This window comes from Serinus canaria, chromosome 4, assembly GCF_022539315.1.
Source record: "Serinus canaria isolate serCan28SL12 chromosome 4, serCan2020, whole genome shotgun sequence".
NCBI lineage: Eukaryota > Metazoa > Chordata > Aves > Passeriformes > Fringillidae > Serinus > Serinus canaria.
Window position 1 is genome coordinate 30,016,207 of NC_066317.1, and position 247,479 is coordinate 30,263,685.

General features: G+C 37.0%; 1 long non-coding RNA gene across 1 annotated transcript; it reads left to right on the top strand.

The window, feature by feature from the left end:
- Positions 1–30,350: 30,350 nt before the first annotated feature.
- Positions 30,351–206,422, top strand: LOC127059536 (uncharacterized). Its single transcript, XR_007777464.1, has 5 exons — positions 30,351–30,432; positions 131,261–131,326; positions 190,061–190,130; positions 204,439–204,484; positions 206,346–206,422. It is a non-coding gene; the product is annotated as an uncharacterized LOC127059536 (long non-coding RNA).
- The last annotated feature ends 41,057 nt before the right edge of the window (positions 206,423–247,479 follow it).

The following is a 247,479-nucleotide window of genomic DNA, read 5'->3' on the forward strand; positions in this document are numbered from 1 at the left end:
ATTTAAGTGTGAAATAATTCTGTGTTGAAATAGAACAGTTCAAAGGTATATGATAGGACAGCTACAGCAGTGTAGCTAAGAAATAAAATGTGGATTGAATTGAGGGGGAGGATTTGTGCCCTTTAGTTCATATTATAGCATGACAAGTGTCAGATCTAATGCATCAATCTCCTTGTTTTCATGGTTTACAATTTACAGGGTCTCAAGAACATTGGTTAGCTCTTATCCCTTTTTTGAACAGGATGAGTTTCAGTGTCCTGAATACTGGCATGTTGTTCTCTGTTGGCCCTAAGGCATGTGGCTCTGGTTAAGTCTGTGTATCAATGCTGGCTTATGGAGCTGGTGTGGAAGTCAGTGGAGGTTTGAAAACTGAAAGGTGGTGGGGATTTTGTTGTTGTTGCTGTTGTCTTGGTTTTTTTTATCTCACTGCAGATAAGCCTGTTTGACTTCTGAAATCAGGGAAATAAACATTCAGAAAACACTAATTGTTCTATTATTCTTTGAAAATACATTAATGCATCATAAATATGAAAAATATTTTTTTAATTTAAGTAGCCATAGGAAAAATTACATATTGTCTTAAGGGTGAAAGTTAAAGGTGTTGCACTTATTCAGTAGTTGTAGTATGAGTGGCTCAGGGTTGCACAGCAGTTATATTCCTCAACTGCCAGGAACAGGTTCACAGATGCTCACTTGTTTTATGAACGTAAGTATTTGATTTTTCAGGCAGTCTCTTGGGAGATTAGACTTGGCCGCAGCAGTAGCCTTAGAAAGTTTTCTTGATCTCCTTGCATCTGGTACGTGTTAATGTGGATCAAAATAAAGACTTGTTTACATAGTACATGTGTATTTGTATCTTACCTAAAAATGAAAGCAGAGGTTACAGCAGCCCAAATATCCCTGGATTTTTCAAGCACGTGCTGGCCTGATCACTCTCTGTAATGCATTTTCTTTACTCATTCATCTTTTTTACCTGTCAGGGAAATCTGGTAGACATAGTTGTACCCGTTTCAAGAGCAAAGATCATATAAAGGTCATGTAAAGTGTCAGCACAAAGCTTAGAGCAAGTTTGTAAAACCACTGAAAAATATCGCCTTTGCATTTTAGAATTCTGAGAATGTGACTGTAAGTCTTCTGGCATGTCTCTCAGGTCTGTTCTTAGTGATATGCTGTCTTCTTTGCAGCATGTCTGACATGCAGACACGTCTCCCTTGTTCACCTTAGCTGCCACTCTGGTCAGTCCTAGGAGTACTTTTGTGCTCTCAGTGATTTCCCAATGCCCTGACTCCCCAGACAAAGGCCACAGCAAATGGTGACTTCTGTGTGTGACCTGTGTCTGTAGCCCTTTTAGTAACTGTAGGGCTATACAAATTGAATGAAACTCCCTTGTGAGACCCCACCTGCATTACTGTGCCAGTGGGTAAAGACTTGAAGGTCTGAATCAATACCACTGAAATGGGTAAAATTTCCATCCAGTTCTTAGATTAGTCTTAATGGAAATGGAGAACTCAAGTATTGGTGATCTTGACATTTCAGCTGCCGTGTGGAAACATACCGTCATTACCATAATTTTGCACAGGCTTGCAAAAGCAAATCCTCAGATGTGTTTGGGAATGCCTTATATAAGTAACTGAGAATATGGTTACTTATCCTGTAAGCAACAGATACATTCTGTTCAGCTCAGAGTTTGCATGTGGACCACAGAGTGAATTCCATATGGCTGCCCAGGTCACGTGAATTTTGCCCTCTAAAATGTTGTTCAATATTTTTCTCAAATACTTAATTGGAAGGAATTTTTTACATTTCTTTCTTTATGTGATAGAATAATATTTTGACTCAAAATATACTTATATTTGGACTTTTGTTCTAAAATTAAAAAAAAAGAGTTGAGTAATTTGCAAAGCTTAAAACAACTGCAGTTTTTATAATTTGTATGGCATTGTACTTCACAGGCAGTGGCGCAACACATAGAATACATAAATGATTTTCAAAGCATCACATAAGAACTTTGTATTAAGGTAAAATAGTTTTCCAAGTCAATAGTTAAAGGCCATTTTCATTTAGTCATATTTTACCTTTTCTTTTGTGTTTCCAGAGAATGAGTCCATTGTATTCTCAATCCTTGCAGAAAATAATAAGAGGGGCCTTAGATATTATTTTTTTATTTTATATACCTATTTCATTCTTTAAGCTCCACTTACCTTTTCTGTGCATCAGAGTGGTTTGGGATTTTTTTTTTTTTGTTGGTTTTTTTTTGGTTTTTTTTTTGGTTTGTTTTAGTGTTGGTTTTTTTTTTTTTTTTATTTTTTTAACTCGAAAATGCACAGAACTTATGTGGAAATAGAGCAGCCTGTAAAAATTTATCTGGAAATGCTATTCCAACTCAGGAATCATATGGTAACCTATCCAAGCTTAATTTCTCATATAAATGACCTGTAAGTATCTGAAAGTCAAAAGAAGGTAGCCTGTCTAGGTAGTTACCTAGACAGTTATTTTTATAAATGAGACTGAAATGCACAGAGAGACTGACAAGGAGTCACTTCTGTCTGGCTGCTCTCTTTTTGTTTGCTGCATGAAGATCTCAAAATATCTTAGGTCCATTATGGAATAGAGTAGGAAATGCTTACATTTTAAAAAGGCATGATGGGTCATGAAAGCCAGTTCTCTTCAAGCTCTACGAAATGTAACCACCCTTCAGGGTTTTTGTTTTGTTTGTTTGTTTGGTTTTTGGTGTGTACAGAACCCAGTTGACTTGTAACCAAGAGTGGGTAAGTGTTCTGTAAATATGTGTCCCAGTAGTGTGATTTAGCAGATCAGTAGGAATCTGACTCCTTACTTCATCCACCTTCTACAGGGTAGATTCCACCTCTGTGTGGAGTCTGGAGCTTCTGTCAAGGTAAGAGCTTCAAAATGCAAACAGTCCATTTTAGGAACATGCAAAGAGGCCTCAGTTAATTTGGTTGAGGGTCTGTTTTTGTAATTATCAAGAAAGATTTCCTTTGATCATGATATTGTAATGGAGAATGTATGATTTGCTTGTAAAGTTGTCTTTTGTTTAATGTTTTCTGGGCCCATTTTTTAATTTTCTTCTTTGTTATTATGGGGTGTGTTCCTTTAACGTAATTCAAGTAAATGCCTTTTGTTTGGTATTTAAATACAGAACTTTAAAAAGCTCTATAGGTTGCTACTGCTATTTTAATCAAACTAAAATTGGTAAGTAAAACAGTTGATAGAAAAGTGTCATACTGATGATGAGATCTGTAGGGGTATTTTGTGTGTTTCTGTTATGGGATATACTGGTTATATTGTTATTTCAGCAAAAGTAATTTTTATTTTCCATTAACTCACAGCTTTGAGTTTATGGGCTTTTCCTAGAGGAAGGCTCCTGTGGATAATCCTGCATTCCTATCTGAAGTGTGATATTGAGCTCCTGCATCAGGTATTTTGCAAAAAGACCCAGCATGTGAGACCTTCCATGCTACCACTGAGGGCCTTTTTTTAAGAAAAAAAGTTTAACTAATCTTTTGGAGAATCCTTCAGTGATGCATGGATTTGGTGGGGAAGGAGTGCCAAGCTGACCTGTGATTTTTTCAGTCTGTTGGATAGTCTTGTACTTCCCATCAGGCATTTAGTGTATTATTAGTGTATATGGTTAGATTACAAAATGAAGTTTTTATAATAGCTATCAACCTTTATTTTCTACTTAAAAAGGGGAAATTTCATTTCTTTGAACAGTAGAATGTGGAATATAAAATTTGAGCACCTTTTTTAATTTTTCATAGTGACTCAATAAAAATGAATGGATATGGAAAGGCAGGAGTTCAAGAAATTCACCCTTTGGCAGTCTCTTTTCTAGTTTCTCTTGTTCTTCCTCATGGTGGAGTCTAAAAAACATGAAGTGTTCTGAGATGTGTTTTGTGTCTGTGATTCCTAGTAATATTCATACCTGGTTTATATTCCTACTGATAATTTATTCCTGTTCACCTGTAGGTCATTTTGTACACTGTCACATGTAGTGGAAGATGCATACAAGTGATCCACTGAATATTGATATACCAGAATTGTGGGGTAATTCAGTTTGGAAGGGATCTCAGGAGCTTTCTAGTCCAACCCCCTGTTCAAGGCAGGGTCGGTCCTCAGGTCAGCCTGGGCTGACCAGGGCTAGATCCAGCTGGATCCTGAAAACCTCCAAAACAGCCTCTTTGGGCAGCCTGTTACAGAGAAAGAACATCAGGCTGATCAGGCATGATTTATCCTTAGTAAATCCATGCTGGCTCTTCTCAATCACCAAGCTTGGCACGTACTAAGCAATGTGAAGGCTAAATAACTTCTCAAGTGCATGAAATGTGACAGATTTGTTCAGCCATTATCCTAGCGAGTAATTTCAGAGAAACCTTGGTGTACATTGGAAACACAAATGGAAACATTTTAAAGGTCTGGTGGGCATTATTGACCTTGTATCCTTTATCTCAGATTCATAGTTTCTCCATGTCTTTGCATTTAATTTCTGCTTCTGCTGTGTAAAGTCCTGGGCACAAGGGAAATTGGGAAAATTTTTATAGATTTTTTTTTACTTCAGAATGTGAATACTGATTTTTTTTTTTTTTTTTGTAGTTAGTTCTAACATTTCTGACAGTGTTTTGTCATTCTGAAATGTCTCTGAGCCACTGAAATCTTTTACTTGGTACTGCAGTAAAAATAATGGATATTTTAAGAAATTTATGGTTATGCAACTGATAAGCCTATCTAAAAGCGTGAACCTTCTTTGCTGTTAAGCAAGAAGCAGTTGACTATAAATGTAGCAATACTTCAGTGAGTAATCTCAGTTTAATCAGCTTTCAGTAAGTTTTTATTAGAGGAAATATCAGAGTTGCTTAACATTACAAAACCTTCACTATCCAATTTTTAATGTCACATTCTCTCCTATTCCTTATGTTTTTATGCTATAGACCAACATGACATGACTGGACCAAACTGCAACAGAATGACATATTCTGTTCTCTAGTCAGATTGTCAAGGCCTCATGTCTCAACTGGGACAGGAACCAACCCCAGAGTTGAATATAGATGTATTTTACAGCCTGACTGTCTGTGATATATGGCCCATAGCTAGAACTATTTTTTTTAATATGTGTAAGGAAAGAATTAATGAAAATCAATTTATTTTAAACCCTATTTGGCAATGGATTCTGTTAGCTATGGACAGAAATGAGAAAGAGGGTAAAGGAATGATCTGTAGTAAATGTTGAGGCAATCTTGAATAGAAAAAATATTAGGCACAAGGTCTTTAATAAATGTATTTATTTTCCATTTGATTTAAACATTCCATAAATGTTAAATTAATCTAAATAAAATCTGAAAAAGGTGGGGCATAGAAGGTTTAAATATAGTAGATCCATTGTAGCTAACAAATCAATTCTACATAAGCAGATTTTCTTTAAGTGTTTCTTTTTCAGTCTAGCTGAAAATTGTATTTGTTGGATGCATTAAAGAACAGCTAACCAAAAATATGAATATTTCTAATCTAGTGTGTATAGTAGTGATAACTGTGATAAAAAAGTGGCTTCTGTAGTCAACCATCATTCATTAACATGGAATTAATGAGCTAAGTTTTATTACACTAATAAAAATGCTTCCAGTTTATAGAAAGATTTTATATTTCATAGAAAATAGAGTGTATAAACCATATGTTGTAAATGCTTAATGAGAAGTGTTTATATCTTGATTTTATATTTTGATTGAGAATGATTTCTCCCATCCCATTTTGGACAGAGGAGTTTGCCAATTGTGCAGCTAAATGAAATAATTGAAAAACACTGGAGTTACAGGCTGGTGGCAGTGCTATTACTGTGCCTAATATATATCACTAGACACTGAAATGCTGCCTGTGGGGGATATTCCTAAGAACACATCTACACAACTGTAACTCCACTTCCCTTTTTATGTGTCTAGCCAACTTTAACATATTTGGTAGGCTTTTAATTTAACAGGTACTAGAGTGCAATGAATTCTGTAGCTGATACACAAAGAACCACAAAAAGATACTAGTGAACAGAGACAAAGCCAGATAAATTGCAAAGACAACAGGGGTTTTCAGTTACCAAATGTTTGGGCTTGTAGTAAGAGGTTCATCATGCAAGGCTTGTTTTTATTAATTGTTTTCATTAATTTTTTTATTAATTCCTACTTTTTTAAATAATTCTCCTCAAGAGTGAAAGAATGAGAATGAGGCGTTTGTATCATGCTTGAAATTACTTTTTAGTGTAAAAAAAATTGGGGTAGAAGTTGAAAAATTGCGAGCCTCTATTTTTTCTGTACAAAAGAATATATTTGAACAAGGAAAAGGATGATTATGGTTTGTATAATCTTCTGTCACATGGATGTTACAATGCAAAATAGTATTTGAAGTTATTTTACTTCTTTAGGACTAAACTTAAGACTTTGGAGAGGTATGTCTAATGATTCATCATTAATAATAAACATTTGAGGAGCCTTAAAGGTTGATTTTAACTTGAGAAGAAAAAAGACTGTTAAAAAATAAGCTGTAAAATGTTATTCAAGTCATATAAAATTGTTCTCAGGTTCAGATAATTATTTTATTCTGGTCTTTTTAATAATGGAGTTTTGTATTACATTACTCTTTCCATTCCAAAGGTACCTGAAATGAACCAGTTAGAATACTCCTAGTTGTCATCTTAGTACCTATTTTCCTCCAGCCCCATGCTGTTTCTTGCCAACCTGTGGCTCAGTTCCAAGGTTACAATTACACTGTTAGAGAAATAGAAGAAAGTGTCCTGTCAGTCAGCTATTAGGAAGAGAGATCAGAAATCCAAAAAAAGGTACATATTTGTACTTATATATTGGATTATGGAGCAGAAATCATCTGTAGCATTCAAGACTACAAATACATACACTGACTTTTGTTCTTTCTCATGAAAGAAGCAACTATGTTCTCTTAAAGTAAAACAAACCCCCCCAAATGCTTAACTGATGTTACCACTGGCACTTTTTTAGGTCTATTCCCTCTGCTATGCTGCCACTGTCTTTTCTCAAGATACTGTTTTTTGTATTGTGAATCTTTTTCCAGGGAAACAGGGAGAAGGAACTTGAAAAAAAATAGCAAGGCTAGTCTCTGAATTGGTTTTGCCAGTGCTCTTCAGAAGGTTTGTTGAGATGGACCCAGAGCACCTTTTGCCTTGCCAACCAAAAGTAAGTGCATTCAAGTTCTTTTATTTGCAGAGGAAGAGCTCAAAGGCTGTTCCATCAGTCTAGATCTCTAGTGCTGTGGCCAGGTGTGCAGAATCAGTACTTCTGTGAGGATAACCTTCTCTTCCTATAAAAAACAGCTGCACAGAGCCCATGGCAAAGTTTTTTTTTTCAAAGGCAGAAAACTGGCAAACTTGAGCAGAGGAAGTCATGGGAATAGGGATGAGTTTAAAAAGGAAGGCTCCTGTCAGGATGAATGGAAAAATTGGTCACCTTAAAAATAGATGATTTTGAAACACAGGAGACTGCTTATATATCTTAAAATGAAAAAATTTAATCCAGATGTGGTTTAAATGACCAAAATCCAAACCCTTTATGCAAAAGCAGACCCTTTACTAAAAACCAGAATTAAACTCCTGCAAGTAAGAACTTATAAGAAAAATTACAGTAAGGTAAAAGGCATGATTGTAATGAATTTTTTTTTATTAGTAAGAAAGTTCAGCTAGATTATGAATACAGGTTGTTTACCTGTTTGCTTGGTTTTGCTGAGGAATTAAAACAATATTAAGTTGAACCTATCATTCAGTTTGAATTATCAGTTTTTTAAAAAACACCTTTCTGTACTTTGTTCATTGAGCCAGTGAGGGCTGTTCTTTTAATGAGAATTTTTTGTTGTTTGCCTGCAACAACTCCCCCTTTCCATGTTATTTACTGTGAGAATGTGACCTTATTCTGGGTCATGATTCAGTTTAATCTTTGGTATGATTTTTATTATAGAAGAAAACACAATATGTAATAGATCACAACATGAACAAAGTTATTTTCATGAAGATTATTTGCTGGAATTTTTCAGTAGCACGCTAGTAAAAAACATTTATGGTTGCCATTAACCCTGAGTACAGGGTTATTTTAGCCTTCCCGAATTTCTGGAATGACTTTTAATGAAAATAAAGCCTTCTGCCAGGGGAAACTAGAAATTTCTGTCCATAAAATATGTTTAAAGGGCCGATAAAGTCTCAAACTAAGAGTAAACATGAATTATGTGTATAGTTATGTTACTGTAATTTATTGAGAGGGGGTCGATGGACAAAACATTTCTCATCTGTTTTTTCCGTGGATTCTAAATTGGGCCTTGCAGTATTCTGCATGAATATCTCAGACAAAAGCTTGCTCAGGCAGACAGGTGTAGGAGAATTATTAGTCTTATCAGATAGCCATATATTTTAAGAAATTTACCTTCTAAGTCCGGAATCGAGGCCTATCTGTGCAGATGTACTGTAAGTATTCTGCTCCACCAGAGGAAGCATTTCCTTAAGCATTTAAAAATGTCAGAAGTATTTTTAATAATTAACAGAAGGTCTGTGATAAAATGAGAAATATGAACTACCTAGGCTTTTTCATGTATTGACAGCCCAGATGCTACAGGAAATAAGAGACATCTTACTGCCTTCATTGGTCTGCTCTGATCCATCAAAATCTCTGTAGAGAAAATTTATGTTGATTATGAGTCTAATTACAATTCCTTTTTTGAAATCTAATTGCTTGTAAAAGGTACAAGAATTAACAAGTAGGAGGTTGCTACCTGCTGTACATGTTGGGTAAAATTCCAGCTGGCAGGGCACTGCTTTCCTCATCTCATTTATCCTCTGTGCTTTTAGCCTTGATGTGAATATAATAGTAGCTTCTTTTATTTTCAGCCTGATTTGGGTTCCACATTCTCTGGGAATTATTCCTGGTCTACAGAGATGTAAGGAAAGAAAAATAGAACTGTAATCCTCTTTTGAAAGAATCAGGGCCTTTTGGATATTTATATATATCTATATAATTGGCAGCTGATTCAGATTCATTGGAGGGCTCTTTTTCTTTCTGCACTTAGGATGTGGCCTAATACGAATCTTTATTCCTAAAAAAAATCTGCAGGACTGAGAACAATGAGGCTAAAAAGGGGAGAGTGGTTGCAAGGTTATACCTCCCTCAGGTATGGAACTGTGAATGGACTTAGTATTTTCACATGGAAGTGTCTTTTATAAAAAAGAAACAGAAAAATACTGTGAATTCTGCCAGAACTGAGATTAGTGCCAAAGGTTATAGAACCACTTTCTGATGATAAGACCATTCTCTTTCAGAAGTATCTGTGACTGCACGGCTTATTGGAAAACAAGCAGCAGAATTTTGGACAGAAGTAGTGGCATAAGTACTGTTTGTGGAACCTTAACCTGGGCCCAGCAGGCATTTCCCAGAGGAAGGAGCTGTCAGGGGAAATTTCCTTTGGCAATCCCCTTTGGCAGGCTCTTTCTGGCTCTGTGCATGCTGTAGCTCTGGGTTCTCTTTGGCAATCTCTCTAACTAGATGGTCAGATGAGTCTTTACTGTGGACCACCAGCCATGACTCACAGAGAAAGGTTTCAGGGGAAATGTCTTATGTCAGCCTTCTTCTTTGGCAGGCCTTTTAGCCCTACTTATACTGCAGCTCTAGGGTGTGTTGTTTTCTCAAACTTAATTCTATATCTTCATCTGAGCCTTAACCCAAGAGCTATAAAAATAATTTTCTGCAGCCCCTCTCTTGCTTTGACAGCCCCTTTTCACAATTACGGCAGATTTAGGCTTCCTTTGTTTACAAACTATAAGAAAAATTACAGGTCTTAATGGCAGTTTATGAGAGTGTTTGGCAACTTTCACTCTTTTAGGAAAATGTATCAGTCCTTCATTGTTGTGCTGAATGTGCTGTAAATTCACATGCTGCATGCTGAATAGGCAGGCTGTTAGTGCTACTCTTCTTGGATGCTTACATAATTTAGTTTGTACTAAAATTCATTCTGAGGGGAGATAGTTACTTTTATGGTATGGAATGAATGGAAAAAATCTGTCTTAACTCCTTCAGATGAACATATGTGGTATCTAAAAGTCTGTTTAAAGACTAAGTAAAGAAGTTGTCTTCTAGCATCTGACTTTTATGTTCTCTCAGTCCCCTAAAGTAATTGAAATACCTAATTTTGTAGATGTTGCATTCATGATTCATACAGAATCAGAGTACATAACAAGGATATAAGCACTTCTATATTTTACATCAAGGAGGAAGTGGTCTCTGGTGATTTGAGTGAATATCACTGTCACACTTATTTTAAGAGCAAGTCCAACTACATTTTAAACTTGAAATTTAATATTATATCATAACTTTCACTAGAGTACCTGTCAGAAAAAAATAAATTTTCTTCTCTGTGTAGAGGGAAAGGAATCACCTTTGCTCATTAGGCATATGCAGACTGTAATTTCATATGGTATATCTGTTTTACTGGCAGATTTTGTAACATAACTGGAGTGATAAAGCTCACAACATAATTAAAGTGGCAAGAGTTTAACAATCCCCCTGTTTTAGTGCTTAAAACAGAAACTGATGATGTTTCAGAAATTCATGAGGTTTTCAAGTGCCGGGGATAAAAAAAGTAGTATGATAAAGCCACTTCATCTTGAAATATTCAAGAGAGGTGGAATACTAACCCATGTGAGGGTGACTCCATTTTGGTAGGAAAAAGCTTAAAAATATATATGATCAAGGTCTAAAAAGTAATAGCTTAGGAGGAAAGTGATGACAGGCAGAAATGTTACTCACAAAATTCCGTGGTACTGGAGTTAAGAGGTGATCCCTGAAACCACTAGGAAGTCTGTACTTTTGTATCCAATCACTTTTTTGGTTTTGGCCAGGAGAAAATAATTTTCAACTCAAATATATTCATAGTGCCTATGCAGAGAAGGAAGCAGACTCTAATTATCTTTTAAAAGTTCCATAAAACATAAAAGCAAGGGTAACCAAAAATATTAGAAAGCAAGTAGGCTTTGCAAGAACTTTTATTTCTACTTATAAGAATTTTATTTCTACCTATAAGAAACACTTAAGAAATTGGCAGAGGATTTTAAAGATGAGATTTCTTCCATCACAAATGTGACCTCTGCTTGACCCCAGTTCCCCATTTTTATTTTCCTGATTTCTTTTTTTCTTTTACATTCATTCTAGTTTCAGAACACTGACTTTTAACTGACCAGGTGAAGTGTTGCCCGTTCTTGGGAGGAGTTTTACTTCAAGGTTTAAAAATATTTAGATTTGTCAACTCCTTTAAGCCCCCTTTTCAAAAAAAGTTCTTGACAATAACCTTCTGGATGTGGGAATTCACTCATAGTCTGAATTTTTCGTGTCTGTTTCTCACTGTATTGTTTACTGTTGTGTTTCTGTTGTGAAAGACTGTATTGTTCACTGTGAGTGACTAAGGTATAAAATGATGGAGAATGGTTTTGTGGTTTTTTTTTTTAATCTCACTAATGTTTCCAGTAAATGAATGGACATTTATACATTATATTAAAGTAAATTTCCTGCAATTTTATTTAAATAGACTTCTGGAATTTGAGAAAAATCAAGGAAAACATTTAAGTACAAATTATGTTCTTTATTTATTTAATATAGAGGTAGATTTACCTGTTTAATTTTGTGTGGTTTGTTTCCTACCCTTTGATATTATTGTTTTCTTAGCTTATGCTTCAATGATATTCTAGGAAATAGCCTGTTTTTAGACTTGCAAGTTTACCTTCCCAGTAACCTGTTAATTGCTGAGTGATGACTCTTTGTGGGGAACACATTTTCATTTTTCATATTTTAGCCATCTTAAATTAGCTATTTGTTTCAGAAAAGGTCATACTCGTTATATGATTGTGAATTACTAGAAATAATTAAGCACTGGATTATGTACTGGTAAACAGGATGTAATGTAAATTTCGTTTCTCAAACTGTGGTACATTTTAAAGTTTTTCTTTTCATTGTTTATGTAGTAATTGATTTCTGATTTTCTGTTTATTTTCCCCTAGGTTGTTCCTGATGATGTGAGTTTCAGATTTGGTTTACACAGAATGTCCATCTTTGATGAAAACACATAATTTACTTCTAGTAGTTATTTCTAGAAAATGTAAATGATGGATTCACATACCTGGCTGAGCCATAAAATTAGAATTTTAATTTAAAATTATTTGTGCTTTAGCTAGTTCTCCCTGAAATGTTAGGAACCAGGACTTAGTCCCAGCAGACATTTGTATATTTGATCTCAAATAGTTTCAAAGCAATCTTTTCTTGTAGTAAAGTTAGAGCACATGATTTAATGTATTATTGCTGTATGCCATGGAAAATTTAATCTCTGTTAGTATACACAGAAATAGCATATTTTCTTAGATCCAGAGCCTCAAAAGCCCTTGGGTCTGAGCTATGGAATGGAGTGCCCAAATGGAATTACTTCCGGACATGGTGCTGCCTAACTTGCCTTCAGTTAAAGTTTTCTGGGCATCCAGGCACCTACAGAGAGTTTGCCTCCCTTTTATCACAGTTTGATGACCTGGCACATGTTTTGTGCTCGAGTCTGCTCCAGATCCTCACAAAAGGGTCCTTCAAGAGTTAACTGAGAGAGGCTATATTCAGTCAACCTCTTCGATGTGCGACAAACATGAGCTTGAATTCCTTTAGCTCAACTTTGTAACTCCATTTTGCGAAGGTATGGTAGTCTGAGATCTGCTGTCTTTCAGAGTGGGAGGGATTTTACCCTACTTTTTCCATATAGGTGAATGTTAGAGCTGGAGGCTTTTGCTAATTTGTTTGGAGGCACTTGCCATTCTTTTATTGAAATTGTTCCATTATGCCATGAACAACCAAATTATTGTTGGAGCAAAAAAAAACAAGCAAAGCTGTCTGAAGGGATTTGGAAATTCTGAAGAGGCCTGCTCTTCAACTCATACTTCAAGACAAAGTCAATTTAGAATAGACAGATATTTTATTGAAAGCACAAATCCAATCTTCAGAACAGGTGTCCTTTCAATTCTCTTCCCCTGTCCATGTTCCCTCTCCATAAGGTTGAGACATTTTAGGCTGCTGCATTGTCTAAAGTTCTTCCTTCCCTGTCAAAATCTCTTATGAAAATACAGTAGACAGTTGTTACTCTAGATCAGTTATGTTCAACTTTTTGAACCTCTTTAGAAAATTCACATTAATAGTGCTACACAGCATAAGAACTTGCTTGTCTATATGTAATGTGGATTTTTTTAGAGATAGCTAGGACATACCTTGTATTAGTTATAAAACAGACATAATATTACCTGTAGAAGAAGCAGAATTGTTGGATCTTCATGGTTCCCCTCTGAGAATACCAATTCCCTTTAGATAGAAAACTGAATTTAGTTTTTGTTTGCTGTTTCAATTGATCTGGATTTAGGCTAATGATCTCTAAATAAAAAACTTCGTCAATTACAAGTAATTTGATTTAAATTCTGCAGGGTTTTTTTCAGCAGAGGAGGTTCAGGGCTAATGATTACTTTGGAGTAAATTATTTAGTGTGAGTGTATTATGCATACATTGTAATATATTTAGGTCTTCAGGCACTCTGACTTTTAGTCTGAGATACTCAATAAAAGCATTAAGCCTATATTTAGAATACCTTTAGTTCTTTTCATAAAGACAAGCCATCTGCAAAGTCTGTGTGTACATACGTTGTGGGAGTGGGGCATTTAGAGGTTATATCTCTAACAGTTTGGTTCACTTAAAGTTAATTTATTTTCTTATGTAACTTGATTTCTTTTCACTAAGGCTGAAAAAAATCAATTTCTCTGATACGTCACCTCTTCAAAGTCATAACCCATGCTGCTGATTCATGACATGATTACCATGCCTTCAAAACTTCAATTAGCTCAATCTGAAATAGAATTTCCAAAGGCAGTGTTGTCCTTTGAGGTAATATAAATGTCAGTAAAAATGTACTAGCTGAATAAATACCATCCACTTACAGTTAAATACTAGGACTACAGATTGGTTATGGCACTTAAGCAAATAGAGCCGTACTATAGAAAACGTTGCAAATATGCCTTTCAAACCTGTAAGTTCTGTCCAAGAAGAATCAATAGTAGCAATAAATAGATGTGCAGAGTTCTAAAGTAAGGTGCTTCTCTAAGTTTGTATTTTTGTGAAATTTTTTTGCTTTGAAGTCAAATGCAAATGAATTCATTTAGTTGCTCTTTCGTTTTTTTGGTTTTTTTTTTTCTTTGTGTACTACTGATACTCTTAGTTCTTAAGTTTCACTTAATTTCAAATTGAACTTCACATAAATTGAGAAAGCAATACTATTTCCATTTTGAAAGAGTTTAACTCTTTTTGGTGCACAGAAGCTTTGGCAACCAGTGCTGCATCCATGGATGTGGGCTGGGCTCTTCAACTTTGCATATCATGGATACACCTCTGGCTTTTCTTTAGAGAGGTGACAATTGCATGCTTTGTACAGTCTTCACTTCTATTCATCAGGTAATATGAAAAATGGATTTGGGATAAAAGTAGTCACTGGAAAGGGAGGTTGATAGACAAAGTGGTTTAAACCTAGCCCAAGGTTACTGTGTGTTTGTTAAGGGGGCAGAAGAATATGCCCATAAGAGCTATGAGCTTTGGTGACAACTGTGATGAATGCTTGACTGGCAGATTTATATGCAGGGTTTGAATGGTCTTGGATTGTGCAGCATGCAATATGTTACAAAGCTGGCTTTAATAATTTGCCTACTGGGCCTCAAAGTCTTCCAGTAAGTTGTCACAACAACAGTTTCTTTTCAGAATGTTTGTACTCTCCTTCTTTTCTTGTGGCTGAGTGACTAATGTGGTATGTGGGGTATACAGCTTACTGTAACACATCCAAGGCTTAAGAATAGTGTATGTTTCAGGCTTTCACATAAGAATATGAACAGTGGAAAACACAGTGGAGGTCTTCAGGAAAAACAAAAATCAGAAGCAGTGTGATTATTGAGAATTGGATTTTTTTGGGATATATCATTCAGTGACACTGGATTCTCTGTATTCAATAAACCTCATAGAATATTTTAAGAACTGCCTAGGCACACAATGATGTGCCCTGTCCAGGCATTGCCAAAATCTTGGTGTTCTTCCTACATCAGACCCTAATTAAGGACGATGTAAAAATGTTTAAGGAGACAGTAAGTGGAGGACAAGCAGTATGTTTGGTGCTTTTGCAGCCCCCTTGTTTCAGCTATGTTCTGCAAACCCCTGTGTTGTGAAAAATATGCAGAAAATAACTAACATAGTATTTTTCTTCAGCCAAATTATGATATGAGGGAACAGGCTGGGATTCCAATGCACAGCTGAAAGTTATGGGGCAAGAAGGAATTATTTAGTAGGGATGCTCCTCTGTCTAGCATTAAATCAATCAAAACAATGGTTTGGGTTCAACATTCTCATCAGCAAAAATTCGTCTATGGGCCAAAATGGAGAACAGGACAAACTGTTCATTTTCAATTCCTGTGCAGTGAAAATGGTGGTGGTATTATAAATCAGTTTCTGAAAGCTGCTAGAACTATCGGGCATAATCCAAGCCCTACAATTTATTTTTCAACATTATTCTCTAAATGGCAGATTTTAATACTGCTCACCACCATTTTTTCATCTTCTGCTTGGTGTATCTGAGATGCAGAGCTGTGATAATGACCTTTGTTACACAGAATCCTGTCTAACAGCTCAAGCATTTTTTCCAGGGCATAATGGATAGATTTGATACAACCAGCTTGCTTTTAGGTTTAGTGTTGGAAAAAGTAATTACTACAAGGTAATTGCAATGCTGCTGGTTTTGTTTGGAACATAAAGGGACTATTCCAGCACAATTTAGGATGAAATCTGGTTAGATTTTGATAAAATCCCAAATAAATATGCACCTGTTAGAATCATGCTCTGTTTGATAACTATCCTGTATCCATAAACAAAAGTTTATTGTAGTGGAAACCAAGCAAAACTTCATGTTTTTTACATTTATCAGATGACCCTGGTGCTGGACAAGATGGATGTTGAAAGGAAAGACCCTTGAAGCTGGTTGAATCCTTGTTGTTTTTTTTTTTGTATAGCACGTCAACTTTTAATTATACATGGTATTTGATATATTCTTTATTTTACTTTTTCTTGCTTAAAAAGTAAAAATATTAACTTGTTGTACTTTGGGAATGGTATTCTCCAATTTAATAGTCCTGCCAATAGTCAATAGTCCATGCCACTGCTCACTTCTGCCCTTGCCCTCCAGCTGGAAGCCCAAAAGTCAAAGATCATGGGTGGAGCTGCCTTGTGACATAGAAACTGGCTTGCTGAATATTTCTTTTCGTAATTACCAGAAACATTAATGTGAGCATAGAATTACAGGAGCTCAAATAGACTCCTGTATTGTTCCCTAAATAGTTACACATTTGTGATGTCATAACTGGTTCTGTAGAGAGGATTACTGGATACCAAAAAGAATTCTGACTTTAAGTGTTGGGTAAGAGAAGAAGCCAATTGAAACTTGTTAGAAATATTTGAATGATCTCAGAAAGAGAGATATAACTATTTTGATTTCTTCCTAAATCAATATTCTCCAAGTTTTTGAAAACTATCCAAGTAAGCACTTTGCCCTTGCTGAGATACCCTTGAGGTTTGTCATGTGATGTTATGCAGAATATATGGTGTAGAAGTACAGACATTTGGAAGAGCCTGTGGGACAGGTGAATGAAAAGTGTTTGTACGTCTCCTTTATCAAATATTAAAAGTATTACCATAGAGAAGATAGTTCTCTGGCTGTATAAAGCAATGGGAGGCAGATACTTTTAGTACTTTCCAAATTCAGATCTTAAGCTGCATCAGTCTCTTTGAAAGGTTTGATTTTGATTGACTTTACATAACTTACACAGTGTCTACTTCATGAAGTTCTGATTTTTTTTTCATTTTTTTTCTTTTTGCAAAACCAAGTGATACCACTGAAAAATTTTGAAGCAAATCTATTTCAGTCTTTTTGATGAGGAAAACGGGAATATAGCTTTACTGACAAGGAGTCCAACAATACTGAAAGTGTAGCACCTCAATCACCTTATCTCTTCAGGACATAAATTAGATCAATATGGAATCTGAAAAATGGTATTTTTTTAAAGCTCCAAATATCTTCGAAATAATGAACTTAGTGTAATCCAATAAAAAATATTTTTAACTTAGCTTTATGTTTAATAGGGTACTTTTCTTCAGCTAAGAAGTATATTTTTAATTGAAGTGTGAGTCAGAGAGTGGCCCCACAGTTATCTGTGTAAGACACAATGAAACTGGAGAAAGCTGTAAAACTGATTGAAGTTCAAAACTGTTCTAATGAATAGGTTTATCCATAAAGAGCTATTTTGCTTTATAAGGACAAAGATCTGCTTTTTTTTATGTTGACAAATTAGAAGCACTGCTGCCACTGAGACTGAGACACTTTCTTGATAGGTCAGTGCTATTTAAAGATCACACAAAAAGCTATCAAAGGAAATACACAAAGAAAGGGCATACAGTTGATTCTTTACTGGAGGTGACCAATAACAAATATAGTTTATGAGGAACTTGTAAGGAATGTGATTATTTTAGAAGGTCAGGCATGGAAAGAAAAATAGGAGCACCTGAATCTGGTAACACTTAGTATTTAATAAGAACTTTGTGTGTAATAAGTGGCATTATTTGTAATTGTAAAAGTCATGTTCTGAAACCTTTAACTTAAGATATTTTGATGTGACTTTCAGAGAGCCAGAACTAAAGGATATGGAAATAATAATGTATTCCACAGCAGAAATGATTTCTAGGCTTTTGGTTATGCAAGCTCTGAAATGGGGTTTATCTGTGTATAAAATACACAAATTTTTAGAATGACCAGTTTAATATTAGATTAATAACAAAACTAGAGAAAGATGAGTGGGAAACATGCAGCATGAAATAAGTAAGAGAAAGTTGAATGACTTTCAATTAACCAAATAATATTTCCAAAATTAGTGACTACTGGGTTTTTCTTTAAAGCAAAACCAAACTATTAAAAATAATATTTTATAATTTGCCAGTTGATCACAACTTACAATTTATAAGTACTATATGTTTTGTTGTTTGCTAAAATTATTTTAAAACTTCTTGAAAATATTTGGGAACATATAATTGTGCAAGTAATATTGTGCTGCCCTTGTTTTATGCTGTGGTAACAAAAGCTTTAACTTTTCTTTTTTAAATGCTTTATTTTTTAGTTTTTATCATTCTATGTGCTCTTAGCCATGTTATTTCAGCATTTAACACATTCGTTTTCATTTGTTAATTTCTGAATTATTATTTGCTTTTTAATTCTGCAGTCTTGGATTTCAGTGGACTTATGTCTTGTCAGTACCAGAGATATCTGTATCCTTCATTGATTAAGTAAATGTAGCAGCAGACTAAGGGTGGATTTCTGATTATTTCATGTATTTTCTGAGATTGAGACATGTCAGACTGGATGGCTTCTGTTGTCAGCTATTTTCTTACTCTCATCAGGTCAAAATTGAGTATTTTGGTATAATTTGTATTTAATGACTTTAGATTTGATTTTGAATCCTCTGGCATCAATGATTGTGTGAAACAGAGCATCGGATAAATACTACAACCAGATGAAGTCTGGATTACTGAAGTATCAGACTGAAATACAGGGTATGCAGATTCTCTTTACTCTTAGCCTAGTGACAGAGCTGGACAATGCAATCTTTTGAATAACCTAAATTTTTAACTTAACTGTTGAAATTTTTTTGTTTGTTTGGGTTTTTGTGTTTTCTTTTTTTTTTTTTTTGTTTTGTTTTGCTTGTGTCTTGTCTTCCTTTCAAAAGGAAGAAGTAGCTCTGTTCTTTCAAAGATGTACATGTGTGTATATATAGAGTCTAAAGAAAAAGTGGTGTACTTTAAAAGCCTTATGAAACAGATCAGTAACTTTAAAGTGGCGTGGAAATAAACAGTTCTCTTTGATCTAGAAGTATAGCAAGATAAAATCTACAGATGTTAACTCACACTTCTAATTTTTAATCTTCTGTGAAGATGATTCCCTTTATCTGAATTTCTGTCTGCACACCAGAAGTGCACTTATGGAATTAGGAGGATTGGGCAACTAGAAAATAGTAAAATACTGATGATATCCAGTTTTGAGTAAAAGCATTAAAACAAACTCTAATATGTTCCTTGTAAGTAGTAATAGTAGTATGAAATTAATTTCTTGTTAGCAATCAAGTATACTTCTTCTGTTGCGAGCAGTGCTAAGGTCATCCTTGATCCTCCCAGTTTGTCATATGAAAAATTACCACTCAAGAAGTTGCTTTTGACCTTACCTGGTGTTGGTGTGGCCTCCTGCAGTAGCTGCCAGCATGCAAAGGTTGCGGCAGGGATTGACAGACAGTAAAAGGGAGCTAAACTCTCTAACCAGAGTAAAACACAAGACTGTAGGACAGTGAAAACCACTGTAAAGAGAAACTGAATGGAATTTCTGCTCACACCTTAGAGAATCTTGGGTTGTGTTTCATGTCTCGCCAGCTTGGGCAGGGGATGTTCCCTTGTCTCCAGCCACATTACTGGGTGGAAGTACAGTGAAACAGAGAGTGGCTACTGTTTGCAGGGGCTTGTCTAGTATGAGCAGAAGAATAAAGCCAGTGCAATAGTAAGAACTAAAGCAGTATGAATAACACTGAAAAGTACCTCCCTAATTGTGTGAAACAAAAATGTGTTTGGTACCTTATCCATAGACTGAAAGGATACTGGAAACCATAGCAAACATAAAAATAAGGGTTTTTTTCCTGCATGAAAGCAGAGTTTTTTGAACTATATTATTTATATAAAGTAGAACATGGAAGGAAGAAAGGTTTACTTAGAAATATCTAAAAACTAGGTCTGTAATCTGGGATGTGTGAGAACTACATCCCTATTTCGAATCTGTAAGAATCAAAAAAACCCAGAATTTCTGACATCTAGGCAAGATCCTAAAAGTAATGATGCAGTGACTTGTAACAGTTTCTTGGAAAAGTTTGCCTATGGCTCTTTTTTTTAGGGTCCTGTGTGGTCATCAGGTAAAAAGGATGTGCAGTGGTCAGTAAGGAAGGTAAAAGAAGCCAGAGTACAGTGGTTTTGGAGGGGCTTGGAGGATTATGCTGTACTGTGTGAAAGGAAAACAGTAATTAAGGTCTAAAACATTTATACATGCATGAAAACATTGATAATGAAACAAAATAATTCTGATTCAGCCACTGACTGAATCTGACTATATATTTTTTTACATTCACCTGATGAAATGGTTGTGGGAGTTGAGGAGTTTTGCTTTTTATTTTCCCTTTAGGTTGAATTTATATAGTTTCAAGCTGAGATTCTCATTAACTAGGAAAACATTAGGATGAAAGAACTTGAATACCACCTGTGTCAAATGAATAAATCTGCAGCCACAATTACAGAAAGGTTTTCATGTGCAAAGTATGTCCTCAAACTTTAAACAGAGTGTTTGAAATTGAGTTCATCTGGTAATGACTTGGTTGAAAATATTGACAAGGTCCAGGTAAAAAAGCTATAATAATTGTCATCAATGCATGGTAAATAGTTGATTCAGTGGAAGAAAGGTTACTCAAGATTTTATCTAGATGATTTAGTATCCTGTAGTATCATTCTTGATATATCACATCTTCATTACCTTAGCAGCTTTGTTTAAATACCCTGGACTTGTCTTAAAAAATTTATTTTCCCCTTTTTATTTTGAAAATGGTTGGTGTATAAGTATATTTGTTTGTGGGGAAATAGAAGCAGACACCCTTCTACATAATTTTTAGGGACTGGTATTTAAATTGCTTTTTAAAAATTCTGCCCATCTCTTGAATGGAAATCTTAATTAGGTTCTGGATGTCAGTCCTATAATGTAAGGTATAGTATACCCAGAAGCGCAGAGGCTTCTTGTAGCAAAAATGTTTAATTGTTTTTTTTTTCCATAATAACTGTGACCTTTTCAAACCATTTTAAAATGAGCTTCTTGGTTTCTTAATTTTATGTCAGATTATATATAAACTCTGTTGTTCTGCTTTGGAGGAAGTAGTGCATAATTTAGTAATAAAACAAATATGTTTTCTTATACTCTTTAAAATCTCAGCAGTTCTAGCTCGTATCTGATGTGCATGGGCACTGCAGTCACTAAGAGATGCCACAGTTAGTGCCCTGTAATGCATTTCACATGAATCTGTACAATTCTAAGGGAACTGTAAAATACATAGCACATGCCTATATTCTTTTCTATAAATCATGTGTATATAACATGAATCTCCTGAAGAATCTGATGAATAGTTTCTTCCTTTGTAAATTAAAGCGAAACAAAATAAAATCCTCCCTACAACTTTTATGGTCCACATATGAACTAAGATGTAGGCTATACCTAGTTGTCATTTAATTTCATAAAATGGAAATGCATTTCTTTGCTATCTAGCTGAGAATTGGAATGCCTTTATAAGTCTGTTTTGGCATCCCTGAGGACATTGCCAGTGAAAATGTAAAACCCACATGGTCTCCACAACTCTCTCCTAAGACCATGTTTTTGTCTTGGAAGTAACAGAGTGTAATATGAGATAGAGCAGTTGCCAAGGTAACTGTTCTTTTCCCATTTAATAGCAGCAGGTGAATGGTTGCCTGGATATCCACAGTAATTTGCTGGGGCTCTAGTAATTCATGAATGATGTACACATTCTTTTCTAGGCTTGTTTTTCTCTCACAGAAGCTTTGAATAAAACCCCAAGGTACATGATAAGTATTAAAATATTATTCAATATTATTAAATAATTATTCTTCTTTTACTGCTGTGTTTTTAATATTAATATTTTAATACTGTTTTAAATGCAGACTATTAGACCAAGATCTTTTTAAATTATGATAGCTCTTTACAGAAGAACTTATTTTCTGATTTTTTTTTTTTTTTAATCTTGGTTTGCTATTTTAAAACACTTCAGGAATTTAACTAATTAACACCATATTTAAATCTGCAGCTAATGAGACAAATTTTCAAGTGCAATTTCTGGTTTGTTCTTATTGCACTTTCCTTTAGTGAAACCAGTAAGATGTTTGAAAATAAGACTAGTCTCTCATTCTTATTCTCCTGAATTTAAAAGGAAATACACCCAGCAAAGAGGTGTTCAGATTTTATGGACTTTGAGAATAGATGGGAAAGTTCTCATGAAATGTGGCATAATAATTATTTTCAGTGATTAGAACATAAGTCTCCAGTGTGTCTTAATTAAGTCTCCAGTGTGTTTTACTGTATAAGACTGTTTTATTCAGTCTGTTGGCAGGTTCAGAAATAATCTGTTGCATTTTTTATAACTCAGTTTGTTATCTCATTACATATACATAATCAGAATGGAAATAAAATCTTAAGTTTGGGACAAACAAAATGTGTTTTAGATATTTCTCTTGTGCATAAATCTGGTCATCCAAGTCCCTAAACATGCCATCTATATGTGGTCTGTATTCCAGCTGGCAAATACCTTAAAACTGTGGAATCTCCTCACATAATCTCTAAATTTAGCACTTCATGTGAAATAGCATTGATTAAAGAAAAATATATCTCTCTTAATAATTCAGTTGTTATTATGAATAATGCCAAAGTCCTCAAATACTAACATTGCAAACAAGCTGGCAGAACATAAGTAATCAGCTAAATAAAGCCAGGAGCCAAATTTATGAAGACAAGGACAAGACAGGGTCAAAGCTGTTCCACCTTTAAGAATTAGAAACACACTCTCAGTGGAACTATTCTGTGTAATGGCAATCATGAGATCCCGAGAGATTTGATGGAAGTCTTGTATTTATTTAATTTCTAAAGGTTTTCTCTTAGAGCTCTTGCTTTCTGAAAAGCACAATTAGTGCTGGAGATGAGTCTTTTAAAGCTGACAGTGAAACTGCTTTATAACAGAAGTTTAGTCTACTTTCTTTCAGTTACTGAAATAAAATAGGAGGTGTGTCATTATGTGGGATAGACAGTTCTTGGCTCAGAAGTTGTTTTGCCTCCCTAAAAAGGGATTGGAGAACAAATAGATTTGTTTTAGGCATCCATCTTAGCCAAGACTACCACCTGATAGGTAGACTCAACATCTTGGCATCACTGTAAATGTTAATGCCATCTCTGATTTGTTTTGATAGCCTCATCAGACACTTATTCACCAAAAGTACTTATTTAAACAGATCAGACTCTTAGAAGTAACAAAACTACTGTAATTCCCAGTCTGAAGACACATTTTTACTGGGGTGTGTAACTTCAGACAGATGTGATAGTTGTTTTCTTCTCCCTTCATGACTTGACACTAAATCCTGTAGCTAAAGTGAATGACAGCAGTGACCAAAGCACAGCTCTAAGATGCTGAATGGACTTGTAAGTTACCTGAAGGGCAGCAGTTTGTAACAAATAGACCTCCTCAGGGCTTCTGGAGAAGCTTTCAGTAAAATTATTTTCTATTGTTTAATTATTAAAATAAATTTTCACTCTTCCTATAAAGATTTCCAAATTCAAGTCTGCTATTAAGCAAAGGCGAACCAAAGGAATGTTAGTAGAGCTGCTAATAGTTTCTGAACAATAGAAAGAAAATGCCTTATTGATACATATTTATTCACTCTGGTTCTACATATCATGTTTTTGATTTATAAAGTCTCTCACTAGTGGAATAGGTTGGAAAATACTGTGCTTATAAGCTGTCAAACTAGTACTCCTAATTATTTCAGTAGGGCAAAACTGACCTTTCTTCCACGATACCCTTGAAGTTTGCAGCTTCAGTACAGTTAAATGTTAGAAACAAAATTAACCCAGCCACACATAAAACAAGAAACAAAACTGAGAGCTTAGATCCTTCCATAGTTGCATTTCTCTGTGGTAATTATATTATTTTCTCCCATAGGTGTAAAAGAGGTTGTAGAAGCTCTAAGTACCAGGCATGTGTTTTCTTCAAAGTGGCTATTGTTGCAGAGATGAATCATCAAATCATCCCTGTGTTGTGTTTTCAAAATTCTTTTTAGTTTGTAGAAGTAAAGGTTGGCACTCACTGAGAATTTTAACAACTCTGGTGAATCAAATCTATGAAATACAGACACGGGAGTCCAGAAAATAGCTTTGAAAGGATTCAGTATTACATTTGAATAGAAGAAACAGTGAATTTATTTTGTTTTTATTATTATGTTAATTGTTGGGTGCTTTTTGTGTATGCAGGAGCTGCAGAACAAATGTAATATTTACATAAAGATTAGCAACATAGTAATGTTTGAAAACACTCATCTTGTGACATGAGTGATCTTTACAAATTGTTAGGCAACCATGTGTTCTGCAGCAAACTTCTCAGCATCTCAGTTTATCAGCTCTTCTTGTGGCTGATTTTTGATATCTAAAAAGATAGGGTGGAGGTCACTAGAGAGCAACTTAACCCCTTTGCAGAAGAGTAAAATTATATATGTAAAGGTGAGTTTTCTTTCTATTTCTTAGGTGAGTTGTTTCTTCCTTAAAATATAAGTGAAAAAGTTTTTAGGCTATGGATTGAACTTCTGTCAATAGCAAATCAATATCAAATCAATTAAAATTATGTCTGAATGTCTTTTAAATTTCCTATAGGGTTTCAATGCAACTGCTTATATAAACACTTTCTTTTTTCCTTATTGAAATGATACAGAAGTACTTTTGCTGGCTATAATTTTTCCAAGGTATGTTAGTTTGAGCTGGGAGAAAAAGCTGTGAGAAAACAAATGCTTGGACATTGCAGTCATCATGCAGTCAAAGGCAGAAATGTGTTATTTGCTCTGATTTAGTTACAGGAACTGAAGTAGTTAACAGAAGTGAGTCCTGTGGATGAAGAGGCAGGGTCAAAATGGATTTCAGTTTGTTTTGGATAAGTGGCTATACTGAGGTGGTTACAAGTTTTACAGTGGATTGAAGTGAGGCCAGTGAAGATCAGAGCTCCTAAAACCAATTTCTAGAAATAAGCTGTGACTGCTGTTTACCAGGCAGTGGGAGCCCAGTGTGTGTGTTTGGGCTTCACTGCACTGTGGCAGTAAATAATGTTATGGACTGTGTGTGAATTACTGACTCTTATAAATGGAATTTATCAATGTAACTGGTTTTGAAAATAATGGTTTTAAAAGAATGGGTTTGAAATGAGTAAAGTTTTTCCTATAGCTTGTGATGTACACTTTAAAAAAACCTGATTAGGAAAAACAAATGTTAAATCACAGTTTAATCTTGTGTCAGTCCAAATGGCCACCACAGAACAAATGCTGGTAAAATCCTACTTTGAGTAACTTTGACAACATCAATGGTGTTTAGGGACTTCAAAATTTAATGTGTGCAAATGCCATCCAGTATGTAAAACCTCATCTCTAGCTTTCAGTAGGCATTCTCAAGTTCTGTGTGTTGTGGCTAAATACAATCCAGGCATTTATGAGTGCAGATGGTGTTTTTAACCAGCTGTACCACTGTGATGTAAAAGGAATTCCTTGTAACATAGAAGGGCACCTCATCAGCTGAGGGGAATGCAAGGAGAAGTGCTCTAAATGAGCCCGTAGAAACATCTGTTGCAGTCATAAATATATATGAGTCTGTTCAGCTGTATAGAATTAAAATTATGTTTCAATAACACTTATTTTAATAAGCCATAAAAGAGATTGCATTGCAAATTATAGATGCTGACTGAATTTTAAAATCAAACTAATGCTTATTTTTGTGCTGGATTTTCATATCAAGATAACACTGTGTTTCCCTTAATACGGTTAGAAATAAAGCATTTGGCAAAGAAGGTAACAGGCTTGCCCTGAATTTTTTGTGAAGAGTCATAGTTTGGGCTAGAAATGATTAATAAATTTGAAATATATTTGTATGTTACTCTTCACTTAAGAAAAAAAAAAAAGGAAATTATCTCCTCTTTATCCAAGCGTAAAGTCTCTTTAACATTCCTGTCATCTTGGAACTAGCAAAAAAGGCTTTTTTAATGAAGCTCCTCATTGTCTTCAGTGGCTAATGGATTAAATTAGGTTAATTGTTTTGCAGTATTTACAGTCTTAGAGAGCTCTTGTCAATGCTGGTAAGGTCACAATGAGTTTCTATACACTTGAGAGAAAAGAGAGAATGAGTCATACCTATATCCCAAGGATAGGATTGTTTTCTTAAGTCTTAATGGCAGAATTCTTAACCACCTATATAAGGCAAAATTTCTCTTTTCATGTCTATATTTCTTACCTGCAAAATAACTTTCTTAACGTGTTTTCAAAGTTGTGCTTCTATCAATCCCCAGTAATTTTTCTTTCTGTTTTTTGTTTTCCAGAATGATCTTGTGGTTTAACCCTGGCCAACAACTAAGGACCACGCAGCCACCTCCACCTCTCCCCTCTCCTCACCACTCTCATGAGGGGAAGAGAACTGGAAGGGTAAAAGTAAGAAGACTCTTGGGTTGAGATAATGACAGCTTAATAGGGAAAGCAAAAGCTGTGCACATCCAGAGCACAAGGAAATTGTTTCCTACTTCCCATGAGCAGGCAGGTGTTCAGCCATCACTAGGAACGCGTGGCTCCATTGTGTGTGGGGATTACCTGGAAAAACAGGTGCCATCACTCCAAATGTCCTCCAGATCCTTCTTTCTTCAGCTTCCTAGGCTGACCATGATGCCAGATGTGAAATATCCCTTTGGTCATCTGTCCCAAATGTGTCACCTCCAGTTGAGGTCATCTGTCCCAAATGTGTCACCTCCCAGTCTCTTGTGCACCCCCTGCCTCCTTGCTGGTGGGGAGGTGTGAGCAGTAGAAAAGGCTTTGGCTGGGTGTAAGCACTGCTCAGCAATAACTGGAGCACCCCTGTATTGCCACAGTGTTTTCAGTTCATATCCAAACACAGCCCCAAACTACCTAATGCGAAGAAAATTCACTCTATCCCAGCTAAAACCAGCACAAATGGCTATTTCCAGTCTTTTCTCAAGTTGACTACTTGAGTGCCCTCTTTAAAGTGGTGAACTCAGTTGATGATGATATTTTCCCATTATTCTAGTATCATTTTGTTCTACAGGTATAGCTTACTCTGATTTCCTGCTGCAAATCCTGTTTCCACTTACTGATCATCTTCAAGCAAATATGTAGTACATGCCATAATCAATCTATCTCAGTACCCTAATCAACCTCCATTTAAATGCAGCACAGGTTTCATGTCTGTCTGGACTTGCCAATCTAAGTGACATAATTTTGATGTATGAGAAAAGTCCTAAATACTGTTACACTGTCAATTAAAAATAAAACTCTTGAAGTACTCTGAAGAACATGCAAGTTGATATTTAGCACTTAAATTTTTTAAATAACCCATTTAACTATAAATAATGTCATTAATACTTGAAGAGCAGATTAGTTCCTTACAATGCTTAGCAGTGTATTAAAATTGTTATCTCAGAATATTTGAATAGTGATTTAAATGAAACATTGAAATGTATTATTCTTTTTACTCCTCATTTAGGAAGAATACAATAATGAAAAAATTAATGGTCTGAAATTTGTGTGCACTACTGAGAGAAAAGCTTGGATAATTCCTGCTCCTGAAGGACTATTTCTGTCAGGCCTTGTTATGCTTGACTTGTACCATCCTTGGGAACTGCTCTGTCAAACTGATGTTTATTTGATATATATTTAATTTCTCTTCAGTAAATTTGCCCAAACACATGCATGATGTGCACACATGCCTGGTTGTGTGCTAAGAAGATGAGCAGAAAGTGACACCGGGAGATGTCAATCCATGTTTTGGGTAGTTGAGGCTGTCTCTATGCTGATAGGCATCTTCAGCTTGACTGCACCTTCTACTAACATCCACCGGGTCCTGCCTCAAGGTGGAGCTGTTATATTTGAAATGGAGATCAAGCCTGGAAGAGCACTTTCTTCCTCCGAATGCTGGTTCTGATCTGAATAGATGTATGAGTTGTATCGGTAAGGAAAAACAGTGAGCGATTTTCCTCCCCCTCAGCCAGAGCTGGAGTCATCAGTGTGTCACACAGGTGGATGGGCCCACAACTCTGACTTTTATTCAACCTGACACCACCTTTGGTAGGCTCAGGGAGATGCATGCCTTTCACTTACAGTAGGATTATGACAATGTGCGCATTCCAGCTGTCAAAGGCAGCGCTGTTCTTCTCGTGGCTCTTTGTAATTGGGAATGTTTTCCCAGAGGACAGCGTGTGAGTGTGCATTGTGTTCCAATTAAGACTATGTGAGACAATTATGGCAGGCTGTCAAATCAATGGGACGCTGGGAATGTTTTAGTCTCCATGCTATAGTCTAAATAACCTTTTAAGGACTCTGTTCCCTCAATGTGGTAAATAAATGCTGAATGTTTTATACTTAATAGGCCTTGGAGTAATGTGTTCCACATGGCTTTATTGCTGGAATGAGACCTTCTTATCACTAAATACACAATAGTGACATGAGGTCATTTCAGCATGAAGAAATGCATTAATCTTATAGATGAATGAAGTCAGTTTATTGTGAAGTTTAGTTAAACAGGAATACTCTAAAGTAAACCTTGGTGGCAAATTTAAGGTAAATGAGAGAAATCCATAAATACTTAATCTAGTCATCTTTGATCTCCCAATTCAATACTATAAATGTCTGTCTCAACTGGATTTGTGAAAGTGATGCTCATTTCCTAGCTATTTATATTTCTTTGAGTGAGTGTATCTTTATTTTGGTCACTTAAAACTTTGACTATATAATGCATTTCTAAAACTTCTTTCTTCAGAGTGTATGAAAGAGATTGGGCCAAGCCTCTCTCTTAATAGGTGTAACAAATTACCTGCTTTTAGGTCATTTTGTATGAAGTTGACCAGAAGCGAGAAGAAAAGAAATTAGGCCCTGAATAGCTTGTGCAACCTGAACTGGGAGCAGGACTGGAGGACTTTGATGGGCTGGGTACAAAGAGCCCATTGGTGAGGGGGTTCAGACGTTCAAGCCAGTATTCTATACAGAGCTGGGTGATATCTTTTTGTTAAGATGCTTACTCACCAAAAAATATGGCTTCTAATTGATGGCAGTATTGGTAAAATGGAATTCAGTCAGCTTTTACTGGCATAAAAATGGAAAAAAAGAAATGTTCTTGAGTGGTGAAACATTTAAGTGTTCTAAAAATCAACATTTTGATCATTTGGGCCTAGACTGGGAACATGAACCCTTGAAGATAATGTACAAAACTGAACACAAATTCCTTATTTATTCAAATCTTTATTTATTCAAATCTTGATTTCAATGGCTGTTTTATTTGCATATTTATGATTCTGCTTTAATTCTAATCCTAGTTCTTCTATTAAAAATTACTGGGATGCAAGTAGTTCCAGCTGATTGAAATAATTAAGTTTTTCCCTAAATCAAACTGGGCCTGAAATATTAACAAGTAGGACTGAAAATTGTGATAGTTTGAGCTCTTTGCCTTTTTTTTTTTTTTTTAATTGTTTGTTTGTTTAGGGAGCTCTTCCTTGGGAGGAGTGGAGGAATTAAACTAGTGTTGGGGAATTAGTCTGTTTGCCTTAGTCTGTGTTGGTTGTCTTGCCTAGTGTTTTTCAGAGTATTTAGGGACATGTTTAATACCCTTGATGAAAACAGATGTTGAAATTCTCTGCTAACAGGAGTCCAAGGTATTTGGCTGTGCAGTTAGTTCTGGCAATTTACTTCTGTGTTCTCTTGTGTTTTAGGTGCCCCAGGCCCAGTTTTTGAGTAATTTTGGTTCCTGCCTCATATGCTATTTATGGTTCTTGGGTGGTTCATGTCTGTTCTGAGAAAAATAAAGAGAATTCCTTATAGCAATATTTAAAGTTATTTGAAACTAATTGGAGGATGTCTGAAACCTGGAGCACAGTTTTGTCAGTTCTAAGTTGGTGAGAATTAACTTGGACTTGCTTTCAGACTAAGAAACCAATGAACACAGCCTCGGCAGTTGTTGGGACTTTATTGCAGGATGGTGATGATGATTATTTATTGTTGTTGTTGTAGTATGCATGCATGAGTGCTTCCTCTTTGTTTTGTATGTAAGTTTCTAAATTTTAGAGCTTGGATCCACAAGAATTAAAATTACTGTGGAATAAACCTTCTATCCCTGTCCCATCTTTCTTCTCAGCTTATTCTGAGAGCTGTACTTTCTGTCTTTCTGCTCAACTTTTCAGAAGTACTGCAGATAGCAGCATTTCAAAATCAAACTGTCAGTTTCAGACCCTGCTCTTGCTTATCTGTGCTGGTTCCAGCTGGCAGTTTCAGCTCAGCTCAGCGTGGAGTGGTTGGTGTTGTCAGAAGCAACCTTTGCTATCCCCTCAGCAGAAGTGATCTGAAAAACATGGCAGAAGGGAGATGATGAGCTGAATAAGCTTCTAGCCAGCTAATAAGGGTAAGTTCACAAATCCAGCATGGCTTGAATGTCTGAAAAGCATACTAATGCTCACGTTTCCTGAGAAGGGCTTGCTGTACTGTTTGGCCTTAGCAGAGCTATGTAGGTGGATAACTCATTTCACAAAGATACTGCTCCCCTTCTGTCAGACAAGGTATGCCATCAGGAAAGAATCTCTAAAATTTATGAACTGCAGCCTCACTTGCATTTTTCAGCCTTTGCTGGTATTTTATTTATACTGATAAAGTAATGGATAGAATATTCAAAACATACCCCCATTTTCTTCAAACATTCTGGCACATTTTATTTTGTTAAAACTAAAAAGAAATCTGAAAGAGAATAATTTAATAATGTTGAGAGAATGACTTGATTATGAAATTGAATTATAAATTATAGATGGCAGCCAAGTTGTCCTGTCACTCTTCTCTCAATTCAGTGGTCTCAGTCCTCATCCTCCTCCAAATTCTTTTCAGAGAGAATGAACTTGGAATATTTCCTTGGGATTTCAGCGAGTTGTGACACTATACAAATATCAACTTTACTTGTTTAAGATGAATCTGAATTGGATATTATGATGCTCTCAAAATGTATCTGAATATCTGAAAGTGCTGTATTTTGTGCTCATGAGAGTGGGTACCCAGCTGATCAGACACATGCTGAACAGCACCTCCTATATAGAAGAATAGATCCTACCCAGAACACTATTGTGTGAATTGATTTTCCTGAATGAATGCCTTTGGCATAGCAGCCTGAAAGAAGAAGAATCTATGGGGGAAAAAGCTCCATAAAAAAGCAAACATGTGAAGTGAATTCTCCAGGAAATGTATTAAAACACATACATCTGTAATTTTTTTATTTGTGCATCACGCATATAATGAATTTTGTTAAGTAATGCTAAAATAATAAAAAAAATATTAACCTCATAAGTTTGGTTTTTTTTTTTGTCAGGAAGACTGTTAGAATATATTCACACTATTTAGAAGTTCTGGAAATCTTGCTCTTACCAAAATAACATTTCCTGAGCATTGAGTTACCCGGTTCTGTTCGTGCTCTTCTGCTGTGTCCATCACCAAGTTATTTGTTTTCCTGATCTGTTCCTATGGGAACCATGTGGTTTTGATTACTTATTATGATGTGGGATTATCTTTTTTGCTTTGGCAAGATTGCCTAATGTCATTCCATCTCTGTAATGAAAAAACATTTATTTTTCAGTTGGCATAAAAATATTGTCAGATGATGAATTAGTGATGATACTTTCCCTAAATTCCATTAGACTGATATTTTGGGACTCCTTATTTCTTCTTTGGGGCTCATTGCTGTTGTTTTTAAAGTATTCTCATTAAAAGTCTTGCGGTAGTGTGCTGGTGTGGTGGATGAAGGGAGTAAATACAGTCATTGTGGAAGATGTAAGCAGAAGTAGAACTGCATTTACTTGCAGAGGAGGAGAGGAGTCAGATGAAGCAGTGTACCATTTAGGGTTTGAACGGGTATTACAACAGCCTTTGTATTCAGAAGTTTTGGCTTTCTTAAAAAACCCCTGCATTTGCTCAGGATAGTATATTCTCAAGCTGTAGAAACAGTACTGCTCACAGCTTTTTATGTACCAGAACTAATGTATTCAGCAGTAATAACTTTAAAGGAAAATGACTGCCTGAAACCCTGTTTTTACAGGAGGCATTTGTTTGACAGGTAGACTTATTGAGAAACTGGCAAAAAGTCAGCAGGAGCACTGGAGGTGATGCATGGTCAGAAGGAGGCCTAGAGGCAGTGGCTTTGTCTACTGACTCTTCTTTTGACTTCTACTTTTTACATTTGTGATTTAGTGACCTTTTATAGTTCAGCAGACAAGAGAGGTAGCTGGCAAATACAACAGTGGGGCTTTGGAGACAATTTTATTTCAAGATACACAAAATACAGTTGTACAGTAGTGGTGTTGAGGGAGTGTGAAAGTCAGAACATTTTTGCCCAGGTGTTTCTTGTATGGATTTAGTCAGGTTTGCTGCCATGGGTAGTGTCGAAGTGTTCTGTGAGTGAAGTGCTTGAAAAAATAGTTATGACCAGCCTTATTCTGTCTGAGAAATACATTAAAGCCTACAGAAGCTGAAACCCTTAATAGAACTTGTGTGAGCCTTCTAGTAAGGAGGAATTTTCAAGGTTATTTCATAATATTTCATACTGAGGTGAAAGTTGATATAATTTCAGTACTATTTCTCTTTATGCAGAGAGAAATCTGCTAAAGGTAATCTGCTGAGTAAATTCCATAAATTATGCAATTTTTGAAATAAATTACAGTCCCTTTTTTTCCTTCTCTCTTGTTTGAAAGGTTTTATGGGACTTCAGCATAATCTTTGTATAATCAAAAGCAGGGAGTCCTATTTAGTTTCTGAAGTTTAGCCCCTCAAATTAAGAAAGATATGGCTTTGAGTTTGTGTTAAGAAATTGCTGTAGTTTTTTGCAATAAAGCAGCAAACCTATGTTTTTCTGGCCCTCTTAACCACAGCTTCCAGAAAAAGTGACCTTACTTTTACAATACACTGAGGACAGTAAAGGGTGTGTGTGTAAGGTGAGGTGGTGCAGGGTTAATGTTTTCCTTTCATGTTAAGTATTTTCCTAAGCTGACATAAACAGAAAATTATAACATTTTCTACATAGTATCAATACAGGGGTTGTTGTCTGCTTAGGGAGAATAGAATGATCCCTTGGTTTCTACTTTATGCCAGAAAAACGTCAACTACTGTTTTGTAGTTAGATATTTCTGAGTATTTTTTAAACCTGAAGAATAAAAAAGGGTGATGTTATATCCAGGTTTTACCCAATAGCTTTGTGATTTTATGTCAGCCTGCAGTATTTTCGTGAAGATATAAATTGAAAAGTTAGCATTTTCTTGCATGCTATTCACAAGAGGATGAAACAGTTAATGTAGCTTCTTAGGTATTTCTATTAATTAGTTGGAACTAATTACAAAATGCCATGGGTCATGACCTGAAATGACTTGTGTATTTCTATGGCTGCTTTTTAGAAAAGAGAAATATTTCTGTTGAGATTTGACATACATGTTCAGACAGAACAATCAATACAGGGATTTCTATACTATTGGTCATGCTTGATTTCTTAGAATTACCAATCTATAAGTATTAAGCTGTCTTTTATAAAGCATGTACTTTATATGGAGATGGAAGTTATATATTAATGGAGAGGGATTGTTTTGGAATTACAGTGCCCTAGCTAGATGATCTAAGCCTGTGATGTTCATAAACACCCTTGCTCTGCAAACTCAGTTTAACTGCTCTTTAATTGATAGGGACTTATTGAGTACTTTCAAATGCATTTGCAAGAATTAATTGTTGTTCTCTTGTTTTGTATAATCTCACTGACTTTAGTTACAATCAATGATGATCACAGTTTCTAAAATCAGATACAGCATAAAATGTATTCCGGTACTTTTTGTTGACTTTAACAGTAAAAAATTGTGAAACCTTACTTAACAGTTTTAGGACAACAGTTGTAACACCATTATCCTTTTGGTAATCTTACTGTAGAAATTGGTTTTGTTGATGCCTATGTTATAAGAGAAGGAATTTCTCTCCTGAGCCCTTCTGTGCCACTCAATATGTACAGAAAACCATGACTCTGGTGAGAATGTGTATTTTGAATCATATTCAAAAAGAGAATGTTCAAAGGAAATTAACTCCATTATTGCAAGCTCTTGTCACTTGTCTTTCATGGTAAGGCCAGTGGAGACTGTGTTGCATGGCAAAGAAAATTGGGCTGCTTTTATTCATTTTCTGATCTAATTAATTGTAGTATTGCAACATGAACATTGGTTAAATACTTGTACATTGATGGGAATAGCATTCTACTATATTTTTCATTGTAGGGGAACATTTTTTGCTAGTGGAAGAAGCTATCTTCCAACAGCTTGAATATCAGGATTGCAGGCATTCTCTTCAATAAACCAGAGTTAATGTCATCACAAATTCACCTGAAATAGTCTTGTAAGAGATGCTTTCTTTGTGTGCTATTTAGTGATTTGCTTTCCTTTTGCTATTTGAACTTGGATTTTGATTGTTTTGCAGTATTTTGAAGATTTTTCAAAACTTTGCAAATGTGTTATATCAACCTGTAACAATCAAGGTATTCTGTGTTTCATACTGTATTTAAATTTTGTTTTCCTTTTTTTTTTTTCTCAATCAACTTGAAGTGTAGTGTTATTCACACAGTCAAATATTTTGGGATCTCATCATTTCAGTGAGTTACTGTCTCACTTTGCCTAAAGCATTTGAACAGCTGTCTTTAGTAGTTTAATGACCTCATTGCTCAAGTATTTGCTGGATTTAATTCTGAATTTCAGCTTAGAAGATAATCTTCCTTTGGAGTAATGCTTAAGACTTTGTATGTATTTTAATTGGATCAGTATTTTAAATCTATTCTAATTTTTCTTTAAGGAATATGCCAGCATATGAGAACAATTTTGATGACTCACTGTAGGGCAGCATTTACACAGTATTAACTGAACAATCTTCTGAATCTGTAAAGTGAATGATGCAATTGATGAAACTTTTATCACAAATTTTACTAAAATGTGTCAAGTACAAAATTAGTAAGTTGTTAATAACTTATTTACATGTGAGTGCCCTTTTCTTTTTCTTTCTTTTCTTTTTCTTTTCTTTCTTTCTTTTCTGTTTCTTTTCTTCTTTTCGTTTCTTTTCTTTCTTTTTTCTTTTCTTTTCTTTTTTTTCTTTTCGTTTTCTTGTCTTGCTTTTCTTCTTTTCTTTTGCTTTCTGTTTTTTCTTTTCTTTTCTTTTCTTTCTTTCTTTTTTCTTTCTTTTCTTTCTTTCTTTTCTTTCTTTCTTTTTCTTTTCTTTCTTTTCTTTCTTTTCTTTTCTTTCATTTCCCAGAGTTCAATTATTGCTTACCCTTAAATGAAGATTTTTACTATATTATTACTAGGTATACTGATTTTATTAATTTGGGTTTGAATTGTTTTATTGAGTGATTTGGGTGGGCTTGTTTGGGTTTTTTCCGGGAGTGGGTTGTAGTGTTGTTTTGCTTTGCTTTTGTTTTTTATCTGGAGCTTATTTTAAGCTACTTGCTTATTTTATATAAAATTCACATTATTTACTAATTACATCAGTGTAATTCTCAGTACCAGGAATTATTTAGTTATGCATGAATGCCTTTGCCATGGATGCTCAGCATTGTCTTCTATCTGTATGTAGAAATAAGTCAAGAAGTTTGAAAGCTGTTGATGTTTTTAATAGGATATGACTTTTTCTTTGTTCTCTAGACTTTTTGCTAATCTTTTATTTCTCCAAAATATCCATACTCATAAGTGTATGAATTTCTGGATATCAGTAGTGTCTCACAGCATGCACCTTTGTTGAAGTCAAATTGTAGTGAGTGCATGTGGGTTTTCTTAGGTGTGGCTTTTGATTTGAATTTTTATTTTTAGCTGAGTATAGGCAAAAAAAAAGAGAGTCAGTGCCCGAAACTGAAGTTCTAATAAGAATCACAAGGCAAATGCCTTTGTGTCTGTAGGCACAGCCAATGTGGGACAATCAGAACAAATTTATTTCCCAAAAACCAGGGAGTAAGTGGTTGTTTCTGGAGATTGTTGCTCATGTATTAGCAGTAACTGGAAAAGCTGATAGTCTTAAGATAAAGCATTAGCTACAAAGTAATATTAAGGTATCCTGAAAATTGCATTTTCAGGACCTCATATACTGTGAATTTGGTGCTAAACAAGCAGTATAGGAGAGGTAGAAACTTTCTGTCTTGAGCTAAGAAACTGGTGTGTTCCACCCTACATTCTCAAAGGACCAGGAGTATCAGCAGTTTGGACTGTGATGCTGCACATTGGGTCTGGAAACATTTCCTCACTGAGTTTGTGCAACTGGACTTCATAATTAAACCTGTTGAGATCTTCCTCTAACAAGTTTGAAAGGGGTTAATAAGAAGTTGGTAGCATTTTTATTAACAGTTTCACCAAAATAAGCAGTTCAGAGCTCTTGATGTAGTTCTGCTAGATGATAGTCTGAAGTAGTTTGGAATTTAAGGCTTGTACTTGTTGGCTACATTATTGGAGATTGGTCACTGCCTCATTTTAACTTTATATGCTAGGTAAAGGCAGAGTGTGGATAGAAGATTTGTCCCTTCAGGAGATGCTGGTAAGGTTTGAAAACTGTCTGGGCATAGAATGTACAGGGGGAATGCATGGATATGTACATGGGAGGGAATCTAGTCCTTATACACATGTGGAAGACCTTGAAATTCCAAGGTGTTTCATTGATGCTCTGGACTCTGCTGTGATTGTCTACTCACCCTGTTGTAGCTTCAGGTGTATGTGTGAATGAAAAAAAGTAAAAGGAGGGAGGAGTCCCATTAAAATCAAATATCTGGTCCATGAAATGTCAGTTGGACGCTGATTTAGTTAAGTATAACTAAGTGTAGTTCCCTGCACTTGTCCCTCAGTAAAATCACATTTTTTCCATGAGTTTGCTGGCTGGCACCTGCTCCTTTCTCATCCTAGGTGTGATCCAGCCTTCTGACAAGGACAGCTGCTGCAATGGCTCAAGCAGGGCTGTGGGTGGTCTAGCATGGCTTCTGGCTAGGCCAGCGATCCAGTTCTGTAATTTGTCACCATTTGCAAGCAGTTGGAGTGAGGAGGTGAAGAAAGGCTGGAATTAAAAAAAAAACAAACTGAAAAGCAGTGCTCCTCATCCCACTGGCAGCTCTTGTCAAGCAGCTGAGGTGCACAGTGGGAAGCTGGGCTGCCCATCCTGCTCCCTGCTCCGAGGGAAGGAAGCCCAGGTATTCAGTACCCTTAGTTCAGCACTGATTCTAAATTACTGATTATAAATTTACTGAGTTTATAAACCTGAAGGAAACTCAGTTTGCCTATCTGTCTCTAGCAATTTGTTCACATCGATTTGGTGAAGAACATAACTTGGTAACATGTCAATGTATTGCATAGAAGCCTGCTTTTTTTCTGCATTTTTTTGGGGTTTTTGGTGTCTTTTTAGCAGATCCTCGCATATTTGCTAATTTTATTTGTCACACAAGATCTTGAAAACTTGCCACAGATGGGAGCAGATTTCCTAGTTCTGTTTGGATTGGGATGTTTTTTTGAAGACTACAGCCAATGTCTGTTAATACAGTGGTCTTAAACAGGGGAAAAACAGAAGTCATTAGGTATCAATGCCTTGTTGTTAATCATATCTTTTAAATCATACAGATATTCAAATTGGATACAGAAATCCTAACATGCTTCAAAATGCAGATAAAGGAGCACTGCTGAAATTACTTCCAGGCAACTTTTACTTGTCTGCTATGTGAGAGCTAGGTCTTGATGGCATAGTGGAAAAAAAATTTCTACTTTTTTGGTCTATGCACCTGGTCCTCTTCATGTGTGTCTTGAGAACTTGGCATATATGAGCCTGGAAGCAGTACTTGACTTCTTTCAGAGAGGAATAAAGCTCAAGCTCGTGTGTTTGTTTGTTTGTTTTAAATTAATTTTATTCCTGTAGTGTCTGTGAGGCATTGAAAATACTTTTGGCTGGATTATTTGATTGCATGGCTGTGGGTTAAAGATCTATCTCAACTGTCCCTTGTTGCCAGAGGTAAAAATTATGCTTGTTTTAGGAGAGCTGGGTATCACTTTGAGTAGAAAAGTAACCTTAAAATACTTTGTTCTTTATGAAGGAAATTTTTTTTTCATTTTTGCCTCTTTCTTGTCTATCTTTGTGCATCTGCCATGTCTATAAAAGCAACTGCTTGCCATATGTGATTTTAATGTGTTGTTAAATTACAGTTTAATATAAAAATTTACTTTAATGAAGTAAATTTCAAGTAGTAAATAGAAAGCAGCTTCAAATGTATTCAGAAATTGCTAGAGCATTATTGTGCTGGAATGTTTGCAATAGAAATTTTGTCTCTTACATGAACTAAGTAGTTCTTTAAAATTGCTATTTCTAATTTGAAATTTTTTAACTTAGGAGAAAGGAGATACAGAATTTTACTCTGGTGCCTCTTTCCTTTCCTCCTCCCACCCTCACCATTCAAAAAAAGACTTAGAAATAGCACCAAATCTCTCACGTGAATTAGTTCAAGTGCCTTATGTCCCTCATGCTTGTCCCTAAAGACCCAGTTTTCATTTTAGATTGTGTCCCATGACATGCTGCAGAGATTCCATAAGTTCATTTATTTTTCACTGCTTTAACACGAACAAAAAGGTTGAAGAATATTTTTGTAAGGGACTGCGGGACTATTCCCTTCTACTTTATTTCGTTATCTGAAATTTTGGACATTACCATTTATTTTTAGTTATAATATTTTTCTCTAATGCATTGTTTTAGAATTTTTAAATTTGCAGTTTGTCATGGGGAAGAACAATACACCTTTCCAGCTGCATTTAATTCAGTAAGTAGTTTTGCAATGTTTCCATTTTGGTCTTGAATTTGTTATTATATTTCTTCCATTAGCACACAGTGTTTCATCAGTCATTGTTAAAGCAAATGTCTTCAAAGATAGTACATTTTCTCTTAGTCTTCTGGCTAAAACCACAACCACTGGCTGCTGCTTTTCATTCCTGTGTAATAAACCAGCAAAATACAAGAAGCAATATTTCCACATAAAATATATAACAGTATGTAACACAATAAAAGCTGCCTTGCAAATTCCTCTCTTTCCATGCAAATTAGCTTATTAAAAGTTAAATAATGGAATTAGTTATATTGAACTTATTAATAGTTTGGCAGGCCATGGATTCTCAGGCCCCGAAGTTCACAGGCAGACTTTGGGACTGCAACAATTCCAGTGCTTTTTAATTCCTGTATAGAAAAGAGATTTTCAAGCAGAAAAGGCTGAAAAAGTTCAGCTTCAAAGTTTTTGCTTCTCAAACTCCAGGGTTTCTGAAGGGTATACTGAGTCAAATCTGACTATAATCCTCTCCAGTTTAAGAAAGTCCTTATTGACCTCAATTAGAGCACAACCAAATTGCTGCTGTGTGCTACAAAGGCTTTTGGTCTCACAGTTTTCAGAGTATCAGTATTAAAATTTGGTACTATCTTACTATGTGCAATGAGAGATTTTACTGGAGTTAGAGAGAGCTCATCTTCCTGATTCTTGCCTTCAGGTCAGATCTAAAGAATTTCTATTGGAAATTGTAAGGTTTGCTCCCAAGTTCACATTTTTGAGAGTGAATAGTGTTATGCAGTTTGGCCAAAATGTAAATTGGCAATAACCTTGTCAGGTTGGAAGCAGCTTGGATAAGAATAAAGTAGTTTCCATAGTTTTGTCAGTTAAAGGAAAATACATGATATTTCATTGCCATTCTGGACGAGAGGAATTTATGGGGAAAAGGCAGAAATTTAAAAAAAAAATTAATCTAAAGTCCCTAAACAGGGACACCATGCCCTTTAAATTACTTATAGGTTATCAACACTTACAGCTTGAGATGTTGATTCTGAACTTGGCTTCACGAAGCAAAAATAGTTTTTGTTCCTTCTCTCTATGATTCATATCTTGGAAAACACAGCTGTCTTTGGAAGAACTCTTACCATTCTTGCCATGGTGCCAAAATCAGTTCTCTTAGAATAAGAGATCAAGAGAACCCTTGAATACTGCTGCTCATCCTTAAATTAGGAAAAAAATTGGCATAACAAAAGAGAACTTTATAACTCAGAATAATAAATCCAAATCCTAGATAAGTGACTGACAGAGAATAGAGAGGAGCAAAGTCGAAGTATAAACACATACTTACACTTTATTTCACTGATTTAAAATATATCACCCCTTGTAGCTTTCCCATAACATTTGTACTACTGGAATGTCACTAACCATTTATTTTAACTTTTCTGGTGATCAGAAAAAATAAGCAGATTGAGAAAAAGGTGTTTGTCAAAACATGTCCTAATTATTTTGGTAGCTTGCACACCAGGGTCAGTTTTTTACTTTTCTGAGTGAGTTCTTCATACATATAGTAGCTTTTACTTCTGATCTTTTACCTCTTAAATATTTTAAAGTGAAGAGACCTGGAGGGGCGGGGTTAAAGGGATGCAGAAACTGGTCACAGTGAGATGTTTGTATTAACTTGCAAATCAATTGATAAGTCTACATTCTATTTTAGGGCACTGCAAGGATGCTTCTCAATCTAGAAGTTTTTCCAGGGATTTTACTATTGGGAACTACACATACCAAGAATTCCAGAACATGAAAATGTGTATCTGTACTATGATACTGGTAGTTAGAATAGCTGTCCCTAAAGTCAGTTGAGAATATTTAATCCTGGAATTTTTGAAGAACAAAAGCAACCACTATTTATATTTGTGACATGTAATAATGATTAAAATTTTTGTCTGAAACAAGTAACCTATTTAATACTAATTCTGGCCCACCAAGCCACATTATCAGCATATATTCCTAAACTAAAAAGCAATATAAAGTAGAACATGTTTAAAGCATTAGGTTCATATCTAAAAAAAATGTTGCTGCTGCAAAGGATGCATTTTTTCAAATGGCATTTTAAGTCTCCCAAAAGTGTGAAACAGACTAATGAGAAAACACAGATTTCATGAGAAGAATTTATGTTAGAAGGTTTCATTTCTAGTCCATTTTTTATTATTAACAAGATAATATCTCATAGGAGGAACTTTAAATAAGAAAGAATTAGCAGAGTTTTTTGGCTTTTTGTTTGGGGTTTTTTCCCCTTTCCTTTCATGTTTTGTTTGCTTCGAATGAACTGCATCTCAATATGGATAACTTATTCTTTTATCCTCATATACTATCAGGTATGCTTCAAAGAAAAAAAGTAAAGTGGCAAGTTCCTTTATTTCTTTATTTCCTTTAAAACCAAGTTGCTAACCTAATTTCTATTTTGAAATAGTTTTTGTGATGTATAAGAAAAAAAAAAGCCCAGGTATTCTTACTGTTTTTTCCAAGGCATGGCTACATTTAAGAAAAAAGAAAGGAGAAAACAATGCACTTACTTTTCTGCTCGATGCTACTTCATGGAGAATTATTGATAGAGGAGGCCTTATTGACTTCCATGGAATCTTAACATCTGCACTGTTGCATATACTTATGTATAGTCTTCTGCACCCCTAAACTAGGCACCTTCACTTTAACTACAGGCTTACTGATAAACCTAAATAAATCAGGTTTTTATGGAAGTGGTATTACAACACTCCAATTACCTCTTCCCACTAATCCATTTAATAGTGTTGGTATTTTATTGTGTTTTAACACATACTCCATTCAGTTCTATGCGGTAATACAGAGGTGTGGCCAGTTGTTACTCACATGAATTCCAAAACCAGCAAAGCCCAGCTTTTCAGCTGGATTCTATTTTCTGAGTTTATCAATATCACACAGGTAGTACATCTGTTAATTTATACTGGGGCTACCAAAACTTTATTCTTCTGGAACATGCACTTTCATGGACAGCTATCCAATCTTTTTCAATGTAACTTTGTTGGGAATGGTCAGGTTGGCTGGCCATGTTCCTGGTACTGTACTTGATGTCAAGTGAGGCAGGGCTTTGGGCTAGGGATGCCAGTGAGGTCTCATTCCAAACCATGGCATGCCCTCTTTATTGAGGATGCATTAGTGTCTGTATGGCCTGGAATTCAGGGATGCTGCCTTAGCTTGGTCGTAATTCTTGGTTTTGCTTCAGGGCTTCTCACTCTGCATCTCACACATCCACCACCAGGGGAAAAGGGCAAGGGAAAGTCTGAGAGTATGTTAATGGCAGGGCTGAAGAATTCACAGGTCCAAACACATACAAAAGTAGGTGTGATGAGTTTGCCAGATCCTTCTGGACTTGCTCATGACTTTGTTCCACTTCTACAGATGGGAAGGGAAAGTATTAATAAGGAAGATTATATCTTAATGGTTTTTCCATGGAAAACTACTGAGAGTGACTCCAAAGGAAAGAAAAGATTATGATCTTAGTAATGGAGGTTCCTCCTCTAGAAGTTAATAAGAACTGTTATTTAGAGGCATTCCTTAAATGTCTGTACAGCCATGTTCCCATGTAAGACTATTGTAGTACTTGGATTCTCTAATTTCCTTTACACATTAGACAACACCAGAAAGATTATTTCATACATCTACTTGCTTAAGAACATTCAATGTCTTTGTTTGTTTGGGAGGGGTTGTTGTTTGTTTTTGGGCTTTTTTGGTATTTTAGTTTTGTTTGGGTGTTTTTTTGTGGCTTTTGTTTTCATCTTGTTTTGGTTTTGGTTTTTGAGTGGGGTATTGGTATTATGGTAGGTTTTGGGTATTTTATGGAAGAAAAGTGAATAGTGGTGAGTTAGCCTGATTAATTTAATCTACTTAACCTGTAGTTTAATTTTGTACTTTGACTTGAGTGGTATCTGGGATTAAAAAAAGTGCCTCTACCCAAACTCTGTGAAGCATCTATATTTGATCTATTTTGTGTTATATAAATTAATGAGGAATGTTGTTCAAGTCTGGTTTGGATCTCCAGATTTAGAGCCTGGTTTTACTTAGCTGCCCTATAGTCTTCTCTTAAATTGTACGTTCATTACTTCCCTTAAAAAAGCCATGGTCCATTCTCTAGTTATCTGGGGTTGAATTCATGACAGTGGGTTTGGAAACGCACTGTTTACAACTGTGGTGAGAAATTGAATGAAATTTTTAGAGAAAGCTGAAGGATATTATGCTTATTAATTCATGTATATCTGCTCTATGTCCACACACACAGCTGCAACAGATACTTCTGGTTAAAAGAATTTAATCTATGTGTGCATTTATATGGACAGAACATATTGAAGTATTGCATTTGCTGTGAGATATGATCCTTCTGAGCACAGAAATATTTTATTTCCTAACTAGACATTCTGTAGGCTGTGAAATTTTTATCTTTGTCTGATGAAAAAGACCACTCGTGACTTAAATGGATTTATCATCATCATTGCTCATCTTTTAAGATGCAGTCTAGATTTAGTTTCAGTCTTTCTTTAGGCAAAATCTAAAGAAAAATGAAAACAGTTTTTTTCTGCATAGAATGTATATATATATATATGAAAAAAAGGGAAGAAACTATTATTGTTAACTCTTTGTTTTTTTTCAGGTGATTTTGTTTTCCCTAATGTCTTATATTATGAATACTTTCTTACCCGTCCTAGCTATCACAGTGGTCTCTTTTACCTTATATTAACAAGGAACATTTTTTTGTCTTAGCCATAACAAATTTGTAAACCAAAGTATTTTTTTCTTACTTCAGCAGTTCTTATGTATGCCTAAGGCACAGCAGCAGTGAAAGAAGGAGGAAGCATAATGCTTGTTTTCCTTTAGACACCTTCCATATAGTACTAAATAGCTTCCAATGTGGGTAACAGCCCATGAGTAATTTTGCTGATAAAAATCTAATCTTTGCACCTACATTTCTGAAAGACTTTCCTTTTTGAAACAACTGTTCTTACAAAAAGACAAAGAAAACCCTCCTGTAGAAAGAAAAAGTGTGTTACAAAATAAATATTAGTGCCTCTGACCAAAAAGACACCAACAGGACATTCTAATATATACATCCTTGTTTTCCTCATACCAATCACTGCCTTACCTTTTACTCGTCTGATTACAAGCCACACTTTTAAAAATTAAAATGTCCAGTATTGCCACTTCTATTTCATCAAATGAGCCTCTTCGAATTCTATTAGAAGAAGAGGGTAATGATGCATAAACAGATTAAATTAGTATTGCAATAGCAGTGGGGTTTTTTCAGGTACAGGGCAACTACAAAATGAGGAAAATATTCTGTTTCTGTTATTAATAGCTGCCCAAGTCAGTGAGTGATTCAGAGAAAAGTAGAAAACTTCAGTTTCAATATTTGACTACACAGAAGTGCTGCAAGAGCTGCAGGAGACCGCAAGTTTCAGACCACAATTGCACCCTTTCACAGCAGCTTTCAATTAAAATGAGACATGTTCACTTCCATTCCCACCACCAAATCCCCCCATCAATATTCTGAAGCCTGTTTCAAAAACTGGTTTTTGATGGCTAGAAATCTTCTTTTAATAGGCTTTTTTTTTTCCCCCAGTCTTTTTTTCCCCTGGTGTTTTCCTCTACAATAACTGTTTGAAAAAGAAACCTGTTACCTGTTGTATCAAGGATTAGTCTACAATCTGTTTCTGGAAATTCAGCCTCCTGTAATGATGTGATTCTTCACTTTTTGTAATAACAATATATAGATCTTTAATATATCCAGGGTACCATATCTCTCTTTTTTTTTTTTTTTTTTTTACAATTTTTTGATTCCTGACAAAAGAGGGGATGCTTTCTGTCTTCATGGTGTGAAACATAGGTTTTCTTAGAGCCACTTTTTGCTTTTATCAGGTGACAACATCTTTTAATTTCATAGCATGTCATTAGATTAAATTGGGTAATATCATTGCCATGGATAGATATACTTGTTATGGAAAACCAGGTCCTATTAAATGGGTGAAAATTGCTTAGAAAGAAAAAAAAAATCATATGTGTGACAGAAAACTTTCTATCTGAATAGAATATTTGAAACGTGATGTAGAAAGAGAAACCTTCTTGCTCTATATTTAATATCCCCATGGATCTCGATGTAATCACAGAACAGAATGACAGAATATTCTGAGCTGGAAGGGATCCTCAGGGATTTTCAAGTCCAGCTCTTTATGTGAATGGTCTGGGGGATCAACCCACAATCTTGGTGTTATCTGCACCATGCTAATCAGGTTATCAGACCTGGTTTTCTTCACTGTATTAGAGGGTAACTGAAGCAATGGCAGCTGTGTTCTTGTTAAAGACTATCAAATAAAAATGTGTAATATTTCTGTAGTTCTTCTTAATTAATCTGATTCATAGCAATATAAGAACAGAAAGACCAATGTAAAAGTGTTAAAGCAGCTGCTGTAGGTTTTATCAGGAAAGGAGCCAGCCTGGAAAATCAGAGTTTCTTCATGGGCCACAAATATGAGGCCAGTGGGGCAGGGAGAAAAGGTTTTTGTTACTTGTCTTTCTAACAGACTTTAAAATAGGAAATTTTTGGAGAAAATGGATGAGAATGGCCTCCTTTTCAGTACTGCACCATAGGAGAATGTTTGATTAACAAGGAAGGTATTGATTTTGTGCAAGATGATATGGTTATGTTTTCTATTATTGCAAATTCAGTCTGTCTGAACCACCAGAGATTATGGGTTGTGAATTGATACAGTACCTCTTCCCACACTTACTTTAATCACTTGGTTAACATCTGCAGTTTCACTTCTTGGTTTTGACTGCTGCAAATTAGATATTAATTTCTGAGCTAAGCAAATGTTCATAGGTAGTATTTTTATTGTTGAGACTATACATAATTAGAAATATTTTCAGATGCTTTAAGGAGGTGACTTTTAGACCCTTTTCAGAGAAAATGAAAGTAATTTATTAAAAACTTGATGAATATTTTTAACAGAGCTCTGTAACTTTAAACAGAAGGTCATTTAAACCTACAAAGCCAAGAAGATAGAAGATATAATTTTTTTTTTAAATGGCTGTGTCTAAAGGGTGCTGCTTAAGCAATAAGTACCTGTGTTTTAATAAGATAAGGGGAGATTTGTTTGCCAATATGAATGTCTCTTTGTCACCAGAGATAAGCATTTCTTCATGGCAGGGATTTTTGCCTGTTCATCTGTCTGTCCTAGGCCCTTACACAGGGCTGCTCATCATCTCTCTATCAGAAAACATTCAATGCAAATTGATACAGTGGCAAAGAACCAAATGATTTTTCATGGATTTTCTTGTTGTCTCCCTTTTCAAATGTGTATATTTTTGGATCTGAAGTTTCAATTTGTCTTTTGTTTCAGGGACTGAAGAAATGCTAATGACCTGGGGATAGTATAAAATCACAGTGGAAAAAAAAAAATTCAGATTTCAAAAAAATATATCACATGAAGATGGTTGTAAAGTTGCTAGTTAGAGAAACCTGCAATATAGGGTTTTTTTGCCAGGAAGCTACTGTTTTTTGTGTTTATAGAATAAGGTAACTTAAATCTCTTAATGTCTGCTCCATCGACTCGCTTCAGCTTCTAAATTATTAGAGTAATTTGAAATCTTTAAACATAGTTTGCAGATGCCTTTATTTGCATTTTCTTTCCATCTCGGTGCTGTAATGGATATTGCCGTGGCTGTAACTAAAAACTATTAATTATAAACTCCTAAAAGCATTGCTGTTTTGGCAGGGCAAGGAAAGGACTCCATGTAATTTATATCATCCTATACAGTTAAACATTTTGATCATGTGAATAGAAAAATAATGGTGAATCAAGAAGGTAAAATGGGAAGGCACTTGGTCTCCTGTCGTGTGCTCCCTTGCCCTGCAATGTCCCCTGAAAAAAGTCCAGGGTAGGGAGCAACCACTGGGTAGCTGAATATCTGATGTTTCATGATGCAATAGTTGATTTTGATGAGAAAAGTTTAAAATATAGTAAATAAATACATTTATTTTGATTCTGCAACCATAGTCTTCATTATAGCCACCTCCATTAGCAGCAATAGTAAAGTGCCAATTAAATGCCCACAATGAACACTACCAGTGTAGCTTTCAGAGATACTGAAGCTGAAGAAATTTATGCTCTTGACCTTGTTTTCCAGGTATCAGACCTCAGAATAAGAAAATCTATGATTTTTGTATCTGAATTCTGCACATGCATGGGAAAAGAATTTTGGTGTGTTTTAATGTTTTTTTTTTTTTATGAAGCAGCTCTTCTGCATGGGCACTGCTTTCCCAAGAAATGAAGGGTAAGAAAATGATGAAGGTCTGTCTTTGCCTATCTGGGGGAACCCTCATTACTTTCAGGAAAAACAACTTATCCAACATAAATATGTATTGTCTAGTGCCTAGAAGGATAGTGTTCTGATCCAGATCCTTTTCAGGATCTTGCTTTGGACTCAAGCTTTTATAGAACTTGGTGACACATCCAGCAAAGTTGATAATGCCAGGAATGCATCAGTCTTTAGCTGACAGACCATCAATTGAATGCAATGAAATATCTCTCATTATATTATTGTTACTGTTTGTTGTTGTTGTTGTAGTTCAATTAATGACTTCTGCACAAATACAAAAATCACATTGTCTCAGTGTAATTTTGAATATGTAGCTAATAACAAAGCTACAATAATATCAGTTAAAGAATAAAAATACAAATCCTCCATTTATTTGTTGAATGCTGTTCTAATAAATTTCTCACACTTCTGTTTATGACTCTTTGTGCAAGCAGGTTAAGTAGTTTGCAGTGTAACTTAGATAATGAACTAAGTGCTCTAAAATGTAGTTGTCAAAGAATGGCACTCTTTGATTTCCATTCTCATGTGAATTATCCAGAGATGCAGACAAGTTTAGGCAGATAAAAAAGCTACTATATGCAACTTTAGGATGGACTCTGTGGAAGAGTCAGCCACTAAAAACAATAATTCTGAGTCTGATGGTTTATTTCTATAATCAGCATGAGGATTTATTTGGTATGTTTCAATCTGATAATCCTTAGCCAACAAACTGGCTGTGGCACTCTGTTCTTGCTGCTGATGTGCACTACATACAGATTGCTTAAACTAAAATGATCTCTTCTTGTGCTCTGATGTGTTCTTTACAGAGGTAAAAACAGATTAATTCCCCTTTGCCAGCTGTGTCGTTCACTTTGTTAGGCACCTAACCAGAATTGATAATATGATCATTACAACTTAGAAATGGAAAAAATATACAGTATAATACATCTCCTAATGAGTTCTCAAATTGAATTGGGTTAAAACACACTACTCATTAAACATTACTGTAAATGGCACTAAGTGATCTCAGAAAGAATTATTGCTCCTTCACATCATTATTTTGACCATGTGTAGTCCCTGATTCTATGAATGTCTTGTTTTCTGAATTTGTCTGTCTGTGGTTCCACACAGGGCTGGAAAAAGGTTTTCATATTCTCTCCAGATCTTGAACTGATTAGAAATTGAAATGTTTAATTAACTTTTCTCTTGGACTCATTCACCCTTTACAATGCTATGTAATAAGAGAAAGAAACTTTTGGATTGTTTTTGCCATAGCTGTGAACAGCCAGCCTTTGTGTAGAGGACTCTTCTGAGCAATTGTTTGCAGCTCTGGTGAGATGTCAGGCAGATGCTCTAGTGAAGACCAGTGCTATAGAACAAGATGACAGAATTAATCTGTGATAACCAACTAAACAAGTGACAAGCATGTAACTGATTTCTTAAAACCACACTTAAATTTTGGTGGTTATTGTTGGGAGGTTGAAACACAGGTCAGGCAATTGTCATCTGTTGAATCTGATGTTCCTTGTTAGTGCAAGGAAAATGTTTTAGTCCCTTTAGAAATTCTTCTTCAATTTAAACATTTCTCAATACTTCAAATGTGACACTGTGTACAAGCTGAGAAAATAACCCAAACCCAACAAACCACCACCACAATGGGAGGGAGGAAGGTTATCCATGTGGCCAATTAGACAAGTGATTCTCGAGTTCTGACTGCTATGCTGAACTCTGAGATGAATGCCAGAGCTTATCCAGGCCAGAGGCAGTCCTATTTACACCCTAGAATATGAAAATCATTTTCACTTGTTATGTAGAATGTAACCTTCTGTGTAGTGTTCAGAAAACTAATAAATCAGCAGTTTTTAGGTATTTCAAGGTTCTATCTGAAAAGTAAAGATTCTTAATATTTCACATTTGCAGTTTCCTACTGAGAAATAAGGAAGACTTATCTTTTATTAAATTTTTGCAAATACTGTATGTATTTAAATAATAAATGTTGCTGTACTGTTACTTGGCAGCCTGGGGAAATATTTAAGAGTTAAGGAAAATGTTTTTTACTGAGTGAGTATATCCCTAGTTAATAAGCGTCCTAAGAAATCAGAAAATCAGAAATCACAGCAAAGTTGATACTTTCAAAACTGATTATTATAAGATAATTTGGATAGCTCACTAGATTACCATTACATTTAAAAATAATCCTGAAGCATTTCCAATGTTTCTGTCTCAGTCTTTTCAACTCCAAGTACCCCAATTTACCTTCTTCAGGATACTTTTCGTACTATTACCAGAGCTAATAATGTCTCAAGTCTAAGAGAAAAAAACCCTTCAATCTATATGAAATTTACTAATTTAGTACTATATTTAGCATATCATAAAAACAATAAAATATCTTTTGGAGTGTTAGGAAAATGTGACCATTGCTTCTTTTTAGCCTTGTTTATATTTTTAAAATATTCAAGCAGTCAAGAGAGGCAAAACTCCTACTGATATCTCTGTCTGGATTTGCTCATGAGTTTTCTGGTTTAGTTTCCTTTAACCTGGCATTTTGGACTGGGGGAAGGGAGGAGTAAAATTAACATGTGTTCCCAATGCTGGGATGAAACTCTTGAGGCTGTGTGGTTCTGTGATGTTACTGCTTGAGGAGCTGTCCTGATTGTCAGGTTACACAGCCCTGCTTTTCACCATTTCTGAACAGTGGTTTGGGTTGGATTTTCTGTTTGTTTGTTGTTTGGGTTTGAGTTGTTGCCTTTTTTTCTTATTTCACTCTGAGGAGAAAGACAAAGAATTTTTGGGAAGAGTTGTGCTGCCATGTTTTAAATAGATTTGGAAAAATCTCTAGAAAACATGAGGGTGGATGGTTCTGAGTCTTGTCAGATTCCTCTTAGCAGCCGAAAAGTATTCAGTGTTCTGCATCTGTGTTTCAGAGAGTTCTTTAAAATAAAAGAATATTTTATTTAATTTCAGGAAGTGCTCTTTTATTCTTAATGGCAAACCCCTAAATTTTAAAAGCCTATAAAATCTGCCATTACACAGAAAATTGAGAGAAGAGAGTAGTGTAGTACTTCTAAATACTGCACTGGTAATTAGATGTTGGATGGCATAGCTACTGCTGGTTATTGACTTCTCTGTTCTTCATATACTCTAAGTGCTTAAAGGATAACAGAAAATGTCACTGCTTTCCCTGAAGGAAATTGGAAAATCTAATTTGTCTTGCAATCTTTCAGTGAAGCTAAAGACAATAAATTAGGAAATGTATTTTCTACTCTTCACAGACTCCGTCATGGGCTCCATGTGCTTGCAAAGCAGCTGTCAGTGAGGGCAACATTTTATATTGAACAGCACTTTTGCAAAATCCTGAATGATGCTGGTTAAATTGTACTTACTGATACTGAGCTGATGTAAAAAAATACAGACTATAAACATGCATGTAGTGGGTGTATTTAATGGATGTTGTAAATCTTCTTCATTATTGAAATACCTTTTTCACTCTGCCCCCAATGAAAACCAAATTCCATAGCAAGCAGAAATTGTAACAGTGTAACATTTCCTCATGCATCCATACCTAATTCAAAGTAACAATTATGAGATTTACATATGTGTGTTGCCTTATTAAGGAGGAATCCTCAAAGTTGTTCATACTATATTAGCAAAATTTAAATTAATGCCTGAAAGACAGCCCTTCCCAAGGGCTGAGACTGTTTTCTGACAGTGAAAATTGGAATAAAACCATTTACTGTTTGTACTGAAAATATAGATAGCTGGACTGTTAATGGTAGGGCACGGCTGGACAAGTGTATCAACCAGACCTGATTATAAGCAGAGAATAACTGAAAGGAAAAAATACTAAAGAAATTATGAAATAACAAAATAATGTTCGTCAGACCTTTGGAAAAATACCGAGGCTGGAATCTGAAGGACAACGCATTAGTGCTCTGCAATATTTGTAAAGTGTGGGACAGAAGAGGCTAATAACGAGTGTATGTGTAAAATTTGTATTTGCCTTTCCCTGTTTGTTTTCTTTTTCTCATATTTATAATCCTGCATTTTCAGGATGCTTTGCTCTATGCGGGGAGCTTAACATTGCCATTCTGAGTACAACAAACAGCTCTGTCCTTGAGTATCTCCTAACTATCAAATCTCAAAGTGCCAACTATGCAGATGCTATAATTATTTGAAAAGCCACTTATATGCTAGGATTTGTTTTTTCCTTGCTCTGCTGAGTGAGAGTAGTTTGTTATAAGTGCTGAAGAAGCAAAAAAATTGGTTTTGTTTCCTTCTTATGTAAAATAATCCTTATTAAAATTACACTCTTCATAATCATAAATTCTTAAAATGCTCAACACTTAGAAGACTACTGAGCACCAGAATGTTTTTTGAGAATGTATTGCATAAAGTCAGATATATGACAGTAAAGGATAATTTTGCACTGATGCTCTCACGTTTTTGTTATGTATGTATATATTCTTTTTCAAAATATACTCTGGTAACTGTAGCCATCCATACTGTGTAATGGCTCATAATTTGTAACTTGTTCCTATAGTTTTAGCAGGACTACATTCCACTGCTTATTTAGGAAGAAATACAGTAATTTATCCTGAGTTAATTATTTAAATGTTGGCTGACATATGGTATATACAGACGACAGATGAAAGAAAACAGAGTAAAGGAATTCTAATATAACAAAATGCCTTTTAACACAGAGCTTTGGAAGATTATTAAGGCTGGACTAGAAAGGATATGGGGTTAGTTTTCTGCAATATTAATGTTAATTAAGGCAGAGGAGCCTTGTGCAGTTTTTATGCATGCATGGAGTTGGTGACTTCAAAGTAAGCAATGTGATGAGGACCAAAAGTCAGAGAACGAGGAATGAGAAGCTGTGATGCCATTGTGCTGCTTTTCCAGAGACAGAAGTTGTGGAGAGCTGAGTAAACAGGGGGAAGACAAGGGAGCAGCCCAGGGGAGCTTGCTGGAAAGAAAAGTTGACAGGTGCTGCTTCTGCTGTGTGAGGAGCCCAAAGAAAACTGTTCATGAGATTCCACAAAAATGAACCAGAGAAGGTCACTGAATTGTACCATGCCAAAATTCAGGTTAATTATAAGCTTGATGAAAATCATCCTCCATCTCTTCTCTGAACTGTAATTCTATATTGATTCATTTACACACCTTTATAGCACACTGCACATAGATAATTTTGGCATTTCATTGTTGAGTTCTGTTAAAGATCCCTGGTGGGTGCTGTCTGGCTCTGGTGGTGTGCTATCCTTTGCTTGGCCTGTGTGTGCTCTCTTCTGTTGGATTCCCACGTTAGGACCTCGATGGTTTTTTCCACAGAGAACAAATTCAGAGAATTCACTTTGCTTCTTTGTAATAATCTTGTCCTTTCCCTGTACTGTCTTCATGCCATGAATGCCAATTGGCACTATAGACACTTTGGCAGGCTTTTTGTTTTTTTTCTGTGGTGTTAAAAGAAGGATATAGAGCTAGTTTTGATCACTATATTTGCTTGTTCCTCAAACTCTTTTTTTCAGCCTTGCTGACTACATTGTTAAATTTAATCTGCTGAAATTTGTGATTCTTTCTTTATTGTTAATTTGGTTAAATTTTTATTATTTTAATGTTATCTTCTTATTTCTGTCCCATGCATAATATTCTAGCTTTTGTGTGGAAATATGTCTGAGTAGTTTTCTGTAAATCTTCCCTTTTTAAGTGAAAATTCCAGATTTCAAAATTTAAAAAAAAAAAAAAGACCAACAAAAAACTTCTTTAAAAGCACAAGACCAACTCCTTATTTTGAAAAGTATATGAAAAATTCCTGTCAGATTTTATAAACAAGACCCCTTCCCTACCAAAAGTACTTTGGGTGTTGAATAATTTTGCAGAGGAGAAACAAAAAAAATCTAAGAATCCATGAGAGCATAAGCTAAGAGTAATGGCATCATTTAAATCATAAAAAAATTATCTTGAAGGAAAGTAACTATAAAGAAAGCAAATGATGCAAGCCATAACCTTCCAAAGTCACCTTTTTGTCATGGTGTCTTTTTCCCAACTTCACCCTTCCTTGAATTTTCAAATTTAAAACTTTGTGAAATTCACTTGCCAAGAAAACCGTCTTAAGGCTATTTTCAATATTTCAAAAATAAATAAATTACAAAACATTGTCCTTTTTTAGCATATCAGAGCTGGTGTGGGCTGTTAAGTATATTTCCTAATAAGCTTGGAACACTTTTTCAAATAGTTTCCTGTATGCTGACATTCCCATACTTCTGGTTTCAGAACACTGAAAATTCTCAAGTTTGTTATCCTTTATGATTGTATTTATTATATGGTATAAAAGTAACATTATGTTAATAACTCTTGTCACATTATCACAACTGTTTCCAAGAAAAAAGTGTCCAAGCCAAAGGCGTGAGTCAAAGTGTATTCCTCCCCCTCCTACTTTGTTTGTATGTGCCCAGACAGTTACCAAATCTCCTGGGAGTGCACTGGCTTTATGGCCTGGGTGACATAAATTACTGCAGGAGATGGGAAAATGCCACTTAAGACTGCAGAAACTGTAAGACCTTACAGCTATTGCTGTCCTATTTTTATCTATTTTGGAGACTGTTTTTTGAGCAGTGAATGCATTTCAACGTATTCGCAGCAGGATACTCCTTATCTGTAGATCTTTGGAGCTTCTCAAAGTGTTCTATTATTTTGTAAAATAATATTGAACTATTTGGTGATGTGAATAATGCATGTTATGCTGAAGCAAAGCAGATTTCATCAGGCTACCTCATGGATCCTCTGTGCCTTTCAGCTTTTAGCAGCACAGGACCAAAGTATGTTTGTGGATCATGTGCTGGAAACACCTTTAACTGTATAGCTGAGTATCTAGGAAAATAAATTCTCATCTGAAGAGCTGAGAGTAAGAGGATTGAGAACAAAAGATTAGCCAGATGGCAGAACTGGGAGAAACTACTGTGAAGCAACTGTGATTTTTTTGGAGAAATGATCCATACACAAGAGAAGTACAGAAGAAAGCAAGAAAATGTGGGCAGGCAACATCATGAATGTAATGGAGAATCTGAGAGCGCACAGAAGTAGTAAAAGATGATTGTAACAAGGGAGGCTGAGTTTTAGGAAAGTGAAATTTAATTATGGTTTGCTGGCCATTTAAACCAATGTTAATTTTTCTTTTCAGTGCACTATGGTTCCCTCTGCTTTAGTTTGGTGGTGGTTTTTTTGTTCTTGTTTGTTTGCTTTGGGGTTTTTATTTGTGTTGGTTTGGGGTTTTTTTCTTTGTTTGGTTGTTTTTTGGTTGGCAGGTTTTTTTTTTTTTTGTGTTAGTTTGGATTTGGTTTGGGTTTTTTCCTCAAGACAGAAAGGCTAGAGCACAGCTGAGGTGTCTCTGGAGCTTTTCTGGGCTCTGGTCAACTCAGAAAGCAGTAGTATGGGACATGGTTCTCCACTGCTCCAGGAGGAATCCATGCAATTATTAACTGTGCTTGGAAGAAATTATGACCAAATAATGAGGTAGGACCACAGTCTCATTTTTTGCACTCTCATTATTGTCATTATGGAATGCGCTTTTCTGCCTGCTGGACTGCTGTGTGTATCACATTTCCTTTCACACACTTGTGTGAAAATGTTCAGAGACGCAGTGGTGCCTTAAGCCTGACTGCTCAGTGAGGCATGTACTGGTAGGGAAAGCTAAATATACTGGAACATAAGAGAGACTGAAGCCCCAGCATGGTCTAGCAGAGGATGCCTGTGCAGCATTGGATACCAAAAGCCTGACCCTGTCACAGCCTCTGGCATGGATTGTAGATTTAGGAATGCAGCTGCTGAGGAATTCAGTAAGCAAGTAATCTAAGAAAAGCAAGGCAGGATTCTGTTGACTTTTTGTTTCCTAAGGAACCTCACCAGAATCAAGCATTCTCCCTAAAGTGCTGACCTGGAAAACACCAGGAAGAACATACCTCCGTATTTTCCAGATGATTCTAAAATCCAGAATTATGCTTCTACTATGTTGTGTCACATGAATTCTTGTTGCTTAAACAAATATGAAGATTAGTGACCAACAGTTTATGCAAGGCTGATTTTCTGGACTCTCTGTAATAGCTCACTTTAATTTTCTTTGATTTTTTTTAATGCATTGTCAAAGATAAACTGAAATATAGGAGGAAGTGTGTTCTTTATTCTCAAAACCCAGAGCAGAATTTTCTTCAGGTGATACCAGCTTGCTTGAGATAAGTTCATTCCAGTGACATAGATAATGAGGATTAAAATATTTGAGCGAAATAATACCGATAATAGAGACTATAGATAAAGGTCTATCTCTTTTACTATTATATAAATACTAGATATAAGTCTAGGTATCTGCTTAGATCTGTTAGGTATAGTCAGAATACACATATCTATGGTGTTGTGGGAACTTTCTTGATGTGACAATATTAAAAACAATATGTTAAAATATTTCCTTCTACCCCTATTGCTTCAATTTTGTAAGGACACCATTAGACTTCAACATGGAAAAGGCAAGAAGGAAAAACCTTTTGGACATAATTTTTTTACAGAGTTTGGGACATTAAGATTAAACTAAGCAATATTAAGACGTTTATAATTCTTCAGGCTTGCCTTCATTCCAATAGATTTTACTAATTTTAATGATGCAAGTGTCAAACAATCCTCCCAGGTACTATGCACATGAAATCCAATTGTGAGCACTTATCCCAAAACACCTGATTCATGAGTGCCACAGGGAGCACCAATTAGGCAAACTTTATTCCAGATGGTGCATATTTGGATATTTGCTTGAAATGATACAGTATAGAAAAAAATAAAGTAGAAACCTTGCTGCTGTGTAAACATAGTATCTAAAAAGCAAAGGACCTTAGCCATTTGCCTGGGCTTTAGTTGTAGAAAGCACAGGCAATGCATTTAGTGAATTCCTGATACTGGAGCGCTCACGGCAAACGCGCAGTAGGCACAAGTTGTTTCACAAACCTGTTTATAAGGATCAGTTCAGCAGCAATTACACAGAACATTCAGATTTCCTGAGTGTGGAAAAAGCATTATACACCTCTGGCCTCTGGTGTGCTTTATCATCATAACGTGATTATAGGACTGTAAAGTTATGCCACTCTGTTTTAGTCCTCTAGGAGAGCTACATCCTCTTTCTACACTTAGACCAGAGTGGTGTAGTAATACTGTCTCCAACTGTGGATTTGAAAAGTCCTCTAGTAAAATAAGCAGAGTGTAAAGATCAAACAGAACTGTGTAATTTTTTCCCTTAACTTCTCAGTTTATTGGCTCTCAGAGCAAGGCACATCAAGTGTGAATGCGCATTGTGGAATTTGTGGTTTGCTGCCTGAAACTTCTTACAGGCCTTGGTCACTTAATGTAAAACCACAAAAATGTTTAGAACCTGTTACAGAAGGAAACAAAGGGTAGAAATCCACTGGATAAGAAACAATCTGCTTATGTTGATGTTACACTTTAATGGACAGAGGGAGAAACAAACTAATTGTTTTCCTCCTTAGCCAGGTTCTGTGTGTAGAAAGGGCCTTTGTGGAAGCTTTTCAGTGCTGTGAGCCATCGCTGAATGTCAGCTGGCTCTTGTGCTCTTTCTGCTTGAAATGTGCTGGACTTTGGTGAGGGAGACTTTCAAGGGCAGCCTAAATTTCTACTTCTGAAGGGATATCTTGGTATCTCTACATTTTATGGAAGTTCTCTCCATTAGAGAAGGGAACTCATTTTTGTCTCCACAAACTCCTACAGTGTTCAGTTCTTTGAGCTGATATGAGGAAACAGGTTTCCTTCTTCCCATCTCCTTAAGCAGAAGTAATCTGAGTGCTTCTCTTGTTTTCCTTGTCTGACAGCTTTAAGGTAAAACTGTAAAAACAGAGCTGCACAATATAGTATAAAATTACTAATGTTCTAATATTTTTCAGTGGAAACTTTTTTCACAGTGAACCAATCTTCCTATAACATATATCACGTAGTATATCTCTCACTCTACAGAGTTGAGAGAGATTTCTGATAATCTGAGTGCATTTTAGAAATACATTATAGTTCACTCTGGTGTGGTTTTGGATTGGTATTATTAACAGATCTGTTCTGAAAGTTACCTTTGATGTGTTTATAGTTTATCAGCAGTTTAATTTATCCCAGTGGTTTTCTGAATATTAAACTTAAGCCATTTGGTTTATATTTCTATGTAATTTTCTTATTTTTTAAAAGTGCCTTTCCTGTTTCCCGCAGCTTTTTAGAGAGAACTACTTACAGCTTTGAGTTTTCTTTGGCAGTTTGATGCAGTATTCTAAAATGCAGCCTATCATTCCCAGCCCCTCTAAAAACATCTAATTTATCTATATGTGCTTCAACCTGTTCTCTCTTTATCCAGTACTTACCCCTTGAATACAGGTGTGAAAACTAATAGCGAGCAAGTCATAGTTGACATCTTAATGTGTATTGACAAACATGAGACAATAAATGCTTTTAAAGTGGGTTAGGAGTTTAGTTTTAATGTGGATTAATAGCCTGAATTTAACCTCCGTTAATCCAAGAGATATTTCATAGAGCTAAAAACTGAAGCTACTAATTAACCTAAATCATATCACTTCTGTCCCCTTCATACCACAATTCCCTTAAATTGACACAGGAGCTATGTACCACCCTCCAGCACATATTCAGATTTCACACATAAACTCAGTTTGAGAGCTATTGTTTTTCTGCACTCAGCACTAACGCTTTTTTAAATTGTTTTTTATCAGCTGGATTCAACAAGTCACATTTTTAAATTGGTATTCCTCTTCCTGTATTCATGAAATGATTTTAAAATACTTTGCTGCAGTATACCAGGATTTGAAACATATGACCTCGTCAGCAGGAAAGAGTTCTTTTCTAGACTGAATCTTGCAGTACTGCTCTCTGCAAGTAAAAGCATAAAAAGCAAAAGGTGCTGCCCTTTTGATTTATTACATTTGGACTGCCATTTTACAGTCTTTCCTTAATAAGTGTCTACATAATGTTCTAGGAAGTAGTCAAAGTATGTCACTTCCTCTACATCATATTCTCTTCTTTCTGTCTCCTGGTATTCATGTCTTTCCTGGAAAAAGTTACTTTGCTAACTTTAGAAACTTTTTTCATGTTTGGGGGCAGATGTGTTGTGTGTGTGTGTGTTTACAAATATTCTCAATTACATGTACAATATAGTTATATAATGTAACTTAAATTATTTTCCAAGCAATTTAAGAAAAGTCTGTGAAAGTAACACTGCAGATTGAGTAGTGCTATCCACAAGATGTACTTAAACCAGTTTCAGCTCTTTCAGAGCTTAATGAATACAGATTTTTCAAAGACCACAAGACTTCTGAACTCTCTCCTTGACATTTGATCAGTGGTGGATGATCTGAAAAAGAGGCTCCATTCATAGCTCTGTGAAACGTGTTTGGTTTATAAATTTTTTTAAATACTTTAATCTACTTGCCTCTATGTTCATTGAATTTTGGTTTGTGTTTGGATTTAGCTGGAACCCAGAACTCCAAGTAAAATACTGGTTTCACCCAATTTCACAATGCAACCATGCAAAACCCACAAATTTCTGACAGGTTTTGATGTGAAACCATAGCATATCTTGGCCCAAGTTCATACAAAAGCTATGTGAACCTTTCAGTTAATGTGGGCTGCGTTCCCAGTTTGTAATGAAACATTAAACCAAGCAGGTTTTTTCCATGGCTCTGTATGTGTTGAACATGTTTTGTTTAGAACCCATGTCAAAACATTTCCGATACCTTAAAAGCAAGTCTGTTCTTCTGTAGCCTTCAGTGTATAATTGCTTTTTCAGCTGAAGCCAGAGGAAGATGCTGAGCTGAAGCCCTTGAAGGGAAGTTGCTGCCAGAATGTCTCCTATTCAGTTACTGTGGATCAGTCTCATTCTCTCTTTCCTCATTAGTCATTTGTTTCAGCATTAGTCTTTGCTCATGATTTCATAGGAAAGAATAATAGGGCCCTGGATATTCTACTGTGGTTTTGGTTCACCTGTTAGCTGGGTCACATCCCACTCACTGTTGGTTCAAGGTTTTAGTGGGACAGTTATAAATCCCTACTTATTTTGAGTCCAGTGTTTCAGTAACTAAAATCTTCTGTTATTACAACTATTATGCTTATTAAGCCTGGACAGAGAAATATTCCTATGGAGAGTGGGAGAAGGTAGTCAAACAAAGGCCTTAGATTTAATCACTTCTTTTGTGATCCAGACAGAGTGAGATCTTGCATATAATACCAAGATAAAGCAGAAGTTATTGGTATTTTCACCAGTGAAAAAATATGATTAAATTATATATGATTAAATATGAATCAATATCTATATAGACTTTTTATTTTTTCCTGTGCTGATACCTACAAAGATTTCAATAATTGTGAAATATATTGTTGTCTTTGTTATTTGCTTTTAAATTTCTGGCAGTATTAGATTTGTGACTAAGTGAGGACTGCAAGACCTGACACTTATAGTGCTTTTCAGCTTCAGAAATCCCCAAATACTTGAGAAATTTAATTGCCCATGTGTGGGAAAAACAGATGTCGTAGCTCAAAGAGAAGTTTCTCAGTGGTTATGATCCACCTTAGCCAGACAATTGAAGGCATTTGTAGAAGCTTAGGGAGGAGGGGCACTTTGCACTTCCTGTGCTCCACAGTAGGCTAGTTGTAGCTAACCCAGCCCACACCTTAAAAGCAGTGCAAAAATGGGAAATGGGTTACATTGAACTCATCCCAGGTACCCACAGGAGCCAGTGCTGTAAGGAGCAGAGAGCAATGTCTTAAGTGAATTTAATAGGGGACATATAATTGGAGGACTCTTAGTTTCATATTTTTTTTACTTGGCATTGCTGAAAATGCCTTTCATAGTTTCCAGTCTATTTTTATTCTTGTCTTAGGCTTAGATTGTGTGCTGCTTGGGGAGGAGGTAACTTTGTTTTCTTGTTTCTGTATTTCCAAGTATAAAGAATCTCAGCCCGTTATCTGTTCATACATCCATTTGTAATCATGAAGTAACACTTGCTAAGTTGAGCAAAACGAGAATTAAGTCTAAAAGCACATAATAGGTGTTTCTGATGGTTTGAAAGAAGCAGTGGTGAGACCTGCTTATCTTTTAAGTCTCTTAGCTAAAATAAAGTCAGCATTGTTTATGGAAAGAGAATCACGTTGCTCAGAAGTGTCTATAAGAATCTCTTATGAAAAGCTCACAGAGGCATATTGCTGTTACTGGCTGTAAGAGGTGAGAGTTTCAGTTGTGGGGCCTATTTACTGCATAGCAATGAAGTTTGAGAAGCATGGAATTATTAACCATAGAGAACATATAGCTGATATTTTTCTTTCTCTCTACCAGCAGGCAAGATTTCACATACTTTCCCTTTTTTTGTGAATGCCAAGATTACTCTTCAGTGCCATTCAGGAAGATAATTTACTCAGGTTTTAGTTGCTTACAGTAATTCTTGATGTCTTTTGCTTTGTTTTACTAAACATGTCAGTGTTACCAATAAGTCTGTCTACAGGAAAATTTTGTTCCAATTGATCTCTCATTCCTGTATATCCCATCTACATGTACATTTAGGCCATCATTTGAGTAGATAGGCTTGCTTTTCTTCCCATGCATCAGAATGCTGATCCTGTTCCAGGTTCAGTGTAAAGAGAGTTTTAGAGCTGTTTTTAGCAAATGAGATCTAATATCTAATCTTATAATTGTTTCTAATAGGCTAAATCCCACCTAACTAACAGTCAGGTTTAATAGCAGTAAACAGTTGCCACAGAAATCATGTGTTCTCCTTTGTGACATTGTTTTGCTGCTGCAGAGAGAAAGAATGTAGAGGAAAGTAAACATTCAATTCTTCATTTGCTCAGGTTAAATACTAGCTATACTGCATCAAAAATGTATTGTTTTGTTTTGATGGCATTTATATTGAATTCCAGGGATTTCTATTCCTTCTTTGACCCAGGTCTTTAGAAGGAAGACAAAGGAGGATGGAAATAAAAAAAGGACTCAGCTATGCCAGCATCATCAAAATACCAATATGCTTCTGCTAACTAACTGCAATAACTGTTTCTGTGGGAATGATAGCTTCTTACATTCCCCTTGTGAGTGCATCTCTCAGCACTCTCCCTGGAGCATTTGCTACACAGGAAAACCCTATAGCCTGTTACCACGTTATCTTTTGCTGCCCAAATGATGTTGGCAAAGGGAGACCCAAATTAGTCAAACTGGTTCCTCTACTCACATCACCTACTTTTGATACAGCCCCTCAGTGTTGGTGTGAGAGCTACAGAGAATGACAAGCTCCAGTGAATGACTTCTGCAAAGGGTAGAGCCAGAGGTAAATGTCAGCCCTTCTGAGGCTACACTCTTCTTTTCCTGTCCTGGCACAGTGGGATGCAAGCACAAGCAGCACCTGCCCTTCTGAGGCTGAACAGAGTTGTTGGGCCTACTCTATACTGTATACTATAGATCATATTCCAAACATCCCTTTCTGTTGTACTTCTGTTCCCTGGATGACTATTTGCAGTTTGAGAGTGGGTTTGGGTTGTTTTGGTTGTTATAATTATTATTATTATTCTACTTTATATAGCTCATATACCCACTTTTCAAAGGCAGCCTTACCATTCCACCATATGTAGCATGTGAACAAACCATAAACAAGTAGATGTTTAAGGATAATTATGTTATTCATCTTTAGTGGAACTTAATAATTATTGTGATTATGTTATTAAATGGAACTCTTCAGTTAGCTCATAATATGTAATATCATTTAGATATTCAGTAAAGTATCAGAAAAAATTACAGCATACCTTCAATGTGTACACAACTCTAGTTTGATGATTAGCTCTCTCGGGATAGCTACTGGCTGGAGCAGTGTACTGTAATTAAATAACTAAAATATAACCAATCTGAAAAATGTAATACTGAACTATCCCAAAATAGTATAAACCCAAACCAATCATGCTGAGAAACTAATAGGCCAAACCAAAAATTATAATCTGCTACTAATTAAGATGACACGGAGACAGGCAATTAAAAACTAATTGCTAGCTGACTTTTTAGTTTTTAAAAAAGGTTTGATGCAGTTCATTAAAGCTGATTTTGTTTTGAATGTTTACTGGCATTTTGTTAAAATCTAGTTTTAAAGAAGGAATTTAAAGGTTTAAATCTGGCACACCCTGATACTTTGTTTATTTCATACTAAATTTAGTTGCACATGCAGTATACGACAGTTATGGGACCGAAGTTTTGCTAGTGAGTTGGCCCATGTGTTGAATTTACTCACTTGTGATAGATTAAGTCTAGAATTCGTTTTGCCAGCTTTGCTCAGAACAGAAGCTAATTGAAACTTGGCAAGAGAACCATGGGTAAAACATTGGCATGATATTCTTCAAAAAGCAATATAAGAGTATAATCAAATGGGGTGTTGCTTGCTTTAGGAATTCAGTCTTAATTCTCTGCTAGTTTTTATTGTTTCATTTAACTTGTTGCTCTTAGTGACATTGGTTGTAATTTCTTATGAATGAAAGACTTTTTAAGTTATCTTCTCTCATTATAATATATTTGAGTGCATTTATTGTGACAGATGACCAGACTTCTTGTCCAATAGATGTTTTCACATGACAATTAAATATCCCTGACACAGTGAATGGCAATTCATAGCTTTTGTCTCTAACAGGGGTATGGAGATTTTTATTCCATCAGCTTCATGTGAATAAATAAAACAAAATATAAGAAGCTCATTTCTTTAGGTGCTTAAGCTATTTTAATTCCATACACCTAAAATTTTCAGGGCTATGCTCAAATATTGGTGCAGACAAACTGTTACCTCCCATTGACTGGAATTACTGCAAGCCAGTTGTTTCTTGGCCTGCACATTCAAAGAACTCAAATTTAACCCAGAAATGATAGAAGCCTTATCTTGTGTGGTGCACAGATTCCAAGATAACTATATTTACAGAGTTGGAACACATTATTGGCATTTTTAAAAATCAATGAGCATTTCTGCTCATTTTTAATAATTTTTAATACTTTTAATCACTTTTAAGCATTTCTGCTCTTTTTTTAAATCCTAAAATGGCAGCCAAAGTAGCATGTGTTGACTACTAGCTCAAAAATCACAAACTACCAGTCAGAAAAGAGGCTGTCTTTTGATTTTATTTAGAAAAATTTAGAAATTAGAAAATAGGAATTTAAAGAATTTAAATAAGAATGTAAAGAATTTTCCTTTACTCTTTTAAAATAGAGACATGAAATATATTTCATCAATTTCTGTTCACCTGGGAGAAATTTGTATAATATTTATATTTACAACAAATATAATGTTTGTTGTAAATATAAATATATATGTAATTAAACATAATTTATGTGGAATGCATTCTAAAATTTAAAAAGCTTTGTTTGGGTGTTTGGAATTTTTAGTTCATAAGGCTAAACCTTTCATCTCTGTGTAGTAAGATGGTACAATCTGGCTAAGAGAAGCATATTAAACTACTACAGCATACAAAATTCATTTACCACAAGCATAATTTCAAAACATTTGTTTTGAAAGCCATAAATTCTTCCAATTCCAGTTAAAGCAGTGAACTCTACCCTTCAACAGTCAAGTAAATAACAGTAATGATAGTGATAATGGTGTTTTAGCATCTGTTCTTAGGCACTGCATCAAAGAATAATGGAATCATTTAGGCCTCTAAGGTCACTGAGTCCAAACACTAACCCAGCACTGCCAAGTCCATCACCAAACCATGTCCCAAAGTGCCACATCCACACATCTTTTCAATACCTCCAGGGGTGGTGTCTCAACCCCTTCCCTGACATCCTATTCAGCTGTTTATGCACATTTTCAGAAAAGAAAAATGTGTCTGTTGTTCTACAGTAGATACCTGATCTGCACAGTTGTTGGGCTGTCAATTGGAGAAAAACAATTTGGGGAAGAGAAATTATGCAATCATACCACCAGTGAGGTTGAATGGGACCACTGTAGGTAATCTAGATGCACTTTTTAATATTAATTTGACTTTGAGAAGTAACTATTTTTCTTGAAATTAAATCAATATCAAAAGGTAGCTATTTTACATTTATCTCTTTCATGTTTATAGTGAGACAATAGTAGGGAGATAATACTGAAATATGCATTAATGCTGTTGGACTGTTCTGAATTCAGTACCACTCAGTGAGAGGCAATCAGACTTCCTGTAGATATTTTACCCTTAGGTGCACTGCAGACAAAAAATAGATGAAAATAATCTTAATTTGGTCTTGACTGAAAGAATGAAAGAAGTGATGGCTACCAGAAAATATATATATTTGCTGCCTTAATGAAGAAGATAAAAATTAGGTTTTTGGTGTTTGACATATATCTATCAGAGCCTGAGATGCATGTTTTCAGGTAAATACAGCTTTGCTAGAATGCATTGTTTTGTTAAAATATACTATCTAGATATGGCTTTTATTTTGGAAAGGGGAAGGCAGATAGTGGCCTTCTGTCTGGTCAGAGATTTGCTTATTCAAGTCCTTCCTGTGTTTGATCTAAAATAAAAATCATGACAAATTTGTGTTAAGCAGTGACTTAATCCTTGTGTATTCATTTTGCCTGAATCAAACATGTAATCTGACCATGGAGGGAGGAAAAAACAAGTGAAAGTTTAATTACTTCTTCCTTAGGTAAAAATGCATAGATAGTCTAATCAAAGCCAGTTAATGTTAAGTGATGTTGCTGTCACTTGATTCAACTGTTGAGAGAGAGATGCTAAGGAAGTTGTGTTGAGGAATGCCTGTAGTGCAGGTAGCAGCTGCAGGTGGAGCTGCAGGTGGAGCCCTGGGTGAGGAGAGCCCGAGGCAAGAGGCTGTGACCTGGCACTGACCCTTTGAACAAATGGCACGGGGTGAGAGGACACTCAGAGACACAGCTGGAGCTGGGGAGCCCCAGAATTTGGCACACTCGGACTGTGAGGGTATAAAAGCCCAAGAGTTCCTCAGTTCAGGGTCCCTCCTCTGAGGTACCAGCTCCAGCTCTTATTTTGGTATTTAGTCATTGAACCAAGATGAAATTATTTTAGGAATTGGGATGTCTGGGATTCTGTCTGGGGCCGATGCTGCAAGGAAAAATCAGTGTGTAGCAGGGGGGAGCTTGGTTCCAGCTCAGGTGACTGTCAGAGTGGATCCTGACTGGTTGGACAGGGAAGTGTGCTTAATAATTAGGAATTTACAGAAATATTTCTACTTTCACAAGAGAGTTATATGCTGTATAAGTGTCCTGCTCTTTACTTTGGAGTTTGGAAAAGATGGGACATTTTTTGGGTTTCAGTGGAAAATGGTGACAGTATTGTCACCCTACTGTGGCCTCATAAGAAAGGTGATTGGGAAAAAAAGTGGGGTTTGTGTTTTTCCCTGTTTTATTCCGGTTCCTGAAACCAGCTGAAGGAAGTCTTAGGCCTCATACAATGACTGTAGCTGCCTCCTCACCCAGTATTCAAAATATTCCTGTAGGCTGTGCTAAAGAACTAATTGGCTAATACAGGAATTCGGATTCTGCTGCAGTGCCTGTGTGCCTCTTTGGAATATTTTCTTTTCCCTTCATAAATACCAAGTGCTGGTGTAATTATGCTCAGGCTGAAGTGAGCTGTGCCACCAACTTTGAGAAATTTAACATCATTGAAAATTCCTGTTCTATGATAGTGTTGATGTTGAATTGAGTAGCATTTGAAGGTAAATATGTTAATTCAAATATGCTAACATTTTTTCTGTTTTCAAAATATGTGAAAACATATGAAAAGAAAAAGGGAAGTTTTCAGTGTATGTTAACTTACTTGTGCAAATGTAGACAAAACATTCTCTGTCTGTTTTGAGGACTTCATTAGTGCTGCCACCTATTTCACTGCAGAAGTAACCAAAGTCAATGTGCTTTTCTTCTTATTTATTCTTCCTACTCCTTTATGCTTCTGCTTGATTGTTTTACTCTTTCCAACCTAAGAAATAATTTTGGCTATTGTCTGAAATGTCCAATATTTCAAAGGCAGTTTGAGGAAAGAAATGCACATTTGCCAAGCATAAATTATTGAAACTTGCAGCTTGATTAGGTGCCAGAGTTGAGGCATAGCATATTAAACTCTACAGTTTGCTTCTTGTCAGTTGCTTGATGGTTCCACACCAGTCTGCACCAAAGGAAAAGGTTAGTTATTGTAGTAAATGCCATTCTCCCAAGCTTTTCAGAGATTATGAGACCAGTGTAAGCCTATTCTCTATACTTAAATTTTACTTCTCACAGTCATAAATTTGGTTTGTAAGTGAACAGATAAAGAATAATAGGTGCCCTAGCTCTTGTGTAAAAAAACCCCAATCAATCAGCAAACCAAAAGCAGATTATTGCATGTAGCATAGTTAGTATATGGATCTATATTTATGATCATTTATCTTGATCAATCATGATGAGGCTCTGTTCTGATACTGAGAAGTTAAGATGAGGAGTTGAAGCCTTGGTATCGTGTTTGGGTGTTATGAATACTGTGCAGAACAAAGGCTCCTGTGGGGGCTGTGAAAGACTAAGTGAAATCTTGTGGTATTCAAAGCAGCCAAAGCACAAAGCAATTTTAAGTTTTCTTTCTCACATTTAGAGCTAAACAAAAGAAAAAACAAAGGGAAAAATCCCCCATGTTAAATCCTTATCCAGAGGTGGAGAAAAAATTCTCCCTGCAGTTAAGGTAGCTACCAAAGACATTCTTTGAGAAAATTGGACATGATGCTTTACTTATTTTGGAAAAAAAGGAAATATGCTAATTCTGCAGGTGTTCTGATTGAAAAAAAAACCCATCTAAACTGCCATTTTGTGTCTTACATACTTTATAGAAATGAACCAATCCCCAAATCAAAGGGATAACTGAACCTTTAGAGTGAGATACTTTATAGAAATATGCCTACCAGAATGCAGAAACTCTTTTGAGAGAGAATCTTTCTTGACAGGTTCAGCCTGATAAGTGAGCAATGGTGTTTTGATTAAAGTAAATACAAATTGATTGGATTTGTATAGAAGGTACTCTCAGAGCTATTCATCCCAGCCAATGTGTTTTTGGCTTGGGGTGCTCTTAGAAGCATAATAATAGGCTCTGGGAAGCTTTGAAGTGAAAAACAAGATGATGAAAGTTCAGGCACTTGTATGGCTAAGCAGTCCTGATGGGGAGTTTACAGAATTGCAGGGAGTTTTTTTGAGAAGTGTTGGTTGCCCAAGGTCAAATTAAGTATGTGCCTTTCTAAACTTACTTATTTACTTGTCATCCTTTATTGAGATTGACATAATTTCTTCAGTTAAAGAAAAAAAATATTTAAGAGAAACTGACAAGTGGAGAGGTGGGACACCAAAAGTCACAAGAGGTGATGATTTTATAATTGCTAAAGTCTGAGGAGGTTGAATAAAGCATCAGTAATAGGGGCACAGTTATGGTCTACAAAATGCATTGGCTAGGAAAAACTGCTAGTATTTTCTTACTCTGCAGCTGTCTAATCTTATGATTCATCTTTGAATTTTCCTGTATGTGACATCAACCTACTTGTCATTGCTGCTATTTCTTTTTGTTGTCATTTGTTTGCCTTCTATCAGAAACAGTCTTGAATTTTGCATTGGTTTTAACCCTTTCCTTTGAATCTTTTCTTTCATCATCCTGTTCTTCAGATGGTGGGCCAGTAGCTTTGATACATAGATAAATATGCTCATATTAATTTTTTCTGTGTCCTCTGAAGTAGCAAATGTTGCCATCCTCAATGATAGCTATGCACTTGCTGGGTAGCCATGGCACTTTTATATGATGTAGCCCTTCAAAACCTTCTGTCATGGCCTCATCTTCTGCCACCTGGCTTCATTTTACTGACCTGATTGGATATAGTGTGACATAATTCCTCAGTGCCAAATGCTGCCTCATCATAGAAACATAAACAAAGAAACTCCAGCTACTGGCATCATTTATGGCTTCATTATTGACCTGTTTGTGTATTTAACCAAGCAGTTCAAGTGCTACACCAGAAATATGCTGGGCTCAGTAATTCAGGTAGGATCTTTGGACTTTAAATGGAGAATCTGGTGTTGCAGTAGCAGCTGTTTATGAACCACAGCTGGTTCCAAACCACAGAATCAGTGCCTTACAGTGGGAGTGCAAGAAAGGGAGATGTAGCAAAAGTTTTCAGAGCAGCAATCTAATGGTGCCATGGTTACACTTTTAGAAGCTTGAAACTCTTTGCAGAAGCTCGTAATGTTTAAAAAATACCCCAAGACTTTGAAACCACTGGAGCCAAATATTTCCCAAAATGTCATTACATGTTGAAATACAAGGTTAATGACTTGCAGCTTCTCAAATGTGTAACTGTATGTGTGTTTTTCTATAATTTAAAATTTTTCTGTTCACTTTTAGGGAATCTCTGTAAGTTTTGAAGAGCAGCTTGGAGTATTGTGCTGGCAACTCTCCAGGTGCCCTAGGGTAGCAAAAATTTGCATATTCCTTTGAATTATTTTATATTTCTAATACATCTATTTGAATTCTCCATTAGATAAAAATGAAACTTTGCCTTTAATGCATTCAGACCTTTCACTATGTAGTTGTGGATAGAGAAAAGAGAAGAAAATACTTGAGATTATGCTTATTGTCTTTGAAAGCTATGCTGTATATTTTTTGTCTCTCTGCTGCTTTTGTAGCATTTTGTAGCAGTTAACATACAAAGTAACAATAAATGTAGAAGTTTATCCTCAAAAAAAAAGGTATAGATGGTATTGATGATGATGTATCTTCCAATTTTTTTTCATGGTTTTTTTTTCTTTCATCTACAATATCTCATTTCACCTCTCTTTGAACATTTTGTCTTCCTCACCTCTCCAAATCACTTTCTTACTCCTTAGGCTTTCTTATTTTTTTTTCCTTAACACCTTTCTCTATGACTATTGCAGAAATGTTAATATAAAAGGTACATATAGGTCAGTTGAAGAACTTCTCCTAAACTAGGGCTGTGGTCCATATGAGCAAAAGACCCCAAACTCTCTGTGACTTTGCCTGAGGTCTGAAGGGCCCACAGGTCTTTCTAACAAACTTTATTACAAATGCTACCTTACAGAAAAAACTAGCCAAGTAATTTTTGACAGCAAATCCATAATTTATAAAGTGGTGCATATAATGTGTGTGATAGGAATTGTATACACAGAGAGAAAAAGCATTACTTTTGTAAGATCTATGTTAGTAAGGTAAAATTCTTTATGAAAACTTGGCTTTTTACTAAACTGTTTTTAAGCCAAACAGTGTGGCCAGAAGTGATAACAGATATTGTAGATTGAAGATAAAATATCAAATGTTGCTGCAAAGAAAGTACAAATAATATTTTATTAATGTAAATTTTCTTCCTCTCTCCTCATATATCTAATTATGGGTGAAAGAGAAATAGGCCACTTTTCATGTAAGGTTATTAACTTGACAGTGTCCCTTTAAGTTGTGAGGATGTGCAGAGTAGTTAGGAATGTGAGATACTGTAGGGTACCAAATGTGTGATGTGATGTTGCTAGGCAACTCCCTTATTGTTTTAAACAAACCACATAGAGCTGGCAACAGCTGTCAAAGCTCTTGGCTCTTGACAGTAACATGGACCTCAAAAGAACTTAGAACAAAAATCTCCCAAAATAAGCTCTAATATATAACAAAATCCCACAGTGCTAGCAAATGTGTGAACCTATTTGTTCAGTTAGCAGATACAGGTATCTGTTACAATTCTATAACCAAATATTTCATGACAACTATGTAATTTGTTTACATGTATTAAAAAAAAAAAAAACCAAACCCCAACTGTTAGTACATCAATTTGTCTTTTTAAAAGAATGCCTTTCAGAGCTGCCAATAGTAGCAAATCTGTTTGCATGTATTCAAAGAGCATCCTATGTGTGCAGTCAAGAAAGGCAAAATGTTACATAGAATAGCCATGTGTGTGTTTGTGGATTTTTTCCTTTTCTCTGCTGTTGAATTTTGTATATTTTGATATGTCAGAAGCAGAGATGAGATCATTTTGGTCAGTATTACAGTCCATAAAAATTGATTTAGGTATAGCACACTAACATCTACCAATATGGCAAAGCTTTGAATCCAGGAACAAGCCCCCAAGATTTAAAAAGAGAGCCCAGATCTGTACTGAAATAACCCAAGATCTGTCAAAATTTGTGACACTAGGAGATAAGGAGGTCTGTAAACAACCTCTTGTCTGGAAATACATCTGGAATGTAAAAAATAGAGTAGCTCTTTACATGTTTTCCACTTCCTCCTGACTGCTCTAAACCAAACCAGCTTAAATCCAGCTGTGGGGCAGTGCTGAGCTTCTGTTAATATTCCTTAGTGCAGCATCAGAGCTCTCATGCAGCATCACACAAGCTTGTCTGGCTGGCGTTGCTTTATTCGCAGCCACCAAAGAGCAGGTGAAGTCAGCGTCTGGGTGTCCGGGTAGGGTATTCTCCTCCTTGCTGTGTGAATGATCTCACCATCACTCTACTGGCAGCAGCTTTGCTTCATCTCTGCCTGTAATTGTTCAATTTTCTCTGTTCTGGTCAACAAAACACAAACTTGAATGCCTTGCTAGTTAAAGCTGTCACAGGAATCTTCTGAGCTCTAGAGATGCTCTCTGTGGTGAAATGAATGTTTAAATATAGGGAACAGCTGTTTTCCAAGTTGCTGCTTCACCCTACCAATGACAGACTAGCAGAGATTAAGCCTGACTGCCCTAGACCCTAGAATGTATGATTTTCTACTTTGTTTGATGTTTTTATCTGGTAAGATTTCACCCTGAAGGGAGAATTTTTTCCACTATAAATTTTGTCAAACCTCAGCCTTTTCTTGTGGAAAATTTCAGAACAGGAAAGTAGCCCAGTGGTTCAGACTATGTAGCAGAGTCTCTGTAGCGTGATATCCTGACTCTAAGGCATGCATATACTGATGCCTGAAGAAAAATATGAAAGAGTATAAGGGGATATTAATCTTCCTCAAGGTATTGTTCTCTGACTGTATTTTGGGTAACAGGATTTCCTGATCTTTGTATCATTTAGATATTTAGGCATTTAGTCTTGATATGGTTCCTATTTAGTAACATTTAGGAGTTCACTTTGCACACTCTTCCTGTGAATCCACAAAACTCTGCATCCAGGATGTCTTCTGGCTAGGAGCAGCACAATGGAGTGCAGCAGTGTGCAATGAATCACAGCCTTTTGTTTGTTCCAAGCCTGTACCTCTTAGTTTCATTTGGTCATGCCCAGTGCTCATGTATACAGAGGCAGTGAGCAATCCAGTCAGCTCTCCACCATATCCATGCAATTCAGGATTTTGTAGGCTCTGATCTCCTCTTTACTCAAATCCAACAATCCTGGGCTATTTAGTTGTTCATATGGAAAGCGTCGCTTATCTTTGCTTGGCTTTTTGCATTTCTTTTGTGTCCTTTTTGGGAATAGGAGAGAAGGAGGTTCAAGGGCTAAAAGAAGGATGTTTTTTACTGTGGTGTAATTTTGGGTTTTTTTCCATTTTTCTTTCATAGTATTTCCTAGAATTTATTCTGGTTTTTTGACTACTGCCTAGTACTAGTCCACTGTTAATCATGACAAATTGTTGTTTTCCTACCCCAAGCCATTTCATTACAGAAAAAATGTTCTATTCTTCCCCACAGTACAGATTTATCACTTTTCCAGCAACCTTCTCTGACAACAGCCAGTCTAACTGTTCATTTGCTGTTGTTTTCTCCAGTTTCGAAAGCAGTGGAACATTTTTTTAAAAAATTAAGTATTGATTGTGGGAAGAGGAGGTCATCCAAATGTCTTTATCTGTCAACTGCTATCTGTGAAGCAGGGTTTTCCCTTGGTGGGATCAAATGGAGGGCAACAATTCAATCTGAAGTCTCTGCGGGAACGTTACAGAATATTTGAACATCTGCTTTGAGAACCCCCTTGAAGAATAACCATGCACAATAGAGGAGGAGCATATGGGCTGCATGCTGAAGACCACAGGTAATACTGTTGGCACCAGCAAAAAGAGGAAAAAGCTTGGATAGGTTACATGGGGAGGTTCTCCATTTATTAATTGTTACCTCGTTCACAGGGGTCCCAGGATGAGGGAAGAGACGAGAAAGTTGACTCCATGTATCAGAAGGCTTGATTTATTATTATATGATAGATAATATATTAAAACTATACTAAAAGAATAGAAGAAAGGATTTCACTACAAGGCTAAGCTAAGAATAGAAAAGGAATGAATAACAAAGGTCTCCCAGACCGAGACCGGCTGGACAGGTGTTCTGTGATTGGCTCTTAATTGGAAACAGCCTGACGAGGCCAATCAGAGATTTCCCCTGTTGCATTCCACAGCAGTAGATAAGAATTGTTTACAGTTTGTTCCTGAGGCCTCTCAGCTTCCCAGGAGGGGAAAAATCCTAAGGAAAGGATTTTTCATAAAACATGTCGGTGACAATTAATATATGTAATTTTGCATTTTTAATATAATAGTGTAGCAATTAATTTATGGATAAGCAAATGATCACTATGGCGTGAAAGTCAATGGAAACTTAAGTGCCCTAAAAATTAGGCAGAAAATAGGTAATAATGTTTTCTCTGTTTATTTGGAACTAATGCTCTCGTATTTGCATTTTGTTTCTGCAGAAAGATCATAAACAAATAGAAAAAAGTGGACAAAATACCACAATTCCTATGTAATGAGAAGGTGGCTATTACCAGATGCTCTCCCAATATAAATCAGAGTCTATTTTTCAGGCCTGCTGAAAAACAGAGATCTGCTTCATCCCTTGGTTTTGGGTCTTCAGTATGGACAGAAGTGTTGCACATTCTGGTTTATTATTGGTGTCTGTCTATATTACTGTTGCATGAGTTGGCAGGATGATGTGCAAGAAAATGTATTTATGCTTTTAATCCTGTGTACTGTACTGTCAGTGTTATGCCTATAGATGTGTCCAGTCAGGAAGTGTTGATTTTATGGCCTGAGTCATGAGAAGGCCCCTTTTCCCTCTGCTAATTGAGACAGTTTTTTAATGTATTTCAGTTTAGTCATTCATGGTTTGTAAATATTAAATTTTGTTTAACACTGTTTTAATATAGCTTCAGAAAATAATATGCTTTGGCTTTATATGTCACTAACACAATTGAACACAATGTGTAAATTATATGGTTCTAGATATTAAATGCATACAGAAAAATGTACACATACATTGAAATTCAGTGTCTCCTTTTATAGAAGTTGAAAAAGATTTTTCTAGAACATTTTTTTTCTGTGATGCAGAGATAGTTATATGGAGCTTAAGGTCTAGGCTTCTGACTTTGAAGGACTGGTTACCTAAGTAAAAGATGGAAAAGGATTACAGGCTAATATTCTCTCTGAGAAACTTCTCCAGTTTTACGACCACCCTGAGCTTATGCTCAATAAGTAAAAAAGAAAAAAAAATCATTTATCTAAAAAACTGAGTTACATTTATGGCTACAGCCCTTCTTACTGGCCCAGTTTTCTATTTCCCAGCAAGAGTTAGAATCAACATCAACACAGGCATCTCATGAAAAGATGTACAAGATGACACTTTATCCATTCTATCCTCTATTACTAGAGAGATGTGTTGTTTTAATGCTTTTTATTAATTTCTGTCGTGGTTGTAAAAGAGTGAAGACTGATAGTATTAAGCTGTGGAAAATGTTTTTTGCATTGGGCATGTAGAATATTACACATTGTCAAACTAAAGCTCGATAAGTAGTGGTAAATTTCATGACATGGAAAAATTACCTGAGCTCAAGTATCTTTTCACTGGTTAAATTATCAAATAATGGTAATTTTTTGGCCAAATTCTATTTGAAAATATTTACATTTCTTTACACAGGGTTTTCAACAACTACACTTTTTCCATTGGGTAAGTAACACTTCCCTGTGCTTGTAAATTCTGCTTAATGTAGTAGTAGTTGCATGAATAAACTATCCTGCTTTCTCAAGTCATATGAGCTATTAGTATAACTATCTAAACTCTTAGTATTTTACTTATGAATTCAAAAGGAACATCTGTAGCACATACAGGATATTATAAACTTGTCAAATTAGAGAAATTCTGAGTAACATATAATTAACTTTGGATGAAACATAACTCAGTACACTCATAAACTTTCTGTTTCTGTAATAATTAAGAAAATGAACTTCAGTTATTTACCCTTACTTACATTTGTAGTCTGAAATAAAATCTTTAAAAAGTTAATCACATTCATAGTCACTTGGTAGGAAATAAGAAACAAACCAAAATATACTCATGTTTCCACATCATTTTTATAGCTAGATGGTTACAAGAGCTGAAGATGGTTTCCCCATAAACATTACTAATCCCCAGAGACAGAAGGGTACTATTGAATATGATGTACCAGAACCATATTTAGCTTAGTTATGTTCCATTCCTCTAAATGCTATCCCTGAGCGAATTGCTTTATCAAAGTAGGAGTTTGTGTCAAAAAAGCTTGCAAAATCGCAGCCTAAAATGTCTTTTCTGAAAAAAAGAAAAAAGTAGTAGGAGCCAAGAAGCATCAAAGGATAAAGTTTGCAATTACAGCAAAACTGGAGAAAAAACATAGTATGTAAATTTACTGTTTACAAATGTACAGTGCTGTGAGAAAACCCACCTATCTCTGGGGTACTGTGGTTCAGCAGAGTAAAGATTTAGCTCTCCAGCTCTTCACAGCTCATTTTACTTCTGAGACTGTACTGTGACAGAGCAGTTCAACAGACTAATTACACTGTTTTGCATGCAAGTGGTGAAATGCGTAGGTAAATGCCGATTTACCACATTAGCACTTCAGAGGGAAGCGATTTTTTTGAGGATGGAAAATGGAATGAATAAGAGTGTATCAGATTTTATTTTTAATCTCTCTTGGTTTTTCACCAGGAACATTAGGAACCTTCTAGTTCCAATTGCAGATATCGATGTGCTGGGTTACTCAGTGCCATATCTAAAAGGTGTTGATTGCTTGCTTCAAATTTAGTGAAACTACAGCGGCATGAATTTTCACCTGCTCTTCAGAAGCTCATTCATCTCCCTGGATGCCTAAACTGCTCACCCTGCTTCAGAGCTGCTTGTACTGAACTCTTTAGACTAAAGAGGGCTTGGATATGCTAATCAGAAAATATGTTATCAAGAGAGTAATGCGTGAGCCTGTCAGCCTTTGTAGCTCTCCAACACTTAGGGCATGAGTAGCCACAGCAGTAGAGCCATTAAAGTTGAAAACAGGGGCCTTTGGATGCCAAAGTACTGCTGAAACTCCAGAGATACAGCTTAGCTAGGCTGTTTTGAATTTTTGTCATATATCCTCAGTTTTATCTGCTTGGTACTAAACAGTGGCAGTTAGATAGTCACTTGTAGGAGCCCAATAAGGGACAAACCATAAAGAAATAAAATGACAAAATGAAAATAGCTTTTATTTTGAGCATTCTCTCAAATTAGAATGCTTCATTTCCCTAGGACTAGCTGTAAGTACTAAATCTAAAGAATAGACTGTTGGCAAAGTAAAATACAAAAAGAAATTCTTAATGCTTGGAGGTACACGTAGAGGAGGACTTTGGAGAAAAAACTTATACAAGGAGGATGAATGGACTTTTCCCATTCTCAGATTAAGATAAATTAGTGCCCAGTTGGGTTGGTTTGTTGAGCCTCTGAATAGGGAGTGAAGTGGCAAAAGGAAATGTCAAGATGTCATATTGTAGTCATATTGTTTTTACATTTTTAAATCAGGATTTCTGAAAAATAAATGTAGTTATTTACTTCAAAGCAATTAGTTATAAGTCATTACAATGTCAGAGGACATTGAAAGACAAGTATTAAGTGTAATGCATGGCTACATCTCAAAGAGCTTCTTTGGATAATCTGGCCTTAAGTAGCACAAGGCTTGAGAAGCCAAGTCTATCATGTACTAGTGCACTTGAGCACAATGTTTTTGTAACACCTTATCCTTGATGACATTTTTATCTGTAGGTACTGAATGCCTTTTAAAAATCTGGGACTTGCTGCTTGGTGAGTCATCACAAAGAAGCCAGGGAGATGGAGGGTGTAAAACTGGCTTCCAAAACATATAGATGCCAATTTCCCTCTTATCCTGTTTGTTCCTTTTCATTTGTTGTTTTGGTTAGTGGTTTTTTTTTTGGTTGGGGTTTTTGTTCATTTTCCCCAGAAGTAAGGGGTTGTAGAACCAGTATGTATACTAACAATGAAAAAGGGAAAAATCAATAAAGAGGGTCTCACGAGTGCTGAGAGAAAGACCTGATAAAAGATCTTTACCTCACTGTCTAATATTGTATCTGAAGGATTCCAAGAGCAGTGTGAGGGCACAGCCTCCTGGTTTCATTTACTGTTAGTCTAGCCAATGTATTTATTGACTCACATTAAGCACGTCACTATTTGCACACACGTAAATTAAAGCAAACCAAAGCCCTTCATTTCTAGCTGGTTATTGACGTCACTGCTTGACAGTGAAGCAGGGTGGATGAAATAAAGCATGCCAGTTGCTTGAGGATGACAGAACATGTGCTGATGCAGGATGATTTCATTGCCTTTTACTGCCTAAAAGCCTGTAACTAAGCATTGCAATCATTCTGGGCACTTATCAGTTAGGCTCTGCTGGGCTGGTACTTCACTGGAGAAAACTGATGTAAACTGTGCTATTCTAAACCTCAACCCTTCAAAAATATGAAACTTACAAAGAGAGACTATTAATAACCCTGGGATATATATTTTGAAATGAATCATTATACACTTCTAGGAGCATATTGGTTACCATTCCTGCCATATGTTTATACATTCTTGATCCACATCCATCTGGCACAGAAATCTGTCAGAATGTGTTCAAAAGTGATTTGAAGGATCTTAAAAGCCAAGTGCAAATTTGTACTCTGGCTTGTGTAGACTACAGAAATAAAAAAAGCCTTTTTCAAAATTCAATGTAGTATTTTAAATTAAATAGGCGGCACAACTTTAAAAATTGTCATTAGACAAACCTAAAAAGAAGCTGAAGGGATTAATTAGCTATATTCTTTGGATCACCATTTGAAAAGCAAATAAGAGTTACTTGAAAGTGTCTTTGGACATTTCTCAGGGCAGAGCAGCCTTGTCTTTACTTTTAGTTAGTGTACAAAAATTGAGCTTTAAATATTTAACAGAAAGTTTGTTCTTCGGAGAGGAATATCAGGATGTAAAATTACAAATGGTCACACTTTTTCCATTTGCCAATTAAATTGAAACTAGAATTGACTAATCTATATACAGGCTTGTATTTTAATGTAGATGTGCTATAGCACAAAATTAGATCCTTTTCACAGGTGAAGTTCCAAAAATCCTTTCTTATGGTCAGTTCACATTAATCAAATTTTTTTTAGCAGACACATGCAATTTGTATTAAATTTTTATGTTCTTCACAACAACCTTATGCAGGTAGGAGGAAGGGTGTCTGGAAAGCTGCCCAGTGGAAAAGGACCTGGGGATGATGGTTGACAGATGGCTGAACAAGAGCCAGTGTGCCCAGGTGGCCAGGAAGGCCAGTGGCACCTGGCCTGGATCAGCACTAGTGTGGCCATCAGGACCAGGGCAGTGATTGTCCCCCTGTACTTGGCACTGGTGAGATCACATCTCAAACCCTGTGTTCAGTTCTGGGCCCTTCATTCCAAGAAGGACATGGAGGTGCTGGAGTGAGAAGCTTCTCTGGGTGCTGCCCCAGAGAAGGGCAGTGCAGCTGGTGAAGGGTCTGGAGCACAGGTCTTCTGAGGAGCTGCTGAGGGAGCTGGAGTTGTTAAGCCTGGAGAAAAGGAGGCTCAGAAGACACCTTATCACTGTACAGCTCCCTGAAAGGAGGCTGGAGCCAGGTGGGGGTCTGTCTCTTGTCCAAGGCAACCAGCAGTAGGACAAGAGGACATAATCTAAAGCTGCACTAAGGTGGGTTTAGATTGGACATTAGGAAGAATTTCTTCAAGAAAAGGGTGATTAGATATTGGCTGCCCAGGGAGCTGCTGGAATCACAGTTCCTGGAGGTGTTCAGCAAAACATTGGATGTGGCACTCAGTGCCATGGTCTAGTTGACATGGTGGTGTTCAGTCATAGTTTGGACTTGATGATCTCAGAGGTCTTTTCCAAGCAAGCTGATTCTGTGAACCTTAAAACCAGTGTTAAGAGCATAAACCAAACTTTGGATCAGTGATGACAACATCTTCTTAGTGTTAAGCTGCAAGTGTCTCCAGCTGTATCCTCCTGGCACTCTGAAATGCTTTGGATGGTACCTGTGAGCACAATCTGTGATGGAAAGATGTGTGATGAGTGTCTAATTAAAAGTATCTATGCCACTTATGCAACACTGAATTCCAACTGTCTTCTCAATTAAATACAAATAATTAAAATGCCAACTATTAGCATCCTGTAATTATGACTCTTACCAATTCCATAATTACCTACTCATTTCCCTACATGATAATACCCACCTGGAGAGACCCTTGTATCTACAGTCTTCCGTGACCAGCAGGGTGTTGGGTTTTTTCTTTATTTGATAAAAGAATAGAAAGTTAATAATAATCTTTCAGACATGGCTTTCATGTTTCAATTCCAGAAACTGTTTCACTCTAAAACAATAAGAAAACTCGTGTTTTATCCAAAGCTGATTTAGTGTGTTTTGAATAATGTTACGTATGATTTAATAGATATCATTTTAACAAATTCCTATCCATTTTCACATGTACATATTTAGTAATAAGAGAGGACTTTTGTACTGAGAATAGGTTGTTTTTTACTGATGTAATGGGTGGTTTAAAATTAAGTACATTGGATGTAGTTTTATGCATATAAAAATTTTACTGCAATCAGTACAAATGTTTTGAATAACCTGAAAAGAACATGGTTATTCCTACTCCCAACTTGAGTTAGAATGTTGATATTTAGAGTTTGATTAACACTGTATTCACTTTAATTCTGGAATCTGACATTTTCAACTGAAGTTGCTTTGCTGTCTGATTTCAAGTGTTCAGGTGCTCTGGTGGAGTGGAACTTGTCAGGGTGCTGCTTGCCCATCAGGGCCTGCTGCTGACCAGTGAAATGCCCCATTAGCAGTGTAGGAGGTTACACTGCTCATCTGCCTAAGGAGCCATCCAAAATACCAACCACCAATCCCAGCTCCAAGCTCCTGTGTGCTGAATTTGAACAAGAGACATGGCCCCACTGACTGGACTGATCTTAAGGGACCAAAGCAAGGGTTGCCTTGTTTCCATCTGCCTATTCCTTGGGCAGTGCCCTTCAGGACACGTCTGCTATCACAATATCCACCCCACGGGTGTCGCACCCAATATGCCAGAATTGAAGTTGCCATTCAGCTGGGACAGTTCCCATCTGGGAGCAGCTGAGTCCCGTGTTATCCCACACCATGTAGGCCATGTCATGACATCCTTGTGGCACCTTTACCTTTTGTCAGGCTGCAGCTGCTCCATGCTGTGACATTTTCCAGAATGTTCCCTTAATTACCAGATCCAGTTTATCATTCCCCATGAAAGGTGTTAGGTAATCCCACCAGAGGACACCACTGAAATACACCTAGAACTGCCAGAGATGGGGTGAGTTCAAGCTTTTACTGCCATTCTTCTGTAGAGATTGGGGTAGCAGAGAAAGGAATATTATTAAAATACAAAGATGCTAAAATCTGTAAATAGAAACAGTGAGCTTATGCTTCTTTCTTCCTCCTAGTTTTTCTTCATTTCTTTTTGCCCCTCCTCTCTTTTTTTACTTTTACTGTCATTGCAAATGCTGAAAAATAATAAAATACCTTGTTGAATTCTGGGAAAACTAATAAACATTTCCATTGTAGCCTGACAATTGACTGAATAAAGCTTTAGTGTCATAAGATGTACTTTCAAATTAGTATCAAATGATATATGAATGCCACAGTCTCCTAAGTACCTCAGAAAGCATTAATCAACACAGCCCGAGTAGGAACAACTTAATTTTTTTATCAGCAGTGCTTTCTCTGCTTTAATTTGTTCTGTATATATTTCCATGACAACTGAGAAAAAAAATATACCCTTTAACCAAAATTCAGTGAAAGCAAGACAAAACAAGCTGCTTTGATTCATGCTGTTCTGATAAATGTCAGTTTGGCAATCAGCTGTGAAAATCTTTTTTTTCTGTAACAGATAGAACTTTTATTTGTTCCCTTAAAAAAAAAAAGTGGGGCAATCATGGAAATATGGGATGTTGTTTATTCATAGAGTTTTGTTTGAAACATTTTCATTTATAGATTTTTCTTCTTTTTAATGCTAATTATTGTTTCCTTAGGTTTAAAATCCTTTCTGCTCTATCTGTTTTTCTAATCTGTCTTGAAGAGATCTTAAAATATGACTGAGCTAAAAAGATAAGACATAAAAGTAGAATGTTTTGTGCTGTGATGTTGTGTTTCCTTGAAGAGATGCATTTTATATTTGCCTGGGATGCCTTATATTTCTCCCAGATAAGTAGATCAACCCCCTCTGGAAAAATGGAGATACTCTGACTGGGAGCATCAGGTCTCACAACCCCCTGTCAGACTTACTAGGGACAGTTTTATTGTGTCTTGGTACAAGCTAAAGCACATGCAAATCAATGTAGTTTTCATCTTTGATTCTCTGATTGACATCTATTTAGCATGCTTATCTCTATAAACATCTTGTATAAATACAGTTTCCAAACATATGGAAAAGAATAAATGCCAAGATAAGAAGCAGTAAGTGAAGCTAGAGCCTGACTTCAGAATTTTAAAAACCATCTTTTTTTCAAGGTAGTATTGACATGAACTGTTATTTGTCCTCTGTCACAAAACCATTGATACTGGCCTTTGAGTTAAATTTTGAAGTTACATGATTTGGGCACAAATGAGCCCTGGAAAATAAGGTTTCTGGTCTATGAAAGCAGTGGTGCTACTTAAAAAAAGGAAAGCCACAAACAAAGCAAAAGTAAAATGGGTAGATCTTTTGACAAATGGAAAATTTGATAAATTGGTGATTGAGAAATTGTTTTTCTTTAAAAATGTGAATTATTGCTCTCTCTGATGCCATTAAAGTAAAAATCTACTGAATATATATTTTTGGAAAAGAATTTTCTTTCTTCACATAAATGTGACTGCAAACAACTTGCTGTGCAAATTAAATATTGACTGCTTGCCATCCTTATTATGCTTGGTAGTTCTGACTTCTTGCCTAAATCATATGATAGTCCTGCTTTCTATTTACCTGGTTACTTCTAAAAGCACTTCAGATATTAACAAAACAAAAAAGTCAGCAACCTCCCCATTACTCAGGAACAAGAAATTATTGAATTTTGTACTCTTTTGTGCTGTTCCTTGTTTTATGACAACAAAAGTGTTAAAATTAGACTGATTTATGATTTAATTTGTGAACAGATACATTTTAAAATATTTTGCTAAAATAAGTATATTTATATGTATGGCTATCTTCCTATAAAATCTGAGGTCAGATTATTTTTTGGCTTATTCAACCACATTTGATGATGTGGTGTCTTCCCTCACTAATTTATCACTGTGTGCAAGTATCTTCCTGCCAAACCTACCTTATTCATGTAGACAGATCCATCTGGGCTAGATTGCTTCCAAATGTGAGAATTCACCCAAGAAGCAGTAATTACTGTGAGGAAAATGGAGAGTGCTCAGTGCAGGAGGCAAAGCAAAAAAAAAAAAAAAACCCTAAGCTGTTCTTCAAAATTTAGATATTGTTTCCTAAAGGTAAAACTTGATGAGCATTTTGTTAAAAAAATTAAACACAGGAGATTCATACAGGGACAAAGAGAATTCATTTTAAGTTCAGTAAATAATTATTGAGTGATGTTGTTCACTGAGCTTCACAGATTAGTTTGGCTGACGGGGTCTTTGAATATATTTCTCAATAACCTCTTTTTGCTTTACATTCTTGTGTCAAAAATAGTTTTTTAAAAAAGTTCAGTCTAATCCATGTGAAAAGTCAGGGAAGAGTTTTGTGTTGGCACAAAGTAATAGCAGACCTACATTTGCCATTCATTTGAAAGGCAAATGCAGCTTTTGCTTAAAGCTGTGCATGTCAGGCCTGGTGACCTCCTGCAGCAAAGGGCTTGGCCAGCCAAGGGGCTGGAGTCCCAGCCAGGGGATGGATCCTGCACACTTGGGTGATCAGGCTGTCTTTGGTGGGGTTTACTCCTGGGTTTCTGCAACAGACACAGAGCAGATTGCTGGCCTTGGCAGCACCGTGAGACCAAGGCAATTTGGGCATCATGGGCTATTGGCTGTGGGTGATGAGAATTCACTTTGGCTGCTGACCAGATACTGCCAGAAATTGCTGGCTGCAGGCTGGGTTGCAGTCCATGCACCCATATAAAAATAAACTGCTAGATACCAAAGACTCTAAACCCCTATTCACAGTGTCTCTTAGGCAGTATGACCACATGCAACAGGAGGCTAATGCATAACCTCAGTCTGGGTTATGCATTATCTGCATAATTGGGCTGGGCTTTGCTTACTGAGAAGGCTTAAAAATAAAAATAATGGAGAAATGTGAGGGCACATGTATGGCATTCAAAGTCTAGTACCCTTTGTTGCCTTTGGTTTGTCCTGGAATTTTGTTAATAGACATCCCAAGAGTGTTTAATGGTTTATTTTAAATGAGGACAAAAGCCTCTATGATTTATTCAGATTATTTCAGAAGATAAATATCTATGGCTGTTTTTAAAATTGGATGTAAATTATATATTGGTTTTTAGGTCAATACCATTTTAGATCTTAAAAAATAAAATACATACATTCTTAAAAAATAAAATACATACAAAATCCTATTTCATACACAGTTTCACCTTGTAATTTTCTGTGGTCATAGTGAATATATGCAAGTCTTATAATGCACTTTGCTTTTTGTGGCATCATCTGCAGAAGTATTACAGGCCAACATAAAATTAGGCAAGACACACCTATTGGTTCTTGTGATTTCCACTACAGCAAGTGTTCTTACAGCAAGCCCCTGCATGTCCTGGGTGCCCTTCAGCTCTGTCCTTTTTGTTCTTGGAATTTAGCTGGGGCAACCTTGCTGTGTTTCAGAGGATGTATTTTGATTAAGTGTGTGTTTATGTTTAAAGGAAAAAGCAACAGGTAAAGCAGCATCCTAGCTTCTGTTTCCTTTGGTTTTAAACTGAGGTTAAGATTTAGGTAGTGTATAAACATACTCTGCTCATGATGATTGCCTTGGGTATAAGTTGGGATTTATGGAAGAAAGAAACTTTAGCTTCTACATGATTACAGTGCATTTCTGGGATTTTTGTTGCTGGCATCAAGACTGGTTGAATTCTACTCTTATGCTGTCATGGCTGTGACTCCTGGGCTGTGTGCATCGCTTAAGGACAGATAAATTGCACCCTTAATCAAAAGCCATAACTTAACATACATTTTATATATATAAAAGTAATAGACTGCTATAAGCAACAGTTTTGCTTTACTCTGCAGGTGTTTGGAATCAGGATTTCAGCCATAATCAGGCTCATTGGAAGGACTAGAGATAGGAAGGAAGTGGAAAAAAAATCTAAAAGACATCTTGTCTTTCATAAGGTTTTCCTGAAGAATAAAGAGTGGCCCCTGTGTGACCTAAAGCAAGAAAAAAATTGGTGAATTTTGGCTTGTGGTTTCAATTGCCTTCTTCTAAGTGACTTCTTTGTGTAAAAGAAATTTGGACTTAGAAAATTATTGTGAGCTGTATAATAGGGAAGAAACTATAGGGAATGAGGCACATGTGTCCTAAAAGGACATAGCATTGGAACAATTGTGACTACAAATACCTACAGAAGGAGACAAAAATGAAATGCCTAACTGGTTCAAAAAGGAGTGAGGTCCATAATGTTCTAAGACTCAATTCTAATTCTTCTATAATGGTATTTAAAGTGATTATAGACTCTTTTTCTCATGTTTTCTCTGCAAGGTGAGGCAAAGCTGGCAAAAAGTCATGCAAGTTATTTCATATGTGGAAGACACTATTTAGAATTTCCTGCCCTGCAGCAACAAACGGACTTCTGTTTGGAAAAACAGGGAAAGATCAGCACTGATATTTGGAGAGAGCAGCACAGATATTCTCTACAATTGTTAAAGTTGTTATGATGGCTAAAAATACCACCAGTTGCTATAGCAACTGGAATTTGAAGGCTCACGTATTCCTGCTGCTTCAACTCTCTCTCAAAAATTTATCAAAACCAAACCTTTCCTTGCCCATAAGTTAGAGTCTTTAGCTATTATATTAGCTGGTTTATTTAATGCTTATTTCCTTCCTGCTCAATTGAATGTTACTTTAGGAAAAAACCCACATTTTATAAACTATAAGCATACATAGGTTACTTATAAATTCTACGGTTGAGGACTAAATAGTTTCAACAATTTAAAGAATTTCTTTAGCACCAGAATAAGCACTTTTTGCTATTATAAATATACTTTAAAATGTTGAATACTAAATGTGTGGTATAAGGTAAGTGTAAATATCCAACTCCTATTCTCTTAAGTTCTACATCTGGCTGATTTTTATTGGGGTTTTTTGTTAATTTTTGTTGTATTATTTTGTTGTCTTTGACATTCTTCCTATTACCAACTCTAATCCCTTGGTTTTTGTCTGCATTATGCTAGCTGTGTCCTGAGATAGCTTTTGAACAATTTCTAAGGCTTGACAATATTTAATTAGTGACTTTGGCAATTTCTTTCACCCTGATTTTTCCTCAGGCATGAAATGATATAGTGAAAAAACCAGCAACTTTCCAAAAGGCAAAACCATCTTTATCAATTAAAAGCCTTGGTTTTTTTATAGTGTGCTCACATCTGTGGTGTCATTTCTAGAAAAACAGTTCTCCTTGAAATGTTTCAATATTTCTTACTGATCAGCTTTTTTCCTCCACTTGCTGTTTCTCACTAGTGGTGGCTGTATGGAATTTCAATCAACTTCACCCCATGACTGGTTGGCAGTAAAGCTTTGTAGATTGAAGTTGGCTGCAAAGGGAAGTGGCTAAATGACAGAATGAGCAGTCCAAGCCAAAAAACCCTCTCTCTTCACTGTCTAAAATAAATCAAAAGGTTGTGCAGTCCAGAGTAAGATTTTGCATTAGGAGGTGACTGCCTAACAAGCATATTGTAAGACTAGATATCTGAGCTTACAGTACCAGGATGGGTTTGAGATTTTTTTCCACAGATTTGGATAGCCTCAATAAATTAAGTATATTTTTGGCTGAATTTTTAACAACTACAGATTTTATTTCATCCTGAGTGGATTAAATGTAAAACATAAACAAAAATATCCAAATTTCCAACCTTGGAAAAATTCTCTTTTAATGAAATTTTTCTTTTGTTCCTTTCTATCTGCAAAAGGCACTAATGAATATGGTGCCTGTTTAAGGCATTGAGCTCATCCCATACCTAAGAATAACTCGGGCCATTTTCCTACATAAAATTCAGGGGCACTCTCTCTGCCTGATGCTTACATCCAGTTTGCTTGGAGTGACAGAATGAAATTTGCCCAAGAGCTCAAGATTGACCTAGTGCTGCCCTTACTGAAGTCAGAGCTACTTTTGCCACTGAGAGACAGGATTAGGAGCAGATATGATCAAACAGAGCCCTCTAGAAGGCATTAAAAAACATGGTTCTGGCTTTTAATTTGCCTGTCATAAAGAGGAGAAAGCAGTGAGAACATAGTTTTTGTGATCTTTGAGTATTTGTAAAGCTTGAAAGAGATGTGCCATATAAGAGTGTTGCACACACTGTGCCCCGTTTGCAGGACTGGTACAGAAACAAAAAGAAGAAAAGAAACCCAAAGCATTTTAATTAGCTCTTGCTGCTATCTTAGAAAATAAATGCTTAGAAGAGCTGAATGAATGTGGGGATCTTAAATATTTCATCAGTGATTAGGAGTGCATTTGGTTTATGTTGATTTATATATGTTGGTAATTCTCTGCAAACATCAATCTTTATCCTGTTCTTCATATATCATGGCTGAGCAATCATATATTGCTTGCTTGCCACTAGACTCATTAGCATATTCTCCATCCTTCTTTTTATGAAAAAAACGAACCAGAATACATCAAATCTCCCTCTTACTCAGGATGTAAAATATCCTTCCCCAGGCAAAACTAACTCTTAATTTTGAAAAGAAATTTCATTAATTGCTTTTCTGTTAGCAATCAATAACTAAAAGAATTCTGTTTTTAATTCCTTAAAATTAAATTATTGTGTAGTTCATTAACCATGGTTCTAATTGGATGCGATATTCTTTTAGGAGTTTTTAAAAAACTTTATGTATCACCTGGTAAATATTTTGGATAAGTTGATTATATAGTATTAGAATTATAGGTTTAGAATTATATCAAATGATATTGAATCTGAATTGCTCAACCATGGTGGAAGGAAATTTGAAGTTTGATCAATCCAAAGACAAAGGACACTTGCATTTCTGCTTCAGAATTCCAGCCAGGTTACTTCTACAAGATTTTGCCCCAAATCTGCAATGATCTCTTAGGGATGGGTTATTTTAATGACTAAGTACAAAAAGTTCCTGTTCTAAAACAGATAGATTGATACAAACTTGAAAGATATATCGGGGAGAAATTCCAAAATGATGACTTTGTGGTGATATAAAATCTTTTTTCTCCAACTAGCTTAAACCAGTAAATTAAATTTAAAAAGCCTTACCATTCATTTTTTCTCTTTTTAGAAACCACCATTGTTATATGTGCAAATTCATTCCTTATTTCAGATACTTTAGAGCACATATGAACTTAATGTTGTTTGAGGGTTGAGTTTCTGTTATCCAACTAGCAAAAACCAAGCAAATTTTAAATGGTATCTGACTGGAGGATGAAGTACCTTTGCCTATTTTGAGGACCACTGTGGTTTCTGTGGTAACAGAAGAGGAGCCTAACAGCATGCAGAGCTTAATATTCCTTTCTATTTCTTTTTTTAAATATATTTAATAGTAGGACACTTAGAATTATTTGTAGCTACTTAAATATAGATGCCAGACTGATAGTATTTGCACTTCTAATTACTATGAGAATCAGAACTCTACCTGTAAACTGCAGATCAAGGTGACAATCATCAATATATTGATATGGAAACCACTGTAATTGGAATTTCTTACTGTACCATGTGACATCTCAGTTTTGATGTAAGATAAAGTGTTTTACTTTACAGTTTTATCAGTGCCATTTAGTCCCTGAGAATGTGTAGGATTACTTTGAGCATGGGTAGACCCATTGTATGCACAGTATTTTAGAATCAGTTCCACAAAATTAGAGATAAGTGAATTTCATGTGATGAGACATATAACCTCTGTCCAACCTGGCCAGAGATACAGAATAAACTCAAACAATAGACTACACCTTAAAAAGGGAAAACATTTCAGTGAATTTATTAGAGTTCTTCCTGGATGGAAGAACTAACTGGGTTTATCTAATATAAAGAGAAGAGAAAAAAGGCAGCAGGAAAGTTGAAGGGAAGTATTCATCACAGTGAGGTAAGATCAGGCAAGAATGATACAGTTCAGTTTTCAGCAAGGAAGTTTTCTACTACATATTACTGGAAAACTTGCTAAGGGTGAAGATAATAAAGAACTGAAATAAATTGCCTATAAAGTTTGGATTTTCCACTTTGGAAACCTTCAAGAAGTGATTGCTTGTAGATCTGTCAAGTTGATTTCTGTCTTCAGGCACAGTTAAGGACAAAACAAGTGCTTTAATACCTATCTGCTATGATTCCTGCATAATTTTCTTTGATAAATTAACTGTGAGACTTCTAAAAAAAGCTAATATATTTCATCAGTGAGTGCTTCAATATTAGCCAAGAGAAAAAAACAAAGAAGCACTGTTATGAAAAAGAAAAAAAGAGAGAGTGGTTTAGAAAATAAGATTTCTTTCAGAGCTGTTGTTACAATACTACTACCACAAAAAGTGTTAAAGCCTTGCCAGTGACTTTTATGAAAGATAAGCTAGTACTACTGAAAGTGTACTTTGAAATTCCCATTTCTGACAATATACACACTGTAATTTAAAATAATAATAGAATAAGAGAACATTAATACCAAAATCAAATTCATTAGACAGCAACTCTACTATTTTATTTCAAGATACCTCCCAGTTTAGTTGCTATTGTATACTGTATGTTTTCAGCAAAAACTATATTGTGGTACTTTAGTGCAAACAATCCTCTTTCCTCCACAAGATCTTTATATATAAATAGCTTCAATGTATGTCACAAATTGTTCACAGATTGCACAGGAAGGCAGCATCACTTGATTTTAGATTACACTTCAGGATCTGTACAGCAGACATTGCAGCTCTTGAGAATGTGCAATTCCAGATGCCTTTCCCTAGTTATTGACTTCTCCCCTGCTTCTGAAACCTATAAAGAGATTTTTCTAAGACTTTTTCTGTGAGAATTTAGAACAGCACACTAGGATCTGAACATGCATATAATCTCCAAATCACACTGTTGCCTCCTCATAAACCCAGCTAAGCTAGGTAATAGTGCTTCTCTTATCCAGTTTTGTCCTGCCTAATAGTCCACAAACAACTTGCAATAACAGAGTTGAATCAATGAATAATAAAACAGCAGATGGAAATAAATGTCACTGCAAGCAGGGTGATATGCACATCTAGGTCATAAACTGTAACTGTCTGCTGCTTTGGGAAGGAGTGTTTCTAGAACACCTTTTTAGTAAACACAGCATTCTTACTAGCTCTAGATTGTGTGGTTCAACAGAAAACTCATTCCTCTGTGCCTGCTGTTGTGCCTGGTCTTCAAATGCTCCTCATGACCTCTCCCATGAGTGATTCTCTACTGCCTTGATACACCTCAGACATGAACCAGCAGAGCAAATGGAGTAAAGGAGTGAATGAATGAAGCATATACAGCTAGGGAAAGAGTTTTCTCCCAGACACTATATTCTCATAGCTTCAGCATTCCTACAATTAATTATTTTGACTCAGGCAGTGTGACACACATACACTGAACATTCTTCCATCCCAAAACTTCACAAGTGGTTTGCCTTAGTTATGTAATTTAATCAATTTTACTTTGCTAAGTACCGACTTATCATGGTCATTGTTTCTTCTGTTTTGGCCATTTTGCCTAAATTTCTCAATCTTTCTGCGTCATGCTTCTTTTGAAGGTGTGGGAAAGTCAAGACATGTCTAGCAGAACTAGCTAGAAAAGAGAAATTGGTGCTGCTATCAAAACTGAGGTAAAGAAAGCATTAAGTAGCTTTTATTTGCCACTGTGTTTCCCCTGCATCCAATAAAGGATGGAGATTTTCCTTAGCCCTCCTTTTGTTGCTAATGTATTTATAGAAACATTTTTATTGTCTTTTATAGCAGCAACCAGATGAAGTCCTAGTAGGGGTTTCCCCCTTCTAATTTTCTACCTACATGACCTCACAAGACACTTGGAGTCCTCCTAAGATGTCTGCCCCTTCTCTAAAGGTCATAAATTGACTGTAACAGACTCCCACCAGGATTTCTGCCTTGTTGGTCTATAAATACTCAATCCTATCATCACCATCACTGGCTCTAAACAATTGAAGCACTCCCTAGTATATGCAGGGTCACACCACTGCATCCTAAAAGGTAAAGTTTGAAATGGAAAAATGAAGTGATAGCCTGAGTCTAAATGCAGAAATGTAAAGTTCTGATTGTATTGTGTTTTATTGAAAGTGACTACATTCTGGCTATGAGAACAGAAAATTCTTTCTTATCAGTGACCACTAAAAATGATTTTAAAACTATTTAAAAATTTAATTTGTTTTCTTACTTGTTAAAAATCAATATACTTTATCTTAACTAATTTGAATAACTTTGTATCATTGGCTACTTTTTGAAGATAATATTTACTCTCTTTTCTAGTGATTCAATTAATGATTATTCATTAATAAGTATGCTGAACCACACAGACCCTCTCAATTTTCCAAAGGTTACTTCTCTCCTCTGAGAAAATTATCAATTATTCTGTGTTTCTATCTTGTGTCTTTCCCTTAGTTATTTATTCAAGTGAGAAACACAGACCTGGTTTGACACTAATCACTGAAGCAAGCTGCTTAATAGTATAAAAGCATTGCTGCTGTGATAGAGTTTATTAGAACTGCTCACTCTGCCTAGTCATTATCCACAGGAAGGATTAATACAGATTTACCTATTGTAAAAATTTCATGCCAAGATCGTATGAGAAAAAAAAACCAAAGAAATTGCCCGTCAATATCTTCAGTGCAGTGCAGCTTAGTGGGATCTCAATAACATGAAGAGTGCTGAAGTGACATTAGAAAAGATAAGTAGATGGCAGCAGTTATTCACTAAACAGGTCTGACTTACCCCATATCAAAAGATTTAGCAACAGTTCTCCCTAGAACAACAGGAGCCAGGACAACTAAGTTACTTGTTGTTCTTCAGTATTCAAGAATAGCTCAGAGATGTGTCTGTAAAGGATACTACCTTGTTATATATATTCCTTTGTCTTATGGCTGCCTCTGAAAATGAAGGGAAACAAGAAACCTCCAAGGCTGAGACCCATGCAGGAATTGCAGGAATTGTCACGTTCGTTCGAGTGAGGTGAAATGGCCAGAAGTCTCAATAGTGTTGTGATAAATAAATTAATGCATCATTAGTGCAAGACATCCACATGATGTAGGCTAAGACATGCTGAAATTATTTGTTCTTTCAGTTTGGATGGTTGGTTTTTTTGTTTGCTTGGTTTTTTTGTTTGCTTGGTTTTTTTTTTTTTTTTTTTTTTTTTTTTTTTTTTTTTTTTTTTTTTTTTTTTGTTCCAGTCCCAGTAAAATGACACTATTAGGAATATACTCTTTTTATTCTGGAGTCAATTTACTTTTACTTGCTGCTGCTTGAGGGTTAATGTTAAACAAAAAGGCCCCAAATATGTGAGTCCAGTAAGCTATTAGTAAGCTATTTATATAGCTTACTAAATCAAGAATTCATTCTCAGCAGCATTGAACCTAAAACCAGCATAAAAATAAAACCAAGTGATTTTGTTACAATTATGGGCAGAATCTAAAAAAAAAGAAAGTTGAAGGTACAGGTAAATTGCAGGTAAAATTTGCTGTGCAAATAACTAAGAATATAAGGAGTCATTCATAGAGAAGCAGAAAAAGCTCCCAATAGTAGAAGGTAGATAATTGTAACAATCTGTCCAAATATTTCACTATAAATTAACTGAAAAGGAGTTATAATGAAGAAAGACTAAGATCACAGTTCATTGAACGGTTCAATGTAGTTGAGTTCCTGAAGTGATATGGTATGGATTAAGGGCTCAGCTTTATTGGGTCAAAGGATTAATTGTCCTTTTAAGGTGAAACTTCACGAGCTTGCTGAGCCAGTTTAACAGAGAGTGGGTTGGGGGAATGTGTGCTACTTTTAGCAGCAGCAATTGCCTGTTATCTGGAGAGACTTCCCCTTTCTAAATCTTTAGCTATAATGCCTTACAGTGTCTAGAGAGAAATGGGAAAACTGTGGAAGTCAGGAGAAAAAACCTCACAAGATTCTGAAGAGGTAGAGAAGGAGAATTTATTTTGCCTAAGTGGGCAGTAGTTGAAAACCTCAGTTATCCATCACTTAGTTTGGATGATAGTCAAAGACCTTGTTATGTTTATGGGTAAGAATCTATTTGTAAGTGATTTAATTGTGCAGGAAAAAAACCATGTCTGCAGTGTCTTAAGTTAAATTTATGGCATTTGCAATATTGGAAACAATTTGTAATAATTTACAACTTTATGTCATTTTTAGGTTGTATTTTTAGGTTCTTTCATATATTTGACTCTTTATTCAGAGAGATAACCATTGGACAGTTTTAATACTTGGAGAGCATAAAAAAATAGTCCAAGTGACCTTGCCTAATACCACCTGTTTGTCACACTGGTGACTGAAACTTAGGTCTTCTAATTGTCAGCCAAGTACTTATTCCTGCTCTGTTTTTTTTCTAGGTAAATTTAACAGAACTAGTCCTGTTGATGTGAATAAACAGCAGCTACAGAACACTGTTTTTTTAAAAAAGAAATGTAACCCTTACCAATACTGCGATTGTTATAATGGGAATGGAGGTAAAATGGCTTAAAAATGTGAGTCTCAGCTTTTGATATAAAATGCATATCCAGGGGAGGAATTTAAAATTTCCTTTTTTACTCCTTTGTAAAAGCTTTGTCTTGTTTAGTGGCATGTTATCTTTAGAGGCATGTAACTTGTGGTCAGAAGATTCTCTAAGCAATATCTGGTATTTTGAGATCTCCAGGTGATGATTCCAAGAACTTAATCTTGGGCCTTTTTTCTAGATACACAACTTTTATGTTCTGGTTCACGGTAAAGTCTTGGCTTTGTTTGTTTGTTTGTTCTGTTTGTGATTTTTTTCTTATGCTGCGCTTTTTTGTTCACAATATAGTCGTGTCAGTAGGGGAAAATAACTTTAAAACTCTAATTTGCCTGTCTGAATCATAGACATGCCATATAAACAATTCATTTTGACCCACATCTGCTTAGTGTTTTCACCCTTTGAGAATAGGTTGTTAGAGAAGCTCTGGTGTATAAATGTCATTTATGGAAAAACAGGCGAAAATACCAGGTGGCATTTTGCTGTAACAACGTGGTCACTTCAAAGCTCATGGTATTACTGCTACTGTGTGGTATCCTAGTCTTGTAACTAATGACAACAGAGATCCCTGCTGAGCTTAATTTTTCTGAGGTTTCTATAAATGGTGCAAAAAACTCATTAGAGTTACAGTGCTTTGTGCAGGCCTGAAACTTTTGTACACTTTTCTTTTTCTTGATAATCTTTGTGAAAAGATTTTTAACACTAGACAAACACTTCTTTTTTTTTTTTTTTTTGATGTGTTTACTGCCTAGTGTATTTACCTTACATGCTTCCCAAATCACTTGGTAACACTGCAAATCAGTCAGTACCTGTAAAATGGAAGACCAAATGGGCTGAGTTTCTCAATGACAGAGATAAGAGGTGATTTGATAATACCTACTGACAACTCAAGCTCACAATTCCTTTTTCATCTTATTCTCATCTGTGTGCTTCATGCTACTCTCTGTGCTCAATTATTAAGAGATATACAAGATTATATGTAAATGCTTTCATAGCTGTCTATATTGAACCATTTTAGCAGTACTAATGGTAAATATTGTCAGCCAATATAGTGGAAATCATATTCTAATACTACTATGATTGAAATCAGGTTTGGGAAATAGCTCCAAATCGACTCTTTTTAAGACTTCAAATGCATGGCACCTTAGAAGGATCTCTGCCTATGGCTCTAGCGTTAGAATTATTTTAGAGAGAGTCTCAGGTATTCAGGAGACTTGAAAAAGATGGAAGCAACCAATGTAAATCTCTTCAGAGGTTAAATGTACAAATCTTCAGTTCTTTTGAAGATTTCAAATACATTTTTTAATATCTTTTTCATTATATTATTTGAAATGCTACTTAGAAATAGAAGGAAAAAAGTGCCTATCATTTTCTCACGAAACCACTGTGTCTTCTCTCTGCATCTTGAATGAAGTCACTGGCATTTAAAGTGAGATACCTCTCAGGGAGGCAATCTGCCTTTCACTTGCATTTATTATTTCCTTAAAAGTCTTTTGAAATAGGCAAATAAACAATCACAAAAATTTCAAGTAATTACTGCACTTAATTTTGACATTTCCTGTTTATTAATAAAGCATTACAGGTTTCCATTTGTTTCATCATATTTAATTTAATAAACTTTTAAACACTGGAAATGTTTCTGAACAGAGCACTGTTACAACCCATCCCTGTCAGTGAGGGTAACTCAGGTTCTTGTAATAGCTGATTCCTCAGGGGGCTCTGGTAACCCTTTAGGTCTCCCTTAGAGTGAAATGACACTGAATGACTGGTGTTTATGAATAAACACATACACACACACAAATATATATATTATGGTTTACTTTAGTACAGTTTTGTGGCAATGGAAAGCAGGAATGTACCCATTTTGGTTGATATGATCTACAGAAATGCAGCAACAGAAAGGAATAAAAATAACACTTCAGAAAATGTATTGGGGTGGGGGGGGAAGATAAAGAAAGGATAAGAGTAGAAAGACATCACCACCTGTTGATCTGGAGATGAAACTTGATTGTTGCAGTTTCAATGTCTGCTTGCCAAAGTGATGGTTGCAATCTTGATCCACCAGGAGTGGGGAAATTCCATGAAACACAAAGTCCAACTGGGTAAAACACACAGAGGTTAGATTGGAAACACCCCACTACCTCCTCTGGGTGGGAGTTTGTCTCTTTCAACACTGTGGATCATGCACAGTCCTCTATTGGAAGGCCCCAGAAATGAGTCTGGGGGGTACTTTGGGGGTCTCTGATGGTTTCTGAGCCCTTCTAAGACACGAAGCCACCTGTCAAGTCAGAGCAGTTGAGCCAGCCATGCCTGGTGAGAAGGGATGAAGGTTCTTAGGCCCACATGTGTGAATGTGAATGTCCCGTATGGATGTGACCTCGCCAGGCTGGGTTGGGGGAGGACATTGGAATGATAAAAAGCACTGCCCACCTTGCAGGATCTGCTTATCATCATCCATTTCCCTTATCTGGCTCAAACCCCAGAGCCTCTGGTAGCAAGTGTTCACCCCTCTGTCTTTGGAGACCAGAGGCTTTGCCACTACATGCTCAAAACCTCCCTCCTGCGTATCTGGTCCCAGCAAAGCACCCTGCCACCTCCACAGATGGCCAAATACTTGAGCCATTAACCATTCACATCCCTGTCCCTCACAAGCACCAAACATTTGAGAAGGACAGATTAGACACATTGGCTTTTCTGACTCACTATACATTGTGTATTTTGGCTTATTAACACTATATAAGCTCCAGATCTCAGCATTTTGACCATAAAATAATTGCATAACAAACCAGTCAAGTAGTTGAGGTTGACCTATGAGTATGTTTCATTTCTGGTATTACAATTCTTTCCAAAGCCTGTTTAAGTCAATAGATTCTTGCTGACAATGCTATTTCGGACATGACCTAAAAGTAAACCTGTCTCATTCCTCACTGAGTGTTGCTATTGAAACCAGGGAGGAATTAGTCACTACGGCTGATTTTCAAAACTGAAGTTCTGCTCAGTCTTGAGAACCTGAACTTCTCTGAGTAGGATTCTTGCTGTATTTTAATGACCTGGAAGTTAACCATCATTGTTTGACAGGTCTTTAGGCTCCTTCTCTGCTTCTTGTAGATAAATATGGACCTCCAACCCGGGACAGGCATGTAAAGTAGATGGGCTATTTAGAAGAATATACATAAATAAAGATCATACTTAGGTGAGACTGAATCCTATTTTTTTATTTAAATTCTCATAGTCTCACCCCAAAATGAACCTCTGACTAGTTCTGTAAGCATATGTTAAAGTAAGTAGTTGACTTTGGATCTGTCAGTAAGGAATTCTTGAGACAGAATGTAGAATAAATAATAGCCATTGAAAATACTGAATTCAAGTCTCTCCATTTCATATTGAGTGCTCTGGTTACCAGCTTGTAGAAATATTTCTGCCTTTTTTTATTTAGCCTGTAATTATTCTGTAATTGAGAAACAATTTTCATAGGTGAGTGCCTTGTTCCAGACTAGGTTATAGCCTGCTAATCAACCTTTTTTCATGAGATAAGTGCATAGCTCCTTAGTCAAAAGACATAATGAACCTTACTGTCTTCTATATTAAAGATGGCAGACCTATGCAAAATACAAGTGAGGCATCACTTCCAGGTAATGTACTCAGAATCCTGGCTGCCTCAGGAAAAGTGGTGTGTGAGCAAGGTCTTGTAAGATCTAAGTTAAATGAGAGCTACACTGAAAATTAAGTGTTCACTCTCTTTGTGCATCTGACACAGTGTTTCTGCTGGCTTGGTCATCTGCCTCTTTCTCAAGATTTTCTCTAAGATGTTTTCTCAGCTCTGTCAGTTCCCCAGGGAGAGTTATTTGCAAGTTTTGATTTTAAGTCTGGCAGAGATTCAGTACTGGCAAGGATATTTCAGAAAGGTAACACATTTTCAATGTGTCTCAAAACTAATGAGTGATTCTTTATTTATATCTTGATAAAGTCTTATTTCCTCTAGCTGTGTAATGATTCAAAGAAAAATTAGAAGTCTATTTCAATGCCTGATGTTTAAACAGGACATTAACAAAACTTGTCTCTTTCTCGCTACAAACCCATTGTAATATAGCATTGAATGTGTTTATATTTCCATTCTGTTGTTTATGAATAAATGCAGATAAGTAGTAGTAAACCAAACTGGGATCTATTGTGATAGATTGAGCCAGTACAATAGTACTGCAAGCTAACTGTCAACCTTTTCTTCCCATCTTGGTATTGCAGTTTGGAATTACCCTCTGGAAGGATCCCAGTGAGGCAGGTTGGAATACAGAATTAACAGAAGGAAATGGCTTATCATCATTTTCTTTAGGATGCTACCCTAAATTCTCTTAAGGCTTAAACTGGATTTTTCTTTCTCAGATACATATAAGACTACAACTTCCGTAATGATTTTCTTATTCTAAAGTCTTTGTACTCTATTTTCAAGGTCTATTAAGTAATTACTTTTTGCTGTTATAAACATTTTAAAAACCATATTTTTGTTATTTGTAACCTTACAGAGTGATGTTTGCACCCATTTAATTGTGTGACTACATGTATTCAGGCACTAATTTAACTTCTACTTGTCTTGATGTCTAAGAAATAGAAAAATCTGTGCTGGTTTTGAATTTTGTATGTATTGGTGTGTGTGTCCTTACTTTCCCAGAAGCCCATCATGGACAGCTTAAATATGTGTACCAAATTATTTATACAGAGAACTAGCAGTATGACTTTGAACTAATTCCCATTTGCCTGCTAAACAGAAAGAATAATTGGGCATCATGATAAAGTATTATTTACCACTGAGGACAAAATTTTGCCTCTCAGGGGCGAACAAATCATTAGGCTGATTTGAAAAGGAGCTATTTTATTTGTCAATCTGGATTGGGAATCACTGTGTAAATAAATGAATGGCCTTTCTAGAAGCAAGCAATATATCTCTGCAAGTTGTGCCAAAGCTCATGTGTATGCTGTGTCAGTGTATGCCATGTTTATGGATGGATATAAGATGAAGGAGCACTAATAGCTGACTACGTTGTTGCTATTTTTTCAGGGGTTATAGATACTATTTCCAGAATCTCAGCTTTTCTCAGCCTGCCATGTTATCTGCATAGTGCTCATTTTTTTTCTATCACTCTGCACTAAATTCTCCTAAATGCATAATCCTTTTAAATGTGGTGTCATACATAGGCTATTACTGTGTTCACTTGGTGCATGACTGCCTGTTCAGTTGTGGTGACTGAATTATGTGCCTTAGACCTCAGTTTCTATGATAACTGTCTTTGAATCAGTCCCTGTTTCAAAAGTGGGGTAGTTATTTTGCAGGAGTGAAGCAGAGGAGTGCTGCTGCTACCCTTTTGTCATGTATCTAGAATAAAAGGGAGCGTGTTCCAGTGCAAGGAGACTACTTGGTGAGGCTTGAATACAGCTGGGAACAATGTTTTTTTCCTGGATTTATTTCTTAAAATAAATATATGACACAGAAACAGAGATGAATCTATAGAATCCATAATGTAATGACAGATTTTTCAGGAAGGAGGATCTATGCTGCCAAGTTCTATGGGGAAAGAGAATAAATACTAAATTCTCTTAGCAGAGAGTAAAGAAGTAAATCCGGTTAGCAAAATCGTTCTTTTAAAATGCTTTTAGATCAACAGAATATTTTACTGAGGTTGATCCCTAAATTTGGCTTCTGGAACATCTGAGGCTTTCTAGATGTTGACAGATATCTTTAGCAAACTTATATATGTAATTTCACACATCACCAGCATTTTAAAGCCATTGGATGTTGGGAAATCCAGTATAAGATGCAGAATAGACATTTTGCAAACCAAATGATCTCCTGCTGTAGAACATCCCTTTCAGGTAATAACATAAATCTTATGAGTGGGAATTTTCTAATTATTATCCAAATTATAGTAACATTTCTGGTACATTCTAAACAAAATTTAATGGTGATTCATGAAAAAGAAAAAACGCTCAAGAGAATAAAAGTCTGACATAAACTGGGATAAAAAGGGAGTAGTTGATCTCCCTTGGATGTTGCAGAGAAAGAAAAAGAATGATGGATTACATTTGATCTTTGAAAATATTTAAAAAGCTGAATATACAGGAACCATATAATATTTTTAATTGCAAAAAATCACATCATTTATGGATGTTTAAGCCTTGAACGTGTGATCAGATTGGATAATAATCCAGTGTGAACATGCCTTTTTATTGTCTCTGTCTGACACACAGCTGTAAAATTGGCCCAGAAATGCTATTTATCAGACATGAAAATATTCTTCTGAAAACTAATGAATGAAGCTTATAGTGCAGACAGCACTTTCAGCATGAAAATGAAACATGTTTCTTCTTCTATGGTTCTACGAATGTGGAAGAGATGAATGGAATTATGCTTCTATAGTGTTAACATCATTTCCATAATTGCCTAGGATAACTACATTTTTGAATATCTGTATTTCTCAAAGCTTTTTAAAATGCACAGAATTTGAAAACAGGGATTTAAAATTAGGTTTTGTGATGTTAGCTGAAAGTTTGCATTCTATTGTACTATGAATGATATTGCTATCCAGTATGGTGTTGAATTTTCATTTAACATGAAAATAGTTTTCAAACATTGCTGAAATAGGACTTAGTAGTTACTTATCTTGAGTTCTCAAAATAGTAAGAGCCGCCAGCCTTATTGTGATCACTCCTAATATCTGTGCAATTAACTGAAAATTAATCTCAGGGTTTAAGTTCAGTCATTGCCTTAAGTGTTGGGATAATGAACTTCATTCAGATGTCAAAATTGTGAAGTTTTATTAAAAGTTCTCCTTTAATGGGTATATCTATGGATTCCAAGTGGGATATAAAATCCAGTATTTAGATCTAAAGCTGCTACAGAAGATGAGTATGAATCACAACCCAATAAATAGGGACAGTGTGTATTGAGAGTCTTTGCAGTGGTCAATACTCAAGTTATGTGATGGAACATTTGGTGTCTCTCTGATTGCATTTGCAGTCACTGCAAGCTGCTGTTCAGTGTGTGGCAGCCACATCAGGTTATTCAGCTGCTGAGCTGAATGCCTGGTGTTATGGACTACTACAAATTGAAGGAATCTGCAGTTTTAAGTCTAGCATGGGCTAGAGTGCTTCCCTTAATGACTTCAAATCTTCTTAGCATTCATCTTTGCAGACAAATTTTCTCTTAGTTAGCTGATGTAACAATGCTGCCTGGTCTTTCTAATTCACAGAGACCTACTGACCCTTGCTCTCCTTGAGCTCTGCAGACATTTTCCATTCAGTGTGAGGGTGAAGCTTAATCCATGATTTCTGATTATGTGCCTCTTAGAAGTACTGTGGTGATTTGTCACATAAGGCCTGACTCCATAGAAAGGATTACAGCCCTTTATGCTCCTAGCAGATGTTCTGTACATACTTTTCTGAAAACTAAGGAAGTAATGTAAATAAAAAAAGATATTTTTTGTCTGTAAACCCCATATTAAACCATATGCTGCTCTCTCAGTTTGTGAATCTGAATGATCCTTGTGATGTTACTAGACTAATTTTTTCTTGTTTCTTGTACAGCTGCCAGTTAAGTTGAACAAACTCAGGTACTAAGCAAAGGCAATTGTAAAAAAAATTTAAATGCAGAGTGTCTTCTATAGTTGGGCACAGCTTGTATTGTCTGTGAGGCTATGACATGTCCAGTAATTTATACTTCTCTTGTGTTCATTAGATTTACTTCAGATGCAACTGAGCTTGTCACTAAATTCAACATGTGGGTTGTAATGATATCACAAGGAATTTTCCACACAAGTTGCTCTAGTGCTTTTGGCAGAGGTATTTATTGCACTGCATGTGTGTGGCACTAAAAGCAAATAGTCTAATGTCTCTCTGATAGCTGGACAGTTCCACTGCAATATCCCCTGTCTTTACTGTACAAATATAATAATGCTTGGGAGCAACTCATGAACCAGTTTCCTTTAATCTGTAGGATTCCCATAGACAACATGCATGGGGCTTTCTTCTATACTAAAAATATTATAGCTGGTAGGGGGCTGATGCTGAGCAGCCAGTAAAGTGATAATACCTTGAAGAAGGAAGTAGGGATTTGGGGTTTTTTTAATCTTTTTCTAAGGCAGGTGTCATAGAGTCCTTTGAACAGTCATTGAGTGGTTTTGATGCAAGTGTCTACCATCACAAGGTGATAGGGATGTTGGTGCCATGGTGTGATGGTGTGTAGCCATGTGAAGGGGGCTGCCAGCCCTGTTCAAGGTGGCAGGAAGGTGGCACTAAGATTTACTCACATTGCAGCCTGTCATTATCTGTAGTGCCTTTGGGAAGAGATTGGCAGGCAGGACGTTGTGAGCTGTGTGAGTTCTTCTGATGACTTATTGCAGCTTTCAGTCAGGAGATCATGTGTTTCTTCTTTTGTGTGACTTGGTGTTTGTCTACCCATCTGTAACTCAGATATAACTTGGTCTTTGAGGTTTTTTCTGCCATTGTTCTGCCCTGAGAGCATGTAGTGAAGTTTCCATGTTTGATGATTCCTTCATTATTCCTGTTTGCCAAGAGCATTGTTCTCATTGGTGTCTATATTATGCTGCTTTTGCTCTCATTATACAAAGTTCCATGTATTCCTTTCTCTTCATAATGTGAGAAAGGTCATAGGTACCCAGGGGTGTGGTATCTTTCTATGACAGTAGAAAATGTCAATTTGAAGTAAAGAATTTGTCTGCATTAATATCTACTGGGGGAATAAAGCCTGAACTAGGAAAACTTGTGACTTGCAATGAAAATCAAACTGTTTATGTTCATTCAAACCAAACTCAGCCTTTTGGCACTGAAAACATCTCCAGCTGAAATTTTTTCATGCTATAAATTGCTGCTTGTGTTGTCATTTCAGCCCTTATGGGTCTATTTCCATTTATTCTCCAGAAAATATTTTGTTCTTCAAATTGAAAGTTTTCAAGCTCACAGTTTGGGTCTTATATCCTCAGAAGATGACTGAGCAGAAGAAAATACCATACCTTTTAATACTATTGGTGCTATTTAGTACTTTACATGTTTACTTGGCATTTTTTATTCTGAGTGTGTTTTGAAAAGAATAATTATTTCCAGAACTCCTTTTTGGGAAACTGTATAGTCTTATTACTATTACAGGAGTACAAAATTGCAATAGAAGTAGACTTTTTCTCACAAGGAAAATTCTAAAGTTCTTCAGGTGGTGGGTTGGGAACTACAGACTTGGCACCTTGAAATCCCTTTCAATAGAGTATTACATCTAGTGGAATGAAGTTTGAATAAATGAAGTTCCTCAGCGTTCTGCAGTGATAGACTTGTGGCAGAAGCTGAGACTATTGATTTGGTGGCACTTTGACTTGACAAAGAAGGAGTTGAGATTCATCTATAAGCTCAAATACACACAATCTGCAAGTGGCTTCGTGTATATTTCAAGAGACTGGGATAGAAGCCAGTTTTCTTCTGGCAGCCATGTAGGACTGTACAAAGGCTGAGCTAAGTCATTCATCTTCACATTGTGACCATGTAGGCATGTCTGCAAGGAGAAGGGCTTGTTTACAAGGGAATGGATTGTACACAGGGCAGTGACTGACTCCAGCTAGGATTGAAGGAATTTCTCATGTGAATGTGAGAATCACATGTGGCACAGAGCAAGTGCTCTAGAGGAATTAATCTCCTTGGCAGTTCATCATTGCAAAACTGTTTCTGTGCATTTTTAGATGGCTGCATATTTTACCACTATTACAGGAATCTGCTGTATCATTAATCATATTTGGATTTTTTTTTCCCCTGGAGCCTTGGCTGTCGTAAAGTAATGAAAATACCTGGTAAAGCATGAGCACATAATCTATTTCTGTTCAAATATAAATGGTTTTGATAAGGTTTGAAAGAAGATGAGCCAAAACCCCCTGTTGTGTTCTGCAAAAGTGCAGCTTTCAGGGAACTCTGGAAAAAACACCCAGGCTTTGCATGTGACAAGAAGAGGTCTTTGTCAGCTTTTAAAAACAGGCATGCAATTTTGTTAAATGTTAGTGACAAGCTCCTACCTAAGTCAACAAAGTCATTTGGTGTGTGAACAAATTGTTCAGATTCCTTTTTGTGGAGCAGTGTTTATCTAAAGCTTGGCTTCCATGAGCCTGGGACTAAATGTCAGTGTTAAAGTGGTCTCATAACAAAACTTTCTTAGAGAGTTGCAAAAGATATTTCTGTCAATTGTGGCAAGTTCAATCAATTATAGATGTACAATATTTGGAGTAGAGACATGGTCTTCCACAAATGCTTAAATGAAATACAAACAATAGTAATTAATTTTTTCTCTCATTTCTTGTGTTTAATTAAACAGATTTATGTTAAAATCTTCATCTGCATGCTAAACCTTATATCTCTGGATTTTCTTTTAAGGTAAGATCTGACAGATAAACAGACACTTTTTTCACATTTTTATTTCAGTGTAAAATTATAAAAACATGTAAAGATGGGACTAGAAGTGGGTATAAGTAGAAAAGGACAAGGAAGAGATTGGAGATGATCACTTTGAAAATTCAAGTGGATTACCCTGCAAAATTATTTACCCATTTTTTGAGACAATTTATAAATATATTAGCAAAACCAAGGGCATAACTGTCTGAGGAGAGAGTGCAGCCAGTCATCAGTGTTTGCTACAGTAACAGTGCTGTTAGCAGATTTTCAAATAAATAATTTTCTGCTTAGTCTTTTGTGGGTTTCTTCTTTTCTCAGTGGGATTTTTAGACATCAAGTCATTACAGGTCTTCCTTCTTTTTTTTTATTTTGCCTTTCATCTCCCACCTCCCCTGTAGTAAGTTGCAAATGAATAGTAGGAACATCTTGCTTTTGCTCCTTTTTATGTTGCCATAGGCACTTTTGGTTTTTTTCCCTCTGCTTTTGGATCCTGTCTTTAATTCTCATTTTCTCCATCTTTATATAGTAGTATATGGAAAAGTTATATGAAAAATATTCTTCCTTAAAAAGTATTCACTTTAGAACAGTAACTTCCAGCATGTAAGACATAAAAATGTGCTATCAGAGACCAACCCTTCCTTTGCTGAATGAGGAGAGGCTGAGATCACTTGGTCTGTTTTGCCTGGAGAAGGGGAGTCTGAGGAGAGACCTCATTGAGGTCTTCAGCAAAGAAATGCAAAAGAACAGGTACTGATCTCTTCTCTGTGGTGACCAGAGAAAGGACCCAAGGAAAAGGCCTGAAGTTGTGTCAGGGGAGGTTTAGGTTGGATATTAGGAAAAGGTTCTTCTCCCAAAAGGGTTTTGGGAACTGGAACAGCTCCCCAGGAAAGTGGTCACAGCACATAAGTGACCAGTGCCAGTGTTCAAGAAGCTTTTGGCTCCTGGTGTCACCCCTGGGGCCATCCTCTGCAGGGGCTGGAGCTGTTCACAGTGACCCTTGTGGGTCCCTTCCAACTCAGCATATTCTGTGATTCTATGCAGCCACTCATCTTGATGCAGAAATTAGAATTCATAATGGAACTTAAAACATATCCATATTCTCTATATCTGTAGAGCCTCTGTCCTGTGAGTAGGAAATAAGCAGGCCTTTATTATTTGAAACAGTATTGTAGGACTTTATTTTCTATATACTGTACATATGAAATACTTGAAAATTCAAATTTGTGTTAATAGTTAAAAAAAATCACAGTAAAAGTAATAAGCAAAGCCTCTTTCAATAGTTCACTTGAAGTACTGGTTAAAAATAAAATACATGAATGGAATAAAAATAGGGAAATGAAATTTTGCTGCATGAGGATGCCATTTTGTTTGAGGTGCCTCAAATATCCAGTCTCAGAGACAGTTAAAAAGTCAAAGAGTATGGCTAATTCCTGGCAGTGATAAAAAGGCTGAGGAAACAGATGTTCTGCTGCCACTTGTCAAAAACATGAAGACAATATACTTTGGATAAAAGCCCATGAAAAGGACATAGGTTTAGCAACATGAAAGGACAAAAACTGACACGTCCTTCATGAAGAATATCACCATTTTCCATGAATACTAATAGAACCCAAAGTCATTCTTTGCACAATTCCTAGCTAAAATATTTATATTCTGCCTATTGGTAGCATCATATTGGTTGTGTATTACCTCAGACTACTCTGATTGACTGACATGTTTCATGCTAATTCCTTAGGATTTTATTTATTAACATTCTTGAATATGACTATGCTCTTTCTTGTTCTTTGTTCTTTCTGTGATGGAAACTCTGGCAGACTCCATATGGGTGATTGTGCCTCAGTGTGATCTGTCTGTTTGCCCTGAAGTGAAAGAACTGAGTAATTAATTTGAAATCAGTGGGAATTATTGCACACTGAAAAGAAATACAGCATCCAAGTACCTTAAATCTTCATTGCTGGGATCAGTTAAGGAGTTGGATGTGGAATAATGGTATGGTAGAGGTATACTGTATCCAAATGAATTAAGAAGACCAGATCTTTGTTACTTTTTATGAAGTTGTGGTTAGTATAGTTTCAGTTTTGTTCTGACAATTTTTTCCCTTACTCCATATGGATTTCAAACAAATCAACACAAAATGTCTAGACAATATTTTACTTTTAGTTCTAATAAGGCACAAGTGAGGCAAGACCCCTGCCCACAGACAGACAACTAAAAATTTTTTAATAATCAATGGACTGTTAAAAAAGTAACAGCTGCCATCAAACTGAGGACTAATGTATGACAGAATAAATAATAATGTGTTGATCTTAGATAAAGAAAATTTCTTAAGTTCTTGCTGATCTACCTTAACTTTGGAAACAGGAGATGTTAACATGAGTGTTAGTCAAGAACATGACACACCAATGCTCAACAAGGTGCAACTTATTAGACAAGTCACATCTTTGTACATATAACAAGTGCTGATGTATCTTACTGCCCACCAAATGCTGGGTAAGGGAAAAGAGTGACTAATGAAGAGTGCAGAGTTAACAATTTCCACAGAAAACAGACAGCATGGTGATAAAGGGACCATAGTGATAAAGGAACCAATTCCAGTGCTTCTTAGTGAGTCTAATGCTGCCCCCTGAAATTTACATTTTATGACTAAAATGTAAATGAAACTGCCATCCTTGGCTCTGACTAGCTATAAAGCACTGAACAAATGGAGGATTAAAAACGAGGGCAAATACTCTTTATGTTAGAAAATGTCTTTTAAATAAAAAAAGCTGGCAAAAATACACGAGTATAGAATGGAAACATCAAGAGAAATGCTATTTTTATGGTGATTTACTGGAAAGTTCCTTGAAGAAAAACAATTCCTTTGCATAGAACATTTGATGCTAATGCCACAAGAATTTTCTTCGCTATGGAGTTTCCATTGAGGTAACTCTCTAAAATGTTTCATTTCTGTTAAACTGTAGACAACCCAAACATGGCAAAGGAGATTATTTCAATTTTATTAATAACTCTAAATATTGCTCAGAGAACAGGAAAGATAAATCTCAGGGCTAAGCAAACATTAATGCAGTGAAAGGCATTCAAGGCAGAAAATAGTGTGAGGTAGGATGCCAAAGACAAATACTTCCCAGGGTGATTATTCTTTTAGCAGATGGTGCAGAGAGGACTCGACTGGTTTTTGTGGCACAGTAGGTATCACACAGCACATGTTGCTCTAAGAATAATGAAGACATTTGCCATCCCCCAAATTAAGGGGAAAATGTATCATGCTATAAGTAATGAGCTGTCTCAGTTATTTTTGACTCAGTTTCTTAAGAAAGGGTTGGAGCAAACCACAGCAATAAATCTCTAGGATGCATACATCCCAGACTGATTTGCATTCAAGGTCATGACAAAGTTCAGCAAAAATGCAGATCTGAGCAGAACAACTCTTCATGCATCATGGATTGCTGTGTTTCTTTTCTTTTTAGGCAGCTCTAATGAATAATGATGATTATCATGGTGGATAGGATGTTAGGGACAGTATGTACTTGTGCATATTTGTCTTGCAGTGTTTGTCACATGCCCACTTGCAGATTTCTAGCTAGAGTGGAAAACATCCAACAATGAACTCCACAAATTTATTAAAAAAAAACCCAAAGTAGCTGTTGAGTCATAAAGAATATTTTTTCTGAGGAGACATTCATGCTGCCTGATTTTATTCATCCAACAAAAGTGCTTCACACAGAAATCTATCTTCCTGTGTTATGAATGAGAAAAAAATGTATTTGAAGTAGTACTTTAGGATCTGGGACCTCATCATGTATGTCATCTGGTGTATGTCATCACTAGATTCAAACTCCATTTCAATGATCTGATTTCTGTGGCAGAACCAAAGTACTTAAAATACACTGCAGCTCATCTAGGAACTTAACTGTCTCCATTAATTTTATGTGGAGATAAGTTTGCCACCTTAATAATTTTATTTAGGTTTAAAGGTTAATCAATTAGACAGTTAGATACCTTCTGAGCAGTAGTTATCCATATAGCAAATCTGGACAATTTAATTTACATGTGATTTTAGATGGCACTATTTTATATCTTTTTATAGTTCAATCAGGAGATAAATGGCACTAATGTAGATTTACTAAAAAGTAGAATGTGAAATTTACCAAGTCTTCAATGAAAGCTAGAGTGAATTTCAGGGTTTATTGACATAAACCAGCTTATTTTTTAACATGCAAAATCTAATTTGTACTCTGTGGTTAATAATTAGTCTGCTTTTCTCTCTGGAGTTCATCAGTGTGGTCTCCATCAGCTTAGTGATGCTGCTTCTGTTGTGTGATAACTACACTGTGTCTTGTTTGCTTCTATTTTATTTTTATGCCTGGCAATATGCAGCCTTTGCATTCCTGAGATTGCAGTCCTTGGATAACAAGGTTGGAGTGGATGAGAAAATTATTCTTCCTGAGTAAGAGAATAATTTCCTATATATAGGGAGAAACAGTACTGCAGAGAGACCACTAATCTGATAGTTATTGTATATTTTTATAGAAATATAAATACATTCCTCCTCATGAAGGAATCTCAGGAGTCATACTCATTATTGCTATCATTACCAAAAACTTCTGGAAGAAAACCAAATAATTAAAACATCCATCACCAAAGAAATCTCTAGTCATCTAGTCTCTGCATTAGAGGACACTGACTAAAGGATGAGGCAAATTAATTTAATTCATTTCAAAAAGACTTCTATAAAATGGACTGAAAAAACATGAAAATTAAGCAACAATAATTATATTTTTTGACATTTTTGAAATTGGAAATAGAGATGGATGGAGTCTTTTTTATTCAAAATTATCAAGCCAGTTAAAAAAAAAAAAAGCTTTTTTTTTCAGTTGTTTTGTTTCTATTCAATTCAAGTTAAAGCCCTTAAATTTGTCATGTAGAGAAAACCCTAAAGGCAGTTTCATTTAATTTCTTCAGCAGGTTTTACTTTCAGAGAAAATTCTTACACATCTTATGAGTATCTCCTTCTGCAGTGTTGAAAAGATACAGTGTGAACAAAGGCAGACAAGGATGTGGTGTGTCAAATGAATCTGTTCCTTAAGTGTTCCTGTGCCTCTGTAAAATTGCTGTTTTCACATAAGCTGATTATACAGGTGGCATATGAAACATTTTCCTGCCAGTGGTGTTTTACTGAAATAAATACCCCAGGAAAAACAAGACCTTTTGCAGGAAATTTCCATTTAGTTCTAGGTCAGGTCAACTTTAATCTCCCTATTGCCTGAGTCACTTTCTTCTTTGTTCTTTCATATTTGTTTCATTATATAGAAACCAGAGGGCCCAGATGCACCACAGAACATGTGTCCAATTATGTTCTGCCTCTGTATTTGGATGAGTGGGACTGAGTGCTGCCATCATCAGAGGCTGGTTTCCCTGGACAGAAACTCTACACAGGAGGATTGCACAGGAGTGTGAGGAACTGGAATGGGACCCCTGATGAACCAAATGTGCTGTGGTTAACAAGCCTTTATCCTTAGCAGCCTTGTAATACTTCCCTTTCCATATCTACCTTCCAGAGGAGGGAAGAGGTGCTGATGGTTACTTTGGTACCACATATCAACATGGTCTTGTGCAGCTTATGGGTTACTTTCTTGGGTAGGAAGAGCAGTGAAGGTAGCTGAGGATTGCTTGTGCTAGCAAATGTAGGGTCTCTGGAGCACTGTTGCCATCCAGTCTTCATTGCTGTTATCTCTGCTTGAGAATGTCTGTGTCTTTTGCAGTTATGTGCCTAATTTCTCCTTAACTGTAATAATCTCCTCTGTGTTTGGCATATTTTAGTAGGTAGAGTGACTCAAATTTTTCCATCTCTCTTTCTTCCTTCCTTCTCTACCAGTGATGCAAATTATTTTCCTATAGCAAGTAGGAAACCTGGGCTGGCTATGTGATTTTGTACTGCACTACAGACTCACTAATAAATCTTCTGGAAACTACAGCAGCAATCTTATGGGCTTATAAAACAAGCTGGACCAAAGGTGCCAGTGTACAGAGCCAAGCTGAAAGTCTTAATATGTGCAGGTGGGATAAACTCCTCAGGAGTATTTCAGAGCTGACTGTATTTTGATTTTTGCAGCTGTAATAACCTAACCACCAGCCTGTTATAATGCTGCAAGATACCACTCTATGAGAGCTGAAACAACCCCTTGTTGCATAGTAAGGGTGAACAATGCCCTTTGGAAGTGGGAATTGGAAGCAGTATTAGATGAACTAATTTAATTTCCCTTTGTTTTGCAAATTTTTTTACCATTACTCATGAACTAGTCAGGCTATATTTTTTTTGCCATGTATTTTATGTCAACTGAAATTTAGAGTGTGTGGAATTAGACACACTGAACAGAAGACTTGAAATTTTACTGATACTGTCATTCATTCCTTACTATTTTCTGTTTCAGCAGGCAGAAAAGTTGTAATTGTTAGATTTATTTAATAGTTTTAGTACCTCACAGAGATGAGGCTGGGTAAAGGTGAATATATTAAAGACACAAAAAAAACCCTCAAACATTGCTCAAAAAAGTGTTCAAAAAAGTTCAAAAAAACCCCCAAAGTTCAAAAAACCCCCCAAACATTCTACTACTTCTTTGAAGTGACTGAACACTAGAAGTGGATAATTTTTTAGCAATAAAAGCCTCTAGACATCTTGCAGTTTTTGTGAAACTCTCAAGTTGCCTTGGCTTGAGTAATTTAGCACTTGTCTCCCAATTAAACCCACTTAAGAGTGCAGATGCTCCTGCTTCCATGTATAAATGTGTATCCGTAACTAAGTAATGATTAAAAATTAATTTTATATATATATATATATATATATATATATATATATATATATATATATATTTAAGTGGAACAGATATCTAAGTTATTTTTATAAACAAGTTTCTAACAAAATCCTGCTCATGTGGGAAAAAACTGCTTGGCAATGAAGAAAACTCAGTAACGTGCTATTCTCTTTCTCTCCAAGGTTTGTTCAACAGGATCAGCACAGTTAATTAATGGCTTCAGATAGGCTGGAAATATGGGTCTCACAAATATGGTAGCTAAGTTTATGTGTGCATATGCTAAGTTTAGGCTTACATAGAAGAACTCTTTAACCCTTGTCCTAACAGTTCTTTCTGTGGTCCTTGATGTGTTCGCGGCCTAAGTGAAAAAAAAAGACACCAAGGTGTTACTCAATTAATATTCAAAGTGTAGCTGCTGTTTTTTGGGTCTAAGCATGAAGATGGGTTGGTAACTGCAAGGAAAACAGGCAAGAAATGAGGTTTGTAAGCAAAGGAGATTTATTGCATCCTTAATTTGCATCCTAACATTGACAATAAAAGGATAGAGAGAAGAAGATGAAGGAGAAAAACAGAAAATACGAATTAGCAAAGAATTTGGAAATGCTTCAGATTGGAGGAGAGGATTTGGAAGTGAGGAGATAAACTTTCAAATTTCTCATGGGAGAATTTGCTTTTAATTCTTTAGGGGATAGGTTGGAAGAAAGTAAAGCACGTTGTGTAGACTAGAAAAGTACTTCCATTTTACCACTTTTCTCTTTTTAAAAAATAGCTGTAGTCATTACAGTGTTATAAAAGGAAGCAGGATGAAGGGATAGTTTGAGCAGTGAATCAAAGGTGACAAGAGGCAGCTAGGAACAGAGATATCTATTGTCAACTGGAACAATGGAAGAACCTAAAGTAAAGGGGTTGGACTCAACTTCAAAGCAGATCCACTAAAAATAATTTTTTTAGTGAATAGTATGTGTGCCTAAGGTAATAGAATGATTCCATTTATGAACTTAATGACCTTCTTCAGGGTATTCTATTTTCTTTTTTTTTTTTTTTTTTTTTTTTGGTGCAGTATGTATCTAGTGATTAAAATTTACAAAATGTACATGTGAATTATCGTGTCACAAGTCTCATGTTAGTCAACTCAAATCCACTCTTCATTCAGGTTACTAAGTTTTCTACTTTGATAAAATAAAGAGACCTCTGTTAAATCCTGATTTTGTTCTTCTGTTTGAAGGTGGAAAACATGGAGTAAGCTGTAAGTGGTGGTGCTTTCTGCATTATCTGTATTTAAAATGCAGAATGCTGTCTGTCCTTCAAACCTTATTTCTTTCCAGGGTAAGTCAGAATATCATAACAGAGTTTCTACTATTCTAAGGTTTTATGATCAGTTTTTTCCTGATTAGTTTACAGCTTTTTTTAAAAAAAACCCTACTTAGTTCATGTGTGTAACTGCTAGTAATTACACAGTGCAGATTGTCTTATGAATTAACTAAGGTTCTTCAAGGTTGTAGAATTGCCTTAGCAACACAGTTTCCCTCCTGGGCTGTGTTTCAGAGAAAGGAAGAAATACTGCTGCTGTCATGGCTGCTGAATTCAGGGCTGCCAGCAGCTCTGAAAGCCTTTGTAGAAAACAGCAAGTCAGTAGCAAGTGTAAGACAGAATATACATTTTTCAAAGCAAGTTCCACTAGTAGCAAACTGTGAACACACAGTGCAAGACAGCCAAAAAGTGTGTTCCACCATGAATCACATCAAAATAAATAATTTTGGAAGCCATCAGTAACAGACGAGTGTGATGAAACAGTAAGGTAGGGAATGGCAATTTTTAATAATAGCAGGTGTAGTAAATTAGATTGGAAATGAGGGAATCCTAAAATGTAATTGGCTTCAATTTCAGATGCAGGGCTGCACTCTGAATGTTCAGCTTGAAGATGAAATGAAACTTATGAAAAATAGATATGAAGAACTGTAACTGTTTGTTGGGTGGAGGACAGGAAGGATGGAAACACAGTGTGATTTACAGGAGCTTTTTTCAGCTGTGGTTAAGGCTGTAAGTAACTGATAACAGGTGACCTAACTCAGCATGGAGGAGCCCTAACCCAGTTCTGGGAGAATTTTGATAATTTTTTTTTAAACATACATTGAGTTCAGGAGTAGATTTTTAATAACCTGTTGTACAATATATCACCAGCTGCTATCAATATGGAAATTCAATTAATCCTAACACATTTGGAATAGTTACAGTAATGTTGTAGCTGCTGTAAGAGCTCAGTTGGACACAGGGCATTTTCTTCTCCAGCTGTCTCTCTTGCAATACACAAGGCTGTGGTGCAGATGGAATTACAGCCAGACCAGGCTTGGCTGTGCTCTTGCAGAGCTTCTTGGCTGCTTGTGCTGCAGGGAGGAGCTCTGCAAAAAGCTCTGCTGAGGAGGCATCAGCATCTCAGTGGTGAAATGCACTTGCTTCAAGCCCCAGGTCATTATTGTGAGATCAGAGACTGAGCTGAAAAGAAGGTGCTCAGAAGTCAGAGCTGCTCTGGCGTGATACAGCCTGCATGGTGCTGGGAAAGGGAACCTTCAGGCTGTGTGTTTCCCAGAGAATTGTTACACCAGAAGGGCCAACATTGCCCCCAAATTTGCCATATCAAGTTGATACATGTGTGCAAAGTTTTTGCCTGGAAGTAAGAAGCTGAACAAAACACAACTGGAAAAAACAGAAGAATAGCATGCAGTGACTGTGGCCAACCCTGAGACTAAAATAATTTGTGTCTCAATAGAAAACACATGATAGATATGTTCTAGTGAAAGGTATTTGTGCAATACATCACATACATTTATATTTTAATGGGGAGACTGTTATGACTAACACGTATTGTATATGGTCTTTCAAGGCCAAAAGATCTGTACTGAGAAAATAAGGTAGATTTATAGTTTAATAGCCTTTTTTGAGGCCATATAACAAGATAAATTTGAAAAATGTAAACTCTACCCTCTCCAGATCAGTAACTGTAAGTAACCAAATGTTTCAGTTCAGAGAAAATGTCTCTTATTTATATAAAATCCATAACCTTAGCTGTTACTGTGAAAAAAGTATCAGTGCAGAAGTCTTTTTAGCAGGTTAGCAGTATTTAATAAATCACCAGGTAAATGGAAGATATCAGCTCCTGGAAAGTTCAAATGTTGCCACTAAGAAAAAAAACTCTCCTTGCATACCAAGTTACTGTGCCCTAATTAAAACAAAATACCCACATTTTTAGAGATCAGTATACAATGGGAATGTATGACTTTAGTGCTGTGGTATGAGAAATGAGGAATTGTTCAGGTCTATCTACAAATTTTATAAGGAATTGGAATTCTTAAGCAATTTTTAAAGTTGAATTGCAGTTTTTGACATTTTGCATCCAGACATTTTAGCAATTTTCTTTTACACTGGTGTTAGTGATATTTCATTATAAACCAGAATTCCATGTAAAAATGGAGCTTTACTGTGTTAGAATTTTTGCTGTGTTAAAATGAGAGTAAAGTGCAGCTGTCAGTTTAAAGCCTTTATGTTCAGGTGGGTAAAAGCTGTGAAAAAGTAATCTGCAACTTTGTGATTGCTTGAGTCCAAAGCACATGTACTTGTGAGACTGAGAACTAAATATGTCTGTGATATGGTAGTTCAGGGAGTTAAGGGGGAATAGGTATTTTTGCCAACCAAAATAGTTTTTCAGGACACTCAAAATAATGCACATAGGAAAGAAAAAAAATCAGTCTTCTTAATTTTTGTTTTCTGTGCCGTATCTATTTACACAATTATGAAACTCTTGCCATCACATTTATTAAGAATTAATAGAAGCAGAGACTGGACAAGAAATCCCAGTATTCAACAGTCACAGAATTGGAAGAGACCACAGTGGGGGGATCTGGTCCAACCTCTCTTTTTAGTCAGTGTCTTCTTAGAGCACATGGCACAAGATTGATTCCAGAGGGTTCTTGAAAATCTCCAGTGAAAGAGATTTAGTATTCCACGAGTTGAGACTCCCTTTCTATGTGGTGGTATTTTGAGTTATTTCTGAACCAAAGTGAAAAATTGGCAACATACCAGGCAGTGAATTCCAGATATTTCAGTGGGTATGTGTCCGATCGGCTGTGTGTCTCTGTCGGACATGCGTAGGGTGGTTCGCGTGGGACGGTTCGCAGGCAGCCCGCGATGAACAGACGAGTCTGGACTCCTCTATAGTTCGGTCTTCAGGTTGTTTATTAAAGCTTATCTCTAAGGTTTTTGTTCTGCCCAGCCGAGATCTGACCAGCAAGGCAGCCACAAGCACTCTCTGCCCCTTTAGGGCGGTCGCACATTCTTATACTGATAATTGCGTATGTGATATTTACAATTTTTCCCCAATGCCCATCACCTTTATTAAACAGTGTACTTTTAGTATGAACCAATCTAAAATGCACACATCACAGAGAAGATGGATGACAAGAAGAAGGAGAAAAGCCACGAGGTCGGGCCTGAATCCTCCATCTTGCCTCCATTAGACCCCCCTGTACCAAAATCTTAAAACCTATATTCTATTCTATAAAAACACCTGCCCTACACCATTCAAACCTCTGAAACTTCCATATCCTCATGCTTTGATAGCACGACCCTTGAAGGGTCAAAATCAAGCCACCAGGTGCCTTTGGCTACATTCCAGGACTTCTGAGCCCCCCAAGGGGTCTCCCTGGGACTCAGAGCATCCGAGGTGATGCGCTGAGTTCCCACAGGTATGTCACCTTCTGATCCTTCCCCTAATTTCTAGGCCAAGTGAAAGCTGATTTTGGTTCTGAAGTCAAGGGAAGTCTACAATGCAGTGGGGAACTTGAGTTACATCTTTAGTCAAACCAGCAGGGACAGGTAATGGAAGCATCTGCAGAAATTTTGGTGTGGGCTGGAAAGGAGAATGTTTGTTTCCACCCCCTCCTCTTGGCCATCCCACAGTGTGGCTGGAACAGGTTGATCTGTTCCTGCTGACATTCCACACCCTGCCCCAGGGCCGTGGAACCTCAGCTGCAGGGTGGCAGCAGCAGTTCTGGGTCTGGTGGTGGACAAAGAGCCCCCAGTGTCTGCCCTGCCAGCTGGGAATCACGACTGTCTCCAAGTGCCATCCTACTAAACTGAGTCATGTTGTTGCAAACTCTGAGCCTAGTAACAGGAAAAAAAGCTGTGGGGGTTTTTTTCCATATAATTTACACTTATAAACAGTTTTTTATATGCTTTTTCTTGGTGCCTAGTTTATTCAATGCTAAATGACAGTGAAATTCTTCCTAGACATGTTTGAAATTGCACATGTTTATGAGGATATATCTCAAAGCTTTCTCTTTAATTAAAGCCCAAAGAGTCTTTGTTAAGTCTGCATTTATTTTTCAGTTGTGTGGGTGTGAATGAGTGTATTTTCCTTAAATTGTATTTGTGCAATCTCATTTCTTCAGTGAAAGATTTTGAAGCAATAAAATGTTACAAGTGTTACCATAGCAATAAAGATCTCAGAGTACCAAAAATAGTATCTTAAATCCACTGTAGGGTTGGTACCCCTGCAGCTACAACATCACTGTCCTTTACTCAGTGAATTTTCTGTTTTTTCTTCGAACTATGGAATGAGTGTGAGATCATATGCTAGTCATATATGCAATGGACATGTCCATTAGCAAAGGTACTTCCCATGAGAGTGAAATGTGACTGGGTATGAGAATAAAATAAAGGATCATTACCAGTCCCAGGAAAGATACAGGTTGTGGCAATTTCCTAATTTATGCCACAGGAATTTAAGAATAAATATGTTAAGGCCAAGTTATTTGTTTAGCTGTTAAATGAGTAGAAGAGAAAGGAGCATGTAAGCAAAATCTTATGATCCCTGCACGTCGGTTGTAAGTGTATGGAATTATTACAATACTAATTAAAATCTTCCAACAATGAATATATTCAAGTAGGAAGCTTTGGACAAAACCATTTGAACATTCAACCCTTGTTATTAAAAAGGAAGGGGTTTGTAACACTGCAGAGATGTTATGCATTTGTATACCTGATTCCTTAGCATTAACAGTGACAGGATATTACAGTGAGCCAAAAGTCTGTTGTGAAAATGATATGCCTTCTTTTGATAAATCAACCCCTTGTTTCAAAAACTTATTTCCAAACATTGAACTTGGCATTTGAAATTTGTGAACTAAATTTTGTTTCAAAAGATAATTAAAGGACTCCTGATGCTCCAAGTCAACCTGCATATGCCTAAATTTGATTTGAGGTCTTATGTATTGTATAGAGATCACAGTACATGAGATGAATGTTATGCCATAGTAAAAAATGTGTCATATTCACAGTGGGAAAAAATTTGATTTACATTCTGATTTCAGGGGTTTTTTACTTTAAATGTTAAATATGGAAAAAATTTCAGTTTCCTCAGTTTATTTTTAACCTGTGCATAAGTCTCCAAATACTGAGGTTTCTGAGACTGCCCACTGTTTTTCCTTCCTTGCAAGCCAAATTACCTTTTCTACAATGAAATGTAGATGTTTTTATGTTTAACATCAGGTTAAGGAAAAATCCACTTCCTCAGATCTCTCCTTGCCCAATGAGTTTCTGTCTCCAAGTGGTTTTTGAAAGTCAGCCTCTTCTCATGTTTCCTCAGGTGCTTCCTAACACAACTGTGAAAGCAATGTGGTGGTTTCATTCATAATGCATATCTCAGATACTTTACTCTTTTCCTGTGGACAAAGTTAAGGATAAAAGATGTGGAGTTGGATTCTCTGACAAGGCTTGGTATGACTTATAGACCCATTTCATTTAATCTGCAGGTGTTTGCTTTGGAAGGCAATTAGGCATCTCTATTCTTTTCAAGTTTCCCATACATTGATATCCCCATCTGTCTCCTTGCTTTTTTGGTATTTTTACTGTGTTTCATAACATAAAGGTCAATATTGAAAAGGTAGTGGCTTCTCACATCCCTGTGGATTTGTGATGGTTTATCAAATATAAATTATTAACCTAATAGAGTCTGAGAGCTATACTAAACACTTTTGGTTTTGTATGCAGTTATACTGCTGTTTAATACTTCCTTGTGGGATAGGTGTTTATAGAGTTTATTAGAATTATTTACTATGTTAACCTTTGTTAAATGGCCATAATATTGGTGTATCTTTTCTTGAAAGAACATAACTGTGCCTGTGCCACAGGTCCTTCCACTGTGGCAATTGGCAATACCATAAACATCTGCTGGTCCCATTGCTTAATCAGTGGTAAGTTTGAAAGTCAATATGTTGAAATAGGAATTTTGGCTTCTGGAACAATGCTTCAGTAGGAATTACTCATCCATCATTGTCCACCATATTGCTGCATATCATCACAGTAGTATCTCAGGAATCAGAGTTTATAGCCAGGAAAGATATCATAATGCATTAAATACCTAGAAAAGTGGTGCCTACAAAAGAAATAAATTGTCAGATAGCTGGGTTACAATCATGAGTTCTTCTATTTGTCAGTAATAATGTATAATTTGCAAGTATTACTATCCTCTTATTCAGCACAGGTGTACCATGATAATGAACTTATAGATGTCTTTAGAAGTGTTGCTAAAGTAATCTATTATCTATTGAATTATACAAAGAACATTTGTCCAATTGAAAAGGTTTTATATGAATCAGGAAGTTATCCATAAATATCAGAGCTAATCATTTATCAGAGCAGTGTTAGAAATTACAAAAATTTCAATCAATACTTTATGAAAAAATCAGGTTTTATGTTGCTGATGAGCTGGACACTTTTCTTTCTGTATAGGATGTCATCTATCATGTCATAATATTTTAGGTTTTGTTGTTTAAATAAGAGGAATGAAAAATACCGGTGGCATAGAACACATCAATTTTGGGCAATATCTTTGTACATTAAAAGAGCTTTATATTTTTATTAATAAATCAATAGGATTTTTTTAGTAGGAACTGATTAAATAGGAACAGGGCTGAGATAATGCATATTTATTAATTTACACATGGATTTTCGTTGTTTGTTTGTTTAGAAACAACAATGCTTTAGAATTTGGATATGTCAGCATTGCTTTTTTTATCACTCATTTGCCCTTCTCTGTGCCTTCTTTGGTAGCTGAATATCAGCTTGAAAAGATATGTTTCAAGTGATCTAGTGTTCCTTTTGAGCCCCATATTGATTAAGCCTTCTGAGTTATTTGGAATGTGAATTGTCATGCTGACAGGTTATGAGAATGCTCTCTGGAAAGGAAACATAATGACACTGAACAGACTGATGGCTCTAAATTACACGGAGCATGCAAGGTTTGTTTACAAACCCTCAGTAGGAAGGTGCTGTGGTTTTCCCACTGCAGACTGATATCAAAAGAACCCTGTGATGCTCCTGTTGTGCTGCAGGATATGATTTGATTATGTTATTGGATCATTTAGTGTGCTTGATGAGAACTGAAATACCAGCAACATGCAAATAATGTTGTACTTACAGTGTTTTGTAATTTTTGATTAATTAGCTGCAGGGCAAAACCACTGTGCTTTTGAAAATAGCTCCAGAGGTTTTTAATTTTGCTTAAATAATATCTAAATGATGGTTATGAGATGGCACTGGAAATGGGGAATATACCTTGTTCCCTTTGCACATGCCTTTTCTTTTAATTTTTTTAAAAATATCTTACTTCAGTTGTTCTTTCTAAATAAGTCTTCAAAACATGCCCTGGTGTTAGATTCTTTAATATCCAGTATATTGCACTGCAAGGATCCCAGTGCAGTCAAAAAGGGAGTACTCTCTGTTTTAGACAGCCATGCCTCCATTAGGTTGTTCTCTCAAATTCTCCAGTAAACTTCCCCCAGTATCAATAGGTTTTTCCATTAGGAACATCTTTTTTTCCCCCAAGAGATAATAGTAAGTTCAGTATTACAAGGACACTAGAAATTGAAAATCTGAAATTTTCCAGGGATACTTCATTATAATTTTTTCATTCATTGCACCTAATCTCAGGAAAAATGTGAATTTTCAATAACTCCTCCAGATAGATATTCAATTTACTATTACTTGCATGTGCTTGCATTGAAAGAAGAGCTAAAGATTTGCTTCTACAAAGACTTTTTGTTCATAGTAAGTGATGCAGTAGGAAAGTAGGTTAAAAATATGTTGCTAGGAAACAGAAGAGGATCCTAGCAACTGCTCTGAAAATGAAAATTGTATGCCTGTGAAAGGATGGAGCTTCAACCCACAGCAATCCAGCTAGCTAATATTGTTTTCCTAAAGAAGATTAATTCTGTAGCCTCAGTCTCTGCTATTTTATTAGTGAAATAGTATTTCTTATTTAGAATAATGTTCTTAGAGAAGGAAAATGATTTTTTTGTCCATTGTAATATCTTACAACGTGCTGGTACCATGCACAGTATTCAGCTGGACCAGAATTATAAACATTGAGATCCATATACCTCATTTATATGCAGGGCACACCAGTTAGAAAGATGCTCATTAACCTGTGGCTTTATGCAATCAATACTTTAACAGAGTATTTGTTTTATTGAATTTTGGTTGTTATGTTCAGAGATTTAACACCTCAGGGAGAAGGTATGCAGTTGTGATCCCAAATTACTTTTAGGAAAAGAAATAAGAAGGGATTTTTGAAATATATCTAGCCTTCTCTTCTTTCAGCACTAGTTGCACTTCCTTCCTGGACTTTAATTTTTCCATCTTTTTTTCCCTCTCTCGTCTTCCACAACAGTTCACCTTGTAGCATCTGTACCTTTTCTTTTCTGTTAAACCTTTTCCCCCTTCCTCTTGCATTTCTCACACAGTCATCCTTCCTCCTATTTTTCCAGACTTTACCTTCTCTCTCTTCCCTCTTCCCTGATCCACACAGTTATATTCACTTTCCCTAATGAACCTTTGCCTTGGAAAATAGGACATTAGTTACAGATCTAATGTGACACTGTGATTCATTCCAGCATTGCTAACTACCTTCAAGGCAGAGAGGCTTTTATTGGTGAGAGCAGCCAGCATGGCACAGAAAAGCCTTTTTATCTGCAGTGTGTAAGCTAATGCTGTGCAAGCTCAGGACCACTTGACCTACACCCACCTGACTTTTCCATCTGCATATGTACAGACACTGAGTCACTGGTAGCATCCTGTCCTAAATTTGTGTGTGTGTTCTGCTGCATGTGTGTGTAAGGCTGTCTTGATCTTTGCCTCAATGTCAAGATAAACTCTTATGTAGAAGTACTATGAAACAGGTCAACATGCAGAGCTGGTGTGGGTTCCAGCATGTACTGATCTTCTATATTATACACTTGAGTCAACCTTGGAGCAATAGAAAGAGTTAAGTGTGTAAAAAACCCAGGCAGTTCTTGTGGTATGACATGCTGTACCCTGCAGGTAATGGCCTGTTAAGGAGTAGGAAATGAGGAAGAGATTTAGATATCAAAAAGGACAGAAATAAAGGATGACAGGTGAAGAAAAGACAATCAGATGTGAATTTACTTTCTACAGATACCTTGAGTAAAAAAACAGTAGGCAAATATTGCTGAGGAGTAGCTTTGGAGAAATTGTGATTTATAAAGTTGGAGAAATTGTGATTTATAAAGATTTATAAAGTGGGTAGAAATGACTGGAAGGAAGACAGCAATTCCTGAACTAGGAATCATATCCAAGGCTACTGTAGCATCCTGAGTATCTCTCTTTTAGAAAAACTTGTTTCTCTGCTATGCTAATTTCATGGGTCATTGGAGAAACAGATCCATTTTATACTTGTGTTTGTTTTTTTGTTTTAAAGACTTTCCTCAACACTCATTTCCACTGTGGCAGATCTAAAGCTATGGTATGTGCACTGCAAACATGAGAAATGTACTTGGCTTCAGTGTCTGTTAGATCAATCCATTGCCAACCTTGTGCAGTGTGGAGATTCTGCATGGACTCAATAAAGGCTAACTCTGACTAGAAAAAAATACGTACTGTAGCTGGTAAGATAAAAATGGGCATTGTTCCTTTAAGGGAACCCACTTGTTTTGAAGTGACTAAAAGTGTAGTCCTTGTAAACATAGTGGAAACCTCAATATGTTAAGAAATATCAGAAAATAATTAGCCCTGTGTCAAGGTTCTTGACTAATAAGTAAAAGAATCTCTCAACCTGCTGAATGTGGAGTTTAAGTTTGATGAAATTAGATCTCTGTGGTGTGAGCTGATCTCCCTTTCAAGTCAAATAAAATCCTCATTGCAGGAATTAGTTTGATGATCAAAATATTTTTTTAATGATGATCCAAAGATCCTCAAAATATTTTGCTTTGCATTGCTAAACCACTTGTTTATCCAAAGTTGGTGAAAGTGTTGATTTACAATATATTCAGTCAGAATGAAACAACTCTGTTAAAAATGGAGCTAGCACAGAGTAGACTTCAAGTATATTCTGGTTTTCTTTTGCTTCATTAAAAACAAAGACTGATCACATTAGATTTCTCCTTGTGTATGAAGTCATGTATTTGAGAGCATGGGGAATGCAGTGGAGGACGTGGATAAACTGGGAATTAGAGATGATTTCTCTATTTTCCAGTACGTGTAGCTCCACATCTTGTTATTTCCTGCAGTATTGTCATTTGGCTTATTTCTGTTTGAAAGAAATACCTTGCATTTCATCTATTCAAAAGTATATTTTATAAGGACCTTGACAGAAAATTGGCTGTCATGAATAATTTCTCTGTGAATGTCAGTCACCTAAGTCTCTAAGCATGGCTGAGCACACAACATGTTTAATGAAACTTTAGCAGACCCAAAAATTTGCTTGACGTGAGCAAATGTTTATGATTAAATTAAGGATTGTTTCCAGTCCAAAGCCCAGCAAAAACAGTCCTAATGGCTCCAGCTCACTAAGAAGGATTAAAGAAAATGTGTGCTAAAGCTGACAGTGATGACTGATCAAAACTTCAGTCTTTTAGCCCTAAGGTAACTGGGTCAGATTTCATCAATGTAAGCCTCAAGGTATAAAATAGAAATTGAACTTTCATGGTGATGCAAGCTGGCTATGAAATTAGGAGGCCTTGGCTCACAAAATATGAAAAGTTGGCATACTCAAAGGAAATGATGTTCAAAGCAGTTCACAGTAAGAATGAGGAAAACAGCTTGTGCCACTTTGGAAGAATAAACAGCAGTTCTCTTTTAGCAGTACTCATATTTCACACAATAATAAGTATTAAGAAAAACCACAAAATTAATATCAAAGTAGGAATAAAAATAGTGATCCTTTGAAGTTTCTAAATGTTTAGAAATTGTCTATTATGGAGCTTCTGCATGTAAAAGATAAGAGGTATTTTTGTGAGAAATAAGCATTTAGGAAAAGATCCAAGTAGCTGCATATAATAGTATATTTTCTTCCAGAAAATTTCTCATAAGAAAACTTGCATTTGAAAGCAATTTGACAAAATTGTGAATAAAGACATTTTCCTTTCGATACAGATTTTTATGGTTGCATTTGTTACTGCATGAGAGAAGTTTCTTCTGAGGAGACGAGGGACAATTTATTGTACCTCAAAGGCATAACAATCAATTCTTTACATTAAATCCTAGGTTTTCAACTCAGCAAGAGGATCAGAATTTGAAATACATCAGGAGAAAGGATTACCTGGTGAGAATATCTGAGCTGTGAGAACACAATGTTAGTTCTAATTTTACTTTTCTTTTCAAAATAGAAGCAGGGCATTGTGTCTATAGGGCTCCTCCTGAGATATGGACAGGGATCTCCTAAAGGGCACTGGTTAAAAAATAAGTCCAGTGTCTTACCTCCTGCCCCATGCTCTGAGTGTCAGCCCAAGAGCCCCAGTGCTTGTCAGAAGCATCAGCAGAATCAGCTGTCGTGGTTTGACAAAATACCCATCCCAGCTCATTGTGCTGCAGCTCCTGCTCAGGAACACTGGGATCCCAAGAGCCAAAACAACAATCCTGCAAACAACCAGGTAGAACTCTGAGTGGGACACGTGGAAGGAATAAGGCCTTCTTCAGCAATTTATGTGAAAGTCATGCTTTTCTTTTTGAGGTGCTCTGCTATGTGCTGCTGGAGGCCCTCGAAAGACAGCAAGTACAAAGGGTGCATGATGCACTCTTGAGTAGGTGGGCTGTGACCTTTTGTTTCTTCTGAGCTGTTTCAACATGATGTGAACTGCCAGCTTTTTTCCCCTTCTTCATTTTTGCCTGTTGATCTTTTGAGTAAAAATCCAATTCAAGGCTGTGTAGTTTGTTATGTGTCTCTAAAGTGGAGGAAAAGAATGACAAAGGATGCTAATTTAGAAAGAAACAAGGGAAAAGTGATAATGAGAAACTGCCACCAACACAATGTGAACTAAAATATGCCTTCAAAGCAGTGGTGGGCCAGTGAATTACACTCCCACCTAAGACATCTTGAAAATCAACTTGATACCTGGGGTTGCAGAAGGACAGAAGGAGGGGAATTTGCTGCAGGAGCTGGAGCCTGGGCTTTGCCTGCTGTTGTGCACATGCATGTGCCTTACACCACCCTGAAAGAGATACTTGCCCATATACCCTGTGCTCCTCCACTGCTCCAAAGCTGCCAGCTGCAGCAGGCACGTGTATTTAGCAGCTACTGCATGAATAAGTGAAGCCATGCCTTGTGGCTGGGCATATCTATTTAGCTGGTAAAGGTTGCATGTGGGAAGAAGGTATCAAACTGGAAATATCAGGAAGGACTGTGATGTTAAGGTATATGAGCACCTAAAAGCTGGGCTGGCAGGGGGTTGGAGAGCAGTCCTCCTTGGAAAGAGAAGGCAGCAGGCTGTATTTATCTGACCAAGAATTAATTTAATGCCATGGACTTTTGATTCTGAACCCTAACGGTCTGTGTATACTTCCTATTAAAATGTAATTATTTTTGGCAATAATTATTTATTAAGCTTATTGTCTGCCACTTCTTTTGGAAGTCAGTCTCCTAATAATGTTCCATTTCCTAAAATAAATTTAGGATATTTCCAGGGGTGGAAATGTGGTTATTTCCAGGGACTTCTGACTAGAAAAAACATTGGCATAGAACTGGAAGAACAGATCTCTCAAGCACTTTTTCTCTCTTTCACACACACAGCATATCTTTATATTGAAGGATGTATTTGCATGCAAACACATCCAGACCTGTATAAGAGATTTAGGAGGTAATTTAGGAAATCAGCAAAATGATAAACAAGCATAGCTTTCCTGAACAGAACTTGTACAGAATATGGTAATGTGTGCATGAGAGATATAATTATGGAAAAGGAACAGAGCATGAGCACCATATTTATGGTGATACAAAGAGAAATAAAATAATTAAGAACAGTAAGATTCAACTGAAATGTGTAAAGGCACTGTGGAGGTGTGTTCACACTGTGGAGGTGTGATTTCTGCTGGAAGGAGCACTCTTGCTGAATTAAATTCAGAATACACTGGGAAAAAATACTGGAATTATGAGTAATCCCCTTTGACAGAAGGTAGAGAGAAGTAACAATGTTTCTATTTCTTTTGAGAAACAACAGACAAAATACAGAAAGCACACGTTTTCCTAAAAAAATTCTATACAGTGCTTTGAGTCAAAAATGTGGGAAGATGATGTTACTCATCAACACTTTTATAGTTTTATTTCTAGAGTGCCCTGTTCTACTTTGATATATACATGTTTAAATAAGATAAGGATTGGTTAAGTGTAATGATGATTATCTGATGCTAATTTTAAATGGTTAAAGGTGAAGCTCACCAGTGGAAATTGTTGGTCAATCTGCAGTAACCTAGTGTAATATTGACTATTTTCACATCTTCATGCATTGTTTTTTGTTGAAATCACTTCTTGTACTAATGGGAATGCAAAGTTGCAGTAATAGTTTTCATTTACATTTTATTTGTGAGGTTGCCTGCTCACCCTTCCTCATGGAACACTGAGAAGCTCCAAGAAGAATTTCAGCCTGACTTGAGGGGTGGGATGTTGTCTCCTGTCAGTGAGTAAAGGGAAAGGACAGATAAAATGCTGGTGCTGAATGTCAACCTGGGGTTTAAGCATGGCTATCAGCTATTATTTTTTCTGAGGGGCTTTTGATGTGTTCTATCTGGCTCTTTTTAAATTTTTTTTGCCATTAGCTACCTGGCAAAGGGCTTTTAAAGGGTTCAGCTGAAGTTGAAGCAATAGAACCAATGTACACAGTAGTTAATTGAATTGGCCAAAGTACTTTTGGCTCCAGTTTTAAGGAAAGGCCTTATTAAGATTTTCCAATTTGCTTTCAATGATCTGATAAATTAATAGCAGCACACTATTCCAATATAGAATAAGATATTTTATCAGAAAATTTTAAATTGACCTCTGTAAGTTGATGACTGATATGAAAAAAATCTACTTTCAGTGTGCTGTGATAGCAAAAATACTGTTAAAACAATAATTTATATAATAGATCTTTAAGATTGCATACAGTTTTACTGGACATTTACAAAATTACCAGCATGTACTTTTAAAAAGAGTTATAAGGCTCAGCCTCATTTACACTGGGTTTTAGTGGAACAGTAAACTGCAGCAGAAATTAAAGGAGTATTAAATATGAAAATACCCTATTTGTTATGCTTCCATGCTGTCAGTACCATTATACCACCTTACATTGCTTATTCTTCTTAATATTTTGGTTTCCAAATCAAGGCATTATTGAAGAGTGGCCTTATATTTTAAGAAAATAATTTTTATTAGAAATTCAAGGAGACTATTTAAATGCTCTTTGTAAGTAGGATCAGTTTTAAAATGGAGGAAGGACCCAGACTTCAGTACACACACAGTGTATGTTTGTGCTTTGATGTAGTTTTTCCCAGAACATACTTGTGTATAGTTTTAGGTCATTTGGGCAGAAATTAGAAAATAGGCACCTAAGATTGTTTTTTCCCTCCTAAGAACTCAATTCAGCAAAAGCATTTAGGCTGGACTAGACCTGTAGAACACTGGGTTTCTACCTGTGCATATAGAGTGGTTAATCTTGTCTTAGCCTTCCAGTATAATTTTGGACAGAAACTTTCTGCACTAGCTTTCTCATCTTTGACAAATATCTGAAAAATCTCTATACAATACTCAGTTTTTACAGTAAAATCTTTAGGCTTGTGCTTAACTCTCTGCAAAATGTGGGGGCTTTTTTCCTGATTAAAAGCTAGTACTTGTTGACATTGTTCAGGCCATTCCCAGAAATTTCATATTTGTATGCTTCATATTTATATCCTGAATTTGAATCTACATTATTTCCCTTCCTAAATTTCTTTAAAATTATATGATACTGTATAACATGTGGGGCTCAGAAATCTGAAGCTTGCTAATGAACCTGTAGTACTTTTTAGCCTATTAGACATTACCTTTTATTTCTACTCTGTTAATATGAAATTAGCTATTGCAGGTTAATTGAAAGAGGTAATAAAGTCAGGAGGTAGAAACGTGCCAATCTAAGACTTCAGAATGAAAATAATAAATGTAAAGGCGTATTAACAAAAATATGAAGACTGATAAGGAAACAAAGAATATAATGAGTTCCTTTCTTATTTATTTCATTTAGTAAGTTTAAAATTCTGTTTGTTAATATTTAATTTAAATCTTTGTTCTCATCTGTTTGTGTATTGCTGTGCATGTGTTCCTAGGAATGCCACAGTGCTTTAACAACAGAGGAACTAAATAGCTCACACTAGAATACTGGGCATTATCTAGAGTGACATAGAGCTGGCTTAGAGAAAAAATATTTTGTGATTTATTTAGGGCTATAACTATGACATCTGTTTTCAAACAATCTTCTCATCGATACAAGTTAAATACTGATAGTCTTAGTGAAATATCAATTGCATAATTACTAGGGGATTGTGCAAATTAGGTAGGAAGCTACCACTGAAAGATGTAGTTGGAGTTGGAATATATGAATAAATTTAGAGCTGTTCATAAATAAATGTAGAAAATTTTTTTCCTTGCACTTCATATGTACATCCTTTAATTTTTTTTTTGCTTGGTTGCTTTGGTTGAGAGATTTTAATAACTTTTATAGAATAATTGTGAAGAATAAGATGCTGATGATAATAGGCTAGATGTATATTTGTGTGAGCATGCCCAGAGAAAAATATTCTTATTATCCAACAACTCATGCAAAGTCAAAGGTACTTGAATATGTCATGAGAGAAGGGCTCTGTTCTTCTCTCATGACATATTCAAAACAACAACTGCAAAACAACAGTTTTTTGCAGCAGAGGTCAGAGCTGCAGTAGCTTTAAAAACTGCTAAAGCCTTAGGTATCTTTGTAGTAAAGTTGCTACATGAATTCAGGGAGTTGCCAACTGACTTTGCAAGCCCTACCTAGCCTTAACAGGGCTATTGCACATATTTCAGTGTTCTACTAAAGTATTTCAAAAGTCCAAAATTACATTTACTGCTTTCCTAACTGTCACTTGGCTTTTACATCTCTGCCATATCTGATTACAACCCAAAGATTTCTGAACCTGTCTGCCTAAGCCCCAGATGAAAACTGCTGTTCATTTGTTTCACGATTATTCGGTTTTCAGGTCTTCACCTTTGGCCATACACTTGCCTCTCAATCTGAATTCTCCTCCTGTGATTTCCCTTTCAAAATCAGTATGCTTCCACCAAAAGGCCGTGTTTTGAAGAATTAGAATTTCTTGATGTTTGACCAAAAATTCCAGACAAGTTCTAACCTTTTTCAGAGACCCACCCATTTTCTACTGATTATAGCTTGCCTTAAATCACACTGCAAATATGTGAAGGAGGACATGCCTGCACTGGCACACAGAGGCAGGTCTGAGCTCCCTTTGGTTGTGTTAGCCTGCAAAACCCAGGGAAAGACTGGGCAGAGGTACCTATGCAAGTTCAATTAAATTCCAGCAACCTTAGTGCAGCACTTTCCCACAGCCCAGTGTAGCCAGCTGAGAGCTCACTGTTAGCTCATTGTGTTCACAACACTGTGTAGAACGTGATACTTTCACATGTTCACCATCCTCTGCCTATGGAGTCAGCTCCTGCCGACAAACATACCTTCAAAATGGTCCTTTATTTCCATCCATTCCAAGGAGTCACCAAACCAGTGGAGAATGGTCTTCTATTGATATGTGAATCTGAATGTGGAATGCTGGAAATGAGTGATTGTTTTCATTGCTGAATTTGCTTAAACTAATTCCATGCCCACTCAGCTGGTAGATTAGGAGGGGTTTGCTCCTGTACAGGGAAATACACAAAACCTCTACAGTAAATCCAAAGCATGAGGGGGTCTGAGACTGAATTGTGCAGATACTGGCTACAATGTCCATTTATCATGGCACTTTGGCTGGAGCTCAGATATCAGAAATCTCAGACAAAAGCACAGCACGTTGCTGAGTTAATAACGGAGGCTAGAATTTCTTACATACTGCCTCCAGCACCCCCATAACTATAAATCCAAGTTGGATTAATGAAAAAATAATATAACTTACAAGTGGCATGTAGAGCTGCAGCATGAATGAAGCCCCATTTCCTATGGACTGGTGCCTTGTGGTTGTTTGGCCTTGATGGTTAAGGTATGAAAATCCTGTGGCTTTTCTTGCGACTGAATATTTATAACTGCTGGCATGCAGATTCTTAGGTGTCATGAAAATTGTGATCTCCTTCTGCAGCCTTTTCTTCAGCCACAAACTTACAGGATCCGATCTCAATCCTCAGCTTTATATTTCTACAGAATGTATGGAAACATAATAATCTTTGGGATCAATATCCTTTTGTATCATTTCCACTGAAATCGGACTGAGTTCCAAAGCTATTTAGGAAGCACACATGGGGATATGTATGGAGTGTACTCAGACAATGTTTGACAGCAGAGCAAACTATGGCAGAAACAACACTGTATTTTTCTCAACTGTCATTAGTGAAAAGTTAGAGTATGTTTTTCAAAATTCTGGATGTCTGTAGGGGAAAATTGTTGTCTTAAAAATTTCTGCTTTGACAAGTTTGGACTAAATCTTGATTTGTGCCTTAGGAAACAATGCCAAATGAACTAGCTGTCTTGGAACTTTTCAGGACACAGAAATAGGATGATGGACAATAAAGCAGAAGATTACAGGACTATAGACTTGCGAAATTTAGATTGGTTTTGAAACTTCAATTTGGCATTAACCTACCACCCAATTGCCTGATGTTCATAAGAAATGCTTTGCCTTTCTTGTACAGCAACCTTGTCTCTTCTTTCAAACAATAATTTGGAAGTCAGCTCTTAATATTTTATAACTTTTGTGGTTTTTAAACCTTCCAAAGTAAATCCAGATACCTTGGCTAACTTTTAAATATCAAAGAAGTAACTTTTTTAGGGGAAAGTAATAAATATCTCTGTGTTTATAGCATTGATTTAGTACTGATTAAAACAGAAAACCTAGTTTTTCTCTGAGATATGTCTGTGATGCATATAAATTATGGTTTGAAAAATATAAGTTATCAGAGCCTTTAGCACCAGTAAAATATTATTCTTGGCAGACATCAATTTCAGTGATATTTGAACCTCAGTTTGTGCAAGGTTCTCATAAGAAAATATTGAATTCATCTGTGTAAGGCTGAAAAAATCAGACCAGCAATGACCTGTGCAAAATGTGGAGAAGTCTGGAGAATGATCCCATGGTAATGGCACTGATTACCTGCATCTTACAGCCTCTTCACATCTGCTCGTGTCTAACACAGCTCACCTTCCCTCTGCTTTGGAATGTGACCACACAACAGCCCTTTCTCCCTGCTGATGTTGTCTCGTGATGCTGCTCCTCTGATTTCTGCAGATTTATGGAGAAATCAGCTGAGAGAGAGCTGATTTATGAGGCACTACATATTTGTTTCTCAGAGGAGTTATCTCATTGGGAACCCTCTCTGCATTTGCCAGTTCAATGCACGTTTGTTCACTGGACAGCCAGCAGGCACTTACACGTGTACTGACTTACACAGGCACATGCACAGAGGAGCAGCAGCTTTGCATCTGCATCCTAGAAGCAAAAAGATCATATTTCAAATCTGAGTAGCCTCTGCATTTGTGAATTGAATGGCTGTTTTTACAGCTGAACCTAGTACTGAGATATTTGCAACCCTTTTACCATACTCTTGAGGTATAGAACAGAGGAGTGGGAGTTTCTGAAGGGAGCAAGGGAATATTACTCTGGTTGCCAGCAGCAATAGAAAAAAAAAAAAAAGCTACATTTTTGAGAAGAAAGAAGTATTATTTATGTCTGGGGTTTTTTTTCTTTTGCAGTATGACTTATATCTGTTTTAATTTCTGACATCCTTGCCCTTTTGATTTGATCTCAATGTTCAACTAAGCTCTATTCCAAGACTTACAATCTAATAACTGTTAAAATTCAGGACTGTAAAAGAAACCTGTTAAAACTGATAATCAGAAATTAGTTCTTTCCAGATTAGTATGCTACATGTGTTCTAACTTCCAGCTATGGACAGTATTATCTTTTGGCCTTGATAACAGTAGAGGATCCTGAGGAATATGTGGAAATCAATTTGCTATGCCATAGGGTACTTCTGGAAAGCTGCACAAACCTATGAAGCCTCAGATGCATCCACAAGCTCTATCACTATTTTTTTTTTTCTGTTGAAATTTTCAGATCTTACTGGAATATCTGAAATGAGTGATGCCAGATGAGTGATAATCACAGATAAGGTGCTTTGTTACTCTATATCAAGGTGCAAAAGAACTCTTTGAAGTTCTTAAAGCATGTCCAAATAAAAAAAATCTATAAAATATATCTGAACACTGAAGTTGTATAGTGGTAACTTTTTCTGTTTGCCTTTAGAGTTGTCAAAAATATTATATATTTTCTGTGCTACCTCTAGGTCCAGCTACTCTTATCTAAAAATCCTCTCAATTTGCATTGTCTCTTCTGAGTAATAGGATTTTCAGAAGTATCTCAATTATTTAGATTTTTAAGACCTTTAAATAGTTTTGAAAAAGTTGTCTAAATAAATTCAATTTCTTAGGGGTGTATATGAGAAAGACCTGTAGAAACAAAACAAAAAGGGATGATCAGGGGTTTGGAGCACCTCTGTTATGGAGACAGGCTGAGGGAGTTTGGATTATTCAGTCTGGAGAAGAGAAGGCTCCAGGGTGGCCTTAGAGCATCTTCAAGGACCTAAAGGGGCCTAAGAGAGAGCTGGAAATTGACTTTTTACAGGAGCATGTAGTGAGAGGACCTGGGGGAATGACTTTATGCTAAAATGAAAGAGGGTCCCTGGAAACATTCAAGGTCAGGTTGTCCATGGCTCTGGGCTCTGATCTAGTTGATGATGTCCCTGCTCACTGCAGGGGGGTTGAACTAGATGAGCTTTACAAGGCCCATGACAAACCATTCTATGACTCTGAATAATTTAATTAACCAGCACTTGAAATTTAGTCTGAATAAGCTGTGATATTACATCCCTATGTCAACAATGGCTTCAATGCACTTCTGTTCAGAAAAAAAAAATCTAAGTTGGTACTTTTAATCAATGTTTTCCAAGGGCTTTGGTGAAGCATATAGAAATGCTTTTGAGGATCAATATAAATGTTCATAAGACTAAATTTTACTTTGTTAATTTGAAAACATCGGGATTTTGAATTTATCTTTGTTCTCTTTGTACAGTAATCAGAGTATTTAGAAACATGGGAACTGTGACATCCATGATTAAGGGCTGGAAGAAAACTCAGGGTAAGTATTGTGTGTACTTGCTCTGTTCTTCTGCTCTTTCTGGACCTCCATGTGATCACTGTCAGGAGCAAAATATGAACCAGGCAGATCTTTGGTGTGACTCATGTTCTTCTAAGTACTTTCTGCCTTTTTTCTGTCCCTTGAATTGTATTCCATTACAACAGTGAAGCCTGTAAGCTCAGGGGCTGTGCATGCATGTTTTTTCACTATGCCCAGCATAATGGGGCATTAACCTTTACCACTTCTAGGTTCTGCCCTGGAAAAATAACAATAACATAACTAATAATATAATACTACATTATTTTCTCCCTCTAATGTGAAACTGGAGGGGATTTATTAATCAATTCAGGCAAATAAAAGTGAACTTCCATGAAAGTGATGGGAGTGGAATTAAAGAGTAAGCTCAAACACTAAATCAATGTTCAAGTAAGTATGTTATCTTTTCCAAGTTTACTGAACCTAAAATAAGCTAGGACATTTGGGGTCCACTTTTCCAACACCAATTCCAGCCACAATTCCAACACCTGTATTCATGTTTTTGTTATTTTAGTAATCCCAGATCCTTCAACCAGATCATGACATGCTGGTACCCTCTGCTTAATCGGATTTCCAGCTAATGCGGTGGTTTTTATAACTGTGTAAATAATTTGAAAATAAATATTGCGAAGTTAAATGAAAGTAAACCAAGATATGTGCTTCAGCAATATGACAATTTAGACTGAAGTCTAAAAATATCTCTGTAAGATTATTATGTAATGAAGTAGTCTTCTGGCTTAGAGAAACTCTTGAGGACCTGGATGGCTGTGTCAATAAAATGTTTCTACATACTCACACTTCCCTTATGCCTTACCTGGGGGTTGAAGATCCAGGACTAGGTGCACATTTTCTGTGACTCAGAAAAGCTGTTCTTTCCCTAGACTGTTGCGTGCCAGTGTCGTGTGTGTGTCCTCTTTTCCCCCTGTTAACGTCATCAACTAAATCAAGGTTTCAGAAGCTATGGTCCATTGCAGCTTTTGATAGATCAGTGCATTATTTGAATGATTCAGTATTGCTGGTGTGGGATTAGATGAGTTGTTTTAAGGATCAATGGAAGGGTGCATGCATGACCGTAATGTCTCTCCTAACAGAATATAAATTAATTGCCATTTCTCTTGTTCATCTTGGCTGTTCTTCTAGAATATACTCTATTGTTTTACTGCTGAAGGTCTTTGTCAACCCATGCTCACCTTTTAAAAATAATCCCACTAAAGAAAATAGATGTCAGTTTTCTCTCTCCAGCCTTGCTAATCAAGTGAAATAATTGTTTTTAGTTATGTCTTGCTGATTGTTTTTAGCATTTAAATGACGTATCATCAAGTGTGGTCCATCGAAGGGTGTAAATTTCATTCTTTAGCAAGGACTCTTAGGACATGCCACAGCTGCCAGTAATATTCTTTATATCTGTGATAACTGATGAGTGTAGTTTCTTCTTGAAAGACTTAAAACACAATGCTCATGCCTAACTGTAAAGCATATTCCTAATAAAGTGCTTATCTGGTAAAGAGTAATTTGAATATTTCTTCCAAAATATTATGAAATCATATATGAAATACATGGGCTGTTTTTTCTTTATGGCTGAATGTGTATAAATTAAAAAGTGTACTAATACTTTTAAATATTCTTTGATTTATATTGAGTTGAATTAAAGCAAAATTTGGCATGTATTTTTGCATTAACTTACAGTAATATTCATGCTGCAGAAAAAAAAAAAATCCCAAAGTTTCAGACCTTGAATCTGGCCTTTAAATGTCTTTTCTTGAATTCTCACATCTATTTAATCTTTTACCGTTCTCTAAGGCAGAAGAAAAATTGTTGCAAAATAATTCCATGCAATCCAAGAGACTTCTGCCAGGGAGGGATGCAATGCTAGATCCAATGGTCACCAAGATAAGGGAGCAAATCAGGGACTTCAAGACTGAAGGCAGCCTGGTGGAGTTGGTGGAGTTTTCAGTCCTGAAGTATATGAGTCAGGTAAGGGTTAGAGTCTGAAATTTAGGAAAGTAAACTTCTAGTTGTTTAAGGAGATTCCAGTTGGATCCCCTGAGGGATTGCCTTCAGCAACAGGGGAGTGAAATGGAGCTGGTAGATATTGAAAGGTGTCTTCCACAAAGTGCAAGAACTTGTAATTCCCAGGACCAAGAAGTTGGGCAAGGAAGGCAAGAGACTGGAATGGTTGAGTGGGGACTGCTGGTCAGCCTGAAGGGAAAGAAGCAAATGCACAAGCAGAGGACAGACGGTCTGGGGAGGGCATAGAGTTGACGTATGGTTCTGTACTTGGCAAAGAATAGCAGGAAGGGCTTCTACAGGTGTAAACCAAAAGAAGAATGTCAAAGGAAGTATGCCCTCCTGATAAGTGATACTGGCAAACTGGTAAAAATAGAAAAGGATGAGGTTCTCAACAACTTTTCCAATTGAGTCTTCAATGGCAGCTTGTCTTTCCACACCTTTCAAGTGAATTGATGGCAGGATGGGGGAGCAATCACAGAATCACAAGGTTGGAATACACCTTCAGGATCATCAGGTCCAACCGGCTCCCTAGCCTCAACTAAACCATGGCACTGAGTGCCACATCCAGTCTTTTTTTAAACACATCCAGGGATGGTAATTCCACCACCTCTCCAGACAGACCATTCCAGTACTTTATCACCCTTTGCATGAAAAACTTTTTCCTAATATCTAACCTATATTTCCCTTGACACAACTTGAGACTATGACCTCTCGTTCTGTCAGTTGCTGTCTCTCCCCCTGTAAGAAAATATCCATTTCATGACCACCTGGGAAACCTGAATGTTCATAAGTCTGTGGGATCCAATGAGATGCATTCCAGAGTCCTGAGGAAGCTGGCTGCCATTTTCCTGAGCAAGGTTAGCTGCAGGCAGTGAATAAAAGCTCCCAGAATGACACACCTCTTTGAATCAAAAAGATCCCTCATCACACTAAAAGAAGTGTTATTTTTCGACCTGGCATTCCTGCTATAATTTCACAATCTCTGGACAGGCATTACAGCCTCTGAAGCAAAGCAGTTAAACACAGCAGTTTAAAATCCTGCCTCCTATGATATCTGTGGCAAAAATCCCAATGGACACAAGATTTCACCATGTTTATTCAGGCTCAAATGTATTTCTTGATGTTTATGAGATCCCATTATACAAACAGAAAACTATTAAAGTTCCTTTGACAGCAATTTCCTGTCCACTGGCATAAAAGCAGGTCTGGTTTGGCACAATTATTAGCACCTGGCACAAGCCAGAGTTGCACCCACCAGTTCCAGCACTAGAGAGGCAAAACATGTATAACACAATGATTTTACCACCTCTCTTAGTCCTGTCTTCCATAAGATAGATCTCAGCCGACACAGACAACGGCATGATTTCTTCCAAATGTGTTGTATAGAGAATTCATGCAAATGTGAGGTGTTCTAAGGTTTATTAGCACTCATTTAGGACGACCCTACACTGCTCACAATTGGCAGAACCTCAGGTGAGTCACCTTGGTTAAGCAACAACACATGGCCATCCTAAATGGATCCCCACAAAGTCTCCATTCTGCACTGCACCATGAAGGCCCCTGAGTCATCAGTGAGGCACCTATTAAGAAGTTGACAAGAGTTATTCCCTTCTGGAGAGTAACTCTGGCTCATTCTGGCATACCACAGGAAAAAAAAAAAACACTTGTTTTTTTGTTTCTATGATGTGAAGATGAAGATTTGATTTGCAGATATTTGAGTCTAATCAGCAAACTTAGGATAGGCCAGCTAAACAGACTTTTAAGCATGGGAAAAATAAAAACAACATAAACTTTTTTATACACTAATGCTGTGCTTATTTTTCAGTTAAAAGCTTCAATAAAGACACAAGTCATGGGACAACAATTTTTCAGTTAAAAGCTTCAATAAAGACACAAGTCATGGGACAACAATTTAAATAAAGCAGTTAATTCTAGACTGTGGCATATTGAAGGATGTGGTTGACATATCTAATATGTGAAAGTATGTGACTTGCAAAATGGCTGGCTTTATAATCAGAAGAATAAATTATTATTTAATAATAATAATAATTAATAATAAATTTATATCACTATACAATTATGGAGGGGAAGGCTGCTTCAACAAATCTTTTGCTTTCTGCTGTCCTTCTGAATTCTTTATGCAGCTCTTCTGTTGACATCATGATTGTGACATTCTGCTCTTGGAAACAGAATAGTAGTTTCAGTATATTTGTCTTCTTTCATTAGTGAGTCCCTCTATTACCATCTTACATTTCCTGGTCCACTTTGATGTTCTTCTTTGAGTCATGAGTTTAGAATCTTCCACAGTTGTGTCCCAAACTGTATAGACGCTAATATGTAAAAGAAAGATTGAAATGATTAGACCTGAAACTTGTTTCAGGTGGAAAGGAAAATAAAAGTTTAATTTTTGTTTACTATGGCCATACAATTAATCTGGTGATAAAAGGGAATAAATTGAATGTTGAGAATTGTAGATCTTAGATAGTGAGAACATCCTGTGACAAAAATCTAATCTATTCACCTTAATCTCTGATGTTACTTGTGATTTTCTCTTGTTCTTCTTTCCTACATATGTAGGGCTTCTTTCTCACTTTTTTCATTTACTGTTATTTCTGATTTTCTCACTTTAGCAATGTTCCCTGTAAATTTTCATATGAAAAATCTGGTTCAGACTGGTAAGTTTTGTAACAATGACAGTATTTTACTTTCCATTGCTGTTTCATCCAGAACATTTCGCTTCATAGAAATAAGACACTTTTCAAAAACAGACACTTCTGGGAATGAGAACAGGTGGCAGTATAATGATAAAGTTGCTAGACAGCAGTAAAAAAAACCATTATTATTTAAAAAGTTGTCACTGGACTGTAATAAATAAAGTAATCATGCAAAAATTTACAAAATACATTTATTTTGTTACCTTTTTTAAAGGATACTGTCATTCTGCAAGATTTAGTCACAACTGAATTTACTCCCCCGATGAGAATTTGGAGGGGCTGAATCAGTGAGAGCATTGGAATCTTTGGTGCCAGAGAGTCTAAGCTGGCTTTATTAGGATAACCCATTCCTGATTTCTTCTTGCTTTTTAATGGAGTGACTCTTTTTAGATTTGCTTAGGAATTCCTGTCTCTTATGCCAGACTGTTTGGCAGCTACTTGGATGATTTACTTAGCTGTGAATTTACTATCTTGCTTTTTATCCCAGTTAAAGGATCCACCTGCCTGGCATTCACTTCCCTGTTATTTTCTCTAATGAATCTCAGAAATATGATTGGTATACTGGTTTGTGTGTTATGGTGATTTTTTTTCCTAAAGTCTGCAAATGTTGTGTATTATTTTTAGCTTTGCAATCAAATAGTTTTGTTCAAATAATATGCAGAACCAGTCATACTCTGCCACTGTAACTGTCATAGAGCCTGAGATATCCACAGAGTGACCAAAGAACTCACATAACTTAGCAAAAAGTTACATATCTTGTGAGTTAGTATTCAATCAGATAGGCATAAGCCCACGTTTTAGGAGGAGAGGTAGCATGCTGCAAATGTCATGGCACAGAGCATGTGCCATGCTACAGCATTCTAGAGCAGTGAGAGCTCTGATGATGATCAGGGCATTGATGCATATCCATGCTTAGAGAGAGGAAATATTCTCTGCTCAAGATGTCAGAGATACAAAGTGAGTGTATCACCGTTCAGGAGTGAAGATTCTTAGGGAGATGGATGCAGAAGGGAGCATCCATCTCCCTAAGAATCTTTCCAGAGTCTTGCCTGTGTAGCATTTATCTTAGGGTACAAGATTTTTTATAAAAATATTCCTTTGTGTATGTTTTTGTTATTTTCAAAAAAAAAAAAAAAAAAAAGCATCCCAGATTAAATAAAGTGCCTCAGAATGATATTTGTATCAACCAGTGAGTTGAAAGGATGTAGTCTAGTAGCTAACCTGGAAGTAAGAAGAGATTTCTGCACCCTGGTTGCTTGGCATGTAGCTGTTGATTTTGAAGGAAATGCAAACCTATTACAGAGCTTTGGAGCTATACACTTAGATGAACAGAATTTTTTTTCCCAAAAGTTCAGCAGTGGAGATATTTACTGGAATGAAAGTGATGTTGTTTCAATTACCTTCTGTTTGACTTAGAATGGCTTAGAAAGGTTTGAAGTTATTTCTGTCATGTCTTAAGGCATGTCAGATAAAGTGGGCAGTCTGGGAGCATTATTTCCCAGTCTCTCAGATTGGAATTGCTAGATTTTGTGGAAACAAATGTTACTTTCAGGAGTCACTTAGACCTCTCTTTTCCTTGACATTATTAAGTGTTATGGTTATGAAACTAAAGAACCACTTTCTCATATTTGATGGTGTGGGTGTTTGTCTGTACAAGTCTGTCTCCTGCCATCATCCAATGACTGGTTTTGTTTGGGCAGAGGAGCGACAGAAAGTGTTGGGTGAGCACTAAACCACTGAATTTTTGTGTAAAATAAGAAGAAAAGCCTCTCCTAAATCTGGTTTCATCCCAAGCCTTTTTATGGAGGTCTCATTAATGACTATGCTTTCAGAGAATCCTAGAGACTCCAATGAACAATTACAAAATCTGTTGGCGTGGTTCACACCAGCAACATCAAAATTTGAGAATTTCAAACATTTGCTGACAGGGACCATGCACTATGTTAGACAAGTGCACCAATTTTGGATCACGGGGAACCAAGTAATTTCTTCTCCAGAGTACCTATGCTTCAAGCCTTCTAAGATGGATGCAATTTTTAAGTCAGAGGGGATGGCTTTTTCACTGCTGCCTTCACAGATGCACTGCTGTTAGTTTACTGGTAACTGCTTTAATCATGGTAGGTGGCTGACCTTGGACTATCTCATGTTATTTTCTCCAGTATAACTTCACAAAGCAATAGAATATGGTAATTGGAAAGGAAGGAGAACGTGGCACATGTATTACAGGAACGAACACTTAAAATGCAAGATGCGTTTTAAAAAATACTTACACAGTTTTCAAAATACTTGAACAAATGTTGTTTAAACAGTAACATTTTCACACTTTTTATTAACATCAGGGAGATTTTTCAGCCTATTCATTAGGATTTCTTTTTCTTTAAGTATGTATGTTGGTATTGCAATTAATTTCATATTTTGTCTGCTGTTATTCATGGATAAATATGGTTGTTGGTTGGTATCCAGAACAACCTAATGTGCAACCTAATGGGAATAAAATATGTTCTACAATGAGCACATCTCATATCTAGTCAGATGATGACAGCAATACTTCTATTGTAGTCCAGATTTCCTTTTCTTTTATCTTTTAGCCTTTGTTTCTTTTACTTTTCTGCACTCATGACAAAGTTGAAGCAAGGTTTGTGTCTTCAAAGGAACCTCTTTGGTTTTGAAGTTCAGTCCGCTCAGAAATGGATGACACATTGCTGATTTAAAGGCAGAGTTTCAAAGTTTTTATAATGAAAAGTTTTATTGTCAAAATATAAGGGTTTTTGGTGTGCTCAGAGAATCAAACATCTCCAGGAAAACTGCCCCTATTTCTTTTTCTTTTTTCCCCTTTCTTTCAGCAGTGCTTTTGGAGACACTAAATTATTTCAGTTCTGTCTGGAGGATTTTGTGTTGAAAAGCAGCCTTTACTGAGGACAGTGTCATGTTTGCAGGACTGCATGCCATATTTTTCCAATTTGCACCACAAGAGAAGAAATAAAGTTTATAGCATTTATCAGGCGCTGGGTAGAGTGCCAAATCCCAGACAAGGTTTTTCTGAAGTCTGCACGTGCCAGGAAGGTAATGGATAATGGATTGGTAGTAAAATGTCAATGCCAGGGGAAAATACTGGCCTGCCATGAAAGTTCCCAAAGGAAAAAGGAAAGCTGTAGTCTGAGAAGTCTATTGCCAAAAAGCAGAGAGATCAAGTAAATGAGTGCAGCTGCCAGGCAGGAGCATGAGTGACATTTTTATAGTTGTGAGCCTGTTTTTCTAATCCTGCCCTTCCAAACTGAGTGAAAACACACTAATGTTAATTCCTACCACCAGGCCTGCTGAGGTGCTCTCTCCCAGTGGTACTGTGGTCATGGTTATGGTCATGGTCATGGAATGGGAGCCATCAGCAGTGGCCTGAAGATGAAACTTCCCTCAGCAGAGCCACTCACAGGTTGGATAAAACAAAGGAGTCCTGTGGAATAGACAAAATTTATTTTCCCCTCTTCAATAGTTCTGTCATAGAGAGCCACACTTGTCTTCATGCTCATTGTTTATGTGACACAATTACATTTCAGGTATGTTTACCATACAATAAAGACACTGCTGAGCCTCTGCTGAAGTGGAAGGTTGGAGGTAAGTTGTTGTTCTGTGACTTAAAAGAAATAATGGGTTTATGTCTGATCTGATCATGCCACTCCATTAAAGGATTTTGAAAGGACAGAGACTCTCAAACACTTAATAGGGCAGTAATTCTATATTACTTTTGAATTCTAGTTTGGTTCACTGGGATACAATACTGTATAAGGTGTGAAATTCAGTTATTTTCTTAACAGAAGAGAGCCAGTGTATAACAGCTGGCTTTAAGCAGTACTAAGAGCCATATTTATATGAAATTGAAAAGCTGTGAAAACTGGGAGAAGTATTTTTTGTCAAATAATACTTTTTTCTGAACCTAATTTTGCATATTTCCTAAAATAGCATAAACCCCTATTATTTTGGAAATTAATTAAAATTTAGTATTTATTGCATTCTACACGTGTTGCAAGCACAGGTAGATTTTTGGAGGTCTTTTTTTTTTCTTTTGCTAAGGAGAGAATTAAAATGATTCCTTATTTCACCAGACAGAAAATCAGAGAAGAAAAGGCAAATTCCATGGGTAAGGCCCTATCTAAAATTCAAGACACAAACTGGATTTGCTGTGATACTGAATACTTCCAGTACATTCCTGAAAATATTGCTTGGTGTCTCTTGCAGTTTGGCTCGGCTCAGCAGCACTCCTGTACCTTGCAGGCCATGCTGAGACAAAGCTGCAAGGAAGGCTCTGGAGAGCTCAGCTCTACAGGCACAACACAGACATCCTCCACCGAATCTCACAGGTCTAATGATGTGATAAGGAGAGACCCAGCTTAGGGAACAGATTGCAGAAAAAATGTACCATTATCAGGTAGTGTAGGCTACAGAGCTTCTAAAGCTCATTAATAGCATGCAAACAGGAGCTCAGGGCTCATAAAAATGAGTTTAATCTATAAATGATGGCTTTTGCCTCTATCTTGTTAGGTGTCCCAGCTGCTACTCAAGCTGGTGTTTGCAAAGGCCCCTGGATGCACAAGTGTCTCCAGAATCACAAACCAAATAAAGGAGGTGATTGCATGCTGGTTTTAACAGTGAGGAGTAACAGAGTTGCTAAATTATGATAGGAAATCATATTTTATTAACGTTTAACCAGATAATGCAGTTATTCTTTGCTGTAAGTGAATCTTGCACATGCTAAAGATGCTGAGTTGAACTCTCTTACAATACAATGTGCAGGGGCCATTCTATTTGTATCCAGAGCAGCTGAAGGAGCTCAGCTCCACCAATTTCTCTCCCTGAGAGGCAGAAAGAAGGGAAGGTTTCTTGCTTGCACACTGACCCTCCTTTGCATGCCTATGCCGGTGACAATTTGAAAAATATGATTAGTTTACAAGACTAAACTATTTAAAACTCTTCTGGAAAGTGGTGCTGCTGTGCCTTGTTCTGAAATTTCCAAAGAATAAATATTCTAACTTGGGTCTCTGGAAAGTAATTTTTCTGTTGAAGGGAGATTGTTGTAATCACTTCTGTCATCTGCCTATATTTATTCCTTGGTAATCCATAGCAGTAAGGAATAGTTTTGTCTTTAAATATCAAGATTAAATTTCTGCTGTATGTTCCTTCTCTTGTTGCTGTTGCTCTTAATTATAATCTTGCTTCCTTTTCTCTTTTAATAGATATGACTATTATCTGGGATTTTTTTGATGCATTCTAAAATAAAGAGAAAGAAGGTATATGTGATTATAATGTAATGAATTCTATTGATAAAATATTAGTAATGTAATTTACTCCAAGCTAAGCAATAGTGGATCCAATTTTTTCCTAGAATGTATGATATTGAATTGATATGAAAGAGAAATCCTGAATGTTAATGATATATTTTTATGATAATTTGGTAATCACCACAGCCTGACCATAGCCTTTGCCGTACTTGAAGCTGTTGCATTACCTCAGCTCTTTCCTTTGCCCAAACATTTGCTATTTCATAGTCCCTGTTTGTTTTTAAGCTAACAAAACACTCACTACGATTGCTTTTATTTTCTTATGCATCATATTCCTCACAAAAGAAAAATTGAAATTTTTTTTGTGGAAAATCTCAATGTGTATTCAAGAGTTGTTTTTATCTCTCTGAGACTGCTTGGCTTCATTTTTAGGGATGATTAGGAACCAGAAATAGTGTAGAAAAAATGCCACTATTTAAAAAGACGTGAAGGAGTACAATGTGTTTTCATTTCTCATTTGGTTTAAGCTCAGGTGCCAGAGGTTACTGGTGATTGCTGCTGATTAAGGCTGCAGGCTGGGGGAGTATTTTCCAGCCTAAACCTGGGAAAGGCTTTTCTTCTCAGTCTCCTCTTCTATGTTGTTTTTTGGATTAGCAGAAGTGAGGACTTGCAGTATCAAAATGTTTGCTGTTGAAAAGTCGTAAGTTCAATTAGTTTATTTGTGTTTGGTGGTGGTGGTGGTGGCAGCCTGTGTTATTCCTAGGAAGCAATGGTAAAAAGGAAGTCAGTGTTGGAGAGACATCCTGAGACTCATAGCAAACATACCATAGGTACAAAGAAAGGTAGATCTAGGTTACACTCAGCAGGTATGTTCTGGAGGAGGGTGACTTTCTACTTGGTGTGTGTAGTGCTCATGTGTTGGCAATATTGGGAAGTTCTGGAATGTGGAATTTTCTGGGAAAGAGGAATCATGGTTTTTGTATGTGTCTTCTTCTGGCTTGGAAAAACTTTCATATATGTAGTTGTTCTGGTCCAAATATTGCTTTCAGTCAATATCATTAAGGGTAAAGGATGCAAATTGTGAAGGAGGAGCCCTATACTATGTTCCTGTATAAGCTCTGTCACTGCTTGCTAATATGTGTGCTATAATTATATAATTAGGGAAGGTTTTGCCTTGTTTGTCCCAGAGCCAAATAATTTTACATAATATAAATATTGATCTCCTCCCTTACTTTATTGAATATTGAACTTTCACTCACTACTGAAACTGTACATGTGATCTTAGCAGAGTATTACACCGCTTTTTTCTTTTTTTCACTTGGAGAATCTAATTTGGAAAGGATGAAGCAATAGGTAAAACTGCAGTTAAAGTAAGTCTGTTAATACTGAAAACTCTACAGAAGAAAATAATTATTATTTTGCTCTCTCTTCTCAAGTGTAAATCATATGCTTCATTGGGAATTTTGCTTCTTGGTGAAACTTTAAATAAATCCTTACCAATACTAAAAACCAGAGATGAAAAATACTCTTCCTTATTCATGAGTCTCTGAAATCAGCAAGTAGCTTGCTCATTAGATTAGACTTTTTTTAATCTATAAAATATATAGCTTCTCACTTGGTACATCTAGCCAAAAACACTGCAAAACTTTCCCTCAAGATGTAATCACAGTTTTCTTGGGCCTTCTGATATAGATAGATTTCCTTTTATGTCTTTTAAGAGGCATTAAAATGGAATTTTCATATTCATGGGAAGTAATGTGAAATTAAAAAGCACAGGGAATAGTGGTTTGTAGCTTCTTTGTTTCTGTGGGCCATGGTGACCTGGCAGGTTCTGAGTTGTGTGTAAGTGAAGGCACCTGCTGCAAATTCCCTCCACAATGTATTTTAATTTTTTTTTTTCCAAAGCTGCTCTTTGGTTCTCTGCCAGGGAGTTTTTCACTCAGTCTGTTTTCATTCAGCTGAGACCAGACACGTTCATTTCAGGCATTTTCCATGTTGAGGTGATGTGGCTTCAGACTGCTCACTGAAAACAGAGTGAGGCCCCAGCCATCAATGCTGGCTGAGGGGAGAGCACGGTGTTGCCCAAGAATTTGGGGTGGAATTTGGAAGTAGTTTCAGACACCCTTCATGATTTGCTGATTTTCAGTTGTGTAAAGTAATTGGAGGGTTCTGTGGTGAGTATACACTGTTCTGGAGATGCCATGTCCTTTGTGAGTGAGAATGGCCATGGTTTGGTGGTTTTGGTGCCTGTTTGTTTCAGTTGTTTGTTTGTTTGTTTGTTTTTCTAGACTGCCTGACTACTTGATGTGGGCACATGCTAAAAGACTGGACAATTGGGATTTGTTATCCCTTTATGAGGCATTAAATATTAATTAGTGTTGATGCTTTGGGTTACAGATGGAAAAAATGCTCAATATCTGGTTGTGAAGAACAATAATGAAGTTTTGGACAGCAGGGAATATGTTTAGAGATCATGTTGGACTTAAATACTGTGCTTTTTAAATAGTGATGGGGGAAGCACATTAGACTCGAAATAGCTTAGCAAGGCTGATTTGAGTTCTTTTAATTTAGAGAATTAAAAACACTTTTAATGGGAAAGTAGCCTCTCAACAGAGGGGAAAAAATGGAAAACAATGAATTCTTTTGATTTTCTTTGTCTTGTTAAAGTATACAAAACTTCTAGAGAAGTATAGTTGTGTGTGTACCTGCTTATCTATATTTACACACTCACATGAATATATACATATCATAATGAATTTTACCAGGTTGTCAAGGGTTGGTGGTACATTTTTGATCCTTCTAATAAGTGGCAGAAGTACCACCTAAAATACAAGTGCACCACAGGGTTTATTTAGAAACTTCTAAGAACTTTCTCAAATGACAACTTTTGGTCAAATGCTGCATACGTGGGCTTTGGTGTGGAACAGTCTTAAGAATTGTCATGCTGCTTAAATAATTGCAGCAGCATGTATGGGCCAACCAGTCACACGTTTTCTTTTCAAGCTTCTAAAAGAATTTCAACAGCAGAAATTGAACTGTCACAACAGTGTTAGATGTTCTTACAGAGTTGAACTTGGCAATGATTTTCCCTTTGTAGTATTACAGCATTGGACATTGTGAGCCTCGACAGGCTCAGTGAGTGAAAATTGGACCATCAGGAAAACCAAATTCAGGGCTGCCAAATCAGGACACAGAAATAATTTTAACTCTTGTAGCACTCTACATTTTAAATGCCTTCTGTGTAACACTGAACATGGCAACAACTTTGGTGATTGCTAAATGGAACCTGTGTCTTGGTCTGTGCTTAAAAAAGCAGTTGTGACAAATAACAGGAGCAGAGAGAGAGGGGGGAGTTTGGAGAACTGCATCACTTCATTTCACAATTACTAGTTATTAAGGCAGTGTTAACTGAGATTTCCATCAAAACAACACAGAGGGCTTTCAAACTGAACTAATCTTAACTGGTCTAAGTGTCACAGGCATTGTGGCCTCTGTTTGGTTAGGCCTTACATAGCCTAATGAATTAGGAAAAAAGTGAGAAAAAATTAAGTGTGTCTCTGAGTACAGGCTTCATCCATCTGAGTCCTATTAATTTGTGTGCAGAATTGAGAGCAGATGTAATGTTGCAGGCCTTCCAATTTGAATTTTTAGGACAAGGCTAGACTTCCAAACAGATTCACTGGCAGCCCACTCCATGAGCAAGAAAACTTCCTGCTGTCCCTGGAGATGTTGTAAGAGGCCTCTAGATTATGATCAAAATGCAGAGGTAAACAGGGTAGAACCAACTGACTATTGGGCAAAACAATAGCCTTCAGCTGAATATTCAGAGAAGCTGAAGTATCTTGGCCAGTAAGGCTTTTGACAGTCTTGTTATTCTGTTTGTCAGCTCTGAATCTGTGTTGTCAAAATCTTGCAAATCATTTGCAAATGAACATGGTTTTCAGGCAGGGCTTTTTAAAGGTAAGTGACTTTGAATGTCATGATTGCAAAGCAATCAACAAACACGATTGCAGTTGCCATAAAAATTTATCTGAAGATTTAATATTGCAGAAAAAATGACAACTTTAGATTAAAGGAACATAATGAAAACTATTTGTCATATACAGTTTTAAAAGATAGACATAAGCAAAACCAGTAGAACAACTGTACAAGCATTCATTTTACTGTGGGCCATCTACAGTCTACATAAGATGCAAAGAAACCAATATAGGCCTGGCAAAATTCCATTTGTTAGACATTTATAAAGAGAAGCCTTTTGCTTTTAGATGAGGTGTTCCCACAGTCTGGGGAGAATATCAGAAGTGTAAGCAAAAATTTCTGAAAGAAGACCAAGAAATTTGTTACACTGCTTTAGTCCTTGGCCTGTCTTATTTGAAATAATTTAGTTTCCATAGAGCCTATAAATTCTTTCTTGAAAGTTCAGTAAAATTTTGTTGCCCTATAAACTTCTGAGCTACAAATCAGACTTTGTGCAGAAGTTTGGGTCTGTGACAGGAAGAAAATAATTAAAATGATTCCCTGAGAAGAAAGGGCAGACTGAATATTTTGGCAGAACCTAAGACATTTTCATTACTGGTATTAAGGGATGAAGGTTCCCCTTGTGGCAAGTATACCTTGGGTTCTCCAGCAAAAGTGACTGACAATGAAATTTATAAGGGAATGAGTCTGGAAAAAAAAAAAAAAAAAAGCCAAAGAAGGGAAGGCAGTAGAGGACATTTGAAATGCAACTGAATTTGCTTTAGGATATTAAATGGCAGTAGAGGAAGTAGGATTCTCATTAAATCTGAATTTATTTGCCTGGGAAGGGCTGGCAAAAAATACTTTGCCCGTTCCTCACAGAGCTCTGATTGCTGTCACCCCACTCTCCTCACAGAGTCTAATGTTGTATTTCACATAACTTGATCTGGGACCCATAAAGTCTTTGGGAGAAAACTGGTAAAATTACTTCACCTGTTGATAGATTAAGGTTTGCTAGTTTATCCTAAATTTTGGAGAGCAGTATTGCTACTGTGTGTAGACAATTTCAAGGGACCTGGTAGAAAAGAAGACTGTTGCCATAATGGCATTACTGTTAGCAGTTAAAAGAGAGGCAAGTGCAAAGTAGCATCATTTGCCATTAGGATGTCTTCTAGATTAGGAGACCTAACATGATTTAAGGTAAAAATCCTTGCCTTGGGAAGTATTCTGCTTACTGTCATCCTGAAGAAACATCCCTTTCAGTTCTGAGCTTGTCAGCAAAGCTCCATCACCCAGTACATGTAGATCACCTTTTATGAACTGAACAGAGCCAAATTGCTCTGAAAGGAAAATGGAAAATACTGGCAGATCCTTTTGTAGAGCCACCAGTACTGGAGCCAGTAGCTGTATGTGCTCTGACTCACACTAAATTGTTGCCCTTCTGCTCTCCCCACTCTCTGCAAAGCCATGATTAAGTGCTAGAAAGAAAGTCTGTGTTTCAGACAACCAAGGGACAGTGGGAAAGAAGTGATCTGTGATTTAATCCAAGGGGATTCCTGAGTGTGAATGGGTAATGTAGAGACCTCAAAAATCTGTGTAGAATAACATCAAAAAAGAAAAAAAAAAAAAAAAGCAACTGGTGGCTTTAAAATGATTTTATGTTTTTGCACACATCACAAGTTGAAAACAGCTTTTTCTGAGTCTGGATTGTTCCAAGTAGGACAATGTGCATCTTGAATAACTCAAGGCACAGCCTCAACTGTAGTGCATTTATGCTCATGATAGCTGGGCTACATATCAGTTGGAAGACACATATCTATAAAATCTGACCCTTCATCTGATACAGAAAGAAATCCCATTAAGATGGGGGTTTATTCCAGATTAGCTGCTTTGGGCAATTGTACCACATCCAGGAGCTTGGAGCAACTGAAGAGATAGAGAAATACAGATTTGGTCTGTTTGACAAATTTGTTCCTTCCATTGTTAATAAAAGCTATCTCAGTAGTCCTTCTGTAGAAATCTGTACATCCCTGTGTTCTGTGTTTCAAAATTTTAGAATGTGATACAGAAATGCCTGGTGTGGATAAAAACCTAGCCTGGTAGTAAGAGTAGCACATTTCAATCCTGTGCACTGTGGTTAAGGTAATAGACATTAATTTCATGCTAGGAACACAGCATGCTAAATACCTTTTTCTTCCTTTCCTTCTTTCTTTTTTCCCCCTTTTTTATGTTACTGGAAAACATGACTTTTTCATCCTATCATTTGGACAGGACACAAGAGAAGATCTATTTGAAAGATGTGTGAAAGAAATGAACTTTGCATGTAAAAATACTTGAATAAATACTTTGGCATTAGGATTAAAATTGGAGCACGTTCCATCTCCCTGCATCTTGCCTTCCCCCTCACTTCTTCCTCCTCGCCACTTTCTGAATTTGCTTGTCCTGAATTATGACACTATTCTATACTGGACTTTTGGGCAAGGCTGGTATCACAGGCTGAGCTCCTTCAGTAAAATAATACCTGTCATCTTTTTTCTCTGTAGTAGCTAGCTTGACACAGATCAAGTAGAAGAGAGTAATTTTTTAAAAAAAATTCATAATAAGTCTAATGTGCTTTTTTTTTTTTTTCAGATTGCTTTTCTCAGAATAGATTGACTCTAGCATCCACAAGCATGCCACCACCCAGCAACTGAAATTATTTTAAAAGAATGAATAAGGTTAAATTGGCAGTGGAAGTATCTCTTGATGTGACTTCAGAGAAGTTTAAGTGACCCCTAAGTACAAAATGATGAAGTCTGTTTCCAGCTGGAAAAGTCAGTCTTTCCATGGGTGAGGAGGGAGAGGAAATGGCATTGAATGTTTTCTGGCTGTTATTTCCTTGAAATCCTTCAGATGCAACATCCCCAGAGACCATTTTGCTGAGAGGAACAAGTATTCAGTGACTTCCTAGGGGACAAAGAAAAGCCAATGTGTCTGTCTTTGAGAAGTTGCACTGCAGTTCATATGCCTTCTTTCTCTCTCTTGTGTTTTCAAACTGCCTTCCGGGGCACTATTATGAAAATGTAAAAATAGTTTTATGCTGTCTTCAGTAAATATGATTGCCCAAGATATTAAATTCCTAAGGATGTTATTAATCAGTAGAAATGATACATTAAGGCTAAAGAAAATTAGTTTTTCCTTTGTGTTCACATTTTTCTCACTTAAAATGTAAGTTTTGTGGATCATCTGGGACAAAAGTATTTCCCACTTGAAGCCATTTAAATTAATTATCACAAAGCCTTATTTTTGTGATTTTTTTTTCTTCAGGGAAAAATAATTAGATGAAAAAAGTAAAAGGAGACCAAATGCCAGAAGTGGTCATATTTTCTGCAATATTGCTAAAAGTCAAGGTGGTATATCCTGATTTTGCCTACAGAAATAGACAATTTTTGCCCAAAGACAAATGCTTATCAATTCATTTTCTCATGTGTCATCATCAGTTTCACCAGATTCTTTCACGTCAGCCAAGGCATTGAGAATCCTAGGGACACAGGGTGAAAAAATGAGAGCCAAGGATTCCAGAGACTGGAGAAAATGGGATCATGATATTTGTTGAGAAGCAGTTTTTAGAGGGAATATTCCAAAGCCCCCGTTTTTGTCTTGTTTTGTTTATTTGGTATTTGGGAGACTCATTCTGACAGACTCTGTTGCTTGCGCAGCACTGCTGATGGCTTCCAAAATGCAGCACCCCAGTGAGGTGAAGCAGACTGTGCCAGCTGCTGAGAGGTTTGGTGAAGCCCTGGACTGTCCAGAGGCATTGAGGCACCGTTCTTGTGCTGCAGCTCTGTGTGAAGTGCCCTGGTCTCTGAAATGAGCAGTTGCTCCAAACAAGGTCTGGATTTCTTGCAAGGCTGTTCCCGGGGCTGCCCAGGGATGTGTGTCTGTGATGGGTGTGTTGCTGTGGGAACTAATGCAGTTCCAAAGTCAGCAGTAAGATTTCCTTCTGCTTTGATTCCCTGGAGAGGATGAGCAAGTCCTTTTCAAATGCAAATCTTCAGCGTGCAGCCTTAGTAGAGGGAATAAAGATGGGAAGGAAAATAAATCTGTATTAAGCTTCAGGCATTTTCAAATTGCTTGTGCTACTGGTGCCCTTTTTTAACCTTTCCTTTTTCATTTCTGCAAAGCATTACCTTGCATAAGCTCTGCTATGCTAAAATCAGTCTGATGTTTGGGAGTGATTTTTCTTCTCTGTGTGCAGGAAGTTGGTGGTTTTAGTGAGAGTCTACATTCTTCTTTCCTCAAGGATGGGGAAGTAGAAAGCTTCCTGCTCCCCCAGAATGATCACATGCAATTTTTGACCTCTTCCAGTAATGCACATTGTGGGGTTTTTTTGTTTATTGGTAGGTTTTTATGTAGGGTTTTGTGGTTTTTCCCCACAAGTAAATAGGAGCACAGGATGTGGCGTGAATCCTGCCAATGCCAATTTACAGATCTCTTCTAACTGGGCTCAAGGAGTTACCATTGCCCTTGTTCCCTTCTTTTCCTCTGTCTGTGACAGCCCCCACCTTATGGTGTCACCACTGCTTAATACTGAATTGCAGAGAATTAATTTTAGATTTCCTTTTTTGACTTGAAGAAATCCTTTATTCTGCAACTTGTCGTCAGTGCTAAGCTACTAATTACAAAGTACATTCTTCCAACATTCCCAAAGTATTTATTTCCTCAAAATCCTGCAAAGTGTTCAGCACCTTTCCTGTAAGGACATGCAGAAGCCTGTAATTTGGGAACCAAACACTGTTCAATGGATGTTCAATCAAAAGTGGAAACTTAAAGATGAGTGTTTTTACTTGCAAAAAGATGTTGTCTGCTTGATGATTTGAAAGCTGCCTTCTCCCTGAAAGGCTTGCAATTTACATGCTTTAGGAAAAATTCTTAATGGCTGGTTTGAGATTGCTGCTGCCATTGAAGAGAGAGCACTTCAAGAGTACTTCTGTGTTCCCTCAACCTGGACTGGCTGTCCAGTGAGTTCCTTTGAGTAAATCAGCCTTTAGTACTCTCTCTCTCTGCCACCAGGGCTGCTATAGCTCCTTGACCTGGACTCATGGGATAGGGCAGCAACAGGTGAATGCAAGAGAGGGCAGTGCTGCTGGGAGGAGTTGGTACCATTGAATGCTAGAGAATCCAGCCTCAGGGCTGATACAGTTCTGTAGCACCTCCCTGAATCACCCAAAACCTCTCTGAATCACCCCAAAAATGGCTTGGATCAGTTAAAGGAGGAAAAAATATTGTCTGTCTTGCAGATGGGGCGGTTTTGATGTATCTATTCAAATGAGTGATCAAAGAATCAAAATACAAGTTTTTCTTATTCAGTAATCAAAACTATTCAGCAGTCTTAATTTGGGGGTACTATTAGGATTTCACTGATGTAGTTCCACTGACTTCAACAGCATGACTTCTGCTTCTCAAGGGAGGAGAAAAAGTAGCTGGACTCATGTTTTCAGTTTCTTTTAATTCTAGTTACTAAGTAGGTCATGACTTTTGCTTACCATGTGTTTCCCATAAAAGCCCTGGCTGCCTTGAGTGCTATATGATAGGTTGTCTGGAAGCTGCAGACAAAGTGCATGCACTGTGCTAGAAAGGCTTTCTGAAATATTTTGTGTACAGTAGCTGGGGCTGCCACATGCTGCTTGTGCTACAGTGTCTGCGTGTGGTCACAGTTACAGCATTCTCCAGAAAAATATCCAGTGATGAAAGGGCTTCAGTGCATACAGGATGATGTAAAAAAAAAGTTAAAAATAAATCTGTGCAAGATCTAAGGAGATGAGAAATAGACTGTGCTTTTGTGGGCAGTGGCAGGGAAGGGAGAGCTAAAAGCACATGTCAAAACAAACACACTGAAAGATGTAAGAAATATTCTCTCCTTCAAGATTTATCTTTTGCAACAGAAACCAAGATTGAGAGTTAAAAGAAAACTAATCTCTGTGTTGTGTCAATGTAGAACAGCACGCTCTTTAGCTTGTAGAAGGGAGGCTAAAGGCCGATCACCCAAAGCCAGCACTTTACTGAGCTATTTTTATTGTTTATTTGGCATGTGGCAATACGAGCTGCCAGGATTTTCATGCTGGGGAGGGTGTGGGAAGGGCTGTTTTGGGGTTTATGTTGCCACTTTGCTAATGGTTATAAACTTCCAAGTCTGGAAAACTGACAATTTGTTTGTAAAATCACCTTCATGAAAGAAAAAAAAAGTTTGCTAGTTTTTTTAATTTTATTCCTTTCTTGAAAGACTATGTTTTTTTCAATCTTGCTGAATTCAATGGAAAATCTTCCATTTTCACTTCTTGTAGGACACGATTTGTTATTCACATCATCTCAGTCTTGTGCCATAGGCAGTCTTGCAACAACTGCTGTGGTTTCCTTTCACGGGGCAGGCCATGCTGCACACAAAAGACACATCCCTGGGACAGCATAGCTGTCTCCAGTGGTATTCCAGAAGGGACACTGATGGCTTGGTAATCTTTCTGGGAAGGAGGAAGGTTTGCAGAAACAATTGCCTGCAGTGTAGCTGAGCTGCAGAGCAGATGGATGAGCTGCTGGTGTCCGGAGTGCTCCCCCTCGGCAAAGGCTCCGTGCCAAGGTGTGACATCATGGACTAATGGATCAGGCTGGTGCATCAGGACTGCTGCTTCTGTCCTAAGGAACAGCTTCCTGCAAAGGCCAGATGTAACCTTTGATGAAGGATAAGGTCTAGGCAGACAAATTTTGGGTGGAATCCTGCAATTCACTGCTTCTGCAAAGAGGCAACTGAGTAGTCACAAATTCTGGGCTTTACCCTATACTGGTTAAAATTTGTGGACTTTCTGCTGAAAAAAAAAATTGAAATTACCAATGCTGTTGGAATTCTTAATGGCTTTGAAAGACAAATATTTAGAAACCAACATTCTTGTTATAAAAAAAAAAAAATTAAAAACAGCAGTGCTAATTCATGAATGATTGGTGAATGATCTCTTTTTGGTTATTTCTGTACAAAGTTTTAATAAATTGCTCTCTAATTTAGGAGAAGGGGAAGAGAATAATCCCTGGCATGGAAGAGAGAAATTCTGAATAAAGATGATGACCATAAAATCTTTCTGTCTGTGCTCTAGTATGGCTTTCACCATCTGACGTATAGATATGATAACTGAGGAAACTATGTGAGGTTTAAGTGCTTTTTGGACTAGAGAGCCTTTCCTGAACAGACAGAACCTTGGATGGATGGATCAGGAAAGAGGCAAATGTCTTGCTGAAAAATCTGTCTTCTCTGCATCTAAATGAAGTTGGGACTGTAAGGCTTTTATGAGGAAAAGCTGATGATTAAATCTTTTCAGTGCACATAAGCACATAATAAATCTGGATCTGAACTCTGCAATGTGACTGACTGTACAGCAGGGTGTATCTGAAAAGCTATAACTTTGAAATCTGTGGAAAGATTTTGCAGTCCATTCTCCAGTTCTGCACCTTGAATTAATCAGTTGCAATTTATACTTCTGTTTTGATTATGGAACACTTGAGTAACTTACACAGCAGTACAGGAGCCAGATTTATAGTGGAAATGTATTAATCCTTGTGAGATAAACATCTAAAATCCTATTTGTAGTCTAAATAGAAGAAAAATGTGTGGGGAGGTGAGAGGGATCTGGCTGTGTATTTAGTCTTTTATATCTGTTTAGTAGGGGTGTTCATACATAAATAGGAACAGTCTACTTTGTTGCAAGGAAAATTCTCACTGGATCATATGAATTTCTTTGTTGTCGAGGTTTGTTCTGTAGAATTATTCTGACTTATTCATCAGCAAGTTTGCCCTGACTAAATGAGGTCTAGCTCATGTTTTCTGTAATTCCGTGGATGTTAATAAATAGTCATGTTATGGCCAGGTGTATTTGATCTCAATTAATTATGTTGGTCAAACTCACTTAGTAACTATTATAAACCTCAGGAAAATATTCCAGGGCATAAATGGCATCTTATATTTTAGGTGGCTAAATCTGACTATTGATGATGTATCATGAAGAACTTAGAAGTTGAAGGAGCTCCTCTGCACACAGAGGGGCAGAAAAACTGGAAAGTTTGGAGGGTGGTTTAGTTTCTGCTTGGGATTTTGCTGTTGTTGTTTTCTTTTCTTTTTTTTTCTTTCTTCTTTGTTGTTGTTCTGGTTTTGCTTTGTTGTGTACCTGTGAGTCAGAAGACTTAATTCAAAGGAGAGCTTGAATTTAAGACCCAAAAAAGGAAGGAAGGCAGGATGCAATTCTCTAGAATTTTCTGTTGTTATGTAATTAGGAGAAGAAAAATGGATATTTTTTCAAAGATGAAAGGGTTTTCTTGTTTTTCTTCTTCAAAGAGTTAGTCTCCTGCCATTGTCAACAAGTGAAAATAAAATATTTGGGTCTTACCTCACTAAAGTGACCCCATTTTCTTTTTTCCTGGATTGTTTCAACATTAATCAGGACTCTCTTCTGGAGCAGTGTCAAGAAACCTCGATGTATCTGTGGTAATCTTTTCTGGGAGATGTACATCATGATGTGAGGAATTATTTGATTAAACCTTTCCCTGTGCTAAATTTCTCTACTCCTCTGCCTATGCCTCAGATATTTTACCATTTCTGGGTGGAAATAGAGCCTGTCCACACTCTTCAAAACTCTTCAAGCTGTCCCCAAGGCATTCTCCCATGTCATGGGCAAATGTGACAGATCCGGTGTGTAGAAAAAATGAGCATAAGAAGGCAAGAAGGGGTTAGTGTGTCCCTTCCCACCTAAATTACAGCAAAATTTAGAAAAAAAATTAACAAACCCTTTGTGGGCAAACACATTTATGCAAAGCAACTATTCATGTTGTGTACCCATCTCACTGGTTCTTTTCTCAATAGGTACAAAACGTTCCCCTTCCTGCCAATTACCATGTGGAGCTGAGGGTCCACATGAGATGGAGGAGAGTGAGATGTTGTACAGCAATAGAAATGCTAGTCAGAATGTTTTGTAGCTGTTACACTTACCTGAAGGTAACTGTGCAGCAAAGCTGAAATATTACTTTATTTTTTGGTGAGAGAAGAATGCTACTCTGTAAGTCTAAATTGTACCTATTGGATTCTGTGCACACACACACATGCATGGTTGATTATGCAGTTAGGATATATGGGCTTCATTTTATTCATCTGTTTGTCAGGATCAATTCTTTATGATTGTATTTATTCTTTAATGTATAATTGGTTTTCAGAAATTTCCATCTATCCTGAATAGATCTGTTAGCATTTTTGGGTTTGAATGTCCTTTAATTTGCTTTGTTATCAAAAGAGGCTCTACATAGGATGGAAATATTCATGTCTCATCCTCTTTCATTTCAGTTTAGGCTGCATCAGTTTTATTCCATTCACTCTCAGTAGTCTAAGGGCCATTGTAGAGCTTGAATACAGTCCTTTCAGCAAAAAAAATTAACCTGAACTTTGGCTCCTTTTTTTTGGTAGAGGTTTCTTTTGTGAGGCCACTCAGAAGTGGAGTACTCTATCTCTTTCAAAATGAATTTTGGAAAAAGCAGCTTGGATGCTGGGAGCACAATGACCTCCTTGCCCTCACCACACAAGTTCTTAAGGGTTTTTTTCTCCCCAAAGTGTCTTGCTACATAAACAGATGACCTACCTGTTTACCAGACTCATTCCTGGATATGAAATAAATTTCAGTGACTCAGTGCTTCCTATTAAGCAATATTACCAGTATGCAGAGGAAGGTGGTGGAATTTTCCATGCTCTCTGTGGCAATTTTCTTATTTCCAGCATGTCTGAAAGATTTGCTGCAAATGCCTTTCTGATATCACTTCCTTTTAGAAACTAAAGAGGAAATATTTAGAAACTTTAGAAGAGATATTTTAGGTACCTCAGGACCAGGTAATAGACAAGTATCTAGACATGAATAATATTGCACCAGTTATCATTTCCCCAACTGTAAAGTGAATGGAACAGCTGCAAAAAGTTTTCAGATATACCATAAGGAATGTGAACACCATGTGAACAATTTTCTATGGCCACTACATGAAAGGCTGCTGCTACCAGTAGATCATTGCGTGGTACACTGTTATTTTATTTAATCATAATCTTTGACCTTCTACAACACCATTCAGAAATTTTGGGTGCTTATCTGTATAGGGATGACTTTGCACTTATCTGTAAGGGATGTCTTTGTTAGTGCATAGATCCCCATGTGATTGTTGTCAAGGCTGTGTCTATATGTGGCCATTTACATGACAAAAATGGATCTGGGCATTTAGGGAATCATGAGCCCATGTGTTACTCACAAGTGTATTTTTGTTTCAAAGACTAAGAAATGAGTAACATCCTGTTCTGCCCTTTTGAGTCTGCTTGGGTACTGCAGTTTCCTTCATCAAATTGAAGAGGTAAAGCTCTCAATAGGCAAGAAAGCTGAACTTTTAAGGTTTATATTCCAGAATAAAGGCGAGCAGGAATTTAATATTTCTATAATCTCTATTGGTGAAAATTCCTCTGTGAGTCTTTCCTAAGCTGTGTGCTAGGCAGTTAGAAGGGAGTGTATGTGTGTATGTGGTTTTTATGTGTGGACTTATATGAACAACAGTGGATATTGAGAGCTGTTTCCAATATATTTTTTCTGGTTTGATAAAAATTGTACAGAGATCAATGCTGGTTGGCTATTTCCCATGAATGCAGTTTGCAGAGGCTTCACACCTGGCTAAATGCAAGGTTGGTGTAGAAAAAGAAATGCTAAATCAACTCTTTGGTTAAAAGAGGTAATCAAATGGTAATCAAATCCCTTCATATCAAACCAAACTACCTTTGCTTCAGGCGAGAGTTAGAACCTACCAAACTCTGAGCTGAGAGCCAGTGAAGCTGGTGGGTTTGCCCTAGCTAAAATATCAGAACACCCCAGTTTGCATCACAAAGTGTATCATCCCCCAGTAGGGTCAGTATTGGGATGGGTTTTGGTGGAATTCACAGGTGTCCTACTGTAAGTGTCCTCCTCTCCTTCAGAAGGTTTTTGTAGCTCCACTGAAGTGTGAAAGACAGACCTCTCACATGATCTGTGGTGTAACTTGGAGTGATTTGCGTGGTTGAGCCATTGATCTGACTTACAGTGACTTGAGGCTTGATGTTTGGCAGTGAATAGAGAATAATTGAACTGAGGGCAGTGGCACTAGATGTAAAAAGGGATATGGAAGACTAATGAAGTCCTGGAGAGCAGAATGAATGGATATCTTGAAAAAAAATTATCAGGCTGAACTAATTCTTTTGAAAAGCAATTTGCCTGAACGCATCCTATAAAAGTCTTGTGTGGCCATAGCCAAAGAAGAGGTAATTCTTGTCTTGGCCGTGAGTTTACAGTGCAGTACTTTTAATGCTAAAAATAGAAAGATATATTTATCATGTATATATAGCAGTAGCTCTGAATAATATATTGTGACATTATAATGTTTCATAATAATGTATTGTGGCATGCTAAATGTTCTACCCAAAGATGAATTCACAATAGATTCATTTTTTCTCCTCTAAAGATTTTGATTGAATGTCAACTTTACAATGAGTAACAATATACTTTGATAATTTAAAATCTGGAAAGTAGATCGTGAGTGTCAGACACTGATTTTTGGGAGGGGGTGCAATATTCTTAACAAATTTTACCTCTTTTCCTCTGTGTTTCTTTGTGTGCACCTGATTTACTTGATCATCACCACATTTTTAACCTGCAGTTTGGTAGGTATTGTCTGTATTTCAATTAAGGGGATGGTGGGCTACAAAAGACTGTCCTCTGGAATGCTCCCTAATTTTATTTTATTACAAAGTACTTAAGTGTAATATATGCATAATATGTGTTGCTGCATTCTGTATCCTAAATAATCTGATTGATAGGCAGCCATTATCATTATTATCATTATCATTTCTTTATGACTCATTTCCTTAAAGTGAAGCTGTGTCCAATTAGTCATTTATTTAAGGAGAAATACTGTTAATCTGTCAATTCTGTTATGCTTTGAGAATACATGAAATTAATTCTCCTTGCATCTATCCACATGCTTGCTTAGTACAATATATTTTTAAATCATGCTTGGGATGTTAGTGGATTATTTTTGTAGCTTACATTAAAAATTCACCAAAGCTGTAGGCTTTTTAAGCCCATAGTCTCTTTGAATCAGTGAGCTATATGTATTTCAATTTACTGAGCAGTTTATTTTCTTTTAATTTATTTGAATGGTTACCTTACCTAATTTTAAAAGTAAAAATAAGGTTAATTTTTTTTTTTTCATTGAAGGGTTGCAATTTCTTGTGAGCTGCTGCAATCTTGTTGCCTTGTTTCCAGGAAGACAACTTCAATAAATGTCAGATGTAGAACGCCATGACATATAATGACATTGCTGCAGCAAAGCTTGTAGACTTGTCACATGTGCCTTAGACCTTTGTCACCAAAACTACCTGGGGAAAAAAATCAAGTGTGTTTTTCATTTCTTCTACTTTCTTTCACTTTCTTTCCTCCCCAGAGGGATCACTTCCAGACACCATGCTGAATTCTTCTCTCTAATATATTAAGGTAAATGAAGACTGAAAAGATCAGTGTCATACCTGTAACAGTGTTGTCCTTGTTGAAGGAGAGAGGCTTTTGCCTGAGAATTGAATTGTGGTGATTCAGCATTGGGTGCTCATTCTGGAAGAGTAATTTTACATTGATGTTTTTGTTGTTTTTAGGTTTTTTCTTTGTTTGTTTGCTTTTTTGTTTTCTTTGTTTTGCTGTTGTTTTTTGTGCGGCGGTGGTTTTGTTTGGCTTATTTGAATTTTTGCTGTACTGATGCATGGAAGGTATGAATTTCTTCCATTTCTTTGTATTCCATGTGTTATTCCCTTTTGGGAATGAGAATGTTGTGTCTTCTCAAAATTAAATTCAAGTCTAGCAGCAGTCACTTGGAACAAATCTCAGTGGTTTCTGTCTGGAGCAGCAGCACAGACATGGATCACATTTACTCCAACCTGTTGTGTATTCTGAAGTTATATATAAATGCCTCAAGAGTCAACTTGATCACTCAGGAGGTTGTCAAAGGAACCTGAATGACAACAGCCATCATTTAAGTATTTCCAGCTGCCTCCAAGCAGTTGCAGAGACATCCATCCAGTGCTGCTGTCCATGAATCTCTGTGCCTTCACTGTGGCCAAAGGACAAAGTTTAAGTGTCACCTTTGCCTCCTAGCTTTGGGAAGGGGAGCTTTCACAGTGAGCTTGTGCCTCATACTTTGGGAGAGGTGAAGGTTACAGTGGGCAGGACAACCAGAGGAAGGGAGAGTTTGACTTCCTGCAGAGTGCCTGATTGGGATATTTGCCGGGGCTTTAGGACATCAGTGTCCCACCTTGGGAGCTTTCTAAGAATTAGGGTGTTGTTTACTCTGGGGGCAGGCTATAAAAAAGCAGAAATGTAAGTATGTTTTAATTTTTGTTTATTGGTACTACTACCTTGGTGCCAAGCTGGTGATCAGTCTCTGGGGTTCAGCATGCATCTCCTCCAGGTCTTGTTTTATTTCCTTGGTGATATATACACATATACCTATATATCACCTTTTCTACATTAATTTTACAGACAGCTGTAGTACTTTTTCTACTGTGGAAAAATGAGCATAATGTAGGGCTGGCTTTCCTGACCTTTTTAATCATGACTTTACATGATTTTTTTCCCTGTAGAGTCACCATGGTAACACTTGTATTTTTAAAAGTGATAGTTACATTTATTAAGAGTAGCTAGTAATACATTCATTGACCTGCTAGCAGAGGCAAAACAAGTGCCTTCACTGAATAAAACCTTATTTGCACAATCCAGATGTTCAATAAAACCCAATTTCCTATATAACTAACATTTCTTGACTTTCGTAATTTTTGGTTTGATTTTTCCTACTAATTGCTTAAAATCCTAGTTTTTAACTGGTGCATCCTTGTTTCCAGAGTGCCAGCAGTTTAAATGACTGTAAGAAGAGTCTGTGCTGTTTCTGTCACATAAGAGGCAGTGTCTCTTTTACCTTTTATACGTGCATTTTTTAGTATGCATAACTTTAAAGAACTTGCTTGCAGTGCAGTGACAACTGCATGCATAATCAGTAATAAAAAATTTTAGCTATTAATTATTTTAATTTTTAACTTTATTACAAAAATAGCTGAGTTTTTTCATCAAACAAAAGATATGGTGTTCATTTCTAGTTTACTTTTAAGGATGGGTGATGCTGGAAAATCCTGTAGAACAAGAATGTAGAATGCAGAATTAATGTTCTTTTCATCTCCACAAATGAATGTGAGGTTTTCAAATTGTATGAGGTGCCATCCTGGAAGGATTTTAATCCCTGATATCTAGTTACTTGAGTTTCTGCATTGCACAGCTTAGATGTCTTTTGTCCTTGGACTCTTCACATTTATGTGTATAAATATCCCCCCCGCAATGTTTACAGAAACTTTGTATGGCAGCCACATTCATGTGGAGTAAGGGTGGGATCTCTGCTGGTGTTTTAATACAACTGTTTCTCACTCCTTGAGACCTTTGTCATCCCTACTTGACTCATTTGTCTTCTCTCCTCACCCTGCCATTAAAAGAGCTTGTTTTGACTAAATATTATAAGTGCAATGTCATCAGCTCAGCTTAGAACCAAAAGAAAAGCATATCCTGGTGGGCCAAACAGAGGCAGATCTCCATTGCACATTGTCAGTGATGGTGGGGGGGTGTTATATGTGGCTTGAAATTACAAATGAGCATATGCATCTGTTTCATATAGTAAAGTGTTTTAAAGAACAGGAGTTAAAGTACAAATTAAAAAAAAAAAAAAAAGAAAAAGGGTTCATAGCCAATGGTGATTCTGTAAGAAAAGATAGAAGTAAATATGAGGGGACAACAGGAAAACTGAGTAAAGAAAATGTTGGGAGTTTTTTTTGGTTTTGTTTGTTGGTATAATTTATAACTCTAATGAACTGATGCTGAACCACAGAATAGTTAGGATTAGAAGGGACCTCTGGAGCTCATCTAGTCCAAACCCCCTGCCAAGACAGGGTCTCCTCAAGCAGGTGACATAGGACCTCTTCCATTTGGGTTTTAAATACCTCTTGAGAGGGAGACTCCATAACCTCAAGGGTAGCCTGTTCCAGTGCTCTGCAACCTCAAAGTAAAGAAGTTCTTCCTCGTGTTGAGGTAGAACTTCTTGTGGTCATTACTCCTTGTCCAGTCTCTGGGCACCACTGAAAAGAGTCTGGCTCCACTCTCTTGACATTTTGAGATATTTAAGTGCTGTGAGCCCCTCAGTCTTTTTTGTGAACAGGCCCAGCTCCTGCAGTCTCTCCTCATAAAGGAGATGCTTCAGACCTCCTCATCTTCCTTGGATTGCAGGGACTAGAACTGGACACAGCAGTCCAGACGTGGTCTCACTAGGGCTAAGTAGGGGGTGGCAGGATCAATTCTTTCTACCTGCTGGCCACACTCTTCCTGATGTGCCCAAGGGTCCCACTGGCCCTCCTGGCCCCCAGGGCACTGCTGGCTCATGGACAGCCTGTTGCCCACCAAGACTCCCAGCTCCTTCCCCTCAGAGCTGCTCTCTGGTAGGTCAGCCCCCAGTACCAGCCTGGAATAACCTCAGGGTTATTCCTCCCCAGGTGTGGGGACCTACACTTGCCCTTGTTGAGCCTCATGAGGGTTTCTCTCCATCCAGCCCATCCAAGGTCCTGCTGAATGGCAGCACAGCCTTCGAGCACATCAGCTTCTCCCACGCTGTTTTTGTCATCGCAAGTTCTTCTGAATTATCCTGTAAGGTATCAAAATACATTGGTCTTGTGCCCCTGTAAAAAAATATTTTGTATTGTGTCATGGAGCAATAATTAAAAGCAAAATTGTGCTGAAAGGAAACAGCCAGAGGGAATTCTTTAAAACAATGAGCGTTTGAGCCAGAGTTGCACAACAGTGAGTGCCAAGACTAACTATTGCTGTGTCTGTCAAATTTGGGAATGTATATGTCATGCCAAAAATGAAAGAAACCTTCACAAAGAAGTAAGAAATTTCACTGTTGCCAGAACAACACAGGAGTCCATTTAGATGCTTTGCAAAATCTCACCAGGGTAATTCATGGTGAGAGTTTAGAAAAAGTGAGAGCTGTAACTGTTCAAACTATTGTAGAAAAATGATCATCTGTAAAGGCAATCCAGTGACCAAACAGGTGAACAAATCGGCAAAGATTTTACCTTGAATATTTAACATGAAGTGACTTTTTATGGTTGATTTCCCAGATAACCAGGAGTTACTAATGAGCTAGGAGGGCAGCAGGCATGTGACTGATATGGGTTTTGCATTTGTCTGCCTCTTCTGGGTTTGGGGATGGTGTTTGCCCCTGCTTCTCTGCTTTTATACTTTCACTTCTGCAACACTTCTGGATCTGATCTTAGGATTTAGGGAGGAGGGTAGGACAGTTGTTCATGTCTGTGTTTGATTTTTCTCCTCTAGAAGACAGATGTGACTTTTGAAATTCATGGAGGAAAAGGACAGGGAATTTGGAAATTTCCCTAGAACTTGAAATAACATGCAGGTGGAATTTCTGTCACGTGGAACAAATTTTACTCCACGGCAGATTTAATGTAATACATGAAAGAAACCAGCATTGCAAAATACTGTTATTGAGATTGTTCTTGATTCTTTATGGGATTGTTCAACCTCCAAAATGCAAATTGTTGGTCTACAATCATAGCTCTTTTGACACTAATACAGTATATATGTGAAGTTGTATAAAGATGACAGCAAGAGCATAATGGTAGTTGGTTTGGGTATAAATGCAAAAGTTTGAAATACTGTGCTGTGCCTTTTGGTGCCTTATAGCTGGTTTAAATTGATATTGTAAGTTTGTTGTTTTCCCACACCCAGTTCTAGTGCAGTTAGACTATAATTTGGCTTTACAAATAAACCTAGCATGAGGGAGCAGGTGGAAGAGGGAATACAAAATATAGTAGCACATTGGCAATTACTATATCTACTTCCCAGCTAATAATGAGTTTTCATTCTTCAGTGAACAGAGAGCAAGTGAACTTAAAAATTAAAAACCTTTCAACTGTTGAAAAACATGGCTACATCCACTGAAAAATAAGATCAAAAGAGTTGCTTGAACAGCCTCTCTCTGAAGGCTGCTCAGTCACAGTTTTGCTTGTGGAACACAGAGCTTTGAACCCCTGCTCAGCTCTGGCAGCTGGCAGCAGTTTACAAGGCTGTGTTTTAACCCTCCATCTGCCTTCCCAATGCTATCTTTGGTCTGGTTCCATGGTATCTCAAGGATTAGCTGTGTGCATACTCCAACAGCTTTGCATGTCTCTTGGCAATATCCGGCTTTAAACTTAATACAGTAGGAGGTCATTCTTCCCATTGCTATGCTTCTTATTTGTTTAGATTTCATGCAGTCACTGGATCTGCCACAAGCTTTAAATTCTTGCAGGATTGGTTGGCCAGAGAGAGCACGTGTATAACTTACTGATAAGTGACACATTTTTGTCATTGTTTCCAGACTGGTGCAGTTTGCTACGCCTGCCCTTTTGTGTTCTGTGGTAATCTCTTTCAGCTGCTGTATGCTAACGTGTCTTAATAAACTCTTGCTTTGGACAAAGTACCTGAATAATTTCATTATGCTTATATAAACAGTTATCTTTGTTGTTTTAACAGTTATCTTTCCAAGCAGAGATGTTAAGGCACAGCTGAGATGAGAAAGCAGTTCACCAGTTTTCAGGGCTCAGAGCTGGAGGGTGTGGGTATGTGCCCACCACCTCCCTCACACCCCTGCCCAGTGAGGATAATGGTACAGGAGTCACTCAAGGAAGCTCAGAGTCGACATTGCCTTTAAAATTTTCATTGTGGGGGGATGTCTGTGAAATTTTATTTACTTGACTTTGTACTTAATAGAAAAAAAGCAGGTAGGAGTTCAAAGGAAAATAGAAAGTACCTTCAGTGATACCCCTAGCTGTTATAAAGAGAAGTGTGAGGGCATTGCCATGAATTTCAGCTCTGATTTAAGAAATAAAATGAAATATAAGAGTTGATCAGTAATAGATTTTCTCTTTCTGTTTCACTTTCCAGAAGTCCTACAAATGTAACACTGTTAAAATGGTACTGAATATTATCAAATAATTTTGAATAGGCTGTTACCTAAGAAAAGCTCTGCTCTGACTCATGTGGTACTTAATCAGAATGAAATGTGTCAAGAAGCTCTTAACACTTGCTGATGTTGCCAATTGTTTTTCTAGACCATGATTCCTTGCTTTAAACTTGATGACTTGTTGAAGCACGGTTACAGTTTTTCTTAGTTCAAATTTATTTTAAACCTGACAATGTCTCCCTCTAATCTGGAGTTCTTCTCCAATAACTTAACCCTAAATAAATGCATTTCAGCCCTCTAATATTTAAGAATAGATAAATTAATCTTCCCTACTTTGGAATAGCAATTTTTGGTTTAATCCTTAACATGCACAGTCACACTTTGGAAATGCCACTCACCCACTGCTAGCTCTTTCCAGAATGAAATAAGAAATTTAATTCTGAGATTTCTGTACCCATTAGCCAGTAGTCTCATGCAACTGTATAAAAAAGAAAAAATAAAATGGTGCATAATTAACCAAAACATTCTGCTTTACTCAAAATGTGTATGCATCTCAATTTGAAGCCCACACAGGGTTTCCCTGCGTTTTGCAGGTTGTGTGGAGAATTTCCAGCTGATGCCCAGCTGTGGCCCAGCGATGGCTCCTGCCCCGGGCACGGCGGGGAGGTGGCGGGCAGGGATCGCCCCGTGCTGTTCGCCCTGGTGGCCACCGGGTGTCATTCTAGGAGCAGGCTTTGGCCACCCTGGAGCACCACTGTGGCAGCACGCTGTGAGCCCCTTTGCTGCAAATCAGCCTCTAAAGCAATGACTATTTACCTTCTGTACCTATTTTTTGTAATTATTCTAAAGCATAAACAGTGTTGTTAACTTGGGTCTCTGCATTCAGAATGTGAAATGCTGGGATGTAGCAAAAAGTGCTGAGGGAATCAAAGGCATTTGTGTTAAGATGTTCTGTAAATGCTACACTTGCAGCCAGGGAAAATTCTGCATCTACCCATCAAATTTGCATGAGCTTTAGTACAGCATTTGTGAAGGTGTAAATATAAATTTCCAATGACTATTTCGTGGGCAGCAGTTTTGAATCTGTACATAAGTGACATTTTACAATTAAGGTGCAGGAGGAATGAGGAGGCAGAATGACTTTTAGACACAAGAACCAACCTCTTTCCAGTTTTGGGGTTTTTTTCCTCCATGACCAATAGAGAGGGGAATCCTAGAAAAGGTCTGTAGCACCATGTAAGGCACCAGTACAGGCTTAGGTGGGTGTTACACTGAAGAAAGCATGCTGAATTCAGTGTTTAACATATTGTTGGGCTTGTTTAAAATCCTTTTTAGGATTTAGGGGTTCATCTGAAAAGGGTGCACTGGATATCTTCAAGAACAGAAATGGTAGCATGAAAAGAGCATGTGAAGAAAAGGAGATGAAGGGTTTAATGAAGTGGAGTAAGGTCCGTGGTACAGAAGGCAATGAGGGCAGATTTCAATAGGACAGAAAGTTACGGTGCTTTAAAAGGGAAAATGTGAAACCTGAACTTAAAGCAAAAGTACACTGGAAGAAAACTAGTTTGCCAGTAGGAGTTGAGATGTTAGAGAGCACTTTCAGTGTACTGTAAGGAGGAAAAAAATGGGATTGGTTTGTCCTGTGTGTCCCTGTTTATCTTCAGCTTAGTGTATCTGCTTCTTTAAGTGACAAAATACAGTGAAGCTGAAAGAGTTGGTGTCAATCCTAATAAATAAATAAATAAATCTGGAGACCCATATAGAATGCTACTAAATTGCTGAAAAGTTTTTCAGGACAACTGGGAATGGATTAATAGTGAGGCTTTTCAAGTAATATGTACCAGAATCTAAGGTAGTACTGGAATTATTATTGCTCCATGTTGCATATGATCCTTAAAAAGCCCCAAACCCTCCCTCTACCCCCCACCCTGAATATTAGTTCCCATTTATTCATCAACAAATACACTTGGTGTTTAAATTTTAAATTTATTTGTATATAATTATGTAAAAAGTCACATATTTAAATGTTTTATTCCTAGATGATGCCCAGAGACTTGTCAACTCCACCTTGACCTACCAAACTGAAACCATTGCTCCCTGTCCTGTTGCTATCTGCCTGTATAAAATTGCCTCTCCTTTTCCTAAAACCCTTTTAGGTACTGGAAGGCTGCATTGTGGCAATGGTTTCAAACTGAAAGAGGACAGGTTTAGATGAGATATTATGAAGAAAATCTTTACTATGAAGGTGGTGAGACACTGGAACATGTTGCCCAGGGAAATTGTGTCTGCCCCATTGCTGGAAGTGTTCCAGGCCAGACTGGGGCCCTGAGCAACTGATTTAGTAAATGGCATCCTTGCTCATGGCAGAGAGGGGGGTGGGCTGGAGCTAGGTGATCTTTAGGGGTCCTGTCCAACCCAAGCCATACTGTGATTGTGTGAATGCCCAGAGGCTGTCAAGGACCAGATATTTTTGGTCTTAATAAGTGAGAGCAAGTTTTAAGATGAGTTTACATGATGCAGGGGGTTTTGGGGTGTTGATTGGAGAAGGGCAGACACCTTTGTGGCAGCTCTGTAGAGGGTGATACTCCTCCTTCCTCTTTGAGCTAAAATAGTTCTCATTCTCATACTTAGAATTCCCAAATGCAGCTGGGTTGATGTAAAGATTTTTTCTGAAGCAGCTGGACGACTTGAGATTGTCTAAAAACTTGTGAGTTGAGTGAAATACAAATTTTGGATTTTGGTCGGATTAAACAAAGGAACATTAATTTTTGTTGTCATTTCTAGTAGTGTCAGATCTGAAAACTTGCCACCTTTTAAACAAATAGCTGCTTTAAAGACTGTCACATCTACAGCCAGTAAGTTTTCCTCTGAAGGTACTTCCACAAAGAATATGGAGTAAGGCTCTCAAAGAACTTGTTTTTATTTGAGCTATTTTTACATTAGAAAATAAGCAGTTTTTAAAATCCACATTTCAAAAAATTTTGTGCCCTTATTCTTTGTACTTTGCACCATTATTTTCTGTACCACGCTATCCAAGAATCAGCTCATATTGGGGTAATCAAGATGACCACCTCTCATGTGGTGCTTTCCTTTCTCTTCCCTCTTGCCTCCCAGATTTCTCCCCAGGAAGAAAATGGTGTATATTCTATTCTGTATGCATGTTTGAAAGGTCTTGCATACACATGCTGCATGTGCAGGTGTTAGAGTTGGCAAAGCCAAAGTGCATGTGAGTATAATTCAGAAGAGACATTCCTTGCAATAGTTGCTGATGTGAGGGAATGCTGCTTTTCATTCAGGTCAGACTCTGCTTTCTGGGGATTTGGGACATCTTATGTGTCAAGCTTTTGATGGTTTGAAGGAAAGTGTCAGGGGACTCAAAACCAGCTGGATGGCAGCAGAAACAACTTGTCATCTCCCAACAGCTGAAAGTAGCAGAACTGACAAACATACGGAGAGGAACCTGAGGGGTGAGAGGGTGGATCAGCCAGGTGTGGCTGAGCAGTTTAAAACTCAGTGGCACAGCACTGTGCTACCAGCTGCTCCAGAACCCTTCCTGGGAATGATAGCATATCCCTCTGATAAACTAGCTCGTTTTAATTAAGGTATGAAGTCACTTAAGTATTTCTTTGGCAAAAGCAATATGATCAGTGATTGTGAATGATCTTACTGCTGCTATTTTCCAACTTTTAGTTCTCTATTAAAAATTATTTTGTGTCATTTCTAATCACTGCTCTAAAGATTGTCACTTCTATTGCCAATAAAGTTGCTTACTGGAACAATGCCATCAAGAAAATATGTCCATTCAATGGCTACAGATAAGAAACTGGAGGTGGATTTCAGATTTTAAAATGCATATTGGTGTTTCAGTTCCTTCCAGGGTTTTTAACATTTTTAATGTTTTCTGCTGGATGCATGCCACCTTTTTGGGAGTGAAAACATTTGTCAGCTTCGTTTTGCCAGGGGTTATAATAACACACAGTTTACCCAGAACTGTTGGTGTGTCTCTCAACCACCTTTCCTTTGCAACAGAGTATTTATTGACTTATACCTGCCTGAGGGAGCTTCTTCCCAGAAACTGTCATGGGCACACAAATTCCCACTCTTTGCAGGCTGATCCTTGACAGGAAACACTCCTTAGCCCTTGGATGCTGTAAAGAACTTCAGTTTTCTTCTGATTCAGCTCTCATCTTCCTCCTTCTCCCACTCTTCTCTCCCTAGACAGGCTCAGCAATAAAACAGAAGGATTTATATATCAAATGTTTACAAACAGGATTTTAGGTTACAGACTGAAATAGAAAATATTTGTGAAAAATCTTTAAACTAGAATTTTGTTTTATAGCTTGGATTCATAGCTGCCTAGCTTTCTTAATCTTCTTTCCTCCCCAGCATCAGTGTTAGGGATTCAGTGTACTGTGACACCTTATTTCACAACAGTTGGAATTGCTTCTGAATTTTCTTCCAATGCCTCTTTCTGCCTTAGTGGTAAATTTTAGGAAATGGATGAATTGCCATGAAAAAGAAAGACAGCTAGAAAGAGAAAAGCTGGATACTTTGCAGTGAATTCAGCTACCTCAACTGGTATGCACTTTACTGGGCCTTAAGTACTTTTGACTGGATGGTTACTAAAGAGATACTCATGTTTTAGGCAGTTCAAGGGATTGCACAGCAGCTGTTCACTTTGAGCAGTTTCATTTATATTAAATGTCACCACACACATGACACATATTCTATGAAGTCTGTGATTTGTAAACAAATACTAAATTTGTAAACAAATACTAAATTTGTCTTGTAAGACAAAAGATCTTATTGACACAGATAACTGATGTAGCCACACATTGTTGGCTTAGATGTATCCATGGTCTTGTTTTAAAGTGTGTTCCCAGTGTGACTTCTTAATCCAGTACTGGAGAAAAAGAGTTTGGGTTTTTTTTATATCTTTTATGACAAGTTATGCTAAACAGTTTGGGGGGGTTGCAACAGACCTAATTATACTATTGTGTTCTTAACGAGACAGAAAAATGGTATGTTGCATACAAGTAGTAATTACTGGAAGGCTTAGAAGATATATTTGACAAAAAGATCCACTGGTAATGGCTTAAAATATTGTAGCTGCTCCAGAGTTTGCTTTTAATGTTATGTTGTGTATGTATTCATACACAGTGCATCTAGTTACCAAGTTTGACCTAACTGGTAGTTGTCTTGCTTATGATGTTGAACAAACAAAACAAAGTAAAAAAACCTACATTTTTCGAGGTTTACTTTTAGTCTTGGTTTTGTTTGGTTGTTTTTTTCCTTCCTTTTAGAGGTATAATATTGTTGAAATCCAAGAACTATAGGGTTTGAATGTGTTGTCTTGAGCTGGCTACTGCTGAAGCTGAATTTCACCATCCCTCCATCTACCTTTTTAAATTTGGAACATCTTTAGAAGATGGCGGGTGGGAATCTTAGTTTTACCAGAAGAGAATATTCTCCACAAAATTCAGCCTATATAGAAGCACAGACAGAAAAATCTGCTGCTTCCACAGTGATATCATCCTTTGCTTGAATTGTTATGGACCACAAGGACCAGAGAATAAGGGAGGGAGGAATTTAGGCCGACCCTGTTAAGACTAAATTTCCTTGTTTAGGCAGTGGTTTTTTACTCAGGACCACTGGAATGTGAGTCTTACCTTCTAGCTCAAAAAACCTTTGTTTCTTTCTGGTTATATGATTCAAAATTGAGACTCTGCATCTGTGCATAGATGCCCTGATCTCTTCTTAAAAGACAGAAATTTTTGGGTTTTCCTCAACAGCAGAAAACTCTGTAGTTGTTAATTGTTGCATGGGATGGGATGTTCCTGGTAATGTAGTGTGGTGAGTATTGACCATCTTTACCTCTGCTCAAATATATCTGAAAAAGAGAGTGTATATTCACATGTACCTTGAAGCATGAAAATGCTTGAATCCAATGTCTCTATTGGAAAAATAAGAATAATAAACATCAGAAAATTAGTTCTGTCCTTCCGCCTTGTTTTTAGTGTCAGGCACAAATGAGAAACTGATAACTCTTCTGGTAAGATCTGGTACTTGAGAGAAGGTGAAACAGAATTATTTCTCCTTCCTCTAGTTCATAAGACAATACTCAGGTTGTGAAACTAAAGATTAACACATGGAGGTTTGTGTTGCTGGGAAAACAGTGTTTGGTGAAAGTCTTTCTCTCCCTTCAGGTATAAATTAACTAAAAGTTAGCTAAGGAACCTATGCAATAAAGTTCCATTAGGATTTATATATAAGTATAAATTCCATTCCATTTCTATATATAAAAATAGCTGTATGTAGTAATAATTAATACTGTGTAAATATTCCCTACAATTAACTAAGATATTAAAATCTCTTTGGTTTAAATATTACTTTGTAGGGTCTCAGTTTGCTCACTCCAAGGCTTTCACTTCTATCTCCAGCAAACAGCCAGAATCAATATGCACTCTAACATCATTGGATCTGCACTTCCAACCCAGAGATTTACTGCTGCCCTGATATGGTTCTAGCAATAATGAGAGATCTGTGTGCTTCATGGGTGTGCAATTCATGCCTTTCATGGCTGGGTTTGCCCTAATCCCGCTAAGTGCTGTGCAATATTTGTAGGGAGTTACTGAGTGACAGGAAGGCAACAAGTTCAGTTTCATGGAGCTCCATTTTGGAATTGATTTACCTCTCTGGAGCTATTAAGTGAAGCTTTATTGAGGGTAGTACAGATCTCCTTTGAGGGTTAATTGTCTAGCAACATAGGAATTCTGAGTGGCACTAATTTTATTTTTTTCTTTTAGAAGATTGCAGATTCCTTATAATTTTGTACCACCACCTTTTTCTCTTCCTATTGGAACAGTTGCTCTAGTTCATCGTACTTAAAAGTATGGAGTTTCATATTAGTTTCACCAACTGACTTCTCTCAAATATCTGTAAAATACCATACAAATTCTCTCAGCTTTAACAGCTTTTGCAACAATCATGGCACCTTCACAAGGTCAGCTATAATACTTTGGAAATGAGACCTGGTACATTTCTTTAAATTTTGTTGGGGAAGTCTACAAAGAAATATCATGTCTTCTTACCAAACATTTCAAGACTTGATTTTAGAGGCTGTAGTTGCAAATCGTCACAATTTGTGTGTCTGAGGTGAGGAGGACTAAATCTGGCTCTAAAACCAGGTGTTTTCTCCACATTGTTTTAGCTGACCACTGATTTTTAAACTTCAGATACAAAACAGTAAGGTATTAATATGAGTGAGGGTGAGAAGGAGAACTTGATCAAAACCTATGTAGAAAGGTAGCTGCTGTCTGACATTGAAAATAGCAAACCAAATACACCATAAAATAGGGTTGATCAAGATTTATTTCTTGAACCTGTTTGTATTTTTTTTAATTAAAGTCACTACTGGAATATTAGGAAATAATTTGGGCCTGTAGGTTTTAGCACACACTGCCATTTTGGTAAGTTCTCTGAGACTTGGGTTGGACTCACACACATTTGATTTGTTTAATTTTTGTTTGGGTTTTTTGTGTTTGTTTGTTTGTTTGTTTTCCTTGCTGTGATCACTTGTGACTGAGGCAAAATATGTTCTTCAACATCACTGATTGATTTATAAAAACAATAATAAGCTAGGTATTGCTTTCTTCCATGTATTTTGCATCTGTGTATACATGTTTTACTGGTGTAGATCATAGGGCTGCTAAAATTCTAAGTCTTTGCTGAGGAAAGCCCAAAATTAATGTTTTGGGAAAATAAGGATCAAGGAGTGGGTAGACATAAAGATTCTTATTGGGGAGACGGTAGATGCAGTGAGGGAACATAATTATTACCCTTTTATCTCTAGAAAGCTATTATATTTTCAAACAGCTTGATGCATGCTTTGACTTCCTATGTATGTGTTTTAGAAACATAGAATAGAAACCCACACAGTTGTCTTTTAAAATTAATTTTTGTAACTTCTCGATGAGTTTGTTGTTTTTTTCAACCAAAACCTATTTTGTTTTTTTGGCAGGAACTAAGTAGACAATTCTGCAGATTAAGCCTCTGTGGGTATACTAGAATAAAACCAGACTTGATTTAGATGGAAGCTGAAGCATGCATTCCCCCTAGTCAGTGGGGATTTGATCTTTTTCTATAGGTGATGTCATTTGTATGACTGTTTGGAGAAACTTATGATATGAAAATTTTGGTTATAGGGAATCTGGAATTCAGTGACAGAGTCACTTGGCTTTCAAGGTAAAATACAGCTTTATACAGTAATCCTCATTTCAAGGCACTAACCCAGATGTGGAACACTGAACTTGTCTATAGCTGTGGCAAACATTGAATTGATGGGATGGGTAGCTCCTTCCAGCAGACCACGGTACCAGCTGGCACCTGCAGAGAATGGCATTGCCTTTTGTGTAGGGACAGGTAATAACACTGATTACATTTTATACTCATATACAAATACCATACTAGGCATAAAAATTTAAAAAGCTAAAACTCTCCCCAGGTCAAGTACCATTCTCTGTTAGTTCAGCTGTGTCCTTTTATAAGCTGTCTTTAATGCTTTCATTGGTTGTGTTCTTAAAAGGCAAACACTGCTCCCTTTGGAGGCAGTTTCATAATCAATAGACTTCATTACAGGCAATGTTTTCCCTCACTTTGTTCTTTTTATTAACCCTAGATGACTCTTGCAATCTCTCAGGAATCTAATCCCTAACTCTCTTTGGATCACTTCCATCCTTCAGCCCCCACCCTTATCCCACATAGTTTGGAGATACCGCACAATGCCTCCTAGCAAAAACCTTCAGGAATTAACTTCTCTTTGCACTGTTGAACAAAGAGTGCACTTAATTAGTCATCTGAAATACTTGCCAAAACTATTGCTTTTTTTTTTTCTTAATGACCTTGTTTCCTATTCTCTTTTACTACCTGGTCCCATTAGGAAAATAAAATATCCTTTTTTTTTTTTCCAAATGTTTGAAAGAACAGAATTGTTCACAGGACTAGGTTTGGAGGATGCTATAGACATACAGCTGTGAAGGATGTTAGACTTCCAATTGCCTTTCTAACCAGCACTTAAAATCTCTTTAATGAGAGAGATACAAAGGCTACACCAATGCAATGTAGAGGAACAGTAATTAATCTTTTTCTTCTATATTCTTTATTTGCACAGTTTGATGGAATTGGTCCTTTTGCAAAGACAAGATTGACAGGAAGTGACCCAATATTGGTGTGAAGTGAGAGATTTTGATTTTTTTCCTCAGTAGTGTAGGAAATAGGGCATGTATGTGAGGATTAGCTCAACCCGGTATGTGTCAGTTTATGAAAGATCTTTAAAAGGTGAATCCTGAGGCAGCTTGACACAAAAGTGCTGGGATGAAGGTGAACATTAAGCAAGTTACTTTTTATTACTTACATGGGCCAAAATGTTCACAGGCTCATGTAAGTAATAAAAAAATGTTCCAAATGTTGAAACTCTTGTTCTTTCTTTAACTTGCCTTAGAAGCAAATCTCACTATAATCTTAGTCATGACTTCTATTCTTTAATATTGCTTTTAAACCAGAAGCCAGTATGTCTTTTCAGATGGTGGGAAAGATGGTGTTTTCTATGGTAGAAACCAGCTAAAATTGGAAATTGAAATGCTTGAGTGTTCACCAAGATGAAACAAATTTTTAGCCTCTCTTTATTTTGTGATTAGAATGTAAACAGTGAAGCCTGTGAGAGACAAGAGTATGAGAAAATGAAGAAGCAGATTTCTTTCATTCTGCTTGCTTCTGATCAGGTCAGAAAATGGCATAAGCTATTTTTGGCCTGGCAGAGTAGGAAAAAAAGCAGTAAAGAACACGAAAAATTGTTGATGGTGTCTGAAATACTGCCTAGTTGCCACAGATGTATCATGACACTCTTTCAGAAGAGGGCAAGAACCTGCTTTATTCAGAACTGCCCCATAAACTCTGCTGCTTAAAATCAGATTCTACAGTTTTTGACATAAAAACAGCAGTAATTTTTGATTCTTGTAACTCTTTATATTGTTTCAAAAGCAAAATAAAATAGTGCAGAGGAATTAAAATAAACGTTCCATGCTCACTCTGTATTCTGAACTACTCATATCCCAGGATCTGGAGGGATGATCAGCACAGGATTCTGCCTGTACTGTTCAGTGCCCTGAGGTTATGAATATTTATTAAGAACCAAGCCTATTTCATAATTTATTGCTTTCTCAATGAACGGATAAAAGCCTAGGAGCATAACTATAATTCATGTGATAAGGCGAATTATGGCTACCAAGTTACTACTATATTCCCAATTAACTCCCAATATTTCCTGCTAATTTCTGTTTTCCTCTTGCTCAGAAATATTGATAAGCCCTATCTTGCTCAGCTATTTTTCTGAGTTTTTAAATTTTATTTTCAATGAGCAGGAAAGGGAAAAGGTTAAGATTTGCCTTTATTGTGGGATTTAATGCTTTGACCATTATTCCAAAAGTCACTTGTGACTTTTCCTTCAAAGACCAATCTGCTCCTCAGTGACTGAATTCAAAAGGTCACTCAAGATCCTGCAGGAAGTAAGCTGTGTGCATTGATCCAGTTCATAAACTCGTACAAAATATGATCCAATGTCATGCTCCCCTGAAATACATGATTAATTGTGTGGAAAGTCTTCACCCTGAAATTTCAACACTGCTGTGTGATGCAGAAAAGGACATTTTACATCTCTGTGGGCTAATAATTTATTTAGAACTTAGGGAAACATCTGTTTGAGGACAGCAGATGACCATGGCTCACCCAGCCATGGGACATTAGAATTTCTAAAGTGATGGAAGCAGTTTATATTCCAAAAATGAATATAAACCTTCAAGCTGTTCTGTGAATAAAGAACTGGCACCAGTTTTGGGTAGGTATCCCTCTTTCCTAATGCAGTCCTGGGAAGAACTTGGGCTTTTTAAATGGAGGGGGGAAAAAAAAAAGAAATGGGGAAGTTGAGAGGAAGAAGTGTTTGTACACAAACTGTACTTCTGCTTGCTGATAGCAAAATTGAAGAAAAAGCTCTTGCAACACATGGGATTGAGTTACATGACTGAAAGACATCAGAGCAGCATTATAGTTCAGTACACAGAGTTAGAGACCATGGAATATGACCCAAAAACCTTAGCATGTTAGATTTTTTATTTATTTTTATTTAATATATTATTTTAAATTTATATAACTATATAAAAATATATATAAATATAAAATTTAAATATATTTATTTTTTATTTAATACTATTGGTTAATCTGCCTTTGTAAAACCTTGTTTATATTTAGAATTGCTAATGAATATTTTTATTTATTTCCCAATCCCTTTATGTAAGGTTCCTTACATAATATGCACACAATTCTATTTTACTCAATGAGATGATAAAAAAGAAAACAAACCAACCAAGCAACACCAAAGAAAAGGGAAATAATGGATAGCTGGATAACCTTTACGGAGATTTAAGAAAATTCTTCTTGTTATGCAGAAGAGATTCCTTTGTGAAGCTGGAAATGCATGTATGGGCATTTCATAAATAAATCAATGTCTGAGACATTTGTGCTGATCAGAAATATACTTGGCATAAAAACCATAAATTGTCAGAACAATAAAATATTCTTTTCACATCTGAATTGCAGGAACAAAGAAAGATTTTTGAGGGTTTTTCAACTCTCACCTTTAGCTGACTATTATTTTTCTAGACTCTTGTCTTACAGGTCTAAGCCTGAGCTCCAGAAGGGACAATTAGGATTTATTTCTTCTTGGCCCAGACACTGGACTGTCACAAAAGCTTTCTAGAGACTGCAGCTGATCACTTATCTAAGGTTTACATCACTTCTAAGGCTGCATTTATTCCAGTCCAGGGACTAAGGCACTCATCTGCAAGCTACTCCTTTAACAAGCACCTCCTCTAGACCAATTTGACAACTGTAGTATCAACTCTGTCCTTATAGCCCACCATTATAATTGAATGCTTCATTGTTCAAAGAGAAGTGATAAATATGCTGGTTGTAATGTTGCAGCACTTCTGTTTGTCCCCCTTATTGGTAGCTTGTTCTATTCCACGTGATAGAGAAAGAGGAAAACACTTTAAACAGGCATGTTTTCAATCAAGTCATATCAGATTAAATAAATGCTGTTTGGAAGTTTATTTACTAGTCATCATCTCTGGTGACACTAAAAATGCGAACAAGTGCTCTGGCAAAGCTGATGAATGAGTCATGGCTAGAAAGGTTTAATAGTTTGATGGGGGTTTTTTGTAAGTATCAAGGATTTGGACTACTGGGACATTGTTTTGATATCTCTGTGCAGTCTGAGTCCCTGGTAAACATTCAGGCTGAGTTTTCAAAATATGTATTAAAGAACAAAGTGGGCTACATGTGGGTATCTTGCAGACCTATATCTCATCTCTCTGCTGTTTCCTTCTAACTCTCACTGCCTACACTACTCCTTGTTGCAACAGGTGGTCTGTGTATATTGTTATTTTTTGGGGGGAAATCACTGAAAATAATTCTATAATTGCATAGAATGTGCCATTCCAGCCTCTGCCTTTGCTCTGTGTGTGCATTAAATTCCAATTTTCCTTTGACTGCCAGAGTAATTTCTGTTGTCACTATGAGCAATGCATTAATTTCTCCCTTTAGATGAGACACTCTCACAGTAATGAGGGAAGGAGATGAGTCTGTGCATCCACCAGGGATGGTGGGAGCCCAGGATTTATATCAGTATAAGAGGGAAGAAGGTATGTTTCTGTGAGAGGGCAGAGCAGCAGGAGCTGCTCTAATAGCTAAAAAGAAGTATTCAGAGAAGTGCTAGGTACAAGAGTCAAGCCAATAAAAAGCTGAGCCCTGGCTCTGGATGCAGAGAACCTGCACCTGACACAGGAATTTCTGCCAGCAGCACAATTTGGATTTCCACTGCGGTCAGGAAGTTCAAGCAGCTGCAGAATGATTGCCTTAAATGCACACACTCTGAGGAGGGGGCTCCTGTTGGTCCTCTCTTTCAGGTGCATCCAAGTAGGAGAAGTCAATATTTGGGCTTCTCTGTAGCAAATTGTAGATCTGCCACAATTTACTGTCCATTTTTCTGCTTTTAAGGTAAATGCTGAACCCAAGAGCAGTGTGCATCCTTTGGAAAGGACTTGCACAATAACGTTAGTACTCCCCAGTGAATATTTTGTTGGTCTATGTAGTAGTGTTTCTGATTTTTTCTTCTTTTTTTTCCTCATTTGTAGTGGATTTCTTATTTTTATTTAGGTTTTACACTCAAGAAATTATCCAGGCTGGTGGCTACTGCTGCTGCCAAGTCCACTCTGCCCTGACAGAGAAAAATGTAGAGCTTTTTAGATCCAACTGTATCAAGGAGCTCTCACTTGAATATATGATTTCATATATGATGTATTAAAGAAAGCAACTTTTTTCTCCTTCTTTTTTCTTGCCATTACTAATTTTATCTGGTTTTATCAAGGAATGGCAAAATATGAACCTGGAAAGGATTATCTAGATACTTTTGAAAAGATTCCTCCTCAGAAGAATACCTTCGAAATTTTTTGCAGTCTGTAAACCCTACAGAAAACCATAAATTTAATTTGGCAGTCTTTTATTTGAACTGAAGGAAAGTAGAATAAATATAATTTAAATGGAAATAAAAAAGAGAGAAAATGGTGGTCTGATGGGGTTTAATGGAGAAAGCAGGCTAAAAGGTTTGCTTTGGTTTAGCTAAAATAGATTTCCTGGGTGTTCCTAAACAGCTGTCTGCTTGTGCACCTTTCTGAGAACTTTTTGCCTTCCAGACTGGATATTGCATATTTAAATGAATGTTTTAAAAAATGGAGCTGACTTAGAAATCCTTACCTTGAACAGTCGTAATTGGTTCCACTCTCTCTCATGTGCTAACCAGCTTCTTTTCTCTTTTTTAGCTCTTAGATGTCTAAGCTGCCAAAAGTAGACACATAACACATCCTGTTTCTGGTTTTTTGACAGTCAAATTACACACAACTAATATTTTGGCAAATATTAGCTTTTAAAACCTAATGCATGCATCACCCCAGTCTAATATCTAAATTAATTACACAATAAAGGGAAATGGGGCGCAGGAAGTAAAAGGCTTTTTTTTATTTTGTAAGGCCATTTCATGTCTAAAAACAATTCAGCCTTCTGGTCTAGAAATGATGGCACATCTTTTATTTCAGCTTTTGCTAGATTTTTAGTACATAAGTACATTAGCATTTATATGAGATTTTGACTTGTATTTTTTCCTATCTTACAGTTCTCTTCATGGCATACTTTGGGCATCAGTTACAGTTCAGGATAAGAACTCTGGCTTATTGTGAGCATTCCTTTCACAATTATATTCTGCAGTAAAAGACAACAGTCATGGCAATTAGTTTGAAGTAAAGATGGGTGTTAAAACCATAGCATGTCCATTTTTCTGGAGTCAGATTAGGAAGAAGACTTTAGAACTGTCTTTTTTGAAACAGCATGAGGAAAAAGAAATGTTTACAAATGCTTGTATTGAAACAAAATGAAATACACAAACAGCTAAGCTTTGCATCTTCCCTTGCTACTACACCACCACAGAAAGTAGACTTCTCACTATCAAAACAAGCAATGAAAACCCCTCTGTTTTGGGAGACTGTGGGTTGTTTGTTTCTTGGTTTGTTTAAATTTTATTTTATTAAATGGAAGAGAAAGGGCAGAAAGAAACTGAGTTTCTGGTAGATGATGAGGTAGCTGTGCTGACCTCTTGCTGGCAAAGAACCAAGGAGTACAGAGGTGGTGGCTATAGCTAAAGATTTCACTTTTTAAATTGCCTTAAAGCTAGGGTTGTCTGGGGAGTTACTGCACCAGAATTGGTTGTCCTCACTCATCCTTAGTAAATTTAGACCTTTTATCTACAGGAGATCTATCTGCATGGTTAAGTTTCTAGGAAACCTGGAAAAAGCTTTATAGATAAGCTGTTCCAAGCAGCCCAAATAAAAAAAAACTGCCCTCATTTCTTGGAGGGAAGGATGATCACTTCTATGGTGAAAAATTTTTAATCTTGTAAGTTTGAATTCAAATTTTGTAGAGATGTAGAACTCCAAATTTATGTTCGTGTAAAAGCATTCTGATTTTCCATCAGTTATGTTCTCTCTGTATAAATGGTTTTATATAAAATGACAGTGTGAGAGTCCACACCTCAATTTCATGTGTGTAGAATTGTGTCAATGGGATTTGGCAAATACTTGGATATATCCAAATATATGGTCTGTGCTTGCTTTGATACCTGATAGAAGAGAGTCAGAGCTGATGTAGTGTAGGTACAGCACTGAGATCCATAGAGCCAGACTTCTGCAGTATTGAAAAAGGACCACATCCCATAGGAGCAATGCTGATAGCTCATCCTTCATCTTGAGGGTACAGGAGTATATCATGTAGTCAATCTAAAGAATTGCTCTGTAAGGTTTGATGAGGATCCAGGATTTTTTCTGCTTTAAGGACCCCACAGGGCCAAACACATACACAGAAAAGGGACACTAATATCCTTTCTTATGGACATCAGGCACTCAGTATTAAGCAGTGCAAAAATTGAGGCAGGGAAGACAGAGGAACAAGATTTTACTACTGTATTTTTATATGAAAGGATATTGTTTAATGTTACATAAGAACATAGTACTAAAGGGTGACTGTGAAAGAGGGGTCATTTTCCTCTGCATATTCCCATGACTTTCCTGTTTCTGTGTCCCTGAATATACCAGCCTCAATTTAGCCAGTTTGCATGTTAAAAAGCATTCTTTTATTTTTTTGACTTGACAAATGTGTTCTCTGCATTGAGAATCTAGATCTGTATGAAATAGGGAAATGACTTCACATTGTCATATTCCAGCTGGAGTCTTAAGCAGTGAGGGGTGTTCAAGGTATCCTCAACTATGGGGCCTTAACAGTACCTGGTCAGCTCCTCTGTGCTTAGATGGCATCTTGGAAGTGCCCTGGCCTTCCTTGAAGGTCTCTGGTGTCTCCATGGTAGTATCAGATCCCATGAGATAGAAGTAGGTAGAGGACCTGAGCCTTGACATCTGTTGAAGAATAGTGCTGTGGCAGGGAAAGCTGTTTGTGCATTCTGATATGGATGAAGTGGTGCAATTGATTGAAGGCTTCTGACAGACCTGTTAGGATGTCATTGCATGCTTCAATTCTATTGGAAAATGGTCATGAATCTCACCAAGACATGCATCTGTTAGATTCCCTTCCTCATTTGAAGTTTTGAGTTATTTACATTACTGAGTCTGGATTTCCACTGATGTTACCTTGCAGGCAAGCAATTCCAAAAGGTAACTGTAGGGGTGAATGAAAATTGAAAGACACAATCTGTATAAACATTAACTCTTCAGCAGGTGACTAACAGGAAGATTCTAATCTAGTTCTTGATCTGAATTGGAGAACTCTTTCTGTTGAAGATGATGAGGGACTGCTTCCATGTTCTCCATTGCTAACTTTGAGTAGAATCAGTAGCATGAGTGAAAATAGAAGCTTCAAGGATCTTTAGTAAAGATATTGCTATAGATAAGAACTAGAATTCAATTAGTGTGTATGATATGGGATTTTGTAAGTTATGTTTTGAACTACTGTGGCTAGAGAGTCTGTCACCAGAAAACTGTACTGGAGATTTCACAACAGTTTTGAAGTTGTTAAAATGTTTTTCAAAATGGAAAACCAGTTATATTTTGTTTCAAGAAAGAAAAATAAGAAAAAACCCCTGTTTAAATAGTCTCAGCTCTAAGAATTTCTTGTGACTGTGAAGAGCAATATAGACCCTGGAGCTGAAAGAGGAAAAGGGCTTGAAAGGTGGAAGATTCCACCTCTCAAATGGAGGGACTATATTTCATGGTTCTGGGAGTCACTGTAATAGGAATCCTGTTTGTGAAAAGGAGGATGAGATATAGAACAGGGCAGGAAAATCAGCTTCTTGTTAAAAAAAAAAAAAATCTCAGCAGTAAAGGGAGAGAAACCTGGAAAAAGCCAGCAAGCTTGGAGTCTATTGCATAAAGACTTCTGGAAATATGGTAAAAATGTGGTGCCCCTCACCTGATGTCCCACTAAAGAAAAAAAAAAAAAAGCTTTAATCTGAATGATTGGCAATACAAGCTCATTTTCTTTAATCTGTTTTTAGCCCTGGGAAGTGTACTCCAGAATTCTGTGTATTGACCAGCTAAAGCTGAAATTGAAAGAGGGGGAAAAGGGAGGGATGATATTTTTTGTTTTTATGTTTCTAATTTTTTGTTTTTATGTTTCTTCATTCAATGAATGAAGATGATTTTTTAAAATACCATCTCTTATTATAAAAGTTTATGCTTGCTTTTCAGAATAAAAAGTGCCTAGCAGAGGGAAATTTCCTCGTGGAGGGTAGGATTTAAATATTTTGGGTCCCATTAAAATAATGTAAGGCACAGCACAGAATGTTGATAATAATGAGAACTGGCAAAAGCCTTACTTTGGATCACAGACTGTGTTGTTTGTTACTGAATGTACTTGCAGAGGGCTACCTAAATCATCACCCCACCTTGCCAAGCCCCATGTTTATAAGTAGCAGATGCAGTACTAGAAATGAAAGAAAGAGTCATTAAGGTTCTGTAAGGGTGAAAAATGCAGGCTCCATGCAGCAGCAGCTGCCAGCTGTTGCAGTCTTGTAGGACAGTGGTTGTGGGGTGGCTTTGTAGACATTTCTGATCAGGTTATCATTAGGAGAGGGTGTTATGGATGGATTTCAGTGTGCTATGTCATTTCTTCAGATTTGCAGCATGACAAGCTCTAAATAAAATATGGTTGCTTTAGGAGAACTAATATTTTTTGCGTATCTTTGTAATGTACTGCAAGATTCCATTCTTTTATCAGCAAAGATAACCCAAGTAGTGCTAAAGATTGTGAACACGAGCAAGGAAAATTAATGGGAAGTCAATTTACCAGACATTTCAAGAGCAGAAGAAAATGTTGGTGAGTGATGCAAATTTCTGCAGGGTGCTACAGCATAAGTTATGCATTTTTCAAAACCCCAAATGCAGAGCATTTATTTGTGTCTCTCCTGTTTAAAGATTTGAAGGAAGATTAAAACTGATGGACTGCAGTTCTTCTGCATAGCTAGCTCTGGACCTATGCTGCAATTTCCTCAAGCCAATACATAAACCCACAGTTTTTAATCTTAGGCTTTGTATCAGAACAGACCTGGCAAATTCAGTTTTTCCAGCTCTGATTCAGCGTCTTTGTTTGGAAAGTCTGCCTTGCTCATAATCTGAGTACATTATGACTACATCCTATGCTATCCCAGTGTCTGTTTTTGCCAGTTCAGTAACATAATGTACCAGCATGGGTGGGTGTTGTTAAGGATGAGGGTCCTCAGGCAAGGTAGGGGCCTTAGAGGTAGGCTTTTTTCTGCATATTATTGCATATGGCACTCCATCCCCCGCAACATGCACAATTATATTTTTCTGTAAGGAAAGCAGTAGAAGAAAATGTCTAAATCTGCATTTAAATTTAAAATTGCATAGGAGATGCATGTATCAGAGATGTTTATTAGCAATAAGCAGCTCTTGCTCAGCTTGTTAAATCAAAGCCCTGCAATCTCTGAAGTCAGTTTGCCTATGCCCCTACTCCCCTCCCTGGAGCCAAGCTACGTGTCCCAGTCTTGCTTGGGACAGGTTTCTCTGCTGGAGTTAAAACTTTAACCATGTCCATTGAATTTGGACATATCAGAGAGTTGTTTTTTTCTCAAATCCCACTGCTTTCCATTCTGTAGAGTGCCCTTGCCACCTGGAGTCAAACAGAAAAGCCATAGCAGTTGGGTGCTGGATGTGTAGCCAAAAGAAAAGGAATTTGTAAGTAATTGTGTCTGAAATCTGTTAACTGGAGAGAATAAAAGGATGATGAAAAATACAGGAAGGTAAGTGATTGTAAATTGAGGCTTGTAAATGTATAGGAAGTGTCAAGTGATACAAGATAACATACACTGAAGGAGAAGCTGTATGAGCAAAGCTCATTTGAGAAGCTTTATATCTTTAGCCACTCACAGAAGTAAGAATAATTTTGTGTAGAGTACAAAAAATGCTCCAGAGCTCTCCACTTATGCTGCACAGTTCAGTCCCACCTGGATTCTGTTTGACACAGTTCAACCATGGAGACCTAATTCTTGGTGTTTCTAAGTTGTGAAGAACATTGCAAGTCTGTTGAGGAACACTACTTAAAAAAAAAAAAAAGAAAAAATAAATAACCCAGGTCTAGAAAATTATTGTTCTATTCTTAATATTTGGGTGATCATCAGATAAAAGGATTTTTATTCAGAAATGTTAGAGATTGTACTATTTCTATCTACTTAAAAATGGAGAGAAAACAACTTACAGAACAACCTATTGTTATGTAACATCATGCAAGTAAGTTAAACTTGGACAAAAAATAATTACTACAAAAGATGTGAATAAGCATTGTCTGTTTGAGTCCTGTCCTGAGCTGCCTTAGCTGACTCATAAAACACAAATGTAGCCAGGAATTGATTATTTGCTGTACATTTAGGTAACATTAACACAATAACTGGTCACCAAAATTCCTTTTGCTAATGATTTTTACATCACTTGGTGTAGCTGTGTCTGTACATTACTATGCCTTGTGCTTTAGGACATCCTGGATGTACCAAAGAAATGCTGACAAATCAGATCATTCAACTGCAAAGCTGTCCTTGTGATCCCTGCTTCTCTGTTATGGCTTGCACTATCACAGTACCTCTAAGTCAAGCTCTCACATTTTTATAGAGGGGAGTAAGAAATCTTGCTTTAATTATATAACCCAAGGAAAGCAGGGAAGGAAAATTAGCATGGGATAAAGCAGGATCTAAGGCACACAAGCACAACTGCTAATTATTTCTATATAAATAGCAGGTAGGCATGGGCTAAGGTAGACCTCACAAGGTAACTGTGAGGATAGCTAATTAATTGTTGCTAAATGCATCAAAAAATTTTAAAGTAAAGACATATTTGCAAAAGTCCAACAGCTTTTTTTTTTTCCTTCCCCTGCTCCAAGGCCTTTCATGTGAAAGGAGAATACCATCCAAGTGAAATAGTCCCATCATATCTGTAATACAAAGAGAGAAAAGAGGATTTTATAGTTTTCCATTTTAAAACATTTTTATGGATTAGAGTACCAGCAGATCTCTTGTTTGCTGTGTTTTGTGCCAAAAGCTTATACAGCCAGTACCAAATAACTAACAGAGTATAATGTCAGTGTGAGCTATTAAATGTGAATAAGTGTGCATTGAGGACAGCTCAAAACTAAATTTCACCAATGTTAATAAGAGCTTATAGAATATAGAAATAGAAACAGCAGTAGAAAAAGGAAAATATTCCTAGGATAAGAAGGCTTGTAAGGAGACAGTGCTGGAAATGCAGCATTTTCCTCTTTTCCTTTCACTGATCTCACAAAAGCTTTGTATGCTGTAAATTGCTGTGCTCTTTGCAGCCTCACAGAAAATCCTTATCTGTTTAAATCATTTGAGGTCGACTTCAGAACTGCTTCATATGAGTACCAAATGAAGCTCAACAGACTGATACTTTCCATAGGATGACTCAAAGAATCCAGCTTGTAACTGGTCTTGTTCATGCTGTTCAGTACAGTGAGGTACATGATTGCTGTGACCTTTAAATGAGCATTTGGATTTTTGAAATTCACGAGTGTGAATTTTTTTATTCTCTCCAAATAGTCTAAAAAAACTAAATGGAAAGTTAAGAATTCTTGATTATAGCCACACATAGGTCTTCCACTCCAATTTCTAATTGACAAGTGCTGGAACAGAAATTTATTCTTCTCCAGAAAGCTTTTAATTTGGCTGTCAGATGAAAAATTAGGGCTGCTTGAGGGAACAACAGAAAAGAGTGTCTGTTGACCCTCTAAACTGAACTCCTTGTCTGAAAGCTGCTTGTTTTTTGGTATTTGCTGAGTAATACTGAATGCCTACCAAGAGATGGACCCAGAAAAAAACCAGTATTCCTGACAGGCACTTTCAAAAAAAGAGTAGTTTGACATCAGGCTCTCCACCAGGTGTCTTAAGGTTTTGAGCTTCATTCCTCCTGCAGGATAACTCTTTGGGAGCTGGACAGAAGAAAAATCTGTGGACTGGAGTTCTGCTATGGAAACAGCAGCTTTCCCCTCTCTGGAGGACACTGTGCAATGAACTGAGCAGTGGCAACTTTCAGCCTTTGTGTTCACCAAGGTGCCACTGACTGAAGTCCAGCTGTGAGAGACAGAGAAATGGTCCTCTTGAACAGAGTGGGAGTGCTCAGCTCCTGTGCAGTGAGGTCCAAGGAGTCAACAGGAAGCAGGTTTGCTGCCAGAGGGCTTCAGGAGCTGTAAATGTGCTCCTGAGTGCTTGCAACACAGCACAAGGCTCTTCAAGATCCCAACCACGTGTCATGGTGCATGGCTTTTCCAGGGATCAAATGGGTCTATCCAAACTCTTTGGCTGGAAAATCATTCAAGTCAAAGGATGCACCCAGCAGCAGGAATGCCTTGGCCCACAGACTGAATGGCAGCACAGGTTATTTAATGCCTGTGTACTCACCAAGCCTTGATTCACCATTGCCTCAAAATGCTCTCATCCTCAGCTTTAAGAATTTTCCTCTAGTGGCATCAAGAATTATATTAACTATTACATTGTCCCCAATTTTAAACTTGCATCAAATTGTAAAAAATAAGCTTTTGGATACTGGAATCAGAGGTGAACATATCAAAACCATATTTGCTTACAATCCAACTAGAATTAAAATTTTATTCTCCCTCATGAAATCTCCACAGAAAGTTCAGGGTTGGGAGAGAAATGTGAAGATTAGATGTGAAAATACACAAGGTTCTTCTCTGGTAGATGTGTGTGAGGCTTTTGGTAAGAGTTTAGTGACATGAATTATCTTTCTTTTTCCTTTCAGGACAACATTCCACATGCTTATTTTAATATGGTACTTGGCAATGTAAATAATAGACTGAAGCTGACAGTGACTGTAAATGTGTGCTAAGATCAAACTATGCAAGACAGAAGTTTTTTTTTTTATATGGGTAGTTGTCTGCAGCAAAGGGATGGTATGAGGTGATACAATAGCATCAGTGTTTTGAAGTGTTAGAGCCAAATCTGCCAAAATTTCTTCTGTCTGAGACCTAGGTCCCGTAATTATTACTGTCTGTAAGTCCTGAGACAGTTCTTTTATACCTTAGACTTTTTTCCCTGAGATTACAGCTAAAAGCAACTTAAGTTTTGAAGTGCTCTCTGTGTCTAATAGAATGAGATTAAAATTTTCCAATTCTGTGTTCATTAATATGTTGTATTATGAACATGAAAGATGCCCACCATTGTTCAAAAAGGAGGAAAAGTTAGACTCTCTACCTTCAAGTGCTTACAATCTTTGGACCCTCCTGAAGCAGAGCTCTGCAGATGCCTGTAAAAGGTGCAGGACTCAATTCTAAATCATCCTAAAAAACATTAAGGCTCTACTAAATAAATGTACTTTTGCTAAGGAGCTGAAGAAAAAGCCACCAGTCTAACTTATTCCATATAACCAAGAGAGTGATTAAATGTTCAAAATATGCAGAAGTCAAATGTCCCATTTCTGCTTTAAATCTTTTCCTTTTATAGGCTGTGGGTTATACTCCCTGCTTTGAAAACCTGTGCTGTTTAGGAACAAGAATTTATTTACAGTTTTAAAAACTTGCAACTAATCTTGGATGAATAGTCCGAATTAACCTTTGGCAAGGAAATTGTAATTTCTAAGCCAACATATAACTGTATTTTGCATTAGTTTGGAATATTGGGTACTTTGAGGGGTTAAGAATGAAATATTTTCCATGATTCATATCTCTTTTAGCTTGAAAAGTCAACAACTCTATTCCAGTGTAGCCAAAAGGGGTTTTCAGTCCAAAATGTCTCATTGCTTGCAATTAATTTGGGCTCTTGCAATTAGGGGTTTGTATCCCAATGCATTAATGCATGAAAGCAGCTGCACAATGAGTAGTGCCACATGTTTGAACTAAAAATAATCTGTGTACATTGTTGCTGTGCAAACAGTTGTACATTTTGGTCAATGAAGATAATATCTGTGTTAGAACAGCAGAGATGCAAATTGTACAACTGAGAGGGGACAATTGTGTGTGCCTGCTGGTGCCACTTACCCACGCCCTGTCCCTTTCTGGCTTAGCAAGTATGCTGAATCCTGTTTAAATCCATGCTAAAGTACACCAAAACTTTTAGTGATAAATATACTTAGGCAAATGGAAACAACTCTATTTTCCATGAAATAAGGATTTTGGAGCTTAGACAACTGACATGGTGCTTTAGGGAGGGGGGGAAAAGGCTGTGCTGCTTTAGAATGAATCCTGTCTTGCAGATGTGTGCATGGGAGAGGGTAAAATCCCCCTCAGCTGAAAATGGCATGATTTCCAACTTTCTGAGCTCAATCCTTCTTCCACCATGCTGTTTTTGGCTGGGTAGAGTTGAATTTCTTCATGGTGTCTAGCACAGGGCTATGTTTTGGATTTGTGCTGAACACAGGGTTGAAAATACGGAGATGTTTTTTGTTATTGCTGAGCAGGGCTTACGCGGAGCCAACGTCTTTCCTGCTTTTTGTACTGCTGTGATGGCAAAGACATTGGGGGAGCATCAGAGGTTCAGAGGCGACACAGCCAGGACAGGTGACCACAACATACCAAAGGGGTATTCTAGACCATATAGCATCATGCTCAGTATGTAAAATGAAGGGAAGAAGGAGGAAGGGGGGACATTTGGAGCAATGGAGTTTGTCTTCCCAAGTCACACATTCCCAAGCCACCGTTATGTGTGGTGGGGCCTGCTCTCCTGGAGATGGCTGAACACCTGCCTGCCCATGGGAAATAATGAATTAATTCCTTGTTTTGCTTTGCTTGTGTGTGCTGCTTTTGTTTTCCCTATGAAACTCTCTGTCTCAACCCACTAGTTCTCTGGCTTTTACCCTTTCAATTTCCTCTCCAGTCCCGCTGGTTGGGGGGTGGATGAGTGGCTGGGTGGTGCCTGATTGCTGACTGGGGCTAAACCACAACATCTGCTTACTGGTCAGTGTTTCGTGGCACCATTGAAGAGTCTTTGTCTTTCAAGAAACTCCAGAAAATTTATTCTGATCCCCATCCTCTTAACACTGATGAGTGAATTGCCAGTGGGTGACTCCTTTATCCAAACTTAAGAGTAACTTTTGGGTCTCAAAAGCACTTGTTTCTACTTCCAGCCTTGCACCTTTGCTCCCTATTCCAGTGTAAATTATACAGAGGAAGAGATTATGTAGAATTTTCTTTTCTTTTGTTGCAGTTCTGCAGCCTACATCTTACACTATGTACACTGGTGGGTGTCCAGTGCAATACTGCACTAGACCAGAGCCTGGGCCATCACAGGTGCTGGGCACTGCTGGCAAAGTGCACCCTAAAGTGGCAGGAGACCATACTATATTCCAGTAGAGGATGACAGGACTGCTTTGTTGGCAATAACACCTCAGGCATGTTGTCTGGCTTTGTTTTCCAAGCTTCAGTAGAGTGCAATGTGCTTGACTGCCAACAGCCACAACTGACAGACTTTGGCTGCTGCCTTTAGTATGGGCCCTGTCTCCAGTCAAACAGCTTGGATGATAAATTTCCAGTGGAAATTATGAAACTCCATTCCTGCAAGTAAGCCATGATCTTATTTGATGGGATGCAGTTGCAGGTGGCTGTTGGACACCAAGCAAAATCTGAACAGTCTGTGTGTGCCCTGTCTGAGCACAACAGAATGGCAGTATTGGTAATATTGGTGAAAAAACATGCCCAGTTATTTAACTAGCACATAATTTATAACAGAATAATATAATTATGGGTTATAAACTAGGAACTTTTAACCATTTACCTGTCATTAGATAAATATCTAATGTTTTCAATATTTCTCTAATGTCTGTTAGGGTAATGACAATACATTATCAAGCTGATACATGCACTTTCTGGTTTTCTTTCTTCCAAAAAGACAGCATCAACTGAATACTGGCAGTGGAGAAAGAGGGGCTGGGATCCTGCAGCTGAGCACACAAGAAACAGAGAAGTGTTTAGTGTCCCATTTAGAAGGAGTCAAGAAAGGAAGTTTTTAAGTCCAGAGTGTTAGCTATCAAGAGACTTTGATTTGTGGATAAAGAAACTGATTGCTATTTCATCTGTTCCTGAGAGAATGGGAAACAAAAAGGGATGTATTCCCTCTAGTTAGGATTACAGCTAAACCTGGTTATTAACAACTTCTAAAGCTAAAAAACTTGAGATTTGTGTATGTCTTTCTCTTATTCCAGACATGGTCTCTGCTTTTAACTCTGTGTTCATTTGTTCCTTTTTTTCCCCTCTTTTTTTTTCCCTTTTGAGTGTGAGACAAGAGTAATGTGTGCCTGTGGAAAGACTTGCATTGTACAAGGGTTTCCACTCCATGTTGGCAGACAAGTAGATGCAGTTCTGGCATCTCATTTGTGCTCATTTGGGTTTGTTTACTGACAGCAAACAAACAAAAAAATAAACAAAAAAGCTGTGAGATAGGAAATTTTTTACTTGTACTTTTGCCAAGTACTTGTGTACTCTCTCTGTGCCAGGATTTTCAGTAACGATGGCATTAAACTATACTCTCCTCTCCCTTTGGTCATAACAACTAAGCTCCTTTATTTTTATTTAAATTGGTTATTTTAGAAATGCTCTTATCAGTTAAACAGGCTTCTCTTTTCTAAAATAATACCATGGTTGTGTGATTAAATCAAAAGGTCATACTTCAAAAAAGTTCTTGTAATGTAGAGCTAAAGAAAATGAGGTATTAATTTCATAATGTATTAAAGATTTCTTTGTTTCTCCCTCTCTTTACCATAGTAGTTTGTTTGGACAAATTTCAAGGTTCTGAACACTGAATTTTTTTTTTTGAGGGGCTTAAAGACCCTATACATCCAGCACTCCTTTACCTGAGTTTTGTTCTCAAACTTTAATTTATAGACCATGAAAAAAGGAACTAAAATATTTGTAAACACAGGAAAAAAATGAAAGGATTCTTCAAGAATACTTAGAATTGCAGGTTGTGAGCCTTCCAAAAATATAGGTGGCAGCTTATTAACCCATGAGAATGTCTCTCTGGTGATTTAGGAAGAAGTTTTGAGAACCAGCCCTAGGCTTCAAAGCCTACCTTCAAGACCATGTACACTGCAGGGAGTACACAGGAGGGTTTCATGACAAAAATGGAATCCAAACATTACAAATTATCTGTTTCAAAACAGACACCTAAAGGCGTCCAGCTAACAAACTCTCTGCATTTTCTTTTCTTTTTTTTTTTGCATCTAACCCTTCTATTCACTTAGTTCTTGGTGTCTCTTTTTCATCAGACATCCTAAAACCCTGTCTTTGTAAACTGTGGGAAGAATAGAAATCTCTTTTGAATATAATAACTTCCTTGACTGGGCTGCCTGTCCAGCATGTCCAGCACACAGAGGAATTTCCTTCTCTCCTGGAAGAGGTATAGAATCAGAAGCATGCAGGTTATCTGGTCTGATAACCTGCATGCTTCTGACTGGGGTCTCTACCCCTTTTTTCTTTTTTTTCCTTCTTTTTTTCAGAAGATGCATCAGCCTGAAGTGTGGGAATAAAAATGCATCATCCAGCAAATCAGAGGGGGATCATCAGAAGGTATGTGACAAGGTATTTGCTTATTGTTCATCATCTGTCTGGGATGGAGAATCACCCAATTATGTCAGTATTTAATATTAAATAGTAGATAAAGAAATAATGCATTTAGTGTTGCTTGTCCATGTATCAATGCTTTTGGCTATGCTCAGCTATGGAATAATTTGTCTTAATTTTAGCTTTGCTAGTAAATAAATAAAGGTGGGTGTTTACTCATAGGTGCTTAAACCTATTCTTACATCTCCATTGTTTTTACTGCCTTGGACTTCAGTGCCTACATGCTACCGTCTGATTTGCTCTTTTTTTCTCCCCCCATATCCTTGGAAAACTCAGCTTTGAGGAAAATTAGATGCATCTGGAAGCATTCAAAAAGTCAAAATTCAGAGGGTTAACTGCTAAGGCATTTCAGGTTCCAGGAGAAAGCAAGTAATACAGGGGGTTTAAAAATTTCAGTTTTGGATTCAAATGCCTAAATTCCATTTCATGCCCACATTAGACAGCTAAATCTTGCTTTTTTCTAAACAAATAATAAGGGGTTTTAACAAGTATTCTTTATAGACATACTCAAGTTCCTAGTATTGTAATTCTCTGTAAAACTGCACACAAAAATAAAGAGATGTTTAAGAAAGGTAAAATCCCTTTGACTTGCATGACAATGGTTCATGTAGCCCAACTTCTGTATGAGAGACATTTCTCTCCCCTAAGAAAATGTGGATACCTAAACCCAGAACAGAACCTTGGCTACTACAGACTAGCACTTATTCTCCTCAGGGAATATTAGCTAACTTCTGGATAGGAGCTGTGGCAAGAATCAGAGGTGTGAGAAACCACAGGCAACAGTGGAAACCCACAACAGAGGAGACAGAATGATCAAGGAGGAGCTCTCAGAAATCTGTGAGTCCAGCCCTGCATTCTGTGCTGAACAGGAACACTGGGGCAGTGTGCTGCCAGCTCCTGCTGAATTAGAACCAGTGGTATTGGAACAAAAGACACAAATAATCAGCAATTCTGCTGTGTACTGCATTATTAAAATGTGATTCAAGTAATGGAAGACTGTTCAAGCCAGGGTATCAGGGTCAGAATGACCTGCACCTCTCCCACTTCAAAGAAGTGGGAGAGAAACTTGGGAGAGTAAAGAATGTGTGGTGTTGTGAGGTCCCCAGGACAAGGTGAGAGATAAGAATTTGACCCCATGTTCTCAGAAGGCTGATGTATTATTTTATGATATTATATTATATCAAAGAAATTATATACTAGAACTATGCTAAAGAATAGAAGAAAAGATACATCAGAAGAGAATGAATAGTAAAATCCTGTGACTGACCAGAGTCCTGACACAGCTGGACTGGGATTGGTTATTAAGTCAATACAATTCACATGGAACCAATCAAAGATATATGTGCTGGTAAGCAACCTCCAGACCACAATTCAAAGCAATCAGATAATTATTGTTTACATTTCTTTTCTGAGGCTTCTCAGGAGAAAAAGGCTGGGAAAAGAAGATTTTACAGAAAATATCATGGTGACAAGAATGGAGAAGAGCAGATGTAAGGAAAGATTTAAAATGGAGGGTTTAAAATGTGTACGGCTATTTAAGGTTTTTTTTCATTGAAAAAGTTTAATAAAAAATAGGGCACTCTCTGAACAATCTGTGATTGAGCTGATATTGTATTTTACATAAGTCATGCTATCAAAAAAGGAAGTTAACATAATTTATCTGAATCACCTAACAATACTGCTTAGAAGTATCAATTTGACTAAGAAGTAAGAAAATTAGTCTTCTAAAACATGAAATAGGGCACTAAAGATCAGTCCTGATTTCCAGTGGCAGAAAACTGTTTGATGACTAAGTAGTATAGAAGGCTATTGATAGCCAATAGAAAAAAATAAATCTACTTCTGTTTCTTTGTTCAAGTGAAATTAATTATTTAGAGGCAATGGTTTTGCAGTAAATAAACTTGTTTCAATGCAAATGTAAAGAGCAGTCATTGCAGCAATTCTTCACAGAGCATAATTTGGTGGGGGTTGTTTTGCTTGTGGTTGTTTTGGGTTTTTTTACTAGGAATCCCAAAGAAATCTAAATATAGATAAAATATAAAATTGTTTCCTTTCCGTTTGGTGAATTGACACGCTGCAAGCAATTGATGAAAGAAAAAAGGCAGTTTAACTTGACAATGTAAGCTAGTCAATCCAGTGAAACCTGCTTGAAAGAAGGATGAAAAGAAGGATGGAGTTCCCTTAGTAACAGTAACACACATTATGGGGGGAAGAACAGAACACTCTTATGCTGATTAGAAAATATTAACGGGTTGTTTACTTTCAAACTTGCAAAGATTAGTGCTTTGAACAAAGGTACCCGTGGCTCTCTCCTGCACCTGAGAGCTGCCTGAGCACGATTTCAGTCAGCTGAGACTCTGCAATCCCTTCCAGAGGGCTGGAAGCCTGGGCTGCTCCTCTCCTTCCTCATGCTCTCAGCAGGTCATGCTTCTGAACTCCTGACTGACAGGTTCAAATGCTGCAGCACAAGGGTAGCAGGATAAAGGCTCTGTTTGTTCCTTTTTGTATTTGGCAAAGCAAGTAAGGAAAATAAATAATTTTATTAAGAAGGCAAGAATGACCCTTTCCCACCAAAGCACAGTAATGAGATTGAGTTGTAATGAAAAACAGGGGCTGGAAAGAAATGTTTTCCCCTGTTTGGCCGGTGTTCTCACATGCAAGACCTTTCCCTAAAGAAATATTGCTGCATTTTTCCACTTTTTACATTTCCAGAGAATTACTTTTAGAGAGAGGGGACCTACTCTCTGTGCAGTAAAATGTCAGGGCCTAAGGGTACTGGAGCTTATAGTTCAGGGTGCTCTAAAATACTGAGGGAAAAAACCTACATCCATCCTTTCCTGTACTTGGGAAACTTATTTCTGGCTTCTTTATCATATCCAGACCCAGAAATGGTCATAGAAAAATAATAATCCTGGTGATTACTGTGCAGTAGAAGCTAGACTAACCCTTTTACAAAAACAAAACATTTTTGAGGGAAAAATTAATCAGATTTGCTTGTACGAGAGCAGTTTATTCTAAGACAGCTCTTTTCAACTTCATACTATTTCAGCTTTTTTATAATATTATTATTTTTAATCTCTGACCAGAAAATATGGGATAACCTGTTGTCTGCAGAAGTTATATGGATGTGAACAGTGGCATATAGACTTAAAGATAACAGGCAGGAATGGAACAGAACTTGTCCAGAGGAGATCCTAAGTCTTCTTCCCAGGAAAAAATAATTCTCCTATGAAATTGCTTTTAAGCTTTTTTTGAAATTGCTTTTTAAAAATTGCTTTTATGGCCATATGTATAGTAGATAAGATTATGCCATTTCTGATACTTCCACCAAATAATTTCTTAACAACAAAATCTTTTTTTAATTACTTTGGAAATTACCTAGAACTTATTATAGTGTTTAAATTAACATAATTACAATCCATTAGAAAGAATCTGCAGCTGATTTGGCTGGGGCTTTTTTTCCCCAAACAGAATTATTGCTCTTCCTCTTTTCTATTTCAGTAATATGTGATAAAAACAGAAAACAGGAAAGTCAAATTTAACAACACTGCTACAATTACTAATGACCCAGTTTCATTGCAAGATGCAAAAATATCTGGAAAGTCTATTTTATGCTCACTATGGCTTCTGTCATTCTTAGAAGATGAAGCCATATCCAATAAAAATATTGTACTTAAATGCAAGTAGGCTGGTTCCAGTACAACTAGTGGAACAGTTCCTAGCTTTTCCCTGCAAAGCTAGGAAAAAGCAGAAAGGACCAAATTAAAATGAAAAATTACTTACCTGGCAGAAATTAAGACTTTGTGTAGTAAGTCAGGTTACTATTGCTTTGAGCCATTGGCATTTCATTACACAATGTAAATTAATCCTTCGAATTAGAAATCAGTATAATGCAGGTCAGGTGTAGATTTCTTCTGTGTGTTTCTTCACCAACCTACAAAGAGAAGGGCAGGGACTTGAAGGAGTCTGTAAAGGCAATGTTCTATTGGCCAGAACATCTCACATGATACCACACACTGCTCCAGGTAAGTGTACCTGAGAATTTTTGGAAAATGTGTCTATTCTGGAACTGCTTCTACATGATTTTAATTTACTTTCTAACTTAGGAAAATGTAGGTGGCTGAGAAATGCAGTTTTGTTGTCAAAAGCTAGGTTTTTGAGCACAGAACAATTTTTCATCATAGGTATAGCCTTTTTGTGTATTAAATTTTTAGTAAAGTAAGAGGTAATTAAACATTAAAATTCAAAATGCTATCTTGCTTACAAATTTAGGTCTGGCATATGGGTTTAGAAGCGACAAGGCAATGTATGTCTACAGAACCAGTAGAGACTGCTCCAGCTGAGGCTTCACTGCCATCCCCTGTAGCATGGTAGGCTTGGCTATGCAGGTATTCTTAATATTCTGTTTAGCTGTCCACAGATAGTAAAAAGAATAAGAATTCTTACATATTATTCTGAAGTCACTTTTAGAAATACAGCTAATCAATTCCTAGTGTTAATTATAGATACATGACTCTACCATGAATATATGTATTCTTTCATACTAACTCCATTCTCAATATCATGGTGAACAATGTGAAAATAAAGGTTCATTGAAAGGATAAAATAGGAGCAGTTTCAAGAGGGTAATTATTGGGACTAACAGCAATTGCCTTTTTTTTTTTAATGTCCATGCTGATATTAAAATACAAAGCTCAAGTTATTCAAATGAGAGTAATGGGACTAAATGTGGAGGGCTCTGACCCTTTAGGGATGGTAGTTAAAATGCAGTATCAGAAGAAATTATCACATAAAGATTTAGTTTATAAGTCTTGCTACAGACTGATATTTCAGTCCTTTGCATGCTCCATCCTTTCAAACAGTATTTGTGTTGGCAGTCCATCGTCCTTTCCCACACAGCCTCACTAAGGTTTTTGGAAACTGAAGCTATTTGGGAAGATTTTTTTCTTTAAATATCTTCCTCTCCAACAAAGTTCATAACATAGGGGAAGGCCAAGCCAAGAAAATTAATATAGTTAGGAAAGAAAGCAGTGTAGCCACAGCCAATACACACTGGCTGTCTATGTGAGCCACTTTTCCATTTGAGAGATTTTGTGGATTTGAGCAGATCAAGTGGAACAGCCCTCTCTATGGGACTGTGGAAAAAAAGTAGAAATCCATTCTAGTGAACTTTTCTCAATACTAGGTGCTTAACTATCAGAGGAAAAGTATAATCAATAATTAAAAATACCATTTTCACTATACATGTTGCACACTGGAGAATATTAGACCAAAGAAAACCCTGATCCCATGGAGATCACTAAATAAATGCTTCCTTCACAGGGAAACATCTTCTACTTATTGCTTTGAGCATTAGATCTTTTTTAAACTAAAGCTTTTATTCTGGTTGCAAAGGAAAAAAAATTAATATGAGAAAGTTTATCCATAAGTAAACAGCAAGTGATATCACTACTACTCTGTCATCCTCAATAGAATTATTTTCATTATGTTCTTTGCAAGCATGGAGAACAAACTCTAAGACCATCTGTTGCTGTGTAGTACTGCACCTGCTTAGTTGTCTTCTGGTGTACAATCCAAAAAATTAAATGTCATCATTGTTATTGCAAATGCCAGAGCAAAACCAACAAAAATCTGAAATGAAGGTTGTGCTGAAGCTTAAATCTACAAGTAAAACACAAAGCTTTCTTCTGGAAACTGGGAATGTTTCTCAGCTAGACCTCAGACCTTGCTCTAAAACCTCTAGCCATTCAAATAACCCCTGCTCTGGTGGCCTGGGAGTTCTTTTGCTGTAATGCTACAGAGTAATTAGTAATGGCTTCATTTTTGGGGTATTGTACAGTTTAAAACAACCTTTATAGGGAATTAAAAATGAAGTAGTAATATTGAACACCTGCTGTATCAAAGCATATCACATTAGCTGAGCATCTCAGCATTGCTAACTTGCAATGAGGTGCTCTCAATCATAATCTCAGTCTCCCCCTTCCCAAACTCCATTAAAAATGGCTGAAAAGAGTCACTGTTCTTTCCAAATTCAGTCAGAAAGCCACACAGTGGGAAAGGGATGCTCCTTGTCACACTGAGACCCTCCTACATGGCATTAGTATGCCCCATGACAAGGGAAGATCAGGGGACCAAGCACACAGGAAAATACTTTGACTATGGGAAAAGAATGACCTTCCTGAGAAAGTATGTGAAAATAGTAGAAAAGTCTATAATCTGGCAGAAACAAATCACATAATAATTTATACATATAAATTATGTATAAATATACGTTTACAGATGGTTTTAATACACCTTTTAGCAATGCAGCACAAAATAATGTTTAGATGTGAGGTGTAAGAACAAGATTTCATGATGGGCATTTTTGGGCAAATATTGTTATTTATATGCATAATTCTTCTGTCATTAGAATATACATACAGAGACCTGTGTCAGATGCTAGCAGATAAACTGGAAAAAATATATCTACTCACTGATACTCATTTTACAAGTGTTAATCACCTCTGTCTTTCATCTTAATAGACAGAAAAATACCTTCCCAATGAAGGTATAGATTGAATTATAAATGTGTCAGATAGGATTATAAATGTTTCATTATTGTTTTCATAGTAAAAAATTGCATTAAAAAATAATAGTTTTTAACAATGTTCCCTTTTTCCTGTTCTTTCCTTGGCCGTTTCCTACCTCATTTGTTGGTTTTGGCTACAAATGCAAACCCTGAACTTTATTTCACCACATATGACAGGAGAGATTTTGGTGATGGAAGCCTCCTGAGTGCTCAAAATGAAATAATAAACAGCATTTGGCATGAAACCTTTAAGTCTTTGTTTTAGAGCTGTTTAATGCCACAATGCCCAGGGAAGGATGTCAATTTAGTGTCTTCCTTCCCAGTCCTCCTTGTTGGCAGAAGAGATTTGTTACCAGCAGCCTTAGGGGCTTCCTCTTGTAGAGCAGGAAGGGAACAGTGACTGTCAGGGCTGGAGAGGGATTGGAGTGTGGCACAGTGAGTGCACTCAGTGCCAGGCACATCCAGGCAAGAAAAGTGGAAGCTCATCACAGAAGCTTCGTAACTCACCCACACAACCAGCTTTTGCTCAGATCTTTATGATTTTGAATTACTGGATTTTTATTCAGTCTTTGAATTCACTTTAAATTTTCTGAAAGACAGAATTATTTCCATGGGAAGTCATTCTTCTGGGAGGCATAGGTATAGGCTAGAACAGACCAGTTCACTGCTCTTGAGGCACTAAGAATGCTCTGCATGCATGTAGAAATCCCAAGATCCATCTCCCTCATCACTGAAAAAATACTGAAGGGAGAAAAAAGGTGAATACTGAAAAAAAAAAAAAAAAAAGAAAAAGGATAATGCAAAGGGTTTGCTCTCTCATGCCCCAAATATGACAAAGATGACATTGTTTCCCTGATGTGAAAGCTCTTGAGAGGAGTGAAGCTGAATCTACCACATCTTACCTTTAACATTGTGCCCCTTGGTGTAAGCAGAGGAGGCAGAACAGGATTCTCATTCAATACAGATTAGATGTATTGTCATATGCATTTTCTAAAAGTTAGAAAAGTTAAAAAAAAAGTTAAAATTAGAAAATACATTTGGATTTTATGCTGATGGTGCTGAAATGCTCTGCTAGCTCTGAGTTAAGCTTCCTCATTCCCTGTGGCTCCAGCCACAAAGAATCTCTAGTTTTGCAAAAGTCTTGATTGTGGTATAACTTCTTTCCTATTAATAATCAGTCAAACAACAGAAAATTAAGTACATCTAGACTGTGCTGATGAGAGCCTCTGAGCTACTGCTACAGCAGGGGAGTGCTACAGCCCCTTGCCCCATAGCCATGAAGGGCCTTTACACCATGAATGAAAAACAAATTAATAGAACCCTTTGATATCCTTCCAGTAAAGACTCACCACATTCAAAGTCTCCTAAATTCTGTTACTTGAAAAGCAGCAGAACATACTCATGCTGCTTTCAGTAGAGGAGCTGCTGGAAAGGGCTTTCTTGTTTCAAGAACCTCTGTGGAACAAGTTATAAAAACGATGGTAAATCTTCCCTTCACATCCATTAAACAGCAGAGTATAAACCACTGTTATTTGACTTCTGTCCCTGCAATGGTATTGAGTTTCCAGGGAAGATGATGAAAACAGCAAGGTAGTAGGGAAAACAAAAATCACTCTCCTGGACAACCCTGAATGTAGAAACATGCAAGAGTTGATGTTTTATAGAATCATAAAATCATTAAGGTTGGAGAAGACACCCAAGATTGTCCAGTCCAGCTTTTGACAGAGCACCACATCAGCTAAACCATAGTGCAAAGTGCCACATCCAGCCATTTCTTTAACACTTCCAGGGATGGTGACTGCCCCACTTCACTGAAAGGGTGGTTAAGCATTGGAAAGGGCTGTCCAGGGAATAAATTCTTCTTGAGGTCCAACCTGAACCTCCCCCAGCAGAACTTGAGGCCATTTCCTCTTGTCCTGTTGCTCTCCTGGGAGGAGAGACCACCCCCCAACCTGGCTACAAGTTCCTTTCAGGCAGCTGTAGAGTGTGATGGGGTCTCCCCTGAATCTCCTTTTGGGCAGGCTGATTCTGAGCTAAGCATGATAGGGGAAGCCATTTGGAATGCTGCTCTCATCTTGCTCCCCACTTTAGGAGGGAATTCTCATTCCCTGTACCCAAGTCCTTTTTTCATATACCCAACTGAGAACTTGGTATCCCTCTGCTGAGGGATACCTCTCAACCTGAGAGCCTGTTGTTACCTGTGGATAATCAGAAGTGCATCATCACTTTGTTTTCTACTGTCTTTAATATTTACTGAAAAAAAAACCCTGCTGCATCTTTTGGGGAACAGAAAACACTAAAGAAAAGTGAACTTTACCACTTAAAGTAATATATGAAAAACAACAATCAAAGCAACCAAAAAGCTTCACAAACCCAGTAGCATGTGAATTTCCTTACACAATTTTACTGTTATGTCTTTTGACACAGCAAATGCACAAAGCTATTTTAATGATACCTTTAATAATATCTAAATAATAATATTTCTATAATTAGCTTTTTTTCAAACCATCACTTTTAGAGCCTTTATAATATTCATGAGATGAAAAGCAATTCAGAAAATGTCTTTTTTCAGCTTTAAATATCAAACAAACTACTAGGGAGGTAGATTTACTTTCTGAAACAAGACACAAGATAAATAGATATAACAGAGAATTGATAGCAGAAGGATCTTCAAGAAGTCATAAATAATTTTTTTTTTCTCTACATCTTTTACTGCTTTCTTTTGTGGCCAAAATCCCAGGCTTGGGGGCTTGCTTGTGTTTCACCCCTAGACTTCAGGCAAAGCTTTCATTCACAAAGAAATGAATACCTGATAATATGCACCAGCTTTTGCTAATGAACTCCATAAATCAAGGTTCATGACAAAAATAAATGTCTTTCTAACATTACAGACTTTACCTATACTTGATACATTTGTGCTCTTCCACAGGTGCTCATGAAAAAATGAAATATAGCATTTCTACCAATTTTTAGTGTTGGAATAAAAAAGAAGTCTGTTTCCATAATTTATTTTGTAAAACATTATTAAATAGTAGCCACCTAATTATTTCATTAGAGAACAAAAAAGTGTTTTGAGATCTAATTATACATTCACTCTGCATTAATTGGGGAGACATTTAATGATTTATCATGCACAGACAGAAATATAGAAATATATATATATATATATATATATATATATATATATATAATATATATATCACACCTGCAGATGAGCACATCACCTCCAGCTCAACAGCAGCACCTTCATGATTTGTTAACAACCCATTGCACACATAGCTTATACCAGTGGAGATCTGGGACAAGCCTTGAGAGAAAAAAGAAAAGAAGGGAACTTTAGGGAACTTAGTCCAGCTTCTCTTTCTGCCTGAGGTTACTTAAATCTATTGCAATATTCATGAGTGACACAGTAAGAGGGCAGTGGTTCTTAACATGGTAAAGACAAAATAAATTGAATTTTCTCAGTTCAGCCACCACTTGGGGCTGCAGTGCACCAGAAACAGGCAGAATCCCAAGTGCCACTTCTGACACAGAATTTCACCTGATTGATGGCACCCTGTCTGCTAACTTGATACTTGTCTGAGGTAAAAATCACTTTTCAGGCCTGCCTACTCTTGGTTCACATACCACAAATGTCCCTGTAGACCATTTTTCATACAGCGGGCCTTTATGTAGTTTTGTGTAAGGTTCCAAGGACATGGTTACAAGATTTTTTCTTTCCTTCTTAAATTTATTTAGTTCAGGTTAATCTTTAAAGTTTACTTTGTTTTAAAGTGTCTGTAAGGATGAATGTTTGATCGCAGTGTCTGAAAGCTCTTAACCATTTCCTTATTTGCACAGGAGAAGAAGAAAGGGAAAAGGAAGAAAATTTCTTTTAATGAGATCATTCCCCATGATGAGAATATTTTGAAGGGTTGCAGACATTACTGTAACAGTGGCCTAAGTCAAACCATGCACCAAATGCTTCACAATTTGTAGTTTCCTTTGCCTAACATAATACCTTATTCTGTCTGGGGTTCAAAACACTTTTCTAAGATGTTAAGCCACTTCCCACAAACTTCACTCTCAGGAAGTTTGAATTGGCTGCTTTTCCAAAATGGTTTGAAGGATGCCAGTGTTCTCAGTTTTGTAAACTCAAAATGAACTTGTATTTATGTTTCAGATCAAATGAATGGCTTGAGTTTTACGTTTTATTTTTTAATCACTGTGGTGGCACTTTGGAATCCAAATATCCAGCTCTCCTTTTCTTTTTTTTCATTCTTTGCAAGCACTTGCACTCATATTTTGCCTAGTCTGTTTGACAGAACCATTAGTTTCAGACTTTACACAGCAAAAATACACAAACACAGATACTGTATTTCTAAATCAGAGGCTGATGGGGAATTCAAAAAGGCTCCATGGCAATAAATGAAATAGGAATCAAATTAAACAGATGATACACAATGGTCTCAACACACCTAAAAAGATCCACTGCAACCATGTCTCAAGCTTATTTTCTTTTTTTAGATCATAGACTTAAATTTGTAAACCTTAGACATTTTGATTTAAACAATATATTGGGGAGCACTGATAAGACCACTAGCAGCAATATATTTTTCTTAGCTCTGGAGGAAAACAAAGCAAACCAACCAAATAAAGAAACAAAAAAACTCAGCAGTTATCCCAAGTACTTGAAGAGTAGTATCAGGTCAAAAGCAAATTTTGAGGTACAGCAGCTCATGAATATAACACAAGGGAATTTTTACAAGTAAATGAGCAAAAATTAAACTAATAGTACAAAAGAAAACACACTGGACATTTTTTGGCATGAAAGTCTTAGGCTGAAGTTCTATCACAGCCCTGTGGACTACTCAGCCTGTAGAGTTCAGAGAAGCTGTCTCAAGGCCCAGCCAAGGACAATCTGTTCTGAGGGTATCTAGGCTTGCCACTGTCTGCACAGAAATGATGTGAAGCAGTCACAGTTCCTATTTTCAGCCATGAGCTAACTGAAGATGAGGGTATTTAATGTCTCTAAACACTTCCTGAATTGCATTGCACCAGTTTACTCTTCCACAAGAGCAGAGTCCTGAATTTCACCTTCCCTCCAGAACTTCTCTTCTCCTACTTGTGAGTGTTCTCACATTTTGAAAAAAAAATAGCCAGAATGACTCAACTTTCAGGTGTGGATTTAAAAGACTACAGAATTTCCATTCAGTCACTAGATAGGAATATTTAAAACAGGGGGTGGAAATTAGAATGAAAAAAGCACAGGGAGGCAATGCTGCTGCCTATTGATTGTCAGCTGGTGCACACAGCCCATCACACTTTTGGAGACAGCCTAACAAACTCCTCTTAGTGACTGGAAGGATGTGCAGCTAAGCTGAATATGTTGATTTTACCTTCATTCCTCTTGTGCAATCCAGACACCACCCTGACATAGACAGTGCCTGTGTCCTTCAGAAACACACTTGGATTCAGCACATTTATTACAGCTGATAGCAACAACTGCCAATCCCTAGAAATTAGACAGAAGGCTTTCCAGAAGCTCAAAGTGTCTCCCAAATTATTGAAAGAACTGTAGGTGGTAATGTTTTACACATTTTCCCTGTTCATTCATTTGAAGGGTTGGATGTTTGGGTGATTAAAAAAAAAAAAAAAGGCTCTAGAAGAAATAAAAAGGAGCCCTTAGAAGTCTTCAAAGAAACACTGCTACTACTAAACACAAACCAGCATTACAAAACAGTCATATCATTTAAAAACTATTTTTCATGTACCTGACCTGCACTACAACTAATATTCTGGACAGTAGATGTCCTAATTGTAACTTGGCTTGTAACTTGGCAACACCTTTTGGCTGCACCAAGATATTTAAATAAAGTGTCAGACAGTTATTGAGTAAAATCCACCTTATAAGGCAAAGAAAATACCTCCATTTGAGAAGTGCAATAGGCAGCAAACACATACTACTAGGTTTTGCTTAAGAGATAAAATAAACATACAAAATGTGAATCTGATACAAGTTCCACAGCTGTCAGGTTAAGTTTTTTTTAAAAATAATTGTGATGTCTTAATTATATGGACATGTAGAACAACCCCTGAACTGTATTAATGTGATGTTCCCAACCAGGGAATTTCTAAATAAAACAGGTGAACTTATTCACAAGATAAAACCAACAAAATCAAAGATACCTCCATCACTGATCCATGTTGGAAAGGCAAGTCCATCACATCTGTTAACACAAAGGTCAGATAAGCCCTTTTTCATACAAACAATAGGCAAAAGTACTCTGAGACTCTGAGAGCCCATAAATCTGAGACAATATATAAAAATGGATTCAGATTGTCTCCAGGTACCATCCAGCCCAACAATCCTACTCTCCAGACTAAAGTTTTGTTGGCCAAATTAAGGCAAACAATAGTTTTATTTACTCTACTGTAAGGAAGAAAAAGGTAAAGTATGAGGAAATTCTACAAGTCACAGTACGAAATATAAATAACTTTAGGTTTTAGAAAATATAAGCTAGGGAACTGAGCATTTCTGGTTAAAAAATACAAGGGCTCATTTTATACAAATGCATACAGAAAGTCTTAAAATAACTGACAGTTTTACTTTGTTGTTCTACTTCAGTTTTTCCAAGCTATTTTGGAAACTTTTGAAATCTGTCTTTTCTGTGGAAAATAAATTTCAGTTGCAAGAAAAAGCTTTTTCCACCATTGCATGGGTTTTTTGATAGCAAGAGACAAGCTGCAGTGTATTCAGAGTACTAGCTTATCATTGTCTACCATTATCAAACATACCCAAGAGAATTTAAGTGGGTTAAAGATATCACAGAACTAAACAATCACTCAAAGTTTAAGAACTCCTTGCTTCTGGAAAATGCCAGAGATGTCAAAACAGCTTACACAGGTCAGAAGCAAAATTTCAACAAATTTTTTCTTGATACAGACCCTTTAACAAAGAAAGAGTCAGAGCTCTTGACTGATGGATTCCAGGAGTACAGGGAAACAAAAGGTACTTGAATACAGACCATCAAATTATATTAGAAAAAAAATCAATTGAAATATATGTCAAAGATGATTCTAGAGTTCAGACCCCTTTGAGGGTCAGGAAAACAGTGAGGGTAAGCCATTTCACGTGTTTATCTGCACCAACCATGCAAAGTGGATTCATGCCTGAGTAGGTATTTCCATCTACTAACATAACTCCAGTCCAAAGCTCACAGCAAGTGCACTGTGGTCAGCACACGTTAAATGAAAAAGTTTCTGCAACAAGAGCAAAGCATGCCCTGAAAAAGGAAGTGTTCCTAAACCTGAGCAAGGCCACTGAGATCTTTTATTTTGAATCCAACTTAAATTAAATCATACAAGTGGACCATTGCGATATCCATTTCAAATACCTACAGATTCTAGATGTTAATTCGGAATACAATCCGTTATAGAAGAAGATAGCAAAGCGTTCAGCTTTGGCTGCACATGCTTTTATTGCCAGGTTATACTCAGTATTTCAAGCTGTTAAGCCTTATTAGCTGAGGTAAACAGGATCAGAGGGGCTGAGGGTGGTGGGAAAAGGAAACTCTCTACGATGAGCTTTTCCCTTTGTATCCTCTCTGGTCATGTCTTTGCAGCTAAACAGATCTCTCTTTCAGTAAGTCACATGACAGATGTTAGCTGTTAACCCAATTTAAACTATTTTTCTTTCCCTTCCAGTACATTCCAATCAGCAGCATGAACCACAAAGAGTGCCCAGCAATTGGTGAGTGGCAGATGCCCGAATACCATGTTTTTCATCTCCTTTCAAAATCCTTGACTCATGCATCCTGTCTGAGCTAATGTTAGTTTCCTGATTGCAGTGTGTCTGCACCCTTGGACTCTAAACAAGGGCCTGAACCATCCCAGAAACCTCTCTTCCTTGCTAGACTTCAGCTTCATTGTGCTTTTATGGACTGTCTCTCAAAACTACCTTGTTTTGCCAATTCACATCTGGAATTTCTAGATTTGCACTGATTTAGCTCTCCATTCCTCTAATTTAAAGTAATCCTAGACCATCATGTTGAAAACCACTATTCAGTTCTGACTTTATTTGACCTCTAAGAGGAAAATTAGCTGCCACCACCAAGAGTTAAACTCACCATACTCCCATTATTACCATATCATATTCCTCCACTTGAACAAAATTCCCTCATAATTAATATGAACCAGGAAAAACAATTCCTTGTTTGTATTTTCCCTTTTTTGCCCAGCACTCTGAAATTCTCCAAGTTACCATCTTGTTCTAGATACTGCAGCAGTGATTTCATGCTAAATATTATTTAAAATATCAGTGAGTAGGAAGATGAAGTGCAATGATGCTCAGTGCAAGAACCTGAACTTTGAAAGTAAAAGGATGCCTGTTAAAACTGAAGACAAAATGGAAAAAAAAAAAAAATAAAACCAACAGAGAAAGAAGTAGCTTTATTTTTAGCTCTGATTCAGGAATATCATCCAGGAACAGAAAGAAAAGAACAGAGATGCCAAGTACCAAATTTTCTAAAGTACCCTAGTTGTGACTAAGGTACAAAGAGTTATAGTTCTGTAGCAAACTCATTAATAGCATTAACTATGGATGGAAAACAGTTTGTCTTTTTTCATCCTTTCATGCCACAAAGTTAATACAAAACTGAAATTAGGGTCACTGCCTTTATTTTTACCTGCTGCAGCAGTGGGCCATGCAAACTATATGACAGGATTGGACAAACGCTTTATTAAGCCACTAATATCAAACTTCAGCTGCATGTACTCCCATGTTCAGTTATTTACCATGGAGTCTTTTTTCTTTACCATCAAAACTTCTCACCCACTATTTCCTTAACATTAAAAATATTTCCCCCAGACCTTGTGACAGAGAAATACTCCTACCTCCATTTTACAGAAGGAACTGGGATACAAGGTCCATATAGGAAGCCCATGGCCCAGATTTCCATTCCAGATTTCCTGAGACTCACTCCAGCACTTTCTCCTGTAAAGCCTTCTGATCTTTTCTTTCTTTCTTCTCTGACTAATCTATAAAAGATCTCTGTCTAGAGAACAGGCTTTAAGAACAAACACACACTCTCAATTATTTACAGAAACTTAACACTCAAGCATTTTAAACAAGAATTGAGTCTTACCAAATTCCACCTAGGTACTCAACACAGGCAAGCTTCTATGAAAATACAGGCACCTGATGTTGTAAACCTGTTCAAAAGTTCAGTAAATCTAAATTCATGGCTAATGAGTTGTGCTCAAAGAGTTCACAAAAAAAACCAAAAAAACACATAGCCCTAATCTTTAGTTTGCAGAAGATCAGTGCATGTATGATATTTGGGCAATGAGACAACATGAAACATCAGAAGCCTGCAGAGTTCCAATTCAAATGTCTTTACTCAAGTACAGACTGTACATCTAAGCAATTATTGCCCCAATAGTTAGCGGGTGGAGGACAGGGTCTCACCTTAAACTATGAAAACAAAGGAAGAAATAATAACAACAGCAGCAGCTGCATAGTCTAGCACTTTGACCAGAAACTTTAAGCAACAGATACAGCTTTTTTTCATCAGTTGTGTTTTTAAAATCAAGAAGAATTCTATTACCCCCAGGTGCTATCCACCCAAAAGAAGCCAACTCAAAAGAGGAGGAAAATGAAGGCAGGAAGAGGCAAAGCATGTTCTGCAAGGTATAAAATCATACCTTACTTCTTCATAGACTTCTAGTTGGGAAAGAAATTATCATATTTTTCTTTTTCCCTGGGCTATTTTCTGCTGATTACTCACAGTGTTTATTCTCCCTACCAAGGGGCTGTGAGGGCATTAGCCACTCCACCATTAGGCAGAGTGGTCGTAGACAGAGCCGAATCCCATTGTGGAGCTCTGGTTGAGCAAGACTTTCTTCTGCACCAAAGTAATCCAGCAGCAATGCTAACGCTGAGACATTCACAATAATCTCCCATTGATGCTATAATGGCCATGATAGGTGGCTTTTCCTCATTTCTGTTCTAAAGCACTGGGTGATCTCCTTTACTTGTGAAAAGAAACAAGGACTCAACCAACCCAAGCCCAGCTTTCAACTAATGTAATTTGTTTCTGATTGTACCGCCTTTACAAAATAATAAAAAATTACTGATGACGCAGTTCAACACCACAAAGTGTTGAGGAGAGAAAGATACTACGTATCACAATCCTGCTCACCCAAGAAACTGTCTAATTTGTGCAATGCACAGCAGATTCTTAGTGTGATTTTCACTCTCTTGTTAAAAAGACAGTGAAAAAGCCTAAATGAGTGGGCATTCTGTGGTTTTGGGTTTTTTTTTTTCCTGATTTAAAATTGTTCAGAAAAGTCTATACTGGAATCCATCCTGTGAATGTGCATTGTTGAGATGGCACTTAATTGCTCAGTTTGTGGAAGGAAATGGTAGCTCGGAGCCCTCTTAATAGCTGCAAGGAATCTACCAAAGATGTAAGAAAATGAACTCATTATATTCCTCACAGTATTTTTAAACTTCCTTATTCTTGAACCACAGCATAGACTGCTCTTGACTCCCTGTTCAGCCCATTTACAAAGCATTTTGTGCAGATTAAGACAAGAAATCTCTTCTCCCTGCCTGTGCAAGCAGTGATCACAATAGCAGTCCCTAAGACCCATAATTTTCAGCCTCATCCACAAATTTTTTCCAAGCTATATTTACAGATGTCATAGCTAGGCACTTCAAAAGTTTATTCTTTCTCCTCTGAAAAGAGAACAACATGGAAATGATGTGCAGGCAGGGAACAAGTCTTCCTAAAATAAGCATTTAAAAAAAAAGAGGTATCTTAATAAAGAAGTAACTATAAAGTTAAGTTTATAAGAAGTGTTTTAATGTGTATATGTCTATCTAAATATCTTATTGTATAGGTTTACCATGATAGGTGTGATACCAAAATGGATACAAAACCTATAGAATTGAAATACCTTCCTCAGGTTTTGGAGGGTTTTTGCTGGTTTTGGGTTATTTTGGTATGGGTGTGCAGAGTTGGTTTGGTTGGTTAATTTTTGCCTCTACTGATAGTAGTCATTGAAAATGATTGCTGCACTGACAAATCTTTGCTGAAGATGTCCTTTGCATCTAGAAGTGTTTGAAAGGTTTTGTGAATGAGAACATCACAGCTTAAGTTCTTGGACATATTTGGCAATCATATTTCTTCAAATCAAAGGTCAATAGTTTCTTCTTGGAAGCTGTTTACAGTCCAGTGTAGAGTTTTCCAGAAACTGAGTTTCACAGTTATCATAGAGATATTTCTCCATGTACGATGTGACTTAGTCAGAACTCTATTCAAGTATTCTGTTGTTGCAAGTGCAAAATTACAAAATGTGACAGAAGTGTGACATTTGACATAACCTGAACCCACAACTGAAAACAGAGCACACCCAAAATTTTTCTGAAATAACCCAAATGTTAGAACTGACCACAATTATTTGTATTACCACTATCTTTTTAAGGTATATTTTACCTTACATTTCATCAGAGAATGCAAATGTATAAAGATAGAGAATGCCCACATTTGTTATATTCAAAGAGCTTACAGTATATATTTCTGTTTGTGGTTATGAAATATTTGTATGTTGCCACACACAGCTGATCTGATTGTTGTTAGAGAGTTGTATTTATAGACTTGTGGAGACTGGTGGCAGTAGCACACGTCAGACTGAGAAAAGCTTACTGGAGATGTATTTACATCATACTATATGAAACACTAATTTAATCAAGAATAGCCCAAGCAGGCCTGAATATAAACTACTGTTTTCAACTCAGTCTCAAGAATGTAAAGAATTTAATTTTTAAGATTTATACCTTGTTCTTGTCCACAGGGAGCAGGAGCCTTAGCAATCTATTGCTCTGAATTCCAAGATTCCTCTCATATCATCTTATTAATAAAACTGTCAGTCATAAGATTCTCACTTTTTTTTTTGTAGACTTCTTTATTTTACTATGACAAGAAGCTCACAAAGACTATTAACTGCTTTTAATTGATCACCTACTCTATTAAAATGAAACTATGTCTGTCCAAGGCTGCTTGGAAAAAGAAGTGGTTTGAGACAGTGAGTGTTTCTACCATGTGGAAAACTGATCTATATATATAGAGAGAATGTATATCAGGTATCTGATATACATTCTCCACTGCTTATCACCAAATTCACTCAAATCTGTACAGAGACCTCCTTTTTTTTCTGTTTTGCATAGACTTACTGAATTTGAAGGAACCTAAATTTCTCCTGATATTGGTATATCCTCTCACCTCAGATATTTTATAACCAATCCACCCATAATTTTTTCCTTAAAACAACATTCATGAACTTTTAATTGACCTAAATAAAATCAATTGTATAGACAGCAGTACAGAAAGCCTAAAATATTTATTAGGGCAAGAAAGTTATTAGAGAATGTATTAGTATATATCCTTTTTTTAAAATGTCCAAGTACCTCAAGTAGGTGAAGTCAGCAAGGTATCCAAATTTTAATATAGAAACAAACTTATAGGCAATAATGGGCATTTGTTACATATGTCCTCCTTCTTACATGGCTGGCACATAAACTTAAAAGTGTAGCAGCAGATTTGAATCCAAATAGACAACATTTTGTAAACCTCACAAGGTTTACAAATCACTCCATCAGAACCTGTCTCATTTTGGGGGGAAAAAGGAGAGGCAAAGGGGAGGGTGAGGAAAATGCTTAAGAAGTTGTCCCTGTGTGAATTATCTGTATCTCACATGATTTGCTCATGAATTTGGCTTGTGAGACTGAAGCAACTCCTGCTGCCCCTTCCCCACACAGGAGGGACTGCCTCCTTTCCTCACTCTCTGTATGAATATGAGGAATTTCACAGCTCAGGCCCCAGCTGCTCTTTGTGCACAACCCAGCTGAGGTTCATGACTTGAAGGCTTCAGTGACATCCACTGAATAGTCCAAAATCCAGAAGTACATGCAATTATCATTCAACTACTGTGAGGGAGAGACAGAAGATTCAATTCACCATAGTTTATAAGTTTTTCAAGACAGCATGATGAAGTTACATAGACATCTTGGACTGGTTTTCATTGGGGGTGAAAGCAGAACTTCCTTAGAAAAGAGTTGGCAAATTCTTAGGGAATGAGAATTACCTGCTAGATTGGCTCTATACATATTCTTTCAAGGAGAAAGCTTCTTTTTTGGTTATTTTTTGTTTGTTGGTTTGTATTTTTTTCCATGGGTGGATATGCACAGAGATCTAAGCACATTTAGAAGCTTATCCCCAGAAATCCAAGATTTGTTCTGAGTACTGGTTATCTACTGGGGTTTTTTATGAGAAGAAATAGCATCATTACATATGATGAGGAAAGGAAATCTGCCTACCTTAAAAATGGTTTTTAACCTGATGGGTACATGAAAATAATCTGTAAATGTGATTAGGAAACATGTCCTAACTTTTTATTTATATCTGCTGGGCTTCAGTCATATTTTTTCCTTTCAAGCCTTAAAGACAGTGTCAATGCCAAAATGTTTTTGCTGTTTAAGAAAGAATTAAACCATTTACTCCCTTAATAATACATTGCTACTATACTGAAGAAACTGAATTTTAATTTGAAATCAACTGTGGATGCTACTTTATTTTTTTTTCAGTCTAGTGCTGGCATAAGCAATTAATCCATTCCTCTTCCTTTTTATTTCCATTCTCATCAAAGCTCCCCATACCCAGACTATGGACTTGTAGTAATTTCTTATTGAAAGTCTGCTTCTTATGCTGCTCCTGTGACCTCTGTGAGAAAGCCACATTAGGAGTTTTTGGGGAAGAACTGACCCTAGAAGCAGGGGGTCAGACCCCTTTTAATTCTTAAAGTGGGCTGCACCAGCATTACCAGAATCTGTCTAACAACAGGATATAAAGAAACCTTCAAGGGAATAATGTAATTATACCAAAAAATGTCTACAACATTTTTTCTGTGGAGCAGCCAAATTACTATCCTAGGAAGACATGTCTATAACACTTGCTAAATCTTCCAATTATCATCAAGCTGGGTATCCTTTTTTTGTCTTGTATACTCTTGCAACCATGTTTTTTTATTTCCAGGGTAAACTGTAAAGACATATACATATAAAGTACAGATTATCAGCAAACAATAAAAACCATGACTTCCAATGAAGCCATATCCATTAGAAAGGATTCTGTCTTCTTAGATCAGTTACATACTGCCACTGAAATCAGAGTATAACACAATTTGAACCAGTGGAGGTTTTATAGACAATCTTCTCTTCATATGTTGCCAGCCTGAAGTATTCCTTATGACAAATATAATGATTCCTATCTATTCAGTTTTATAGGCTTTAATTTTGAGCTCTAAACATTAATGTTTCCAGCCAGTCTGCACTTCCTTGCAGTTCTTTTTGCTGCACATAACTTGCATCTTTAAAGTCTCAAGCCTTCAGCCACAACACACCATCAAAACTTCCAAGACTACTGTTGATCCCACACATCTGGAAACCATAGCTTCAGGACAAAAAAACAACAAATAAAAAACCCCAAACAAAATGAAAAAAAAAAAAAGAAATATCACCCCACCAAGACAAACCAGAAATTCCCACTGCTAATTTTATTTGGTCATACATAACATATGTTTAAGTAGTTTTATATATCAGAATTGCACTGCTAACTTTGCTGTCCATTTCCATTTTTTATGTAGTATGCATAATATTGACTTAAACTGTCACTCTATTAAGCAAACTAAAAAACTCAATTTTCTGTCAGAAAAAAGGTGTCTTTGCAACTAAAATAGATTTTAACTTATGATAAGAATTATGATTTTTAGTGATTATTTACAAAATAACTTTTTGTAAAAATAAGAATTTCTACCAAACTTATAAAGAACAGATGAGAAATTAACTCAGACAGTTCCTATATTCGTTTTTTGGTATTATTTTGGAGTATGTCATAGTCCTAACTCTAAGATCAGGATGACAGGAACATTTTAATTTCCATTGGCAAATGCCATCACTGAGGAGGAAGGATACTGATCATCAGATGAAAGCCTTGCTTGTAATCCTGCAGCATTCTGCATTTCATGTCCATACATCACTGGTAAAATGTCTGTAGCAGTTTGGATTTAACTACATTTCTGTGGAGTATTTTGATATATCATGGAAAGAGGGATGCTTGCAAATGGTCTAGCATGTGTTGGTCCATAAATAACCCCAAAACAGAGTTCTGATAGATGCTGTAACCTGATCTGTCCAGAAAATATAGACAAGCAGATATTTCTGCATTTTGTACTAAACAAACAAGCAGCAGAATATCTCCTGACACCCCAATACTTGGTAGAAATACAAGCAGAAGTAGTCTCTGCCACCAAAACCCAAATATATAGGTTATTCTGTGGGGCAGGAGCCAACCTCCAAAACTAGTCAGCTTCCCCTCACTGTATTTATTCAGTAACACCAGCCCAGCATTTGAGCTGGGAGGCTCTGCTGAGCATGTTTCTCTGCTCAGCAAACATGAATCCTAAATTAAATCAGGCAAGGTTAATTACCAGTGTGTTTATGGATAGAGACCATCTGTGACAAGAAAGATTAAACACAGGTAAAACACCAGGTTGGTTGTTTAAGATTTTCACTGCTGTAAAAGCAACTTTGCATCTTGTGATCACAGCTATCAGAGCCCAGCTCTTTATTTCCTTTGAGAGGCCAATTCACTCAGTGTTGCTTTATTTGATCAAAAATCAGCACATATGCACACAGCACATATTTTCCCCCCATAGGCTATCTGTGCTGCTAGGTTGGGCAGTAAATGAGCACTCTCACATGCAGATGTATTGCAGACCTATAAAACATCACCACAATTTACTGAGCCTGCTGAGGGTGCTTTTGTTACAGCTTTGGTTTTAAATCCAGTACTGTGTCTGCCTCCTAGGGCCATGAAGTAAGTCCCTTTAAAAAGAGCTACAGATTTATTCCTCCACTTTGAATAAGGAAAAATGTGTTTTGTTGAAACCTCCCGAGAATAAATGGATTTCCTATAGAATCCCCTTTTGTTTATGGCTTTGATGAAAGCATTTGGCACTTGATGGTTCCCAGGCTATCCCCAGTTTAAAAAAGAAGAAATCAAGTGTGCTGAGTGTTAAAATGTTTTCAACTAACCTCAAAGCAAGTGTAATATAAAGACTTGCATCAGGTGTCAAATTAGTATGGAAGGGTAATGCCTCCTGTCTTGCCTCTTCAGCATTTACACTCAGTACACTGTCCCATTTCATTCTTAAAGCAGAGCTAAGGGCTGAACCTATTCAGGCAGCCACCTGAAATACAGACCTTTCCCTCTCAGTTTTATCATCTACTTCTTCCATTTCAATTTTTTCTCCAAACTATGCAGAAATTGTTGAGATTACAGGCAGGTGCCAACTCCCCACAACCAGGCCATTAACAGAAAGGATTGCAGATTGAAAGTTATTTGAACACAATGAACTTCCATTAGATTATTAAATTCTGCATAAGAGAATGTTTTATGTTCCACTAGCAAAGTGGTTCAGAATAAGATTTCTAGCAGACAGCTATTTACATTCTAAGTACACAGAGGAAACAATAAATTGACACTTCTAAAGGCTTTGTGTAGGATTGGTTAACAACAGTCCAAGATTTTGGTGAAGAAACATTATTTACACTGAAGCAGAGAAATATTAAACAAATCTACATCAACTTTTGGGACTACAATAATTTTTCATAGTAAATTTAGCTATTTAACACACAATACATCACATGCAAATCTCAGAACTAACTTCCCATTTGGAATAGTCAGAACTTTTTCCATTAATTATTTTGAGAAAACAAATACTTAAAATTCTAACCTAATTCATTGTAATTATAACATTGAACTTAGCTTGCCTCTTGGTTCATTAAACTTTTTATTACCATTCTTATAAATAGATACAACGCACTCCTGGAAAATCCATGCTTATTAGCAAACATCCACGTGGTTGAATCAACTGCCACTGACCAGTCAAAACACCATAGTTCAAAGTCATTGGTTCTACAGTCATTTTCCAAAGTGCCACAGGTTTATCATCTCTTCTTAAAGGCAAGTTTCTGTACTTCAGATATCCCCTGCTTTATGTCTAAAATAACTTCACCTTTCATGTGCTTTGTGACACAGCAACACAGCTGAGCTCAAAATAACTGCTAAACTTCAAGACATAATAAAACCACAATTTCTGGTTCATGTGACTTCATTTCACTCTCATATCTCCTATGATGTGGTTCAAACCTCCTGCCCAGAGACCACTAGAAGCCCCCAACTTATGTGTAAGAGATGGGCAAAAAAGAATCATGGCTCATGGCTGCAGTTTTATGGGCCCAGTTGATAATCAAAAGGACTTCATCCTTCCTTTCAGAGTACCTGGGTTCCCATTGCTTCCTTCTTTGAATCCCTTAGTCAGATATTCTGTAGAATAACTATTTCTTCACCTTAGATTCCTGCACTACCAAGTAAAATCAGCTCTCAGGAAGGGCCAATATCCCAGTCCCAACACAGGTAAGTGATGTGAGCAGCACATTTTATTTACAGTGCAGTGGAAATGGTCCATAGCATAATTCTGTGAGATGCAGGAAGAGAAGAAAAACATCTTAAAGGTAGAGTGAATAACCCTATGAAGACATCAGGTCAGTGCAAACATGCCTACCTTTTCATTTTGAAGCACAACAAGAAGGGCAGCACAGAACTCTGAAGAGAGCAGTAGAATTGGTAAGTGATAAAGTGAATGCAACAGGGATTTTCAGTATTTGTCCCCACACAAGACACTATTTGTTTTCATTCTGACAAGGGCAACACTGAAGGGTAATGTAACACAGGCTCATAAAACTCCTTGTACTGTGACAAAATGAGATGAAAAAAAAAAAATTCGCTGCCTGTTTTAATATAAGGGTTAAAGAAAGATGAGACTAGGGTCAGAGTAGTCAAAACAAACCAAAATGAGGCTTCTTCTTACAGTACAATGTATACTTAAGCTTGATGCCACCAAACTGTACCTACTCCCATCTGTTTATTGTTGTGCTTTATTGTTTGTTTGGGGGGGGGGTTGTGTGATTTTTGGGTGGGTTTTTGTTTGTTTGGGTTGTTTTTTTTCTACAATAATCTGTACAAGAAAATGAATTAAATCCAAAGTCATTCCCTCTGCTTTGGCTGGTTCCTGAACCATGTGTTTACCTAATCTGTAAGAGCATTCAGAACAAAAAAACACCTCCACTATGCTCTGCTCTGATACTTTTCCACAGTAAAATTACTAGGGAGAGCAGAAAAAGCTTAACACAGGTCTGACTGGTCTGAAACATCACTCACTGATGGCAGATCTATGCAGAAAAAAATGCACTTTCACTGGAGGACATCCACAAATCTGAAAATCAACCAGCTGAAAATTACTTACTGAAGCAAATTCTTATGGAACATTTATTATTTACATCATCTTTCCAAAAACTTATTAATATTGGGTCATTTTTTTCTTTTTTGTTTTTTATTATAGTTTGCTCTTAATCATCAAAAAAAAAGTCTCTTCCTAGTCCAGCTTGAAATCAGGGGCATAGCAGATGCCCCTTATTGAAAAAGGAGCACACTAGATGCCTAGATGGCATTTTTCACTTTGATGTGCTTGGAATCTATTTTATATGCTTGCAGACCACCCCCTCTCCCACCCTTTCCCCCATTATCCCCCCCAGCCATAATTTAATCTGGGGACAATCCAGAGATTTGCTTCAGAAGCACATCCCTGATTTGAAATGCTAGGTCAATCCAATGTGCCATCAACATCAGGACCATTATAAAATAAGACTGTCAAAAAATAAGGAAAGAATTTAGAGGGTTCAAAACTGGATTTTTAAAAAATTAATTGGACTTTAAATAACAATGGACTTTTAAATAACAATTTAGATACCCAAGAAAACACTGTCACTTCTGTTTTCTTGTTTTTACATTTTATATTCAAGCAGTCATGAAGCAGAACTGGGAGCTGGCTTATCCTGGGAATGCATGAAAATGTCTCAGCAAACAAAGTTGGGAATACAAGCACTGCCCCTGTAGGAATCCTCTTACCTGTGGTAGCAAAGGAGTGCAAGTCTCACTCACCCATCGTCCCAATGTCACAGAGGGCACGGACAAGTATAAGCACAAGGTGAACTTTTCAGTTCATCTCCTCTTTTATGTTTTGCATTAAGGTTAATGTTTCAAAGAAAATGGAATAGAAATGTTTTTTCTGTACTTTAAACCAGTACTGAGTAATGTTTCAATCTGTGTACCTGCTTAACCATAGTCTGAAAGTATCTGTCAGTATAGCTTTGAACAATGTTTAACAAATATTGCCTTCATGAATCAGGCTCGGAGCCAGAATATTTTATCTGCTGCTGACTAAAATTGGATATTTCTGAGCAAGGTACAAACTGCATACTTACAGAATAGTATGTTCACAAGACAAACCTTCACTGGGCCCCATTAACATTTCAGCACTGAAAATCTAATCCATTTCTGCTCTGTGCCCCTTTGCCAAGTACCTTTGGCACTTTCATATTTGAGTGTGAGCTAAAGCAAAGCTACCGGCTACTTTCTGGATTGTGTTTCCAGTCTCCAAGGAAAAAAACCACGGGGAAAAAGCCTGCAAGAAATGCTTGCAAATAACCCTTAGTTTGTTGCACTAGCAGCACATCTGCTTGGGGAGCAGAAGCCACCAGACCAAATTAGTATTTTTTGGCATCCCATCTCTTCTGCCTCCTTTTTGCTGTTGCTATTTCCCGCCTAAGGAGAGTGCCATATCAGCCTAACTTAAAAAATTAAATCCCATTATATCTTTTTGCCCTTCATGCTGTTCCTGTCTCCTCTTTCTCCATTTGGTTCTGGATATCAACATGACAAAGCAGCAGCTGCATACATTAGCTGAAAACATTTCAGTTGTAATTGATCTGAGACATAATAACTATACTAATGTTCTCATTTCCAGTGCTCTCATCAGAGCTTCAGACACAAAAAGACTTGTACAATTTTACAGATGAATTCTCTTCAATCTTGGTGTAACTTTCCAAGTGGCTTCTGAGTCTGTACATTCACTGAGGTGAGCATAGCAGTAGTCATATGGGAAGGAGAAACATCAAAACAAAGACAGGAGCAAAATGAACACAGATATCCCATATGGCAGGAATTCTCCTTTCTAATACAACACAGACCAAGCATGATAACGACAAGTTTTAACAGTCCCAAACTGTAAATTGCTGTTTATAATCAACTTCCTGCTCACTGATATAAAGCTTTCCAGGCAATTCTTAGGTTTTGATTGTCATCCTGGGCCTACTGCATGTGTAAGACATATTAAAGAAATTTTCTTCTAAAATCACTTCAGTGAATTTAATACATTCTTTATTTTGTTACATTTATCATTAAACACAGGTACTGCTCATCCTGTGTGGGCATTTACCTGCTTAAAATGTTATAGCTGTAGGATAATTACCAGGCTACTTCTGTATCACTCAAGTCTGCAGTCATAACACGCAGTTGTCATGGCAGAGCAAGTCCAAGACATTAAGTGTGATGGTGTTATTCGTGTTCACCTCTGCCAGGATACAATGTCCAGCCAACAGAAATGCCTGCACTTTAGAGAAATTATAGAGAGTCAGTAGGAAAATCTTCTCTCATGTTCAAGAGTGGCAGCAAAGCCCCTGTTTTGTCTATTTTGGAGGACTCCCATCTGTCCCTCAGACTGTGCACATCACAGTCCTACCTGCAGGCACTGACAGGATGGCCAGGCACAGCCCCACTGATGAAGACATTCATTTCAGCAGCACTGAATCAGCTCCACTGTCAAAGAAAATGGACTGGGTTCACTCTCAGAAAACCTACACCAGTGCCTAGGCCTCCTTGTGCAGACATGAAAGAGAAGTGCCACAGCTGGTTAAATAATTCTGCTCAGAAGATTAAGTACGTAAGGCGGGCTGTCATGCTTCCCGTTGTCCTGATAGCCATGCACTTTACAAAAGATGCCAAGTGCTATTGCAAACACAGTTTGTACTTCCATGACAGTAAGTGCTTCTCTGTGTCTTTTCATTGCCACAGACCAGTGCTTTTGATCCATCAGCAGTTCTCAGGGCACATTCCCAAGGGAAATTCTTTGAAATGTACCTTCATTTTGATCACTGACCTCAAGCTGGTCCGCACCGCAAGCACCAGTGCAAAGAGCTGCAGTTGCTTTGTGCAGAACTTTATCTGATTACCAGATTTCAAAGAAGCCAAACCAGGCTAATCCACCACATAAAAGAGTCAAACTATTTTTAATGCACGTTTTCTCTTTTAAACCTAACAAACGACCTAAAATTCAGACCACAGTTTAGCACAGCTTTTTTTTTGTCCCAGAGCCAGTCTGCTGCAGTTTATCACTGAAGATTATGCTGTATTAAGAATATTATTCTAGAGGTAGTAGAGCATTAGAAATACTTAGGAAAATCAAACATACATACATACAAGAAATAAACCTCCAAAAACACATGCAGAAAACGAAAATGTAACAGCGTAATCTATTAATAAAAATTAGCTGTTATTACTTTATTCTGATACTTCTAATATATCTTGCAAAGACATCAGGGTTTTATATTTTGCTCAAACTAATGACTAACAAAGACTTAATGTAAAGACTTATTCATTTGTCTACTACATTTGACACAAGAGTTGCTTCATGGTGAGTTGTGCGAACTTTTTTACATGTAACATCTGCAACGCTTAAAAAAGAAAATGCTTATAATATATTGAGAGTCCCAGCTGTTGTGGGAATGAAGAAATCCTAATGATATCAGAAAGCAGGAATTATATTTCATTCATCCTTTTTGCCATGGTGAAAAGTCAGTCAACATGATCCAGATGTTTGTCCTGAGTGCTAGAGAATGTCTATGTGCCAATTATTGTGTGAGACACAAGCTTTTTCTTTATAGTGCTGAAATAATTGATTTAACCTAGAGTTAAAAATTCAGACACATAGCAACCCTCTTCCATTATTTTTGAAGTAGAGGACTTGGTTTAACATTTTTTTCATATTTTGAGACTTTACATGAAGTCTCATGAAATTTTCCAGTGGTCAAAAACCCCAAAATGATAATGATATAAGTAAATAATGAAGTATTAGAATGGCAAGTCAGATTTCTTACCGAGTTGAATGAAATTCTGGTTTTTGGTAATACATGTCATTTGTAATTAAAGTTAAAACAATCTTTTGTAATTATTTTCAGTTCTATGTGAGAATCATTCTACTTTTTTTAATGGGATGAAAAATTGAAATTTGGAGTGCAAAGCACATTGCAACTACTCAATTTTTTTTTTCCTTTAAACCTGGTGTACTTATTACTTGCATCAAACTCACAATATCTGAGCTCATAAATTTCCCAACTCCAGCCCCATGAGTGTTTATGAATATGAAGGAATAGAGCACCAATGGAGAAGAGAGCTCTCTCACCACAGACCCAACACAAGACCACTGAGGTGGTGAGCTATGAAAGCACACTGCTCCTCTAGACCAGCTTAGGCTTTTGTAAATACACCAAACAAAGTCAGAAATTTAAATCAGCCATCAGCACTGACATTTAGGCTGACAGAGCTTTAACACCGCTACTCTCAGAAGCATCAGGTGAAGTGACAACTATTCCTGTGCACCAAAAAAGGGAGGAGCAGTAAATAGCTATACTTGCACTTGCATACACGTTTCCCTCCTTACATTTAAGTAGTCTGACAGGGTGTATGTTTACACCACATCCTCTTTCTTAATATTTTATAATACCAGCCATGAGAAAAAAAAAATTAAAAAAAAAAATCACATAATATTTTCCATTGATTTCCCCAGCTGATGATCAATGCTTCTGTGACACAGACAACCATCCCACTGCACAGCCCATGCAAAGTCAACAGCAGAATAAAAAAAAAAAATTATTGGAGCTCCTGAGGCAGGCAGGAGAAAATGCAATATTGCAACAGGACAGCTTCCTCTTGAACAGGCTTAGGATAAAGGAATTTACTCAACTGGAGGAGCCAGACAAATCTACTAAGAGAAGCACCCAGGGAATGCTCTGGCCTTGCCTCTCTTTGCTTTAATCTCCTTGCTGTCACCTTAATATCACAGGCATAAATTCAAAAGCCTTTTTATTATCATTATTTATTTAAATGAAAATGGCAGTGATAACTACAAAACTAAATCCCCCAATAGTGGACAGCTGCCTGTGATGTTTATAAAGTCTTCTCAACTCTAGTATAGTTATAATACAGTGCAAATAATTACCACAACCCAGCAGGGTGATGCCAATCTTATGTGCAACACCTGACTTCAAAAGCTACACCAGTTGGAAAGAAAATAACGTGAGCCATAAAATGAAGAAATTTACAGCTGCAGTTAAGTGAGACTTTATTGAAAAGTACTGTTTGCTCCTTGTGCACCTGTATTACTCAGCAGATAGCAATTAGAAAATGCTGGTCTTTGGATGCTACTTAAGCGAACATTTGCATTGGCTGTTTATTTGTGATGCATAATTTATTGCCAAATGCTTCAGATCCAAAAAGCTGCAATGGTGTTTGCTCACATCCAACTTACAGTGTTGGATTTAACCACATTTCTGCAAAGCCAGACACCTGGATTCCTCTGGAAAGAGATAGCATACAAAGTGCAAAACTTAAAAGCCACTCAAACAGCTCCTGCTGAAACTTCCCTGAGGTGATCAGGAAACTACAAACTACAGTGAAGCTTTAATCCCTATCACCCACCACATTCAAGGATTAGCAATGAAAGGTGCTCTCCGAGGAAGACAGACAATGTCTGACCTCTTTTTTGGTACCAAAAATCTGTGACACTACACTGAAGTTTGACAGGGAAGGAATGAACCCAAAATACTGACACAACGTTCAGGATGCTGGCTGGAGGTTCACAACTCAGCTAAGATGCAGAATATTTCAGGAAGATATCTAAAACAGGTAAAATTCAAACAATAAATTTCCTTACGAAGTTGGAACAACTTCCTTTGCAAAAAAATTTCTTGAATAAACTTCCAAAAAGGAAAGACAGGCAAACAAAACACATTAGAGTCAAACACTATTTATTTCTGAGGTGTTCAAGAAAATGTTGAACTGTTCCTTGACTAATAATTTCTTCCAAGCTTCCTAGATGATTTCCCCAGCTGATGATCAATGCTTCTGTGACAAAGACAACCATCCCACTGCACAGCCCATGCAAAGTCAACAGCAGAATAAAAAAAAAAAATTATTGGAGCTCCTGAGGCAGGCAGGAGAAAATGCAATATTGCAACAGGACAGCTTCCTCTTGAACAGGCTTAGGATAAAGGAATTTACTCAACTGGAGGAGCCAGACAAATCTACTAAGAGAAGCACCCAGGGAATGCTCTGGCCTTGCCTCTCTTTGCTTTAATCTCCTTGCTGTCACCTTAATATCACAGGCATAAATTCAAAAGCCTTTTTATTATCATTATTTATTTAAATGAAAATGGCAGTGATAACTACAAAACTAAATCCCCCAATAGTGGACAGCTGCCTGTGATGTTTATAAAGTCTTCTCAACTCTAGTATAGTTATAATACAGTGCAAATAATTACCACAACCCAGCAGGGTGATGCCAATCTTATGTGCAACACCTGACTTCAAAAGCTACACCAGTTGGAAAGAAAATAACGTGAGCCATAAAATGAAGAAATTTACAGCTGCAGTTAAGTGAGACTTTATTGAAAAGTACTGTTTGCTCCTTGTGCACCTGTATTACTCAGCAGATAGCAATTAGAAAATGCTGGTCTTTGGATGCTACTTAAGCGAACATTTGCATTGGCTGTTTATTTGTGATGCATAATTTATTGCCAAATGCTTCAGATCCAAAAAGCTGCAATGGTGTTTGCTCACATCCAACTTACAGTGTTGGATTTAACCACATTTCTGCAAAGCCAGACACCTGGATTCCTCTGGAAAGAGATAGCATACAAAGTGCAAAACTTAAAAGCCACTCAAACAGCTCCTGCTGAAACTTCCCTGAGGTGATCAGGAAACTACAAACTACAGTGAAGCTTTAATCCCTATCACCCACCACATTCAAGGATTAGCAATGAAAGGTGCTCTCCGAGGAAGACAGACAATGTCTGACCTCTTTTTTGGTACCAAAAATCTGTGACACTACACTGAAGTTTGACAGGGAAGGAATGAACCCAAAATACTGACACAACGTTCAGGATGCTGGCTGGAGGTTCACAACTCAGCTAAGATGCAGAATATTTCAGGAAGATATCTAAAACAGGTAAAATTCAAACAATAAATTTCCTTACGAAGTTGGAACAACTTCCTTTGCAAAAAAATTTCTTGAATAAACTTCCAAAAAGGAAAGACAGGCAAACAAAACACATTAGAGTCAAACACTATTTATTTCTGAGGTGTTCAAGAAAATGTTGAACTGTTCCTTGACTAATAATTTCTTCCAAGCTTCCTATATGAGGAAAAACCTTGGGTTAAATTTCTTGCTATTTACATTAAAAAAAAAAAAAAAATTAAAATCCAGTCTGTAATAGCCTCTGTATATGTATAAGATAAAAATGAAGGGCAAAAAACCAAAAAAATGCAAAAAAACCCCAATACGTAAAATTGCTTAAATTACTGAATTGCCCTGATTATTATAAATATTTTTAATGTTTTTATGGAGAATAGCAACAACAAGAACAGGCCAGTTGGCTAGAAGAGTGAAATTTCTAAATAAATTATTTATGTCAATATCTACTTTCAGTTGTAGCAGCTAACATATCAAGACAAACTTCTCTGTCCTCATAAAATACCTATTTTATATTTATTTATTTAAGTATTAGAGTAGCAGTGAAGGACCCTGCTACAATTGTGTCAGTAAATGTACCTGTCTAGTTTTGAAATAATCTCTCCTTACAGACAATAGAAAGAAGTACAACTGGATAATAACTAATTTTTCTGCCATGAAGAAGGCATCTTAAACAGGTCAGAAGAGTCACACCGTACAGTTTTCTCTTTCTTCTCAAAGATCTTTGCAAGAACTTGATGAGAAGCTGAGGGGCAGGCACCTAGATCAGGAAACTCCTCTGCCCCATTTCTGACAAAGCCTCTAGAGTTGGAGTCACCCCAGCTCTTAGGGGCAAAGTTCCAAACCATTGCCATTTGGGAATTTTTTCACCCCAATATACATACCAGCCATATCAGTGCCACTACACACACCTTGTATCCTGCCTCTCTCACCAGAAGAGGAAAAAAAAAGCTCAAAAAAGTAGAGCATGACAAGTTTGTTCAGAGCACTTTACAACAGAATAAAAACTTCCCAGAAAAATAGGACTCTCATATTGTTTTCTCCCTGTTAAAAGATCCACAATAACCTCCAATGATTCTGTAACAATAGTTATCTGGAAGTTTAGAGAACTGTACAGTTCCAAAATTGAGATTCAATTTCAGCACATAAAACCATCTCTAGAATGAAAGAGGTTAGATATCTACCTATGTTAATGAAATTCCCCAAACGAATATTTACACTAGTGAAGATAAGTCTTCACACATGTTTAACTTTGCAGGAGCCTGGGGAAAAAGAGAAGCACATTTTGTGCCAAACTAAAGTCATCACACTGTGTTTGTGTGGAAATCTTTCCCCAGGTTCCCCATCTTGACTGCTAATATTGGGCCTACATATCTTCTTGACAGGAAGAAAAGTTAAGGAAAGAAAATGTGTGACATTTAGGCTCAAAGTGCAGCAAGTTCCTTTTTCACTTCAATGGAACTGAAATTCATCAGGATCATTATTGGGTCTCATATTCTTCAGGCTACCAACAGACAATCACATTTTCCTTGTTTAGTTTAATTATTCAGCATCTCCTGTAGACCAGCAGGCACACAAGAAGGTCAGGGAAGCTACATGGTCACAGTGAGCTGAGTCTTTGTGAATCCAGAGCTGTTATTATATTCAGCATAGTTGTCAAGGTCATGTACCACAGCCTGACAGTTTGGACCATGGAAACCACCATCCTAGCCCTTCATTATAAACACCACAGTTATCAAATATAGCCAGCACTGAAGTTCACAACAAACCACAAAATGATAGTTTCTGCAAAAGTCACAGCAGCCCTCCATTTCCACTGACACCTGGTTTTGATCAAAATGTTTGCAAGCATTTTTGGCTACTTGAAGCCACTTGTACTGGAGATGATACTATACACAGCTCCCAATCCTGGAACAGGGGACCACAGAAACAGCAGCCCTGCCAGCACTTCACTCCCCAACTACTTTCCCACACTCCTAGCTTTGTTCTGATATGCAGGGTTTTTTTCCCTCCCCTCATTCACCTAGGTAAAGACAAGGAATTCTACATTTGAAAGTCCAAGGAATACTTGGTCATGATAACAAGTCAACTGTCAAGGACAGTATCATGCAGGTTACTATTAAAAATCAAGCACCTGATTAACGAAGGCAAAGAAAGAAATACTAAACAAGAAGAAATTTGAGCCCAGCTTATTTCACTAACTCACTAAAATATGTTTGCTACAAATATATTTTAACATCATTTTTGTGCCTTTATGTTTTTTGCTGTGCACAGGCAGATCCTTCAGGGGGATTCAGTCAAAAAAGGTGCATCTTAGTTCTTATAAAATGTGGTTGGAACACAGATGGCACCAGGGGTGATGTAAGGAAAAGAGAAGAGGGAGGGAGGCAAAACCCTGAACTGTTACTGAAGTCAGAAGTCTCTACTGCCAGCATAACTTGGGTCAAACAGCAAAGGGTTCTTCACTTGCTGACAGAGGAGAAGCCTGAGGCCAAGGTGACAGAAATGTCAAGGTTACCCCTGGCCTGTGAGCACTTTCTCATGGCTCTTGACTAATGTCAGGGCCTTGGCAACCTCTGTCCTGCCAAGGCACTGGTTCTTTTCCCACCTTAGGAGCTGGTCGGTCAAGAACTTCACGGGTGACCAAAGGTCCTGTTGTGACTTACTCACACAGAGAAATAATCTGCATTTTCACCTATTTCCATCCACTGTTTGTATGTTCACTGGGCAGTGCCAAATACTTACACTCAGGAGAGGACAGCATTAGACACATTAGCTGACCTCAACCACTATCTTAAGAGTTAGAACCTTAGTAGTGTTTCCCCTTCTATGCATTTTGACATTTCCTAATTAAAGGAAGGTAAAAATAAGTTAAAATATATTGAAACCACCTCTGGTGATTTTCAAACTGTGTGCTGTTTTACTGTTGCAAAAGCTTTGGAAGTTTGATTGCCAATGACACACGTCACTGACTCCAGCAAGACTTGGTAAAACAAGACAATGAATTTCTCTTTTTCCAAGACTAATAAAAATTGTAACAGCGTCACATAGGATTGCAGCTGACTTTTCATACAAATTATTGGAAAGCTGATTTTGGTTCCATGGAATATATAGCCATATCATTGCTAGAGCATGGAGGTGGAGAGCAAATCATACTCCACTTCATCGCTCTGCTGTTTCAAGCAGTTAAGCATTTTTTTTAAAGCCCCTTTGGTAGGAAAAGCAATAGAAGGAAAATATAAAAGCATCTCCAAACAAGAGGGGAGATGCTTGCTTAGGAAGCTGATTGCACAAGCTTAGCTCTTATATTCTTCTCAGTAAAATACCTAGATATGTACCTACTCTGCAGCTGATGTTAAAATCCAGGCAATTACAATGTTGCTAATGTACAGGTTGGCTGAAGTGATAGGGAGAAATACTAACTCAGCAAAACTCAATGTTCTCTCCATTCACTTTAAAAGAGTTATTATCTTTATTGCCCACTATTAAAAAATCCCCCCAAATGCTTTATGAATTGAATCTTTGTAATTTGATTAAGTTTGAAGCATTTTCTTTAAATATTTAAAATAAAATATTCCTCCCAATTTTGATATTTAATATCCAAAACTTTTCTTCAACTAAAAACATTTTTTGCCAATTTGTCTCATTTAAATAGTATTGAAGTAATGCTTGCAAATAGTTTTTCTTGGCCTCCTTGTCATATGGCTATAGTGTTCAAAATACAATGGACTTTAAAAGAAAGGAATTTATTTTGCCTAATACATGAGTCAGTAGATAAATCTGAAGACAATTACTGAAATGACTGCACTTGAACAAGAAACCATTTGCAGTTTCAACTGTGATTTATTGCTTACTTCTGAAATAATGTCAGACAAATCATTCCAAGCACCCAACGCTGTACATAAGATGGCACATCAAATCTGGGGAGGTCAAAACCCTTTCTTTGTAGAACAGGAGTAGCTTAGAAACAGTCATGCATTTAACAGGCTCCAAACCAGCTTTATGCTTGTTCCTATGCTTAACCAGTAACTCACACAGAAAAAAAATTCCCTACTGAGCAGTAAAAGGCTCCTGGCAATAGTAAAGGAGAGGCAGGAGGTTTGCAGAAACACTGTTTTACTCACCCACTTATTTGTATTTACCTCATTTTAGAAAGCCACAGTTAGTGGTACCAGTTTAGAAGTAGCATAAAGATATTCAGGCAACTTGACCACACCAGTCTGAAAGTTTCATACTCAGAGATCTCATTTGGCTCCTGCCTTCTTCTGTAATACCTATATTTCTTCAAGGGGTTTAAGAGGTGGCTGAAATTCTTTCTGCACAAAGGGAAAGATCTTCTGGGCTTGTCCGTAGCTGCCCAAACCTTGGCAAAACTAAACATAGAGCATAGACCCAAGTTCTGCCAAGAAATCTGAAGGTGATCCCTTTCCTTGCCAGGTTTTCTCAGCCTGTGATTGCTTTTTTTGCCCTTATCATTCTCATTTGCATTCTTAAAAAAAATAAAAAAAAATAAAAACCCCATGAATTCTTTACTTAAGTGCCAGGTATTTGGAGAGAAGGGAAGGGCTTTCTCCACACCAGAAGAACCTCCACTGGAACACCTGGCCAAGGAACAGAACATGGCTTTAAATTCCCATCTCTGCTGAAGGTGATAGAACAGGAAAGTAAACACTATGGTTTTACAAGGGTCTCTGGCATCTTTCTCCACAGAAGTAGCTCTTGTGTGGAAAAAGTACTTCACTGAAAGTGAAAAAGAAAGACATTGTAAGTCGTTTTATGCTCAATGACTCAATGTCAGAAAATTGGGTCCACAGAGAGCAAATGTACTGGCACAACCTAAGAATTAGAACATTTATTCAAGATAGGGATAGCTGGCCAACCACACTTTGTATTTTATATTACATATGCCATTATTTAAATGGCTAATTGAACAATTCCACAAGCCAAACTGAGAGTGCTTTATCACAGAATACTTTTCCACTCCACGGCTTAAAGCATTCCCACTGGAGACAGTTAAGTAGGGGTCAAACCTTGCCATTAAAGAAAGAATTTCAGCCTTAGTTTTCCAGAACCTGATAAAATATTTTAGCTTCTTCCTAGATTTTTAGTTTCTTTTAAAAGGTGTATTGTACCAACAATGTTTTCTTTCTGAGAAGCTTATTAAGGGTACAAGCTGCTGATGGGGTGGATATACTGCAGTCACATTTTGGGGAAACAATTAGTTCGTTCTTTTAAAACACCCATCTGTGGTTTTTGTCTTGGGAACAAAACTGCATTTAAAGACAGCTTAGAATCCCACAAAGTATCTGATTGGCCGTGCTTGCCAGATTCTCACATTCACTGACACTGGATTTATTAAATTTGATGAAATGAAGTAAAGGAGATTGGAAAAGGAGTGCCAGAAAACAGTACCTATCTGTGTCTTACAGGGCTCCTTCCTTAAGGGCAACCGGAGGTTGCTGCAGTTTCAAAATTGCCATTTCAAAATCCTCTGGATCTTGGCCACAGAACATTCTTTTCAAAATTGCCACAGACACAGATCACTCAGATATGGGACACACAGAGACAAAGCAAAAAGCCAGAGAGATACAGAGCCACACACAAGCAGCTGCTGACTTTTGATGCAGGTCATACATGGATTTGCCCAAAGGCCTAACAAAAATATCCTTTGCCCTTCATCCCCCATTAGACATAAAAAACCCATAAAATCCTCTCTTAATTTTCTCAAAGTCTACTTTTAAATACTTTAAAACGTCTGTATTCTACTGGTACTTTTTCCTTAGCCTTCTGAAAGTGCAGATTTTCTTAAAGTGTACTCTTACCCTTTGTGACAAAGAAGATCCCAGGTCAGCAGCTTGTTTCCTCAAAACAAGAATCCCTCACTGATATGGGAATACAAAGGAGGAGAGGAATGCAAACTTCTTAGTGCTGCATCTGCTGAAGATCTTTGTGCTGGTGCAAGTACAGGAAAATGCAGTGCCAAGGGCTTTGCAGGAGCAGGAAGCACAACAGGTGTCTGAAATTTCTATCAGCTGAAGAGCAGCAGCAAAATGTAATTGCATCCAATAGCTGAATAACAGTTCCAGTAACAACCTTGTTTAAAAACCAACAACAACAACAACAAAAAAGGGCATATATGTCCTCCTAAGATGAGAGTTTTTCAGTACTTGCAGGTACTCCCTGTGTGCATTTACAGCAGGATTGCTGGGAGCTGTGTAGCCAATGCCCAGCTCTTGGATTAGGTGAAGATGCTTTGCTAGAATGCCCCAGACAAGGTCAGCCCTGCCCAGCATAGTAACAAGCTTCAGAGTTCTAAGAAACACCTGGAGGGGGTGCACAGGTGTTGCAAATTTGAGTTTAGGTGACAAAAAAGAAAATATTTTTAAACATTTTGATAAATACTTTTAACATCTTAAATCCTTCTAAGGTCCCTGGAGTGGACCACAATTAGAACACTTGATGTCACTTTGTTTGTTTTCCAGTTGATAGAGGTAAAGGGAAATGTGAACTGCAGAAAATAAATATACAAGTATTCTTACCTGTCACAGATGTGACAGGAAATACTCATTATGCTTTTTTTGCTATGCAGAAAATGAAATTATTTATGCAATACTTAAAATTTTTTATCTTGAAAATCCTGATAATGTAACAAGCAATTCTTAAAATTAGATTTGTGAAAGGGGGAATTCTGTTTCATAAGCAAACTGCTAACAGAAATAGAAATATTTCATATAAAGCTGTAACATTCCATTTTGTAAACCTTTAGCTAACAGCATTACTATGTATTACTGTATATCTGTCCTCCAATTTCAGATAATTTACATGATCTTTATCTCTTTATGTGTGGTCACTAGATATGCCTGTTTTAAGAGGCTAATGAAATCATGAGCCCCTCACATATTAGAAAATGCCAGACTGCCAACTTCTAAGAAATGAATGTATCTATGGCTTAGTATTGCAGCACTTTAAACAGGGATGAGTTTCAGATCCAGCAAGTCTTATATCACATATTAACCAGAAATTGTAAAGCAAAGAGGTGAGTTTTCAGCTTAGAAGTGGTGGAAATCATAACTATTAACTTTGCAAGTGCTTAGAAATGCAGAAGGTGCTTTTTTTTGTGACAAACTTTTGACAATGATTGATGGCTCAATTTTCCATTTGAAAAATATAGTTGCTAAAATATAATTAAAGCTGTACTATTCTGCATCTTCAAACTTTTGGAAATTACCCTGCTTTGTCACTCTTATGAAAACTGGAAGCTTACACAATTTTGCTAATTTAAACATTTGATACATGAAAAATTCTACTTCATCACGATGAAACGGTAAAACAAAACAATAAAGCTGATTTTCAATAATAATTTTAAAAATAATTCGTTTCTATAAACTGTAGTTGCTCTAACTTTTTAAATTATTGATGAAAGAAGCAAAATCAAAACTCAGGACTTTCATTGTATAGTGTAAGTGTATTTCATATTATTACTGTATGTTGATGAAAAGAACAAGAGATTAATTTGGTTGATTTTTTCTTTCTTACAATCACTTCTGGGGTTTTAAGAACATAGGAAGTTTTTAACTTTTACTTTAGATTTTCAAGAATTTTTTTCTTTTTATTTTTTTAAATCTTACTGACCTGATGAATTTCTGTTTAGAACAAATGAGCAGCAGGATTTAGTTTTGATCACAAGATCTTGGCCTTTTCTCACCTTTTATTCAATAAGCCAAACTGGACACATAGTAAACCATGTGCTGAACACAATTATGCATTTTTCTATAAACAAGTGGAGTAAACCCAGCAAGTAGTGTAATTATTTTCAAAGATGATGGGAAAAAATCTGGGGTCATTGGGTCGGTGGAAATTCCTTCACCTTTTTAATAGGCTGGTAACCAAATTCAAACAGACAATGCAGAATCTTGCAGAACCAAACAGAAGGTCTGAGCAGCCTGGAAGTAAAGCATGGCAATGGCAGCGTCAAGATTCATCAAGCAAAAAACTGAGATCAACACCTGATTCACAGCTCAGGGAGTGCTATTTTTGAGGAAAGAATTATTGTAAAAATCTCTCTTGCCATCATAGCTCTCTGTGAGCCATTGAATTAGAAATTGGTCTTACTAGTTGGGATTGTGTTATGTGTCCCTCTCTGCATAGGAAGTGGGTCAGCACAAAACAGGTGGCTTTTGCATTCTCTGCTGCAAGAGCAAGATATGATTATCACTTTGAGACTGTATATCTTGCTGCTCAGTAAAAAATGGAGGTAAATTTATCTTTAAAGCAATCTTAAACTCTCACCAGTACTTCTTAGAGGAACAATCACAGTGCTAAAAATCAGCACAAACAAAGCAAGTCTATTTTTAGGTCTGTAATTTTTCATTCTTAAATTTGAGTGATGCTCTATTTCAATGGTCAAAGAGTTAGGAAGTCAGGTAGAAAGTTTCTTCTCAGTTGTCCTTGCTGATAAAGCATTTATCTGGGTGTTTTTGTTTTTTTTTAAATGGCATGCTGAGAGAGAAAACTTGTACTTCTGAAACATACACAGAAAGATGGCCCATCCTTGCCTCTGAAAATGCTTAACTGGTTTTCTGATGAATCAAAATTACTATTCATTGAAATAATAGTTCACCAGATGTCCTGTAGTTGCCAGGAAAAAAAAGCATGAGGCGGCAGAAAAATATAAACTACAGTTTATGTGTTGATTCAAGAGAAAAAATGGAGAAGGTTAAAAATAGAATGCCTATTTGCATGTAAAAGAGTGGGATTATCTTACTCCAGAGACAGTGACTGGCAGAAGATTAACTGTTCCGGAGAGTACAATTGCTGGTGAAGTAAATTCAGACTATTTAGAGTGGCAGACAAACAAATGCTGCAGGTTAGGGTAGCACAGGTGGAAATGGGGCCTGACACGACGGCGAGGGATGCAGTGACACGTGCACTCTGACACATCCACAGTCTTCTACCCTACAGCTCTCTGCTGCTGTCACAGGGGACGTGGTAGGACCACGAGGACCACTCCTGCTGGCTCCTGTCTCAGCTCACACAGAGCACTGCTTGGGCAAAGGCACGGACAGTGTGCAAGGACAGACCTCTGCCTGAGATCCTGTTACAGCCTAAAGCACCAAGCTCAGCTCCCCTTACCCAGCCACACATTTTCTTTGCAAGACAGTTTGTATGAATGAATACAAAGGAATAAACAGTGAAATACCCCCTCTGTGCTACCAAAGACTTTGAACGAGCTCTCCTTACAGGAAATCTGTTACCTGACATGTCTTGCACAGCACTTGATTAAACTCAACCAATTTGGGTTCAGATTCTTAGTTGCAATGTGGCTGGATTTGGCCACCCTGCACTGCCGCACTTCTCGCCAATGAGTGCAATCAAGGAGAATTTTAAACAAGCCTAAATCAGGGCAGTCCTCAGGTTGTTTTATGGCTCGTGGAAGGCAGCCCAGTCTGCAGGGGACCACACAGCTGGAGAAATACAGGAAATGAAAAAATAGGCCAGTGTTAAAACAAATTAGCGATTCCGAGCATGTACAAGAGTGACTGCAAACTGCCTCAACCTGGAACCATCTATCTTCACTTATCCATTTGAAGAAATAAGGAATTTAAGGCATCTTTCAAAGTAAGGAAGAACTTGACTCTTTTCTCCCCGGGCCTTCATAGTGAGTAGCTCTGATGATGGGAGTTCCATTCCTTCACATTTATGGTGGCACAAGTAAGGAAGCAATGGAGGCTGGCTTCCTGCCCCTTTTTATTTGCATTCCAGAAACCAAATTTTGCACCATCTGTGATCCTGTTGCAATACCTACATGAGAATACAGATTACCTTCAGACTTCACTGTAGATAAGACCACACATGGCAGAAAGCATGAAGAACAAGCTCCCTGGGGCCTTATCTGCAGATGTGGCTTAGTCTCCTCTTCTTACATGTAACTAGCTGATCAGCTGCTATAAAGGCAGCACCCCCAATTCCTGCTCCCCAAGTAGCTGGGGACCACAGGGATGTGCTTATTTTCCCTACTGAGAAAGGAGCTTTTTATGGTCAGCCCTCTGTAATACATGAATAGCCTTCCACACTCTCAGAAGAGAGATAAATTAGCTATACAGCCATTTTGCTCTGGACCAGAACAACACAATAAATCACAATGCTTTGTCAGGCACGGGGATGTGAACTCTGGTGCCTGGTTCAGGTGTTTCTCAGCAGCTTTCAGTATAAACTGCAGAGAAAATGCCTGCCTGGAGTTGCCTCTACAAAGCCATTCAGCACATTGCCCATGGGAAGCACGTACTTCTCACATCACCCTTCTTCCCCTCAGAGTGCTTTGATTTTAGTAGTATGGCAAAACACCAGACCTATCTATATTCAGGCACAGCTTTTGCATGGAAATCTCTGTATAGCGAGCAGCTTTCTGGCTTTTTTTCCATCACAAATCTTACAGGAGAAGAGCAGCAGTTTCAAAGACTTTTACAAGGAAGCCTCAGGGCTTCTTTGCCAGACTTCAATGGATATGTTTAGAGCATGGTATATGGAGGTTGAACTGCCTGACTCTCATTAACATTAATAGAGTCAGAAGGCCAAATGCCTGCGCACCATTCTGGTGACGTACCCGCAGCATCTGGCAAGGAGCCTGCTGCCATTTCCAAGTCCTTTTGGATATGATGTTTCCTTCTTTGGCATCAGGGTGGCAAAGTTAAACAGAGAGGGACAGCCTGCTTCCTTTCAGCTAAGACATTCTGAAAAATTAAATAACTGTGAGGGTTCTGCCTGAACTTTTACACAGGACCTTCCACTTGCACATGAACTTACGTGAGCTAGCAGCCTTACAAAACCTAAATTCAAGACCCCATATCAAACAGACAACAAACTGCTGTCAACCTCTTTTTTAAATATGGATGAGTAGGCTAGCAGTTACACAGGACTCATAGTCTCATGAAAGTTCTAGGATGTTTGGACTATAAGTGCTCTGAAAATTATCGATAAAGGAGGTACTTTTCAAACAACAGGCTGTTGCACAGCTGAAGCAAGTAGCTAGTTTAAAATTTAACCCGTATTAATAGAAAAGTTCTTCATTCCCTGTTTATGAACACCTGCAGTTTTTATCACACACATTTTCACTGGAAACAATCTGTTAAAACTGTAAAATTATTATAGTGTAGTCCCATTGTATGTCACACTGGCAGAACCTTTGATCTCAGCCCCTGGGAAACATTTTTTCATGTGGGCAGCAGCAGCAGCTGTAAATACAATGTTAATACTGTTGAAGTATTAAATTTCTCTTTTATTTTGATGGCTGAAGTCTGAGTGCTTATGCAGTACTAAACTTCCCATATAACTTGCTTTCAAGTTTCTGAAGTTTCAAGATAATCTAGTGTCCGAGATAATGGACTGTCTTAGATACTTTTATAATGGTGTTAGAAGTGGAAAAAAAAAGGACCTCTCAGTTTCTTTAAATCTGGGAAAATATATTTTGGTGATAAAACTTAATCTCTCAACATCTTGATCCCCTCTTTAGCTGCTGGACAATTCCCAGCTTTTCTGCTTTAACCTGATTAGAAACAACCTGTTGGCTAAATTACTCTGTTACAACCTACAGATTACTGCATGGTTTTTCTCACAGGTTTAGTCCTACTTTAACAAAAAAAATGTCTCTTTTTAGAATGCTCTCTGCATCCCTGGTGGTTGGCTTATCACAACACTAGAATTCTAGATCGTGCACCGACTTTGCCATACAGGAGGAGCCCAAGGATCTGCCCTTAGCCTGCCATCATGCTGTCAGCCTGTCAGCCACCACACACCCATCCCAGCCACTCCTGAGCCAATGGTATAAAGACTGGACAATGTCCTGAGCAGTGTGAAAAACAGCTTGAGCTAGATAAATGCTTCCCTAACCCCTCCAATTTTATCCTGATGGAGTTGCTGTGCAATGATATCTTATTCTTTCAAGTTTTATATGGGGAAAGTTATAAAGGTTGGGCAGTTATATTGTTCACGTACTGAGTGCACATCTTCAGTAAGAATATGTCTTAAACAACATTTTAATAAAACAAACGGTACACACATTCTGTTAAGTGAAAATTTATACACATATCAGTGTTTTAAGTGCTTTATGCCTTTCAAGGGCACTCGCATTAAAATAGGAAAAGCAATTCTACCAAATAAAGTGCAAACAATCTTAAGTGCCAAAATTATCTTGATTTAGCTTCTTCTATTCACTGCTTTTGATTCTGAAGGAACACACAAGCCACAAGGCCTTTTCTACTTTGTATGCTCTGTACACACTGCCATCAAATGTGCATAATAATATGCATTTTTGTTCATTTTCAAATACCACTGTAATAGTCAGTTGTGTGCACACAAAGCTTTTTAAATGCATACACTGTGGTTTTGTGCCTTAAGGCAAATCTCATTTCATGCTCTTTGGTATCAATATAGCTTGGGAATGCAAGGACTGAAGCCTATACTCAGGGTCTAAATCCAGAAGAGATATAAAAGACCTGTTAGAAGGAGGTGGGGATGGAGGGAGGGTGGGAGAAAGAGGGTCAAGCAGAAGAGTACACTTCCTACCACGGCAGGTACCTCTCTTTCCTCTTCAACCTCTGAGTAGAATTAGGCATCCATTTGATACTTATAATAGCCAGGAGGCTAATGTTCACATGTTTTTTTGTTAATCAGGCACCAGGTAAAGCTTTTAAATAACCATTTGCAAGGACTGGAAGTCAGCCTTCCCCTTTTCCCAAGCAAGAGCTCCAACTGCCCCAGGACACCTAAATAACATGACTATTTTGGCACAAATTCTGTGCACTCTCCCCCACCTCCTCCCACTAATGAAAATAAGTATTTCTTTCATTCCAGCATGTTCCTTATAAACGTAGAGCTTTCCGCAGAGGGAAGCCCCATTAGAATAGCTTTTACCTGGAAGATTGGGGTGGAAGATGGACACAAACCCCTTCTGCCAGGCAAAGATTGGACCCACACTGCATACTCATACTCCTGAATGAATGGAGACTCCCATCACCTGCTGCTGCTGTGCTTCATGCACAGCCTGCACCATTAGTCATGCTCGGAGGATGCCAGCTGGATAGAGCCCCTCAGGTGAAACAGGCTGAGGAATGCCTTGCTTATGAATTCAGATCAGGTTAAATGTAAATTACGGCTGGGTCACTCCACACTAAGCTGGTTCAGGATGTCCAGGAAAAAAGAATTTAAAGCCTTCAGGAAATACAGGGATTTTGACATGAGCGGGTGGCTAAAGACAGGTTCAGTCAGCACTCCCTCCAGCACAGCCCTAGCTAAGCCTGCTCCATTTGGGAAGCTGGGCAGCCATGTCAGCGTGAAAGCTCAGAAAAATGCATGGCAACTAAAAAATTCAGGTGGCCCCAAATTTATGTGCCCCCTTCATGAATTCAAGGAGTCATAAAGGCAGCAGTTTGGAACACAGAGCCTAAAAACAAGTATTAGGCAGCTTTGTTCTTTCATATTAATCCTGTCTTGATTTTCTTCATATTATCTATATGGTGGAAAATCCTAGAAAAAGAAATTCAACATTTTAGGGATGAAAACTTTACATTACTTTAAACAACTTAGAAGAAGGGTTTACACAACCATGCTGCAAAAGATGGTGGTGTGAAAAGAACAGCCTGTCAGATGTGAGCCAAGAATGGCAAAGAAGAACAACCACCTTGACTTAGAGCTGCAGGTACCAACCCTTGTTTAACAGGGAGGGTTCCAATCACCTGTTCTATAAAAAGCACATCACATGAGAGGCTCAGTATGACTCCATCACAGCCTCCAGTGGCCCAAATCTGTCTGTCTGCCCTGACAAAGCTCCTTCTTGGGCAGCTGTGGTGGCAAAGGAAATGGTGCAAGGATGGACATGCTTCCTGAAATCTGACAGGAGCACACATCTGTGCATCCTTGGCATCAAATCAGCCAGGGATGGCACCCATCAAGAAGTTAGAGAGGAGAGATACCTCTTTATAGCTTGGAAAACCCATCTTGCCTCATATCAAATACTCTAAGTCTCCCACCTCAAAAACTGCTAGGGTATCTCCCAAGCAAAAACTCCAATTCCCTGACCACTTTTGTTTGGCAAACACCTGTACAGTTTCATAGACTACTAGAGGAATGAAATAAATATCTTTTAATAGAAATCATTCTTAAAAAAACTGTGATCAGTGTCAGGATCTATCATTTAATCTCCCATTTGTTGTGGTAGATTTAAACTATGATAAGAACCTGTTCTTTGAGTAGTTCTAACATTTTTCATTTCTGATGTTATACTAGATAGAGAAGAAACTATTCTATTTTCTACATAGAAATCAGCACACTGAATTATGTATAATTTGCAATAACATAAAACTGCTTTTTTCAAAGAAAACATTTAGAAAAATGTGACACTAAAATATTGTAGTGGTTTTTTAGTAAAGAACATTTCCAGCAGTTTAGAAATATGAATTCTATTAAAAAAAAAAAATCAGGAGGTACTTTTTTCTTCCCCACAGCATCCTGCCATCTGAACTGGAACATTATGGGTGGTGGATCTGGATGGGTGGCCTACTAGATGGGTGAAAACCTGCCTGGGCCCCGAGGCCAAAAGGGTGGGTAGGTAATGGCACACGCTCTACCTGGAGGCCAGTTGAGATTTTTTCAAGACCTCTCTTGTCTAACACATTTTACATTGATCTGGAGGAGAGGTCAGAGTTCATTTTCATCAAACTTTCAGGGGACACCTAGCTGGTGCACACAGCCAATGTGCTTGAACCATGGGCACTTCCAGGAGCACCAGGCAGGCTGGAGGGATGGGCTGGCAGGAGCCCTAGCTAACAGAACAAGGACAATTGCCAAGCTGTACCCCTTGGGTGCACGAAATCCACACAGAGGTACAGGATTGTGGAGCAGCTCTGTAGGGAAGACAGTTGTGGATCTAAAGATGAACATGCTTGGGCAGCAGGGCAGGTTAGCAGTGTTTGGGGCTGTGCAGTCAGGGACACACACAGTGGCAAAGGAGAAGTCTGTGCCCTTTAATTTCACATTTTGACCCAATCTAGGAGACTACATTTGGTTTCAGGTCTCTTGAGCAGTAAAGGAAGGCACTGTTAGTGCAGCAGGGTCGGTGGAGGACTGCCAAGACAGCTGGGACTGCAGCAGGAGTGCAGGCTGAGGCTTGCTCATCTGGGAGAAGGAATGGTGATTCAGGGGACCCAATGGAGCCCCCAGTAAATTTAGCATGAAGACAGGGTCACAAGAGTCCCCATCAGGAGGGTGAGAGACAACAGACACAAACTGGAACGGGGGAGGTCCCGCTGAAAACAGGAGAATGCTCTTTTCCTCCGGTGGCGGTCCAGCAGTGGAATGGGCTGCCCAAGGAGGCTGTACAGCCCTCAGCCTTGGAGGCTTTCAAGACCTAACTGGATCCAACCCTGAGCAGCCTGAGCTGACCTCAGGATTGATTCTGCTTTGAGTGGCAAGTTGAACTAGAGATCTTCTGGGGCTTTTTCCAACCTGGATTAATCTATGATTCATTACATGTTTCAAGACCTTTCCTGGAGCTTTCCAATCACTACCTTCTTTAACTTTCTTTCGCTTTGGCATGAAAATCCTCTGAACTATTTCTAAAAGTACATCTAAAAGAACATCCCTCAAAATAACTGTTCTATTTTAGGTAAGTGCTGTCATTATATATATATATATGTGTGTATATATATATTTAAGTTCTGAATACTGCAGCTTATTTTGAAGGGTTCTTCATGAAATAATGAAAGCAAAGGCAAGCTTTTAAAAATTTAATCTAGATGAGCTATGTCAGAATGAATTATGCCTAAGGATATGCTGTCATATTTAAATGTAGAAAGGTATAATTACAAGTGTTACAAGTACAAAACAGAGCTTCTTAGAGAAATTAGGACTTCTTCAAGAAAAATAAAAGCAATTGAAAATGTCTCTGTGGCTTAACTTTTCTTCTTTTGTTACTATGGCTACAATACAGAATTACCAAAGGAGAGAATAGGATTGGTACAGTATTAAAGATTTGGAGTGCTAATTAGTATTCTCCTTCTATTACTCTGATAGTCACATAATCCAGAGCCATTTATTCTAAATCTCTTAACTCTGAGTGCTTTTTAGTGTTGTTTTGAAAGTAAATGTCAACTTTATTTATTACACATTTATCTGTATTAAAAAAAAAAAGACTCAGTTCAATTAACAGATTTTTGATGTCTAGACTTCATTTTTTAAATACTCCAGACAGCCATTTATTTTCAACTTTTTAGGGATACTATTTTCTTTTGTGCAACTGTATTACACAATACATTTTCTTTGATATATAGTCATTTATGTGGTGCCTCCATACCTATGGCGACACATAACTGTACATGTATATGAACATAAGATTTCTCTGTACCAAAAATAGCCATTTTAAACTGATACACATTAGGTTTTGTTCCAATTTAATTGAACATTTTATATTTTTCTAACTTTATAGAGATATCTTTAAAGCCAAGCTGTCTATTGTGTACTTAAAAACTTCCACACTGCTCTTTTAAACTGAGTATTTACATTTCTGTCTCATTTTGTAATCTAAGTTTGCATGATGTATATAGACAAATTAACCAAAAGAATATAAAACTGTTTGCAAATAAAAACAAAGGAGAGAAAGAAATAAGGTACTTTATGTGGGTCCAGTTCAAATGTTAAACCAGTTAGTGAAAAACACCACTAAATGGAAAAGTCAAGAGAAGAGTTTTTTCTAGGTGTTAGGCAGGCACTGATTTTGATTCAGATTTTGATTCATTCTTGGCTTTGTCTCAGACTTGATAAGGGACAAGCTATCTAATCTCCTTCCTGCCTGAGGTGGTGGATCCTCGAGTCCATCTGACTGCTGGCTGCTGCAGCCCTGCCATCCTCCCTGTCTCAGCTCCAGCCCTGGCTGAGGCATTTCAGTTTGAAAAGCAGTATGAAAGGGTTTTGTTCTCCCCTCCCTGCTTTCCCCTGCTTTTTATAGCTTTGAGGCACAGAAACAGCCAAAATCAAGGCTGGACAAACATTAGAGTTAGTGTGAAGAGAGGATTGCTGGTTTGCCAGAAAAGACAAACTGCTCTAAGTGAGGCTTAGTTATATTGCCTGGGATACCAGCTTCAGTTTCTCTGTCTCTAACATTGGTTTAGTGTTGATTCCCTCTTTCTTTTCTCTCTTTTTATACTTATTTGCTATGAGTAACCTGTCTTATTTTAGCAGTGAGACACATTTGGGAACACTTACTAGCTATACATAAAGAACAAGAACATATGCATAAAAGTTCTAAAGGAAAGACGTTGAAAGCAGCGAAAGGAAGCAACAAATGGATTTCTGCCAATAATGTAATTAAAGGCTTCTCGGAAGGTGTTTCAGCAGATGTGTAAGAGTATGATGAATATTTGAAAGCACTGGAGGACAGTTATACTCTAGCTCTTCATCATTACCAATAATAGGTATTTCAATAGAAGCATTAATTGCCCAATCTGCAATAATATGATCAAGCAAACCACAGGGCCTTCCTTGAAAACTTTACTGACCCAAAGACAGAACTAGGCGTCACCAATGTTTGGCTGCATTTTCATCACAAAGTAATTTTTTCACTGTTATGTCTGGTCTGGAAAAAATATTCTGTTTCAGGCATGGTAAATTTGACAAGATTACCACTTGCTATTTGGGCAGACAATAATTTTGTCTGTTTAGGTGACAATTATTTTTTTTCCAAGGCAAAAGGAACAATTGAAGACTTGACTGGAAGCAGGGCAATACTGTCTTAGAACAAGTTAAGGGTTAGAAAACTTATGGAGGGGAAAGAATTGGAAAATATTTACATTCTAACAAAATCTCATTGGTATCCAAGAAATAATGGGACAGAAGATACTCTCATTTTTCCTTTTTTCAAATAGTCTGGGAGTACCAGGAATGAGGGAGGACAGTGCCACCGACCACGTGTGTTAGCAAAATGTTAGCTTTTTAATACAGGGTGGAGAGGTGCAATTGCCTAAAACTCCCAAACCCTTGGACATGGAAGTCCACAGTATGTGTGACCTGAGCATAGGTCCTAACAAAGCCCACCAAGCTTGCAGAGCTCACTGAGATGTCTCAACAGCAAGGAGATATCACCTCACTTATCTGCACAAGTGGACAAGACAAAGATCTGTGAGAAAGAGCGCACATATAGCATGGGGCACTGTGTACCTTCCAGGAAACAACATGAGGCAGATAACCTCCCCCACAGCAGCATTCCTTGGAAAGTTCAATGTTGAGTATAAGAACTCGTATGTGGCATTCACATTTTCTGGAAAAATCCCTTTGTCCAGGATTTTTCTCCTGGGAAGCTGAGAAGCCTCAGAGAAAAAGGAAAACAAGAATTATCTGATTTGCTTCTCCTGTGTTTTGCTCCTTTGGAATGTGTTTGGAGATTGTTTACCAACAGGTGGTTGCTTCATTGGGTTTCTGTGAATTGTTTTGACTCAATGGCCAATCAGGGTCAAGCTGTGTCGAGACTCTGGAAAGAGTCATGAGCTTTCATTATTATCTTTTTAGCCTTCTTTAAGTGTCCTTTCTGTATTCTTCAGTATAGTTTTGTATAGCATTCTTTAATATAATATAGTATCTTAAAATATAAAATTAGCCTTCTGAGAACATGGAGTCAGATTCACCGTTAATTCCTTCCTTCGTCTGGGGCCCTGCAAATACAATCCATGGATATTTAAAGAATTTTTAAGTAACCTTCTTCAAATGCTCATAGAAGCACTTCATGCACATTAAAGAGGTCTCATTGACTGTAGTAGGACTACTCATGTGTGTTGAACTGAGCCCATCTCCAAGCCTTTGTAGAAGAAAGCCCTTGGGAAGTACATGAAATGCACCAGTGACAATGAGCTGCTGACAGTGAAGTTCTCTAAGAACCTTGTATCAAAACTGAGCTTTAGTAGAAATTCACTGGGGAAAGGACTGGATCAAGTGCCACACCACACAGCTGCTACCAACAGATGGGTAGCAGTCCTGGCACACTGAGCAGCTCTCACAATGGTATAGTGAGAACTGGGCAGGAAAGAGGAAAAACATGGAAGCAGAGTGGCTGGGGAAGTTGCTAGGATCTTTTGCATAAACAGGAATGACCTCATATAAGAGAGGTTTTTTCACTCCTTCACAATTTGCTAGGAACTAGCAGGCACACTAAAAAATCAACACTTGGTACAAAAGACAGGTCTTTGGCAGCTGCTTCTGTAGGGTCAATTGCCCAGCATGCAGATTGAAGTACCAAAACAGAATGACACAGGGTAGACAACCCTATAAATATATTCTTCCATCAATAAAGGCTTTGTATTGTTAACATAGCTGCAAGAAGTCTACAGTATAAAAAGGTTCACAAAAACCAATACACAGTTTTTATAAGGAACTTAAAACAGACTTGGGAAGTTTGATCTCTGGAAATTTTGAATCTCCTCCACCTTGGGATAAGCAGATACAGAATCTTTGAAGAAAACCAGTAAGTACATTAGTAAAGCACTAGAACTGAGATCCTTAGGGAGACTGTACAACAAAGCAAGGTGGATTCATTGTCATTGGCAACATTACCAATACTCTTGTGTGCAGGGGATGAAGCACAGCCTCTGTCAGAAGACAGCAGGCAGATCTAGACTTATCTCTTTTGAAAACATTTCACAGCCTTCTTTGAACATGCCTTGCCAATATCAGTGATACACACAATTACAGTACTACATTTAATACCACCATGTGACAACCCTGCCTCTCTGCCCTATGAACACACAAAAAAATGTAAAAAAGGAGCATTCTGGAAGTGTCAAAACATTTGAATTATTTTAAGGTCTACATTAGACTTTCCTGTTAACTTTGTGTGCAGGATACTCAGGTGTTGCAGTGCTTATCTATGATGAAAAATGCACCTGTCACATATAAACTTAATTTCATTGGTTTGCAAAAAAAACCCAATACCATCACCACTCTAACACAAATAACACTAATAAATTTCAAAGTACAAAATAGATGTAAAAACACAAGGGTGTTATGACTCACCCAATGACACATCATGTCTTCAAGAGGTATGAATAATCATTATTTCAACAATGAAGTATTCAATCTTAATTTAATGCTATTGTTGGGAATGAAATGACACGCAAGAAGAAGCATAGCAATTGTTATGTGGCATTAATTATTTATACCACATATTGATGTTCTCTACAACAGAATTAAAGAAACTACAGTGCAGGTCCTGTGTTTTCCATCCAATTTCCTCAAACCCCTGTAAATCTGTAAATTCTTCACTCAGGTGAAGTATTCACATCTAAGGTGTGCTGTTCATGGTTATCAATGAGCCAGGAATTCTCCTAAGTCTTTGCTGTGGGTGGGATTATCAGTGCCTGGGTTGCATATTGAAGCACTGCAGTGGGAAGAAATCTGGTGTCTCTGGAATAATCACTTTGACAGGAAAAAGGCATTGGCATGGCATGATGTACCATGTAGGTGCAGCAGAATCTAACTATAACTCAGAACGATTAAAGCATTTTTTCACTCCTGAAAAAAAAGTTAGAAGCATTTATAATTAGGATTTTCTGTTCTCTAAAAGTATTTTCTTCTAAGTGACAAAACAAATGTGAGAAGAAAAGAAAAAGAGCCATCATAGATTCCTATCAAATTCATGTTTATAGAATAGAATTTTCATAATTCCAATATCTTCATAACATAATTGAATGAATATTGACTCATAAAAAATAATCACAATTTCCTCCATTTCCCTTGAGGCCTATTTCTGAGTAACTTTTCCATTTAAATAGAGAAAAATGTACTACATAAATAAAATAAAAGTTAAATGTAAAGAAATAAAATATGAATATTAAAAGCTTTAGTTCAGGATCACAATTACTACATAAATAACGTGCATGATTTTAAGGATTGATCTATTCTGATATCTTACCATAGGAATTTCACTTTTTTGGACATATAATTTTATGAGTGATAGAAACTTCTACAGACCACATTCACGTGCATGGTTACCTAAATAATCCATTCAACTATTAACTCAATGAATATCTCTTAAAAGTTCCTCCATGTTCACTGATTATATAAGGTATTCATATATAATATACATGCATGAATTTGTCCTATATGTTTTACTGTAATTTAACATCACTCTTTCAGTTTCCATGAGGTATCAATCTCCACTGTCCCCTCAACTCATTATTTTCTTTTCCAAAGAAAGTAAACATAAATAGAAAGAGAATCTGGAATATGCATTATTCAGTCAGCTTCCTGTGTTATTTTTCCCTTGAAGTGGTTCACTGAAATATGCTCCACAGGGCATATGAAGGTTATAGCACCTAGTCAAAGGAAATACATTTCATAATAACTATTATTTCTTTCCTGAACTTCCCACTGAGACCTTTCTTCACCTGAAATAGTTTGCATGTCTAGATTCTATCTTTTTAGTCCAATTGCCTATACATTTCCTGAAATACAGACAGATGAACAACCAGTCTTAAGACATCTGACAGGACTTGGACAGAACACAGACACAAGACATCAGTGACAGTCTCTGAAGAGTGGTGTTCAGTAGCTTGAAGGGTACCAATATAATATCCCTGTATTTATTAACAAATTGAATGCATCAGTTGGAAACACTGCATGACCTTCAAGCTCTAGCAGACATTAAACCGAGACTCTACACGTTTTACTACTGGTCCCTGAAATTTCAGGAGTACAATATTAGCAGTTGAAATAGAGAATGTGCACAAATACCCATGGATATTCTGATGGTCATTATTTCTTCACAGTTCAATCCCATCATTCATGTTACTTAGGTGTATTTTCATTGTTCTGTGCCTATGCACATAAATGGGAAAGGGATGTGTATTATGGGATGGTGAAAGGAATAATGTGTTTGCCAATTTGAACAAATACAAGAGCTACTCAGCGAGCTAAAGATGGTCTGCATGTACCACTCATTAATTGTCAGCTGTCTGTTCCTAATTAAATACAGCCAGCTCTCACAGCTTGGCTTGACCTGCTTCAGTATCAGACCACTCATTTAAACATCTACACCTTCATCCCTCTTCTTCTACCCTAAGTGGAAAAGAACGTTATTTATAGCTCAGTACTTCCTAAGTCATTTTCTGGAATAACTGCTGGGAAGTAAATGCAGCAAGCAGACTTCTCATTGAAGAGAGAAATTTATTATGATCTTACTCAGGATAGTAACTTGTTCCACTGTCACCCAGTGCTGAATTTATCATCAGACCTCCCCTTGTCTTCTGCTAGCCATAACATACTTTTAGGTCCATTAAAGTACATCCAAACAGTTCCTCAGACTGAATATCTTGTGCACCTGATATATCTGATTCCATGTAGATGTTTGAATAACTTCAAGGACACCCAATACTTTCAGAAGAAGACTTGGAGTTTTTGTGATGTATACTTCTTATATTCACAGGTTCTTAACAGAAATTTCATACTTAACTAAATACCCATGCAAGAACATTAAAACCTGTCTGCCTGGATCTTTCTGCTGCTATTTGTGAGATGCCTGAGGATTTATTCACTTTTCTTTTTTTTGGTGAAGATTCAGGTTATTTTATAGAAATATGTATATATATAATACAATACAATACAAAACAACCTCTCCTCTAGCCTGCTTCAGTCTGACAACCAAAATAAACCTACAGAAAAATATGGAGGAATCAAAATATTCTGTTCAGTCTCTTTACTGTAATGCAAAGTATAGCATATCTTTCATATGTTAACTAATGTCTCCTATGATTTTCTGCAACTGCAGACAAGATAAGAATAAGAAATAGGTACTTTTAGCAGTGACTGATACAAAACACAAGGAATTAAAGCTGGAAATGGGGCTAATGTGTGGGAGTTGCTTTAGCACAGTGAAATTCTTTGAAAATCGGGTTGAAAATGCACATGAAACCCTCAACAATGTGGTGCACCATGATTTATATAAGAAAGACAGCTCACACATCTCACCTACTGGACTCAGAAAATAATAATATATTAGAAACATCACACATTTGTGAGATGGATCAAAAGGTGCTATTCAGAGAAGGCTGTTGTATTTCTTTTCCCCAGATAACTAACAATAGGATTATATCAAATTGATTTTCTTTTCCAACAGAAACAACTTCAAACAAATCAAGTTATACTGAAGTCCCACTGTCTGGAAAAAAGGAAAATATCCCTGGAAAAAAAAAGGAACATCCAAATCATATGCTATAACTGTGAAGAATCTTCTGTGATAGTCTAGTAATTCTTGACTTCATTTGCTTTCCAGAGACTCCATAGTCTATAAAAGGACTGGAAATTCTTATAATGAATACTACAAGAGAATTTAATATGCCAGCAGAATGAAGCCTGTGTCAACACTTCCATTATAAAATCCTGGGTTTAAGAGTTTGTAATTTATCTCTATAAATACCACATGCCCCACTGTGTAAGTCAAACTATTATTTTCCCACAGCATAAAATTATTGCAATGATATCACCAATTTTAACTGAACAAAGGTCTCAATTAAAAGAGATGAAAAAGAGAACATAACCTTATTGCTTTATCAATAAAGTGTTTATTTTTGAAACAGTGTGACTGATTTTTAAAACATTCAACATTGGTTCATAATTGGGGTGATTGGACTGGGGATAAGAAGCAGCTTTCTTGTTGTCACTGAGTGTAAGAATGAAGCACTGAATACATTCCTTCCCCTGTAATTTTCATTTTCTACCACTCATTCTTTTGGCAATATTATGGGTTTTTGTTTGCATGAAACTGCCAACATGACAGGAATGACAACATAGCAAATTAATAAAAAATATGTATATAAAACAAGACCATATTGTAAGACAAAGCTAATTTCATATTAAAGGTAAGAGCTGAAACGGACACACATGCAACCAGGGATGTTTTCAGTCTAAATGCAAAGTCTAGCCTATGAATGCACAAATAAGGAAACACATTTATATATATAGAAAGAAACAGAACTTTTAATTTTGAAACATTAATACTATACCACAGAGATTTTCAACAATCCAGTGCCAATCTGGAGCCACATGTCATATTTAAGCTGCATAGTTTTGGGCTTTTTTTTACAGTACATTAATTTAGATACTCAGCCTCAAATTTTGTATTCTTGCTGATAAGGTTTTACATTTGTAGCTGCCAAAAGAAGTATAAATTTGGATTTCTTTCAATCTCAAAGGAGTGAGAAAGAATAAAAAGTTCTTCAGCAAATCATTTGAACACTATAAGATGTTTTAGGTTAGAGAGAAGCATTTTCCATGTCTATATAGAAGACTAAGAAGTATAAAATTCTCCCAGTTACATCAAAAATGGCCCCTAAAAACAGAAATAAATACCATTAGCAAATCCATTGAGAAATTAATATGATTGTTAGTGACATATTGAGCATGGATTTCTGATCTATCGCATACATAGTAAAGGAAAGACATCTGACCTGATGAAAACCAATTTATTTCAATCCCACTTATGCTCAAAGTCCAAATAATCCATAGAAAGATGATTTCCATATTTCTCTTTAAGCCAAGGTGGTAAGAAAAAACTGAAAGGAAGACAAACCACTGAAAAAACAACTGTTCCTGAATTCCTGGCTTTTCAGGCAATCCACACTTCATTTAAATTTAATTTGCCAGGCTGTGTCTGAAGCAGTGCAGGCAAACACCAACCCCCAAACTGTGGGGTCCATTGCAACCTTAAAGGGTGCAACGCTAATTCTGCTGATATGGGAACAAATTTGCACTAATGAATATATGGTAAAACAATCCAATCCAAACAAAAATGTACCACCCTTCTATTTTAATGCACGTCTGGGTTACTGTGAGAAAGTAGGAGTTTCCAAATTATGAATGCTGCATGCAGCATATCAGCACCTCATGAAATAATTGCCTGGGGAAATCACTTGTTCTCCCCTTACACAGCAATTCAATTACATGACAAAAACTTCTGCAGTTCCATTTCTTTTTCATTCTGTCTTCCCCTGGGCTCATCTACGTGGTGATATTCCAAACCAACTTATAACAAATAAAGTTGCATTTAGCATGGCAATTCCATATTCAGAATTAAAAGTGCCTTGTAGAAAGCAGGTACCACCAACTTCATTCAACAGGGCAAATTAAGGCAGGCACAGGGAGTTGCTCAATTCACCAAGATCAGCCATTTACCAGGCACCAAGAACATAGTGCTCATTTCCAGTCTGAAAGGTTACCAGCTTGAAGGCAGAGGAGAAGGAGATGATGTTGTTAATTAAACCTGGAAGCACAGTCTTTGCTTATAAAAGCACAGAATCTGTAGCTCAGAATCACAGTCTCAATTTCTCTGTTTTCTTGTAATGCAAGACATGTTTGGTGTTCTGGTCTGGACAAAAAAGAGAAACTTTC